Genomic DNA, 288358 nt, shown 5'->3' on the forward strand with positions numbered 1-288358 from the left:
TAAATTTAAAAAAAACTGTCTACAATATTATATTTATGCTAACTATCCTTAAAGTATTCAACCTATATATGAATAATAAGGTTTTTTATTGAAATTTTCACAGACTTTTGAGGAATACTTTGCATCCTAGCCTTTTACCTTACTATTTTATAAACTATAATTTTTAAATGAAAAATGTTTTAATGAAAACTTTAATTTTGCTGCAAACCTAAAACTGCTTTAAAAATATCTATTTTTAAAAATATTTATTTATTTTTACATCTTTATTGGAGTATAATTGCTTTACAATGGTGTGTTAGTTTCTGCTTTATAACAAAGTGAATCAGTTATACATATACATATGTTCCCATATCTCCTCCCTCTTGCGTCTCCCTTCCTCCCACCCTCCCTGTCCCACGCATCCAGGTGGTCACAAAGCACCTAGCTGATCTCCCTGTGCTATGCGGCTGCTTCCCACTAGCTATCTACCTTACGTTTGGTAGTGTATATATGTCCATGCCACTCTCTCACTTTGTCACAGCTTACTCTTCCCCCTCCCCATATCCTCAAGTCCATTCTCTAGTAGGTCTGTGTCTTTATTCCCGTCTTACCCCTAGGTTCTTCATGACATTTTTTTTTTCTTAGATTCCATATATATGTGTTAGCAAACGGTATTTGTCTTTCTCTTTCTGACTTACTTCACTCTGTTTGACAGACTCTAGGTCAATCCACCTCACTACAAATAACTCAATTTCATTTCTTTTTATGGCTGAGTAATAATCCATTGTATATATGTGCCACATCGTCTTTATCCATTCATCTGTTGATGGACACTTAGGTTGTTTCCATCTCCTGGCTATTGTAAATAGAGCTGCAATGAACGTTTTGGTACATGACTCTTTTTGAATTATGGTTTTCTCAGGGTATATGCCCAGTAGTGGGATTGCTGGGTCATATGGTAGTTCTATTTGTAGTTTTTTAAGGAACCTCCATACTGTTCTCCATAATGGCTGTACCAATTCACATTCCCATCAGCAATGAAGAGGGTTCCCTTTTCTCCACAGCCTCTCCAGCATTTCTTGTTTCTAGATTTTTTGTTGATGGCCGTTCTGACCGGTGTTAAAAAATACTTTAAAAAGTGTCTTTGATAAATATAGAAAATGTTTCTAAATATGAATTGGATTTTACTGATAATTCATTTTGTCATTGCATGCTAATTGTTACATCAGTGCCACCTTTTATGTTATGATGCATGTATACCATTTCCACATGTAATATTCTTTTGTAGTATAATAACATACAAAATTAAAAGTTTTTACACTTACAGCAAGGTGAGTGATCAAGGTGGATCTTTACCTAACACAAATATTACTTGGACACAATAAACACTGAAATGATAGATTCTATATGAATTTTGATATTTTTCTATTACAAGAGAAATACTTTATTGGAGTTTTTAACTGCCAGATCATAAGCAGGTGTCAGAGTGGCCACGTAGAATAATGTAAAGAACTAGGTAAAATAAAAGATTTCTGCTCCCAGTACTTAGTGGTTGTGAGTTAGCAGGACTGGGGTTGAGATAGGAGATAGGCCCTAGGCTGAGCTGCTGTAACTGGTTTCTCCAGGCTGAGCAGCTGCAGCTGGTCTCCTGCTGATGTTCCAGATGGGATACCAGGAGGAGCACTGGGCCCTGACTGGGTGCATTCTTGTGAATTTCCTGGCCTGACACATGCTCAGAGAAGGCCCTTAGTCTAGGGGAAGGACAAAAGGAGGGGGAAGACGCCAGCTGGAATCCATCCTGGCTGATGCGTGCTCACACCAGGACCAAATGTGGAGATGATTGGCCAGAGACACCCCAGAAAACTGCCCCTATGTAAGCAATGTAAGCCACCCCTACTGGGTGCAACTCACTGTGAGGTCACCTGTGTGCTCTTTGACACGTATTTTGTTTTTTCCACACGTCCTTTGCTTCTAATAAGCGCTTTTATCTTTTTCACAATTTTGGTCTCTTTGCTGAATTGTTTCTTCCAAGAAGACAAGAACTGAGGTCCTTCTTCCATCTTTGCACTGCCAAAATCAGTGTGAGTAGTAAGAATCCCTATTTTAATAACTCTTCAGAGTTTTTAAACTCTTCAGATGTTGTTAATAAATTACCTCTGTCTACTTTCTACTCTGTATTTGTAAGGAATGCTTTAAATTAGGTAGGTTCCCAAAGGTATTTGTGATATAGTACCTACCTTGGAGGGAAACCAAAACAAAGTAAACTGTACTTTTTGCAATTGAAAATAGAGAGAACTTGTTCTTTTTTCTTTTTTATAAAAGATCAAACTTTCCTACATTTATTTGCTAGAAATCAGCTTCCTGGAAAGGTCTCTTAACTGCTTCTGAGAGTTTCACAGGTTTTGCTGATCATGTGCTAATGAACAGGTCTCTTTGGGTGTTCTCTTCAGGCTTTCCTTTTCTGTCTTACCCTGTCACAGCCACTACTGCTTCAGTGTCAGTGACTGACATTGAACTCTTACATTGGCTCTCCTATGGACTCTGGCTTTATTGGTTTTATCTTAGTGCTTGTTATTCACACGCTCTCTAGAAGGCCTCACACTGCTGTCCCAGACTCTTACTTCCCCAGAGCCTCACTACTTCCATGTTGATGGTGCTGCCTCTTCTTCATCACCACAAATCAGTGGAAGCTTGGAGCAATTGCCTGCTCCTTGCATCTCTTCAGATGGTCAGGAGCAGAAATTCTACCCTCTTGAGAATTGTTCCAGGTCTCTACCTGTCTGAGAGATCCTTCCAAAGCCTACGTAGGGCATAAACTCTTCCTGGGAACATTAGCTTTGGGGATATCCATTCCTTTAGACAAAACCCCACTAATTTGACCCTGTATACTTTGTCCCAAGTCTGAGTCAATCGATTGTGACTGTGGACACCTTGTTATTCAGTAATCCAGTAATAACGGGAAAAACACACTAAACAATGTAATATTATTTTAGTGGAAATGGCTTTCATACATTAAAGTTAATAAAAGACTTTCAAAGAGCTATTTCAGATTTAATGTAGAGTAATATATTTCAGATTTAATATGTAGTGTGTATTAATGTAATGAATGTATATTGAGAACCAGAAAGAAATTATTAAAATGTGGGAATGAATGAATTAGCTGAGGAACTCACTGTCCTTATGGTGATGCTATGGTAAACAATAAAGTCCCTCTTAAAAATAAAATGAGAAGACGATGAAGGCTGGTTTGTGATTTTAAGCATATGGATTTCAGAAGACAAGCAAGACTGTCTAAAATGCTTCATTTTATATATATATGTTTATATACATATATAAATATATATATGTTTACATATATATATATATTTTTAATTTTATATATATATTTTTTTTTTCCTGAAATCCGATTTCAGAAAATATACTGGGAAGATGATAGTATAAATATGGAGTCAAGTTTTATTGTGTGAAGAACTGGAAAGAAAATCATAGGCAGTTATTATTTAAGTAGAATTAAAACAAATCCAAAATCCTTCTACAAGACTAGAAATAACTCTTTAAAATGCTACTCTTATTTTTATGTTAGTAAGTTAGCCCCCAATTTACTATCTACTTTAGTATTTTAATGATACTTTAATGGTGCAATAACTGTTCTCCTTAATCATTTAAAACACAGTTGAGCAATTATTTAATTGACTTCATATTTGTAAACTTATTTTTTAAAAGATAATAGCAAATTACAGAACGTTTAAAGAACTCACAACAATATGCCTCAAGAAAGTTAAAAACATGGTGTCTTGGAAGGAAAAATGCAAAGAGAAAAAATCTTGATGCTTTTATCTTATTTCAAATATACATACTGCAGAGTTCATAAAGATTATTTTGATAATGGGTTTAGATTACTTTTTTGCCTCCAGGCATTTTCAGTTGTTAATCTACTTCCCTCCAATAGTACTACATTGAAAAATGTTTTATTTTTAAAGAAGATTTGAAAGTGTTGACTGAAAATATTACCTGCTTGAGCAGAATGTATAAAAGTAAAACAATACCACTTTGATTGTAAAAGAATAATAAGACAATTGAGTATGTTCTTTTTCCCACATCAAACATCAAAACTATCAAAGACAAAATATTACTTATTCAAATAAGGAGTTATTTGACAAACCTTATTTAAAAGGTATTTTTGATGATGTTTATTTCTTTTAGCTATTTTTATATGCTTGAACAAATGTATGCTCGTGGAGCTTAATGTTACAAATTTACTTCTGTAAGAAAAAGACTTTTTGAAAGGGAGTAATTATCAGAAACATGGGCTTTGGGTTAGAACTGAGATCTAATTTTGTCACACCACTCACTAGCTTGAGTCTCAGGATAACTTGTATAACCTCTCCAAGGCTTATTATCCTTAAATGACACAGTGTTGTAAGCACTGCATTGGGTAATGTATTAAAGCACTTAACACAGTATTTTACAAATAGCAAGCATTAGATTAGTCAGCTATTAGAATAGTTCATTTTAGCTATCTTCATTAGACAATTATGTTCTTCATGACAAGAAAATTATCTTTCTGGACAAAAAAAAAGACTTTGATGAGCAGAAAAGCCACTTGAAATAGTGCTCTAAAACCTTCCCTCAAAAGAGCTGGGGTCATATGGAAAGTGAAGGTGTAAAATCTGGGGAGGTGGGAGCAGCCTTGGTGCAGACCTTCCCTCTTTCTCCACCTGCCCCACTCAGCCCACCTTCTTTCCTCGTGCCATATCTTCTCAAATCAGTACATCAAGAGCAGAAATATGGACGTTTGAACAGTCCCTGGTGTATTTTTATTTATTTATTTTGCGGTACATGGGCCTCTCACTGTTGTGGCCTCTCCCGCTGCGGAGCACAGGCTCCGGCCGCGCAGGCCCAGCGGCCATGGCTCACGGGCCCAGCCGCTCTGCGGCACGTGGGATCTTCCTGGACCGGGGCACGAACCCACGTCCCCTGGATCGGCAGGCGGACTCTCAACCACTGCGCCACCAGGGAAGCCCTAGAAGAAGTATTTGAATTTATCTTTACAAGTGGGCAGAAGTGGTCACGTCCATGTTAAGTTGACAAGTTTAAAAATACACCAGGGGGCTATGTGCTGCAGAGCGGCTGGGCCCGTGGGCCGTGGCCGCTGGGCCTGCACGTCCGGAGCCTATGCTCCGCAGCGGGAGGGGCCGCAGTGGTGGGAGGCCCGCGTGCCACAAAAAAAAACTTGTCCTAAGTCAGTAGCTGTTGAGTTAGCTTATTTTCCAAAGGTTATGGGAGATATTTCATTTTAAGAACTTCATAAAGGAAAGTGAATAAGGAAATATTCATATTTTCATCATGCATATTAATAACCTTCTCTTTACTAAAGATACTTGAGACAGTTAAGTATTCATGGGTCTGATATATATTTTGGCCCCTAGGAATTTATTTCATTTGTTCTCTGGCATTTTTCACCCAAGATTCAATGTTTTTGACTACCGAGGTTTAAAGCATTTGAATAATAATTTAAATTAAATTTATTTCCAGTGTTAACTATTGCCATCATGCATTTTATTGCACTTGCAAACATATTTTCTATTATTCTAAGTATATATAATGGTCTTGTCTGTAATCTCTTCCTACCTTGGTTGTATGGCCCATGATGCAAGAAGCCTGCTTCAGTAGGTGAGTGATTCTTCTACTTCAGAAACTTATTTTCACACAGAGACAGACTTGGTGCCATTTTAGTTAATGAATGAATTTATTCAACCATCAGCATTTCAGTAATGGATTTTGCAGAGCATCATATGCCTGTCTGAAATTTTCTTTGTCAGATACATAATTTTACCTCAAAAGTCTGTATAGTTACATGTTAGGTGCCTAATTTCTTCATACACAACAGAATTAGATGATTTACTTAACCTCTCTAAATTTCAGATTTTCTACTTGTAATAAAGAACAAATTTTGTCTATCATGTAGGGGTTTTTACAAGGATTCAATGAGATAATGCATAGCATTTATAGCTCTTTATGTAACACTTGACATATAGCAAACTCAGTAATTACGTTTAATTAATTACCATTATCTTAGGGTTAAGCACCCATATCTGGGTGGCACTGAAACTTACATGTTCAAATAGGCTAAATCTTTAGGATCCTTATCTGTCAGTTCCAACATTTGGATCATTCTGGAGTCTAATTCTGTTGACCACTTTTTCCTCGAATGTGAGTCCAATTTTCCTGTTTCTTTTCATGTCTGGCAATTTTTTATTGTACACTGGACATTGTAGAGTCCATTGTAGGGAGTCTGGGTTATTCTGTACTTAGTATTGAATTATACCTGGCAGATAGTTAATTTATTGATAGATCATTTTGTTCTTGCTGGCTCAGTTTTTTTCTTTGTTAAGGTAGGTCTGTTTTGGGTTTGAATTTGTTTTTTTAATATTATTTATTATTTTTTTATTGGAGTATAATTGCTTTACAGAAAATTATAGACCAATATCACTGATGAACGTAGATGCAAAAATCTCAACAAAATACTAGGAAACAGAATCCAACAACACATTAAAAGGATCATACCCCATGATCAAGTGGGATTTATCCCAGGAATGCAAGGATTCTTCAATATACACAAATCAATCAATGTGATAAACCATATTAATAAATTGAAGAATAAAAACCATATGATCATCTCAATAGATGCAGAAAAAGCTTTTGACAAAATTCAACACCCATTTATTATAAAAAACTCTCCAGAAAATGGGCATAGAGGGAACCTATCTCAACATAATAAAGGCCATATAGTACAAACCCACAGCAAACATCATTTGGTGAAAAACTGAATTTGTTCTTAGAGTACATCCCTCACCATAGAGCATGATACTTACTCTTAAGGCTTGGCCTTTCTGAGGTCTCAGCTGAATTCTCAGTGAGGTCTCTCAGCTCTGGCTGGGCTGGAAATCCAGTTGTCTCTCAGCAGTGAATTCTAGTATTAGCTCTCAGTCCAGTAATAGAAGACCTCTCAGCCCACTGAAGGCTGGCCCTGGGCATGTGCAAATCAGTCCTAGCCAAGAGCTCATTGTTAATGCTCATTCAGAAAATGCTCACACCCTCCCACCCCCAAATGAGAAGCTTCCAGTTCTCAGTTACACAAATTGCAGTTACTTAATTAGCTTAGAACTCTAATCTCTACCTCCTCAGATCAGTGAGAACCACTGCTTCACTTGGGCATCTACTAACTGCTCTCTAGAAAGAAGTGCTATTAGGAAGAAACTGGAATGACCTTGGGTGATCATGAAGCTCATCTTTTATACTGTCTTTTTTTCAAAAATCACAGTCATGCCCTGCTTGCTTTTTCATATGAAAAGAGTTGACTCATATTTTTTTCCAGCTTTATAGTTCTTTTAGAGGCAGAGAAGATGCAGTGCCAATTATTTAGTCATGGTTAGAAGCAGCAATTACATCTATGCATAGCTTTAAATAAATCATACTATTGAAACTGACATTATGGCTTGTTTGAAAATTTATTCCATTTACAAATATTAATTGGCTCTCAAAATGTCATAGAACAACTTGTTAAAGCCTCGGTAACCATTTAAGATCTTGCTCTTTTTTCTAACTTTCTAGTGAGGTATATTTCAGAGTTAGAGAGATTATAAAATTTATCATTCAATCTAGGACTCTTTTGAATGTGAAAAAGTGAAGTATTAAAATTTGTATCAGAGTTACCTAGGGCAAACCTTATGGTCACATCAGTTAGCATCCAAAGTTTTAATATAAACTTCATACTATATACTTGAATCTAAGTATTTCTCCAGTACCAGGTATGTTTATCCCAGAGTTTATAGAAATTCTACCAGGAATATAAAGATTTATACCACCAAAACTAAACTCTTCATTTACCTCACTCCTACCCCCTACTGGAATAAACTGTGTTTTCTCTTGTTATTTCCTATTTCAGTGAATGATCTCACTATTCATCCATCCATCAAAATAAACTTTTCTAGAAATAATATGACATTATTTATTCCCTTATTCTCATACCTCCACTTGGTATTCATGTTCTGTTAATTCTACATTCTTAAAGATTTGAACTTTCTCTTCCCAAAGATCCTGTTATAGTCCTTAAACAAAGTCTATCTGGACTACTGATGTGGTCTCTTAATTGATACCTCAGTGTCCAGCTTGTAATCTTTTTGTTTCTTTTTTTGTTTTCTTAGAGGAGTCTTTCTCAGACATTAGTTCTTTGCTGGCATCTCTTTAATGGCTTGGAATTATCTACTAAAGAATATACACATTTCTGGCTTCACAAACATGATTCTACTTGACTTTGCTGTCTTCTTTAATCTTCAATTTCTCCCTGTGACCCCTTGAATCCAACATATCAGCTATAATAAAACCTACTTCTTTATCGCTTGCTACTATTTTATGGACTGTATTATCCTCACCCGTCAGGTACCCTTCTACAGTCTTGTATTTGTACATCTAGTTCAAATAATATCTTCCCTGTGAAGCTTTTTCTGACTCATTCTAATGCAGTTACCTCCCAAAGTGTATTGATAGTACTCCTTCCCTTTACAAAACTCCACACCATGCAAACTTCTATCATATTACCTACATACGATTATAATGTTTTTTTTTCTCTTACTAACCTATAAGACCTGTAAGGATAGGTTCTGTCTGGCTCTCATATTTGTAATACCAAAAATTATCAATTTTATCTAGCATATACTGACTTTAACATATTTGTTGAATGATTTCACATGTACGTTTAAAATGCAGAGTAGGCTTCTGGATTTATTTCAAATACGCAGTTGAGATTTTGGGGGTTTACATTTATAATTTAGTAGGTCTAAGACTATATATTTCAGGTTATTAGTGGAACCAGCCATCATTCTGGGAAATCATTTATTTGTTCATCAAATATTTATTAAGCAGTTACTGTTTTATTTTGCAAGCACCACACTGTGTTTGGGGAATTTAAATTAAAAATTATGTAGTCTTCACTCTTAAGAAGTATCTAATATTAGAGACAAGTAACTTAATAATTCTATTTTACTTAATGCCATATGTGATAGAGTGAAGCATAGGGGGTTACATGTGTGAGTGGAAAATCCAAATCAAACTGGGCTGAATCCTGAATTGAATTTTGAAAGAGTCAGATGAACATAGTAAAAAAAAAAATATCTTATGAATGTGTATGGAAGAAAATATAGTCTATACCTACTAAGGCAAGTATACCTATGTACCTATATATGTATGAAGTGAAAGCAAATGGCAGTTTCATATTACAACATTTTTAGCACATATCATTTGATGAGAGTCAGTAGAGTCCCACGTAACCCAATGAAATGTAAAGTAGCATCAACTTAAAAATTACTGCCTATTTTGCTTTTAGGACAATTAGCCAGAAGTAAATCACTTTTCAGTATAATTGATTCTTCTCAGAATTCATTAGTATTTGCAGGGAGAAGAAACAGTAAACGTAGTACATGGAAGCTAAATATGCCTGCCACATAAAACAAAAACAAGAGCAAAAAAACCTCCACACATACCAAAGTATTATCTTTAGGTTTTCCCTAAACAGAAAATGGCAGGAGAATCAAGAAGTTCTCTCTGCCTTTACTGGGCATTATCCCTGCCACATGTTGAGAGTAATCAGAGCTACTTGGAGGTAAAATAGGGTTTTATGTCTGGGAAAGGATGCTTCTTATAAAAATTGGTTTAAAATCTAGACTGTATAGTATTCAACAAATTGTAGAACTGGATGAGACCTTATCAATCATTTAACGTAGCGTTTCTCAGTCATGCCTAATCATATATATTACCTGCGTCACTGATTAAAATTATGGCTACGCGGCATCTCCTCTGGAATTTAAGTTGTCATATTTGGGACGGTGCCCAGAACTTTGTGTTTTAGAACAACCTGGGTCAGTGTTTCCTAAATTTCTATGGTGCTAAAATCATTTGGGATTCTCATTAACCATACAAATTTCCAAGAGCCTGAAACTCATAACATCAGAACCTCTAGGGGAGCAGGCTGTGAAGCTGCATGTTTAACAAGATTCCTAGGTTTTTATTATCAGAGAAGTTTGGGAAACATTAATATATTTAATTGGTTTATTTTATAATCTGAACAAATTGAGACGGTTAGGGTAACACTATGAAGGAGTGGGAAAGAATCAGCGTTTTGTTTTATTAAGGGAGATATTTTGATTCTTATTATTTTTTTAAGATTAAGAAAATCAGGCTTAAGAGAGTTAACCAGCTTGCTAGAATAATGAAAACTAGAAAATAATGGAGTGAGAATTTGCACCCAGCCGGCCTGGTTTTGTGTTACTTATTCTTTCATAATATATCATCCTATGATGGACTTAAAAGGCATATGTTCAAAATTTTTGTTACTAATAATGTAGTACTGAATTATAATCATTTTGATACCCACAATGAAACAAAGACATAGGTCTTGAGTGGGAGAAAAAGCAGGTAAAATCAGAGCTAGCAGACTGGAAATTGTGTATAAAATACTATTTGAATGTGTGAGGAGTAAGGCGTGTATTCTCTTATGTTTCTACTTCTTTCCATAAGGAAAAGGAAACTTCTTCCTCTGTACCATTCTCCATTCCATGCTTACTAGTTCCTTTTCTAGATAAGAGATGTGACGCCGGTATGATTGGTCAAAGTTTGAGACATTTTATGAGCCACTTTTCACAACTGAATTGTATTTCTGCAAGGAAAGGAACCACAAATGTGGGATATCTGTTCCAGCATGCTTGTCCTCCTGCTGATCGGTCAGGTAAATGGGATATTCTGCCCCTGAGACTCAGACTTTTTAGTCTACATGAAAGGAGTTAGATGACTGTCTTGGTTTGGTCAGGCTGCTGTAACAGAAATACCACAGAATGGGTAGCTTAAACAATACACATTTATTTCTCACAGTTCTGGAGGCTGGGAAGTCCAAGATCAAGGCGTTGGCAGGTTAGTTGTCTCCTGAGGACGAGCTTGTTTTCTTGCTGTGTCCTTATATTGGCAGAAGGGGTCAGAGAGCTCTCTGGGGTCTCTTTTATAAGGGCATTGATCTCCTTTATAAGGGCATTGATCCCATTCATGAGGGCTTCGCTTCATGACCCAATCACCTGCCAAAGGCCTGATCACACTGAGATGTTAGGACTTCAACATAAAAATGTTTGATACAAACATCCAATCCACAACAATGACTCTGTAACCACTGGCATTTATGCCAGCACTACTCAATTGGGTTATATATATATGATATAGCTTTATCTGTACACCCCCATGTGGTATGCAAATAATATAATTTTCTGAGTGCATTATAGGAGAAAATTTGTATTTGAAAATATCCAGTGATAGAAAAGTTATTGCTTCATGGAACTGTAATTTGTTTTTCAGAGAGCTTAGGCTGTTGAAAAAGTCTTTCTTTATAATATACTGAAATCTGTCTTGGCTTCCAACTTGAGCACTAGTTTTATTTTCTAGAATGTCTGTCAAATTACAGTTCTTAGCTATTAAAGTGAACATTATTAAACACATGTCATGTGTCAACATTATGCTAAAAATATAAATGCTCATATATCACTTAATCTTTGTAACATCTTTCAGTGCATGATTTATTATTACATTTTTTCAGACAAATATGCACTAAGAAATAAAGAAACTTTCTCATTGCTGTATAGCTATTTAAGTGACAGATTTAGTTCTGAAACCCATGCTGGTCTAAAGTAAAGTGTGTCCACCAAAATGGCTGTTTCATGTGGTTAAATTTATTTTTACATAGACTTTTTTTATTAGGCTTAAAAAAATGCTTCATTAGAAACTAAAGATATACATTTCAAAGTGTTAAAGATTCTGACTTGGCTATCAAAGCTATATGGTGAATATACACACACAAACACACATAAATATACATTATGTAAATACTATATACACAGACATATAGATACTATATACATAGTATAGCGTACGGTATAATATATGGTATCTATATTATATATGTAGTGTAGCGTATAGGATATACTATATACTATATATAGTATAATATGTGGTTTCTATATAGTGTATATTTATTTATATACACACACAATTACATATATGCTGTCTACTATACTATATGTACTATTACATTATACTACATATATATTGCACATACGAATATACTATATAGATACTGTTTTATACACACACACACAATGAAAATGGGAAAAAGTAGCATTGTTAATTATGACTTTGCAAAATATATATATATATTTGGCCAAATATATAATTTCTACTGGATATCCAGGAAGTAGATATCTTCATCACTGCTTTATTCTTTTCTAAAAAAGATATATGGGGCTTCCCTGGTGGCGCAGTGGTTGACAGTCTGCCTACCGATGCAGGGAACACGGGTTCGTGCCCCGGTCCAGGAAGATCCTACATGCCATGGAGCGGCTGGGCCTGTGAGCCATGGCCACTGAGCCTGCGCGTCCAGAGCCTGTGCTCCACAACGGGAGAGGCCGCCGCAGTGAGAGGCCCGCGTATGGCAAAAAATATATATATATATATGGTAATTTTTCTGAATAAGAGAGTACTCATTATATATTCTTACTTGACTTAGTAATAGACGCTTCTATTTCTTCCTCATCTCTTCCATCAAGTACATTACATAAATGGAATTATATAGTATTTGTCTTTTTGTGGCTAGAATATTTCACTTAGAATAATGTCCTCAAGACTCATCCATGTTGTAGTGTATGTCAGAATCTTCTTCCTTTTTAAGACTGAAAAATATTCTCTTGTATGTATATACCACATTTTGCTTATCCATCCATACATCAACAGACACTTGGGTTGCTTTGTGAATACATTTTAGCTTTTGTGAATAATGCTGTGATAAGCATGGGGATACAAATTCCTCTTCAAGACCCTGCTTTCAATTTTGGGGGGTATATACCCATAAGTGGAATTGCTGGATCATATGGAAATTGTATTTTTAATATTTTTAGAAACTGCCATGCTGTTTTCCACAGTCTCTATACCATTTTACATTACCACTACCAATGACAAAGTTCCAGTTTCTCTTTATCTTCAATAATACTTGCTATTTCCTGTTTTGATTTGTTTCACAGTAGCCACCCTAATAGGTATGAAGTGGTATCTCATTGTAGTTGTGATGTGCATTTTTCTAATTAGTCATACTGAGCACCTTTTCATGTACTTATTGGCCATTTGTACATCTTCTTTGGAGAAATATCTATTCAAGTCCATTGCTCATTTATTAATTGGATTGTTTATTAATTGGTGTTGAATTTTAGGAGTTCTCTGTATATGCTGGTTATTAATACCTTTTCAGATATATGATTTGCAAATATTTTCTCCTATTCTGTGGGATGCATTTTCATTGTTGAAAGTAGAAAAATTTACTTTTCATGTAAAAAATTTTTTAATTTTCATGAATTCTGATTTGTCTATTTTTTGTCTTCTGTTGCTTGTGCTTTTGGTGTTGTATTCAAAATATCATTGCTATATCCAATGTTGTGAAGCTCTTTTGCTGTTTTCTTTCAAGAGTTTTATACCTTAGGTCTTACATTTAGTTCCTTGAATCATTTTGAGTTAATTTTTGTATGTGATGTTAGGTAAGGATCCAGCTTCATTCCTTTGTATGTTGATATCCAGTTTTCCAGCACCATTTGTTGATAAGGCTGTCCTTTCCCCGTTGAATGATCTTGAAACCCTTGTTGAAAATAATTTGACCATATATGCAAGGGTTAATTTCTGGGTTCTCTATTTTATTCCATTGGTCTATATGTCTGTTCTTGTCCCAGGAACACACTGTTTTGATTACTGAAGCTTTATAGTAAGTTTTGAAATCAGTAAGTGTGAGTCCTCCAGCTTTATTCTTCTTTATGAATTTTAGATGGGTTTTTCTATTTCTGCAAAAAAATGTCTTTGGGATTTTCATAGGGATTGTGTTTAAACTATAGAAAGATTTGGGTAGTCTTATAAGATTTCCAGTCCATGTACATGGAATATATTTCCATTTATTTATGTCTCCTTTAATTTCTTTCAGCAGTGTTTTATAGTTTTCTTTCACTTTCTTAAGTTAATTACTAAGTATTTTATTCATTTTAATGCTATTATAAATGAAATTGTTTTCTTAATTTCCTTTTTGGATTATTCATTGTTAGTTGTATGAGCATACAATTATTTTTTGTCTTTTGGCTTTGTATGGTGCTACTTTGCTGAATTTCATTTATTAGTTCTAACAATTATTTTTGTGTGTGTGGAATCTTTGGTTTTATACATGTGAAAGCATATCTTCTGTGAACAGAGATAATTTCACTTCTTTCTTTCCAACTTGGATGACTTTTGTTTCTTTTTCTTGCCTAATTGCTTTGGTTAAAACTTCTAGTACTATGTTAAATAAAAGTGGCAAAAGCAGGTATGCATGCCTTTTTCTCAATCTTAGAGAAAAAGTGTTCTGTCTTGCAGCATTGAGTATGATGCTTGCTGTGCATTTTTCATATATGGCTTTTGTTATGTTGAGGTGGTTCCTTCTATGCCTCCTTTGTTGAGTGTTTTATCATGAAAAGATATAAAATTTTGTCAAATGCTTTTTCTGCATCAATTGAGATGATTGTGTGTGTGGTTCTTTTTCTTCATTCTGTTAATGTGGTGTATTACATTCATTGATTTTTGTATACTGAACCATACTTGCATTCCTGTAATAAAACCCACTTGATCATGGTGTATAATTATTTTAATATACTGCTGAATTTGGCTTGTTATTATATGATTAAGGATTTTTGCATCATTGTTCATGGGACTATTGCTCTGTAGTTTAATTTCTTTCTTTCTTTTTTTCTATAGTGTCTTTATCTTTGATATCAGGATAATACTGGTCTCAAAAAATGAGTTAGGAAGTACTCTCTCCTCTTCAATTTTGGAAAAGTTTGAGAAGTATATATGTTCATTAAATGTTTGGTAGTATTCATCAGTGAAACCATCATGTCTAGGGCTTTTCTTTGTAGAGAGATTTTTTGATCACTGATTCAATATTTTTCTAGTTGTAGATATATTCAGATTTCTACTCAGATCTATCCAGATCTATTTCTGTTTCTTCATGATTTAGTCTTGGTAGTTTTTGTGCCTCTTAGGTTATCAAATTTGTTGCATGCAGTTGTTCATAGTACTCTCTTATAATCCTTTTTATTTCTGTAGAATTGGTAATCATGTACCCAATCACTTTCATTTCTGATTTTGGTAATTTGAATCATCTTTCTTTTTTTCTGAGTCCATTCAGGTAAATGTTTCTTAATTTTGTTGATCTTTTTAAAAAACTAACTTTTGGTTTCAATTATTTTCTCTATTGTTTTACTATTCTCTATTTTATTTACTCTAATCTTTACTATTTATTTCTTTCTGTAGCTTTGGGTTTAACGTTTTCTTTTTCTGTAAGTTATAAAGCTATGTTGTTGAGTTGATATATTTCTCATTTTTTAATGTAAATGTGTACAGCTATAAATTTTACCCCTTAGCACTGCTTTTGCTGCATCTCTTATTTTGGTATGTTGTGGGATTTTTTTCATTTTCATTCATTTCTAAGTATTTTCTAATTTTCCTTGTGAGTTTTTCTTTGATCCACTGGTTGTTTAAGAGCTTATCCTTAAATTTCCAAAAATTTGTGAATTTTCCAGCTTTCCTTCTGTTACTGATTTCTAATGAAGACAATACACGTATGATGTTTATCTTTTCAAATCTATAGACACTTAATTTGTGCCCTAACATACAGTCTATCCTAGAAAATGTCCCACATGCACGCAAGAAGAATGTGTATTCTGTTTTTGTTGGGTAGAGTGTTCTATGTACGTCTCTTAGATTTAGTTGATTTACTGTGTTGTTGAAGTCCTCTACTTCCTTACTTGTCTTCTGTGTAGTTATTTTACCCAGTATTGAGTGTGGGGTATTGAAGTCTCTAACTATTTTTAGATAACTGTCGATGTCTCTTTTCAATTCTGTTCATTTTTGCTTCATGTATTCTGATGGTCTGTTTTTAGGTCTGTAATATTTATACTGGTTATATCTTCTTGCCATTTTGAATCTTTTATTAATATATAATCTTTTATAAACTTTTTTGATATAAAGTCTATTTTTTCTGCTCTCTTCTGGTTATTTGTATGGAATGTGTTTTCACATCTTTTCGCTTTTAACCTATTTGTGTCTTTGGGTCTAAAGTGCTCTGATAGAGGGCATATTGTCAAATCATGTTTTCTTTTTATCCATCCTACCAATATTTGTCTTTTGATTGGAGAGTTTAATTGATTTACCTTTAAAGTAATCACTGATAAGGAAAAACTTAATTCTGTTATTTTGCTGGATGTTTTCCATATATCTTATAGGTTTTGTGTCCCTCATTTCCTGCATTACTATTTTCATTTGTGTTTAGTTGATTATAAAAAATATTTAAATTTATTCATTTTGTTTTGTCTATATTCTATAAATATTTACTTTTGTGGTACATGGGGATTACATTTAACATCCTAAAGTTATAACACTCTCATGGAATTGATACCAAATTAATTTTAAGAGTACACAAAATACTCTGCTGTTTTACAGCTTCAACCCCATCTTTGTTCAGTGTTGATATCACACAATTACAGCTTTATATATTCTATGCCCTAAAACATAAATTAATTATCTTAAATGCATTAGTCTCTTAAATTATGTAGAAACAAAATGTAGTGTTACAAACTAATGTTAAAATAATCTTGGCTTTCAGACTAATTTTTTTTACTGTGTTAGTCTCTTAAATCATACACAAAATGAAAGGTGGAGTTACATTCCATTGTCATGATAATACTAGCTTTCATAATTGCCCATATATTTAACTTCACAGAGATCTTTATTTCTTTATATAGCTTCAAATTACTGTCTAGAATTTTAACCTGAAGGACTCCCTTTAGCATTTCTTGCAAGGCAGGTCTAATGGTAACAAAGTCCCTCAACATCTGTTTATCTTGGAATGTCTTAATTTCACCCTCACTTTCAAAGGAGAGTTTTTCTGGATATGGAATTTTTGTTTGCTAGTTTTTTTGTTCTTCCTTTTAGTATTGTGAATATATTGGCCCACTGCTCTATGGCCTCCAAAGTTTCTGATAGAAAATCTACTGATAATGTTATTGAGGATCACTTATAAGTGTTATGTCATTTCTCTCTTGTTGCTTTCAAGATTTTCTCATTGTCTTTTGAAAGTCTGATTTTAACATACCTTGGTGTAAGTCTCTTTGAGTTCATCTTACTTGGAGTTTGTTGAACTTCTTGAATGTTTATATTCATGCCTTTCATAAAATTTGGGAAATTTTTAGCTATTATTTCTTTAATTATTCTCGGTGTTCCTGTCTCTGTCTCTCCTCTTTCTGGGAATCCTACAATATGTATATTAGTCTAGTTGATGATGTCCCACACGTCCCTTAAGCTCTGCTCACATTTCATCAATCTTTTTTCTTTCTGTTCCTCAGACTTGATAATTTCTATTGTTTTATCTTTGAGTTCACTGATTCTTTCATATGCCTGCTTTAAATCTTAAATCCTCTAGTGAATTTTTTAATTTCAGTTATTGTACTTTTCAGCCTCAGAATTTCTTTTTGGTTTCCTTTTAGGTTTTTTATCTCTTTGTTAATATTTTCAAATATTATTTTCTTGACTTTCTGCATACCTTTCTTTGGTTCTTTGATATCTTTATTATATCTGTTTTGAAGTCTTTGTCTAGTAGATTGCCATCAGGTTTTTTCTAGGGATGATTTCTGCTGATCTTTTTCCTTTGAATAAGCTGTACTTTCCTGTTTCTTTGTATGCTTCATAACTTTTTGTTGAAACTTGATATTTGCACCTAATAGTGTGGTAACTCTGGAAATCTGATTCTCCCCTGTCACCAGGATTTTCTGTTATTGTTGTTTCTAATTGTTGTAGGCTATCTCTGTACCAAGTATCAGCCTAAGGAGTAAATTTCTCAGGCCTTTTCTGAGCCTGAACCTTTTCCTGGGCATAGAGAATGGCTTTCTAATGTCCTTCATAAATGTGGTTGCTTTTCAATGCCATAGTCTTTAATGTCTTCAAAAAGGAGAAAAAAGATAAAAATAAAGGGGGGGAAATGGGCACCAGCCCTTTAAAACTCCTGGAATTCGCTTCAACCAAAGTGGAGTGGCTCTCCACTCCACTTGATGTGGGGAGGCACAACCATAATGACTGCCCACCTCTTTTTCTGCACTTCTAAGATCAGAAGCAGAAATCATTGATTACAACACATCTTTTTATTTTCATCTTTTGTTTCTTTTCCCATTTAGTTTACTAGAGAATATTAAGTAGAGTTCCCTATGCTATACAGTAGGTCCTTATTGGTTATCTATTTTAAATATAGTACTGTGTATATGTCAATCCCAAACTCCCTATTTATCCGCCCCCATGCCCCCCCCCGCCCCACACCAACTTTCCCCTTTGGTAACCGTAAGTTTGTTTTTGAAGTCTGTAAGTCTGTTTCTGTTTGGTAAATAAGTTCATTTGTATAATTTTCTTTAGATTCCACATAAAAGCCATAACATATGATATTTGTCTGACTTACTTCACTTAGTATGATAATCTCCAGGTCCATCCACATTGCTGCAAATGGTAGTATTTCATTCCTTTTTATGGCTGAGTAATATTCCATTGTATATGTACCACATCTTCTTTATCCATTCATCTATTGATGGACATTTAGGTTACTTCCATGTCTTAGCTGTTGTAAACATTGCTGCAATGAACATTGGGGTGCATGTATCCCTTTGAACCATGGTTTTCTCTGGATATATTCCCAGGAGTGGGATTGCTGGATCATATGGTAGCTCTATTTTTAGTTTTTTTTAAGGAACCTCCATACTGTTCTCCATAGTGGTTGTACCAATTTAGATTCCCACCAACAGTGTAGGGGGGTTCCCTTTTATCCACAGCTTCTCCAGCATTTATTGTTTGTAGACATTTTGGTGATGGTCATTCTGACTGGTATAAGATGATACCTCATTGTAGTTTTGCTGTTCATTTCTCTAATAATTAGCAATGTTGAGCATCTTTTCATGTGCCTCTTGGCCATCTGTATGTCTTCTTTGGAGAAATGTCTATTTAGGTCTTCTGCCCATATTTTGATTGGCTTGTTTGTTTTTTGGATATTGAGCTGCATGAGCGGTTTGTAAATTTTGGAGATTAATCCCTTGTCAGTTGCATCATTTGCAAATATTTTCTCCCATTCTGTGGGATGGAAACCATAAACAAAAAGAAACAACACGGGTCTTTGATATTTGGAGCTCAGGATCCTTTTTGCCCACCTTGGCTGATACAAGCTGCATGCAAGCTGCTCCTAGAATGTGTGTATTGCCTCCTGGCATTGGCCTGGGGATGGAGGATGGGTAGATGCTACTATGCTAACAGCTGAAATTGACTAAAATTAATTTCAATTTACCATTGGGTGTCCCCCTGGAAGGTACAAGCCTTCAGTAGATTCCTGAATTACAAAATAGTTACATCAAAGAGATTTTGTCACTGCGATTGTTGTCTAGGTGTGAAAAAAAAGATTCCTAGTGCTTCCTATTCTACCTTCTTCACAGAATCCTCTCTATCTTACTGCTTTTTAAAGTAAGAGGTTTATGTACAATATATTATACTTGTAATTGTAAGGTACCACTGAAATAATGAGTAAATCTGTGTTTAGTCTCTTTGTTTTCCTTTTTAAAAAGCATTTCTGTCTGATGATCTCTTTGAATTATCCCAAATTCACAGTGATTGAAGTATGCTGTAATGTCTGAAATAATTACAGAACACACAACAAACAGTTAAATTGATGTAATGTGGATATCTGTAATGTGGGTTGTCTTTCATATTACCAAGTTTTGTATCTTCTCTAATCTTGGGTATGGTAATTTTCTCTCAAGCAATAAAAACATCTTATTGTGGATATTTAGAATCAGCCCAAAAGAATTGATAGGTTCTAATATTCATTTCAGGAAATGTTTCCCAATAATAAAATACTATTATTATGAAGTGAATTTTTAAAAACCCCAAAAAACATTGTTACTCCTTCTGTTTAATCACTACTATTGAGAAAATCAATACTAACTTACAATTTTCTAACATAGTCAAGACTGAGTTTTCTGGTGATTAAATGTAGAGACATTTCTTACCTAGACTCACAAATAGAAAGAAATGCCAGTGGAAGAAATTTATAGCAGAAAAAAATTGGAATATCTAATATAATAGATATGAGCATATGGTACATGTGATCACATGTACATACAATCTACTACTGGATGTTAGTATAAGTGTCTTCTGTTTCGTTGTGGTGTTTTGGTATGTTATTTTAATTTTTTTTTGTTTTTAGGAATCCTTTCAAAATTATTTTGTTGTGTCTACTGCTGCTACAAAATTGTGTGCTTGTGTGTGTTGGCCGCTATTATTAATTAAGGACTATTCAAGCATTTATTAAACAATAAGGAAATGATGTTTTGATATAGCAAAAGGTATTAAAAATATTTTTCTTTTTCATATTCTTTGCCAATTAGACAAGTTTGTGTAGGGTTTAATCTCACAATTTTTCTATTTTCTAGGAAAAGTGCAATACAGTTTTATATATTGGGCATGGGTAAGAGAGATAAATTTATGAGACTTAGGTTGGGGCTTATATAAGCTCATGGAATTTTAGAACTAAGAGATGTCAAATTCAATCCCTTTATTTTAAAGAGAAAAAATTCTGAGGCTTAGAGAGCTGAAGAGAATTGTTCTCTTATATTCAAGGTTAGGCAGTTATTAAGGCTTAAGCTGGATCTCAGAGAAAGATAGGATTTAATAACATTGGATAAGAAAAGAATATTTCAGAGACATGGAAGCCTGTGAAAAAAGGATAATAAGTATGATGTTTTTACTGGTGCCAATAGGGATAACTATAGGTAAAGGTTATAGGCAGGAAGACACTTTGAATATAAGCCTGAGAATTTATATAATTACAGAACACACAACAAACAGTTAAATTGATATAATGTGGATAACTATCATTTGGTTTTCCTTTCCTCCTGAGATCTAGATAAAATTGCCTTCAAATACTCTCCCACTTCTTTATTGCCATGGGAAGCCCAGAGTCCACAGCAAGATTTCTGCACATACCTTGAAGGCTGAATTTCATATTATTCTCCTCGACTCTGTACTCTGGATTCCCTTTGAATTAGTTTGGGTTGTGGGTTGTCTTGCCATACATATCTCTGTGTATTTTTGTTTCCTCAGTTTCCACAAACCTACCTGCACGTTGGGAGCTTCAATTCTCTGCACCCCAAGTCTCTTCCAAAGGAATCTATTGGGTCATTTTTCACTGTTTCTTTAAGGACAAATATTTTCCCGTGTACATCAATTTAGATAGTATTTTATTATTCATTCAAAAGGGATCAGGTACTCTACATAGTTCTGCATCTTGCAATTTTCCTTTAATACCATACAGTGAAGTATTTTGTTATCAGTACACACCAAGCCATTTAATCTGAAAATATTTTGCATGTTACTCTATCTTCTGTATATAGCTCAGTTTATTTACTGGAATTATATTACTGGGCAAGAGCTTTCCTGTGTGCTTATACATATGAATCCAAGTATACTTTGTATTTTTTTCTAAGTAAGTTTTTATAATTGTATCTTTAAGGTGAATTCTTGGTGGTGTGGTGCTTGTTCAAAGACATTCTTATTTTTATGACAATGAATTGTCAATAAGTTTTTAAAATTTGCACTAATTCTTGACTCCACTAAATGTATATGAGTGCAAGCTTACACTTCAGTGATAGAAATGAGTATCATTTCATCGCTCAGGTGGAAATAATATTCAATTTTTTGACCATTTGTATTTCTTTTTCTATACAGTATCCCTTGTTCTATCCTTTTCCTGTTTCATAATTTGGTTATACTTTTCTGATTCATTGTATGAGTCTTTTGAAATTAGGGATGTAATCCTATTTCTGCCATATCTTTTAAAAATATTTTTCCTAGTCTAGCTCTTATATTTAGATCTTTGATCCATTTTGAGTTAATTTTTGTGTATGGTGTGATCCTTATTTATTTTTAAATGCTGACTTCTCATCAGCTGACAGTTATAATGTGCATTTTCCTACTCATTTTCTGCTATATTGAATTATTCTTGCATTTCTGTGATTTATGTTTTATAAATTTTATTGATTACATATTGTGATATTTATGTATTTAAGACACTGATGTTTTGATTAAATCCTTTATTACGATAAAGTGAACCTTTTTGTGCCTTTTAACATTTTACACAAATTAAAGTTTGGTGTTAATACCATAACTCTGTCTGAAATCTGTTTGTATTTGTCTGGCAAGTCTCCTTTCAGTATTTTCTTGTTTGTTTTTTCTCAGTCACTTACCTTATACATATCTCTTTTAGCAAATAAATTCCTTTTTTTTCCTTTCTTTTTATTTTTGTGATTATCTGTGCCTCTCTTTCTTTGAGAATATTTGATAAGTGTTTATTGTTGCAGCAGTAAATCAAGGGTCTCCAGAGAAACGGAATCCATAGGAGATATAAAAATATATAGATATTGCATATATAGATACCACATATATGGAGATATAGGAATTCACTCAAGTGATTATGGACACCAAGTCCCACAATTTGCTTTCCACAAGGTGGAGAAAGCTTGTAATTCAGTCAGAGTCTGAAGGCCTGAGTACTAGGGGAACAAATATGTAATTCCCAGTCTAAATCCAAAGTCCCGTGAACCAGTAGTGCTAATATTAGAGGGCAGGAGAAGATGGATGTCTCAGTTCAAGCAAAGAGCAAATCTGCCTCTTCTCTGCCTTTTGTTCTATTCAGGCCCTCAGTGAATTGGATGATGCCCATCTGAATTGGTGAAGGCAGTTTACTCAGTCTACTGATCCAAATGCTAATTTCTTCTGGAAACATTCTCACAGACATACCCAGAAATAATGTTTTACCAACTCTCTTAGCATTTCTTAGCCCAATCAAGTTGACACATAAAATTAACCAACACATTGGGTGCTAATTCTGTCACCATGTACTTTATCATTTTAAAATTTACTTTTTTTCTTTGTTTTTTCACTCCGATTATGACTTTGATTCCTTGATTTATTTATGTTATTTACCTTCTGGTAATATGAATTTGGCTATTTTAATTATTTTAATTGCTATCTTTTTAACTTTATAAAAACTAACTTTATGTTTTACTTAACCCAGTTGATGAGCATCTTTAATGCTTATCTATTTGCAACTTTGAAAAATAGAAAAGTTAAAACGCTAATATTTCCTATTATCTCCATTACTTCCTCAACCTTCTATTTTTGTTGGTTATTTTCTTCCTTATTAAAAGTTAGCTGGTTATTATAATTATGACATTAAATCATATACTTAAATCTTTTTTTTTTTTTTGGTTTATCCACCCTAATCATCCTTATCTCTTGTAAGTGTTGGTTTCCCACCCAGTATCCATTCTACTGTCTCCATTTCCTCCCTCCCTCTGCCTTCCTAACAGATCTGTTTTGTACAAATGTTTACCTTGCCCCACGTAGCAATGTGGCACAGGGGATGCTGTGTCTGCACTCACGTATTGAACCTTCTTAGTCTATATATGGCAATCATCAAATGCCTTTCCTTTTGATGGCAATAATTAGCATAACATAAGCACGTGAGTTATGTCACCCCAATTTCATTGAAAGAAAGAAAGAATACTTCATGGTTGTAGGAAAGCTTTGCTCTGACTCTATACTGTCAATGTGAGGGGGAAAAGGGGAGGGTACATAACTTGGATTGCTCCTAGAAAGCTGCTTACAGTGAAAAGAAGTAGACTTAGAATTAAGCCAAAGCTGAAGATTGTGAAACAGAGAGACAAAAAGATTCTGGGTCTTTGATGACATTATTGAGGTGCTGATTGTACCATGTTTGGAGGATTCACTAACTCTGGAATTCTAGGCATGTGAGGCAGTTAATATCCTCATTATTTGAATGAATTTTTATGAGGCTTTGTGAAAGTCAATATGAGCGTAATGAAATAAAATTATATTTATTCACATTCTTCTTCACCTTTACCTCTCAATTTAATTACATTTTAATTCTTACATTATTAAGATTTTAAACTTCAAATCTATCATTATGCTTCTTACTTCTCATAGATTTTGTTGGTTTTTTTTTTTACATCTTTATTGGAGTATAATTGCTTTACAATGGTGTGTTAGTTTCTGCTTTATAACAAAGTGAATCAGTTATACATATACATATATCCCCATATCTCTTCCCTCTTGTGTCTCCCTCCCTCCCACCCTCCCTATCCCACCCCTCTAGGTGGTCACAAAGCACCGAGCTGATCTGCCTGTGCTACGTGGCTGCTTCCCACTAGCTATCTATTTTACGTTTAGCCATAGATTTTCTTCCACATAAATTTGATGCTTACTCCCTGCTGACATTTTCCTTTTCATTTGACTGATGGAATTTCTTCCTTGAGTAGTGTTTTCAGCTTTGTTCTGTTTTTGTTTGTTTGTTTTTTAAATGAAGAAATGCTCATAGTTGCTGTAATGCTAAGAGCTTATGCCACTTTTATATTTGAATAAAATATTTATTGGAGAATTTGTCTTTTCCTTAGCACTATATAGTCATTGCTTCATCGTCATCTGGAATACGCTTGGGCTTCAAATTGTTCCTCAAATATAGAGATGCCCCTTAAGAAGATTCCACTTACTTGGGATTTTCATCCTCTTTCCTCTTTTCCAGGGGAAGCTTCTACTTTCTTAAAGAATGAGGAAATGTGCATGAAAGGTCATTTTGGTGCGTGTGTTAAAAGCTAACAGTTAGGGCAGGGATGCCCGTCGGGAATTCAGTATGTCTTGTGGCCTCCTGCCCACCTCAGTTATTGTTTCATCTGTTTCCTGTGCGGTTATATTTCTGTTTAACGTTGGAGATAATGAGACAATGTTCTTACTGTTTTTCATCCCTTACTTTCCTCTAAGCAGGGAATTCCCAGTGTGTCTAATAAATACTAGCGCTTGATTTGTTTTGTTTTTTAAAGTGGGGCTTCTTCTTCTATTGAAATTTCAGTGTGTTCTCCTCCTGCTGTTCTTTGTATAATTCTTTGAGAAAGAAATTACTGGTCAATTATTCAGGATTGTTTATTCTAACTTTTTAGCGTTCTTGTGAAGAATGTATATAGTACTATGTGGAGCTATGTCAAGTTGAACCTTGTCAAGCCACACAAAATCTCCAAGAACTATCTTATTCATTTACTTATTGACCAATTCCCTTTTCTCATGATTTTTGGTGTTTAATTCTTTATCATGTCAGCTGTTAGGCTTAGAAGAGTGGTGTTGGGACCTGGCTCTACTCTGTTGTCTCAAATGACAACATTAGGATTTTATATGGAGACCAAATGTTTTGTTGAAATAACTATTCTAGCTCTGTGGAAAGAGCAAGGTATGCATCATATATGCATTTGTGCTAAAGGGTATGCAGTGGATTCTAATAAAAATGTTTTGTTCATTTTCTCTAAAAAATTTGTGAGAATACTCAGCTGAAATGCCTGAGGAAATAGTAATTATTTTCAGCTTCTCTGGATTTTATTTCTTTTTTTATGTTCTAGAAAAGGAGAGATCTTAAATACATCATGTTTTCCTTTTTCCATGCTGGCCTTTTAGGATTATCTTCTTCCTTCTTTTTATTTTTTATCACTACTGTAATGGCAAAATTGAAATAGAAGCAAAATAAGCAAGCACAATGTGTAATGTATCTAGATTGTTTAGATAATCATAGTGATAATACATTTTGAGTGCTTAATATTTAACAGATACTATGTTCAGTGATGGGTCTATTTTACATTCTTTAGTCGTCACAAAAGCTCTGTAATATACAGTTATTTGTGTTTCTCTTCCTACCACACAGACTGTGGATTAGCAGTTTGGAACCTTGTCTGAGATAAGCAACAATAGTTAATAGGAGAGTTATGATTTGACTTTAAGGCCACATGATTGACCCCAAACAAACAAAAGCCAAAAGAGCTGGGAAGTACTCTGGGGTAAAACATGAAAAAATAACGATTGTCTAAGAATTAAAATCCTTTTTCCCACTAGCATTTCATAGGTCTGAATAATGTGCTTGATTTAGCTAGAGAGTGGGTCATGAAATCCAAAAAAGTCCATCTGGGAAGCTTGGGATGGCCCATGGGGCTTAGGAAGAAGGATTGCATTTAACTGAGTGAGGCTGAGGGGATTTTTCTCCCTGTCACCCAAGACAAAGTGCGAATTTTTCTTGGGACGAGCCTAGGGAAAGGAACAAGCTATGACACTAATGAAATTTCATGTGGTGTAGGAGCAGATGGCAATCAGCTTGTGCTGTAGAGTTCTGAGAAAGCTTGGAGAGTGAGTGGGAAAATGAGTGCAGCCAGAACATTGATAAGCACACTCCCAAAGGAATGAAGCGTGTGTGTCTGGGTGATGCTAACGGGTTATGTAGCTCAGCTTCTGCCTCACTATGCATTCTATACCCACAAAATTTATGTTAATAATTATTTTAGCTTCACTAAAATTTCTAAATATGATTTTATAATTTTTTTCTGTAAATCAGATATTTAAAAGAATACTCATTTGTAAGTGACGTGGTGGAAATGTACCACGTATAATTAATGCACAAAACCAATTATCTGGCCAAATTCATGTCAGTAAATGCATTCAGCCAAGTGTTATGTAACTCTTAGTAAAAATTACTTAATTTTCCCCTCTGCAAATGCCCTAAATCCCCACTTGAAATACAGATATAACCAATTCATTTTAAAGGAAGCTGTTTTCCTCTAATGTGTTTGGCACTTGCTGGCTGCCTGCATTACATATGCTTCTGGGAAAGTTTATGCCTCTCTCCTTAGACCTACGTTAACCGTGTTTCAAACGTTTGTTAATTTGATGTTTTAACATCTGCCCTACATGCATATGATGGACACTCCTTGTTCCGGCCAAACCAGTCATATAACTGAATCACTTTGCTTTGTCCTCTTGCATTCCTTGTTGCCCCTCTGCACCCCCCGGCCCCCGGCTCCCTTAGGTGTGCTTTTCTAATACAAACCAATCAATCCAGAGCCCACACACCAAGCACTTCCTTTATTGGGCTCTCACGGGACCACAATCCAGCCATCCTACTAATTACCCCAGGGCCTGTATCAGACAATCAGAGACAGTGCTGTGTCCCAGAGCCCACAGTAAAAGTTCTCGCCCAAGTTTCCTCTTGATGGACCTCAGTGCTTCCTGGTCTCCCCTCCCCACCCGCCGCCCACCCTGGTACAGGATGCTCCCTCTTCTTGGGTACTGTGAGTAACAAACTATGTTTACAGTGGAAGTGTTTCCGGATCTGCTGTCCTTACTATGCCTTAAATTTTCTATTAATATGCTATATTTTAAAACAGCCATGCAGTAGCTTTTTCCTCTAGACTCTCAGACATTTTTTGACTTATCTCTGTACTTTCTGCCTTGTTGGCATTTGTCTAACACATTGTAGTGAAAAGTAGAGTATGTGAACTCCATTTTGGGGGAAAACTCACACTTTTTTTTTTTTTTTTGCGGTACGCGGGCCTCTCACTGTCGTGGCCTCTCCCGTTGCGGAGCACAGGCTCCGGACGCGCAGGCTCAGCGGCCATGGCTCACGGGCCCAGCCGCTCCGCGGCATGTGGGATCTTCCCGGACCGGGGCATGAACCCATGTCCTCTGCATCGGCAGGCGGACTCTCAACGACTGCACCGCCAGGGAAGCCCAAACTCACACTTTTAATTGAAATTGTTATTAGTTGTAGGTTTACACAAAGTTGTGAAGAATGATACAGTGAGATCCCAGAAATCGTAATCCAGTTTTCTCTAGTGGTACCATTGTGCAAAAATGTAATACAGTAGCACAAACAGTATTGACATTGATGCAACACTCTGATATTATTTTCATTTTGTAAACACATACTTTTTGATCATTGTCCTACATAAAAGCAGATATCTCAATATGGGTAACATGACACTTCCTGTGAAAACAGCCACTCCCTTCACAAATACACTTACCAACATTTTTGCAGAAGATGAGAAATATTTGTGTTTAGCATTTGTATGTTTAATGTCTTGGCCAAAATGCATTCTGTAATTATGGCTGAATCACAGATGTTATTATAATATCATTGACTATTAGGATTAAATGGTCAATATGTGAATTGAACTACAATATAGAGGGGCTTAAATTTTCAAAACTGAATTCAGACATGGTTTAAATTTGTAAATTGACATTGGGGACCAATTCCAATTTTAGATATTTGTTCCCACCATCTCAATTCATTAATTTTCAGTGAGTGTTTTGAGATCTTAATTGAATGTCTGATTGAATCTAAACTTACTGCTGCCATAGAATTACTATTCCATGTTGCCTGTAATTCCAGAAGGAAAAGACTGATACTTAGTGAAAACATAGAAGAAAACTCCATTTAGTGCTTTTACCCAAACTATACTCAGACTTCAGTGCTAAAAGTAAATTCCTCCTTCCTTAGAGACTTTGGGTTTGCAGTATTGTACCCTAAAACTTTGCTGCTTCTTTTCCTTTTGGGTGACTCACTCACAGTATAGTTGGCATATCTGGTCTCTCAGATTTAGGAAAATGGAAATTATCCCCATTTTAAATTATTCTCCTTTTGGCTTAATGTAAGGTATAACAATGTAAATAAAAAATGTAAATCTACAAGCTGAAATTTCCTCATGATAGCAATTTTTAAAGATTATTTGTTGAAATGAGTTTTTCTTTGGTTTATATGAAACTAGCACAGGACCATCAACACTAGCAGTACTTTCCTTCCAAAAACTGTGATAATTGCCTTTTTTTCTACACTGAATGACAAATGAAAATCTATATATATTTTTTCCGTATGGCTTTCTGAGCATCTGCTTTCAAATGTACTGAAGATATAAATTGAATATATGTAATTTTGGTGAGCCGTATGCATTTTGGTAGTCTGATGTACTTATCGTTCGACTCAAAAGCTAGATCAAGGTTTTCTTTTTTTTTAGTGCTACCTTTGAACAGAATTGGTTATTAGCATTGTTTGATGTAAAGAAAGCAGTCTCTTTGGGAAAAACAAGACAAGTAGCTAACATTATTTATCCTTCAAAGTAAATAAATACCTTGGGAAATATTCTCTTTCTGGAAAGTTTTAAAATCAGAAAGTGCCATGTTTTACAGAGTGAAGTAAGTCAGAAAGAGAAACAAATACTGTGTGTGCTAACACGTATATATGGAATCTAAAAAAAAAGGTCATGAAGAACCTAGGGGCAGGACAGGAATAAAGACACAGACGTAGAGAATGAACTTGAGGACACGGGGAGGGGGAAGGGTAAGCTGGGACGAAGTGAGAGAGTGGCGTGGACATATATACACCACCAAATGTAAAATAGATAGCTAGTGGGAAGCAGCCGCATAGCACAGGGAGAACAGCTCGCTGCTTTGTGACCACCTAGAGGGGTGGGATAGGGAGGGTGGGAGGGAGGGAGATGCAAGAGGGACGAGATATTGGGATATATGTATAGGTATAGCTGACTCACTTTGTTATACAGCAGAAACTAACACACCATTGTAAAGCAATTATACTCCAATAAAGATGTTAAAAAATAAATAAAATAAATTTAAAAAATGCTAATCACAAAATAGTCAATACTCAAAGAAAAATGTAAAAATGCAGAGAAATAGGAAAAAGGAAAAGCACTTCTTAGTTGCATCATCCAAATATAACTGTTTTCAAAAGAGTTAAAAAAAAAAAAACAAGAAAGTGCCATGTGTTAGGTGGTTACTTCCTCTGAATCCAACCTACTATACTATTTCAGGCCCCTAGTTTTGTTTTGTGTTTTAGCCTCTGTGGGGAGTTGATAGAAACAACATCTGTAGAAGCTACACATCCAAAGCCACACCTTGTAACATGCCTCACGGAAATTACCCTTGACCCGACAACACCGTGGTACAAATCTGACTAGTGTATGTTTAATTTAGTGCCTCCTGTCAATTCAAGTGAAATGTTTTCTTAGACACATTAAGTTTGTGCAGAGGTTTTATATTACATCCATGTTGCAACTCTTCACAGTTTAGATCTTACTTATACACTATCTTTATGCTGATAAAATTATTTTTCTATTAGGTGCTTAGAGTACTAAATATGTTCATTCATTTTCATTTAAATTAAAAAGAAATATATATTATATATATTACAATATATAAATCTACTACCTACTCAGAAATTTCCTAGCTGCTACACTAGATTTCTGTGTGCTGAGCATATCTTTTTTTTTGCGGTACGCGGGCCTCTCAATGTTGTGGCCTCTCCCGCTGCGGAGCACAGGCTCTGGACACGCAGGCTCCAGACGCGCAGACTCAGCGGCCATGGCTCACGGGCCCAGGCGCTCCACGGCATGTGGGATCTTCCCGGACAAGGGCACGAACCTGTGTCTCCTACATCGGCAGGTGGACTCTCAACCGCTGCGCCACCAGGGAAGCCCGTGCTGAGCATATCTTTTGAAGTTAGTGAGCTCCTCCGTATTAGTAGTTAGCTGAATTTTTTTCATGGTTAGAATATTTTGTGTTGCGCAGAAAATGCCATTAAGCCACTTAGTGTTTTAAATGGAGTCATCTTAATGGATGCCTCTCAGAATATTAAAATAATTTCCCTGTTTTTGTAAAATCTTGGGTTGGGGGAGCACAAATGAATTGAGTTGTTCAAGTCATTTGAAAAGTCATTGAATGTGGATCATTTTGGCAGACAGGACAGCTTGAAATTGAACTGAAAATAAATCCCTGTTACTTGAAAACAAGATGTTTGGTAAGTATGAGAGAACTCCTTTGTCCTAGATAAAAAGAAAGCTATATCCACCATTGAAAGTATGCTCTTCATTTAGTTCCTTTCCAAAAGGGCTAAATGGATTTAAATAGCCCAAAGTATTGCATACTTTTGGAGAAGACTGCAGAGATCATGCTGATCTAATTAGCAAAATTGCATGCTTTTTATATGACATTTTCCTTTTTATTAGCCAATTGGAAGTAATATATTATCAAAGGAAAACTCACTTTTCTTTTTTATGTAGTACTCTTCTCTATGTTCACTAGCTCCGCTGCCACAGTTCTATAATAAGCTTTTTTAATAAGGACGCTCTGGTTCACTTTCCTGGATAGAGGAGATAGCACCCCACCCTACTATTTAGTAAATTACTCCTCTAAGAAACTGAATGCCACCCTAGAGCATTAAACCTGAAAGACTTAATGCACTTTCAAAGAACTAACAAAGAGTTATCTGCACACTGGAACCTTCAGGCAAGCTGAGAAAAAGATAACTAATGAAAATGTTCATAAAACACTTACATTGTAAAGTATTAGGATACTTTTATGCAGCGTTAAGTGGTAACACACTCAGAGTGTTTTGGGTAATTTTACTTAAACATAAAACTTTGAAACAGTTATCTAAGACTGTTTCATTTTGACCCCTTGTTTTGGAGCACTGCTTAGCACTATTGGTGAACCATCTATGTAATGACCACTCTAGATCAACTGTGAGTCACGCCGATCAGATTCAACTGCCCCCTGGCACCTTTGCTTTTTTTTTTTTTTTTTTGTCTCTAAATAAGTCCATTTCAAAATTTTCATATAGACTGTGCTAAAACTCCTTTTACTGTTTTCCCAAATCACACTTAACAGAAAATGAGCTCACTACCTGCACTACTGAGCTTAGAGGCATCTTTCAAGTATCACACATTCTTTCTTACTTTCTTCATCTCTTTAAAAAACGGTGTCCTGCCTTCTTCTGAAGAATAATTTGTTTTCCTCTTGGCAGTGTCCCCTCTGGTCTTTACTGGATCCTCGCTGTATCCAATATCCACTTAAAACAATTTTGACATTCGTTGCAATACCTCTCTTATGGATTTTTATCTTCCATGTAAAATATTCTCACCAAACTATTACTGAAAAACACTTCTTCATTCTAACTGTCCTCCTCACTGCACTGTCAGAGTTACTGCCTTCATTATGTCTCCAGTAAACAGACAAATAACCATAATTAACATGGAAGTTTCAGGTTATGGCGCACATGTGCAATCTTAATAGTGACTTAGCCTAATCCATAAATGTCATTCTTCTCATTTAGATGACATAAAGCTAGGGTAATTTCCCACTGCTGAATCTTATTAGCCAGGTGTTGTTGAATAGATAAACGAGTGAATAAAAAATAAACAGGTCGTGGTTTCATGAGATTTGGTCTTGTGTCATGACCACACCAAGGGAGAAAGTTTTAGCAGGTATTCCAAACCAGAGGAAGCTAGATGCAGGGAGTTATTTCTGTTTATTACATTTTGGTAAGTAACTTGTTCATAAACAGCAGAAAAATTGGGTGGATTTATTCTCATTGCAAAAATTTCCAGGTGCCACTATAGAGGTCCCCTAAGAGAGCTTACCTTGTTATAGGGTGCCACTCACAGAAGTGTATATATACTTGGGATACTATATCTAGGAGGCTATATTTCAAGTCAGCTTCAACTTAAATATTATTTTTAGATCAACTTTGCCTCACATGCAAAGTCAGCCTCTGAAATTCTGTCCTTTACTTCTGCTTAGTTTGGACTTGTAGAGCTATAAGGGCAGGAAGGGGAACATTAAGACTCACTCATTTCGGTAGGTTGATTGCAAAAATGTCCCCAACTCTTCCTCTAACTAAACCATTTCCAGTGTGACTGCAGATTTTTCCATCAAGAGGTAGACTCTATCACTTCAACCGATGAATTGGGCTGATTTGTTGACTTCTTTGACCAATACAGTCTGGTAGAAGTGACGACGTGCTAGGTTTGGAATACGCTTAAGAGCCCTTGCAATTCTTTACTTGTTCTCTTAAAATCATGCCATTATCATGTGAAAATCCCAGGTGGCCAGGGCCATCCCAGAAAAACCTATAGGCTGTGGATTTGGTGGATGACTTCCCCTCAATGAATATTTCTAAAGCTTAATTTTATTATCTCTGAAATTGTTGTGAAAATAATATTAATGGACTTTGTGATCAAAAAATTTTAAAACATAAGCACTAGCCACCTAGTGGGCGTTCAACAATAATTTATGTTATGCGATGTTGCATTTTCCATTCCTCTCTGAACATGTCATGTTCCAGTCCATTATTCAGTTCTGCTAAACTCAGCCAAACACGTATTAAATGCCATTGGCTGCTTCTGGGCTGAGTTCTGAGATTCCAAATATAAATTATATACAAAGGGCTTCCCTGGTAGCACAGTGGTTGAGAGTCCGCCTGCCGATGCAGGGGACACGGGTTCGTGTCCCGGTCCGGGAAGATCCCACATGCCGCGGAGCGGCTGGGCCCGTGAGCCATGGCCACTGAGCCTGCGCGTCCGGAGCCTGTGCTCCGCAAGGGGAGAGGCCACAACAGTGAGAGGCCCGCGTACCACAAAAAAAAAAAAAAGAAAAAAATTATATACAAAGCTTGTGCTCAAGAATCTTACAAACTTTAACACAAACTATTAATTAGGTCACTGTACTGGCTATTTCACCAGGAGTATCTCGGTTTCCTTTTATTGACAACTGTCCACTCTCTTTTCCTGTATTGTCACAAAACTATATTATCAAAAGACGAAACTGACCCAATCAATCCTCTATTAATAACAATAAGATAACAAAGAAGACAATACTGATCTCTTGGACTTCCCTGGTGGCACAGTGGTTAAGAATCCACCTGCCAGTGCAGGGAACACTGGTTCAAGCCCTGGTCCGGGAGGATCCCACATGCCGCAGAGCAACTAAGCCCATGCACCACAACTACTGAGCCTGCGCTCTAGAGCCCGCGAGCCACAACTACTGAGCCTGAGTGCCACAATTACTGAAGCCCACGTGCCTAGAGCCCGTGCTCTGTAACAAGAGAAGCCACCATGATGAGAAGCCCGCTCACCGCAACTAGAGAAAGCCCGCGAGCAGCAACGAAGACCCAACGCAGCCAAAAATAAATAAATAAATTAGTTTTTAAAAAATACTGATCTCTTATTTGTTTCATGTTTCTAAAGATTAGTTTCCAAATTTCTCACAACAGACAAGGTCTTTCACAGTCTTTGAAACTATCCTCTATCTTCTCTAAATCTTGGTTCCTCATCAGTAAAAGACATAAAATCTTTATACATTTCATAATTAAATGTGATCAAGCTTTGAAATCTCTTAGAATGTCTTATATAAGTGTTCACTAAAATGTAGGTATTTTTATTTCTATTCTAATTCTATTTGTATTATTTATCTCACCACCACTGCTATTAGTACTACTTCAGCTCTCATTATTATTTGTTAATAAGGTCTTCTTTCTTCTGTAAAATTAAACTCGCCATAATCTTAACAAGTTATGCTCTTTAACTCTATCTTAAAATTTTCCACATCCTACGAAAATGCTTTCCAACCCTTTTTCCACCTTGTGCTTCCTATTTGTTCATCTTCAAAAATCAGTTCAAATATTACTTCCTTGGTAATGTTACTGCATTCCTTGAGTTAGAGTTAGATATTTTATCTTTTATGACCCCACGGCTGTTTCACTCTTATCTCTAAATATCATTTACCAGGCTGCACTGAAATTTGCTTATATTCATATATTTGTTTGTATATATTTTAAGGACATGTACTTTTTCTCAATAATTGTTTTTCACTCTGGTCTAGGACATAATATTTATTCAACAAATACTGTGATAATTAATATGCACATTTGAGGATTATTCTAAAAAAGCACCAGTGTTCTTCTATTAGTATTTTGATTAGGTTTTCTTTTCTTTTTTCCCCTAATTGTACATAGCAATTTCACATATATCTCATTCCTGCGTCTCCTCTATTTTAAGGAGGCACATACTCATAAAATAAATCCAAAATTATAAAATATCTCTGCTTTCTAATAGTTTAAACAAAGAACACATTCCATTAGAAATAATTCCTATTTATGTTTTAAGACTTTAAAGTGGCACATTCAACTTATTTCCTTAAAATATTTTTTGTGTGTTAATGGGCAAGTATTCATTTATTACTGTGACTTTAAAACTTCCAGATTTTTAATGTAAGGGATAAACAAATACAATTAATGTATGTGACACATTCTTTGGATATAAATATCTGGTTTAGTTTTTATTTTTTAATATTCATTTATTTTTGGCTGTGTTGGGTCTTAGTCGCAGTACGTGGGATCTTTTGCTGTGGCGCGTGGGCTTAGTTGCCCTGCAGCATGTGGGATCTTGGTTCCCCAACCAGGGATCAAACCTGCGTCCCCTGCATTGGAAGGATTCTTAACCACTGGACTGCCAGGGAAGTCCCTGGTTTGGTTTTTTAGTAGGCATAGACCAAGATGGCCTTAATGTTCCCCTCAGCTTGACTAAACTTTAGACTAGCTTCTTCTTGATCATAGGCCACTGACCTCCCTCTTCTGATAGCACTTACTTTTCAAAAAACTCTCAATTATAAATTCTTTCTTTGCCCCTTTGAGATTTAAATATTCCTCCAGCCTCTTGCCAGGATTATAACCCATGAATGAATGTCTCACGGATCTGGGGGCCATCTTTTTGAAATACAATCATCAAGAAAGATAGGGCTGCTATCTCCCACTATCTATGGGAGGATAGAAAATTAATTTCAATAAAAGCAAATTAACAAATACAGATGACCCAATCACATTGACCAACCTCCCCCAGTACTTTTCCACTAGCTCAGCCCAGTGGTTACAAACCTTCCCACCTTTTGTTTCAATGGAGTTGGCTTTTATCTCTCTCCCCTATCGTAATAGTTTTGACTACTATTGCAGTAGTCTTGAATCGTCATCCTTACCTGTTTAACTTGTCTGGTGCAATTTTACTTTGATAGCATTTCTCACGCTTTATAAAAAAGGAAATCTTAGACTTCTATTTCACAGTGGTGTTATACTAGTTTCCTATTGTTGCTGTAACAAATTGCCACAAACTTATTGGCTTTAAACAACACAAATGTATTCTCTTATAGTTCTGAAGGTCAGAAGTCTGAAATCAGTTTGAATGAACTAAAGTCAAGGTGTTGGCAGGGATGGTTCTTTCTAGAGGATCTGTGAAGAAAACCTTCTTCATTCCCTTTTCCAGCTTTTAGCACTGCTTTCCCTGCATTTCTTGGCTCTGACCCCTTCCATTTGTAAACACAGCAGCATACTATCTGCAGATCTCATTCAGCTTCCATCATTGCATTGCCTCTCCTCTCTGATCTCCTTGGATCCACCTGAAAAATCCAGCATAATCTCCCCATCTCAAGGTCATTAACTCAGTCACATCTGCAACACCTGTTTTCTGAGTATTTCTGGGAAAACTCATTATATAAGTAAGAGCCGGTAATATTACAAATTCAAACTTTGTGTATTGCTCGAACACTTGCACCTGTACCTAGAAGACAAATGCACAGGTGCACGTCTCTTTTGTGTTACCTAGGATTTTGTAATTTAGAAAATAAGCTTCTATGCTGTGTATCACCTGGGCTTGTGAGGGTTTTAGGATAAGATTACTTTCTTTTTACATGACATTGTTTGGAAATATCAATAAGAAGGGTGATGAAATTGCAGATTACAGTTATATTTTTAACTGTTCCATCTTAATATTTACTGAGTACGTGAATGCTATTGTAATGGAGGTTGGACTTGATAGAGCTCAGCATTTAAATTATAACCAATTTTACAACTTTTTGTTTAATTTTATACATGCCAAAGTAAAAGAAATTTTTCTAAATGAAAAGGGATTTTTGTTAAACAGTGCTTCATAATGTAAGTGCAGTAATGTGAGTCCTCTACTAAAACACTGCAGGGGCACCCCACGAAACTCAGAATAAAAAGCAAAGTTCTAAAAATACCCTACAAGGGACTTCCCTGGTGGTCCAGTGGTTAAGACTCTGAGCTTCCACTGCAGGGGTCGCAGGTTCGATCCCTGGTCGGGGAACTAAGATCCCACATGCCTCATGCTGTGGCCAAAAATAAATAATAAAATAAAAATACCCTACAAGGACCTGTGTGACCTGTGCACTAACGATTCCAAGCCCACATCGCTCTTGTTCTTCCCACATGCCAGACATGTTCCTGCCTTGGGATACTTGTTCTTGCTCTACCAGAAGACTTTCCCCAGATAGCCTCATGGCTCACTGATTCTCCCCTATTAAGTCCTTGCCAAAAATCACTTTCTTAATGAAGTCTTTCCTGATTGGACTGCATTATTTAACATTCCACCTCACTCCCATGTTATTTACTTATTAATGTATTTACATATTTACTTACATCTTTATTTGTTGACTTAAATGAAGTAAACTGTTCACAGTTCATCTTGTGAAACACACAAATATTAAATATTTCCCAGTGAAGATACAGAATAGTTCCATCACCTGGAAATATCCTTGTTCCTCCTACCAATCAGTTACACCTCCTTCCTGCCACTGTTCTCATTTCAACCGCCATAAATTAATTTTCCCTTTTCTTGAGCTTCATGAAATAGGACCTACAGAACGTACTCTTCTGTGTACGTTTTTTGTTGTTGTTGTTGTTATTGTTCAATATAATATTTTTGAAATATTCACCCACGTAGTCTCATATATCTGTAGTTAGTTCCTATTTATTGCTGAGAAGTATTGCATTGCATAATACTTCTACACAGTTTATCTGTTCTTATTGTTGATTGGGTTATGGGTTATCTCCAGTTTGAGGAAGTTATACATTGTTTCCAGTTTGGGACTATTTTTAATAAAGCTGTGAAAAACACTTTTGTGTAGTCTTTTTGTAGAAATTGTTTTTGTTTCTCTTGTATAAATACCTGTAGTAGTCACAATTCTCCAGAGAAACAAAACCAACAAGATGTGTATTTATAGAGAGAGAGGTTTGTTTTAAGGAATTGGCTCACATGATTACGGAGGCTTGGCCCACTCAAAGTCTGATGCTGTAGGCCAGGAGGCCAGAGACTCAGGGAGGAGTTGCAGTTCAAATTCAAAATCAGTTTCCTGGTAGAATTCCTTCCTGCTCAGGAGAGGTCAGTCTTCGTTCTTTTAAGGCCTTCAACTGATTGAATGAGGCCCACTCACATCATAAAGGATAATATGCTTTATCAAAGTCCTCCACTTTAAATGTTATTCTCATCCCAAAACAAAACAAAAACAAACAAACACCTTCACAGAAATATCCCGAATAATATTTGACTAAATATCTGGGCACCATGGCCCAGCCAAATTGATATATAAAGTTATCCATCACAAGTAGTTTTCTTTCTTTCTTTCCAATCTGTATACTTTTCATTTTATTTTTTGTTACCTAGTTGCATAGTTGGGCCATCAACCTAATATTGAATGAAAGAAGTGAGATCAGATATCCATGCTCCATTCTCTATTATAGAAGGAAAATAATCAATATTTTTCCATTACATATTAGCAATATGCTTTTCACAGATACCCTTTATTATATTGCAGATGTAATCCTAATTTGCGGAACCTTTTTATTAAATAATCAGTGGATATTGAATTTTGCCAAATGCTTTTTTTCCCACTGAGATGATTATATTTTTCTTTATTCTGTCAATGTAGTGAATTGCACTGACGGATTCCAAATGTTAAAACAACTTTGCATTCCTGCACTAGACCCCAGTTGGACACCATGTATTATTTTCTTTTATACATTACTGAATTTAATTTGTCGATGTTTTGTTTTGGCATTTATGTTGATTAACGACATTGCTCTGCAATTTTGTTTTCGTTTTTTTGTAATAATTTTGAGTTAGATAATGTTCCCCCTTCTGTATTTTTTCAGGAATGAGCCCTTTGTGATCCGATGTACCCCTCAGAATCCTCCTTTCTTTGTTAAGGAACTGAGCCAATGTAAGAAAATTGAATCTTCTCCCTAAGAATATGAAATTGGGCCTCAGAGAATAAAGAATATCGTCAAGCTCCTCAATAAGTGCTGGGAACATAAAGCATCTATATTTGTACCACTGGGGAACCCACCAATCAGAAATGCAGATAGAATTAGAAACAAATGACTCTGAAAAGGAGAGAGAGAGGGAGATGGAGAAATTGGATACTTTCTAGTTTCAAGGATAGGTTCCTCCTGAAGAACTATACTTTTTCTCCTTGGATTTCATAAAATTCCCCTAAAGCTTATCATAAACTTTCTTTTTAGGAGCGGGAGAACACTACCCAAATGACCTTTGTTTGCCATTTATTTCTTTCTTTTCATGTCTTTTTAAAAATTGGGTTTGAATTTGGAAAATATAATTTGAAGAGTTTGAAGAAAATCCGAGGGAAGAGGAGAGGCTGGAACTAGAAATAGACTGACAAGCATTCTGGCTGCTTACAGTAATTTATTAATATTCCATTTTTTTAATCAGATAGCTCACTGATATTATTAGGAAAGCATGGTGAAATTTTATTCACAACACTATTATGTGCAGAGTATGCTTTTTTATATGATACATATAAATTCAATATGTAACCTTTGTGTTTCATAAGTATATTTTTGTCCCTAATGGAATCTTATAACAAAATTCTTTAAGGAGCTCTGAGACTTCTGGGTACTCAAACAGCTTAGGTTTAAATTAACTTAGGAATTGATTTCCACTTCAAGCAGTGTTTTACTAAATGCAAAAGTATAGATTGGACCACTTCTTCAAGAAAGAATCTTCAAATTAATAGGTCTAAATTTTACCCTTGAACACTGTTTCAGCTTACACTGTTTATACATGAAAAGCTCTGCGACACCTAATTCAGTGGCAAATGCAATTACATAGAAATTCTAAGGGAATTTCTTCACCAGCTAACAGGCAAATAATGAAAACAGCCTCTTACTCTGGTGGCTGCTTACCACCCTCATCATCTGGAATGGGTGAGGATTTGGTAAAAGAAGAAAGATTTTCTTTTTTGTATCCCAGGAGAGAACCCTGAGAAAAGAATTTGAAAAAAACTGATTTGGAGGTATATATATGTTTGAATCATGGTGAGTCTGTTCACTGTTCACTTTGATTTCATGAATAAATGACATCTCAGCTTAGCATTGTTTCAGCAGAAAACTTATTCTAAGTCAACTTCCTTTATATTTCTGTACACTCTTTGTACACAATTTTATATTCTTCCATGGCATTAATAGCCTCTGTCATCATAAGGACTATTGGACTGTTTAGTTTTGGATAAAAAATATATATATGTATACATACATAAAGAGAGAGAGAGAGAAAGAGATTTTCTTTTGAACTTTCTTTGGAAACTAGTACTTTTTATATAATATTTTCAAAAATTCCACATATTGGTATAAAAATACATAGGATATAATTTTCAGTCTTCTTTCTAGAATTTACTTTTTAGAAAAAATGAATGGGTAAAATGCTTGCCAGTGGATGTTCCCTAAGGGAATAATTATTTAATCCATTTTCACTGTTGAATTTAGATGTATACTGAATATTATTTTGAAAAATATTTTGGCTTTTCCTTAAAATTCTTTCTACTCCATATTTGAGCCCTTTTCTTGGAAGAGGGGCTGGTTACTGGGAGTTTGGATTGAAGGGCAATGGGACTTGGGGATTCTAATTCCTCTTCTCATCAAGTACAAGCAAAACATCCACTCTCTTATTTTCTTTTTTTCAGAATGAAAATGGGAGATAAGGGGTTGCATGTACTTTTTATTGGAGTGTCAAACACCACACCTACTAGAGAAAAGGCTCCATCCTCCTGCCAATTTATCACAATGCCAGCTAGGCTGAGATTGGGAATGTTTCTGTCTATGGTGTCTCTGGGAAGCCTAGACACAGATGAGACACAGCTTATGCAGGGACCTTTGGTAATAAGGAAGCACAGCAGAACATTCCCAGAGGGTTGAAATTGCAGGAAGACATATGACTGGTCCCTATTTGAACTCTGGTCCATTTCCCACCAAGAAGGAATTAAGACTCTGCCTAGGTTTCTATTTCGTCCTCCACCATGAGATGAAAAATGTGAGCGCTCTAAGAAGTCAGAAAACAAAGATATCATATATTGAAAATTTTAATTCTTTCATCAGATAATTGTATCCTTAACGCAAGTCCCAGGGAAATTTAACATTTAAAAAATATAGATTTCAGTTCTTCACAGACCACACAAATCTTCCATACGAGTTTGTTCTTTTGGTGTGTGCGGGGGTAACTTTTATTTTTAACTAATTTTAAGCTTACAGAAAAGCTGCAAACATTGCACAGAAAATTTTCATTTACTGAGCATTCAGCATCCACTAATGTTAACATCTTACATAACATAATATTGTCAAACTTGGAAATTAACATTCTTTATTCAAATTTTACCAGCTTTTCCACTACTGTCTTTTTTCTGTTCCAGGAGCCTAAGATATTATGTTACATTTAGGGTTTTTTTTGGTAATTATTAATAAAGTTTAGTTTTTACAGCAGTTGTAGGTTCACAGCAAAATTGTGTTGAGAGTACAGAGTTCCCATATATTCCATCCCCACACATGCACAACCTCCCCCATTATCAACATCCCACATCAGAGTGTACATTTGTTACAACCGATGCACCTACATTGACATATCATTATCACCCAAAGTCCATAGTTTACATTAGGTCTCACTCTTGGTGTTCTACATTCTATGAATTTGGACAAATGTATAGTGACATGTATTGTGTAGCATAGTTTCATTGCCCTAAAAACTCTATGCTCTGCATATTCATCCCTCTTTCCCCCTTAACTGCTGGCAACCACTAATCTTTTTGCTATCTTCATAGCTTTGCCTTTTCCATATCATATTCTTGGAATCATAAATTCTGTAACATTTTCAGATTGGCTTCTTTCACTCAATAATATGCATTTATGGGGCTTCCCTGGTAGCGCAGTGGTTGAGAGCCTGCCTCCCGATGCAGGGGACACGGGTTTGTGCCCCGGTCCGGGAAGATCCCACATACCGCGGAGCGGCTGGGCCCGTGAGCCATGGCCGCTGAGCCTGCGCGTCCGGAGCCTGTGCTCCGCAGCGGGAGAGGCCACAACAGTGAGAGGCCCGCATACCGCAATAAATAAATAAATAAATAAATAAATAAATAAATAAATATGCATTTATGTTTCTTCCATGTCTTTTCATAGTTTGATAGCTCATCTCTTTTTAGTGATGAACAACATTTCATTGTCTGGATATACCACAGTTGATTAATCCATTCACCTACTGTAGGATATCTTGGGTACGTTCATGTTTTGGCAATTATCAATACAGTGGCTATGAACATTCACAGCAGGTTTTTGTGTGGACACGAGTTTTCAGTTCATTTACATAAATACCAAGGTGTGTGACGGCTGGATTATATGACACAAGTGTGTTCAGTTTTGTAAGAACTTGCCACACTGTCTTCCAACGTGTCTGTACTATTTTGCATTCCCTCCATCAATGAATGAGCGTTCCTGTTGCTCCACATCTTTACCAGCATTTGGTGGTGTAGGTGTTACAGATTTTGGCTGTTCTAACAGGTGTGTAGTATTGCATTTAGTTTTTATTTCTCCTTAGTGTCCTCCAATTTTTAATAGTTGCTCAATCTTTCATTTTTTTAATGATCTTAATACCTTTGGAGAATTATTTTGTAGAATGTCCCTCAATTTGAATTTGTCTGATATTTTCTCATGATTGGAATGAGATGAATTTATGCTGTTTTGACCAGAAGATCACAGAAAACCATTTGCATCCTTTTCAGTGCATTTATCAAAGAGTACGTGAGGTCAATATGATGGTCTTATTATTTGGGATATTAAACTTGATCAGTTGGTTATGTTGGCTTCTGCTGAGTTTCTCAACTATAAATTACTAAATTAATCCTCATAGTAAAGAAATATATTTTAGGAGAAATACTTTGAGGCAATTCAAGCCATGTTTCTCTTCAAACTCCTACCTAGATTTAGCATATCTACGTAGAAGTATGAGTTAAACCCCAATATTATCAGTATTTATTTTGTTGATCAAATTGTTCAAGCTTTGGCCCATTATGAACTTCTTCAGGTTGACTCCTATGTTCTTTAAATAAACCCCTATCATTTTCTTTTAACCACACAATTATTTTTTGGCAGAATGACTTGTGCTTGCTCTTCTTATTTCAGTCTTTCACATTTCCTTATTGGTAATAGTGTGGAAGACAGATTGTCTGAGGAATGACAAGTATGTTTTTGTCCTGAGCAATTGTATGAATCTGAGGGGGCTTTTATTTTTACCTTACTCCTTTCATTTTTTTCCTGGGGGAGGTGTGAGTGTAGAAAAGATTGAGAATTAGGAATTCATTTGTGGACATTGGGAATCCTTAATTATAACTGACTGTTGAACAGTCAAAGTTGTTAAGCAGGAAGTACATTATTAATCAAATTCTCAGGAGATGTTAGGGCTGTAGATAAACCTTAGAATTATAAGCATATAAATGGTTCTAATTGTAGGACCAGATGACATCACTTAGGGAGAGAGTATTGATAGAAGAAAAGCATTGCGGATTAGGCACAAGGCAATCCAATGTTTAAGAACTAGGGAGAGTAAGAGAAGGAGACAGCAAAGGTTGCTGAGAAGGAGTTACACATGAAATGGGATTTAAATGAAGGATGCTTGGTGTACCAGAGGCAAAGGGAGAAAGGATCTCAACAGAGAATGATTATTTTATTTTGTCATATGCAGTTGAAATGCCCAGTAAAATGAAGATCAAGAAGCGAGTACTGGATTTAGCAAGATGGTGTTCATATAACCAGGATAATATACTGCAGAGCTGATTTCAACTTATTTTTCCCTCTTTATGCTGTCATCCTGATGGCCTGCTTCTTGAAAAGATATATGTTTACTTTTAGCCCATTTTCTAGTGGGCTCAGGGATGTGCTGATAAGAAAACCACACCCTTACCTCCTGGGTCTACTTTTGACAAATGTGTTTCCTGAAACCTTGCAAAGTGTTAAGTCTGCTCTTGAACATCTCCATAAACCAGATCCAATTTTCCTGCCCTGGATAGCCTTTTTTCACAGATTTTGCTTTATGCTTGTTCCAATTTCCTAGTTTCATCGAAGATTTCCCTTCCTTTTTTTTTCTCTATTTTTTTTTTAAAGTAGGTTTCAAAGAAAAGACAGTGGCAGAGACAGCTTTTGTTTTGTTTATTGTGTCTCCACCCATATGTTAGACAAGTTACATTAAAACAAAGTTCTGTATTGTTTGTTTTGTTCCTGATTATAATGCATTCCCTGACGTAGGACCTGAAACTTAGAAGGCCAATAAATATTTTTTTAATGAATTAAAGAATACTTTACTGAAAGTTCAGTTAATTTTAAACCGTTTAAAAATTCCATTATCTCTAGTTACTTTTAAAAGAAAAATAATAAGCTGATGTTCTTTCAAATATATGGAGTTAATTTTATTGTTTTAATTTTTAAATTCTGTTTGCTCTATAAAATATTTTTCTCAGTGTTTGTTTCTGTTTTGATTTGGTACATTTCTTTCAAGGAATTTTTTTCCTAGATGTTTGGTGATTCAAGGCTATCTGCGAATCCGTACATTTAAGTTGCAATCATCCATCTACCTTTTGTTTTTGTATTCTACTGGGGATTATGGGATAGATGAAGATATGCTATTTGTTTGGATTTTCTGGTTGCTTTCCTCCTAGAATGTGTGTGGCCTTCTGTAACTCTTCCTTATCTCTTCAGCTACAGAGCCAGTATTCGATTATTTAACCTAAAGGCAAATACCTCTGCTTCCAGTTACTCAGCCTAAATGAGGAATGTGGTGGTAGTCAACACTCTTCATTGCTCTGATTTGTTGATGAATTAATTAGCTTAATGAACACTCTTAGGCCTTTTAATCTGAGCTTGGAGTTTCACTGAACTCCTCTTGATTTTTTGTTCCATTCAAGTAGAATTTCTATGCTCATTGTGTTTTATCTGTCTTCCAGAGTGTTAAGATGCATTTTCTCGTAGGTGCTAATAACAAGTAGAAATAACGTTTCACACCTAGTGACAGATATTAGAAACAACAGTGGTCGAAACAAGGCAGAAGTTGGAAATCTCTCACAAAGTTCAGTGTCTAGGAGTCCAGAATACATGTGGGACTTTCACAGTGTTATCAGTCTCAGGCTCCTCCTATCTTTCTGGTCCACTCTGCTTCACTGCCCTTCTCAAGGTCCAGTGGTACAATGGAACTCCAACCATCATGCCTAGATTGCAGGCGGGAAATGGGGAGGGCAGGAAGAGCACTTGCAAATTGTCTCTTCCTCTCTTAAGTCTCACCTTATAACTTCCCTTATGATTCATTGACTACAATTAGCTGTAAGAGGTTATAACCTACTCTTAAAAATTCAATAAACTATGGGCATTTTTTCTATTCTATTGTGACATCTCGACTATGCATTTCAATTTAGTCATCACCTGTAATTCATTGTAAAGCATTCCCTATTCTGAAACATACCCCTGCCCTGAGTAAGCGTGCTTGGACCTTATCAATTACGTAGGCTTGTGCTCGTATTCTATTTCTTGAAGTGTATTTCAGGACTCAAAGAGCAATTAAACATATAACTTTTAAAGATAAGAAACCTGTAAACATAGTCCACCCCATTCTATGTGACATGAAATTAGTCCCTAATGTATTGGGGCCTAATTAATGATATGTACAGCATGAAAGGAAAGTAAAATTCAAATATTCAGGTCCTAGCAATGTGGACCTGATATCACAACAGGTAAAATGGTAATTTTATGATAGTAAAATTGGAGAATATAGTGGGCAAATAAAGAGGATAATATCTGACAACATGAAGCACAGTCTTTTGATATCCCAAATTTACTTAGTGACAAACATGGAATTCAAAATGGATATTTTTATAATGTAGCCTAGGGAATGATAAAAGAAACAAAAGAAAATTGCACATAGGGCCGTATCATGTTCATCCTCCACCTGATATTTTTTAATATACCACATGATGTGACAGGTCAGATGATTTGTTAGTAACATGTGTTATTTCTAAGAGCTTTATAATATATTTTATTATTTTTTAATTTATTTTTTTATATTAGAGTATAGTTGATTTACAATGTTGCGTTAGTTTCAGGTGTATAGCAAAGTGATTTAGTTATATATATATACCTATATCCATCCTTTTTCAGATTCTTTTCCCATATAGGTTATTACAGAATATTGAGTTCCCTGTTCTATACAGTAGGTCCTTGTTGATTACCTATGTTATATATAGTAATGTGTATATGTTAATCCCAAACTTCTAATTTATCCCTCTCCACACCTTTCCCCTTTGGAAACCATAAGTTTGTTTTCAAAGTCTGTGAGTCTGTTTCCATTTTGTAAATAAGTTCATTTGTGTCATTTTTTTAGATTCCACATATAAGTGATATCATATGATATTTGTCTTTCTCTGATTTACTTCACTTAGTATGATAATCTCTAGGTCCATCCATGTTGCTGCAAATGGCATTATTACATTCTTTTTTATGGCTGAGTAATATTCTATTGTATATATGTACCACACCTTCTTTATCCATTCCTCTCTCAATGGAAATTTAGGTTGCTTCCATGTCCTGGCTATTGTAAATAGTGCTGCAGTGAACACTGGGGTGCATGTATCTTTTTGAATTATGGTTTTCTCCAGATATGCCCAGGAGTGGGATTGGTGGATCATATGGTGGCTCTTTTTTTAGTTTTTTAAGGATACAGTCACTGTTCTCCATAGTGACTGTATCAATTTACATTCCCCCCAACAGTGCAAGAGGGTTCCCTTTTCTCCCCACCCTCTCCAGCATTTATTGTTTGTAGATTTTTTGATGATGGATATTCTGACCAGTGTGAGGTGATAACATTGTAGTTTTGATTTGCATTTCTCTAATAATTAATGATGTTGTGCATCTTTTCATGTGCCTCTCGGCCATCTGTATGTCTTCTATGGAGAAATGTCTATTTAGTTCTTCTGCCCATTTTTTGATTGGGTTGTTTGGGTTTTTTTTGACACTGCGCTGCATGAGCTGTTTGTATATTTTGTAGATTAATCGCTTGTCAGTTGCTTCATCTGCAAATATTTTCTCCCATCCTGAGGGTTGTCTTTCTGTCTTGTTTATGGTTTCCTTTGCTGTGCAAAAGCTTTTAAGTTTAATTAGGTCCCATTTGTTTATTTTTGTTTTTATTTTCATTACTCTAGGAGGTGGGTCCAAAAAGATCTTCCTGTGATTTATGTCAGAGAGTGTTATGTCTATGTTTTCTTCCTAGAGTTTTATAGTATCTGGTTTTACATTTAGGTCTTTAATCCATTTTGGGTTTGTTTTTGTATAATATATTTTAATATTTTATAGGGAAAGGCGCCCATATTCTCCTTTCTATTTTATTTTCCACAAATTTAGTTGATATTTAGTTGATATATTTATTCTTCCAATAAAATGTTAAACTTTTCAGCTTCAAAGTAAAAGATATAAGGAAATGTTGGGTTTTGATGAAGCTCCATAAATATCATTGCTAATGGGGAAAACACATGAAGCAGATAAAGTTAAAAATATCATCTTTATTACACGTAAAGCCTAAATGGAAAGACATGCCTCGATGTTATAAAATAATGGGTTTCCTAAATCTAGGTCCCAGATTTAGACTTACCTAGGCAGTCATTGATGGTGCTAGAATACTACAAGTGCCCCAAGGCACAGCAAATATGCTGTTTTGCTTATTGCAGATAACACACCAGACAGGATACTCTTTAGGCAAACAGATTCCAAAGAAAGAGAAGGGGAATCTGTGGAGGCTATTTTTCCCCATTTTTTAGCCTAAATACACTCAAAAGAAAATGTACTCCTCCTACCATGGATAAGTGAGGTGGTGAATGGATAGCAAGCATGTTAAACTAATGAATATTCCTTCCACATTGAAGGACAGAAACTATGATTTCTCTTCTAACAGCTGGAATAAAAAATAGATGTATGCTGTATTTATATGTTAATTTGAGATGACTTTATTTCTGTCCTGTTTTTCTGTCAAATGAAATTATATCTCTTAATTTAGTTAAGTTCAGTGACCTTAAAAATGAGCTAGAACATGTTGGGCCTGCCATCTATTTTGAGTTTCACTTTTTGAGAAATTTTGATTCTTTTGTGATTAATAATGGTTTAGATTTTTTTATTCCTCTTGAATTATTTATAAGTAATGTTTTCCTAAACACTTCCATTCCATCCTGATAGTAAAATCTATTGGTATACAGTTGTACATAACATTTTCCATAATTCCTTTATTCTCTTCCACATCTAGATGCTATAGACTTTATTCCATTTTGAATTCCCAATGTTTAGACCCTGGCACATGGTAGGAACTTAATAAATATGTATTGATTATATTTGCTTTCAGAACTGTATTCCAGCATCAGTTACAGGGAATGACACAAATTTGATCTATATGTTTTGGCACTGGCAGAGTTCGCATAAAGGAAACATAAGATTTCACAGGGATTATTTATCCTAAATTGTATAACTGCCAAGTACTATTGTTAAAGGCAAAAATAATTTTAGGAACAGGGATATTAGATAAGAAAGTGGAATTTAATAATAAAATATTTATGAAACCAATGCAATTGTGACAATACAAATAATTTATTTTGCTGTCTACTTCATATATTGGGGACAAGTATTGAAGATAGACATTCATTGCATTTAGAACTTTTTCTCTCTATCTTCCATTAAGAATATTAACGTAAAAGTCACCTAATATGTTATCTCAAATACACAAATTGTTTTGTGAAATTGTAAACTATTTACTAGGTAGGAGAGTATTTTTTCATTTTTTCCCTCCCCCTTTTTTCTTTTTGAATCTTTATTTTACTATCCACTCCTTCTTATAAACTATAATTTGGTATTCCAGGTGGTAGAAGATCAGGTTGGGAAGTGATGTAGTTAAGGTATTAGAGTGATAAAAAGTAGAGGTAGAGAAAGAAAGTGAAAAAGCTAAATTTAGTCTTAAAAAAAAAATCCCAAGTCTTCCCTTGTGGCGCAGTGGTTGAGAGTCCGCCTGCCGCTGCGGGGAACACGGGTTAGTGCCCCGGTCTGGGAGGATCCCACATGCTGCGGAGCGGCTGAGCCCGTGAGCCATGGCCGCTGAGGCTGCGCGTCCGGAGCCTGTGCTCCGCAACGGAAGAGGCCACAACAGTGAGAGGCCTGCGTACCGCTAAAAAAAAAAAAAAAAAATCCCAGATAATTCAAATTTAAGCACAAAGTTTCTCCCATAAACAGATCAGTATGAAGGGCTGATCCTAAAGTCAACAGACCTGGGAGTATAGATGATATCCATAATTAACTTTAACATAGTGCCAGTTATTAAGTTATTGTATCAGTATTTCAGCTCCAAACTCACCTTCTACTCTCTGCTTTCTGAGATTGGAGCTGGGGCTCTTCAGTCCACATTTCGACATGATTTGTTGGCTCTAGGTAAAACTCTACTCGTAGGATAGTGGGGTGACTGCAAGGCTCAAGAAGGAGATGGGACTTGCTTCTTCCTGTCTGTTTCCTGTGGATTACTGTTTGCCTGTGATTCCTGTGAATGTCACACATCAGCAGTGCTTCTTTAGTGCAACAACAGGGATCCTCCCCTCGGCCGTAGCTGAATTCAGGTTGCCGGTTTTCCAACAACCTCAAAGCCAGCCTCATTGTTCCCCACTCCAAGAAACCTGAACCAGTCACGAAATACTTTCCTTTCAGAGTTCTGAGTTTCAGTTGTATAGGGCCCCCTCTCCACATTCTAATAATTCCAGTCTTTTCTGTTTGTTCTCTTGACTGTAGGAGTGGTTGCTGCTTCCTGCAGTGGCTACCTCCATGACACCTTGCATTCCTTTTTCCCTTTCACAAAGCCACAACTTTATATGCAGTTAATAATATTTATCTTAAGTTCTCCCTGTTTATGTGGTTGGTATGATTTCTATCCTCTTAATGGACCCTGACTGATAGAAACACTGATCCAGCTGTCAAGAGAATTTATCTATTTGTTTTTATCATATAATGAGCTACCCTGTTCTGAAGAGTATGTGATTTCAAAGTCAGGTTAAGCAGAGCTCTAACTAGGCTCCACCACCTCCTTGTAACTGATTGGGGATTTGTGACTTATGAGATTTGGGGAGAGTTATTTTAATCTTTCTAAACTTCAGTCTCCTCAACTGAAAATAACACCTACTCACAGGTTTGTAAGGATTAAAAGATAATGTTTGCAAATCATGTAGGATGTGCTCGACAAATGATGCAGATGATGATTATGATAAAAGTGGTAATAAAGGCACCGTGATAAGTTTCAGTTATTCAGCAGTGAAAGTTTTATACTTAGTTTACCTGCCTTATTTTAAGGCCTAAAATTCTGAAATCTAGACATATCAAGTGATACATCAAAGTTACAAAATTAGTGACAAATATTAAACTACTGATTATAGCTAAGGACTTTGAACATGCTCACCTACTAGAATCTCCAGAATAACATGTCATTTCATTTAAGTTTATCATTCCATAGTGGACTCCTAACAGATAACACTGTTAAGTTAAACACCAACTGACTTAATATCAAGCATTGTGAAATTATATAGGAGAGTAACAGTCAGTGATGAAATTTATATATTAAAAAATAGTTTGCATTAAGAAAAAGAAAAATTAGCCAAGAGGAAGCTTACATTCATATATAGTATGCAGATAATTCCTTCTTCAGAGAAACAGTAGGGTATGTTGTTTAGGTCATGGACTTGGCATCAGTCGGCCTGGGCTCAGATCTAGACAATACCTTTGACAGACAACACCTATCAATCTAGACAATATCAATGTGCACTTGGACAATTTACTTGACTTCACTGTGTCTCAGTTCCCTCGTTTATAAAATAAGGGTAATAATTCCTAACTCGTAGGTTTAAATGGACTATTACAAATAAAGCACTTAGAACATTGTTTTTCATGTTCGAAAACAGCTTGCATTTTATGAAATTTAACATTCACATAGGAATATGTCACCAGAAAGATTTCAAGTTCTTACCCTTTTTTTTGTGCTATAAAGAAGTGTAGCTTTAGTTTACAGGAACTTCAAGTAGTTACTTTGACTACATGTAATTTATAAAACACAAGGCTACTACCTAAAAAGCCATTGCCACTTTCCTACTATCTCCTAGCCTTACACTGTAATAACTCTGAATTATATGGGATTGTAATTATAGGTGATGTTTTCATCAATAAATAAATTTTGTGGTGTAATTAAAACACATAGGCTGAATTAAGGTATGAGGAATTGGCTGGTCCATTAACTTGGCCTGGTGCAAACTATTCCTTATCCTTTTTCCTTGCGATTTTTTTGTGTAATGCCCTTTGGCTAAGAAGTAATCATCTCTCATAAAGAGGATTTGATCACAAATACGCTTCTACTGTGAAGAAAATACAAATGAAAACTTAGTGAATGGTGAGCTACATCATGGGGAGAATGCAACCAATTGCTTTGGCCACCAAAAATGAATTTGAACTAAATACTGACTTCTCTTTGGGAAGGTAGTTGATCTTAGCTTCATCACAAAAAGGAAGACAGTGATAAAAGAGGGGGAAAAAAAAGAGCTGAGATGAGTTTTTCCAAAGCACAGAAGTAGGTAAAATTGATTGATAGCTAATGCTACTGTCAGTGTAAGTCTCCATCAGTATAATTAAATTAAAATAAAGAGTTGCTTTGGAATTTTCTCATCACTCCTGGAAACCACAAGGGAGTCTGTCAACAAAGCTGCTTTCTTATACACCAGAAAGTTCAAGCGAATTGAAACAAATAATGTCAGAATCATAAGAGCCAGACTATCTGACCTTTTTGTCTTCATTATATTTCATCAAGTCTCTGATACAAAGCATGTGAGTAACAAAAGAAAGGCCACATTTCATATGAGTAAGAACTCTCAGGGGTTTTATTTGAGTTTGCATTTAACTAAAGAAATTTACATGTCAGTTCGAAATTAAACGCCCTATATTCATTCAAAAAACACTGATTGAACACCTACTATGTTCTAGGCTAGGTACTATGGGTAGAGAATAAGACAAGAACTTTAGAATATTTGTATATTTTTAAATGAGGCCAGATAAATTTCTTAGAAATATATGAATCTTTGCCCTTGGATATAATAAAACTATCTGTAGAAGAATAGAACCTGGAAACAAAGCAAAATGACAATATATGAGAAAAATTTATGGGTATTCAATGACTATCACTAATGTTAGCCAATAGTGGGGTGAAAGCTTCAGAAAAGTAATGTGATTTTAGAATGAGTTAAAATATCTAGAGCATATGGATAATAGTCATCTCACTGTACACTATGGGCTGAGAACACGTCCATGTTATCCATTCAATTCTATGCTTCATACTTTAAGAAGAATCATGTCAGTATATAATGTATATAATTACAACCATCATAACTGAGAAAAACTTAAGAGATTTGTGAGTGGTAAAGATGTGCGTCCTAATATTCTTGGCCTGTATGGAAGAGGTGTGGCGCTTTATTGGCTCATGAGGGCAGATAAGGAACAATGGGGGGAATGTTATAGATAGTAATGAATGTCAACCTTTGGTATCATTTTCAGGATTGAGGCAACACTTCAGCTGCTGGGAGTGATGGTGGCTCCTAGGTAGTTGTCCTCAGCTAAAGAGATTCTTCTTGTCCAAGGACATGTACCCTCCCTGGGGAGGGCTCAAATCTAATGGCTGGTTGATGTGGGAAAGAAGAATTCTACCATCTTCCTCTGGTCAAGGCAGGGCCATGTAAAAGTGCCAGGTGCAGGCCTCCACTAGGGATCAACTCTTGCAACCACGATTAAACTACCCCCACTTACTTCACTTCCCCAGAAGCATTGATTTGGCATCTTGCCATAAATCTGTACACAGATCTTTATTTTGGAGTCTATTTCTGGGAATCCATCTTAAGACATAGATTTGGGTTCAACATTAGGGAGACATTTGCCACAGAATTGCCTAAAATGCAGTGTTCTCTTGGTATTCGAGGGGGATTTGTTCCAGGACCCACCCCCCCACCCATGCATCCTCAAGGATACCAAAATCCATGGATGCTAAGGTCCCTTTTATAAAATGGTGAAGTATTTGCATATAATTTTTGCATATAACCTGAGTACATCTTCCCATACACTGCATTATCTTTAGATTGCTTATAATACCTAATACAATATAAATGCTATGTAAATAGCTGCTGGCTCATGGCAAATCCAGGTTTTGCTTTTTGAAACTTTCTTTGCTTTTCCTGAATATTTTAGATCCACTGTTTTGACTTAGAGTGTGTGCAACCTGTGGATGGGGAGGGCTGATAGTAATAAGGACTACCTCTGGAAGTTGTAAGTTCTCCATTTTTGGAGACAGTCAAGCAGAGGCAAGGTGACCATGAGCTGGACTTGGTGAAGAGGAAATACTTGTTTCATGAGGAGTCTGAGTAAACAGTTTTAAAAGCTGCCTTTAACTCTGTGTAATATGGTTCTAAAATAACAGAGCCATTCTCTTTATACAATCTATGTCTAGGGTGCTTTCTTCACTTAGGCCCAGGATACCTGTTAGAGAAGATAATTCTTTACATATCTCAGTTTCCACTTGACTTCTAGAAAAACATATAATTTATAGGTTGGCTCGGTGTTCCCTAAATTCACAGCACAATGCTACAGAAAGAAAATCAATTTAAAACATATAAGGGAAAAACTCAACAGTAAGGAAACAACCTGATTAAAAAATGGGCCAAAGACCTTAATTGACACCTCACCGAAGATATACAGATGAAAATTAACCATATTGAAAAGATGCTTCACATCAAATGTCATCACAGAAATACAAATTAAAATAAGAACGAAATACCACTACACACCTATTAGAATGGCCAAAATTCAGAACACTGACAACACCGAACACCGACTAGGATGCACAACGATGGGAACTCTCATTTACTGCTGGGGAAATGCAAAATGGTACAGCCACCTTGGAAGATAGTCTGGCAGTTTCTTATGAAGCTAAATATACCCCTACCATATGATCCAGCAATTGTGTTCCTTGATATTTACCCAAAGAAGTTGAAAACTTATGTCTACATAAACACTGCAGCTTTATTCATAACTGCCAAAACTTGGAAGCAACCAAGATGTCCTTGAGTAGGTGAATGAATAAATAAACTATGGCACAACCAGACAATGGAATATTATTCCGTGCTAAAACAGAAAGGAGTGAGAAACCCATGAAAAGACAAGGAGGAAACTTAAGTGCATATTGCTAAGTGAAAGAAGCCAATTTTAAAAAGCTATATACTGTATGATTCGAATTGTATAACATTCTGGAAAAGGCGAAATTATGGAGAGAGTAAAAAGATCAGTGATGGTTAAGGGCTGTTGATCATGGAGGAGGCTATTTATGTGTAGGGGCAGCAGGTATATGGGAAATCTCTCATTCTTCTCAATAATGCTGTGGATCTAAAACTGCTCTAAAAAATAAAGTCTATTAAGAACCAAAAAATACATCAGGGACAAATATTTGGTTATCCTAATCTTTCGAATTATATCCCAAGTTGTAAATCATCAACAACATTAGGAGACCCATAAGACTTCTTGTGTTGAGTTTACTGCTTCAACCTCACCTTTAATAGGAAATTCTCTAGTGAGAATCTTACTTTCCTTTTGCTGCCCAGAATTTGAACCCCTTCTCATGTATAGTAATTTCAATTTATGAAGCAGAGCTTGATTCCTACTTTTGAAGATATTTTAAAATGACCGATACTTGCTTTCTCAACCTCCTTTGAAGTAAGAACGTGATCATTTGGCCCTGCACCACAAATCGGATTCATCAACCCCAGACTTTGATCTAGAGCACCAGGAAGAGCCAGGCAACATGCCTATGGAAAACAGCCCCGTGGGAAAACTAATTGTTCCTAGTTCTATCCAAACCCCTCTTGCTGTCTCCTGACCTATAACGAGAAACAAATCCACGGTCCAGGTATATCTCAAGAAGCAAACCTAGAAAGAACAGACCTCCCAGATCTTCCCCATTCCCAGTTGCAAGATTTTACTAATTTAAAATGTGGAAAAACTTGGAGAATACTTGTATTCATGAATTTTGATGTGTTAGACCAAGGAAGTAGCAAAGTTGAAAAGAAAGTGCATTTTGCAGAAATTCTGGTTTCAATGTGCTAGTTCAGATATCTTCAAGTGGTTCTCATTATTTTCAGTTGTTTTTTTCAAAACATGGACACAAAGGTGCCCATGAAAAATAAATTTGAAATTTAAAAAAATCCTAATATGCTGTCAAAGGCCCAGTCTTAATTGATCGTACTAATTATATTAATTAGCTGGTGTTTCCAGTTGAAACTTCTCATCAAGGTGGGGATTTAGGTACTTGTTAATATACATGCATTCCATGAAATCAGAATTAAATTTTCAGCGATTCTGAAAACAGTTGCCTTAGTGAGGATTCTAGAGTTTATAGGAAAGCTAATAATGTCTCATCCGAAGCAAAGCTTAGGCTGTACTATGTTGTATCTGCTAATCATATCGAGTCATCTTCCTTAGTGTATTCGTTGGATTTTCAGAGGCACCACATATCACCTTGGTAGCTTTGGTTCATCATCAATTGACCTGAATGCCTGAGTGGGGTCTAGCAAAAGAAGGCTCTACAGGTCATCTAGTCCACGGGACAAGCTTCTCCGCTGTGTGTCTTTCAGAATACAACTGATTCAATGGTAGTCACAGTATTCGTGGTAGATCTGGTTGTTCCATAGTGTCTTCTTGCAATATAACAGCAGTGGCCTCTAGAAATGTGGAATAATGGCATAGTCATACTCTTTGTGCTCAACTGTGAGGTGTTTTTTGTTTGTTTTATTTAATTTTATCTTTCTATTATTGTTGCTATTGCCCCTGTTAGAGACTGAAAACTTGATTATGGGACACAGTTCAACAGGCAACATGGACAAATTCTATTAGCCCCTCTAATCCCTAAAGTTGAGCATTACCAGACAGCTCCATTATCGGGCACAGTGATTTTTAGGAGACAAAGCCCCTCTATGTCCTGAAGGGACGAGCAAGTTGCAAGAACAGGTGGCTCATACTCCTAACATTTATATCTGACCCACATTTGAAGACTTGGGAGTTCCCTCTGAATGTTTGTCTGAGGAAGAGTGTTAAAACCTCCTTTACACATAGCTCTACACAGCATTTTGGCACCAGCCCTGGAAGAGAGGAGAGAGACATCCAAGCCCCACACAGTGGTGGCCCTGAAGAATGGTGGGAAAGGGAAATCTTTCTTGGGATCTGACCTTGAAATGGTGCTTTTTTTTTTTTTTTTTTTAAAGAGAGAGTTGGTCCAAATTATGGATCTACAATATTTTGTGACCAGTTATGGAAATGAAGAATGAAACACTTGTTTTTACCTTTCTTCTGCTTCAAATTATACACATGTATTTAACTAATTTCCTCTCATTCTTTATCTTTCACGTGAGTTGTCAGTTATAAAACTTAAATTTTACCTCACATATCACAGCCTATTTTTGAGAGATTATTACATTCTTGGGTGAATTCATGGTATTACCGAGAGTTCCTGAATGTGGAGCTAGAGGCAATCACAAACTGGATGTTGAATTGATCCTTTGGGGAAGGGGTAAGAGCACTTTTTTTTTTTTTTTTTTTTGCATTATGTGAGATAGTTGAATCATGCTAGATGGAATTTTTAAGTCCCAAGGTAGAAAGGATAGAGTACTGGGGAGTCAAAAGAGTATACTCTAGTGAGAATTCATTATTCTTTCTGGCTGTTTAGCTCTAATCTCATTATTTGGGGGTGTTCTCACCTTTTAACACATAGTCTGCTTTCCATCATGTCAGGCTGAGATGCCTGACATCTACTTTCCCAGCCTAGCTTGCAGTTAAGACACAGGCAGTTAATCAAGTTTCTGACAGTCGGATCCACTCTCCCAATTCTATTTTGAGAGGTAGTGAGGGGATAAAATAAGTTCCTTGTAGAACTCATTTTGGTCAGAAGGTGATGGCAGAGGTTGCAGCTACATCCAATTCGCTGGATCTTTAGTAATGTTGTAGACGGTCACTGGGTCCTGTGTCCATGTGGCAGATTGGGAGGTGCAGCGTGAAGTTTCTGATCACCAGTGATGGTGTCAATCATGTCTTCACTGGACTAGTTCTGCAGTGAGGGTTGAGGCAGTGTTTTTGCCCATGCAGACTCCAAGCCTGTTTATCTGTCCTTCCTAATAAATTTACTTTACATATATACAGCTTAAATTTCCCAGAGTATGTTTCAATTGTTTTCCATTTAGATCTCTGATTAGTATTCCACCAAATATTTGGGACAAACCTATAGGCATAATCTGAGGGTCATTGGTTAGCCTATGTTACAATAAGTAAAGCAGCCTACAGTATAATGATATGAAAATTCTAGCCCAACAATTCTTCGGTGAATCCAGGAATATACACTAAGGGATGTTCTCTCCTATTCTTGTCTGGTTTCTCTCGGAAACTAGTAATTCTATGAGAAGACATGGGTCTTTCATACAAATAAGTTCCTTTGTGTGCGCCCGTGAAGGAGACCAGTACTGCTATCACCTTCTTAGCGAAGAATCTCTTGATTCCTTTGTCTCTGACTAGGTGAGGTCCTTTTGTCACATGCTTCCTTGGAACTACATTTCTCTTTCCCTGATTGTGATCATATTTGTAGCTTATTTTTAAAATTTTCTGTTTTCATCCACCAGAATGCACAATACATGAGGGCAGGAATCTTATCTGTGGTATCTTCAGTGTCTAAAGCAAGGTCTTGCACAGAGTAGGTATGAAATAAATAGCTGCTGAGTAAATGAATCTATATTTGAATTAATGTATCTCTGTTAAAGGAAAATAAAAATATTAAGAAAAAAAAAGATGAGGATGGAACTAATGATGAAATGAGTTCAAAAACAAAATGACGAGAAAAATATACTAGGAAAAAATATACTAGGGCATAAAAAAACACTCTTGAAAGTACCAGATGTTATGGGGGCTGATGCTACGGACCCTATATTCTCTATTTCAGCATCTGTCTGCTTTTAAAACTAGTCTAGCACTGAGTAGATAGAAAAGTAGTTGCACTGGTTGCTGCAAGAAATGAATTATTTTCATATCTAACTCCTATAATGGAAAAAAGATATAATGGATTTATGCAGAAATAGATATAGTTGGTTATGAAATGACATGTTATCTTGTAATTACTCCATCCTGTGGATGGACTGAATATAAGAAATGTAATTGCAATAAGATACAGAGAGTGATATTACTTCTTTCTTGTTCAGCATTGCCTTTGAAGATATGTATGTGTTGCTAACAAATGACTGACTCTGGACCTGAACAATGAAAGCCACAGAATGAACGACATACCTGAGCAAGTCTCACTATCAGGTACATTTATTCCATTTTCTTTTGATCACTCTGCTGTGTAATTAATGGATAAAGCTCTTAAAGCATGGGGCATAGAAATGGAAAATATTTTATGTGTATCCTAGCTTTACATGATCTCTCCCTTTTCAGAAAAATCAAGATAAAATAAAACACCCCATGTAGATTTCTTAATTTATTTAAAGGAATAGAATTGATGTTTTTCAGGAAAATCACATTTTATTTCATAATAGACTGTGATTTGGCAAATGGCTAAATCCTTCACATTTCTCAGGTAATCATTAAAAATAGGGCTGTGGCTGCCCATAATTACTGTTATGATAGAAGAGACAAACTCAAGAATGGTGATGGAAACAACAATATCCAAGAATTTTCTTCCCCCTCTTCATCCAAGGCAGGTACTTACAGAATACTTCCTATGCATATTTAGCTGTATGTGATATTTTAAAGCTCTGAAAATTTTATCTGCTACCCTGCACACTCAGTGACCCTAATATTGTTGATAAGTGCACAAGGCTGACCTTGCATGAGACTTTTCCAGTTGGGAGAAGTTTTTGTCATGTTTCTACATTCAGTGCCATATTTGAAATACAAAACTTCCAAATAATTACAGAGACAACTGGAGAAAAATTCACTAATATTTAAGATCATCACTAGACAGATGTATTTTAAAAATTTACAATTTAGAGAAAATAACATTTGTTTTTCTCAGAACAAAGTCTTTAAATTACTTTGACAGTTGTTTCTAGTTCTTAGATAAGCAAAAGACCCTGTGCTTTTCACTTGAATAGGCCAAGTCTACAATGAAGACTTGACGGTACCCTTTCTTTTCTTAGAGGCAGTGTTTGCAGTACTATTTCTGGGTATGAAATCATACGTGTTAACTTCTATTTGAAGATATGCTTGAATTGAAAGTACAGAGAAGTAGAAGCTTCGTTTTCTGTTTCTCAAGGATAGGATGTATCAGTTTTCTTATTTAATTTCTGAAATTGAGATACATTTTTCAATCAGTATGTACATTTCATGTGGCAGAAGTTGTTTCTTTCTAAGACTATTACTAGATCAATAGCATATTTTATAATTGAAGGTGTTTTAAAATCAAGGAAATGTGGTATATAGATAGCAGCCAAAGATGTACCTCATAGGGCTTCCCTGGTGGCGCAGTGGTTGGGAGTCTGCCTGCCGGTGCAGGGGACGCGGGTTCGGGCCCTGGTCCGGGGGGATCCCGCGTGCCGTGGAGCGGCTGGGCCCATGCGCCACGGCTGCTGAGCCTGCGTGTGCTCTGGACCCCGCGGGACGCAACGGTTGGGCCCGCGCGTCCGGAGCCCGTGCTCCGCGGCGGGAGAGGCCACCGCGGTGAGGGGCCCGAGCACCGCGGCAAGGAGTGGACCCCGCTTGCCGCGACTGGAGAGGGCCCACACGCAGCGGCGAGGACCCAACACAGTAAAAGGTAAAATAAATAAATTTATTTTTTAAAAATGTACCTCATATAATTGGATGATTAACCTGAAATGTTCTTTCACTCATATAATCACTTTTACTTCTGGGTTAAAGATCGATACTTAATGTGGAAGGCTTATAGGGGAGTCTGAAAATCTCTGAGAATTTCACTTTCTATTCTGCTTGTGGTTGAACCTGATGGGGGTCAGGCTAGCGCACTAATGTTTCCACCATTTGTCTAAAACCAGACCCCCCCTTCCCCACTCCATCTGCATTAAATCCTGGCTTTATTCTTGATCTTCTTATGAACTGGTTCTTTTTCATGTTGTCTAAACTAATGACTTTGGAATATTAATCTTGAACTAATACCGCTGATTTCAGAATTACTGATATATGTGTTCTCCCTAGTATATAGACATCAGCTTTTCAAAGCACTATCATTAGCATATCTGTAAACTTTTAAAATCTGCAATTGTGCTGGGTAGGAATGACTCCTGTCCAGCTTCAGTTCCTTACAATGCACTCTTCATCTTGCTCTCTTAAGGCAAGTCCCAGGCCTTCTTGGGCTTACTGTGTTGTAAGCATATGTTTAAATTAGAGTTTAATAATAAATATTGAAAACTCACTATTTTATTCCCCTACTAGGATCCCAAAGGCTGGCAGCCAAATATATACCTCCCTTCACTTTCCCCTCAAGTAGAAAGTTGGAGAAATGTCCCTTTGGAAACATTACCAATCCTCTAAAAAAGACTTAATGAGAGTAATATTGGGGGTTTCTTAGTGAGGTGGACCAGTCTGGTCCTGTTAGAGTGAAGATCATAGGTATGAAAGGAGCCTATTCAAACTTAAATATGAACGAATACCCAATGATTGCTGAATTGAGGAAAGCATTTATAATAAAAATCAGAGACATAAGCAGACAAAGAAAAAGATCAACTAAAATAAAAGAGACTATACCATCAGTAATATAATCAAAAAGATAAAGGATGATATTGGCTGCATGACATTATAACAAGATGGTAGCGAGAAAAGGCCCATCCTACAGATAAAAAAAAGAAGTTCTTCGAAATTAAATACATGAGAGCAGAAAATAAAACCTCAATATAGTGTTTAAAGAGAAAAGTAGAGATATATCTTAAGATCAAAATATAATTAGCAATAGAAAACAGAAAAGATAAGAAAATTAGAGGACCTATAGCATGGACCCAACTTCCAAATAAGAATTCCAGGAAGAGTGGCGTAATACAAATATTATCCAATTATTAATTGAAATAAATTTCTGAAGGAAGAATAATTTCCAAATTGATAGGGCCCATTTCAATGTCTTGTAAAAATAATTAACATATACCTACAAGTAGGTATATGTTAATTATTGCATGCATTTATTCATGAAATTTTAAAACACTGAAGAGTTGCCTAAATTTCTGAAAAGGGAAAATGAAAAGATCAAGAAAAAGCAAAGCATCAGATTTCTCAACAGCAGAACTGGAAGCCAGAAGTCAATAAAAATGTTTTCAAATTTTTAAGAGCATCTCTACTTTTTTAGTTCCACAGTCTCTGAGTACCTTTCTTTTTTTTTTTTTCTTAAAGAGAATCTCATTTCTAATTAAAATGCTTTGCCCAGTCACTTTTCAAAAAGTCAAACATGAGATAGAATGAGATTGTTTTCAGACATGCAAGATCTCAACAAATTTTATAATTTAATCTCAACTTCTAATACACCTTTCACAGGAAGCAAATGAGAAACATTCCACATCAAAAGCTGGAATAATCCAGAGAGAGAGAGAGACTCAAGCAACTAAGGAACTAGAATGCAATACTAGAAAGAGGTGAGGCGACATTTACATAGCCCACGGTGAAATGTGATCAGCCTGCCCCAGAGAAACCTATTCAGACTGGAGTAAGTCAGAAAGCTCCACTGGAGACTTCATTAAAAAATAGAGTTGACTAAAGAGAATGAGTCAGGTGATATTAAGAGGAGTTTTATAACACTGAGGGGACGTAGTTCAGAATTGTTACTAAGTACATGGAGAACAAAATAAATGCATAAAACAAAAGTATTATCTCTAGAAAAAACAACATGTGGAGGAAAAGAAAGCAATCATAATATAGTGCATTACTACATGGTTTGGATGTGAGTAGCACTCATCACCATATTACTATAACTATTATGACAGATTTGGGTACTGAGTACTTGGAGCTCTATCAATGCTACTCAAACGTGATAAAACGACTAATGCTCACCTGTGAGTTGGTTGTCATAAATTTGTAATAAGAAAAAAAATTGAAGAGTAAGCACTGAAAAACTATCAAGTTGACATTTCTGTGAGATCATATTTGTGATCAGTGGATTTGTCTCACTGAATGGGGTATAGACTAGTCCAAGTGTGGTTAACTTGCCTGATGAGTTACTTGTGATGTGTGCTGCATTTTAGTCATGCACAATAGGACCAGGAGACAAAATGTGATACTTTAAGGTAGTTTTTCAAGAACAATTCAGTAAAAGTAAGAGGAAAATGTGTGGCTATTTATTTTAAAGGTGACTTAAATTGTTATCAAACATATTTTTTTGAAGCATGTAATGTTTTTTTTAGATTGTTTTTGATGTGGACCATTTTTTAAAGTCTTTACTGAATTGGTTACAGTATTGCTTCTGTTTTATATTTTGGCATTTTGGCTGCGAGGCATGTGGGATCTTAGCTCCCTGACCAGGGATTGAACCTGCACCCCCTGCATTGGAAGGCAAAGTCTTAACCACTGGATCACCAGGGAAGTCCCATATCAAACATATTTTAAAATTTGTAGTTTACCATTATTGGATAAATTAAGAAATCAAATTCTAACCCTAATTTGCAGATGGTAAATTTACAAGAATTTTTTTTTGGTCAGGAAATGATACATCTTTTATTTCAGTAATAATATATCAAATGGTAATGATAGAAGTTATCTCAAGGAATGAAGAAGAAATATTAACCCTAATTCACACATGGTAAAAGAAGAGTCACTGGACTTTTTCTGCCAAGAAATGACAACCCTTTTCTTTCAACAGTATATTAAACAATGATAATGAAATTTTCTTCAAAGAAATGAAGACCAAAAGAGGTCAAACTAGTTTACTCAGAACTATTATCCCTCATACATTAAATTTATTTTGTAGCTATAATTGGTGATGAAGTGATTAAAAGAAAAAAAAAGTGTGTTATTTGCCCAGATGAATTAGCTACTGAAGCAATTAAACCATCAAAACTTAAGTGTTTACATACACAGCATAAAGAAATACATCCAAGCCCACAAGAATTCTTTGAAAGAAAGAGTATGAAATAAAAAGCTGACAGTAGCAGATGTTCAATATTTCACATATAAACATTACTGCTTTGCAGGAATTGTATAATATAGCACTTCAGTTTCCTAAGAATAAAAACACCATATCCAGTTACTGAGAAGTTAATGAACAATGGTATCAAAGCGTTTATCCGGAAATGTTTCTATGGCAAAGCAGGTGACTCGAGTACCACTTTACAATAAAACTATAACTTGACATATTCAAAAATTGGCTGATGATATAGAATATCAACGTATAGGAAAGAAAAGCTAGCAAAGTATTTTTACTTTGTTTAGAATTTATGCAGTTTAAACATTACAGTGATTTAATTGAAGAACCTTTTTCAGATTGATTGCTGACAAACATAATGAGCCCTGAATTGTGTAAAACTATGACATACAACATTGTGGACAAATGTAGTTAGGAATTTGAGTTGTGCGTAGGAGTATGTTCTGTGGGGTAGTCATCAGAATAAGAAGCCTGTGCCAGAATATAAATGGATGCACTACTTCTTCACGGAGAAAAGTACTGCAGAAAAAAAAAAGTCATCTGTCAACTATACTGTTGGCTTAGATGTGAATTATGTAAAACCTATGTGTTATATTTTAAAATATTCTTTTAATTATATGTAGTATGTTAGGTGATCATAAACAACTGGTATTACATGTAGAAATATGCTGGTTAATTGAGAAATATGTTATATTGAGAATGTTTAAAATTTGGAACAAACTCTAAATGATTCTTCAAGACAAACTAGTTTTTATCACAACTTTATAATGAAGTAAATTAGACAGCCAGACTTGCTTATCAGCCTGATATACCTGATATTTTAAGTTATTCCTTCCTTTCATGAAATGGAGAAAACATATTTTCAATAACAGAAAAATCAAGAGCACATACAAAAGTTAACATAGATTAGTATCTATAGATTGTTATAACACGTTTCATAATTTAACAACAATTATAAATTAAGTGACTGAACGCTGCAAACAGGTTGTCAATGAATATTTTAACCATTTGATATATTGTTTTGACTTTATTTTCCATCAAAAGGGAATCCATACATAGGAAATTCATGGATCCAGATTTCATTTCTTACACTGAAAGATTATTTTTTATTTTGTTTTTTTAAATTGAAGTAAAATTGACTTACAATGAGTTTCAGATGTACAACATAGCGATTCAATATTTTTATATATCACAAAGTGATCACCATGACAAGTCTAGTTACCAACAGTCAACATACAAACTTACTACAATATTATTGACTGTATTCCTTATGCTGTGCATGGAATACCATGACTTATTTATTTTATATCTTGAAGTTTGTACCTCTTAAGCCCCTTCACTTATTTCATCCATACCCCTACTTCCATTGGCCACCACCAGTTGTTATGTCTCCCAGAGGTAAGCCCTGGGGTTCAAAGCCAGATCTAAAGGGGGCTTATCTTCCGAGTGCTGGTGCCCAGGGCTGGGGTCCCCACTGTGGGACTTAAAATCCTCACTTTTTAGGTAGGACCTCTGCATTTATGATGTACTGTCTGGTTTATAGGTTCCTGTGCCAAGGGCATGTATCCTAATTAGATCTTGTCTGTGCCCCTCCTACCCATCTTGATGTGTTTTTCTCTTCATATCCCTAGTTGTAGAAGACCCGTTTTGATAGTCTTCAGGTTGTTGTCAGAGAGAGTTGTTCTATATGTAGTTGTAGTTCTGATGTGTCTGTGGGAGAAGGTAAGCTCAGGATCTTCCTACTCTGCCCTCTTGATCCCTCCCTTCCACTGAAAGATAATTTAAATTGAACTATGCGATAAACTTTATAAGATAAATTAGTGAAACTGTCTACTATGAGAACTGAAGATAAATGTTTAAAATATCACCTGAATCATTTTGGATGAAAGTTAAAGATGAATATACTGAGCTTGCTGAAACTTTTTTAAAATGTTTTCTTCCACTTCTATTAACCTACTTCTGTGAGACTGGTCACGAAAGCATCACTAAAACTAAACATAGGTCTATTTAACTATATTAGCCTATACAAATAATGTTGTCATCAATCCAGCCTAATTAAATTAACATGTAGAAATCCAGATCCACTGTCACATCAAAAACTTAAAATATTGATATACACATTCTTAACTCAAGATGTGTATAGATATTTAATATGAGGAATTACTTTTAGTTCAAAATTTTTATGTACTTACAATAGAGGAATAATAAAAATTATAAATGTAATAGTGACTATATTAATCACCTATACATACACTTTTATTTTTAGATACATACACTTTTTATAAACAATATATACAGTGTTTATAATTATTTTTGTTTTCCCTGTGTTTTGCCTATCCTGGCTACATTTTTAAACTGTAATTTTACTACTGAATCTGATAAAACAGAACATATATTATGTATGTTTTTGTTTCACTTTTATGGTAATTTTTATTAAATTTTTACAAAATTATTGGCACCTGATGAACTGGAAGTAAAAATAACTGGCCCTTCACCACCAATAGTTTGAGAAGCACTGGGCTTCATTAATCAACCTTTCTGAGCTTCCATTTACACATTTATATAGTGAACATAACAACGCCTGTTTTTCAAGATGTAATTATGACCAGGAGGGAGACATAGAGTAAACTAAAGAAATTTTAGGCTGTTTTTTTTTTTTTTTTTCTTTACACAGTCCAGTTCCTCTAATGCAGACACTATTTTCCATAACCAATCTTTGTAGCTGGTCAAATAGATTCTACTACCAATGGCTTTTCCTTGATCGTCCTCCCATATAACACTCAAAACAAGTGAATCACTTCTTTATCGATATTCTGTATGTATTTTTTTCATATTAATTGAAAGTAATAGTTGCTGTTTTGACCATTTTCTAAATGCAAAATACTATAATAAATTTTGGGCACATAATTTCATTTAATTCTTAAATTACTCCAATGAAATGCACATATTATAACACCATTTTTTAGACAAAAATCCCTGAGAATCAGAGTGATTAAGCAATTTGCCCGAAGTTGCACAGCCAGAGGAAAAAAAAATTTTTTGAATGCACATTGGTCTGACTCTAAAATTGTAATATTGTTTCATATAGTCTTCAACTTATTATCTTTAACATGTGATATAGTGGTCAGTATTGTTAAAGAGATATCTATTAAATACATGAATCATTCAATGAATGCAAGAGTGAATACATATGATTTGAAGTAGTAGGAATTTTAGCTTTGTTTATGTATAAATATTTAAATCAAAACTGATTTTTCAATCTTCTCAAAATTAGTTTTGTTTTCATTAGGTTTCATGAACACAGAAAATTATTAACTCAAAATAAATACATATAAAGCCACAGTTAATTGAGTAATCCTGTTTTTAAAGTTCATTACTTCATGATAACATGTATGGATAAAGAAAAAATGAGAGTTTTGTAATTTGGTGGGGATGAAAATAAAAGTTATTGCAATATTCATTTAGGAGACTTTGATCTTATAAACTGGAGATACTGAACCTGATGACTCTGGTCCCAATTCAGATACTTTTTCTATAAATGTGAGGGCATACACTTTATCTTGTTCATTATTGTATCCTGTACTGTGTCTAGTGTAAGGACAATTGCAAATTAAAAATAGCTTAATTCTTCCTGTTGAAAATAAGAAAAGAGACTGCTCCTCTCTCCGTTTTCTTAAAGCATTTCTTAAAGCACACTAGTTCTGTGCTGCTAAGTCAAAGGAACTGATCTAGAACCACACAATCAAAACAAATACAGATCAAATGCAAACAAAATAGTCATTTTTCTTCTCACAACCTATTTCTGAAAATATTTGTTCTAATGCTGTTTTGTCATTTAACTTTTCTAACCATTCCTGATTCTCTACGCTTCTGATGCTTTACCTTATTTCTAGTACATGACCTTGATCTGACACCTGATTCTGCTCCTATAGTGTTGGCTTTTGTTTCTCTCATTGAATAGCAGTCACGCTTGCTATTTGGATTATATCTGTTTTCTACTGTCAGACCACCTACCCACTGGAGTAAAGATCTGTTTTGAGCTCTAGAATGTGAGTACTCTTGCAAAATTTCCAAACAAGAATCAGAAGAGCATTTTCAATAATAATTACTTATTAAGAAATAAGGAAATTTAGACTTAAATGTAAAGTCTCCCAGTTCTTGAGCAGCAAAATGATAGCTAGAAAGCAGGCTTTTCACAAGTAAAATCAATTCTTTAATTTATTTGCTTTTCAGTTTTAACCGGAAGGCATAATGTGGTTTGCAGAAGCAGACAAATATTTAGATTAAATATATATACCTTTCTAAATAGAACTTGGGCCAACTATCCCCTAAAGAGTAGGCTTGCTTATTTTCATTTTAAAAAACTTGAGTTCCTTAATAACAAAACTGAAGAAAATGAAACAAAATCACCTCTAGATACAAGTAGAAAATCAAAACAACAAAATAAGTATTAATAGAAAATATCTTTTGTGGGCTTCTTCCCTCCCTCACAAGATTTGTTGTTAGTTTTGAAATATTTTGTTGCTACTATTTGTAGAAAGAGGCAGCCCTTGGCTTATGAAATAGACTTTAACTACTATTATCACAGTTTTTTTAGATTTCCTGGAAGAGCTAACTTTTTGAAAGAGGTAATTGACATAGGATTCTTATTAATTAATTTTTGCTAAGTGAAGGTGCTAAAAATATATGTTTAAAAAATCTGTCTTCTGTCATAATTTTTTAAAGCAAGGACATCTGTACCACACAAACAAAAAACATAGTCTCAGTATGTAGCAGATACGTCTAATTTGGTTTAATTTAACTGTATAAAGATTTAACTATATTGTCCTTGTTTTTCAGATTAAAAAAAAAAAATTAGGTCAATGAAAACTTCATCATGGGCTCTGTATAGCCCGAACAAGTAACCATCACTTCTTTCGTAAACTACTCCAGTTCCTTTTCACTGATTTCCTTAGATCCCTGTTCCAAGTTATCCATTGAGACACAGCTTTAGAAAACAAACAATAAACTGGATTATCTATTTTCAATCCATAATATTAAGAAAAAAGACACTAACATAATGTTTTAGGAATATGTTAGGGAAAAGGTAAATCATTCCATTTCAGCAGACTATCTGGGCATAAAAGGTGTAGTGAGAAATAAAGCTAACAGACAAGAGCCAGGATAAGAATTTGTTCAGAGTCAATAGGAAATCTCACAAGTTTGGGGACAAAACGTGCAGAGAACTGGAACAATAGCCAAGGAACACAACGAGATTTAGGAAGGTTGTGCTAAACATCTGTTATTTCTGACTGTCCAAAATCTGAACTCCTTCTGCTCTATTTTGGGGAATATCCCTCCTTCCACTGTGACGTTGAAGAGGCTAGGTTCTCTTTGGTCTGACTGCTCTAACAGCTATTTCTTGGCCACACGACGTAACTTTGGCATATCCCAGCCAGAACTTTCACTCCTGAACAAGCACTGAAAGACAAAAGGACTGTTACTATTCATTGTAGAATAACTTTACAAGTTGTAACCACAAAATCAAATGGATTTATGCAAAATTCTGTCAATGTACAACTTCCTTAGAGCTAGGAAGAGTCAAATACATACAGACACAACTGGAGTAGTGAGGAATATTAGGGCTAATTTTACTATAGTTGGATGATTTATGTGTCTTGAACCCAAGGATATATATTCAAAGCTTACCCCCTTTGAAGAGATGGGATTTCTTGTTTATGATGTTTATAATAGGACTTGGTGTGTTCCTCCTTTGTTAAGGGCAATATCTAGACCACTGACCTAGCTGGGGGTCTTTCTGTCTGTTAGGAAACCAATGCAGTGGATGGGAACATCAGCTTGTTTAACATAGAAGACAAAGTTTTATTTTCCCCTAGTTGGTAAAGATATGTTAAGTATGAGGAATATAAAATCATTGTTAGAATGATAAATCCAAATTATAGCATGATTTATTGTGTTAAGGAATACTCCATATATTTGATACTTTAAATATTTTCATGATTAAGAAAATGTGTCATACCAAAGTGTCTAGAAAAATGTATTTCTGATTTTAACTTAATATCAATAACTGAGTGATTTAGACTTGTTTTATATTTAAATTGTTCTAAATTTATAAACAGCATTGAAACATTTAAGAAAACCTAATCAGCTTATTTATAATTCAGTGTAAATGATTTATAAGATGTACTTTAGTGCTTGGAAAGATTTAGTTTGGTAGTCAAACAATTTAAATAATTAAAAAGAAATCAGATATATTAAATTTATGAATCATTTTATAATGTTAATTGGTTTTAGTTAAGTTTCACAATGAGACCAAACATTAATCAAAGTCTCCTTAAAATTGGGTATTAAAATTCCCTTGATTTATAAGTAAAGTAATTCAATGTTTAAGTCAAAATTTAGTTTTACCAAAAAAAACTAGATTAAAATTTTAACTTAAAATTTGAATAGTATTTTAGGGCTTCCCTGGTGGCGCAGTGGTTGGGAGTCCGCCTGCCGATGCAGGGGACGCGGGTTCGTGCCCTGGTCCGGGAGGATCCCACATGCCGCGGAGCGACTGGGCCCGTGGGCCATGGCCGCTGGGCCTGCACGTCCGGAGCCTGTGCTCCACGGCGGGAGAGGCCACAGCGGCGAGAGGCCCGCGTACCGCAAAAGGAAAAAAAAAAATTGAATGGTATTTTAAAATATGTGTCTAACTACTGTTTTCAGTGCACAAAACCCAACTTCAAGTACATCAGGCAGCACACACTGAACTCATTCACAGCAGCTGTGGTACCAGTGTCCTTTTACCACCGCATCTGGAACCAAGACACATCAATTTGCCTATTCAGTATTTTCCATAGGAAATTCAGTCAAATTTAACAATCAGTGATTTTTTAAAGCAGAAATGGAGAGGTCATATTATCTACTGTGCCATCTTCTATCTTCTTAAGTCTCCTCGCTTTGGTTTTTATGGTCTTTATTTTACACTCTGGTCTTTTCTATAGCCCACTTGTTAGTAATTTGATGATTCAGAATATTTCATTTTATTTTGGGAGCACAGGGGCAGACATTTGAGTTAATTGTACTTTTTACTTCAAGGCAAATTATCATCACTGCCCCATGCATGGTCCTTTTCGGTTTCATTTGTTAGTCAGAAATAGAAATTGAAAATGGTAGAGTCATATGCCATCTTTGAAAATTATGAGTGCATTTTAAAGTGGAGATTGAAATTAACAAATATAAAACCTCTTCTAATTTGGCTTTTGGACCTCCTGATGTCACCTCCCTAGAATGCTATCAGTAAGTTACTTGACTTAGCACACAACTGACCCTGGTCAAAATGAGGAAGCAGCACATTGAAAGAGTTTCTATTATTATTTTATCAGAACATGCACAGATAAGGAAACTGATAAAGGTTAGTTTGAAATTCTCTTTGCTGTCACTAATGTGTTGAGCATTGATTAGTTGTGTGTACTGTAAATGTATTATTGTGCATGAAATTAATTGAGGGGTATTTTGAGGGGCATTTATTACTCTTTATTTTCATCATTTGTTAGTGAAGTACAGTTAATTTACAATGTTTCAGGTGTACAGCAAAGTGATTCAGTTTTAAATAAATATGTGTATATATATATATTCTTTTTCAGATTCTTTTACATTATAGGTTATTACAGATATTGAATAAAGTTCCCTGTGCTGTAGACCAAGTCCTTGTTGTTTATTTTATATATAGTAGTGTGTATATGTTAATCCCAAACTCCTAATTTATCCCCCCTTCCCCCTTTGGTAACCATAAGTTTGTTTTCTATGTCTGTTGGTCTATTTCTGTTTTGTATATAATTTCATGTGTATCCTTTTTTTTTAGATTGCACATATAAGTGGCATCATATGATATTTGTCCTTCTGTAGCTGACTTACTTCACTTAGTATGATAATCTCTAGGTCCATCCATGTTGCCGCAAATGGCATTATTTCATTCTTTTTTTATGACTAATATTCCATTGTATATATATATATAGCATATTTTCTTTATCCATTCCTCTGTCCATGTAAATTTAGGTTGCTTCCATGTCTTGACTATTATAAATAGTGCTGCTATGAACATTGGGGTGCAGAAATTTAGAGTTTTATCCTAATATATGCCCTGGAGTGGGATTGCAGTATCATAAGGTAACTGTTTTTAGTGTTTTAAGGAGGCTCCACGCTGTTCTCTATAGTGGCTGCATCAACTTACATTCCCACCAACAGTGTAGGAGGGTTCACTTTTCTCCACACCCTCTCCAGCAATTATTATTTGTGGACTTGTTAATGATGGCCATTCTGACCAGTATGAGGTGATACCTCATTGTACTTTCAATTTGCATTTCTCTAATACTTAGGGATATTGAGCATCTTTTCATGTGCCTGTTGGCCATCTGTATGTCTTCTTTGGACAAAAGTCTTTTAGGTCTTCTGCCCATTTTTTTGATTGGGTTGTTTGTTTTTTTGACATAGAGCTGCATGGGCTGTTTGTATATTTTGCAGATTAATCCCCTGTCAGTAGCATCATTTGCAAATATTTTCTCCCAGTCTGTAGGCTGTCTTTTCATTTTGTTTATGGTTTCCATTGCTGCACAAAATCTTTTAAGTTTTTTTAGGTCCCATTTGTTTATTTTTGTTTTTATTTCCATTACTCTAGGAAATGGAGCCAAAAAGATATTGCTGCAATTTATGTCATAGAGTGTTTTGCCTATGTTTTTCTCTAGGAGTTCTATAGTATCTGGTCTTACATTCAGCTCTTTATTCCATTTTCAGTTTATTTTTCATATATGGCATTAGAGAATGTTCTAATTTCATTAGTTTGCATGTGGCTATCCAGTTTTCCCAGCACCACTTATTGACGAGACTGTCTTATCTGCATTGTATATTCTTGCCTCCTTTGTCATAGATTAATTGACCATAAGTGCATGGGTTTATTTCTGCGCTTTCTATCTAGTTCTATTGATCTATATGTCTGTTTTTGTTCCAGTACCATACTGTTTTGATTACTGTAGCTTCGTAATATAGTTTGAAGCCAGGAAGCCTGATTCCTACAGCTCTGTTCTTCTTGCTCAAGATTGCTTTGGCTATTCAGGATCTTTTATATTTTCATACAAATTTAAAAAATTTTTTGTTCTAGTTCGGTGAAAAATGCTATTGGTAATTTGATAGGGATTGCACTGAATCTGCAGATTGCCTTGGGTAGTATGATCATTTTAACAATATTGATTCTTCCAATCCAAGAACATGGTATATCTTTCCATCTGTTTATGTCATCTTCAGTTTCCTTCATCAGTGTCTTAAAATTTTTGGAGTACAGGTCTTTTGCCTCCTTAGGTAGATTTATTCCTAGGTATTTTATTCTTTTTGATGCAATGGTAGATGGGATTGTTTTCTTAATTTCTCTTTCTGATATTTCATTTTTAGTGTACAGAAATGCAACAAATTTCTGTATATTAATTTTGTATCCCGCAACTTGACCAAATTCATTGATGAGGTCTATGATTTTCTATGTATAGCATCATGTCATCTACAAAGAGTGACAGTTTTACTTCTTCTTTTCCAATTTGAATTCCTTTTATTTCTTTTCTCTTGTCTGATTGCTTTGTCTAGGACTTCCAAAACTATATTGAATGAAGTGGCAAGAGTGGGCATCCTTGTCTTGTTCCTGATCTTAGAAGAAATGTTTTCAGCTTTTCACCGTTGAGTATGATGTTAGCTGTGGGTTTGTGATATATGGCCTTCCTTATGGTAAAGTATGTTCGCTCTTTGCCCACCACTTTCTGAAGAGTTTTTATCATAAACAGATGCTGAATTTTGTCAAAAGCTTTTTCTGCATCTATTGAGATGATCATATGGTTTTCTTCAATTTGTTAATGTGGTGTATCACATTGATTGATTTGTGTATATTGAAGAATCCTTGCATCCCTGGGATGAATCTCACTTGATCATGGTGTATGTTCCTTTTCATGTATTGTTGGAGTCAGTTTGCTGGTATTTTGTTGAGGATTTTTGCATGTATGTTCATCAGTGATATTGGCCTGTAATTTTCTTTTCTGTGATATCTTTGTCTGGGTAATGGCCTAATAGAATGAGTTTGGAAGCGTTCCTTCATCTGCAATTTTGGGGAATAGTTTTTTTGAAGGATAGTTTTTAACTCTCCTCTAAATGTTTGATAGAATTCACCTCTGAAGCCACCAAATCCTGGATTTTGTTTGTTGGGAGTTTTAAAATTATTAATTCAATTTCAGTACTGGTAATTGGTCTGTTCCTATTTTCTATACCTTTCTGGGTCAGTCGTGAGAAATTGTACCTTGCTAAGAATTTGTCCATTTCTTTTATTGGCATATATTTGTTAATAGTAGTCTGTTATGATCCTTTGTATTTCTGTGGAGTCAGTTGCAGCTTCTTTTTCATTTCTGATTTTACTGATTCAGGCCCTCTCCCTTTTTTTCTTGATGAGTCTGGCTAAAGCTTTATCAATTTTGTTTATCTTTTCAAAGAACTAGCTTTTAGTTTCATTGATCTTTTCTATTGTTTTTTTCATCTCTATTTCATTTATTTCTGCTCTGACCTTTATGATTTCTTTCCTTCTACTAACTTTGGGTTTTGTTTTTCTTCTTTCTCTAGTTGCTTTAGGCATAAGGTTAGGTTTTTTATTTGAGGTTTTTCTTGTTTCCTGCGGTAAGCTTGTATCACTATAAACTTCCCTCTTAGAACTGCTTTTGCTGTGTCCCATAGGTTTTGGATCATCATGTTTTCATTGTCATTTGTCCCTAGGTATTTTTTGATTTCCTCTTTATTCAGTGATCCATTAGTTGTTTAGTAGCATACTGTTTAGCCTCCATGTGTTTGTGTTTTTGCTTTTTTTTTACTTTTGGTGTCTGCCCCTGGTGAGTGACACTGGTCTAGAGACTTGTGCAGGCTTCCTGGCAGGAGGGGCCATTGCCTGTCCACTTGTGGGTGGAGGTGGGTCTTGGCCCTCTAGTGGGCAGGGCCATGTTTAGGGGCATGTCTAGAGGTGACTGTGGCTCAGAAACTCTTTAGGCAGCCTGTCTGCTGATGGGTGAGGCTGTGTCCCCACCCACTTTGTTGTTTGGCCTGAGGTGTCCACCAGCACAGGAGTCTGAAGGCTGTTCAGTGGGGCCAGGTCTTGGACCAAGATTTCAGCCTCCAGGAGAGACCATGAAGATGAATGCTCCCTAGTATGTCTGCTACCAGTGTTCATGTCCCCAGGGTGAACCACAGCTGCCCACATCTTCCCCCCCACCAGGAGACCCTCCAAGACCAGCAGGTAGGTCTGGCCCAGGATCCTATGAAATTACTGCTTTTGCCCTTGGTCCTGGGGAGCATGAGATTTTGCATGCACCCTTTAAGAGTGAAGTCTCTATCTCCCCCAATCCTGTGGCACTCCCTGCTGGCCTTCCAAGCCAAATGCTTTGGGGGCTCCTCTTCCTGGTGCCAGACCCCCGGGCGGGGCCTGATGTGAGGCTCAGAAGCCTCATTCCTTTATATCTTTAGCTGTAGAAGATATTTTCTGGTAGTTTCCAGTGTTTTTTTTTTTTGGCTGAGTTGGGTCTTTGTTGCTGCACGCAGGTTTTCTCTAGTTGCAGTGAGCGGGTGCTACTCATCGTTGCAGTATGCGGGCTTCTCATTGCAGTGGCTTCTCTTGTTGCAGAGCATGGGCTCTAGGCACACGGGCTTCAGCTGTTGTGGCATGTGGGCTCAGTAGTTGTGGATCATGGGCTCTAGAGTGCAGGCTCAGTAGTTGTGGCACATGGGATTAGTTGCTCTGCAGCATGTGGGATCTTCCTGGACCAGGGATCAAACCTGGTCCCCCTTGTCCCCAGGGATCAAACCTGGTCCCCCCCATCTTCTGCATTGGCAGGCAGATTCTTAACCACTGTGCCACCAGGGAAGTCCCTCCAGTCTTTTTTATCAATGTTTTTTCTGTAGTTATTTGTGATTTGGGTGTGCTCATGAGAGGAGGTGAGCTTAGGGTCCTTCTACTTTGCCATCTTGCACTCTCTGTTACTCTTCTTCTTTACTAAATTGATGGCTTAATACAGTAAGCCCCCATATACAAATGAGTTCCATTCCAAGAGCACATTTGTAAGTCCAATTTGTTCATAAGTCCAACAAATTTAGCCTAGGTACCCAACTAACACAATTGGCTATATAGTACTGTACTGTACTAGGTTTATAATACTTTGCACACAAAGGATACATAAAAAGTAAACAAATACAAAAGATAAAGAAAACATTTTTAATCTTACAGTACTGAACCTTGAAAAGTAAAGTAGTACAGTACAACAGCTGGCATACAGAGGCTGGCACTGAGTGAACAGGTGAGAAGAGTTACTGACTGGAAGAGGGAGAGGAGGTGGGAGATGGTAGAGCTGAAGGATTATCAGCAGTAGGAGACAGAGGGCAAGCTGAAATCTCATTCACGCCTGACATTGATGGAAATGCACGTTCGCATATTTGAAAGTTTGCATCTTAAAAGTTCATATGTAGGGGACTTACTGTAGTAGATAATTTGCATCTAGATTATTTGATAGGTTTTAGCTTACTATTTCTCACAAATTTTATAATTCTCAGTAGTAATACCTAGCTCTTACTATGTCATTGAAAGTTCTCTCTTCATTTCCATTCTACAAATGAATGCTTAATTAGAAAGTTTTAGAAAGCTGTACTTAATGTGAATAAATAGTCCTCTATATGTTATCTCCTAAAATGCATAGGTCCAATCCCAAGTTATTTATATCTGTGTCAATCCTTGATGATTATAGTGTCTCCATTGAGGTGTGTCCATATTATCCCATTATTCTCTGTTTTTCTACTCTTCTGTATAAAAATGGGACACATTTATTATCTTTCACTATTAGGTTTTCTAGAGAAACATTTATAATAATTTGTGATTTTTAAAAATTAAGCTATAGAATACACAGTATTGGTATCATTAGCTTTTGAAATATTAATAAAGGTAATTAAGATGAAATATGAGTAGCTTTTGTAAATTACTTTATAGTTTTCAAAACCTGTACATATATTAATAAATAAGCAACTATATATATTACAAATGTGAAATAAAATAATTTCAAATGCAAGTAACAAAATCCCAGCTCACAGGAGCATAAATAAGAAAGGGCAATTATTGGAAAGATACTGACTTAGCTTCCAGAAATGAAAAAAAGCCTCAGAAACTAAGGTTTTCCTGGGGAATCACAGGACCCAAAACCAGACACTTAATGACTTTTAGAACTGTCTCTCTATAAAGCCCTGTCTGCAGTTAATGTATATGTTCCTATGGTTGTTGTTGCTCAGATTTCTTTATTTGCAACATCTTCCTTCTCTGCTGATTGGTTTACGGTGGCTCTCTGATCACAGAAGGAAAACTCAATGATTTGAATCTATAGTTGATCAACTAGTCTAGAACTTACCTTGTATAACCTTTAGTTTTGATTTTCCTATTATAAATTTATTATTATGCTAGGCTCAATAATAGCACAAAAGCCTCAAAATGTAGCTTAAGAATTGAATAATCTTAGTTTTAGTTACTCTAAACCTGTGAACTGATTAATTGGTTGCCAGACCAAAATAAAGAATTGATCAATCTGTAATAATTTGAAAGTCATTTTTATATATATCTGTAACTATGTACAGAATTAGGATATGAAGTCAAGCATTTCTCTCCCTGAAGTCATCATACCACCCCTTGTATTGATACAATCTCAGACCCTCTCTCTTTGTTGCCTCAATACCTGTTATTAAACATTAACATGAAAGAATATATATTAATAAAACTACTTGGTTCATGATTATGTTCATTCAGTTCTACTGAATATTACATATTCACTATTACATTTGCTAAATTAAAACATTTTTTCACTTCATATTCAATTTATCACATTTTCTTTTCACAAATCAATTCTAAGCTTGTTATTGTAATAAATATGAGTACTGGTGATACAGGGGATGGTGTGTTTTGTTTACACTAAGGAAGTTTCCAGAAGGTGAGGAGATATCGTAAGTTGAATTTTTATAAACTAGATAACATTTATTTCCTATTTCTTTGCCCTTTGGTCTTCCTTCATTTGGGAAAAACTTCTGAAATCTCATCCTATATCACCGTACTAACAGGATAAAAAAATAATTTTAAGAAATCATCTTTAGCTTAAAAGGAAAAAAGGGGGATGCAAGTCTGGGGAGGGGTTATACGGAGTGTGGTGGTGACCATGGAAATCAATGTAAGAAGATCCAAGGGTAAGAGAGCGACTACAGGGATGTGAAACCATATGTAAAGCAACTTCTCTCTCTCCAATCTTTTTGACGAATGCTCTTGTTTGGTCTAGATTCTTTATCATTTTTTATCTTTCCTAGCTGATTGATGCAGCTACATAGATAGGTATTCGTGATTTTTAAATATTCCATAACACTAATTTATTATATTGACTTATGATCATTTGCTGTCTTTCTCCACCGTATTCAACTTTGGTTCACCATAGGTCCTTCAGATCTCATAATTGGGCAGTCCTTTGACTTTTGAAGGCTTCTAATCCTCTATAAACTTTCGGTGGGCTATTGTGTTGTTTATCTGGGAAGTGAAGATCCAGGAGTTGGCTTGGTTAGCAGATATTTGGCCCTGTCCAAAATGTCCATAAGACATTTGGTCCACACCAAAATGTTCTTGAAATTTGGTTCTGTCCAAAACGTACATAAGACATTTAGTCCATGCCCAGTGGTTTCCGAAAGGACCAAATATCAAGGACCTTTTGTCATGGACCAAAATCCCCAAAAGAATGGCTTTTACTATCATAAACCTATTACTCTGCAATGGCTCAGTCTACTTCATCATTTATTACTAAACCTTCTTTGATGTAAAGAAGAGATTGGGCTTTTGAATTGAATATATATATATACACACATGTAATATTTGAGGGGAATTTTAGAGATCCACTAAACTTTACAGATCAGCTAAATAGATCCCTATTTTAGGGGTGTACATGTAGCCTGCATGTACAACCTATATACAGACTATGTAACAGTAGTTTGAGGCTCAGAGAGGCTCAATGTGTTTGTCAAAGATGATATAGTTAAGTAGAAAGAAAGCCAGGATTAACTTTCAGAACTCCCAGGTCCCAATCCAGGACTCTTTTCACTTCTCTCTCTCTCTCTTTCTCTTTCTCTCTCTTTCTCCCCTTCCCCGACTTGAGGGATGGGAATTTGGTGCCTAGAGGCAGCAAGAAAATTGTGCACAGGTGTGTCGAACAGGAAAGAAATTTTGAGAGAGGTTTTCTTTTCTGAAATTACCCACAAATTCTATTAAGTAAATTCTCAGTAGGATTCCTCCCTAAGACACACTACTAAAAGAAGAAGGAGCAGTGCTGTTCAAAAAACCTTTGCTCATTGCATGGTGAGTCAGTGATTTATCCCAAAGTTAATTTTTACATTCTTGTCAGGTATTTAGAAATGAGAAGAGACATCTGAAGATTATTGGAATAAACTGAATAGGGATTATTATATTTTTTCTGCTAATTGTCAAGCACAGTCTACTGTTGGCTATCCTAGGAGCCTTATTTTGAGAATAGGCTACGTCATTTTGAGTGTACTGGGAGAAAAAAGTAAGCAAAAGATCATGCAAAAATCAATAGTTCCTTTTTTGTGTCATCTTATTTATGAGCAAGATACACATTAGAGGTCAACCAAAGCAGAAATAAGATCAGCAGGTTTGCAAATTTTAATTGGGCCTTCTTTGGCTACTGCCAAAGAATACTGGTGTCCAGTCTTTTTGAAGTCAAATGAACAAACTGCACATTTTTAGGAGGGTAGTAACTTGTCTTCCTCAGGATTGATTTTCCCCAAGCATTTTTTTTTTAACCTGTTGAGTTTAACAGTGTGATTTATAACTGGGGTAACTTTTTGTGCATTGGGTTGGTCCTCATTTCTCTTTAGAACTGGAAAAGGAAATGAGCAGATTCCTTTGTTAAGAATGGTTAATTCAATCTCACCAATATTTTCTTTTCTTTCTATATTTCATGCTATTCTGAATCAGTACTACTCTGTGCCTATAAATAGATTTATTTTATTTATTGAGACCCTGCCCTTTTGATCTTTAGCCAAGTCCAAAATACTGACTTAGGAACAGTTTCAGAGGCTTTGGTTGGGAAATTCTGATAATAAGTAAGAAACTAGCATTTTTAAAAAGCAACTCTACTCACCAGGATTTCCCTAGATTCTTTATATACATTATTTCAATTGATTGGGCGGGGGTGGGGGGATACCTCCCTGGGAGGTAGCTATCTTCATTTGCAGGTTTTTTACAAATGATGGGTCACTGGTAGTAAGAGGCTATGCTGGCATTTGAATACACGTGTGTGTGATAACAAGGCCTATATAACCTTTCCATTTTAGTAAAATTATCTAAAGTGTTACCTAATATATTAATAAGTTTAACATGAAAAATGGGTTTCTATATTCCAGTAAGGCTGGGCTGGAATAATCAGTTATAACAGTCTTTTTACTACTGGCCTCCTCAAAGCATTTATTTACTTATAGTCAAAGCAAGTGTATTGTCAGGGTCTAGGTGTGCACTATTTCACAAATTTACTTGACCCCCCCAGAACTCTAGCAGGGACTTTTTTAGAAGTTGTCCTCCCTACTATACTTTGGAAAATACATTAGGGAAACTACCCAAGGGAGCCTCTTGGCCCCATGATTATCTCCCCCAGGCATGACAGATGTTCTCAATAGACACTGAAGCAAAGCAAGTTTTTTTTGTTTGTTTTTGTTTTTTAATTTTTTTAAAAGTTCAAATCATTGTCTTTACCATGTGCTGATCCATGACAATAACGTTTCTTTTTTTTTTAACTTTTTATTTTATATTGGACTATAGTTGATTAACAATGCTGTGCTAGCCTCAGGTGTTGAGCAAAGTGATTCAGGCACATACACACATGCATCCATTCTTTCTCAAACTCTCCTCCCATTAAGGTGCAATGCAAGTTTTTTGAATGGTTCCTTAATACCAACCTACAAATCTCATGTACTGTGCATACAGGAATAGAATCTTTGTCATGGAACTCTCCTCGTAAAAGGTTTGTTCACAAGCTATGAGGAAAAGTTGTACTAAACCTACTTGTTTGCTTCTTAGATATTATGAGCTATATTTGATAAATTGTACAAAGAAGGAAGTAATAGTCCTGAAATTATTGACCTGGGTCTTGATATTATAGACTAGGGTAATAAAGCCTAACCGAATGTCATTGAACTTAACTAATATGTTGCTAAAAAATAAATCTATAATTTTTAACATCCACATTTTAATGGTGCCAACCACAACAAGAAATAATCATTAGAAAAAGATCTCCATTCAATGTGCTCCATGGTGTTGCCTCATACATACTCAGAAATGTGCCCTTCATGTTCTTCCACTAAAGTTGGCTTATCCTGTAATAACACTACTGCCTCTGCTGCTAATCTCTGATAATGCTGTTTCTCTGCTGGGCACAGGTGTTCTCCTCTGGCAACCACTGATGCTCCCCACTTCCTCAGATTCCTTTACTGGCCACCTCTCTGGGTAACTCTCAGATTAATACTACTGTACAAGACAGCTGAATTCTAACCAACAGGTTATTTGAATCACTTCCACATTTAAAAATCAGGACAAATTAAGCCCCAGAAAGGAATATATCCCCTTTTTGCTAGATTAATGTTGCCCCCAGTCCTCATTTTCTACCTTTATTATCTTCTTCCCAGAATGATGGATTGTGAAAAACTCTGCACTTAAGATGTGCGATGTGGTTTGACTCTATGAACCTGCCAAGACAATAGGAGTAGACTAGCTTCTGGACTAATCCAACATTCAGGTTAGTCTTACCATCATGTGTAGGACATTAACAGTGTGGTTCAAACAAGAAAACACTAACACCACTACAAGACAGTTTTGCTTTTTAATGGTTTCTCTTCCACTATGAACAGAAATTATCAGTTTTACGTTACTTTTCCTGCAGTTTTAAGGGTGTCTGTTCTTAAACTCCTGTGTGTAAAAGCTTTTAAAAACTGCTTAAATAATAGCACACACATATGGAAACAAGTTTCCTACAACTCAAGAAGAAGCCATAACATAGCACAGGGATATCTTAAACTACATAGAAAGAGAAAAAAGAAAAAAAAAAAAAAAAAAAAACTTCCCCAAGGCTGAGTTTGAATACACAATATTGTCTTTAAGAACTACCTATCCTTCTTATTAAACAAAAGTAAATTCTTAGGTTCCACTGACAGGGATTCTGATTTAGGAAGCATGAAGTGCTCTTTGGGGATCTGCATTTTCATGTATCACCAAGTACTTTGAAACTGGAGATCATGAAATCAAAGTTTAGAAAATGTGGTCTTAAAGTCAATTTCTGGAGTCCTGGATATGTTCTTAAGTAAAAGTAACAGTATTAAGGAGAACATGTAACTTTTTAATCTGAGGCACTGCTATTCAGATGACTTCACTACATTTAGACAGGCACTCTCCACAAACAATGGATTGGTACTTGTTTCATTCACATAAGCATCTGAAGTGCCTATTCTGCTGTTTCTACAATTTTTCCATTTTCAAAAGTTAACTAATGAGAAAAAGACTCTTCTCAAATAAACAACAAAAAAGCATTTTTTAGAAAAACAATGCTGTAATTAGAGCACTTCTATGGTATCTTAGTTGCTATGCCAACCTCACTTCTCTGTCATCCAGTCCATACTAAATGCATTGGTGCCAGTTTCCCACTTCAGCCTCTTTGTTGGCATCCTCCATCTCAAACGTTCTTAGTGAAACAGTGACCCAACACTAAAAACAGTCTTCATTATAGCTTCTACTGATGTATCCAACAATGTTTGTCACTTTTCTCTTATATGAAAAACTCACTTTAACCAAACTGTTCTACTAATTTTCCCTTTAACATTTCATACACATTTCTAACTGTGTCTTTTCCTTTGCCATTTTCTGCCTGAAATACACTCCTTTTATTATTATGAAGTTCAACTCTTCATTCAAAAGTCATTGAAAGTCTCAATATTTCTGTCTAAATATCTTTCACTGTTGATTTTCTTATGAATTCTTAGTTGAATTGTTTGTGTCAGCCACTCAGCATGTAGCTGATGTCATTTTATGCTGCCATTTATCATATATAAACATAAGTATATCTTATGCATTCTAAATATATGTATTATTTTCTTATCCATATTCAGTCTGTTTATTTGAGGGTAAAGTCATGCCAAACCCTTTATTTCCTTTCCTTATTCATTTTTGTATGCCAAGTACCTTTGCATAGAGTAGAAAAACGCTGTGCATTGGAAAAAAAAATGAATACGTTAATGTATGATTATAATGATTATAGAAAGGAATATGTTTTCTCTTAAATTTAATACTTAGATAATATAATTCTCTTTATGGAAAAACAACATATTTTTACTTGGATGAAGAATGATGATCGTTCCTAAAATCAACATAATCGTCAGTGTCTTCACAGCCCAGTTGGAGATTTATAAAGGAGCTATTTGTTTCAACAGCAAATGTTTTCCATTTGAGAAGTGTTAGCAGATCCTGAGGCATAAACATACACATTGGAAGCATGAAAGTTTTGTCTGCAGTTTGTGTGTTACAATTGAGGGAGTTGTTATGGCAGATGACACTTTGGCTTAACAAAAGCTGTTAAATTTGCTTGGACCCACTGCAAAATTTGGCTATGTACACAATTCATTTTTATTCATATGGGACTATTTGGTACATTTTGAGACAGACCTTTTCTATATGAACCACTGTAATCCACACTGAGCCAGATACGTGAACTTTTAACATTCCTTGGAATATACCTGAACTGATTTCAAAATAGATCTGATTGACTTTCACTAAGCTATAGCCAACCAAAGGATTCTCTAGACTGGAGTTCTGTTAGGAAGAGTACCAACAAGGTTATTCAGAGAGCAGTTACAGTGTGGTCAGATGAGCACTGATGGTAAAATACAAAGTTTGCTTTCAGTGGAACAAAGTAGCCTACAAATAGATCTATCACATGCAAGAATTTGTTATACGCTACAGGAGGCAACAAAGAACAGAAGAATTATTCTTTAAATGGCCTTGGGACAGTCTGTTAGCAGTGTTGAGAAAAAATACGTTGTATAGTACAAGATACATTTTACATGGATGGTGGATGTGTGTATGGAACTACTAAAAATTATCTTCTGAAAATTTGAAAAGAGAACATCTTTCTAAATTCTGAAGAAATAAGAGACCAAAATGTAAGAGATTTGACTAAGTTAAAATAATTTTTGAAGGTCAAAAGGTAATAAATGCAAGTAACAAATATGTGCAGTAATATTTACACTTGTTATATAAGAGCTTTACTCAATTTAAGTCCTTAAGACCTCTATATTTAAATTAATATAAAAACTACAATATAGCTTCTCTTTAAGAAAAAGTCAAAAAATCACACATTTGATTCTTTCCTTAGATAAAGGAATTACATTAGACTAAAGGAAGAGTGTAAAGCAAATCTCTTGGACCTGAAAATACTAGGTCAAGGTTTGTTCCTATATGATGTTGTAAAGTATTTACTTTTGCTCCTAAGGAATGCCAGGAGATGCAGAGTCCAGGACATTGTAGGGGAAGAAAATATGCCACTCTAAAATGTGTCTCTTTGCCATTGGATTATATTGAGCTGAAAACAATCTAGGCCCCAAAGACTCAGGAAGAATCTTTGACCTTCCTGTTAACTGCCAAAAAAACAATTAGATTAGAGTGCCTGTTCCCGGAATAGATCTATTACCAGAGACCTGTGAAAAGGACACGGGCCAGATTGGGGGCAGGGGGCGGGGGTGGGGGGTGTTGGTGGAAACTCAGCAGGGCCTGGAGATCAGAGCGCACTCTGTTCCATTGTCTCTGTGTGACCCAACAAACATACCAAACATTTGCTTTTCCATGTCTAGATGAATTGCCTTCCTCCCTTTGAAGTTCCAAACCACTACCCTAACATCCTCTTCTGTTTTTAGCTGAAAATGGTATGTAAGGTGAGGGCTTTGGCCATTTTGGCTAGTTACTCAGTTTTCCTGGGTGTCTCCCTTTTATATAGATGTTATTAAACTTTTGTTTAATTTTCTTCTGTTAATCTGTGTCATGTCAACTTAATTCTTAGGCAAGAGAGAAGAACCTAGAAGGGTAGAAGGAAAATTTCTTTATCCCTGACATTTGGTATAGTCGGCAGGATTCAACCTTACCATCTGAACACCTACCTATCCCAAGAATGCTGCAGTTAAGAGATCCTGGGAAACTGACAAAAGCTGGCAGAAAGGCAAGGTTCTTACCACCTCAATCTGTCTCCCATATATTTGCCTGCAGGATCAGTTTGAAATAAGAATGGTAAGAGTCCCTTTCTCTATTTTCCAAAATTAGATTAGAAGGAGAAAATATTTGTGGAGCTAGTTCATTGGACTCAGCGATTCTTGGGAAATTTGGTAGAGTACTCTTAGTTTGTTGATTCTTTTCCTCCCAGAGATGCTTACTCTTTTTGTCTGTGTTCTTTATGTCATGTGTCATAAGGAGGAAAGCCACTGGTCTAATTAGGTTTTCCTTTCATTGTGTTCTATGTCTTGAGAATTTGGCTTGTTGACCAGTAAGAAAACTGTCTGTGGTCTCAGCCATCGGGAAGGTGGACGTAACGGTGTGCTTTTGGCAGCCCTTTGAATAGACTGGGATTATAAGCAGCTGTATCCAGTTGGTCAGAAGCACAAGTAACAACCTAGGCTTGTGACTGTCATCTCTTTGTCAGACTGGGCCAGCTCTCAGGGAAGATTGTCATAAGGAGTCTCAGTCCTTAGGGGCCTTTGTCATTTCAACCTTTGCTGCTTTGCTAGTCCCCTTTTGCAAGGGAGGCCTTTACATCTTAGACTATTTTGGGGTGTGAACTTTCTGGATCTTGTGAGGGCTGCATCCTTTTAACACTCATGGGATGCCACTTTCATCCATGTTTAAGCCATAAAAAGGTTTATTGGTTTAGTCACTGTTATGATCCTACTAATTTTTTTTAACATCTTTATTGGAGTATAATTGCTTTATAATGGTGTGTTAGTTTCTGCTTTACAACAAAGTGAATCAGCTATACGTATATATATATATCCCCATATCTCCTCCCTCTTGCATCTCCCTCCCACCCACCCTATCCCACCTCTCTAGGTGGTCACAAAGCACCGAGCTGATCTCCCTGTGCTATGCGGCTGCTTCCCACGAGCTACCTATTTTACGTTTGGTAGTGTATATATGTCTATGCCACTCTCTCACTTTGTCACAGCTTACCCTTCCCCCTCCACATGTCCTCACGTCCATTCTTTAGTAGGTCTGTGTTTTTCTCCCCATCTTGCCCCTAGGTTCTTCCTGACCTTTTTTTTTTTCTTAGATTCTATATATATATGTGTTAGCACACGGTATTTGTTTTTCTCTTTCTGACTTACTTCACTGTGTATGACAGACTCTAGGTCCATCCACCTCACTACAAATAACTCAATTTCGTTTCTTTTTATGGCTGAGTAATATTCCATTGTATATATGTGCCACATCTTCTTTATCCATTCATGTGTTGATGGACACTTAGGTTGCTTCCATGTCCTGGCTATTGTAAATAGAGCTGCAATGAACATTTTGGTACATGACTCTTTTTGAATTATGGTTTTCTCAGTAGTGGGATTGCTGGGTTGTATGGTAATTCTATTTGTAGTTTTATAAGAAACCTCCATACTGTTCTCCATAGTGGCTGTATCCATTTACATTCCCACCAACAATGCAAGAGGCTTCCCTTTTCTCCACACCCTCTCCAGCATTTATTGTTTGTAGATTTTTTTGATGATGGCCATTCTGACCGGTGTGAGATGATATCTCATTGTACTTTTGATTTGCATTTCTCTAATGATTAGTGATGTTGAGCTTCTTTCATGTGTTTTGTCCCAATCTGTATATCTTCTTTGGAGAATTGTCTATTTAGGTCTTCTCCCCAATTTTGGATTGGGTTGTTTGTTTTTTTGATATTGAGCTGCATGAGCTGCTTGTAAATTTTGCAGATTAATTCTTACCAGTTGCTTCATTTGCAAATATTTTCTCCCATTCTGAGTGTTGTATTTTCATCTTGTTTATGGTTTCCTTTGCTGTGCAAAAGCTTTTAAGTTTCATTAGGTCACATTTGTTTATTTTTGTTTTTATTTCCATTTCTTTAGGAGGTGGGTCAAAAAGGATCTTGCTGTGATTTATGTCATAGAGTGTTCTGCCTATTTTTCCTCTAAGAGTTTGATAGTGTCTGGCCTTACATTTAGGTCTTTAATCCATTTTGAGTTTATTTTTGTGTATGGTGTTAGGGAGTGTTCTAATTTCATACTTTTACATGTACCTGCCCAGTTTTCCCAGCACCACTTATTGAAGAGGCTGTCTTTTCTCCATTGTATATTCTTGCCTCCTTTATCAAAAATAAGGTGACCATATGTGCATGGGTTTGTCTCTGGGCTTTCTATCCTGTTCCATTGATCTATATTTCTGTTTTTGTGCCAGTACCATATCGTCTTGATTACTGTAGCTTTGTAGTATAGTCTGAAGTCAGGGAGCCTGATTCTTCCAGCTCTGTTTTTCTTTCTCAAGATTGCTTTGGTTATTTGGGGTCTTTTCTGTTTCCATACAAATTGTGAGTTTTTTTGTTCTAGTTCTGTGAAAAATGCCAGTGTTAGTTTGATAGGGATTGCATTGAATCTGTAGATTGCTTTGGGTAGTAGAGTCATTTTCACAATGTTGTTCTTCCAATCCAAGAACCCGGTATATCTCTCCATCTATTTGTATCATCTTTAATTTCTTTCATCAGTGTCTTATAATTTTCTGCATACAGGTCTTTTGTCTCTTTAGGTAGGTTTGTTCCTAGATATTTTATTCTTTTTGTTGCAGTAGTAAATGAGAGTGTTTTCTTACTTTCACTTTCAGATTTTTCATCATTAGTGTATAGGAATGGCAGAGATTTCTGTGCATTAATTTTGTATCCTGCTACTTTACCAAATTCATTGATTAGCGCTAGTAGTTTTCTGTAGCATCTTTAGGATTCTCTATGTATAGTATCGAGTCATCTGCAAACAGTGACAGCTTTACTTTTTCTTTTCCGATTTGGATTCCTTTTATTTCTTTTTCTTCTCTGATTGCCATGGTAAAACTTCCAAAACTATGTTGAATAATAGTGGTGAGAGTGGGCAACCTTGTCATGTTCCCGATCTTAGTGGAAATGGTTTCAGTTTTTCACCATTGAGGAGGATGTTGGCTGTGAGTTTGTCATATATGGCCTTTATTATGTTGAGGAAGGTTCCCTCTATGCCTACTTTCTGTAGGGTTTTTCTCATAAATGGGTGTAGGGTTTTTCTCATAAATGGGTGTTGAATTTTGTTGAAAGCTTTCTCTGCATCGATTGATATGATCAATTGTTTTTTATTTGAGATGTTTCTTGTTTCTTAAGGTAGGACTGAATTGCTATAAACTTCCCTTTTAGAAGTGCTTTCGCTGCATCCCATAGGTTTCAGGTCATCGTGTTTTCTTTGTGATTTGTTTCTAGGTATTTTTTGATTTCCTCTTTGATTTCTTCACTGAGCTCTTGGTTATTAAGTAATGTATTGTTTAGCCTCCATGTGTTTGTATTTTCTACAGATTTTTTCCTGTAACTGTTATCTAGTCTCATAGCATTGTGGTCGGAAAGGATACTTGATGTGATTTCAATTTTCTTAAATTTACCAAGGCTTGATTTGTGACCCAAAATGTGATCTATCCTGGAGAATTTTCCATGAGCACTTTAGAAGAATGTATATTCTGTTGTTTTTGGATGGAATGTCCTATAAATATCAATTAAGTCCATCTTGTTTAATGTATCATTTAAAGCTTGTGTTTCCTTATGTATTTTCATTTTGCATGATCTGTCCATTGGTGAAAGTGGTGTGTTAAAGTCCCCTACTATGATTGTGTTACTGTCGATTTCCCCTTTTATGGCTGTTAGCATTTGCCTTATGTATTGAGGTGCTCCTATGTTGGGTGCATAAATATTTACAATTGTTATATCTTTTTCTTGGATCGATCCCTTGATCATTATGTAGTGTCCTTCTTTGTCTCTTGTAATAGTCTTTATTTTAAAGTCTATTTTGTCTGATATGAGAATTGCTACTCCAGCTTTCTTTTGATTTCCATTTGCATGGAATATCTTTTTCCCCTCACTTTCAGTTTGTATATGTCCCTAGGTCTGAAGTGGCTCTCTTGTAGACAGCATATATATGGGTCTTGTTTTTGTATCCATTCAGCCAGTCTGTGTCTTTTGGAGAATTTAATCCGTTTACGTTTAAGGTAATTATCAATATGTATGTTCCTATTACCATTTTCTTAATTGTTTTGGGTTTGTTTTATAGGTCTTTTCCTTCTCTTGTGTTTCCTGCCTAGAGAAGTTCCTTTAACATTTGTTGTAATGCTGGTTTGGTGGTGCTAACTTTTCTAAGCTTTTGCTTGTCTGTAAAGGTTTTAATTTCTCTGTCAAATCTGAATGAGATCCTTGGTTGTAGGTTTTTCTCCTTCATCACTTTAAATATGTCCTGCAACTCCCTTCTGGCTTGCAGAGTTTCTGCTGAAAGATCAGCTGTTAACCTGATGGGGATTCCCTTTTGTGTTATTTGTTGTTTTTCCCTTGCTGCTTTTAATATGTTTTCTTTGTATTTAATTTTTGATAGTTTGATTAATATGTGTCTTGGTGTGTTTCTCCTTGGATTTATCCTGTATGGGACTCTCTGTGCTTCCTGGACTTCATTAACTATCTCCTTTCCCATATTAGGGAAGTTTTTCAACTGTAATCTCTTCAAATATTTTCTCAGTCCCTTTCTTTTTCTCTTCTTCTTCTGGGACCCCTATAATTCGAATGTTGGTGCATTTAATGTTGTCCCAGAGGTCTCTCAGACTGTCCTCAGTTCTTTTCATTCTTTTTTCTTTATTCTTCTCTGCAGTAGTTATTTCCACTATTTTATCTTCCAGGTCACTTATCCGTTCTTCTGCCTCAGTTATTCTGCCATTGACCCCTTATAGAGAATTTTTAATTTCATTTACTGTGTTGTTCATCATTGTTTGTTTGCTCTTTAGTTCTTCTAGGTCCTTCTTAAACGTTTCTTGTATTTTCTCTATTCTATTTCCAAGATTTTGGATCATCTTTACTATCATTATTCTGAATTCTTTTCCAGGTAGACTGCCTATTTCCTCTTCATTTGTTAGCTCTGGTGGGATTTTACCTTGCTACATCTGCTTTTTTTTTTCCTGTCTTGTCATTTTGCTTAACTTACTGTGTTTGGGGTCTCCTTTTGGCAGGCTGCAAGTTCGTAGTTCCCGTTGTTTTTGGTGTCTGTCCCCAGTGGCTAAGGTTGATTCAGTGGGTTGTGTAGCCTTCCTGGTGGAGGGGACTAGTGCCTTTGTTCTACTGGATGAGGCCAGATCTTGTCTTTCTGGTGGGCAGGTCCACGTCTGGTGATGTGTTCTGGGGTGTCTGTGGTCTTATTATGATTTTAGGCAGCCTTTCTGCTAATGGATGGGGCTGTTTTCCTGTCTTGATAGTTGTTTGGCATAGGGTGTCCAGCACTGTGGCTTGCTGGTCGTTGAGTGAAGCTGGGTCTTATCGTTGAGATGGAGATCTCTGGGAGATTTTCGCCGTTTGATATTACACGGAGCTGGGAGGTCTCTTGTGCACCAGTGTCCTGAAGTTGGCTCTCCCACCTCAGAGGCACGGCACAGACTCCTGGCTGGAGCACCAAAAGCCTTTCATCCCCGCGGCTCAGAATAAAAGGGAGAAAAAAATACAAAGAAAGAAAGAGGATAAAATAAAATAAAGTTATTAAAATAAAAAATAATTATTATGAAAAAAATTTTTAAAAAGTGAAAAAAAAATTAAAAATGGACAGACAGAACCCTAGGACAAATGGTAAAAGCAAAGGTATACAGACAAAATCACACACAGAAGCATACACATACACACTCACAGAAAGAGAAAAAGGGGAAAAAAAATATCTTTGCTCCCAAAGTCCACCTCCTCAATTTGGGATGATTCGTTGTCTATTCAGGTATTCCACAGATGCAGGGTACATCAAGTTCTTTGTGGAGCTTTAATCCGCTGCTTCTGAGGCTTTTGGGAGAAATTTCCCTTACTCTTCTTTGTTTGCACAGCTCCCAGGGTTCAGCTTTGGATTTGGCCCAGCCTCTGTGTGTCGGTCGCTGGAGGGCGTCTGTTCTTCGCTCAGGATGGGGTTAAAGGAGAAGCTGATTCGGGGGCTCTGGCTCACTCAGGCTGGGGGGAGGGAGGGGCACGAGTGCAGGGCGAGCCTGTGGTGGCAGAGGCTGGCGTGACACACCAGCCTGAGGTGCACCGTGCGTTCTCCCGGGGAAGTTGTCCCTGTATCGCTGGACCCTGGCAGTGGCGGGCTGCACAGGCTCCCCACGAGGCGGGTGTGGACAGTGACCTGTGCTTGCACACAGGCTTCTTGGTGGCAGCAGCAGCAGCCTTAGCATCTCATGCCCGTCTCTGTGGTCCGCGCTTTCAGCCGCAGCTCGCGCCTGTCTCTGGAGCTCCTTAAAGCAGCGCTCTTAATCCCCTCTCCTTGTGTACCAGGAAACAAAGAGGCAAGAAAAAGTCTCTTGCCTCTTCGGCACCTCCAGACTTCTCCCTGGACTCCCGGCTAGCCGTGGCGCACTAGCTCGCTTCAGGCTGTGTTCACCCCACCAACTGCAGTCCTCTCCCTGTGCTCTGACCGAAGCTGGAGCCTCAGCTCCCAGCCCCGCCCGTCCTGGTGGATGAGCAGAGAAGCCTCTCGGGCTGGTGAGTGCCAGTCAGCCCTGATCCTCTGTGCGGGAATCTTTTCGCTTTGCCCTCCGCACCCCTGTTGCTGTGCTCTCCTCCGTGGCTCCGAAGGTTCCCCCCTCCGCCGCCCACAGTCTCCGCCCACGAAGGGGCTTCCTAGTGTGTGGAAACCTTTCCTCCTCCACAGCTCCCTCTCACTGGTGCAGGTCCCGTCCCTATCCTTTTGTCTCTGTTTTTTATTTTTACTTTTGCCCTAGCCAGGTACGTGGGGAGTTTCTTGCCTTTTGGGAGGTCTGAGGTCTTCTGCCAGCGTTCAGTAGGTGTTCTATAGGAGCAGTTTCACGTGTAGATGTATTTCCGATGTATCTGTGGGGAGGAAGGTGATCTCCGCGTCGTACTCTTCCGCCATCTTGAAGCTCTGATCCTACTAATTAATGGCCAGACGATGGAACCTTTGAATTGGAAACAGTTCTAAACTGGTAAATTTTTAAAGAGCTGTCATCATAAACAACTGATTTATTGGTACCTATTGAGAAACCAGACTAAAAGGTGGATACAAAGAAATATAAATGCTAACCTTAAAAATTCCTTCAATAAGGAAAAGAAAATAATGGTTTGGGAAGCCTTACCATATAGTGGCTTCAGGTTCCCTTCATGGGTCTTACAGATGCTAATAAAAACATTACATTAACTAACAAGACAATGGGAAGAAGGTGGAGGGAAAATCAGGCAACTCTTCCCAACAAGGTGAAAATTTTTAAAGGATTATCAAGAAATAAGTTAAATAAAGCAAATATTGAAGGAGACAGAACAAAGAGGAATCATAAAGGGAAGTCATGGGACTCATCCCCAGCAGGGTAGAAATTTTTGGATGGTTAGTAAGAAATGAGATGAATAAAATGGACATTCATAGAGTTAAAGCAAAGGTTTTGGTACAGCACTACCTATGTTTGGCTGGGTCAAAGTTACTCCCTATTGGTCCCCCAACATTAGAGGGTCCCAAATAACTCTGCTCTATTTACCCCAGTTTGGAGAAATTTTAAAAGCTGGAAGGCAAAAATTACTGTGAGAAATCTGACCAGCAGTTGTTTATGGCAACTGTTAGGCTGATTAATCAAGTTAAAGATTGACAAAAGGGCCTGCATCCCTCGGTTTAATCCCTCCCTCACTGGGGATCCAAGGCCTTTTACATAGTAGTGGATAAAATGGCCAGGGGTTGGAGAGGAGTTTCTGGGACTCCTTGATGTGGGAACTCCATGAGCTGAGGTACCAAAACACATTGGAGGAAACGTGACATGGGCTACAATTAAATTGAGAAAACATAAAAGTGCAAGGGTTGATAGGATTATAAAGGTTGGAATGCTATGTGAAGAGGTTTATATCAACAGTTGCCTGAGGGTTCATGGGAATGGATGTTATGTCTGTCTGGGAACACTTACCCTACCCAGTACTGTAAGACAGAGACTTGTTGGTGTGGTCCTAGTGGAAGGTCTTCCTTCTAATTGATGGAATTGAGGTAAAAGTTTATAAGAAAATTGGTATATTTGAATGGGTTTTATGTAGGTGGTTGCATCTCTTTTTGCCTGATTATATTGTGGGGATGGACTTTGTGTCTCACTGGGGAATGTTTCCCCTGCCTGGTATTATAAGACAGGACACACATATCCACCCTTCAGACAGTGTTCACTGAACATGCAAAAGGGAGCCAATAGGATTGCCTGAGCCCACTCAGTGTGAGGTGGAATCTGGGGTGTGATATTGGGGCAATAGTGGAGGTGTTTTGCCCCTCAGGGGAATTGGTCTGCGGTTAAACTGTGCATTCACAACAACTTGTGCAGACTTTTTGAAGGTGTGATGCATTGAAACCTGAAGTTCTAGAACACAGAAATCTTTTGATTCCCATTTTAGTTGGAAATCTTCTCCCTGATATAAAGAATCAAAATAACGAAAATGTAGTTGGATGGGTAGATCAGCCTTTTGATATCATTTAGTCAGCAGCCCAGTTCTTTCCCAAATTGAAAACAACTGTCTTTGTCTCACAAATCTCTACAAAATCAGAAATGTAAAACACAGTGCACAGTCTCCTGGGGGCAGAGTTTGGCTAACTCAGTCAGTAGAACCTAAAAATCAAAGAAAAAAAGAAGGAAGAAGGCTTTTTCCAAAATCTAACTCGTAGCCTCAAGATTATTTCGCAAGGGCAAATACAAATCTCTAAAGTCTTTTCCACAAACAGTAAAATTCCTTAGCCATCTGAGCAGATAATCTTAACTTATTCTGACTGTTCTTTATAAACTAGTGAGTTTTATATTTTTATACCTGATTCATGACTACAGTTTTAAAGTGAAAGCTAGGGGATCTCTGGTTTTGTGTGTTTGTATGTCCATGTGTGTATGTTATAGATAGGGTATTTTCTACTTTTGGAAGCTATTGTAAAATTAATTTGTAAAGGAGCTCTATTTAATTGGCTAAAACAAACAAGCACTTATATAAAAATTCTCAAAAGTATAATAGAAACTAGCCCTAATGTTTTTCAATTTCATATGATCTAGGATTAATCTTTAGTAAATAAAAGTAAATTTAATGTTATTGGTTTAATTAAGATAGGCATGTCTTTAGAATTATCAGCATTAAATATAAAACATGTATCCTACCTAGATTTACCAAAAGTCAAAAAAGTTTGTGTTATCTCTGTTACAAAATTTGTCAGCAAGAAAAATAGCTTGGGATGATGGCTGACTTTGCTTAATATTTCATGAAGTTTTCATGGTATTCTAAACATAGTTTTTGGGAACAAGTGACTTATTTTTATTTATTTTTTAAAAATTTTATTGGCATATAGTTGAGTTACAATGTTGTGCTAGTTTCAGGTGTACAACAAAGTGATTCCACTATACATATATTCATTCTTTTTCAGATTTTTTACCCATATATGTTATTACAGAATATTGAGTAGAGTTTCCTGTGCTATACAGTGCGTCCTTGTTGATTATCTATTTTATATATAGTAGTGTGTATATGTTAATCTCAAACTCCTAATTTATCCCTCCACCCCATGTTTCCTTTTGGTAATCATAAGTTTGTTTTCAAATTCTGTGAGTCTGTTCCTTTTTATAAATAAGTTCATTGGTATCTTGTTTTTAGAGTCCACATATAAGTGATTATATATGATAGTTGTCTTTGTCTGTCTGACTTCACTGAATGTGATAATATCTAGGTCTACCCATGTTGCTGCAAATGGCATTATTTCATTCTTTTTTATGGCTAATAGTCCATTGTATATATGTACCACATCTTCTTTATCCATTCCTCTGTTGATGGACATTTAGGTTGGTTCCATGTCCTGGCTATTGTAAATAGTGCTGCAATGAACATTGGGGTGCATGTATCTTTTCAAATTATGGTTTTCTCCAGATATATGCCCAGGAGTGGGATTGCTGGATCATATGGTAGCTCTATTTTTAGTGTTAAAGAATCTCCATACTGTTTTCCATAGTGGCTGTACCAATTTACATTCCAACCAACAGTGTAGGAGGGTTCCCTTTTCTCCACACCCTCTCCAGCATTTATTGGTGATGGCCATTTTGACTGGTGTGAAGTGATATCTCATTGTAGTTTTGATGTGCATTTCTCTGATAATTAGCTTTGATTTGCATTTCTCTGATAATTAGCAATGTTGAGCATCTTTTCATGTGCCTGTTGGCCATCTGTATGTCTTCTTTGGAGAAATGTTTGTTTAGATCTTCTGCCCACTTTTTGATTGATTTGGGTTGTTTGGGGGTTTTTTTGACATAGAGCTATGTGAGCTGTTTGTAGATTTTTGTAGATTACTCCCTTGTGGTTGCTTCGTTTGCAAATATTTTCTCCCATTCTGAGGGTTGTCTTTTCATTTTGTTTATGATTTCCTTTGCTGTGCAAAAGCTCTTAAGTTTAATTAGGTCCCACTTGTTTATTTTTGGTTTTATTTTCATTACTCTAGGAGGTGGATAGAAAAAGATCTTGCTGCGATTTATGCCAAAAGTGTTCTGCCTATGTTTTCCTTTAAGAGTTTTATAGTGTCTGGCCTTACTTTTAGGTCTGTTGATCCATTTTGAGTCTATTTTTGTGTATAGTGTTAGAGAACATTCTAATTTCATTCTTTTACTTGTAGCTGTCTAGTTTTCCCAGCACCACTTACTGAAGAGACTGTCTTTTCTCCATTGTATATTCTTGCCTCCTTTGGCTGGAATCTGCTAAAAAATGGAAGAAAACACTAGGCAGGGCTGGATATAAGCTGGAGATTTTAGGAGCATGGATTTTAAAACATGAAGAAACAGAAGTAGTATTAGGACATCTTCACTGGAAAATCCACAAAGACAACTGAATAATTCATGAAGAGAGACTAGAGAGAAAATCTGGCTACATGCATTAAATAATCTCAATGCCACATAAAAGGTATCCCACAAACTAAAATTTTGAGAGCTCTCTCTGAGCACAAATTAAGGGGTGGGGGTAATGGCGGAAGAAACATAAAACCAAGGTGAAGAGAAGACAACTGTATGAATCTGTACTAACAGTGCCATAGTGTCCAGAAGATTCACTAAAACCAGTCATTCATTTATTATACATTTTAAGGTGACAAGCATTGTGCTGGGCACTGGAAACACAATGTTTGACACAGCTGACGACCCCTGCTCTCAGAGAGCTTATAGCCTCCTGAGACTGACCAATATAAATATGATTATATGTTTATGTGTAGGCCTAAATTGTGATAAATACTGTGAAGAAAAAAACACAGGAAGCCTAGCACAAGGAGGCCATGACCTAGAATGGGGCCTCAGGGGAGAATTTTCCTGAGGCAGAGTTAACATGTGGTGTGTACGTGTCTGTGTGTGTGTATATAGAAAGGATCCCCTAGACTGAGAGCAACATATGAAAATGTTCTGAAATGGAAAAGTCTACAGCCCATTCAAGAAACAGCAGTGCCAGCTGAAGCAGGAAGATGGCAGGCCAAGTAGGAGCATGTCATGTGATGGATTTGGGTCTTTCTCTACTGAGGTGATTTAAGCAGGAAAGTCACATGACCAGATCTGCATTTTTAAAACTCACACAGGCTACGATATGGAGAACATAGAAGAAACAAGGCAGAGGAAAGACAATCAGTTGTAACCACGACAGTGCACTGTCATTGGAGCAGAAGGGAGAGACTGAGAGCCATTTAAGGAACAAAACCACCATATCTTAGTGGTTTAGTGAGGGATTTGATGAAGGCGGTGAGGGCAAGGTTGGTCAGTGATGCTATCTGAACCAACTTATATCTTTTCCTTTTGAGGGGGAGAGTGCATAGGGGATTCTTAACGAGTTTTAAGTCTCTCTTATTCTATAACAGTCCCCCTTCCTTTTCTCTGCCATTTATGTGTTAGTAAAGCTGGGTCTTTTGGCCTGTAGAGTATCAAGTACCTCATATTCGCATTTGATTGATTACTTCCTTGTACTATTGGTTACCTTTTTCCTATAGCCACTAGGTTTCCTGTAAAATGATATACAGTAAGTCCCCTACATATGAACCTTCAAGTTGTGAACTTTCAAAGATGTGAACGTGCATTCGTTCACATGTCTAATGCATGTGTCTGGCATACACTGTCACGTGCGTGCATCCTCTACAAGTGGTTGTACTTTTTTGTGTACTTTACCATACAGTATCTTTATTTCAAGCCCAGGATGTCCGGAAGCAAGCGTAAAACGGCAGTGATGTAGCTGGCACTACTGTACTTTTCAAGGTTCTGTACTGTAAGATTAAAAATGTTTTCTTTATCTTTTGTGTTTGTTTTTTATGTATTATCCTTTGTGTGAAAAGTATTATAAACCTAGTACAGTATAGTACTATATAGCCGATTGTGTTAGTTGGGTACCTAGGCTAACTTTGTTGGACTTACGAACAAATTGGACTTGCAAATGTGCTCACAGAACTCGTTTGTATGTACGGGACTTACTGTAGCTTTGAAGGCTCCATTGATTCTGGTTCAAGTTATTTTTTCCTTTTGACTAGACTACTTCATGGGTTGCACTGGACACTTACTATTACATCACATCCTGATACAACAACGTACCAGTCAGAGCACCTTTAGTGATGCTGGGATTGGGAGTGTAAGTGGGGTCAGCTTGACCCTCCCATTATGAAGTTCCTCTTTCACCTTTTTAATGGTTCTAGCATCCATTGATGGTGGTCACCTCAATCTCCCCAAAACTGACTTAGATAAAAGAGAATAAAGAGATTCTCTTTTATCTAAGCACAGAGATTTTAGCAAAACATGAGTTGGACTCCATCACCCAAGCTTTTCTAATTCTCCTCCAGCTGTTTTGGGTACATCTTCTCAGTGGCTGCTTTAATGCTTCTGACTCAAAATGTATATATAAAAGTCCTATCTTCCGTCCCTTTTCTTTTCTCTCTGGTAAATTGTATCCACTCCTTGCAAGCTTCTATCTGTGCAAAAATCTCATACAATCAGAACTGTAGCCTCCATCTGAGTGGCAATGTTCAGTTGCCAACTGGTCCCTTGCTTTGCCATAAATCACACTTGTCACCTTAATTTCCAAACCACCTTCAGACCCCTCTCTTTCGGCCAAGGATATCATGATTCTCTCAATCACCATGGACTCCTCCTCCCCGCCCCACCCACTGTCTACATCAGTAAGTTCACGACTCTGTGCAATCTCCCTCCAACATATCATTCTCATTTTTCTCTTTCCAAATTGCTGCCACCCCTCTAGCACAGTTCATTATCTCTTGCCTAAACTATTGCAAATAGCTTTTCAGTGGCTCTACCAGCTTCAAGGCTCTGCCATGTGCAGTCCACCCTGAAAGCGGGGCTGGAAAATGCTCCTGCAAAAACATATGGAGTCATTTCATTCCCCTGCTCAAACAGCTTCACTTGCTGCCCACTAGCTACCCAAAGAAATACAAGCTGTTCACGCCACATTCACTCTGTCTCATCTGCCTCTCCAGACATTGTTCCACCTGTGTGTTACCCAGGCCTGCACCCCCGGAAAGCTGGACCCTGAGCCTCCTCCCAGGAGTCATGCCTAGAGTCAGTCCTTCCTTCCTGATGCCCAAACCATCCTTGATTACCAGCAACCTACTCATTTTTTTCCTCCTCACTAAGTGACATATATATTTTTATTGCCAGTTATTTGAATCACAAAGGTGTTATATTATTTTTGTAACAAGTTCCCCTTCCCTTCTCTACTTCTACCACCCTATGGGAATAACATTGTGTTTTCTTCCATAATTGTTCTTTAACCTACATAAAAATAGACGTACCTTGTTTTTTCTTGCCACCTGCCTGCTTGAGTTGGGACGTCAGTCTCCTCCTGCATTTGGACTGGGCTTTACACCATCAATTATACTGGTTCTCAGGCCTTTGGACAGGGACTGGAATTATACCACTGGCTTTCCTGGGTCTCCAGTTTGCAGATGGCAGATGATGTGATTCTTAGTTTCCTTAATCACTCATTTTTTTCTGGGCACGTAAAGCATTTTTCAATATGAGGAATATATAGTCACGGTTCTAAAGATGGAGAGGAAGAAATATATAAACTTAGCCAATCTGAACAGAAAGCATTTGCTTACATGTAAACTTGATGGTTCCCATCTTACCCAATTTTAATTATTTTGAGATTGTCTGAATCTATAGAACCTAAACATGATCATAGCTTTTTATTCTGATTTCCATTGGTGAAACATATTTCAGGGACAAATTCTATTTCCATCCCTTTTAATTATTAACATTTTTATAGATTTCCTCAGCCAGATTATTTCTTTCTTTATTTTAAGTTGAAAGTCAAAGTTTCTGTTGTTTTCCTTAGACAATTAATGCATTTTTCAACAGCTAAAACTGAAAATACAAATGTGTGAAAATAAAAAGCTAACGCTCTCCTTTTTCTAAGTCCATCCTTAAGTAAACCAGTGTTACTGACTTGGCAAATAGTTATTTGCATTTTCCTTAAATTTATAAAAACATGCAACAATATACAGGGCCCTACAGTTTTATTCTTCTATGCAGTTTTTGGACAAACTGGAGCTTTAATCACTTAAAATACCTTTTTAGTTCAGTAGATAGACGGCATTATTTTTTTATACTGAGCTATAATTGACATGTAACATTATATTAGTTTCTAGTGTACAACATAATGACTCATCACTTGATCATTTGTATAGACTGCAGAACAATCACCGTAATAAGCCTAGTCAACCTCTGTCATCACACGCAACTACAGGATTGTTTCTTCTTCTGATGAGAACTTCAAGATTTACCCTCTTAGCGACTTTCACATCTGCGAGAGCATCATTAACTATAGTTGCAATGCTGTACGTTACTTCCCCATGACATTTCATGAGAAGACATTATTTTAAATTATAGCACAATATCTCACCATAATATTCCATATTTCTATAATATACTCAGGCATTATTAATAAATACTGGCTGTTTAGATGAATTTTATAATTATTTTCATGATTAAATAAACATTCTTTTATATGTAAAAAATATATGCACAAAGATATAATGATGAATAATTTGGTTTATAAAGGTATATTATATATACATAAAATATACATTATTCTGCAACTAGCTTTTCTCATACAATTCACATAGACTCCTTTTACCTCAGTATATAGAGATTTGCTTCCTTCATATCAATAACAGCCTCAGATTCGACATTATAAGTAGTCCTTATTCTGTCATTCCCGTAGATGACCGTTCAGTTTGATCCCTTTTTAACTATTACACACAAGGCTGAAATAAATATCATTGTATGTAAACCTTTATAACTTGTTACTTTTTTTTTAAAATCCATTCTCAGAAATGGATTCCTGGGTTGAAAGGCACTCACAATTTAAATTCTAATAGGAGACAGCTAGATTACTTTCCAAAAGTAATAATGTACTCTTATGTCAACAGTATATGAAGGGAAGTATTTATTTCTCCACAGCTTTTCTAATTACAAAGTGTTGATTTTTTCATTTCTGTCAAATTATTACTTGAAAATTGATATCTCTGAAGTTTAGCATCCCATGCCCGTTCTCTAAGACCCCATCTAAAATACCACATCCTTTATGAATCCTTTCTTCTTTCATCCTAGATATCCTCCCTTTCCTATGAAACCTTTGTAGCACATGTTTTGTCCTTCTGTGGAACTTTTCATGTCACACTTCATGCTGAATTGAGTCTTCTCGTTTTACATGTCTACCACACTGTAGCTCAAAAAGGAGAGGTCACGTATTTTACCTATTCTTGTAACTTCCTTAATATTAGCACAGAAGCAGTGCACAGAAGATGCTCCACTTTCTGCCTCACAGGATCCAGCTGATCAGTCAAGGGAAATGGGAGCTCAAGGCTAGGAAATAGAAGTGTATGACTCCATGTCCTCGGAGGAAACTGCAAGCAGATTGCTGCCAAAATTCTATCACTGACAAAACAGTTGAACAAAACAGATATACCATGTTTACTTATCAAATCTACTGCTTGAACATCCAGGGTAGGTGAAGCCAACTGACAAGAGTATGACAGCATCACGAGGTTTATAAGCCAGAACTGTGGGCAGAAGCAAATCCAAAAGGAAGCACAACATGTAAGAAAAGCACTTTAAAAAAAAATTTGTAGGTACCTTATTTTAAAGTGAATTCAGATAGAAGGCTTGCCAGTGGGTAAAAGATAAAAAAGAAAGATTATAGCTCAGCATACAAATGAACAGCTAAAAGACAGCAGAGCTAACATGAATTGACTAAGGCTATGGACCCATTGCCTTGCATACATTATCCCATTGCACACACACACGCCCCTGTGCAGTAGATATTATTATTATCATCCACATGTCATATATGGGATTTAACTTTCCTGAGGTCATAGATGGTACATATAAGGGAACTGACCCAGATCTGTTTGAGTGTAGGCTGTAATAATATCCCACCCATAGAGGTACTAACACAGAGACCAGATGATTCTTTGTCAGCAGTGCCATAGAAACCATATTTTTATTAAGGGCAAAGAATGGAAGGATGGGGCTTCCTTGATGGCACAGTGGTTAAGAATCCGCCTGCCAATGCAGGGGACACATGTTCGAGCCCTGGTCCGGGAAGATCCCACATGCCACAGAGCAACTAAACCCGTGCACCACAATTACTGAGCCTGCGCTTTAGAGCCTGAGAGCCACAACTACTGAGCCCATGCACCTAGAGCCCATGCTCTGCAACAAGAAAAGCCACTGCAATGAGAAGCCTGCTCATCGCAACTACAGAAAGCCCACGTGCAGCAACAAAGACCCAATGCAGCCAAAAAGAATGACATCTAAACCTGTTCATAGAACTTATTATGCTATCAGAGAAGTAAGAATCTCCTCAGAGTCAAAAACCCACAAGAAAAAACAAAACAAACAAGCAGTGTTCTACTTACTGTTACTTCATAGGGACAAAGAAGGGCCCAAAGATAACGTAAGTTCATTTTTAAAATACATAAACCATACAAATATAAAGGAATGAGTAACAGAGTATACCTACCAAGTGCAAACAGCACAGTCACTTAAAACGGCGATAAAGTTCAATTTCTAAATATTTTCTTGGCTGACTGCACCCAGTCTTCTGAACCGGGACCACCTATCATGCAGTACAAGTGTTAAATGCCACGTTAGCACTTCTTACTCAGAGCCTCAACAACTTCCTTTAAGTTCATCCAGCCTAATTCTCGTTTTCCAAAGTTACCAATGTCTGCACTTCTCTTAAATACCGGCCTCTTAGTTTTCTCTCACTTCCTTCTTGAGACAACAAGACACTGATAAAGACATCTGAATTCAATCTTTTAACTGGATTGAATCAGTGAAGGCCCTTCTCTGGGCAGATAGCACCCATGAACTCTGCAGCCCAATCATGATAGAGATTGAAATTTGTGAGATAAGGAGCTATGATTCACAAAGATTCAAATTCAAACTCTCAAGCTTACTACTGTAGAACCCTGAGTAACATATTTAACCTACTTGATCCTCACTTTTGACAGGACCAGAATGATATTGTTGGTTTCATTTGTTGTAACTCATTTCAAATAGACTTTATACTACTGAATGGCTGGATCACAATGCATCAGAAGAAGTTAAATCTTTCTTTGTCTGGTCTGTCATTGCAATACCATATAATCTTTTTCTCTATTTTAATTATACTCCAGTTTCTTGTAGTCTGATTTCTTCTGAGCGTTAGCCTCTGATCCAGGCTAACCCACTAAGTCATTGCAAGGCAATAATTTTAGAAGAGTCTTCAGGTAAACGATAGGCAGCAGTCATCTGGTATTTATACTTATGAAATCATGTTGTTGGTATATTAATCTCTCTGATTTTCCTTAAAGTGGTTAAATTAGACCACTTCCTTTATGCCACATGTGTAGGAACATTTTTGCTCTCTCTAGTCTAATAAAGTTTGACTCCATCATCAAATGGAAAGCATAAGTCAATGATCAGAAGCAAGCGTGTTATATTTTAGTTCAATTAGTGAATCTTACAGAGTAGAAGGGAGGGATGGAGGAGAGAAGGAACACCATAGTAAGCACTATGTCATCATGTAGATCCTCACAGGGATTCTCAGAGGTCATTATTATAAGAAAATGTCAATTCAGAGAGGTTAATTATTCAGTCAAGATCTATTGTTCTAGATCTTGAATTAATGTATAAATCAGGAAAAGGCACTAAGGAGCTGTCTACTCAAGAAATACACATATCAGTGGAGGTCCCTTAGCTTTGCCTTTAGCTTAGAAAATATTCAATGCAGGGAAAAACTAAGCAAGTCCGAGCTATGGAGAAAGCAAAAATATCTGAAAACCACAAGGGGGAGATCTCAAGTGAGTAGAAGAGAACAAACAGGTACAGAGAGAGAGAAAGAGAGGAGAGAGTATGCATGTAAACTGGAAGCGGAAATCCAAGGGCCAAAAATGAAAGAGCCACAGACAAGGTAGGTTCATATCTTACAAGTGGGAGAAGACGCTCAGAACTCTAAAAGTCAAAGTCTAAAAGTATGACAGCCAAGAGGAATCTAAGGAGAATGACTACTAGATGTAATGTGGTTAGGATCTAGAACAGAAAAAAGACATTAGGAAGAAACTAAGGAATTCTGAATAATGTATGGACTTAAGTTAATGATAATAGATCGATATTGTTCATCAGTTGTGACAAAGGTACCATATTAATGCAAGATGTTAATATTAGGGGAAATTGGATGCAGGGTATATGGGAACTCTCTGTACTACCCTCACAATTTTTCTTTAAACCCAAAAGTATTCTAAAATAAATGTTTATTTTTTTTTTTAAAGTCAAGAGTTTAGAAACAGATTTTTTTTTAACGGTAATCTTGTCCCAAGGAAAATCCTAGAAGCATACACCCAAGCTCCCAACTCTACCCTCAGGAGGAATAAGGACCCTTAGGGACAACATATTGGTACAAGTCTTGACCCATTGAGGTATGTTTTTATTCCACATGTAAATATAATCTACCAATTAAGATATTAAAAAAACCTGTGCCTTTAAAAAATACACATTTTCTTAAAGGTAGCAAAAATTTTAAACTTAGCCTTGTTTAATGTTACGAAGGCAAGAAATCAAACAACCTTCTGTTTATTTAAACAAATTGCCTGGAAAATGCAGTCTTAATCAGGTAATACCAATTAAGTGTCTCCTTAAGCATACTAAAATTCTGTAGCTAGAGAAAGCCAAGAACATCAGACCAAAAGTAATTAGGATTTTACTCTGTAGATGGATGACATTGCCTCCAAAGGAAAAGAAAAATAAAAGGAGCTCAGTGCCACTATTATTAATTTTATTTTAAAAAAAAACTGTAATACCACAAAGCAGAAAAGGGTCCAGTGGTAACAGAGTGACTGTGCGCATAGTTCACTAACCAGTTACTAAATAATACCCAAGCTACTTAACAAAGGTCCCTAAAATACAAGTATAAGGAGAGAATATCCCCACATTCCATTTGGAATATCAACTTTAGCCTGTTCTTTCCACACCTGGAAATGTATTTCTGTCTTTCTGTAACAATCTTGCATCTCCCATCAGGCAGCTGAGCCTGAAATATTTGAAAGGGACCCAAGGCCTACTGTGGCCATTTGAGTTCACGTAAAATCAGGACACTTTCAAAGGGATTCTACTGAGTGTCAGGTTTGAGTCAAGGTTTTAATTTCACAGTAGATTTAACTGAAGAGATGTAATTTTACCAAATTAAAAATGCATGCCTGACAACAGCCCCCAAGCCCTCCAGGAGTGAAGTCAGAGAAAGTTTGATCCGAGCCTCAACGAGAAAGAAAGAGGCAGTGATGCCAGATGCCCTAGTTTCAAACCTCTGAGGCTCAGAATGGAGGAAAATGGGAGAATTAACACTCTGTGAAAAGGATGCCATCCTTGCTGACTGGAGTCAATTTTTTTTCAATCGAAGGGCATCCATCTGCCCTCAGCTCATTCCTCCACAGTCCACTTTTATATATGAGTAACACAAATTGTGTCCAACCAACTCCCAGCGATGGAGAGGAAGAGACTGGTGGCTAATACTAGTCACCAATAATATGCTAGTGTCTTCCATGACTGTGAGCATGGGTGAAATAGTAAAGGAATGCAAACCACCTGCAAAAACATAATCACGTAAAGGAAAGGAGAAGGGGGAGGAAGCAAGGGAACAGGTATCAGCTGGTGAGAAACGCCGGGTAGAGAACAGAGTTGTGACTACTATTAATACATCACTACCGTGTAGCAGACGCTGTGATAGATTGTTATATATATTAGCTCATCCTCACAATGATCCTACAGTGTAGATACCATTTAAATTGTAAAATGGAAAAACTGAGGGTCACTGGGGTTTAAGTAGCTTACCCTAGAAACATTCTGAATTTCTAGGCATAAGACAAAATTCAAGGTTCTTTTAACTCTCTGGGCCTTTGTTTTTTCCACTTTATTATCCTGACTGTCCAAGGGAGACAGTTAATTAGTACCTGGGTAATGTAATTCATAAAATAGAGTTTCCAAAATTTCACATTTGTGCATAAACATCCATCTTAATTATCCATCTAGGTTGTTAACTCCTTAAGGACCAACAAGTTCATGTGCTTTTAAGGAAAATAATATTTTACACTTACATAGAACTCGATGTAATATTTTACACTTACATAAACTCGATGAATCAAAAAATATACTTCCATAAAAATTTGAGTTTGAAGTTGCTGAAGTAAGGCATTCCACCAAATAAAGCCAAATAATGGTGATCTGTTACACAGTAAAAAGTTGATCAGTCTGCAAATCTGTACACTTATGATAGTACATTTTATTGCATGTAAATTATAAATCAACTAAAATAATAAATAAACAGTAAAGAAAAAATGGGCAGTGATTTCCACTTCTGATTATGCTGGATGTGGCAGACCTACGCTCTTCTTAAGAACAACTAAAAATTCAGCTAATACTTGAAAATTCTTTAAAGAAATTGGATTGCTACTGAGAAGATGAAACTTCAGAGGTCAAAATCCAGGAGAGAATAAACTCAATGAGATGAATCAAATATTTTGTGTCCAGCCTCTCTCCTCATGGCATATATATTTTCTTGGTTATGGGGAGAGGCTGAGAAACCAAGAAGACGGTGGCTGCTATGAAATCATCAGAGAATTCAGAAGCTTTCAGAGCTGAGGAGATAAAAACTACAGATTGGGCTGCTGATCGAGGCAGGACTGGAGGGACCAAGTTTTCCTAAAGAAGGAAGATGCAAAGAAATAAGACCAACAAACAGTGTATTTTCCCTCACTATATTTGCAAAATACTTAAGCTACCACAGGGCAAGCGGCTGGAAAGCCAATAAGAAGTAGCTGAAAAACAAGGAGAGCTCAAGGTGGTGGAGAAAGAGAACATTGGGCTCACCTCCCCTCATGAACACACCGAAACTGCAACCACATATAGACAGAGCAACTCCTGCTGAAATCAAACAGCTGGGAACTAGAACAGCTTTTCTACAACCAAGGCTAAAAAGATCCACACAGAGTCTGGTAAAAAGGGAGGAGAAGCAATCTGGTGGAGACCCATATCCCTAGCAGGGGATACAGAAGAGCAGGGGGTTATCACAGGCTCGGGGAACCTCCCTGGGGAATGAGGGGTTCAAGCCATACGTTAGGCACACAGCACCGGGGTCTGACGCCAGGAAGTTTAGACCCCTGAGCTGGTTTGAATACCCGTGCAGCTTACCGGAGGGCTGTAAGAAACTGAGACTCTGCTTTTCAAGATGAGAGCACAGCGTGGAGGCAGGGGACTGAAAATTGCCTGGGGCTCTGGCTGGCTTGCCAGGACCCTCCTAGCGCAACCCCAGCCCTCACCAGGCTCCTGCTGCAGAGCCTCTTGCTTGGCAGTGCTCCCCACTAAGATGGAGCCTGCCCTGGCCAATAACAGAGTGCGTGGACCCCAGCGCTGCCTCTGCCCAGGGCCAAGGCAGCCATTGCCAGCACACACTGTGGTGCACACGCTTGAAAGGGAGCAAGGCAAGCTCCAGGTTGGAGACCCCCAGTCCCTGGGCACACTCAGAAGGGAGCAAAGCTAGACACGGTAGAGACTTCTATCAGCCCGAGTGTGGGTCCCTGTGTGCACTTGGGAGGGAGTGGGGCCAACCCGATCGTGTGGCACCACCCCTTAAACCCTAACCCACCCTCTGACCAAGGCGTATGTGCCCCAGAAGAAAAAGTGAAACCAGCACAGAAATGCAGCCCAAAGTCCTCAGGCCCCAGGCACATCCCAAACCAATGTGGAGACTGCCATCACCCTCTGGAGAAACCCGACTACCTCAGGGCTCCGGCTTCAGGCCCTCAGGCCCCAACCTCACCCCTGATAGGTCAGTAACGGTCACTGAGCATAGGAGCAGCCCTGGCTCACATCTGGCTCTGGCTCTAGTCCCTCCAACTTCAGCCCTACCTGCCACAAAGGCAGTGGCTGCCAGCAAACCCCAGAAGATGCAGCCCATGCTCACTTCAGATCAGCTCTCCCACCAAAGTCACTGGCAGACTGCATAGGGACACTCCCACAAAAACACACCCTTTCAAGACCAGGATCAATAACTATTCCATGTAATTTCATTGAGACATAGGAAGTTAAACAAAAACATAAGAGAGAGGACTATGTTTCAAACAAACAAACAAAAAAAAAACGGGAAAAAACCCTGAGAAAAGCCCTAATGAAACAGAGATAAATAATTTACCTGACAGGAAGTTCAAAGCAATAGTAATAAGAATGCTAACTGATCTACGGAAAAGAATACAGGAACACAGTGAGAATTTTAACAAAGAACTAGAAAATCAAAACCACAATGAGATATCACCTCACACCTGTCTGAATGGCTATCATCAAAAAGACAACACATAATAAATGTTGGTGAGGCTGTGGAAAAAAGGTGACCCTGGTTCACTGTTGGTAGGAATGGAATTTGGTGTGCCACCATTGAAAACAGTATAGCGCTCCCTTTAAAAATAAATCCAGCAATTCCACTCCTGGGTATATATCCAAGTAAAACAAAAACACTAATTTGAAAACATAAACGCACCTCAATGTTCACAGCATTAGCTACAATAGCCAAGATATGTAAACAATTTAAGTGCCACGGACAAATGACTGCACAAAGAAGATATGTTAGTCAGCCACAAAAAAGAATGAAATTTCACCATTTGCCACAACACAGATGGACCTGGAGGGTATTATACTAAGTGAAGTAAGTCAGATAGAGAAAGACAGATACTGTTATGTTTTAACTTATATGTGGAATCTAAAAACAAAACAAAGGAATGAATATAACAAAACAGAAACAGACTCATAGATACAGAGGGAGAGGGGTGGTAGGGAGGGACAAGATAGGGGAAGGGGATCAAAAAGTATAAACTACTAGATATAAAATAAATAAGGTACTAGGATGTAATGTACCACACAGGGAATATTACCAACACTGTATAATAACTTTAAATGGAGTATAACCTATAAAAATATCTAATTACTCCACTGTATGCCTGAAACTAATATTACGTTGTAAATCAACTATAAGTCAATCAATAATTTAAAATATAGATAGAAATAGCTGAAAAACAGAATAGAGTCTTTGCAGTCTTATGGTGCATAAAACTAGAAATTGGACTCTAATACCCACCAGTAAATATGGTTTCATAAAGTAATACTATATAGCAATGAGAAGAGACAGAGAAGGTAGTTACAAAAAAAGTACATACAATATATTTCCATTTATATAAACTTCAAGAATAGGCAGATTTTGGTCACCTAATCTATGAAAAGGGAGGGAAGAATATACAATGGAGAAAAGACAGTCTCTTCAATAAGTGGTGCTGGGAAAACTGCAGAGCTACATGTAAAAGAATGAAATTAGAACACTCCCTAACACCATACACAAAAATAAACTCAAAATGGATTAGAGACCTAAATGTAAGACCGGACACTATAAAACTCTTAGAGGAAAACACAGGCAGAACACTCTCTGACATAAATCGCAGCAAGATCTTTTTTGACCCACCTGCTAGAGTAATGAAAATAAAAACAAAAATAAACAAATGGGACCTAATGAAACTTAAAAGCTTTTGCACAGCAAAGGAAACCATAAACAAGACAAAGAGACAACCCTCAGAATGGGAGAAAACATTTGCAAATGAAGCGACCAACAAATTATTAATCTCCAAAATATACAAACAGCTCATGCAGCTCAATATCAAAAAACAACCCAATCAAAAAGTGGGCAGAAGACCTAAATAGACATTTCTCCAAAGAAGATATACAGATTGCCAACAAACACATGAAAGGATACTCAACATCACTAAGTATTAGAGGAATGCAAATCAATGCATTACAATGAGGTGTCACCTCACACCAGTCAAAAAATCTACAAACGATAAATGCTGGAGAGGGTGTGGAGAAAAGGGAACCCTCATACACTTTTGGTTTGAATGTAAATTGATACAACCACTATGGAGAACAGTATGTAGGTTCCTTAAAAAACTAAAAATAAAACTACCATATGATCCACCAACCCCACTCCTGGGCATATATCTGGAGAAAACCATAATTCGAAAAGATACATACACCCTAATGTCCACTGTAGCACTGTTTACAATAGCCAGGACATGGAAGCAACCTAAATGTCCATTGACGGATGAATGGATAAAGAAGATGTGGTACATATATACAATGGAAATTACTCAGCCATAAAAAGAGTAAAATAATGCCATCTGCAGCAACATGGATGGACCTAGAGATTGTCATACTGAGTACATCAAAGACAAATATCATACGATATCACTTATATGTGGAATCTTAAAAAATGGTACAAATGAACATATTTACAAAACAGAAACAGAGTCACAGCTGTAGAAAACCACTTATGATTACCAGGTGGGGAAGATGAATTGGGAGACTGGGATTGACATATACACACTACTATATATAAGAAAGATAACTAATAAGGACCTACTGTATAGCACAGGCAACACTAATCAATACGCTGTAATGGCCTATATGGGAAAAGAATCGAAAAAAGAGTAGATATATGTATATCTATAACTGATTCACTTTGCTGTACAGCAGAAACTAACACAACATTGGAAATCAACTATACTCCAATGAAGATTTAAAAAGCAAATAAATAAAAAGAATAGACAAATTTTATTGTGATAGAAATCAAGACTTTTTATCTTTGGTAAAGTAGTGACTAAGAGGGTAAAGAGAGGCAACTTTCTAGGTGCTAGTAAATTTTAGTTTTCAATATGGGTATGTTCATTTGAGAAAATTCAATGAAGTGTATACCTATGATTTATGTACTTCTTTCTATTAATTTTTAAAGAAATAAAATTTACTTTCACACAAGAAATCTTATATATCTACTACCTTTTCCTTTACCTGTTAACAGAAACTAAAAGATGACAAAATGAATGTACATGTAATATATACATTTTTAAACTTAGAAATACAATGTTTTTAAAATACGTTAGGCACTTACAAGTGCAGAGATCTGAATACACATAGTATAGTCATATTTTGAGCCAGATAATGAAGTACTGGTGAGAATGCTAGATTTCATTAATAAACATTTTATAATGTCCTGCACAGAATACCATGAAATTAAAATATTCCTATATCTGAACTCTGTACAATTTTCAATGTGCTTTCACATTTAGATATCATTTAAAGTTATCTCATTTAATGAGATAACTCAAAGATATTTCATTAATATCTCCATGAAAAAGGCAGAACAGAATTTTTTTCTCCATTTGACAAATGAAAAAAATAAATAATCTGGCCTCAGAGAAGTTCATCTGTTCCTGTTTACATGTCTATTACATGGCTGAAGTGAATATCTATTGTTTTGGCCTGCTTGGGATCTTTCCCCTGTGTTTTAGTATCAGTACCCCCTTTCTCTTTGTCATTTTGGTACTGTAAAACAGGGTATCTCACCACCACCCCTTGCCGTGTTAGGTAGTATGATACCACGTGAAGTCAATGATATTCTATCTCCTAGGAATCAGAATCTTGACTTGAGTAATATATGATTGAAAGTAGTTGGGTCTGAGAATACACTGGCAGTACCCTAAAAAGATGGTCAATTCGTTTCTACTATCCAGATTCCTGAAGCTCTCCAGCATCTAAACTAATTTCCCATGACCTAATTGTTCAACTTTTAATTTGATTCTGTAGATTACTCAGTATTCTTATAGATTAATTAGCCAGAGTGGGTTTCTGTTGCTTACAACCAAGAATGCTAATGAGTTCTGTGGTCTACCAATAAATTATAAGGCCAGGTCTATCCCATCCCTTCACTGGTCAGCCCCTTCTCCAGCTCACCAAGGAACATTCCATGTGTGCCACAATGAAATACTACTGCCATTCAATTACCAAAAGTTTAGTATGAGTGCAACTGTAGAAGGGGACTAATAAAGTTGAATAGAGAAATGATAATCTTGAAGGAACTTCAAAAAAATCTAATTGAGATTTTCATTCAATAATATCAGAGTTTATGTAAAACCGATAGCTAGTGGGAAGCAGCCGCATAGCACAGGGAGATCAGCTCAGTGCATTGTGACCACCTAGAGGGGTGGGATAGGGAAGGTGGGAGGGAGGGAGACGCAAGAGGGAAGAGATATGGGGACATATGTATATGTATAGCTCATTGACTTTGTTCTAGAGCAGAAACTAACACACCATTGTAAAGCAATTATACTCCAATAAAGATGTTAAAAAAAAATAATATCAGGGTTTTGTGATAACTCTACCGTAGAAGTCTTGGGTTTCCACAGATGATGATTTCATTATTAACTACTCTAAGATTTGCCAAAAATACAAGCAATGAAAATAACCTCCCCTCTAAAACCAAAAAATCCAATTAAAATTTTTTAAGTTTAGTCTTCCAAATTAGCTGATATTTTCCAAAAATAATGTTTTTTATTTGATTCAAAATGATGGCCTTACCTCACCTAAATCATTTTTCTCAAAACTGAGGGGAAATGCAAATTGTGGAGATAATGGAATTCAAGTATTCCGGATGCAGAAGGAAAGAGCAGAAACACAATTTTAAGCACAGGAGGTAACAAGGAGTGAGGAAGGGATGGGTATTTTTTTTAATAAGATAAAATTTGCTAGCAAAACTAGTTTATGTCAAAAAAAAAAGTCAAACATTTTTTAAAAAGAGGCAAGGTCTGAAAAAATAAAATCCTCGGTGGGAATTAGGAAAGCCGACAACATTGTCGATTGTGATTCATTTGAGAAGAAGCTCAAATAGGGAAAGGTGAATTTATTTTTTTTGCTAAGAAAAATATGATCAGTTACACAAAACATTCCAAGACACCAGCCTAAGAGACCAACAAACACTGAAGAAATCTTTTGTGGCCTTCTTTGAAGGCCACTAAGGTTCAAAACTCTAAGAGAAACGTACTGTTAGTCTGAAACTAGTTTTCTCCATAGCAATGACTCAACAATGAGGCATCTTTTCTTAAACTAATTGCTGGGTTAGCTCAAATCGTGAGCCAATAAAGCAAGCTGAAGGTGACTGAAATAATTCATCAAATAGCAGTCTTCATCTCTGCAACCCTTTGACAAGAGACTCTGCAACTGATAGGAGACCAATGCTAATTCACCCAATATATTGGTCAACTCCACATAAAAGGTTGATCAGCCTTAGCTTGAAACATAAAAACACCTCAGGGAAGATGCAAAGAGAACTCTGAAGCTTTCTTGGGTAGTCTGTCACTTGTTTATTCTTACCTGTTGAAATCCTCTAGCCTGCCCCACCATAATGATAGTTCAGCCTTTCAAAGCATGAGCATGATCGAGAAACTCACAAATTCCCACTCAGCCTCAACTACTTGTTTCTTTCCTCCTTATCTACACAGGACTATACTCAAGTTATCACCCCATACTTCCCTCCCATGTCAACCTATAACATTAGGTGTATCTAAAGGTCTCTATACAAATAAAATCATTACTTTGGGAAGGAGGCAGTCTGATATTCTCTCAAAGATCATGAAAAAAAAAAAAAAAGTATGTCTTATACTTGGATCACTCAGATTCTTGCCCAACAAATTTTGCTGAGCAGATTATCCTCACCCAACTCAATGATGGTTGAATAGGTCCAAATGGGGGAGATCCAAGTGGGAGGACTAAAAACTTGGAGGAGTTAGAAAGACCATATTTCACCACCCCAAAGGCAGGGTAGAAGGAGAGGGAGAGACAGGGAGAGGGAGAGAGGGAGAGGGAGAGGGAGAGAGGGAGAGAGGGAGGGAGGGAGGGAGAGAGAGAGAGAGAGAGAGAGAAGAGGAGAGGAGAGGAGAGAGAGAGAAACATCTTAAATTTTTGAGGCAGGACCACATATATCTGTGATGCCATGAAAGGGGAGTTCTCTCTACTCAGTCTCTGGGAAAATATATATTGTCCAAGTTCCTGGGGGAATAAGACTTCTGAGAGCACAGGACAAGATAAAGATTGTTCCTAATTCCAAGATACAAACAGCTCAACAGCAGTCATGTTAGAAGGAAGTTTATCTGATCTGGATATTAAAATAGCCACATCCTCTCTTTACATGCATAAAACCTTTAGAGGGAGATCAAAGCTTTTAACCTGGTCTATCCTCAAATGGACTTTTCAACCCTGACATCACATTCCCTCATATCCTTACTGAGTATCAATTCTCCTATAAGTCAATGTGCAAAATTACCTGTCTAAACAGACCATTTGCTTATGTCTGCTATATGGTGATATTAATTTTCACTCAGGTTCTGAGGTTACTGGCTTCCAAAGAGAGAATTACTATGAGTAAATTTGGGATGGAAATAGATCACAGAATTTAAACTCAGAAGTTAGAAACCCTATCTAGACTAGATCCAACAAGAGCCATGTAGGATGGCAGGCTCAGGAAAAAGGGATAGGCGTTTGTTATAGGCATATATATTCCATGTGAAGCAAGAAGGTCTATATATTTAAAAGGACAGAGAGCCTATGGGTGGGCAATGCCTCAGGATTTGGGGGAAGGAAAGGACTTTCTTCAAGAGTGAGTCCCTTTCTCTTTCCTCCCTGGAACCAGTGGAGGGTAGAAAGATACCTACTAACCCAAAACATTTTCTCTGCTGCATTCACCTAGTTGGTGTTAGGGTCATAAAAAACATGCCATGTGTCAGTGACCCTCTCCCCCCACTAGAAAACCCATTCCTGCCAAGCAAGAGCTCAGAGATTATTCATCTTTGTCATTTCTTCCAACCTCTCCCCAACCCTCTGATGGTCTGTGATGTCTCATTGTCCTTACACTTAGGGAGCACCCTGCCAGTGCCAGCTAAGAAGTCAGAATAAATAGACGTTGATTTTTACAAGCCCAGTGCTGTTCTCTCTGCATCTAACTCAACCGTTCTGTGTTTTCTGAGAACCTGCAAGCTGTTTAGCCCATTTCTAGGAATCTGAAAAGATTCAAGATTAGTATTATGCATCTGTCCCAAGCAAGACTCTGAGCAACTTGAAGAAAGGAGAAAGACCTACACACATATAAGAATGAATAGAAGACTTTATACAAACTCTTAGAGGTAAATATTAGTATAAGTTAGTTAGTTTAGGAGAAACATGTTAGTGAGGATTGCAGTTCTCAAGGAAGGATTTGTGGAGGAGGTATTTACAGTTTTTCAATTCTTTTTTGAACAAGCATTATTATCACAAATCACAAGCATTATTATTAATACATACACTTTAAAGAATTCAAACAATGTATAAATATAAGAAAAGATAAATTTCCTCCCCAAGATCACACTCCTCAAGAGATAATTACTGTTAGTGATATGGTTTATACTCTTATCTTTTCCTCTTATTATTATACATACGTACACATATCAGAATTTACTTTTACTATAATTCTTTTTTTTCATGGTATACCTTGATCATGTTCCCTCACCAGGACACACAGCTGTACCTCATTTTTACATTTTTGAACATGATATGTCATAGTATACATATAGGAGGAAAAATGTTCGGTTGAAATAGATGGGGAAAAGACATGATATTTCAAGTGGAAGAGACAGAAAGAACAGGACTGAGCATAGCATATTCCTGGGACAGCCAGAAAACGGTCTTCAGACTAGAGGAATAGTAGATGTGAAGATGAAGGTGTCAGCTTGTAAAGGGTATTGGGGACTTCCCTGGTGGGGCAGTGGTTAACAATCCTCCTGCCAATACAGGGGACATGGTTTCAAGCCCTGGTACAGGAAGATCCCACATGCCGCAGAGCAACTAAGCCCGTGTGCCACAACTACTGAGCCCCCATGCTGCGACTACTGAAGCCTGCGTGCCTAGAGCCCGTGCTCTGCAACAAGAGAAGCCACCGCAATAAGAAGCCCGTGCACCACAACGAAGAGTAGCCCCTGCTCACCACAGCTAGAGAAAAGCCCACGCACAGGAACGAAGACCCAATGCAGCCAAAAGAAAAACTAAAAAGGAAAAGATTGTAAAGGGTACTGAAAATCAAGCAAAGAATTTTAGATTTGGCTGAAAATATGAGCCTTTTTAACTCTGGGGAAACTACCCTATTTTAATGCACCATGTTTCTGTGATAAAGTCAGAGGCTGAGCTGTTACCAGGGCTGGACAACTGGACTTTGCTCCATGTACCAAAATATAGGATATCTGTTTAAAGAGTAAACAGTTTTAAAACCTGCTGCATTTACATCACAGTAGTGCAATAAAAGCAGCTGAGCCTGGCGAGTATAATTGGTTAAAACCCACAGCTAGGCACTGGATAATATGTTCTTCCATGGACTTAAGAGGAAAGTTTATTTAAAGTGTGACACTAGGGACTTCCCTGGTGGTCCAGCGGTAGAGAATCTGCCTTACAATGCAGGTTCAATCCCTGGTTGGGGAACTAAGATCCACATGCTAGGGGGCAACTAAGTCTGCGTGCCACAACTACTGAGCTCCCGTGCCTCAACTAGAGAGCCCGCGTGCCACAAACTACAGAGCCCACGTGTTCTGGAACCCACGCACCACAACTAGAGAGAGAAAACCCGTGTGCCAGAACTAGAGAGAAGCCCACACACCACAACGAAAGATACTGCATGCCTCAAGGAAGATCCTGTGTGCTGCAACTAAGACCTGACACAGCCAAAAATAAATCAAATAAATAAATAAATAAATCTAAAAAGAAAAAACAGTGTGATGATAGCATTGGTTCTAAAATGGTGTCATAGCCTTATCTTGATCAAACCCCTTCCTTACAGCTCATCTTTTGTGTTTTTTCCTTCACTGGTGAACTGAGGTCATATCCTGGCATGTTTCATGTAAGATCAACTAACACTGGTTGGCTTGAGCTGGTAATTGTGCTCTGGAAGATAAGAAATGGAAGCAAAAAGTCTCCCAGTTCTTGCTGTGGCTCAGAACATACACTGAAAACAGACCCTCTTCAGCATCATGTTCAGCCCCCAGCAAAAAGAAAAGTGGCCTAGAAGTGTAAAAAACCTTTGCAATCTATTCTGTATGGGTCTGTATAATTTGAATTTTTAAAGAGTTAATTATTCTCATATGTGTAATATAAGGCATTTTCAATATTAAGAGATAAATTTTGAAAAGCAAAGTATTCATTCTCTTATTCCCTAGTAGACTTTTTCTCTGCTTGTTAGTCCTGTCCCTTTTTCCTCATCATTGCAATGTCTATTTTATGAACTCTACTTTAATGATTTGGACTGATTTTCCTGGGGAAAAATGATGAATAATTTTTTAAGTTCTCATAATAGGTGTCAAAGTCAGAGGCCATGTGTTCACTGAAATGAAGTTATTAATTTAACTAGATCAGAAAGTGAGAACAATAAAATTAATTTAATCCCTTTCCCTTCTATCGTCAGATCTTTTTTTAGGCCTCTTATACTTGTTTCTGACCCATTCTCCTGCCTGATTCTATTAAGAAGTCCTCTTTGGTGATATCTACTTAATGTCATTGTATATACATTAACAATGAACTATCTAAAAAATGAAGAAAACAATCTCATTTACACTGGCATAAAAATTAAAATACTTACAACTAGGGCTTCCCTGGTGGCGCAGTGGTTGAGAGTCTGCCTGTTGATGCAGGGGACATGGGTTTGTGCCCTGGTCCGGGAAGATCCCACATGCCGTGGAGCGGCTGGGCACGTGGGCCATGGCCGCTGAGCCTGTGCGTCTGGAGCCTGTGCTCCGCAATGGGAGAGGCCACAACAGTGAGAGGCCTGCATACCGCCAAAAAAAAATAAAAATAAAAAATAAAATAAAATACTTATAAATAAATTTAACCAAGGAGGTAAAATATCTATCTATACACTGAAAACTACAAGACACTGAAGAAAAAAATTGAGGAAGACACACACACATAAAAATGATATCTCATGTTCATGAGTTGGAAGACTTAATATTGTTTAAATGTTCATACTATCCAAAGTGATCTACAACTTCAATGCAATCCCTATCAAAATTCCAATTACATTTTTCACAGAAACAGAAAAAATAATCCTAAAATGTGTATGGAACCACAAAAGAGCCCAAATAGCCAAAGCAATGTGATAAAGAGCAAGGGCAACACACACTTCCTGACTATATTACAAAGCTATAATAATCAAAATATTATGGCACAAAAACAGAAACATAGATCAATGGAACAGAATAGAGAGCCCACAAATAAACCCAAACACATATGGTCAATAAATATTTGACAGGGGAGCCAAGAATATTCAATTGGGAAAGTATAGTTTCTTTAATAAATGCTTCTGGGAAAACTGGATATTAACAGGCAAAAGAATGACGTTGGACCCCTATTTACAACACTCACAAAAATTAATCCAAAATAAATTAAAAGCTTAAATATAAGACCCAAAACCATAAAACTCTTAGAAGAAAACATAGGGAAAACTTCCTTGGCATTGGTCTTAGCAATGATTTTTTGGATCTGACCCCTAAAGCACCAGAAACAAAAGCAAAAATCAAGTGGGACTACATCAAACTAAAAGGCTCTGCATTAACAGAAATTAAGCCCTAGAGATAAGCAAGACAGAAGGAATAACTGAATTTTAGGGGTCACACAGTTAATCCAGACTTTGTCTATATTTCCAGCCTTATAACCAGACACCTCCACACTTAGCATTCACTCAATTAACAAGTATTTCACTAACAACATATTTGGCATGTTTTTAAGGCCCTAAGTTCTGAGTGAGAGAACATTATAACAAACATACCATGCCGTTACTACATCTCTATCCTTTTGCACATATTGTTTTTTCTGCCTGAAATGCCCTTTCACCCTCTGGACTACCTGGTGAATACCTATTCATATATTAAGTTCCAGTTTAAATAGTCCCTTTTCTGGTAAGCCTTCTATAGATTCAGTGTAGAATTAATTTGCTCAAGTTTCCTTTGTACCTTGTGCATATGTCTACTATTATATTTAACCACTCTATTTCAGTCATTTACTTATTATAAGTTGCCTCCTTCTTGGACTGTGAGTTCCTTGAAGTCAGATACTGTGTTTTGTACATGATCAAGTGCCTCGTGATTGCAAAACCCTTAGCACAGAATTGATGCCTAACAAATGTATTAGGTGAAAGGATCTATCTGATTTCTAACCCACCCTTCCTTGATGGGCAGGGCCAAGTGTAATAAATGATGATGGTCACACAGGAACATGGAAAGGTTGCAAGTTGTGGGTTACTCATTACTGCAGTTACAGACCAAGGAAAGCACATGAAGATTCATATTGGAGGCAATGTTATGACCAAAGTCAGGAATAGGATCCCCATTAAGGTCCACAGTCAAATTGGCCCTGAGAATTGAGGGAACATGACAGAGCAATAAAGAGTATAATTCTGGAGAATTAACTCTGGCTGAGGCACTGGGTTAAACCTGCCTCTAACCCTTGCAGGCTGTGTAAGATTGGGCAAGTTTCTTAATCTCTCTATTCAGTTTCCTCATCTATAAAAGTGGGCATAATAATAAATAGTACTATGGTAGTTTTAAATAATATCTGCACATTATTTGACATTCCTCCCATGACAAATTAAATCTAATCCCTCTCACCTTGCTTCTATTGAGCAGAATGTGGCAGAAATGACCTTGAATGATTGTCAAGGCTAGGTTATAAACGATGATGCAGTGATACAACTTCTCCTTGGCTCTCTCCCTCTTGAGGTTTGTGCCTGTGAAGTCCTGAGCTGCCATGTAAAAAGTATATGAACACTGAATCTGCCATACTGAAGAAACCAGATAAAGAGACCACATGAGGATAGAGAGATATCTGAAGACTGTCTGGTTCTAGATATTTGAGTCCTCCCAACCCAGGTGCGTACATGTGAGTGAGCTTTCAGCTGACTCCAACCCCAGCTTTTGAGCTACCCAGTCTGACACTGAGTATAGGAAAAGTGTGGTACTCCACTAAGTTTTGCCCAAATTGCAAATTTGTGGGCAAACATATTTTTTTAATTTTTATCTTAAGCCACTGTGTTTTGGTTTCAAAGATGGAGTCCTTCTATAATAAAATCTAAAATAAATGGCTTTGGAACTAGATAGAGGAAGAAGCTGGAATAACTTAGACTGTTAGCCAAAGCTTGGTGAACCAAGAGGCTGTTTATGAGGGTTTAAAAAAGTTTTAAAAAATGTTATTGAAAGTTGGAGGAAAATGTGCAGTTGTTTTATAGTGACAGGAAATTTAGCAGCATTGTTGCCTACAGTAAGTTGGAAAATAGAAAATGTACCTAATGAGGTGGATGATCAGGTAAGGGGATTCCCAGGCAAAGTATTTGAAGGTGCTACCTGACTTTCTTTGTGTGCATGTGTGTGTGTGTGTGTGTATGTGTAGCCTATAGTAAAATGTGAGAGGATAGAGGTAAAGTAATGAAAAATAACTACTTTATATAATATGTGTGTGTGTGTGTGTGTGTGTGTGTGTATAAGGGAGCTAGGACTTTCTGAATTTGAAAATAAAGTTGGTTCTTAGTTTCCATCTCTCATATGGCAAACGATGCTAAAATTAAGAAATGGGTTTCTAGGGACTTCTGTCATGGTGCAGTGGTTAAGAATCCGCCTGCTAATGCAGGGGACACAGGTTTGAGGATCACACATGCCACAGAGCAACTGGGCCCTGCGCCACAACTGCTGGTCCTGCGCTCTGGAGCCCACGGGCCACAACTGCTGAGCCCTAGTGCTGCAACTACTGAAGCCCACACGCCTAGACCCCATGCTCCGCAACTAAGACAAGCCACTGCCATGAGAAGCCTGCACACCGCAAAGAAGAGTAGTCCCCACTCACCACAACTAGAGAAAGCCTGTGCACAGCAAAGAAGATGCAACACAGCCAAAAATAAATAAATAAATTTATAAAAATAAGAAATGGATTTCTAGAAACGATCAATTCTAGATGTCATAGGAAAAGTGATCAAAAGATGCAGCCAAATGTGACTTTAGAACCTCAGGAAATTTAAGATGGGTGCCTCAAACAGAGAAATATAAAGCCCCTCCAATTATCTTAAGAACATGCTTTGTAGATCCTCTTCATAAACTAATAGGGTTTCTAATAATCTTAGGCATATTTTCCAATAGCTGCCTTACAGGAAGGCCAAGGTGGATAAGGCTGATGCCAGTGAGATTTGTGGGTGTGACCTTTGTCCAATGGAGTGACCCCAACAAGATTCATAGCAGGCCCATAAAGTTCTTAAAAGAATGGCATGAACAGGCTGAGTAAACAATTCAGCTGCAAACACCAGCCATTTCCTATGGAGAAGGAAAAATGTGTCCCAGCGTGCAGAACCAAAAGTTGTGGAGAATCATTCCCAGGTACTAGGACTGAGTTCTGATCAAGGAAATGACAACATGAGATGACAGGATTTTAGACCAGGAATTCCTGTGTGCTTCCCATTCTCCTCTTTTTCAACAGGAGGGTCTATAGCAGTTCAACTGTGCCTGCTCCACCAATATACGTTGAGGGTGTGGACGAAAGACAGCTTATCTCCTGAGGTCTCAGGGTTTCACATGGAGAGGAACTCTATCCAGAGAACTGTATTCGAGGATGTACAGACTATAAGTCTCATCTGTACCTGGATCTGATTTTGATGACCTCAGTGTTAAGCCTGAAGCCACAATAGATGAGACTTCTGGGGGGTTTTGAGTGGGGGTGAGTATATTTTGATGTGGGACAAATACAAATAATTTGAGGACAAAGGGCAAGACGGTGGTGGTTTTAAGAGCTATCTGTAAATTCTTTGACATTCCTTTTATAAAATGGTGGAATCTAATCTCCTTTCTTTTGAATATAGCTGGTCTCAGTGACTTGCTTCAGAAAAATATTGAATGAAGCTAAAGTGACATTTCGTGACTTCCAAGACTAAGTTAGAAGAGTTAAAATAGCTTTCATCTGGCTTGCTGTCTCTCTCTCGAGACATGCACCTTGAAGTTTAGCCATCCTAAAGCCACCAGGTTGGAGAGACCTTGTGACGAGATCATGTAAAGATAGAGAGATATGCCTGAGAAGCCTCAGCTGATCAGTCCAGGCACCAGACATGTGAATGTGAAGAAGTTTTCAAGATGACCCCAGCCTCAGGCACGGACTGACCTCAACTTCATAGGAGAACCTAAACCAGAATTCTTAGCTAAGAAACTTTTAAATTCCTGAACCACAGAAACCATGAGAGAGAATAAATGATTTTTGTCGTTTGAAGCCATTAAGTCTTACACGTATTTGTCATGCAGCAATAGATAATTAATTCAAAATTAGCTCGCTGGGTTGTTGTGAGGATTAAATTAGATTATGCAAGTAAAGGGCTTAGTATAATGCCTGAACCATAGTAAGCACTAAATAAATACTAAATAAAACCAGATGCTAATACTGGATGAGGTTCTAAGCAAAAGTAAGAAGGAAAGAGAGCTGAGGATCCAGTAAATCTGAAGGCAAGAAAGAGTATATAAATTGGTAGAGGTATGGCTGAATTCCAATAATGTCCTGTCACTAGTTGTGGTGTAGTGCAGGTGAGTGAGTGGGAGAGTCAGGTTCATTTAAAGGAGCTCCAATAGATATTTTAGGATTCCCCTAGGTCAGTTATTTCAGAGAATCAGTCCTGAATCAGTTCAGAGAATAGCAAATGAAACTGATTTTGAAGGAAGAAAATTCTTGTCATTTTCACTTTTTTTGCACTTCCTCCCAGTGGTAGACATGATTCATAGCTGATTCAAAAGATGTAGGTGTGTGTGGAGCAGCAGGTTAGGTTCTGAATAAGCCACGTGCTTAGGGAAGTATCCCTCTTACTTCTGGCTCTGATATTGTCCATTGAACACATTTTATAAAGTACTGGGGAGCTGATAAGTCTCATGAAAACTGATGGAGTCAGAAGAAAAACACTGTATTGATTTTAAAAAGAGAGTAAAATAAAAGACTCAAATCTTAATAAAGTCAATAGATGAATACTATTTTCATTTCAGATTCATCTAGTTAGAAAGAAAGTGAGAAAGGGGAAAAAATCTATTACCAATATAGGAAGTCAAAATAGAGCAAAATCGCATTCACACAAAAAGCTCAAAGGAGACAACTAAACTTTGTTCTAAATAAAACATGGGGTCCTCAGAGGCAGGCACATTAGAAAAGACCACTGATCAATTAACTAGGACCAAACACCAGAGCAAGTATGTGAGTTCCCTGGGTATATCTGAATTTCAAAAATAAAAAGATGTTCTCAAGTTGAACTTAATTCAAAGTTATTTTTGAAGTTTTCATACTTTAGATAATAGCCCACTATGATTGATAAGATGAAACAATGCTTTGAAACACACAGTCTTCTCTTCTTTGAAACATACTTTGATAGCACATTGCTGGAAAAGATGCAATTGAAAATCATGGAAATGGTGAAAAGATGACTCACCATTTGATGTCATTTTGTTAGCCTGTGAGGCAGGTCACGTTAAGCTCTATAAGGGTCAACTTTTTTTCTCCCGTATCTGCCTTGCCTTTGAGCCTAATCTTCTAAGTGCGCTAGGTAGTGCATTTCATTTTTATTTGCATCATTCATAGTAATAATTACATTCTACCTTGGGACTCAGAATGTACAAACATTCACATGTACATATAACTGAAACTAAAGTTTTATGCTAGCTATGACTCAGTAAATGGATTGTGTAACCTACTAGTGGATAGCTGACCAACACTTTAGATACCACTGTGCTAGGATATTGCCTAGTCCTTTTGAAGTTAAATTTGTTGATTCCCCTATGAATTGCTCAAATTTTCAGTCAATAAATCCATCTGATTTGAGGTGTTATCTGTCTGGAGATTTATTTGGATTTCTATTCAAACAATCTTTACTGTGTCAAATATGACTTTCATATATGACATATTCCAGGCATATAGGAATGAAGGATATAATGGAAAATAAACACAGTGCTACTTTCAAGGAGTTTAAGGTTAAAAAAATAGGTATTTAAAAAATAGCGTCATGAATATAAAATCAAAAAAATATAATTGCTATAAAGAAAGCCTACAAGATTCAGTGATAAAGAAAACAAAATAACATAAGAGACTTAATTACTTAGATAGAGTGATCAAAGAAGGATTTTTCTGTAAAGATGATATCTCTCCCAGATCCTATCTAGACTATTAGGTGCTCCTCAATAATTGGCCTCCTTCTTTTCCATTTTAATGTGGTCTTAATTAGGATGATGGTTCCCCAGCTAAATATTCTATTTCTCGGCTTCCTTGGCAGCTAAGTATAACCAAGTGACTAAATTCTAGTCACTGGGATGTGAGCAGAAGCAATTTGTGCCATTTCTGGGTGGTGTTCTATTATTATTATTGTTGTTATTATTACTGTTACTGTAAGAACTCAACATGAGATCTACCTTCTTAACAAAATTTTAAGTGCACAATACAGTGCAACTGAACATGCACTTCATCTTTTTCCCCTTCCAACTAGCTGGAAGATGGCACACTCTGGGACTTAGACTCAGAAATGTAAGTCATGTGTGAAAATTGCTGAGTTGCCTATCAAACCTGGATCACCAATCTTTGGGCTCCCACATGAAAAATAAATATACTTCCATATTATTAAGCCACAGTATTACAGACCCACTTTGTTCTGTCCCCAAAATAAAATAGTGCAAGGACTTAAAGATGACAGGAACTAGCCATTTGAAGAATGGGGTTTATAGGTAGTGGTTGAGGGGGCAAGGGTGTGCAAGGCAGAGGGAACAGTATATACAAAACCCCCAAGGAAGGGAAGAGTTTTCTAGTGTTCCAGAGAAGAGAGAAGGATGACATGCCTGGAGTATAACAGATGAACGAAGGGTGGAATGATATTGAGTGAGATGGATGAAAGCAAAGCTGACCACAATGGTGTTTTGAATAGGTATGATAACAGTTATCAAGGTATGTCAAGGTGATTGAGAGAACTCCATGATAACAAGTATTAAGCATCTTGAAATGTGCCTGGTATATATTAGGTGCTTGATTCTTATTCTTCCTCTTCCCTTTCTTTGGTTCACTCTGAATCTCCAATCTGCTGCTTCCTCCCTGTTTAACGACCTAGCAGGGAATTTCTACAGCAGTTCAAACTTTGTCTAAGGACCAGTTTATCTCTGGAATTGATCAAATGACTGACTACCAAAACCACATGGCACAGATACATGTCTTTGTCCCAGATGAAGGTTAGTATTTTGCCTGATTCTACATAAAGGGCAGACCCATAGAGATGCTGTAACTTTTATTTGCACTAATTTTCATAAGACGTCACATCATTGCTTCATTGACGATTCGGGATAATTAAGGTCAATGTTCATTTTTGTCTTATTGTTATGAAGTAAAATTAGTTCAACCCCAGTCAGCTCAAACCACAAACAATATAATCCAATTTCCTTTCACTCTCATAACTTATTTTAGCTGTCTTTTATGCTAAACTTGTTAGTAAATCAACTTTAATACTTTAATATCTGCACACAAAATGTTCTGCTTTTATTTTAATGTCACTATGTCCAGCTTGAATAGGTCTTTAAAATGATTTGCAGCACATCCTACTGACATGCAGAGATTTAAAAAACTTAATAATAATAAAAGAAAATCTGTTTTCATTGATAGAAATTTCCAGCTGTTTTCTCAAAAACTATCAAATGTAATGAAAGAGGTATGAAGGATTTAAACATAAAGATTGCCTAATTGGCTGGAAATATTTGAAATTATACCACTAGGTTTATAGACATGAGGCAAAACAGACTGCTATTTTCAACTAGGATGAAATTCTAGGAGCACTGTAATTTACCTTCTATTATTTTAGCCGGAGTCGTATGAGAACTAACTTCAGGGATCTAATTTATCAGCACTGTAGAAAGATATTTTCACATTTTCTTTTAGTATACTAATGAAAATATACAGCAAACCCATTTAGATGCACTAATAAATTCTTTGCGTGGGGGGATGACAAAATAAAAATTATTTAGGCAATTTGGGTGGAACTTGATCCTTAAGTTTAAATAATGAACATTATTCCACTAACCTTAAAGAAAAAACAACACAACTCCCACTTCTCTCTGACAAATCGCTCAACTGAGCCACCCACTCTAAAGGTCTAACACAGCTCATAAACTCTGTGAATAGGTACAGCAGGAAAAAGCAAAGATGTAGCATTTTGGATGACTGGACCATTGATTAAACCTCAAATTTAACCTTGTTACCTGAAAAAAAAAAATACAGTCCACAATATTCCTCTCTAAAATAACAGCAAAGATATTTTTATGGAAATAACTTCCAGTAGTAGTATTCTGCCACCTGGAACCTTCCGAAATGAATCATCCTAAATAATTGTGCTTTCCTAATAAGCTTATATCTAACACATTTGATTTTGAATTTTATGATCTCTCTTAAATAGAACGTGTAGACCAGAATTTACTCTTCACTGATGATTCAAGGCCATCATTTTGAAAAACGATCATCTTGCCCTGTTATGATACAGAGATATTCTCAACGGCTATTCGGCTTGACCCCACTCTAAATAGCATTGGATGACCCTGAGTTTTTTATTTTTGAATCATTGTGATTGTCACTGTGATTTCTTTGAGTCTCTTTACTTGCCACCTGGTCCTGCTTTGTTTCTCTCAAAAAGAAAGCTTCATGTGGTTTTGAAGTCCTAAAAAACACATTTTGAATACTTGCTCTGTGCCTTAGTGGCAAGAGGACTTCAAACAACATCCTTACTTTTCTGGGCTGAAGTTTTCTCATATGCAAAATAGCATATTATACTCTTAATATGATTTCTCTATAACTCACTTTCACATTTTTATATATAGCTTCCATGGAGAACCTTTCAGTAACATGAGGTAACCAATGCTATGTCCCTGAATATTGTTATAATTGCAGCCAAAGTCAAAGAAATGTGTTTTAATTGGTCAAAGTAGTGTAACAGCATATAAAATTTAATTTTAATTTAATCTCTGAAATACAAGAATGTGAGGGCCAGAGAAATTAAAAAGCTTTCTTAAAAGTTATACTGCTAATGGCAGAATCTACAGGTACCATGTCCTTCCAACTGAGGCAGATTCTTTAAAACTGACTCCATAGATCTGAGTTCTAGTCCTGGTTCTGCTGTTAACTCTCTGAGTGATCTAGGGCTGAGTGATGAATTTCTCTAGACTTCAATTTACTCATCAGTCATAAATGACAGCTAAATTAGATTAAAGGGCTCTTTTCATATTATTAATAAAAAGGAATGAAGTACTGACATATGTGACATTATGTGAAAACATTATGTGAAATGAAAGAGGTCAGTCACACAAAAGGTGGCATATTGTATGATTCCATTTATATTGAAATGTCTAGAAAAGGCAAATCTATAGAGACATAAAGTAAGTCAGTGTTGGGCAGGGGCTGCAGGGAGGGTAGCAATGGGGAGTGACTGCTAATAAGCATGGGATTTCTTCTGGGGAGGACAAAATATTCTAAAATTAGATTGTGGTAATGCTTGTAGACTCTCTCTGTGAACATACTAAATACTGCTGAATTGTACACTTAAATGAGTGAATTGTATGGTATGTAAAATTTGTATCAATAAAGTTGTTATTTAAAAAAAGAAAAAAGGGCCATTTCCAGATCTGGCATCCTTTAATTTTACTGTAAGGATCCACATGCTACAGTTCCTAATTTCCATACCAATTTTCTTAATGCCTAGCTTAAGTGTCACCTGGTGAATTTTAACAATTAAATGAATGTCACATGCAACACTTCTTTGTTTATTGTCTTCAGATGACATTTGGAAAGAGAATATAGAGGATAGCATCATATTATTTGTCTAGTTATTTATGCTAAGAAAGTTGTGGGTAGGATCATGTGTTACAAAGTGTCTACGTTTGGACCTGCTAAGAAGCATAATATCTAAAACAATCAAAATCTAGTACAATTCCATTTGTAAAGAAATAATGAAATTCTAATTAGGCACTTGATGTAACTCTGGAATATTCACATACTATGATTAATGAGAGAAGTGATTGGTATGTTTTGTTTGATGATTACCAAGTATGTTTGCCAGAATCTATGTTTATGCATTTCATTTTTTAAAATAGAAGTATTTGAGCAGAAGTATTTATTATGTATTTGAAAATGAAGACACACACATATAGCTATAATTTGTTGGGTTTGTGTCTATCAGGGACATGATCAACAACTATTTTATACAGGTTCTCCTCAAAAGAAATGTAAGTCACAAAATAAATGGCAATATATTTAATATTTAGCTTTACTCAACTAGGAAAGTAACAAAGACTACCTAGAAACAATCGATATGTTTAAAAAAAGAAGAAATTCTGTTAGGGGATATGGCCAAGATGGCAGAGTAGGAAGATCATGAGCTCACCTCCTCCCATGGGCACACCAAAATTACAGCTATTTACAAAGCAACTATCTGTGAGAGTGACCTGAGAACTAGCAGAAAAGATGTTCTACAACTAAAGATATAAAGAAGGAACTACAATGAGACGAGTATGAAGGGTGGAGATGTGGTATAGTCAAGACCCACACCCCCAGGTAGGTGACCCACAAACGGAGGGTAATCACAACTGCAGAGGTTCTCCTCAAAAAGCAAGGGATCCAAGCCCCACATCAAGCTCCCTAGGCCGTGGGTCCTGCACTGGGAAGATGAGCCCTCCAGAATACCTGGTTTTGAAGGTCAGCAGGGCTTGTGTACAAGAGAGCTCTTAAAGGTCACTCACAAAATCTCACTTGCTTGGAGTTCAAGACAGACACAGTAATTTTAAAGGCACCTGGGTCAGATCCACTTGCTCATCTTGGACAGCCTCACAGACAGTCAGGAGGCAACTGGAACTCCACCTGGGCATATAGATGCTGGCAAAAAATATTCTGGAGTCCTCCCTCTAGTGCAGTAGTGCAAGGGGCTTACCTATCCACCAGAGGGCTGGCACCAGATCCAGGAACTCCACCCTAGAAGAAGCCAGGCAGGGACACAGTCCCCCACAGCAGGCTGGCACCAGCCCCAACCCCTGCAGGCCCCACAACCAGCCATGCCAGAATCCAACCCTGCCCACCAACAGGCTGGAGCCATGGCACAGAGCAGGACCTGGAAGCCAACCAAGCCATGGGCTAGCTTGCCTAGCACTGTCACCACGGTGGTCTACCCACTGCAACAGAAGGGCCCTCACAGCCTACATAGAGGGCAGCCCTAGAGAATACAGTGCTGATGACCAGAGGGGGCTATGCTACTGGGCCCCATAGGATGTCTCCAAAATGAGGCCGCTTCTCCAAGATCAGGAAACATAACAAACTTACCTAAAACACAGAGAATTAGGCAAAATGAAGAGACAGGAATATGTTCCAAATGAGGGAACAAGACAAAACCCCAAAGAAGAACTAAGTGAAGTGGAGACAAACAATCTACCAGATAAAGAGTTCAAGGTAATGATTATAAAGATGTTCAACAAACTTGAGAAAAGAATGGATGAACACAGGGAGAATTTAACAAAGAGTTCGAAAATATAAAAAAGAACCAAACAGAGCTGAAAAATACCATAACTGAAATAAAAAAATATATGGAATCAACATTAGATTAGATGATACAGAGGAATAAATCAGTGAACTGAAAGACAGAGTAGTGGAAATCACCCAAGCTAAACAGAAAAAGGCACTTTAAAAAATGATAGCAGCGTAAGAGACCTCTGGGACAACATCAAGCATACTAACATTCACATTATAGAGGTCCCAGAAGGAGAAGGGAGAGAGAGAAAGGCAAAGAACTTATTTGAAAAAAATAATAGCTGAAAAATTCCCTAACCTGGGAAAGGAAGCAGACATCCAGATCCAGGAAGCACAGAGAATCCCAAACAAGATGAACTCCAACAGGTCCACACCAAGACACATTGTAATTAAATGGCAAAAATTAAAGATAAGGAAAAAATCTTAAAACCAGCAAGGGAAAAGCAACTAGTTATGTACAAGGGAACTCCCATAAGCCTATCAGCTGACTTTTCAGCAGAAACTTTGCAGGCCAGAAGGGAGTGGCATAATATATTCAGAGTGATAATAGGAAAAAACCTACAGCCAAGAATACTCTACACAAAAAGGCTATCATTCAGATTTGAAGGAGAGATGAAGAGTTTTACAGAGTAGTAAAAACTAAGAGTTCAACACCACTAAAGCAACTTTACAAGAAATGTTAAAAGCACTTCTCTAAGTGGAAAAGAAGACCACAACTAGAAATGTGAAACTTATGAAAGGAAAAATCACACTGGTAAAGGCAAACATACAGTAAAGGTAATAGCTCAACCACTTATAAAGCTAGTAGGAAGATTAAAAGACAAAAGTAGTAAAATCATCTATATTCATAATAAGTAATTAAGGAATACACACAATAAAAAGATGTAAAACATGATGTCAAAAACATTCAACATGTGGGGGAGTAAAAATGCAGAATTGTTAGAATGCATTCAAACTTAAGAGGTCATCAACCTAAAAATAATCATATATATACTGCTATATATAAACTTCATGGTAACCACAACCAAAAATCAATAATAAATAGACAAAAAAGAGAATGGAATCCAAATATAACACTAAAGAAAGTCATCAAATCACAAGGGAAGAGAGTAAAAGAAGAAGAAAGGAACAAAAAGAATTATAAAAACAACCAAAAAAGAATTAAGAAAATGGCAGTAAGTGCATACCTGCCAATAATTACTTTAAATGTAAATAGATTCATGCTCCAATCAAAAGACACATAGTGGCTGAATGGATTAAAAAACAAGACCCATATATATGCTACCTACAAGAGACTCACATCAGATCTAAAGACACACACAGACTCATATTGAGAGGATGGAAAAAGTTACTCCAAGTGAATGGAAACAAAAAGAAAGCTGAGGTAGCAACAGTTATGTCAGACAAATAGACTTTAAAACAAAGACTGGAGTCAGAAACAAAGGACATTCATAATGATTAAGGGATCAATCCATCAAGAAGATATAACAATTGTAAATATATATGCACCCAGCATAGGACCACCTCAATACATAAAGCAAATAATAACAGACATAAAGGAAGAAATTGATAGTAACACAATAATAGTGGGGGACTTTAACACCCCACTTACATCAATGGACAGATCATCTAGACAGAAAATCAATAGGGAAACACTAGCCTTAAATGACACATTAGATCAAATAAACTTAATAGCTATATATAGAATATTCCATCCAAAAACAGCAGAATACACATTCTTTTCAAGTGCATGTGAAACATTCTCCAGGATAGATCACATGCTAGGCCACAAAACAAGTCAATCATTTAAGAAGACTGAAATCATATCAAGGATCTTTTCTGACAACAATGGTATGAGACTAGAAAGCAACTATAAGAAAAAAACTGCAAAAAACACAAGGAGGCTAAACAACATGCTACTAAACAACCAATGGGTCACTGAAGAAATCAAAGAGGAAATTAAAAAATACCTAGGGACAAATGAAAATGGAAACACAATGATACGAAATCTAGGGGATGCAGACAAAGCAGTTCCAAGAGGGAAGTTTATAGTGATACAAACTTATCTCAGGGAATGAGAAAAATCTCAAGCAACAATCTAACCTCACACCAAAAGTAACTAGAAAAAAAAGAACAAACAAAACTCAAAGTTAGTACAAGGAAAGAAATCATAAAGATCAGAGCAGAAATAAATGAAATAGAGACTGAAAAAAACAATAGAAAAGATCAATGAAACTAAGAGCTGGTTCTTTGAAAAGATAAACAAAATTGATAAACCCTTAGCCAGACTCAACAAGGAAAAAAGAGAGGATGCTCAAGTAAATAAATTCATAAATGAAAGACAAGTTACAACTGACACCACAGAAATGCAAATTATCATAAGAAGTTACAATGAACAATGATAAAACAATAAGATGGACAATCTAGAAGAAATGGATAAATTCCTAGAAACACACAATCTCCCAAGACTGAATCAGGAAGAAATAGAAAATATAAATAAACTGATTACCAGTCATGAAGTTGAATCAGTAATTAAAAAAAAAAACTCTCAACAAATAGAAGTCCAAGACCAGATGGCTTAACAGTTGAGTTTTACCAAACACTTAAAGAATTTATCCCTGGGATGCAAGGATGGCTCAACATATGCAAATCAATAAATGTTATACACCATGTTAATATTGATACAATGAAAGATAAAAATCATATGATCAAAACTCCTAGAAGAAAACATAGGCAGTATGTTCTTTGGTATCAGTCTTAGCAATAATTTTTTTGATACGTCCCCTCAGGCAAGGGAAACAAAAGCAAAAACAAACAAATGGACTATGTCAAACTAAAAAACTTTGCACAGCAAAAGAAACTATGAACAAATGAAAAGGCCACCTACTGAATAGGAGAAAACAGTTGCAAATGATATATCCAATAAGGAGTTAATATCTAAAATATACAAAGAATTCATACAACTCAACATCAAAAATAAACTTTACTAAAAAATGGGCAGAGGCCCTGAATAGACATTTTTCCAAAGAAGACATACAGATGGCCAACAGACACATGAAAAGATGCTCATCATCACTAATCATCAGGGAAATGCAAATCAAAACCACAATTAGACATCACTTCACAACCGTCAGAATGGCTATCATAATATAGTCAACAAATAATAAGTGTCGGTGAGGATGTGGAGAAAAGGGAACCCTAGTATACTGTTGGTGGGAATGTACATTGGTACAGCCACTATGGAATAGTAGCAATGTTCCTCAAAAAATTAAAAAAGAGAATTACCATATGATCCAGCAATTCCACTTCTGCATATATTGTTATATCCAAAGAAGTAAAAACACTAATTCAAAAAGATATATGGATCCCAATGTTCATAGCATCATTATTTATTATAGCCAAGATATGGAAACAACCTAGGTGTCCATCAACAGATGAATGGATAAAGGAAGTGTGGTATATATACAATAGAATATTGATCACCCATAAAAAAAAGAGTAAAATTTGTCATTTGCAACAACATGGATGTACCTTGAGGATATTCTGCTTAGTGAAACAAGTCAGACAGAGAAAGATAAATACTGTATTTTTCGCTTATATATGCAATCTAAAAAATAAAACAAACAAACAAACAAGCATAACAAAAGAGAAATGGACTCACAGATACAGAAAACAAATGGGAAGTGGGTGGTTGCCAGAAGGGAGGAGAGTGGGAGGATGAGTGAAATAGTTTAGGGAGATTAAGAGATAAAACTTCTATCTATAAAATAAATAAGTCATGGGGATGTAATGTATAGCATAGAGAATATGGTCAATAATACTGTAATAATTTTTTATGGTAACTAGAATTATCATGATGATCATTTTGCAATATATAAAAATGTCAAGTTGCTATGTCATACACCTGAAACTACTATAATGTAAGTCAATAAAAAATTAAAAAATAAGAAATTCTATTAAGCATGAAGTTGCAAGTTTATCTACATTGTCACCTGTTTGAAAACATTCCCATGGGTAGAACAGCAGTCGCTATATTTCTTCCCTCTTTTTGAAGTTATGCTTTTATAACTTTACTAGAGAGAGACAAGAAAGACAGTGGTCCACTTGTCTTTCTTGGACAATTAATTTGATTCTATTTATGTAGTTTTGTGTTTAGCCATTTTAATTGATGTTAGAGGATAATTTATAGAAGAAAGTTTTTGGAGTTGTTTTGAATTATAAATGACCAATGTAAAGAAAATTCTTTTTTTATTGGATTTAAGAATCTAATAATTGGGATCCATTTTTCAAAATATTACTTCAACATCAACAAACATAAATTAAGAGACATGGGTCAGAATGGCTTTACCTGGGTTTGAATCCCAGTTATACCACTTATGTACCGACTGACACAAGTAAAGTTACTCATATTTCATGTGCCTCTGTTTTTCCATCTATAAAAAGGATAATAATAATACCTACCTATAGAATTGTTGAGGGGATTAAATACAAAAATGTGCATAGCAAGATTTTAAAAGTACCTTGCATATTATAGTAGTAAATAAATGTAAATTGTAGTTGTTGTTACTGAGGTCTTTTGTTTGCATTATCTTGTTCTCTAGTTAAAACAAGCAATACAGCATAATGGTTAAGAGTATATTCCCTCCATCTAAATTTCTTAGGTTGAAATCTTAACTTGGCCACTTACTTTATGTAAAGTTGGTGAAATTCTTACCTAGTCTCTATTTCAATTTCCCCATCATCCAAATGTGAATAGTAATAATAGCATTTAGTGTCTAGTGCTATTGTAAGGATCACATAGGTTTGTATTTCATATACAGTAAACTTTCAGTAGGATTAGCTAGTATAATAAATATTATTCTTTGTGATTGCATAAGCAAAGTACATAGATATTTGTTTATGAAATTTGTGGATTTTGCTAGAGTTTTGATATAAAAAATTATGTCCTGTTACCCTCTTAAATGCCATGCCAGCTGTCACGATTTCCTGCTTGAAAAATATGGGCACTGCATTTCTAATTATTATCTACTGGAAAATAGAGTTTATCTTACAGTCACAATGTAATTGCCCAGGCAGCAATGCTCACACTACAACTCTCTAAGAAAAAACCCATTGACAAGTCTGCTGGACCTCCCTTGCCTGAGGAAAAGCAAGTTTGTCACTGAAATGCCAAAAGGATGTCATTCTTTTCACTGTAAGTTTGTAATGTCCCCAACTTCACTTCTCAGGGCTACTAACACCAACTTTTTAAAATCCCCTTGTAACAGAAAATTTACCAAAGCTCTGGTGAAAAAAATGACTGAAAGGTTAACTCTGTATCTCTAAGAGGAGGCTGGCTTTTCATTAGGCTGATGAGAAACTGTAGCTCAAGTGCAGTGCTTAGCTAATCATCTGACATAGGGCACATCTGACCGATAACAGGCCACAGGGTAACATGCCCCCAGATCCAGAAAGAGAGATTAATGGACAGAATTTGAGGCTCTTATTTCTTGACAAACATGAGAGCTACTGATGAATCTCAAGGTCTCATGTAGGTTTCGGGAGTGAGTTTGTTGTGAAGATAAAAATGTTATTTGCTGCCTCTGGAGAAGATAGCAATAAATTAACTAATTAACCTTCTTTTACCTCTAATTCTGACTGAAGGCAAATTTAACGAGCACAATTAGATTTGGGGGATTCCAGGAATTTTCTCAGAGGATTGTTTGAGATTTCTTCCAGCTAAGAACAATGTTCACTGTGTCTTCCTGACCTCACCTGCTGCTGTGGAGGGTTAGTTGTAACTGAAGGCATTTGACCTTTCTCTTGACCATATAGAGCTCCTAACCTGCTCTGCTGATCCACATTTAGAGAGCATTGCCTGATCTGAGCATTTTCTGAGACTAGCACTTGGCATCAGGTTTCCTACACCATCATCCCAGGGTCCAGAGCAAAAGCAGTGGGCCTGACTTTATCTAATCCATGCACACCCTTTGCATCTGTCTGCATCTTTCTGAGCACACAATTGGAATGTAAAGTCTTAAAACAAGATTAAAAAATTAAATTCATTCTACTAATGTTTATTGAGCTCCTTTTGTGTGCAAAGCACTTTATACAATAGAAACCAAAATATAGTGCTTGCTATAGAGTAAATCAGGAGTAAGACGAAAATCTTTCAGGGAGAAGTTATAATTATTTGCAGTCCTCACACTGGTTGTTAAGAAATGGCTGCCTAAGGACCAGAGAGGCTCAGAGAACGTGTGCAAGCTGCTTCAACATCAAATCCTGGTTCCACCACTTATGACACATCATGTGACCATGAAGAAGCTATTTAACCTTTCTGATCCCCAGCTTCATTGCCTTAAGTCTGGGGAAAACATTATATTCTAACTCACAGGGTAACTATGAGAATTGATTGCAATAATTAATGAAAAGCACTTAGCACACATTATTATTATTGTCAGTGTTACTGTTACCTGACCAAAAGTAAGGCATATCTGATTGTTCTCAGTACTCAGCATGGATCAACCACATAATCAAAGTGTGTTTTATGTTTCTCATCAGTCTGATGGGCTAAGGGCATTCACCAACTCCTTACCTCTCAATTTCTGTTTCTCACCATTGTAATAACATTGGGGTTTTGAAAAACCTGACCAGTATTTAAAATGAAAAGTGCTGTTTGCATAGTTTCCTTAGGATGGAAACCAAGCAAATTAACTAAATTCATATCACTGAGTACCCTAAGACACCTGCTTGTCAAACCATCCCTGATGACTTGAGGGATAGAAGTAAGATCATTACTTAGAGGAACTTGGAATGTGTTTTTCATTAACCTGCTCATTACATTTAATTAGCAAATAGGCACTGCGTTTCCCCATTATTAATGATTGGCTGAGGACATGTGGCACCTCTGAAAGCTGCCTTTTACTATATACTGTTAACATTGCTCAGAGGGTGATGAGAAGGAAAGCAAGCAGTAACATGCAGTTAACAGTCTACCCAGGCTATGAACCTAAACATACACAAAGAGCCATTTAGCTTTCATCAAATTTGAATGAAGTCAAGTCCCTTGTATGTACAGAAACCACACATCCCAGGTTGATAACATTCTTGATTTCAACTATTCTGTCCCATTGTTCCCATGAGGTCATTCATATTTGTCAGACAACAGAATTGACTTTCAGTTCAGAAAATATGGGAACTCTATTTCTATACAACCTAATACACACAGAGCAACAGTCTGTCCTGTTTCATCTGCAGCCCTGAACACCAGTAATGTTCATTCACTGCTGTACAGCTGATGTCAAAAAGAAATATCCACAAAGATTGAACTTTTAAGGCCTGGCCAAGCATGGATATAGCAATGGAGCAGAAACCTTTGTTGCTGTGACCTTTGGAATATGTTAAATGCATTTTCCAAAAGCTTTCTAAAGTATCTAGTGAGAGAGAAAATCAAAAAATGCAAGCACTATGCAAGGGCTTCTGTAAAGTGGTCGTCTGGGGTTCTTGTGAACTGACTGGAGGGGAGAAGGTGACCCTTTGATTTCCTGTCAGTAGCCAGGGTTTCAAGCCTGTGTCTTCTCATGGACAGTGATGACACAAAAACCTGTTCAGATGTAGCACTGTGAGTTGTTAACCTCCGGATGATTCATCAGAGAACTTTCTTTAAGCTACCTAAAGGGACAGCTAGTCATTTTCTGAGGCAGTGGGGAATCTTGCCAAAACCTCAGCCATGACCGCATTCTGTGCACACTGACTCCAAAGACCTTGGTTCATCAAACATCAAATCAATGACAGCCATTGCTCAGAGCTGAGGAAATATATTTGCTCTTAAAGACAGAAAGCTGCCTGTCATTTGAACAGATGTTGTATGCCAAGTTATAAACTATTTGGATATGGAAGAAATGTCATCATATCCTAAAGTAAGTGATTTTTGCAACTGTGATTAGGCTTCCCTGACCCCACCAGTCCTTGACTTCAGATGATCACTAATGCTCATGGCTGTTCCAGACAGCGCTACTCATTCACAGAAAAATGAAGCTGTACAATTTCATCAACTCTTTTTCTCCATTTTTGGGAGACAGTAGGAAAAAAGGACCCAATTTAGAATGACAAGACATATGTTTCTGAGTGTGTTAGAGCATATTTTAATATCTTTAAAAGTGGGACATCATTGCTTAAGGAATCTCCTAAAAATGGAATAAAAAGTTTGGTGTTCAGGAGACTTCTGTCTGCTGAGAAAATGAGGAATTGGTGGTATTTGTGATAGAAATTTTTAAAAATTGTGTACTAAGAAGTTTGATTTTTTTAAGTGATTCAAATGCTAAGGAAGCTTAAAAGAAAATCTGTGAAGAGTTTTAAAGTTTAATCAAGCTATTTCTAGCTTTGTTTTACATAATCCCCAATGGGACTAATTGAAGAGCTATATATCCATTTTCCTATTTTGGGGATTGGAGCAAAGGGGAAAGTCAGAATTTGTGTTAACTTGGTGGAAATTATTTGTGGAATACACAAAGGAAGAACGTCAAAGAGCCGGTTAGAATTTCTGGGCAGACTACTAGCTAAACCATAAGCAAGTTGTTAAATCCTTTAAAAAATGTGTCTGCTTTCTTTTACTCAATCTATAGCTCTCAGATCATTCCATTTAGGGATTAATAATGTGGCTCACCTGCTGCAGCTGGTGGATTTTTTTTTTTTTTTTTCCCGTGTCCCAGGCTATTTGACGAAGTCTGTTTCTAATCTGTTAGAATGTGCAAAGAGTCTTCCTAGACCAGTAACTAGGCTTCCATTCCATTTACTACTGGTCCTATTTTGACCCTGAAGTTGAGTTCCCACAATCAGACTCCTGTTTCCTTTTTTCTGTGCCTAAGTTATGACTTGGTTCCTGATCTGGACCCTTGTTTTTCTAAGTTAGGATTCAGTCCTGCTTTTAAAAATATAGTGGCTTCACTTATGGACCAAAAAAGGTATGCCTAAGTCCTAACCACTTCCATACCTATGAATGTGAATTCATTTGGGATTAGTGTCTTTGTAGATGTATAATTAAGGATCTCAAGATGAGACAATTCTGGATTTAGGGTGGGCCCTAAATCCAATGACTGGTGTCCTTGTTATAGAAAGGGGCAGAAGATTTGAGAGACACAGGAGAAACACAGCAAGAAAAACAATGTGAAGATAGAGGCAGAGACTGGAATGATGTACCTACAAGCCAAGGAATGTCAAGGACTTCCAGTGCCACCAGAAGCTAGGAGAGAGTCATGGAGCAGGTTTTTCCCCAGAGCCTCCAAAAGCAACCAATCCTACTGACACCTTCATTTCAGACTTCTGGCCTCCAGAACCCTGAACAATTAAATTTCTATTGTTGTAAGCCACGGTGTTTGTAGTAATCTGTTGTGGCAGCCCTAGAAAGTTAATATAACCAATCACAAGGTAGACAAGTTTTCCCATGAACTCTTCACTTTGTAATTGGGACATGGTACCTTACGCCAAGAGCTGCCTAATAATAACCACAGTGTACATGTGTCTCTTCATATTTTCTGCTCATACACTTGGCCTGCTTACCTCCACTACACCTAACTGCTAGCCCATTCTGGGCCTCATTGACATCAATATACCCTCTGGGCATCATGTTCTGACAGACAGCCAAGATTCCTACTGGGCCTATTGCCCAGTGGCTCAGTCCCACTGCGGGGATAGTTTGGCCTCAAGGAAGAAAAACAACCTAATTGTTATATCTGAAATAAAGAATATGGTTGGCTTACTTTATGACACTTTTCCATCCCCAGTCCGGCCAGTCATGACCAGGAGGATGAAATCAAATGTATGACTGCTCATTCAGCAGGATCCGTGGGAGCAAAACTTTCAGAAGGAAGTGCGGGGAAAGAAAAGAAATTATTAACAGAGGAAGTAATTGGCATCTCTACTACCTTCTCCCTGGTAAGTGTGTTGGTGCCTGACAGACTCATCTTTTCACTGATCAAATTCTCATTAGGAAAATAACCTCTAAATTAGTCCTGAAATATGTCATTTGTTTGATGGGAAAAGATGACTTCCCTTTGCTAATTTCCCCTGTGTCACGGAGTTTACAATCTAGAGGAAATTACATTCATTATATATGTAATCACAGGTTTAATTTCAAAATGGAAAGTTCAGAGTCTGATGGAGGCAAATACAGGACAAAGCTAACTTAGATCAGAACGTGCCAAACCCAGAGGAAAGAAAGAGTATAACATACTTGAAGAAGAGAAAGAAGACCAATATTTCTGGTCTACCTTAGTAATGGGGCTAAATAATCCCTAGAGTAAAGATTATACTAGATCTGTCCTTATGCAACTCAAAATAGCCTGGAAAGGATCAAACTGGACCACAAGTAACCTAACCACCTAACAGAACAAAACAGAATCTAGACACTCAACAACATAAAATTCACAATGTATAGCACCCAATCAAAAAATGCAAAGATGTTGGAAAATATGACACATAAACCAGGAGAAAAATTAGTAGAAACAGACTCAAAAATAATAAAGATAATGGAATTGGCAGACAAGAATGTGAAACAGCTATTAGAAAAATGTTCAAGTATTTAAGGAAAAAATGTGAACACAGTGAGGAAGAAATGGAAGATATTTCTAGAACCAAATGGAATATCTAGAGAAATGAAAACCCTGGTGGATGAAAGGAGACTAGTATGGCAGGACCACTGAGCACCTGGGGAAGAGTTGTGCTGCCTTTGGCTAGAGAGTTATACAGGTAACTTCTGGAAGAACTTGAAAGCCATGGTATGGTTTGGAACTTAGCTCTAAAGTTTTGGGGAAGCCATGAATATTAAGAAAAATAAGGGGTCATGGTGGGGGACTGCTATTGTGGTGAGTTGAAAATGCAGTTCTTTTTAAATTAGCTTTTCACCAGCCCTAGATAGAAAAGAAAATGGAGCTCTTTCTGCTTCATATTTTTTTTAAAAAAACTTTTTTTTAATGTGGACCATTTTTTAAAGTCTTTATTTGTTACAATATTGCTTCTGTTTTATGTTTTGGTTTTTTGACCCCGGGGCATGTGGGATCTTAGCTACTCGACCAGGGATCAAACCCGCACCCACTGCATTGGAAGGCAAAGTCTTAACCACCGGACCTCCAGGGAAGTCCCTGCTTCATTTTTTTTTTTTTTTGCGGTATGTGGGCCTCTCACCGTTGTGGCCTCTCCCATTGCGGAGCACAGGCTCTGGATGCGCAGGCTCAGCGGCCATGGCTCATGGGCCCAGCCGCTCCGCAGCATGTGGGATCTTCCCGGACCGGGGCACGAACCCGTGTCCCCTGCATCGGCAGGCGGACTCTCGACCACTGCACCACCAGGGAAGCCCACTGCTTCATATTTTTAAATCAATAAACTGGTTCCATGTAGGAGTCTGAACTCTGAAAGAGTTAATTGACAACTGGCACTTCCACAGTACCCTGGAGTGGGAGCTAGGAGGCACTCTCATAGTTGACATTCATTCAACATTTATTCAGTGTCTGATATGAGCCATGCATTGTTCTGTGACAAAAATGTCTAAGGACTCTGTCCTCATGGGGGTTATACTCATAACAGAAAAGAGGATCTTCACAGCTATTTTCTTAGTAAGAATTGGCTCAATAGAAGCTAACATTTCTAGCCCAGGGTACAACAGCTTGTAGAGCCTAGGAAGTGATGGAGCATCATTTACTTTCTTAAATATTTAGAAAACTGTTTGGTTGCATGTCAATGGGATTTTAAAGCTTTGAAATTAGTGTTACCACCTGAACTTGATAAACCATAAGGCCATGTCAGAGTCACAGTTTGAGTGGTTCAGTTTTTTAAATGAACAAAAAGATCAGATGCATTTCAGTTTTATTCAAGCCAATTAAATTTCATCACCCCCAAATGAAGTATCATTTTCAGTGGGTCTTTGCTTTGCTTAGGCTTTTAACTAACAGACAGTCCCTTTTGTTTGAAGGTATTGATTTTGATAATATTAAGTGACTGCAAGTATATTGTCAATAGCTTATGGTGAGAGAGGGGAATAGAAGTTTAAAATCTGTATATTTCATTTGTAGATTTCTTGAATAAGACAAATCAAGATTAGATACAAGTTTAATTATAAGATTTTTCTAAAAGAAACTATTTTGAAAACTTGCTTGCCTGTGAATCTTTTGTTTTAAAAGCATCTTTGTTTAAAGTCTAATCTGATCAATCTCAATAAAGACTTTGCAAGGTATCCAAATTACTTACATTCTTTCCAAACCCTTCAAATTTGTGACAGCATCTTGGAAGGGGAAGACTTATCCAACTCTTAATTATTCAGGCTAATGGTGACCTGCAGTGTTCAAAATGTGATGAGGCACTCAGGCTGAGGTCAATGTCAGGCTGGTGTCAAATGCCAGATGTTGTGACTAAGAATATCTCTGGGATAAAGACAGGAGCTGAGGCACCACTGGCCATCATGAGTGAGCCACTTTCTTATTCCCTAGGCAGTCACTGATTGTTCTTTGTTGGTTAAAAAAAAGAATGATCTTTGAAATAAAAGCTTCTGTTTTATTTTAAGCCCCTTTTCTTAGAAAACTCCAAAGCTCTTATGATATTTTTGCTCTAGACTTCATCTACCAGGGAGCCTCAAAATATCTGAGAATTTAAATTAAAAAAGGGTGTTTGAGTTGATGACCTGTGAGCCATCAAGGGATAAACTAATATAATAATTGGAATAGACCCATTGTATTGCTCTATTTTTTTTTTTTTTTTTTTTTGCGGTGTGCGGGCTTCTCACTGTCGTGGCCTCTCCCGTTGTGGAGCACAGGCTCTGGACACGCAGGCTCAGCGGCCATGGCTCACGGGCCCAGCCGCTCCACGGCATGTGGGATCTTCCCGGACTGGGGCACGAACCCGTGTCCCCTGCATTGGCAGGCGGACTCTCAACCACTGCGCCACCAGGGAAGCCCTGTTCTATTCATTTTTAATCCTAATTTACTCTAATGTTGCTGCTTAATCTAACCAATTCATCGTGGGAAAAATATCCAGAGATGCATGAAGCTTCAGAGCTTGATAAATAAATTGAGGCACAAAAGGTGCACTGCTGGAAACATGGGTAAAAGAACCCACATTTTATCTTTGGAATGCTCCACATATTCCACCAAAGAAACCCTAAGAGAGGGCAGGTAGACTCGTGGTATTATCACATAATCAGCTACAGTCTTAATATTCAACGTTTGCCCACAAACAGCATCTGTCATTGCCTGGGAGCTTATTAGAAATGCATAACCTCAGGCCACAGTCCAGATCTACTCAATCAGAATCTGCAGTTTAACAAGATCCCTAGGTGATTCTTTGCACACTACAATTGGTGAAGCACTGATCTACTGCATATCTCTCAACCCTGGATGCTCTCAACCTGAGGAGAGTTAAAAAAAAATACAAAGGCAAGGTTCCTACTCTAGAGATTCCGCTTAATGGATCAAATACATCACTAGGATTTTTAACTTCTATAAATGGGTAGATGACATTTCCAGTCACCACGTAGAAAATAAAGGAGAAAAAAATGCTATGTGAAGAGTTTGGTTTTTACATGTTAGTTTATGATGCTTATGGAACATATACAAAAAGCTATGGAACATGAATAAATGGATAGACATATAGATGAATGAATGGAATATTGATATGAAAATTTTCAGTAATGAACTATACAGTTTCAGTAAATAGCTATAGAGGTCTGTAATGTAAGAGAGAGGTCTAGAATATAGACATACATATATGTAGAAGTTTTGGAATCATTGAACGTAGAGGTGATAATGAATGCATGGGAATAGATAAGAATGTGACTAGAATGAGAAAAGTAAAGATCAAGAATAGAATCTCTTGCATCATCAACTTTTAAAAAGTAGGTAGGCCAAGTAAATGGAGCTCACTAATGAGATTAAATTAGCACATCTAGAAAGAAGAGAAATCAAGAGAAAAGGGAAACACATATACCAAGGTAAGAGTTTCAAAAGAACAGATAGTGTCAAATACTGCAGGACATCAGAAACACAGGAATTCAACAGAGTCCATTGGCTTTACCATCTAAGAATTAATGTATAAACTTTGCAAGACAGTGAATGGGTTGAAAACCAGATTGTAATTCACTGAGGAATGAATGGAATATGAGGGAGTGGAAATACATAGTTTCTATTTCTCTTTTAAAAAGGTAGCAGTAAAGGGGAAATGTTAAATATGGTGGTAGCTAGAAGAAAGTGTAGGATTTAAAACCCTAAGCTCCATTTAGGGACTCCACAAACTTTTCAGAGGCTTGAGAGTTGGATCCACTAATTGCACTGTTTCTAGAGTAAACACACGTCCCTCATAAGCATATGTATTTTTCATTATACATGTTTATGTTTCTAGTATATTGTTGGGGAACAAAATTGCCTATTTAAACATGTTAGATGTTGCTTTTATGTAGACACAGCTATCATGATGTTCCACACCAGAGATTAGTGCCATACTATGGTCCCACATTTTTCAGTTCCTCTTAAATTAGGTTGGCCAATTAAATATTTAGATGAAAAGAAACATGATACTCAGATACCTCTATATAAACACTGTGGTTTGGTCATAACTTTTTACTACTTACATCTGTGGGACTTGGAAAACTACTATTTTGGTTACAGCCTTCTCTATTGTAGGAGAAAAAATAGAAAATGAAAGGCAATAGGATATTGCTTTAAAATCAATAATTTAAAATAGTTATGTCTAATTAGTGAGCTGGATTTGTATATAAATTTTATTTTTATTAACTAGTTTTACAGCAGTCACCTGATTTTAAATGGTGCAAGAATCCAATAAGGTAGAAGAGGTATTATCACCAAATTTTATGAGTTTGGAAACTGAAGAGAAGAATGACAAGGCCTAGAACACAGGTAACAACTTTAATACTAAAAAGTCACTCCTTCCTTACTTTTAAAATAGGATCAAACATACATGCCCTTTTAAACTCTCAGAATTGGTACACTGTTCAATAAAATAATGTATATTAATGCACTATAAACTCTAAAATATTATATTAATTTAAGCCCAAGCATTATGAGTCATATTTTCAGCACCTAAGTCAGTACCTGACAAGCACCTAAAAAAATTCTCGGGAATTAAATAGAAAATACATAGCTCTGAAGAAAGTGCCCTGTAATAGTTTGTAATGGTGCCATTACAAAGGATAAGAAATATGTCCTAATCATTCCCTAGATTTCCCTCAACAGTCTATTATCCCTTCTTTTTTATTTTCAATATGAATAACAGAGTTAGGGTAACTCAGTTCTCAGTTGCCTAGGCAAAGCCTTTTCCTAGATTAGGTTGGTTGGGACAACCTTGCCTGGAAAAGGCCTTTCAATTTCTGAAAGGAAAACACCCTCACCTGTGTACAGGATTAGGACAATTTTCTGGATAGTTGTTTTGGGGTCAAGGAGTTGAATTGTGTTCAGATCCAAGTTTAGGTCTTACTCTCCAATATTACACCAGATTTTCTTCCAATGAAGTAGAAACTATCCATTGGAAAAAACATATTGAGATGCTACTATGTTACCCCTTTTTTCTGAGAGCCAGGAGACTGAGACCACTTATCCTCCATCAGCCTCCTGAGTCCCAAACCACTGAAATGGGTCTAGAAGATTTGGCTCCATGGGCAGAAGACCTATGAGCCACCACCGAAGGTTATTATCCCAGAGTCCACCTTCTCATTGACTACTCTTAAAATGATACCTGATTTTCATTTAAAATCTTAAAATGAAGTAATTCTACTAGGTCTCACCTGTCATCAAAAATTACTACCATCTATATTTGCTTCCTTTTCTATTCTGCTAATCCACTTCTTCCCAAACTTATCAAAATGCATCAGATGGAGCTCCATACCAAGTAAATCCAAGTGTGTGTGTGTCTGTGTGTGTGTGTGTGTGTGTGTGTGTGTGTGTGAGACAGTGTCTAAGAGCTTTAACTTTAAAGTCAGATATAACTGGATTTGAATCCAGCCTCTATTGCTAACTGTGACCTTGGGAAGGTTATTTAACCTCTCTGAGTCTCAGTTTCCCCATCTGAAAAACAAAAGTAATGACATTGACTTCTTGATATTTTGGTGATGATTAAATGACACGGTGCATATAGATCACATAGCACTATTCCCAAAATACACAGCCTCAGAGTCCTTTTATACATGCCGTGTGGGTATGTATCAACCTCCCCACAAACCCTCCTTATACCACAGTTTTTGCTATTTTGGAGGCTATCAATTTTTTTTTAATTTTTTTTTTATACAGCAGGTTCTTACTAGTTATCCATTTTATACATATTAGTGTATATATGTCAATCCCAATCTCCCAGTTCATCACACCACCACCCCCACTGCCACTTTCCCCCCTTGGTGTCCATACATTTTCTCTGTACATCTATGTCTCAATTTCTGCCCTGCAAACTGGTTCATCTGTACCATTTTTCTAGGTTCCACATATATGCGTTAATATACGATATTTGTTTTTCTCTTTCTGACTTACGTCACTCTGTATGACAGTCTCTAGATCCATCCACGTCTCTACAAATGACCCAGTTTCGTTCCATTTTATGGCTGAGTAATATTCCATTGTATATATGTACCACAACTTCTTTATCCATTCGTGTCGATGGGCATTTTGGTTGCTTCCATGACCTGGCTATTGTAAATAGTGCTGCAATGAACACTGGGGTGCCTGTGTCTTTTTGAATTATGGTTTTCTCTGTGTATATGCCCAGTAGTGGGATTGCTGGGTCATATGGTAATTCTATTTTTAGTTTTTTAAGGAACCTCCATACTGTTCTCCATAGTGGCTGTATCAATTTACATTCCCACCAACAGTGCAAGAGGGTTCCCTTTTCTCCACACCCTCTCCAGCATGTTTGTAGATTTTCTGATAATGCCCATTCTAACTGGTATGAGGTGATACCTCATTGTAGTTTTGATTTGCATTTCTCTAATAATTAGTGATGTTGAGCAGCTTTTCATGTGCTTCTTGGCCATCTGTAAGTCTTCTTTGGAGAAATATCTACTTAGGTCTTCTGCCCATTTTTGGATTGGGTTGTTTGTTTTTTTAAAACTGAGCTACATGAGCTATTTATACATTTTGGAGATTAATCCTTTGTCCATTGATATGTTTACAAATATTTTCTCTCATTCTGAGGCTTGTCTTTTTGTCTTGTTTGCAGTTTCCTTTGCTTTACAAAAGCTTTTAAGTTTCATTACATCTCATTTGTTTATTTTTGTTTTTATTTCCATTACTCTAGGAGGTGGATCAAAGAAGATCTTGCTGTGATTTATGCCAAAGAGTGCTCTTCCTATGTTTTCCTCTAAGAGTTTTATAGTGTCCAGTCTTACATTTAGGTCTCTAATCCATTTTGAGTTTATTTTTGTGGATGGTGTTAGGAAGTGTTCTAATTTCATTCTTTTACATGTAGCTGTCCAGTTTTCCCAGCACCACTTATTGAAGAGACTGTCTTTTCTCCATTGTATATCCTTGCCTCCTTTGTCATAGGTTAGTTGACCATAGGTGCATGGGTTTATCTCTGGGCTTTCTATCCTGTTCCATTGATCTATATTTCTGTTTTTATGCCAGTACCATACTGTCTTGATTACTGTAGCTTTGTAGTATAGTCTGAAGTTAGGGAGTTGGATTCCTCCAGCTCCACTGTTTTCCCTCAAGACTGCTTTGGCTATTCGGGGTCTTTTGTGTCTCCATACAAATTTTAAGATTTTTTGTTCTAGTTCTGTGAAAAATGTGACTGGTAGTTTGATATGGATTGCATTGAATCTGTAGATTACATTGGGTAGGAGAGTCATTTTCACAATGTTGATTCTTCCAATCCAAGAACATGGTATATCTCTCCATCTGTTGGTATCATCTTTAATTTCTTTTGTGTCTTACAGTTCTCTGCATTCAGGTCTTTTGTCTCCCTAGGTAAGTTTATTCCTAGGTATTTTATTCTTTTTGTTGCAATGTTAAATGGGAGTGTTTTCTTGATTTCACTTTCAGATTTTTCATCATTAGTGTATAGGAATGCAAGAGATTTCTGTGCATTAATTTTGTATCCTGCAACTTTACCAAATTCATTGATTAGCTCTAGTAATTTTCTGGTGGCATCTTTAGGATTCTGTATGTATAGTATCATGTCATCTGCAAACAGTGACAGTTTTACTTCTTCTTTTCCAATCTGTATTTCTTTTTCTTCTCTGATTGCCGTGGCTAGGACTTTCAAAATTATGTTGAATAACAGTGGTGAGAGTGGACAGCCTTGTCTTGTTCCTGATCTTAGAGGAAATGCTTTCAGTTTTTCACCATTGAGAATGATGTTTGCTGTGGGTTTGTGATAAATGGGCTTTATATGTTGAGGTACGTTCCCTATATGCCCACTTTCTGGAGAGTTTTTATCACAAACAGTGTTGAATTTTGTAAAAAGCTTTTCCTACGTTTATTGAGATGATCATATAGTTTTTCTTCTTCAGTTTGTTAATATGGAGTATCACATTGATTGATTTGTGTATATTTAAGAATCCTTGCATGCCTGGGATAAATCCCACTTGATCATGGTGTGTGATCCTTTTAATGTGTTGTTGGATTCTGTTTGCTAGTATTTTTTGAGGATTTTTGCACCTATATTCATTAGTGATACTGGTCTGTAATTTTCTTTTTTTGTAGTATCTTTGTCCGGTTTTGGTATCAGGGTGGTGGTGGCCTCATAGAATGAGTTTGGGAGTGTTCCTTCCTCTGGAAATTTTTGGAAGAGTTTGAGAAGGATGGGTATTAGCTCTTCTCTAAATGTTTGATAGAATTCACCTGTGAAGCCATCTGGTCCTGGACTTTTGTTTGTTGGAAGATTTTTCATCACAGTTTCAATTTCATTCCTTGTGATTGGTCTGTTCATATTTTCTATTTCTTCCTGGTTCACTCTTGAAGGTTATACCTTTCTAAGAATTTGTCCATTTCTTCCAGGTTGTCCATTTTATTGGCATAGAGTTGCTTGTAGTAGTATCTTAGGATGCTCTGTATTTCTGCGGTGTCTGTTGTAACTTCTTTTTCATTTCAAATTTTATTGATTTGAGTCCTCTCCCTCTTTTTCTTGATGAGTCTGGCTAATGGTTTATCAATTTTGTTTATCTTCTCAAAGAACCAGCTTTTAGTTTTATTGATCTTTGCTATTGTTTTCTTTGTTTCTATTTCATTTATTTCAGCTCTGATCATTATGATTTCTTTTCTTCTGCTAACTTTTGGTTTTGTTTGTTCTTCTTTCTCTAGTTCCTTAGGTATAAGGTTAGATAGTTTGAGATTTTTCTTGTTTCTTAAGTAGGCTGGTATTGCTATAAATTCCCCTCTTAGAACTGCTGTTGCTGCATCCCACAGGTGTTGGATCATTGTGTTTTCGTTGTCATTTGTCTCTAGGTATTTTTTGATCTCCTCTTTGATTTCTTCCATGATCTCTTGGTTATTTAGTAACATATTGTTTAGCCCCATGTATTTGTTTTTTACATTTCTTTCCCTGTAACTGATTTCTAATCTCATAGCGTTGTGGTCAGAAAAGATGCTTGATATGATTTCAGTTTTCTTAAATTTACTGAGGCTTGATTTGTGACCCAAGATGTGATCTATCCTAGAGAATGTTCCATGCGCACTTGAGAAGAAAGTGTAATCTGCTGTTTTTGAATGTAATGTACTATAAATATCAATTAAAGCTATCTAGTCTATTGTGTCATTTAAAGCTAGTGTTTCCTTATTGATTTTCATTTTGGATGATCTGTCCATTGGTGTAAGTGAGGTATTAAAGTCCCCCACTATTACTGTGTTACTGTCGATTTCCTCTTTTACAGCTGTTAGCAGTTGCCTTATGTATTGTGGTGCTCCTATGTTGGTTCATATATATTTATAATTGTTATATCTTCTTTTTGGATTGATCCCTTGATCATTATGTAGTGTCCTTCCTTGTCTCTTGTAACATTCTTTATTTTAAAGTCTATTTTATCTGATATGAGTATTGCTACTCCAGCTTTCTTTTGATTTCCATTTGCATGGAATATCTTTTTCCATCTCCTCACTTTCAGTCTATATGTGTCCCTAGGTCTGAAGTGGGTCTCTTGTAGACAGCATATATATGGGTCTTGTTTTTGTATCCATTCAGCAAGCCTGTGTCTTTTGGTGGGAGCATTTAATCCATTCACGTTTAAGGTAATTATCGATATGTATGTTCCTATTACCATTTTCTTAATTGTTTTGGGTTTGTTTTTGTAGGTCCTTTTCTTCTCTTATGTTTCCCACTTAGAGAAGTTCCTTTAGCATTTGTTGTAGAGCTGGTTTGGTGGTGCTGAATTCTCTTAGCTTTTGCTTGTCTGTAAAGTTTTTGATTTCTCCATCGAATGTGAATGAGATCCTTGCCTGGTAGAGTAATCTTGGTTGTAGGTTCTTCCTTTTCATCACTTTAAATATGTCATGGCACTCCCTTCTGACTTGTAGAGTTTCTGCTGAGAAATCAGCTCTTAACCTTATGGGAGTTACCTTGTATGTTATTTGTCTTTTTTCCCTTGTTGCTTTCAATAATTTTTCTTTGTCTTTAATTTTTGTCAATTTGATTACTATGTGTGTTGGTGTGTTTCTCCTTGGGTTTATCCTGCCTGGGACTCTCTGTGCTTCCTGGACTTCGGTGGCTATTTCCGTTCCCATATTAGGGAAGTTTTCAACTATAATCTCTTCACATATTTTCTCGGGTCCTTTCTCTATCTCTTCTCCTTCTGGAACCCCTATAATGCGAATGTTGTTGCGTTTAATGTTGTCCCAGAGCTCTCTTAGGCTGTCTTCATTTCTTTTCATTCTTTTTTCTTTATTCTGTTCTGCAGCAGTGAATTCCACCATTGTGTCCTGCAGGTCACTTCTCTGTTCTTCTGCTTCAGTTATTCTGTTATTGATTCCTTCTAGTGTATTCTTCATTTCAGTTATTGTATTGTTCACCTCTGTTTGTTCTTTAATTCTTCTAGGTGTTTGTTCTTTAATTCTTCTAGGTCTTTGTTAAACATTTCTTTCATCTTCTCTTCTCGATCTTTGCCTCCATTCTTTTTCCAAGGTCCTGGGTCATCTTCACTATCATTATTCTGAATTCTTTTTCTGGAAGGTTGCCTATCTCCACTTTATTTAGTTGTTTTTCTGGGGTTTTATCTTGTTCCTTCATCTGGTACCTAGCCCTCTGCCTTTTTATCTTTTCTATCTTTCTGTGAATGTGGTTTTTGTTCCACAGGCTGCAGGATTGTAGTTCTTCTTGCTTCTGCTGTCTGGCCTTGACTATCAATTTTTGAAGTGCCACCCAGGACTCCTAAATGAATTTTGTGTCTAACCTATAGGTTGTATTTTAAATTGGACCATACTTAGCATCTATGTGTTTTCACAAGAGGAAGTAATAGACAGCCAGAAACTTATTTTTATTCATTTGGTTTCTCATAAACTATCTTTGGCTACTGCAGGGGTTCCCTACAGACCAATTCAGCATCACTGTAGCATTAAATTCTTTATCCCTACATCATGGCAAAACTGTTAGAAGCACAAACACTCTACATCATCCAAAACTGTTAGAAGCACAAACACTAAAGCCAGACTGCCTGGGCTGAAATACCATTTCTGCCTTTAACTGTCTGTGCAAATTTGAGCAAGTTACTTGACCTCTCTGTGCTTCAATTTCTTCAGTTGTTATATGGGATGATAGTAACAGTGCCTACTTTGCAGCATTTTTTTGTGAGTCTAAAACAGGTTAATATATGTAAAGTACTTAGAATAGTATCTGGCACACAGTTAACATTTTATGGCTGAGAGTTCACTTTTACTAACTACTGCTAAAGCAGGATGAAATTAATTAATTCTACAAACATTTGCTAATTGGTTATGTGCCAACACTATACTCAAAGCTAAAAGATGATTCAGGTCCTGATCACAAGGTGCTTGCAATAAAAAAGGATATTATATATACATATATGTATAACACATACGTATATACAACATATAATCTGGTATACATACATACACACATATCACATATTTTAGGCTATAACAATATCTGACATTTTATAATCTGAGATTACCAATCTGTTCCCTTTGGCTTCTACCTTTTTTTGCCCTTAATCAATGATAAATGTGGATTTATATCTGGACTAACCACTTCGACCAGCCTTCTATATGATGGATGCCAAAAAGCGTATTGACTATAAGCACCTCCAATTACTTGTTACCAAGGTCCCTGTATCAAATCACATTTTTACTAATCAAATCACTGTATGAAAGCCAATGGTTATGGAAGCTTAAAAACTTAAATCAATTCCTAAATCTGTAAATGAAGACATGGAGAAGTATCCTCCATTTGAGTAAACAAAGAACAAAACTATGGCTGATTGGACCTGAATTGTTCAAACTATTTCTAGTTTATAGAACACAATGGAAACAATATTTTAACCTGGATATACATCCTGAGAACTGGATAACAAGTTTATGGACAAAGTTGGTGTCCATCTGTCAGATGGGAGAAAATTCTCTTTACAAGGCACCTGCCTTCCCGCTTAGCAGGTGGCTAAATCCCCACTCCTCATAGGCAGCAGTGCCTTCCACTTTCTCTCCATAATAAATCCTGACCTCACGTAGTTGGCCTTGAGGTTTAAGTTGTTCTTCTGCACTGCAAGGGTGAGGTCTTTTAAAGACCAAGAGCAACAGCTGCCTCATAAGGCATTGCCTATGAAGTAGCTGGTACCCACTGACAGTGGTTGGTCCCTGTTCCTTAGCGGCAGCCCTGCTGCTTCCAGAATCAAAGGAAGCCTCTGTCGGTCCTTTAGCCTGTCTCTCTATCTTTCCCATGGTTTTCTATTCTTTCTTGTCAGCAAGTGTTATCACAGTGATTAAACACTGAATTCTCCCCGAAGCCACTAACTTCATCCTTGGATTCTCCTCTCTGCAGCTGAGTTGAAGGGATCACGTAAGTAAATGACACATAGAAGTAAATGACTGCTCAGACAGACTTAATGTGAAATACCTTCCAGAGGCATTTCAATCAGAGGTAGTCCTTTCAAGGACTGGCCATAGGTTAGTGAGATGATAATTATTTGGATATAATTATTAGTCTTTACTGAGCACCTACTATATGTCAAGCAGTTGTATTATTTATTATATTTTATCCATAAATAACCCTAAAATTAGGGATCTTCACCCCTATTTTAAAGGTGAGGAAACTGAGATTCAGAGACTCTTTTTAACTGCTAATTATCACACAAAAACTGTGTTCTTTCCTCCTCCCTGGATGATGGAGCTTTCTTTTTGCTCCTCAATCATACCAGTATCAGCAGCTTCCAACTTACCCATTAGCTAAGCCTGACCCCATAGTCAAGTATAATGAGCTAAGCAAAAATATTTTCACTCCTAAGTGGGAATTTCTGATCTCTAAAACCAGCATGCAAAGGAGTTAGCAGCCTGAGTCGTCCCAAATTTCATACCATTTATAAAGGGAAAGAAGAAAAGCCAATTACAGTACTAAATATAAAATGACCCACAGAACTGCGCCATTGAAGTTGCTCTTGCTCTGCTGTCTATGGCGACCTTTAAATCGGCAAACAGGTCATTCCTTGACCATGGAATCTTTTCAAATTAATTGATTTGACAAAATAACAACAAATTAACCACTCAGTTCTGTTGCTTTTTTAAAAAAAATTCTGACAAATGACCAAAGATATGTGCACTTTTGCCATCCTAGTTTAACTGATTAAGCAGACAGCAGGAATCCTAATCAGTTAAGACAATGCATAATACAAGTGGCATCAAATTTACACAACTAATTTGAGTACTAATGGAGTCTGTTTTCCTTTACTTGCCTGCATTGTGTCATGATATATTCTCGCAAATAGTGTCTCTTTTTGTTTTGGAATCATTCATATAGAGTTCCTTGCTAAGAAAGGATTTTCCATTTTTGTGGACACATTCCAGGTAGCTTCTCTGAAAAAAGTCATTCCCAAATAACTGTTTAAGGTGAATACTGATAGTAAACTTCAACATGGTGTTAACTTCAACATAACAAGAGGTGGTTTCAGAAATACAATTGAAAAACCATTTAATTCTAGAAATGAGTTAATATTTTTAGTTTTCTCTCAGAACAGGTTTTAGTAACATGTGCTTTTTATGCATGATCAGAGGATAGTAACAAACGTACATCTGTAAAATACTAATCCAGAAATTGTCCTTTAGTTTGGTACCAGTCCTATGCGGGTCCACATTTGAAAATTCAAGGAAGAGTAGAATTTCTGGACATTTGATTTCCATTTAGTCATTCAGCATGCAATATCACATTTTAAATATAATACTACATATATGGACTTACATTCTTCAGGATGCCTTCTCAGCTTAATTCTTTCCAGCTCTGATAACAGCAGGATTCATTTATTCTCAGATATTCTTTATCTTTTTATTAAATATATTGTCCCTCTTTTGTCTCACCTATGTAGATAGTACTTAGCAGTGGGCATCTCTGCTAGGAGTTACTGCTGGGTTCTGTGGGCTATATGGAGTTATATTTTTGTCTGTTACAAGGTGGGGTATTATGTTAGGGTTTTCCAGAGAACAGAACCAATAGGATTTATTTTACAAATGAATATACTTTTATATTTATATATTTATAGGTAAACATAAATGCGACTTGTTGTAAGGGATTGGCTTGTGTGAACATGGGGGCTGAGAAGTCCCACCGTCTACTGTCTGAAAGCTGTAGACCCAGGAAAGCTGGTGGTGTAAATTCTAATCCAAATGTGAAGGTCTTAGAACCGGGAGCACTTATGGTATCTCAGTCCAAGAGCAGGAGAAGACCGATATCCCAGCTCAAACAGTCAGGTGGAGAGAGTGAATTCAACCTTCCTCTACTTTTTTGTCCTATTCAGGCCCTCAATGGATTGGATACTGCCTATCCACACTGGGGAGGGCAAGCTACTTTACTCAGTCCACCAATTCAAATGCTATTCCATTCTGGATGTCTTCCAGAAACATCCTCACAGACACTTCCAGAAATAATATTTAACCAGATATTTGGGCATCCCATGGCCCAGTCAAGTTGACACATGAAATTAACCATCAGAGATGTTAGTTATACATGCCATAAAATCTTTAGTAAAAAATACCAGTGGACATGTTCTATTCAGTAACATTTGAGGGTCTAGAGATCCATACGTCTGTGCTACAGAGTAAGTTCAGAGTGTCTGAAGAGAATATTGGTCATTCCTGAGACTGTCCTCTGGTTTCCTTGGTGCAGAGGTTGGGCATGACTGGGTCAGAGGCCTTCTTTTCACCTGTTCTGTCCCAAGCTCTGAAGTCTTTTAAGGAATATAGGTCTGATGACAGCTACCCTCCTGGTTCTTGGCAGGAAGTGTGATCTCAAGCCCATGGCCACTTAGTATTTGTTAAGACTTTATCAAGAGAAAAAACATTCAGCACAATTGCTTGGAGAACAAGTATTTTACGTTTCTCTAGATAGTCTAAAATATGCTCCTGAATCAGGGCCAGGTTAATACTTTAAAGACCATAAGAATTGAGAAGATTATGGTGCCTCCTCCTGCCATATGCAATTTGAAATATATCATTTTCAAAATTATATAAAACATGAATGAACACTAAAAATAACCTTTTTTCTTGATATTCTGATTAAATAATTTCTTCAGAAATTGCCTTTTCTAATATACATACAATTTGTTGGTGCCTTAAACACTAGCTTAGTCTGCCCCATGGGATAACCTAGCACTCTTTAGGATTTAAGCCAAATTAGCAGAGGGAAAGGTACCTAGACTGAATTACATTGGCCTCCACCATCTACCACTACCAGTGGTAGAACTGATTCTCATGAATTAATTCTTGTTAAGAGAACACTGATGTCTATCAAGGGATCATTTTAAAGAAAATCTTATCCTCACATATATCATAATAATGTCCAGAACACGTTCATGGAGGTTATATATACTTTATGTATTTTGTATATAATGGATTTTGTGAATCATGCAATCACCCAAGTTTCTCTTTTCAACTCACTGGCTAGAACTCTGATATCCAAATATGTGTTTATCCATGGCGAGCACAGAGGTCATGATGGCAGATGTCCTCTTCCTCCTCCACTTGATGATCGCACCCTTATTCTTCTATAACCACTCATTCCACTTGCTATCTTACCTTTTTATGTAATCTTCTAACATCCTAAATCCTCTATGAGACAATAGGACTTATATATAAATAGGTTTACTTCTAGTAGTTTCTTAACATAGTGTATTTGTAGTTCATATACATGGTTTCCTCTCCTATACACCTATACAAGCAGGGATCTTATGATAGTAACTTAAGTAAAATGTGCTGAATTAATTTTTAACTATATTTTATAACTGATTTACTATAAGTGGTGATATTATGGGTAATTTTTTATTATTTCTTTATATGTTTCTGAATTTTCAAAATTTCTCTAGTATGTTTCAACTTTAAAATTTAAAAAAAAATCAGAAAAATCATTCACAATAGGTCTATACCATATAATTATACAATAAAAACATAAAAATCCTCAATTCAGATTTGGGGAGATTAAAATAAATCAAGTGTCAATAAAATGGACAACCTGGAAGAAATGGACAAATTCTTAGAAATGCACAACCTGCCAAGACTGGATCAGGAAGAAATAGAAAATATGAACAGACCAATCACAAGCACTGAAATTGAAACTGTGATTAAAAATCTTCCAACAAACAAAAGCCCAGGACCAGATGGCTTCACAGGCAAATTCTCTCAAACATTTAGAGAAGAGCTAACACCTGTCCTTCTCAAACTCTTCCAAAATATAGCAGAGGGAGGAACACTCCCAAATTCATTCTACAAAGCCACCATCACCTTGATATCAAAACCAGACAAGGATGTCACAAAGAAAGAAAACTACAGGCCAATATCACTGATGAACATAGACGCAAAAATCCTCAACAAAATACTAGCAAACAGAATCCAACAGCACATTAAAAGGATCATACACCATGATGAAGTGGGGTTTATCCCAGAAATGCAAGGATTCTTCAATATACGCAAATCAATCAATGGGATAAACCATATTAACATATTGAAGGAGAAAAACCATATGATCATCTCAATAGATGCAGAGAAAGCTTTTGACAAAATTCAACACCGATTTATGATAAAAAGCCTGCAGGAAGTAGGCATAGAGGGAACTTTCTTCAAAATAATAAAGGCCATATATGACAAACCCACAGCCAACATCATCCTCAATGGTGAAAAACTGAAAGCATTTCCACTAAGATCAGGAATAAGACAAGGTTGCCCACTCTCACCACTCTTATTCAACATAGTTTTGGAAGTTTTAGCCACAGCAATCAGAGAAGAAAAGGAAATAAAAGGAATCCAAATCGGAAAAGAAGAAGTAAAGCTGTCACTGTTTGCAGATGACATGATAGAGAATCCTAAAGATGCTACCAGAAAACTACTAGAGCTAATCAATGAATTTGGTAAAGTTGCAGGATACAAAATTAATGCACAGAAATCTCTTGCATTCCTATACACTAATGATGAAAAATCTGAAAGTGAAATCAAGAAAACACTCCCATTTAACATTGCAACAAAAAAAATAAAATATCTAAGGATAAACCTACCTAAGGAGACAAAAGACCTGTATGCAGAAAATTATAAGACACTGATGAAAGAAATTAAAGATGATACAAATAGATGGAGAGATATACCATGTTCTTGGATTGGAAGAATCAACATTGTGAAAATGACTCTACTACCCAAAGCAATCTACAGATTCAATGCAATCCCTATCACACTACTACTGGCATTTTTCAGAGAACTAGAACAAAAAATTTCACAATTTGTATGGAAACACAAAAGACCCCGAATAGCCAAAGCAATCTTGAGAACAAAAAACAGAGCTGAAGGAATCAGGCTCCCTGACTTCAGACAATACTACAAAGCTACAGTAATCAAGACAGTATGGTACTGGCACAAAAACAGAAAGATAGATCAATGAAACAGGATAGAAAGCCCAGAGATAAACCCACGCACCTATGGTCCCCTTATTTTTGATAAAGGAGGCAGGAATGTACAGTGGAGAAAAGACAGCCTCTTCAATAAGTGATGCTGGGAAAACTGGACAGGTACATGTAAAGTATGAGATTAGATCACTCCCTAACACCATACACAAAAATAAGCTCAAAATGGATTAAAGACCTAAATGTAAGGCCAGAAACTATCAAACTCTTAGAGGAAAACATAGGCAGAACACTCTATGACATAAATCACAGCAAGATCCTTTTTGACCCACCTCCTAGAGAAATGGAAATAAAACCAAAAATAAACAAATGGGACCTAATGAAACTTCAAAGCTTTTGCACAGCAAAGGAAACCATTAACAAGACCAAAAGACAACGCTCAGAATGGGAGAAAATATTTGCAAATGAAGCAACTGACAAAGGATTACTTTCCAAAATTTACAAGCAACTCATGCAGCTCAATAACAAAAGAACAAAAAACCCAATCCAAAAATGGGCAGAAGACCTAAATAGACATTTCTCCAAAGAAGATACACAGATTGCCAACAAACACATGAAAGAATGCTCAACATCATTACTCATTAGAGAAATGCAAATCAAAACTACAATGAGATATCATCTCACACCAGTCAGAATGGCCATCATCAAAATATCTAGAAACAATAAATGCTGGAGAGGGTGTGGAGAGAAGGGAATACTCCTGCACTGCTGGTGGGAATGTGAATTGGTACAGCCACTATGGAGAACGGTATGGAGGTTCCTTAAAAAACTACAAATAGAACTACCATATGACCCAGCAATCCCACTACTGGGCATACACCCTGAGAAAACTATAATTCAAAAAGAGTCATGTACCAAAATGTTCATTGCAGCTCTATTTATAATAGCCCGGAGATGGAAACAACCTAAGTGCCCATCATTGGATGAATGGATAAAGAAGATGTGGCACATATATACCACGGAATATTACTCAGCCATAAAAAGAAATGAAATTGAGCTATTTGTAATGAGGTGGTTAGACCTGTCATACAGAGTGAAGTAAGTCAGAAAGAGAAAGACAAATACCATATGCTTACACATATATATGGAATTTAAGGAAAAAAATGTCATGAAGAACTTAGGGGTAAGACAGGAATAAAGACACAGACCTACTGGAGAACGGACTTAAGGATATGGGGAGGGGGAAGGGTGAGCTGTGACAAAGCGAGAGAGAGGCATGAACATATATACACTACCAAACGTAAGGTAGATAGCTAGTGGGAAGCAGCCGCATAGCACAGGGATATCAGCTTGGTGCTTTGTGACTGCCTGGAGGGGTGGGAGGGAGGGAGACGCAAGAGGGAAGAGATATGGGAACATATGTATATGTATAACTGATTCACTTTGTTATAAAGCAGAAACTAACACACTAATTATAGAAACTAACTGAATCACTTTGTTATAAAGCAGAAATTAACACACCAAGTAAAGCAATTATACTCCAATAAAGATGTTAAAAAATAAATAAAATAAAAAAATAAATCAAGTGTGACATTTAAATTTCAATATATATTTATCCAGTGTGTTCAACATATCATACTTTCCAGTGATTCAATATAAATAACCAAACAATCTAAAAATTTTTCCTGAGATTGTACGTTTTTGATTTTAATAGACTAAAATCAAAAATGTATCATTTTTGCAATCATTTTGTACAACCATTGTCTTGCAAACTTCCGTTTGCAAGCATGTTTTAAGCATGCTTAAGCATGTTTTTAAGCATGTTTTAAGTCCTAGATATTATTTTATGAATACTATTGATAAACTTTACTATGAAAAAAAAATCCAGTAGTCTAAGTGGGCTGTGATGCTTTGAGTACTAACCAGGGGAGCACCTTTGATTCTTAGAGATTAGATGGAAAAAGTAAATGTTATCAGCCCCTGCTGAATTCCATAATCAGTCTAGAAGATGTCAAGGCACTCAGTAAATACAAAAATGTAAAATAAATATCTTCAGAAGTTCCAAAGGCTATGATCTAAATGTTCTGAGACAGTAAAATCACACTTAAATAAACTTCAGGTTTCTGTCTGCTACAGTAAATTTTAAAATCCAGTCCACCCAATGAATGTGTCAGTTGTGGTGCAGCCACATGAATTAGCAGTCAGATAACTGACCTAGAAGGGATTCAGGCTGAATGTCAGTCTTAGCATTATGAATACCAGATTAATGTCAGTAACCAATTAGGTTCTGAATTCCAACTGTGAATCTGTCCTAAGAGGCAACTGACCATCTTGAGAAGCAACCTGAAGAAGAAAGAACACTGGGAGAGATATGCTTTCTGCCTTGTCCAAGTGTTTTTACCACTAGGAGCCTTGGTTTCCTTTTCTGTACGAAGAAGCGTTTGGATTATATGATCTCTAAGGATCCTTCCGAAGCTGCAGTTCAATGAATTTCTGAACTGCAGCAGTGTTCTCCCTCTCCCAGGCTTTATCCAGTAGCCATCAAACGGTCATTAACTCTGGTTACCAGTCATTGTGCTTGTACATGGAAAACTGACCTCATTGGTGTCCCCTTGGATTTAAAATTGCTGGTGATAAACTCTCCAGAAATAATTATTCCTGCTACCCTGGTGTGTAGTTCCAATTTATGGCAATTACGTACAATTAGTCATAGCTTCCTTATCCTTTTACTCTCTAGATCTTAGCATTCAGAAAGGGCTGTCGTTTCAGAAAGTCAGTGTGCATCAGAATAAATATATCTGGGCTTTCAATAGAAAATATCTCTCAGTTTTCCCTTATAATAGTGGAACAAGGATGGGCCCTTGTTTTCTACATCACTTATAAAATTGCCCACTACAGGCTTCCCTGGTGGCACAGTGGTTGAGAGTCCGCCTGCTGATGCAGGGGACACGGGGTCATGCCCTGGTCCAGGAAGATCCCACATGCCACGGAGCGGCTGGGCCCGTGAGCCGTGGCCACTGAGCCTGCGCGTCTGGAGCCTGTGCTCCGCAACGGCAGAGGACACAATAGTGAGAGGCCCGTGTACTGCAAAAATAATAATTAAAAAAAAAATTAAAAAGAATAAAATTGCCCACTACTCAGGCTGGCAGAACTTTTGCCAAAAAGAGAAATAAATTGAAAGAAAATTCTAGGGGACCTTGAGATTAATTTTATGTATTTTATTTTTAAATTACCACTGATAAATAGTTCTGGGTTTTGTGGTTTCAGCTGTTATCCTAGGCTTGTCTTTCTGTTTTCATTTCAGTAGATAATTGCCTGCCTCAGGATATTGTTCTTTTTATAGAGAGAAATTTCTCGTATCCGATTTTAAGTGTTTTTTTTTTTTTTTTTTTTTTTTTTGGCAGTACGCGGGCCTCTCACTGTTGTGGCCTCTCCCGTTGCAGAGCCGGATGCGCAGGCCCAGCGGCCATGGTTCACGGGCCCAGCCGCTCTGAGGCATGTGGGATCTTCCCGGACCGGGACACGAACCCGTGTCCCCTGCATCGGCAGGCGGACTCTCAACCACTGCGCCACCAGGGAAGCCCTTAAGTGCTTTCTTAAATTAACTCTTGGTTCCCACTTTGGCACAGACAGAAATCATTCTCTAGTGAAGGCCTGTGTGGGGAATGCTACAGATCCCTCCTCTTTTGCCCTTTCACCAAATATGAAGATTCATACTTGGTCCTTAATGATACTGCAGAGTTTACTAGAAAAATAAAACTGCATGCACAAAATTGAAACAAGCCATTTAGCTGTACATTCTGCTTATCTTTTTCCTTCCACGTGTACTACCAAATCACACACAGTTAAAGTAGCAAAGAATGGGTGCTACATAAAAATCTATTGACGGGATAAATGAATGAATAAATACAGGAGAGTATTTTCATTGACATATTTTAAGTGATGGTACAAAACACTCACCACACAGGCGGCTACAACAAGAGCTATTTGGTGGGTCAATAAAATTAACACATTTAGCTTTAACTTTGAATATCCTTGCTTGGATTGTTAGAGTGTTGAATTATAAATAAATATGTAAGCTATCTGCACCTTTTCAGATTAGATATCTAAAACTAGAAGGTCTTGATAGGGGAAAGTACTGAAGAATATTTCAACTAGCAGAAATAAAAGGTGATTCTACACCTGAAAGAGACTGTAGAGATAATTTTAGTCCAGGAGTCCCTAACCCACTGTTCACAAGCCAAATGTGGTCCACATATACCTGTGTGTTTTAAAAATGTGACGTGAAAGCCTCTAGTCAGGGTCTGTACTTTTGATTCTCCATGGGCCTCAGAACTTCCTGTCTTACACAAGCTGATTCCATGTTCCACACTGCTGCCTTGCCCATCGACATTTGCATGTGTGACTTCTAATGTAGGACAGCGTCCTTAAGGCTGTGACAACTGAGGCCTGAAGGGCACCAAGGCAGAGAGTGAGGATTAGAGCAGAGCCTAGGGGTTGGACTCTAGTCTAAATATTGCTTATTTCAAATACACAATAATAGTTTGCTTTTCAAATAGCTAGAGAAGAAGAGCTAAAAACTTCTGAATTGTCCTCTGACTTTGTCCACATGAGGTATGTACATGAGAGTCAGAAAATAGAGTTTATTCAACTGCAAAGGAAATTAGGCCCAAGGTGGCTGTGACTTGCTTAGGATCACACAGCCACCAAGGGCAGAGCCGCTGAATTGTCATCAGCACTGGGCGACCCAAGAAGCATAACCAGCAATGCCCTAGGGCTGTGGTTCTCATCTGGGGATGATTTTCCCCTCCCAGGGGACATTTTACAATTTCTGGAAACATCTGTGGTCATCACAACCGCAGGGTGTTACTAGCATCTAGTGGGTAACGGCCAGGGGTGCTGCTGACCATCCAATCATGCACAAGACAGAACCCCACAACAAGGAATTATAGGCTCAGAAAGCCAACAGTGCAAGGCTGAAAGACCCCATTCTAGAAAACCAGGCAAGAAGGAACATCAAAAATTACTTTCTGGAGGGGTGGAAAGGGCTGCAGGATGTGATAAATGAGCCTATAAAAGTCTTAATCTGTCCCAATCGCTTGATCTTTACACATGACTTTCTATTATTCTACACTTAGCAAGTGTGTAAAGTAAAATTAATGGAAGAGAATACATATTGGGGGGACAGTCAGGCAAGAGCATAGTAGAAAGGACTCTGCAGTCAGATTCCACAGGTTTAAATTCTGGCTCTACCATGTGCTAACTTGAGCAAATTACTTTCCCTTACTCATCTCAGAGCTTTCCCTCACTTTTTTCATCTGTAAAATAAGGGTAATAATAGTGCCTTCCTCATAGGAGGATTAAATGACCTACCCCATTCCAAATGCCTGGCACATACGTAGCATTTAGCTACGATGACTGTCCAACTTCATCTCCCCATCTTCCTAGGAGAGAAGAGCTAGTATCCTAGTTTTATAGATGAGCTGAATGAAGCTCAGAGAATGTCTTACAGCACTGGCAGCAGCAACAACTTCAGAGTAGAATGGGAATGCTGTAGGGAGTTGGCATTCCTCAACCCCCGCTCCCCAGCACACCACAGTGCGGTCTCTCTCACTTTCTTCTCGTCTCTTCTCTTTCATATACCTACACACCTCACAGGTAGAAGCCTCTGATTACAACATGAAAACTCTCTCCAGGACATGCTGCTCACAATGGGTATTTTAATTTTTTGTTTCTGTTTTAATAACAACAAAAACCTGTAATATTTCCACTGTTTCAGAAAAAATAAAACTTATCTTTCATAATTTACGTTACTTATGTCATGCACTTTAATGTTTCACGTCCTATCAAATTTTAGATGATAATACTTCCCCACAAGTAAGTGATTAATTACAAATGGAAACATATTCAACTTTACTGTGAAGAAACCTGGTGTACATTCCCTTAACCAAGTGATCCAAGTTAACATACCAATATTGGGACAAACACCATTTGCCTCCTGATAGCATGCACTGAGGACACACTGTCCCTTAAATTATATTCCTGCCAAACAAAGCATAAAGTATCAGGAAAACTAAAACTGGCCTGTGCTCTTCAAAAATACCAAAGTCATAAAGACAAAGAATGGAAGAGGAATTATTCCAATTTTTTTTAAAAACTAAAGAGGCATGGCAACTAAATATAATGTGTAAGCCTGGATTGGATCCTGGATCGGGATGGGCAATAGCTATGAAGGACTTTATTGGAGCCACTGATGAAATTTAATATAGACTTGGATTACGTAATGGCATTATATCAGTGTTAAATTTTCTCATGTTGGTCTTTTCACCATAGTTGGGTAAGAGAATGTCATTCTTAGAGGCATGAAATATTTAGTCGTAATGCAGGTAAATGAGATTTCTGGAGAAAAAAAATCAAAACACTGGTTTGTAGTGTTTGCTTATTTTTGTGGTATAAATGTTCTCACCATGGCCAATTTCAGGCTGCCAATGGGAATTCACTGAACGCAGAATTGGGAAGATATATATATCATACATCTGAATATACATGTAATCTATACATGTATTAAATGACAGAGATAAAGCAAATATGGAAAAATACTGGTAGGGAATCTAGATAAAGGGATAAGTGAAAAATCTTTGCATTAAATTGAAATTTTTCTGTAAATTTAAAATTGCACCAAAATATTAAAGTTTAAAACCATTTAGATGGTTACAAAAAAAAAAAAAAGCTTCTCCATCTAGGTCAATGGAATGTTTTTGCAGCGCTTAATGGAGGATTAAAACCTGCAGGAAGAGCATTTTCATGCTAAACTTCAGAGACATTGAGTAAATTACTTAAGATCGCTGACATTTCATCTTATCCAGGGGGTTAAATGTTAAAGTAAAGGGATATCTTAGAGAGTCAAAAACCGTCTTGGTGGGGGGTGGCTTAACACATCCATTAAGACAGTATAGTACTGGCCCTTAGTGAGTCCAACCCAACCGGTTTTTCCTCCAGCCCTGGAGCTGTTTGCTGTTCCTTTAATAGAGCTTCAGATGGAGAAGGATAGGGACTACATTTTAATTAAAAGAAAAAAGAAATTCTTCCTGACCATTTAAACACTGAGGCCACAAAACACTGAGCGATGGATGCTCACAGTGTGAGAGATGCCTGGGCACACATTCAACTAAAGGGACAACAGATTTATTGCTTCCACAGTCATGGACATATACTGCGGGGAGAAATGGTGAATGGAAGAGGGACATTATTTAAATCCCTCTCTCTGTCTCTCGCCCTCCCCGCTCTCCCTCTCTTACTCTCCCCTTCTCTGCAATTGTAAGTTTCAGAGTCAGAATTCGTTGAACTCCTCTAACTCGAGGCTTATTCTCTTCTACTACCTCACATCTGTCTCTAGTAGATCCAGAGTTGAGGGCCACCTTAGGGAGACTCTACATTTGAACCCTGGAGAAGGAGAGAGAATAATGATGGGAAAAGACAGTAGGAGACTGAGATTTGTCCAATTTGTGGGAGTTAGGAGAGCAGAAAATTTGAGAAAGTGGTAATGAAGAGTACCAAATGGCATTATAAAAGACAGGAAAATGAAGACTGGAAAAAAACATAGGATTGAGCAACTAGGCAATCATTTGGTGTATGAAGAAAGACATTTAATTAAAGCAATAGGAACAAAGGCCAGATTTAAGTGATGAGGAGATGATGACAAAAAAGATACAGTAAGTATCAACTATTATTTAAAGACAGCAGAGTGTAAAAACTAGAAAATGCCTAAAGACTAAAGGAATAGCAGAGTCTTTTCCAGTTTCCCCCCGCCCCCTTTGGTTCTCTAAGTTCACCATTCACATCACCAAAAAACTTAGTAGTTGTGTATTTATATTCACCTGGTATTAATGCTGCTAAAACATTCTTTAAGTTATTTGGGTTCATTTGTGGTATGAAGCTGTGCTCATGTGACTCGTGACTTTAGGGAGGAATATGATTTGGAAGAAATCCAGTAGTGTGTGCAAATGATTGTATATTTACAAAATTAAAGACCACAATGTATTCCTTGTGGGTGGCCTATTTTAGTCTCTAATTGGATAAGGACAGAGCCCTCAGGACCAAGTTGGCCCATCAGATAATATCAAAGTAGCACATTTCCCCTCCACTCAATAAAATTTACTCTCATTGCCATATGGCACTTCTGCTTATGTTCATGGGACTGGCTTTTCTACGTTCATCAGTGAGAGTTGTTCATAAAGTACAAGGTTATTGTCGACACATGGTGGACAGCCTTCAACCTTCTGTAAGCACTTCAACAAATAACCTGATTAACAGTTTGATAAAAACCACCCCTACCCTCAACCCCATATTTATATAATCACGATCATTTCATTACTAAATTACTTGTTAGTACACTTAAGATTCAGAAGTACTGTCAACAGAAGGCATTTATTGCTCTGGCTTTAAAGCATTTGAACAAGCAAACAAAAAAATAGCAATAACTTTATCAGGTGAAGATTACAATAATATTACAGAATATATACATTTCCACTTTGGTAACTAAAACACAAAGCTAATGTTTTTAAGAAGTGGTCACTTTTAGGAATATCCTATATCCCTCTAAAACTGCCTCTAAAACTACACTGATGGCCCATATACCACCCACTTGACAATCACCATGCCCATGATTTTTCTTCTCCACTCTGTGTCTCACCACTTTGTTGCCTCCTTAAATAGAAAACTTCCTTCCCATTGTGGAAAGTGTGACCAGATTTTTGGTTCAGAAAAATAACATAAAAATATTTGGATGCAAGCAAGCTGGCTATCAAACATCAGAACATTGTCAACTGTCAATCAATTTGGTTCTTGCTGAAGTTTTTTGCAAACCTACATCTTATTCAAGTTTTCAATATTCTTCTTAAAACATTATCCAGTATGATAATTAAATGTTAAGGCCATTTTTCGAAAGTAGCTTTCTCTTTCTCTCTCTCCTAAGCATTATGTTATTAAGTATAATATTTGAAAAACTGGTCATGTAGTTTTGGCAATACATGGGTTCCTGGTAGTCATGCTAATTTTTCTTCCCCTTTTCTTTCTAGCAATGTATTTGGATTTTGTTTTAGTTTCCTAAGACTGCCATTAACAAACTACCACCAACTGGGTGGTTTTAAACAACAGAATTTTACTTTCTCACAGTTCTGAAGGCCAGAAGTCTAAAATCAAGGTGTACGCTGGGCCATTCTCTCACACAGGCTCTAGTGGGGAATCTATTCCATGCCTTTCTCGGTTTCTGTTGTCACCTATAATCTTTGGTGTTCCTTGGCTTATGGCTACAGAGCTCCAATCTCTGCCTTCATCATCATGTAGAATTCTCCCTCTGTGTCTTTCTCTGTGTCCAAATTTCCCTCTTCTTATAAGGACACCAGTCACATCACTCTAATGACCTCATTTTAACTTGACTACATCCACAAAGACCCTATTTCCAAATAAGGTAACATTCACAGGTACTGCAATACCTTTTTTTGGAGGAGACACAATTCATTCTATAACAGATTTGTTCATCACAGTACAGTTAATTATCCTCACTAGCAGGGTCACATAATATTGCCCAGTTGAAAGTTCAAACTACTAGAGAGGTCAGGTTTCTCTTTTTACACTACATGATGTCTCAGGTTGGTGGACACCATGTTGCATTCAGCCAGTATGTGACTATCTCAGCTATATGGACATCGGCATCCAGACATCTGGAAATACCTAGAGCCATATGCATTAATTCCATTTTTGGTCACTGTGTAGACCTAACCTGTTATACTCTGTAATACTTATAAGAATTCAAAGTCACATGAGTTCATAGAAGACTAATGTATGTATAAAACAAAGTTATGCCTGGGACCTTTTATGAAGCTTCTGCTGCTCACCTGTTTATTTGTTTTCACTTTTTACTTCAAAAGTAATACATATTCATTGCAATAAGTCAAACAATATAGAAGTGTAAAAAAAGTTATTACTAATCTCATTCTCCCATCTTCAATCCAATGCCCTGAGGTAAGCAACATAATCCTTCCACATCTTTGCAATGCTCATAAATAAACACAGACAAGCATATACAGTTATACAGGATTTTTTTCAATAAAAAGATTGTACTATACATATTAATTTACAGCTTGCTTTTTTGCTTAATATATCATAATTTTCTTTCAAGAGCAATATGTATATATTCACTGCATTCTTTTTAATATCAAGATAGTAGTTCCTAGTATTGCTAACCTATAATTTATTCAGCCATTCTTCTTAAGCTGGATATTCTTCTCAGATATATCCTATAGCAAACATTCCCATCCTTACCTACTATTACAGTTGTAAAATAATTTTTAAAAGTTGGATTCCTGGGTCAAAGGATACATGCATTTTAAATTCTTTAAAAGATTAGGAAGTACCACTTGACAACCTGCCTGGGCTCCTAGAAGTTTCAGCTAACACCTACTGACTCCTACCCTTTACCAAGCACCTTCCTAGGAACTGTGAAAAAGAGGATGCTCTCACAATGTAACAAACAAGAAGTCAACGATTACAACACAGTGCAATTAGGCATTATGATAGAAAAATGCGCTAGTAATGACAGGTGGGAGACCTTCAAGATGGCGGAGGAGTAAGATGTGGAGATCACCTTCCTGCCCACAAATACTTCAGAAATACATCTACATGTGGAACAACTCTTTCAGAACACCTACTGAATGCTGGCGGAAGACCTCAGACTTCCCAAAAGATATATATTTTTCCTTCTTCTCTTTTCGTGAGTGTGTATGTGTATGCTTCTTTGTGCAATTCTATCTGTATAGCTTTCCTTTTACCATTTGTCCTAGGGCTCTGTCTGTCCGTTTTTTTAATTTTTAAAAATTTTTCAGTATAGTTTTAACACTTGTTATCATTAGGGGATTTGTTTTTTAGTTTGGTTGCTCTCTTCTTTCTTTTTTTTTATTACTTTTTAAGTTTTTTTTTTATTTTTAATAATTTTTCTAGTTTTCATTTTAATAACTTTATTTCCTTCCTTCCTTCCTTCCTTTCTTTCTTCCTTTCCTTTCTTTCTTTCTTTTTTTTGTCTTGCTTCCTCCCTCCATCCCTCCCTCCCTCCCTCCCTCCTTCCTTCCGTCCTTCCTTTCTTTCTTTCTTTCTCCCTTTTATTCTGAGCCATGTGGCTGACAGGGTCTTGTTGCTCTGGCTGGGTATCAGGCCTGTGCCTCTGAAGTGGGAGAGCCGAGTTCAGGACACTGCTCCACCAGAGACCTCCCAGCACCACATAATATCAAACAACGAAAGCTCTCACAGAGATCTCCATCTCAACCCTAAGACCCAGCACTACTCAACAAGCAGCAAGCTACAGTGCTGGACACCCTATGCCAAACAACTACCAAGACAGGAACACAAACCCACCCATTAAAAGAGAGGCTGCCTAAAATCATAATAAGGTCACAGACACCCCAAAACACACCACTGGATGTGGTGCTGCCCACCAGAAAGACAATATCCAGCCTCGTCCACCAGAACACAGGCACCAGTCCCCTCCACCAGGAAGCCTAACCAGCAACTGAACCAATCTCAGCCACCAAAAACAATGAGAACTACGAACCTGCAGCCTGCAAAAAGGAGACCCCAAACACAATAATTTAAGCAAAATGAGAAGACACAGAAACACACAGCAGATGAAGGAGCAATGTAAAAACCCACCAGATCAAACAAATGAAAAGGAAATAGGCAGTCTACCTGGAAAAGAATTCAGAGTGATGATAGTAAAGGTGATTGAAAATCTTGAAAATAGAATGGCGAAAACAGAAGAAACGTTTAACAAGGACCTAGAAGAACTAAAGAGCAAACAAACAATGATGAACAACACAAAATGAAATTAAAAATTCTCTAGAAGGAATCAATAGCAGAATAACTGAGGCAGAAGAACGGATAAGTGACCTGGAAGATAAAACAGTGGATATAACTACTGCAGAGCAGAATAAAGAAGAAAAATGAAAAGAATTGAGGACAGTCTTACAGACCACTAGGACAACCTTAAACGTACCAACATTCAAATTATAGGGGTCCCAGAAGAGGAAGAGAAAAAGAAAGGGACTGAGAAGATATTTGAAGAGTTATAGTTGAAAACTTCCTACTATGGGAAAGGAAATAGTTAATCAAGTCCAGGAAGAACAGAGAGTCCCATACAGGATAAATCCAAGGAGAAACACACCCAAGACACATATTAATCAAACTATCAAAAATTAAATACAAAGAAAAAATATTAAAAGCAGCACGGGAAAAACAACAAATAACATAAAAAGGAATCCCCATAAGGTTAACAGCTGACCTTTCAGCAGAAACTCTACAAGCCACAAGGGAGTGGCAGGACATATTTAAAGTGATGAAAGGGAAAAACCTACAACCAAGATTACTCTACCCAGCAAGGATCTCATTCAGATTCTCTGGAGAAATTAAAACCTTTACAAATAAGCAAAAGCTAAGAGAATTCAGCACCACCAAACCAGGTTTACAACAAATGCTAAAGGAACTTCTCTAGGCAGGAAACACAAGAGAAGGAAAAGACCTACAATAACAAACCCAAAATGATTAAGAAAATGGGAATAGGAACATACATATCGATAACTACCTTAAATGTAAATGGATTAAATGCTCCAACAAAAAGATATAGACTGGCTGAAAGGATACAAAAACAAGACCTGTATATATGCTGTCTACAAGAGACCCACTTCAGGCCTAGGGACACATACAGACTGAAAGTGAGGGGATGGAAAAAGATATTCCATGCAAATGGAAATCAAAAGAAAGCTGGAGTAGCAATACTCTGTTCAGACAAAATAGACTTTAAAATAAAGACTATTACAAGAGACAAAGAAGCACACTACATAATGATCAAGGGATCAATCTAAGAAGGAGATATAACAATTGTAAATATTTATGCACCCAACATATAGGAGCAACTCAATAATACATAATGCAAATGCTGAGAGACATAAAAGGAGAAATCAATAGTAACACAGTCATAGTAGGGCACTTTAACCCCCACTGTCACCAAAGGACAGATCATCCATGATGAAAATAAATAAGGAAACACAAGCTTTAAATGATACATTTAACAAGATGGACTTAATTGATATTTATAGGACATTCCATCCAAAAATGACAGAACACACTTTCTTCTCAAGTGCCCAGGGAACATTCTCCAAGATAGATCATATATTGGGTCACAAATCCAGCCTTGGTAAATTTAAGAAAATTGAAATCATATCAAGTATCTTTTCTGACCACAACGCTATGAGACTAAATATCAATTACAGGAAAATATCTGTAAAATGCACAAACACAAGGAGGCTAAACAATACGCTATTAAATAACCAAGAGATCACTGAAGAAATCAAAGAGGAAATCAAGAAACACCTAGAAACAAATGACAATGAAAACACAACCACCCAAAACCTATGAGATGCAGCAAAAGAAGTTCTAAGAGGGAAGTTTATAGCAATACAAGCCTACCTCAAGAAACATCTCAAATAAACAACCTAACCTTACACCTAAAGCAATTAGAGAAAGAAGAACAAAGAACCCCAAACGTAGCAGAAGGAAAGAAATCATAAAGATCAGATCAGAAATAAATGAAAAAAGTGAAGGAAACAATCACAAAGTTCAATAAAACTAAAAGCTGTTTCTTTGAGAAGATAAACAAAATTGATAAACCTTTAGCCAGACTCATCAAAAATAAAGGCAGAAGACTTAATTCAATAGAAATAGAAATGAAAAAGGAGAAGTAACAACTGACACTGCAGAAATACAAAGGATCATGAGAGATTACTGCGAGAAACTATATGCCACTAAAATGGACAACCTGGAAGAAATGGACACATTCTTAAAAAAGCACAACCTTCCAAGACTTAACCAGGAAGAAACAGAAAATATAAACAGAGCAATCACAAGTAACGAAATTGAGACTGTGATTAAAAATCTTCCAACAAACAAAAGCCCAGGACCAGATGGCTTCACAGGCGAATTCTCTCAAACATTTAGAGAAGAGCTAACACCTATCCTTCTCAAACTCTTCCAAAATACAGCAGAGGGAAAAACACTCCCAAACTCATTCTATGAGGCCACCATCACCCTGACACCAAAACCAGACAAAGATCTCACAAAGAAAGAAAACTACAGGCCAATATCACTGAAGAACATACATGCAAAAATCTTCAACAAAATACTAGCAAACAGAATCCAAACAACACATTAAAAGGATCATACACCATGATCAAGTGGGGTTTATCCCAGGAATGCAAGGATTCTTCAATATACACAAAGCAATCAATGTGATACACCATATTAAGAAATTGAAGGAGGAAAACCATATCATCTCAATAGATGCAAAAAAAGCTTTCAACAACATTCAACACACATTTATGAAAAAAACCCTCCAGAAAGTAGGCATAGAGTGAACTTACCTCAACATGATAAAGGCCATATATGACAACCCAACCCACAGGCAATGTCATTCTCAATGGTGAAAAACTGAAACCATTTCCTCTAAGATCAGGAACAAGACAAGGATGTCCACTCTCACCACTGTTATTCAACATTCTTTTAGAAGTTTTAGCCACTGCAATCAGAGAAGAAAAAGAAATAAAAGGAATCCAAATTGGAAAAGAAGTAAAGCTGTCACTGCAGATGACATGATACTATACATACAGAATCCTAAAGATGCTAACCAGAAAACTACTAGAGGTATTCAATGAATTTGATAAAGTAGCAGGATACAATATTAATGCACAGAAATCTCTTGCATTCCTATACACTAATGATGAAAAATCTGAAAGAGAAATTAAGTAAACACTCCCATTTACCATTGCAAGAAAAAGAATAAAATACCTAGGAATAAACCTACCTAAGGAGACAAAAGACCTGTATGCGGAAAACTATCAGACACTGATCAAAGAAATTAAAGGTGATACAAACAGATGGAGAGATATACCATGTTCTTGGATTGGAAGAATTGACATTGTGAAAATGACTATACTCCCCAAAGCAATCTACAGATTCAATGCAATCCCTATCAAACTACCACTGGCATTTTTCACAGAACTAGAACAAAAAATTTCACAATTTGTATGGAGATACAAAATAGCCAAAGCTAAAAAGACACAAAATAGCCGAATAGCCAAAGCAGTCTTGCGGGAAAAAAACGGAGCTGGAGGAATCAGGCTCCCTGACTTCAGACTATACTACAAAGCTGCAGTAATCAAGACAGTATGGTACTGGCACAAAAACAGAAATATAGATCAATGGAACAGGATAGAAAGCCCAGTGGTAAACCCACGCACCTATGGTCCCCTTATTTTTGATAAAGGAGGCAAGAATGTACAATGGAGAAAAGACAGCCTCTTCAATAAGTGATGCTGGGAAAACTGCACAGCTACATGTAAAATAATGAAATTAGAACACTCCCTAACACTATACACAAAAATAAACTCAAAATGGATTAAGGATCAAAATGTAAGGCCAGACACCATCAAAGTCTTAGATGAAAACAGGCAGAACACTCGGTGACATCAATCACAGCAAGATCCTTTTGACCCACCTCCTTGAGAAACGGAAATAAAACCAAAAATAAACAAATGGCTAATGAAACTATTGAAACTTAAAAGCCTTTTCACAGCAAAGGAAAACATAAACAAGATGATAAGACAACCCTCAGAATGGGAGAAAATATTTGCAAAGGAAGCAACTGACAAAAGATTAATCTCCAAAATTTTCAAGCAGCTCATGCAGCTCAATATCAAAAAAACAAACAGACCAATCCAAACATGGGCAGAAGACCTAAATAGACAATTCTCCAAAGAAGATATACAGGGCTTCCCTGGTGGTGCTGTGGTTGAGAATCTGCCTGCCAATGCAGGGGACACGGGTTCGAGCCCTGGTCTGGGACGATCTCACATGCCACGGAACAACTGGGCCCGTGAGCCACAATTACTGTGCCTGCACGTCTGGAGCCCGTGCCCCGCAACAAGAGAGGCCACGATAGTGAGAGGCCCACCCACCACAATGAAGAGTGGCCACCGCTTGCCACAACTAGAGAAAGCCCTCGCACAGAAACGAAGACGCAACACAACCATAAATAAATCAATAAATAAATTTAAAAAGAAGATATACGAATTGTCAACAAACATATGAAAGGATGCTCAACATCACTAATCATTAGAGAAATGCAAATCAAAACTACAATGAGATATCATCTCACACCAATCAGAATGGGCATCATCAAAAAATCTACAAACAATAAATGCTGCAGAGGTGTGGAGAAAAGGGAACCCTCTTGCACTGTTGGTGGGAATGTAAACTGATACAGCCACTATGGAGAATAGTATGGAGGTTCCTTAAAAAACTAAAAATAGAACTACCATACCATGCAGCATTCCCACTACTGGGCATATACCCTGAGAGAACCATAATTCAAAGAGAGTCAAATACCACAATGTTCATTGCAGCCCTATTTACAATAGCCAGGACATCCAATAGATGGACACATAAGTGTCCATCGACAGTGAATGGATAAAGAAGATGTGGCACATATATACAATGGAATATTACTCAGCCATAAAAAGAAACAAAATTGAGTTATTTGTAGTGAGGTGGATGGACTGAGAGTCTGTCATACAGAGTGAAGTAAGTCAGAAAGAGAAAAACAAATAGCGTATGCTAACACATATCTATGGAATCTAAAAACGAAAAAAAGGTTCTGAAGAACCTAGGGGCAGGAAAGGAATAAAGACACAGACACAGGGAATGGACTTGAGGACACGGGGAGGGGGAAGGGTAAGCTGGGACAAAGTGAGAGAGTGGCATGGACATATATACACTACCCAATGTAAAATCGATAGCTAGTGGGAAGCAGCTGCATGGCACAGGGAGATCAGCTTTGTGCTTTGTGACCACCTAGAGGAGTAGGATAGGGAGGGTGGGAGGGAGACGCAAGAGAGAGGGGATATGGGGATATATGTATACATATAGCTGATTCACTTTGTTATACAGCAGAAACTAAGACAACATTGTAAAGCAATTATACTCCAATAAAGATGTTAAAGAAAAAAAAAAGATTATAGCAATTCTCATTCCTACCAATAACAAGGCTTCTCCTCACATCCTCACCAGCACTGGAGTTACCAATATCCTTTTCTGAGTAAATGTTCTTGTATTTTATTTTTTCATTAGAGCGTTTGATGTTCCATTACAGAAGTCACATTGTATGTCACACAGTGAAAACACAAACTTTCCCCATCAGCGTTCTCTATAGAGAGAGACAAATGTTCTCTCTTATCTTTCCCCTACACATCTTCTAAACACAGGGCCTCTATTGCCCCAACCAGTCAACTCTGGCTCCAAGCTAATTTTGCTCAGTTGGCTAAAGAAATCCTCAGTTCAAATAACCACCTATTAGAAGGTAGTCCCAGGAAATGACCCTTTAGAGGTTTCATGCCTTTTGGAGGTCTCACTCCACACCCTTAGTAATTGCTCAAAATACTTAACCCCATAACCAAAACAATTATTTTTTCTCCATTTTATTACACATATACTAATTAATACCCTGCCTTGATTCAAAAGGTTTAATAGAACTTTTTAAAACACTGTCGATATTGATATGAATCCTGATAAAATGTTTAGAAATATTTCTTGTTGGTCTTCATAAAAAATAAAATTATCCTTAAAAATTGAAACTCCTTTTATGGCTTTGTACTTGTCATACTCAGCAACATAAATATGCTCTGGTATATTTCCTGAAAGTGATCTTAAACTAGAGTTTAAAATTTTTAACTAAGATTTCCAAATTTCTTAAATGATTCTAATCTGAAAACGGTTAATTAAACATTTGCTTTTGGTGTTTCAATCAAATATAAAATAGATGTGTAAGTAGATATATTTGATGTAAATAATGTCAACTGAAATTTCTTTTAATTTTAGGGAAGTAGCATACTAAAGAGTGTGGATTTATGAGATGCCTTGAAATTAAATGAGATATTTAAAAATATAAGTGAGAGGGCTTCCCTGGTGGCGCAGTGGTTGAGAGTCCGCTTGCCGATGCAGGGGACACGGGTTCGTGCCCCGGTCCGGGAAGATCCCACATGCCGCGGAGCGGCTGGGCCCGTGAGCCATGGCCGCTGAGCCTGTGCGTCTGGAGCTTGTGCTCCGCAACAGGAGAGGCCACAACAGTGAGAGGACCGCGTACCGCAAAAGAAAAAAGAAAGAAAGAAAAATATAAGTGAGCTTATTAGGGTTTTTTATGTATATGACTACAATTTCAAAGTAATTTTGCAAAGTAACAAAGAAATCTATAATTATTTTCCAAATAAGTTCTAGAAAATCTAATGAAAACATAATTGAAATGTAAAATTTGCATATAAATTTGGACTTTATATTTCAAAGCTTACAAACATGTTGTAGAAAAGAAAAGTGCTGTTCATTTCAACTTATAACTGCCTACAAGGGCATAAAATCTATGAAAGAACTGAAAACAGATGTTTCAACATCGGACTAATTGTTAGCAAGCTAGTAATTTACAGAGTATCCTCTGGTCATTTCATCAGTAATAGGATATACTAGAATTATTAAAGGAACTAGACTTTATAAAGGTATAAGGTGGAATCAGACAGGAACAAAGGATTTCATATTTAGTTTTTCTATAAGAATGTAGAGCCCAAGAATAGTAAATAACCAAAGACACCATTCCCTTTATTGTGAAGTCCATATAATGATGATCTTTCCAAATAGTTTGATTTATCATGAAATATATAGATACAATACTTAAGACGAAATCTGTTTTCTCCTCTCAGCCACTGATTTCCCCTGTGTTTTAAGGCAAAGACTTGAGTATCCAGTTTCCTCATATGTCATACGAAAAGGGTAAATTTGATGCTTTAATGAATAACTTGTGAGGATTAATTAGAAAATACAGCGATGCTTTATAGAAGCAAGTGGTACATAACATAGAGCAGAATTTATTAAGCTTTTAAAGCTGCACTGCTTCCTTAAAAATGAATAATGATTTTATTCATAACCTAGATAGGGAAGAAGACAATAATAGCACCCAAAATAACAATGAGCAAGCTTAGTTCCATTGCAGACCACATTACCAAGGTATGCGGTTAAGCTTAAAAAAAGAAAAAAAAAAAGTTTATGACCTGCTCTCAGCTCTCAGTCCCTCTGTGAATCAACTTTATCCTCATGGTTGGCTCCCATCCAGGGAGCAGTTTGAAGCCTGACATGATCAGACCACAGCCTACACAGAAAGAGCAAGCATCTCTCATAGAGATGGATGAGGAAAGGAAGCTCCTTTCCCAGAATTCCCAGTAAATATTTTCTTGCAACTGTCTGACCTGAATTGGGTCTCTTCACCTGTCACTGCGGCTAGGAAATGGGACTCACCCAATGGCTTACGCTGGCCAGCCCTCACCCCTGGAATTGGCTGTATAGGCAATTCTATCCAAACTGAAAGGCTAAGACTGGGGTAGCACTGATCAGTTTGTGACAAGCATATGATTTCTGAGCTCAATACGGAATTAAATAAATATTGTCTATAGCCACTTAAAAAACATATGTATATTTACTTCTATTCTTCACTCTGTCCTTTGAATGTCTTTTTTCTCTAAAATTAACACCCTATTTGGTTAATTCTCATCTTTCCTATTTGTGAACTTTATTTTACTTTGGATGAGCTTTCATGACAGGCAGAACTCTCTCTCAGAGGAAAATATGGTGCTCCCCTCAAATTCATATGTTGGTTTTAAAGTGATTTTATTAAGAGGTGAGACCTATGGGAGGTGATTAGGTCATGAGGGTGAAGCCCACTTGAATGGCATTAGTGCTCCTATTAAAGAGATATCCAGAGAGATCTCTAGCCCCATTTACCATTGAGGACACAGGGTGAAGGCATGGGCTATGAACCAGGAAGAAGTTCATGACCAGAAAATGATCATGCTGGTACCTTGATACTGAACTTCCCAGCCTCCAGAACTGTGAGAAATAAATCGTTGTTGTTCGTAAGCCACCCGGACTGTGGTATTTTGTCATAGCAGCCCCAAAGGGCTAAGATAGATGGTATTAATAAACTTTCCAAATCAAGAAATTCACCAAGGATCCTCAGTTACACTTTGGGCACACACAAAAAAACTGTCTTGTTGAAAACAAAAATTATTTAAATTTTTGTTTTGTAAGATATAACATCATATGACTGATTATATGCCTGCGTGCCCACCTAAAGACACAAATTAGGCCCCTGTCGTTGAAAAGAAATGCCCTAACCTTGTTTTTCTAGTTTCTTTTAACTTTGTTTCTGTGAGAGTTTGTGTTTGGAGGAGTAGTAAATTTAAAGCATCTCAACAGTTGTTGAAACCTCTTTTTTGATTTTTCCAAACTTGGTACTGCTTCCCGAACTTTTGACCGCCATCTGCCACCAGGGACCCAACAGCTGCATCTTGCATTGTTACACAGCAGTAAAGACAAAGGCTTATGCAGCACACAATTGGCTACCATAGTGAATGCATGCGGCCCAGTTACACAGTCCATTAAAAAACTCACAGATTTACACCCATACAAGACAATGTCTATCATGTTCATGCCGCCTCTTCCCAAGCAAAGCCCTGCTGTGATTCACTGCCCCCGCCCCCAGGAAGCCTGGCCTTTATTTACTGCTTCACACATGCAGCTTCCTTCCTCCAGCAGCCTTCCGCATCAGGATGTCATTGTTGTGCTGGAGGAGTGTGCTGGAATGGAGACACTTCATGATCTTTCACTTGCTTAGGGCCAGTTGGGGAAGCTTGGGGTAGGAGCTGCTCCCAAGTCCCCAAGACTCTTCCACAAGGATCGTAAATTCCACTCTTATTCCTCAGCTGTTTGTTCATATCAACAACAATAACAAAAATGCTGGTCATAAATAGCACTGAACAAGCAGCAATGCAAGACCCAGGGTGGAACCATCTAGTAACGTATTCGTTCTCATTTAATCATCTACCCACTTAACATATGCAGGAAAATTTAATCATTTCCAGCCTGCGGCTGCTAGACAGCAGCAACGCAGACAGCGGGAGAGTCTTGAAAGCTGTGAAGCCAGTATAAATTTAACAGGTCAAAACAAATATCTTAGCACCTGTTGATCTTTAAAGGCTCTTAGCAAGCCATCCGTTTTCTTCCCAAGGGACTTGAAGACAGCCGTTCCTGGATTATTTGGATTTTTCATGGTCTTTTAGCCACTATTCAACAAGTATAATAAAACACCACATCCATTTATTCTAACAGGAATAAAAATCACGGATCAGTGCCTTGTGAGACTAGAATTCCAAACAGAAATATTTTGTATAAATTCAATACTCATAAAGCTGATTTCTACATATTGATTTTATATGTACTTCAAAGGGCATAAAAAATTACAAAGTAGAATTTTAAGGAAGATACCTACAAGGTGGTATGAACCAATTCCAAAAGATTTCAAAGAAGCTTGCTGTTTTTGTTTTGCTTTGTTTTGTTTTCCCACGTTCTGGGAAAACAAAGCAGGAACCATTTTTACCCCATTCCAGGACCTCCCATGTGATATTTGAGTGGAACTGGACTTAAAGGACCAGGGAAAGGAAGAGTGTCTTACTAATCACAGTAATAGGTTTGTTTCCTTTTGGGCCAGGTTTTTTCTTATCCTAATAACAGCAGCAGCACTAATGACATCAACAATAGCTAAGGCATATTGGGCACTGAGGTTCATGCTGGGCATCCTGCCAGCATATAGATCACCTTTATGGATACCTTCTGTATTAAATCTCATCACAACCTTGTGATGCATTTATTTCCATTATCCTCATTTTATAGAGGAGGTAATTTAGGCAAAGATAGGTTAAATAACTTCCTCAAGTTCACAGGGCTGGTAAATGGCAGGGCTGGGATTTGGATCCAAGTCCCTCCCGCCAGCCCCACTCCTGGGTCCAGAGTGCATTTTCCTCCACTGGCAATATCCACCGTATACTAATATTTTGGTGTCTTTCCCTGATGATGAAATTAGCATCAGGGTTATCTCCTGATATGGAAAGACTTTCTTTGGGAAGTAACAGTTTTTACTGGCAGATCTCATTATTTTCAGCTTTCCCAATGTGTCTTGTTAAAACACTCTCCAGAATATCAGAAAAAAAGCCTATATTTAAGGACTTTCTGTCCGATTAGGTATATTAAAAGTAAATTGGCAAGAGTGTTTGAAAACATTCCTTTGGCATTCTTCTTGTTTTCATCTTAGGACCACGTAAAATCATTTCTAAATAAGAATAAATAAATGAGGAAATAATTGATACTGAGCTTGTCTTTCTCCTCATAATTAGACAACAGGTTTAGTTGCTTAATACTGTGCCTGGTTCCTGATGGTAAGATGTTGTTCTCCTAGAGGAATTAAGAAGGGACACTGCTCATTTAAAGCTTCCAGTACCTTTTCCTGTTCCTGGAGATGGATTCAGAATCTTTCTTTCAACATGGCAGAGAGAGTATAGTGGTCAAAGGCAGTGCCTGCTTAAAAATAAGCTATAATATGTTCTTAGGTTAAGTCCTTTCCTTTACTTTGGAACAGACAACTTTGAATGAGGCATTTTAGGCATGTAGACATGTATTTTGCCCAGAGACAGAAAGTACGGGTATCCTTGGTAGAATTGGAATTTTATGAGCCTTTTTTTTCCAACATAAATTTAGACTAATGTCCCAAACATTGCAGTCTTTAAGACTGAATGATTCAGGTTGTGGAGATTGCACTGCAAAACACAGGACACCTTACTCTACAGATGGAGTTGAGTATGTTTCCGGATGATATGCAAGTATGTGTTCTAATGCATTCCAGGAAAACAGGAGCCCAAACCCCAAGACACAGTGTGGGACATGATCAAAGGGTCTCCTATAGGAGAAAGAGAAGTCAGACCTTTCTCCTAATACAGTGTTTAGGAGAAAGATGGCTAATAGACGACTCTTGTGAAGGTCATGGCAAATAGACCTTCGGAGGAAGTGAATTTCATGTTTTCTCGTTGCAATTGCCTTATGTTATCCTCAAGTCTTGTAATTAAGAAATGTTAATTTTGTTTCAGATTAATTTTTTTGAAAACCTGTTTCCAAGCTTAGGTAAAGTAGAATCCCAGAAAAGTTACAAGTCAGAACTGCCTAGGGCAGTTTTCTGGGACCAGAGATGGCAAGCAACAACAAGTTGAAAGGGAACAGATCATTCCTGGGAATTGTCCAAATACACTTTTCCTGTATGTTACAGGGATATTATCTTCTAAGTGACATATTTCAGATGATTCAGGGAGAAAACTGGGCAGAGCTTGAAGCTGTGCTTTCCAAATGAGTTGCCGATTCTGTAAAGGAAATCTATTGTCATCTGCTCTAGATTATCTTGCTGTGACAACAAAGCCTAAAGCTGGCTGGAGAAGAGGCCGTGAAAGGGGAAGTGAGAGTATGGTGTCCTCTTTTCCAGATCTGGGAGGCTCTCCTTCTACTGGTCTTAAAGGGAATTCATCAATGAGTATTAATAACACCTTGTATTTTTGTAAATTATTAAACTATAAATTAAAAAAAGAAACTAGCATTTGCTTTTGGACTTACTATGTATAGCTACTGTACTAAGTGCTTTACACAAATTATTTAAACTCCAGAGCAACCTCATGAGGTAGACATCATCATTTTCCCCATTTTACAGATGGGGAAACTGAGGCTCAGAGATGTTAACTAATGTGCCCAAGGTCACACAGCCAAGAAGTAATGGAGTCAGTTTGACTCCAGAGTGTGATCTCATTCTCACTATATACTACACTACCTCTTGCTTCACAAAGCATTTCCCAACCTAGAAAATGTGTTTGATCAGCCTGTAAGGTAAATAAGAAATATGTGGTCATTCTCCATTTTTCATAAAAGGACACTGATGTTCAGAAAAATTATATTACTTATCCTGACTTGCTTATTGAATTGTTGGCAGAGGAGGGACCAGAACCCTATTCTCTTGACTCCTGGTTCTGTGTTTTTGCCATTCCTTCACAACTAAAGGCAGCAACATTAATTAGGTACTTATGTAACTGTAATCATTCTGCTGGTTCATATAGAGGAGAATTAAAGAAAACATAGTCTTGACACACAAGAAACTTAAAATCTCACCACAGATACGAAATTATCTCTTTTTCCCACAAAATTTTTTTAACATCTTTATTGGAGTATAATTGCTTTACAATGTTGTATAACAAAATGAATCAGCCATTCATATACACATATCCCCATATCCCCTCCCTCTTGTGCCTCCCTATGAACAGTCTAATCATGCCAGACACTGTTCTAGGTGCTGGGAATAATTGATGATAAGATGCAGCTGCTTCCCTTTCAGAACTCATAGGGCAGGGAAGGAGGTGAGCATAAGAATAATTTCAATACCATGCAATAGAGACTGTAGAGAGACAGAAGTTCTTTACTCTCCCTCGCTAGTGTAGGGTATCTGGGAAATCTTCACAGGAGAGGTAATACAAGAAGCACATTTAGATTGATAACTAGGAATTTTCCAGTTGAGAAAAGTGGGGAGTACATCCTATGATGGGAATTGCATCTGCAAAGGCCCAGAGGAAGACAAGAACCAGCACAGCCTATTTGGAGAGTGAATCAATACTAGTGAAATATGACCTGCTTAGGACCAAATGGAAAGAGCGGGGGCTGGGAAAGGTGGACATAGGCCAGGCTGTGAAGAGTCTTCATTAACCTGTTACAAATGTCAATGAAGAATAGCTGGTTGTCAAGAGAAAACGATGCAAATTCAAGAAAGGATGAGGGGTTTCCCTGGTGGTGCAGTGGTTGAGAGTCCGCCTGCCGAGGCAGGGGACACAGGTTCATGCCCCAGTCTGGGAAGATCCCACATGCCGCGGAGCGGCTGGGCCCATGAGCCATGGCCACTGAGCCTGCGCGTCCGGAGCCTGTGCTCCGCAACAGGAGAGGCCACAACAGTGAGAGGCCCGCGTACCGCAAAAAAGAAAAGAAAAGAAAAGAAAAGAAAGGATGAGGTGTGTTGTGTGGGGTTTGTAGGAAAGACTCCTTTCTAATATCCACAGTATATTCCCAAAATACAAAGTTGCTGATTTTTAAAAATTGTCACCCGGCAAATCATTGCACTCTGACCAGAAACAACTGGCCAATGGGTCTGAGTCATCAGGATTGTCATAATCCACATCTGTGAATGTTTTCCAGCATTATATTCTGATGTCTACATTTGAACTAATTTGCTACTTTACCATCTGTTTAAAAATGATCCTCACAGTCAGATGCCACACATTTGGTCATGCACAATGCAAGTTGTTTTGTTTTTTTTTAAAAAAAGCTCTTAAGAGTGTGTATGTCTGTGTGTTTGTATAAGGAAGTGAAAATAATTATTCAAAACAAACAAGGTGGATTACTTTTATTAATATGTGTGGAATGATATGGCAGTGCAGTGGTGGTAGGGGCGTAAGCAGGAGAAGGAGGTATGCAAGAATGTTTGCAATTGAGAAAGGACAGGTAATTTAGCATTCTCTATTCTGATTGCTACAAATGCCTTAACTACCCTCATTTTCTACCTCAGAAAAGCAATTAGAAGCCTGGATATTAGTAGGCATTGTATTTTGTATGATGTGAAGAAATCAAGAGGTTTGTGTATGTGCATGTATATGCAAACATGCATGCAAGCATATTTATGTGTGTGTGTGTGTGTGTGTGTGTGTGTGCACTTAAAGGTGCTGGCCTGACATGAAAAGATGCTCAAAATTGCTAATTATTAGAGAAATGCAAATCAAAGCTACAATGAGGTACCACCTCACACCAGTCAGAATGGCCATCATTAAAAAGTCTACAAACATTGTAAATCAACTATAGCTCAATAAATTTTTTTTAAAGTCTATGAATAACAAATGCTGGAGAGGATGTGCAGAAAAGGGAACCCTCCTACACTGCTGGTGAGAATGTAAGTTGGTGCAGCCACTATGGAAAAGAGTATGGAGGTTCCTCAGAAAACTAAAAATAGAATTACTGTACGATCCAGCAATCCCACTCCTGGGCATATATCTGGACAAAACTATAATTCAAAAAGATATATGCACCCCTATGTTCATAGCAGCACAATAGCCAAGACATAGTAAAAACCTTAATGTCTATTGACTGAAGAATAGATAAAGAAGATGTAGTATATGTATACAAAGGAATACCACTCAGCCATAAAAAAGAACAAAATAATGCCATTTGCAGCAACACTGATGCAACTAGAGATTATCATACTAAGTGAAGTAAATCAGACAAAGACAAATATCATATGATATCACTTATATGTGGAATCTTAAAAAAATGGTACAAATGAACCTATTTACAAAACAGAAATTGAGTCACAGATATAGAAAATAAACTTATGGTTACCAAGCGAAAAGGTGGGGAGGGATAAATAGGGAAAATGGGATTGACATAATACACACTACTACATATAAAATAGGTAACTAATAAGAACTTACTGTATAGCACAGGGAACTCTATTCAACACTATTCTGTAATGACCTATATGGGAACAGAACCTAAAAAAGAGTGGATATATGTATATGTGTAACTGACTCACTTTGCTGTACAGCAGAAACTAACAAAACATTGTAAATCAACTATACTCCAATTTAAAAATTAATTCAAAATATGTGGAATCTAAAATATGACACAAACGAACCTATCTATGGAACAGAAGCAGACTCATGGACATAGAGAACAGAGTGGTGGTCACCAAGGGGGAGGGGGTTGGGGGAGGGATGGAGTGGGAGGTTGGGGTGAGCAGATATAAGCTTTTTTATAGAGAATGGATAAACAACAAAGTCCTACTGTCTAGCACAGGGAACTATATTCAATGTCCTGGGATAAGTCATAATGGAAAAGAATATTTTAAAAAGAATGCGTGTGTGTGTGTGTGTATATATATATATATATATATATATATATATAAACTGAATCACTTTGCTGTACAGAAGTAATTACCATAACATTGTAAACCAACTACACTTCAATTAAATAAATAAATAAATCCTCATTACAATTAAAATGAAAAAAGAAAAAGCATTAGCCTGAAAATTCCACTGGTCAACAGATTTTTGTAGAATTTTTCTGCCCACCACACCAGCTAAAGACTAATTAGAATGTTGAATATAACAAAATACTCCACTTTCACAGAAAAGGAAAGCGTATAGCAACCTAACACTTATTACAGTAGTTCTCCCTTATCTGAGGTTTTGACTTCCATGGTTTCAGTTACTTGAGGTCAACAGTGGCCTGAAAATATTACATGGAAAATTCCAGAAATAAACAATTCCTGAGAGGAGTCTTGGGGGCCATTTTGTGAAAAGGTGAAGACTGAGCAGTTGTGGCCACGTTGCCGACCTCGAGCAGCAGTTGGCTTCTCCACGTAGAACCTGGGAGTAGGAGATTCAGAACCGAATCTCTTCTCCCTCCTGCTCCTGTGAGATTTCTTTGATCTTCAGGTACATTTTTCAGCTTTGTGAGGCACGTTACCATCAAAGACAATGGCCAGCAATGTTACCAACAAGATAGGTCCTCACTCCATGAACTCTCGTGTATTCATGGGGAATCTCAATACTCCTGTGGTCAAGAAATCTGATGTGGAGGCAATCTTCTCGAAATATGGCAAAATTGTGGGTTGCTCTGTTCATAAAGGCTTTGCCTTCATTCAATATCTTAATGAGAGAAATGCCTGGGCTGCTGTGGCAGGAGAGGATGGCAGAATGATTGCTGCCAGGTTTTAGATATTAATCTGGCTGCAGAGCCAAAAGTGAACCAAGAAAAAGCAGGTATGAAATGATCTGCAGTGGAGATGTATGGGTCAGTACCAGAACACCCTTCTCCATCCCCTCTACTCAGCTCCCCTTTTGACTTGGACTATGACTTTCAACGGGATTATTATGACAGGATGTACAGTTACCCAGCACGTGTTCCTCCTCCTACTACTGCTCAGGCTGTAGTGCTCTCAAAATGCCAGCGTGTATCAAGAAACACCTCACAAAGGGGCAAAAGTGGCTTCAATTCTAAGAGTGGACAGCGGGGATCTTCTTCTAAGTCTGGAAAGTTGAAAGGAGATGACCTTCAGACCATTAAGAAGGAGTTGACCCAGATAAAACAAAAAGTGGATTCTCTACTGGAAAGCCTGGAAAAAACTGAAAAGGAACAGAGCAAACAAGGAGTAGAGATGAAGAATGATAAGTCAGTAGAGGAGGAGAGCAGCAGCTCCCTGAAGAAAGATGAGACTAAGGTGAAGATGGAGTCTGAGGAGATGCAGATGACTCTGCTGAGGAGGGGACCTACTGGATGATGATGATAATGAAGATCGGGGGGATGACCAGCTGAAGTTGACCAAGGATGATGAAAAACAGGCTGAGGAAGAAGAGGATGACAGAGACAGCGCCAATGTCGAGGATGACTCTTAAGCACATAGTGGGGTTTAGAAGTTTTTTCCCATTATTTCTTTACCTAGGCACTTTTCTAAGATCAAAATTTTCAGCAGATCCCTCCTCTAGTATCTTCAGCACATGCTCACTGTTCTCCCCATCCTTGTCCTTCCCATGTTCATTAATTCACATTGCCCTGTGCCTAGTCCCGTTTTCACTTCCTTTGATGCTCCTAGTAGTTATGTTGAGCCTTACCCTGTAATTTTTGCTTTTAATTTTCATACCTCTTTATGACTTAACAATAAAAAGGATGTATGGTTTTTATCATCTATCTCCAAAATAATCTCTTGTTATGCAGGGAGTACAGTTCTTTCCATTCATACATGAGTTCAGTAGTTGCTTCCCTAACTATAAAGGCAATCTCATTAGTTGAGTAGCACCTGAGAGCAGCTTTGAATTAGAGGTATGCATGTTATACCCCACATAAGAGTGCTGTGTGTGGCTGTTCAACACAAATGTAACAATGTATTTTTGTGAATGAGAGTTGGCATGTCAGATGCATCCTCTAGAAAAATAATTAGTGTAACAGTCTTAAGATTTGTTTTCTAAAGTTGATATGGTGGGTTTTTTTGTGAACAGCCTGATGTTTGGGACCTTTTTTTCCTCAAAATAAACAAGCTCTTATTAAACCAGGAATTTGGAGGAAAAATAGACACCCTGTTTTTTTTATTTTTGTATTTTGTAATTGTTTACTTCAAATTCTTTGTTTCACAGTGGCCTCCACAAAACACCTAGAATATACTATAGTTTTCTTTGAATCATAATTATTATGCATACCAACATACACTACTCAAATTATGTTTCATTGGCGTGGGTTTTGAATGAAGGAGACAAGTAACTTTGATGTGAAGTGGAGATTCTTTTGCAAAAATGGCGTGGGTTTTGAATTAAGGAGACTAGCAACTTTGATATGAAATGGAGATTCTTTTGCAAAAATGGCTCTTAGATCCTAATGAAAAAGTTTGGGAACTGCATTAAGCCTTTTCTTCAATGCTTTGTGGTCCAACTGACACCGTTCTTGAGATTTTTTTTGCTGTGTGCTGAACTGTTTCATCCTTAAATAGAAAGAGGCTCAAACATGTCAAGATTTTAGGAAAAGTGAAACAACTGGAGAATAAAACCTGTATTTTCTTCCCCCCCCAAAAAGCAATTCCTAAGTTTAAGATGTTTTGCCATTCTGAATAGCATAATGAAAGCTCATGCCCTCCTACTCCATCCCACCCTGGATATGAATCATCCCTTTGTCCGCTGGATCCCTCCCTTTCGTTACTTAGTAGCCATCTAGGTTATCAGATCAACTGTCATGGCATCGCAGTGCTTGTGTTCAGGTTACATTTATTTTACCTAATAATGGCTCCAAAGTGCAAGAATAGTGATTCTGGCAATCTGGATATGCCAAAGAGAAGCGGTAAAATGCTTCCTTTAAGTAAAAGGGTAAAAGCTCCCTACTCTATGGGAAAGAAAAAGAAAATCATATGCTGAGGTTGCTAAGATCTAAGGTAATTGTGAAGAAGGAAAAAGAAAGGCATGCTAGTTTTGCTGTCCTACCTCAAACTGCAAAAGTTATAGTCACAATGCATGATAAGTGTTTAATTAAGATGGAAAAGATATTTTGAGAGAGAGAAACCACATTCATACAACTTTTATTACAGTATATTATCATAATTCTATTTTATTATTGTTGTTAATCTTTCACTATGCCTAAGTTATAAATTAAGTTTTATCATAAGTAGAGAAAAATGTATTATAGATAGGGTCAGTACTAGCCACAGTTTGAGGCATCCACCGGGGAAATGTACCCCCCACAGATAAGGGGGACTACTGTATATGCAATGATTGGTAAGGGGAAAAAATGTCAGTGAAGAAATCTTATTTGGTAGAGTGAAGTACAGGAATTAGACTTGATTATTTCTGGAATGTGAACTAACCTGGTAAAGGAGACCCTATTTCCTGATTTAGGGTTTTCCGTGCTCAGTCGCTCACTGTGACCTCATGGACAATAAATGATTTTTGTTTTCTTCAGAAAAGAACAAGTAGATGGTTGATTTAGAGGCTGTTGGACTGGTTCAATTTTCAAAACAAGTGATTTATTGTGGATCTTTCAGAATTGCTCTTTTAATAAGTTGTATTTTGTTTTTAAGGAAAAGCAATGATAACTGGGATTTGTGGTCCTCTGGCCAAGTGGAGGAAAGTTATCAAAGGACAAGCAACACCACCTTTCTTTATCCCATTTTTGCCTAGAAGAAGAAACATGTTTCAAATCCTGCTGAAATCTAACAAGGACACAGAGCTACATTGTTATTTGTTCCCAGTTGAAGGTCAGTCTGCAACAAGCTTGTGGCACCCAGGAAGCAATGCAACTCTGTTTAGGGATTGTGTCTGGTAATAACACTATCCTTAAATCTATGCCTGAGTTGTAAATCGAGAAGAAAACCTTCCAGCAGCCACCCCATGTTCCTTTTTAAAAAGGCAATTTCAAAAAGTTCAAGAACCTTCAAGGTGCAGGCAATTCTTTGATATTTACAATGATTGTGATTAAAAGTCATTAGATTTAATTATGTGGAAATAAAGATTCTTCCTTTGAAAAAAATGCAACTAAGTAAAAATCATTCATCGTGTGTACTTTGTCATGAATGTATTTGTGAATATGTATAAAACAGGGTGGCTGTACCAAATGCTTTTCCCCTATAGGCTGCTTTTCACTATTTCTTTTTTCTTTTTTCTTTCTTTCTTTTTTTCTTTCTTTTCTTTCTTTCCTTCCTTCCTTTTCTTTCTTTCTTTCTTTCCTTCCTTCCTTTTCTTTCTTTCTTTCTTTCTTTCCTTCCTTCCTTTTCTTTCTCTTTCTTTCTTTCTTTCTTTCCTTCCTTCCTTCCTTCTTTCTTTCTTTCCTTCCTTCCTACCTTCCTTCCTTTCTTTCCTTTTTCATCTTTGGCTGCATTGGGTCTTGGTTGCTGCGCGCGAGCTTTCTCTAGTTGCAGCGAGTGGGGGCTACTCTTCCTTGCGGTGCACGGGCTTCTCATTGCAGTAGCTTCTCTTGTTGCAGAGCACAGGCTCTAGGTGCATGGGCTCAGTAGTTGTGGCTTGTGGGCTCTACAGTGCAGGCTCAGTAGTTGTGGCACATGGGCTTAGTTGCTCCGCGGCCTGTGGGATCTTCCTGGACCAGGGCTCGAATCCATACTCCCTGCCTTGGCAGGCAGATTCTTAATCACTGCGCCACCAGGGAAGCCCTGCTTTTTACTATCTTTATGAAAGAAAATGAAACCAAGTGATTTTTAGGGATAAGTAAATGCATTTAAAAATTTTTTACCTCAGGGTTTGGAAATTAAATAAGTAAATTTTATTTCAACCTCCTTAAATTCTTAGCAAGTGTTGAAACATACTAAAGGGAGCTATATTTAAATACTACAGGAAATAACAAAATCAAGTGTGTCTTCTCAATGGACTTTGCTCATTGAGTGTTTTCTCCCAGGTACTAAAACTGCTAACATGGTACAGTGTACCAAGGATAATAAATACCTTCACGCATAACACCTCTACCCATTTCCTCACTCATGCAAATATTGTTAATCAGTCACAGTACTCATTTATGGTAAGTCTGGACATTACTTCGACACTCTTCTCAACAAAATATGTCAGACTGTCACTACCAAGTCACTGAAGCTAGAACTTGTGATAAAATAAATTTGCCCTTCTGTACCAGACCTTGCATGAACTTGAGTCATTTCCTCTACTGCAAGTGAATGTATATACCATAAGTTGTAGAGACTAAAGGAAGAACTGAGAGTATTCATTCTGATGGTAAAATAGACCTTCAGATTGAGCAGCAGAATGGCTATTTTTCTGTAGGTGGTGAGCCTGTCTCTGTTCTTCGATTCCATTCCTTCCAGTACAAGCCCCTTATTTCACTAGTCACTTCTGTATTCTTCCTCTGGCCTCTCTTTACTCCACATTATTTCCCCTTGTTTACAGAAGGACTGGAATCCCAAGTTCTGCCATTCCTTAGAAATATGAGTGGCCCCAGAACAAAACTGAGCAAATTAGAAAAGTCATAAAAATTCTACAATTCTGTGGTCCATATTTTGTAATAATTTACTGGATGAAATTTAAAATGAAAAGTATATCACATTTACTTAGCATTAAAGCTTAGCGAGAGCCATTTTGTGTACTTGTTGAAGTTGATAATATTGTAATATGATTTAGGGACTCATACTTGTGTACAAAGGCAGGGGCAAGTTCCTATAACATTGTTTTCAACATATTTTCCAATACATATTTTATTCAACACTTTGAAGATGGAAAAACCTCTTCTAGTCAAACAGCAGGTATCTGAAAAATCGAGTTTCATACATAGGGCATCTCTAGGCTATGGAAAGGAAAGTAGCACTTCACTGGTGCCATTTATGTATTATATTGATTATCTGGTAAATTCGACAAAATGCCTTCATCTTGAAAATCTTAAGAAGTTTTGCTTCTTCAAGTCTGTATAAGAAGGGAGTCTCTCCACAAGAGGTTCAGAAATCCTGTGTGTGCTGCCCTGACTACATTGCATGATGCAACAAGAAGAGAGAAATAGAATTGTGGCCAAAAAAATTTAGTCTCTAAAGAATTTCTAGGATATAACTGATATGGGAGAAGTTGAGTTTGTTTCATTGTTTTTCCCATTATTAATTTATGTTGAAGTACAAGACTTTTTGTTAGAGAGCTTCATTTTTCTTCATCTCAAACCTCCTGTTTCCCTGGTCTTTTAATGTACTGTTATGATTTGTATACATAATAACTCAAAAGAGTTTATGCATCTCCATAGATATATTACATAAAAAATTCTTTAAGCCATTTTCTTTCAATTGTGCTTAAATTATTTAAAAGTAAACCAACTATTTTGGCACTTAAAAACAAAAACAAAACTCCTTCAAGGGCAAAGGGCAACACGCAGCAATTATTCTTGAGTAGAGATGAGAAAAAAACACTATTGATGCAAATACTACTTTGCCTTCAGACTGTAGGCCAGGAATGGTGAATGATAATAAGCTGTTAGTGCTCCCCAAAATATGAAGAAATGCTGGAGTGGTCACTTAAAATTCCCTGAAACAGAAGCTGAGACAAGGTTAAGTCCTTCTGTTCTAACTACATGTAGACTTGAAAGATCCAGTAAGATAATAATGTTTGGCAATAGGTAAATTGCTGATATGATTAGGTAGTTGGCACTTAATTTCATTTGTCCCCTTGGTTCCAGTAACCAAGAAATATTTAGTGAGTTAGGGGAAAAGTGCTAAGATGAAAGGGATATTTTTCTTTTTCTCAAAGAGTTTGCAGACTTCTAGTGAACACCATTTATAACTGTATCCAGGTAAGTCTCAGAATGTTCATTTACAGAGAGTTGTGGAATCATGGAAAGTGACAAAGAAACAGATAACATTTATTTGCCAGGAGTAGATGTTTATGCATTTCAGAAACTATTCTATAATGGGAAATATATTTTAAATAAATTTAGTATGCAATGTTTTTGTTTTAACCATTGAATAAAGTTAAGAGACATATAATTTTACTGCTACAAATATTGCTTTTCATTAAGGCAGAAAAATCAAAACCACTGAATTTCTTCCCTATATATGGTAGCCCCAATTATTTTTGCTTGTTTGTTTATAGTTTCTGTTAAGAATTTGGCACAAATAAATGGAAAGACATCATGTGTTCATGGACTGGAAGACTTAACATATTTATGATGTTAATAATACCCAAAGCAATCTACAGATTTAATGCAATCCCTATCAAAATACCAACAATGGTTCTGGCAGAAATAGAAAACTTTATCCTAAAATTCAAATGGAATCTCAAGGTTATCCCAGATAACCAAAAGAATTTTTAAAAAGAGGAAAAAAATTAGAGACATCACACTTTCTGATTCCAAAACTTATTTTAAAACTACAATAATTAAAACAGTGTGATATCATCTCAAAGACAGATATAGAAACCAATGGAATAGAATAGAGGTCCCCAAACTAAACCCTATCATATATGGTCAAGTGATCTTCAACAAGGGTGACAAGACCATTCAGTGCAAGAAAGAACAGTCTCTTCAACAAATAGTGCTGGTAAAATTAAATATACACATGAAAAGAATAAAGTTTAACTCTTACCTTATACCATATACGATAATTAACTGTAAATGGAACAAAGACCTAGAGGTAAGAGCTACAACTATAAAACACTTAGAAGAAAACATAGGGGAAAAGCTTTATGACATTGGATTTGGCAATGATATCTTGGATATGACACCAAAAGTCCTGGCAACAAAAATAAAAATAGATAAATTATATCAAAATTTAAAACTTCTGTCCATCAAAGGAAAGAAGCAACAGAGTGAAAAAAAAAAAGAATGAGAGAAAAATATCTGTGAATCATATACCTGCTAAGGGGTTAATATCCAGAATATATAAAGAATCCCTACAACTCAACAACAACAACCCAATTAAAAAACAGACAAAGAGCTTGAATAGATATTTCTCCAAAGAAGATACACAAATGGCTAACAAAACAAACATAAAGATGCTTAACATCACTATTAGGGAAACGCCGATCAAAACCACAATGTGATACCACCTCACACCCACCAGGGTGGCTACTATGAAGGGATGAGGGAAGGAAAAAGAGAGAGACAGAGAGAGGAAGAAGGAGGGAGGGAGGGAGGGAGGAAGGAAGGAAGGAAGACAGATGGTGACGATGTGGAAAAATTGAAACCCTTGTTGGAAGTGTCAAATGGTGCAGCTTCTATGAAAAACAGTACGGCAATTCTTCAAAAAGTTAAACATACACCTACCATAAAATCCAACAATCCTACTTCTGGGCATATATCCGAAAGAACTGAAAGCAGGATATCAAAGAGATATTTATACATCCATCGACAGTAGCCAAAAGGTGAAAGCAACCTATGTATCCATTGACAGATGAATAGATAAACAAAATGTGGTATATACAATAGAATATTATTCAGTCTTAAAAAGGAAAGCAATTCTGACACATGCTACAACACGGATAAACCTTGAAGACATTATACTAAGTAAAATAAGCCAGTCATAAGGCAAATACTGTAAGATTCCACTTATCTAAGCTATCTAGTCAAATTCATAGAGACAGAAAGTAGAAGGCATTGGGGGGAGTGGAGAATGGGGAATTGTTGTTTAATGAGTATAGAGTTTCAGTTTTGCAAGATGAAAAGAGTTCTGGAAATTGACTGCCCAACAATGTAGATGTCTAAATGTACACTTAAAAATGATTTAAAAAAATAGTAAATTTTATTTAGGTGTATTTTACCACAACTTTAAAACAATAATTTGAGAATCCCTTTCATAGTTAAGAATTGGATTGGGGGTTTATAGGCCAAGGATTCTTTTTCCTATCTCTTAATTTGTATTCCATCTAAGACTATGGTTCCTAAAGCAACCTGCAAAATGCAGGGTACTCACCCTGTTTCCTAGCCTCTGTTAGAGCCAAGAATGTATTCCACAAAATACACCAAAATTAATTCCTCTTTTTTTTTTGTGCGGTACATGGGCCTCTCACTGTTGTGGCCTCTCCCATTGCGAAGCACAGGCTCCGGACGCGCAGGCTCAGTGACCATGGCTCACGGGCCCAGCCGCTCCGCGGCATGTGGGATTTTCCCGAACTGGGGCACGAACCCGTGTCCCCTGCATGAGCAGGTGGACTCTCAACCACTGCGCCACCAGGGAAGCCCTAATTCCTCTTTTAATTGACAATTTAGGCTGTGAACCTTTCTCCATCCTTCCTATAGAGGTGATTGGAATGAGATAATGAGGGAGCAAACAGAAATATAATTGATGTCAAAATGAAAATAAAATTAGAAAAGTGAAGAACTCACTTCAGCACAAAATTATGTACTTACATTACAGAAGTGATGATCACATGAAGAAGGGCCAGATAATAAGCACTGATTGTACACAATAATTTATTTCATACAGGGAGGAAAAAATAAATCAGCAAGGACATGGGAACATCTTTGCCATTGCTAGCTTTTTCTTGTAATTGCATATTTCACTCTGTGCTGATATTTTATGTGTAATACCTGAAACTGTCAAACATACCTCAGCCACTTGCCCACCGTTCACTGAATCTACTCGTGAAGCTGAACTAAGAAATGGTAGGTGCACTGTTGGTAGGAATGTAAATTGGTATAGCCGCTATGGAAAATAGTACAGAGGTTCCTTAAAAAATTAAAAATAGAGCTACCATACGATCCAGTAATCCCACTCCTAGGTATAAACCCAGAAAAGATGAAAACTCTAATTCAAAAAGATACATGCATGCCAATTGTTCATAGCAGCACTGTTTACAATAGCCAAGACACAAAAACAACTCAAGTGCCCATCAACAGACAACTGGCTTAAGAAGATGTGGTATATACACAAAATGGAATATTATTACTCAGCCATAAAAAAGAATGAAATATTGCAGCAACATAAATGGACCTTGAGAATATTATAGTTAGTAAAGTATTCATAAGTCAGACAGAGAAACACAAATATTATATGATATCACTTACATGTGAAATCTAAAAAATAATACAAGTTAATCTACAGATAAAACAGAAACAGACTCATAGACATAGAAAACAAACTTATGGTTACCAAAAGGGAAAGGGAAGGGGGAGATAAATTAGGAGTATGGGATTAACAGATATAAATTACTATACATAAAACAGATAAGCAATAAGCAACAAGGATTTACTGCATAGCATACGGAACTATATTCAATATCTTATAATAACCTAAAATGGACAATAATCTGAAAAAAATATATTTATATTTGAATCACTTTGCTGTACACCTGAAATTAACACAATATTGTAAATCAACTATACTTCGATTTAAAAAAATAAAAGAAATGGTAGATAGATGTTTGAATGGAGCAGAGAAGAGGAGGATGGTATATTAGAGCTCAGTGAAGCAGAAATGGGAGATACTGCTCTCTGCTCAGACAGATAATAAAATCTCACAGACACTGGACATTAGCAGATAGCTATGTTTCATCCTGCTGCCCAATGAGTTGCTCCTCATGTAGCTCATGCAGGTGATTGAAAAGTAGCCAATTTCTAACACTAGGCTGAGAAATAGAAAACAAAGTCAAAAAGGAAAATGTACTTGACTCTAATCTTCTTTCAGAGTTTGGCAAACAGAAGAAAATGTTCTACACAAATCAAAGACCACCTCTCACCTCATATATTACCTTGGAGGGTTGCATATCATTTACCTCTAACCATGTCTTAGAGTAATTTGTTTGGCGTATTTTCAGAGGTCAGGTCCTGACAGACCTATTACACAACAAGCAATTTCATTCAGCTTGGAAATTGTACTTTGTAATTACACTATCCTTCAATAGTCACCCTGACTATAATGTAAATAATCCAGGGAATTATATGGCTTAACATACTTATACATTTAAAATAAAGTTGGCTGAGAGATTTAAAGCAAGGGATATAGGCTGATTCCCATGCCCCTCTTCTCAATAATTCTCAAAGCCCATATCCAGGTGTATCAATTACTTTCGTATATATAATCTTTTAAACTCACAGTGTTGACCAGGATTTTGGCTTCAGGACGACTCAGGGCTGCATCCATTCGGACAGGAGCTGAGTTTCCTGATGACCCAGGTGATGCTGAGAGGAAAAGGAGGTGGATCAAAAAAGATCTTGCTCCCACCAGGGCAACAGCCAGCGCTACCCACCACCAGTCCCTTCCATCAGGAAACTTGCACAAGCCTCATAGATAGCCTCATCCACCAGAGGGCAGACAGCAGAAGCAAGAACTACAATCCTGCAGCCTGTGGAACAAAAACCACATTCACAGAAAGATAGACAAGATGAAAAGGCAGAGGGCTATGTACCAGATGAAGGAACAAGATAAAACCCCAGAAAACAACTAAATGAAGTGGAGATAGGCAACCTTCCAGAAAAAGAATTCAGAATAATGATAGTGAAGATGATCCAGGAACTCAGAAAAAGAATGGAAGCAAAGATCGTGAAGATGCAAGAAATGTTTTAAAAAGACCTAGAAGGATGAAAGAACAAACAAACAGAAATGAACAATAAAAAAACTGAAATGAAAAATACACTAGAAGGAATCAGTAACAGAATAACTGAGGCAGAAGAACAGATAAGCGACCTGGAAGACAGAATGGTGGAATTCACTGCTGCAGAACAGAATAAAGAAAAAAGAATGAAAAGAAATGAGGACAGCCTAAGAGACCTCTGGGACAACATTAATCGCAACAACATTTGCGCTATTGGGGTCCCAGAAGGAGAAGAGAGAGAGAAAGGACCCGAGAAAATATGTGAAGAGATTATAGTTGAAAACTTCCTTAACATGGGAAAGGAAAAAGCCACCCAACTCCAGGAAGCACAGAGAGTCCCATACAGGATAAACCCAAGGAGAAACACGCCAAGACCCATAGTAATCAAATTGGCAAAAATTAAAGACAAAGAAAAATTATTGAAAGCAGCAAGGCAAAAACAACAAATAACGTACAAGGGAACTCCCATAAGGTTAACAGCTGATTTCTCAGCAGAAACTCTACAAGCCAGAATGGAGTGGCATGACATATTTAAAGTGATGAAAGGGAATAACCTACAACCAAGATTACTCTACTTGGCAAGGATTTCATTCAGATTCAATGGAGAAATCAAAAGCTTTACAGACAATGAAAAGCTAAGAGAATTCAGTGCCAACAAACCAGCTCTACAACAAATGCTAAAGGAACTTCTCTAAGTGGGAAACACAAGAGAAGAAAAGGAGCTACAAAAACAAACCCAAAACAATTAAGAATATGGTAATAGGAACATACATATCGATAATTACCTTAAACGTGAATGGATTAAATGCTCCAACCAAAAGACACAGGCTTGCTGAATGGATACAAAAACAAGACCTATATATATGCTGTCTAAAAGAGACCCACTTCAGACCTAAGGACACATACAGACTAAAAGTGAGGAGATGGAAAAAGATATTCAATGCAAATGGAAATCAAAAGAAAGCAGGAGTAGCAATACTCATATCAGATAAAATAGACTTTAAAATGAAGAATGTTACAAGAGACAAGGAAGGACACTACATAATGATCAAGGGATCAATCCAAGAAGAAGATATAGCAATTATAAATATATATGCGTCCAATGTAGGAGCACCTCAATACATAAGGCAACTGTGAACAGCTATAAAAGAGGAAATCTACAGTAACACAATAACAGTGCAGGTCTTTAACACCTCACTTACACCAATGGACAGATCATCTGAACAGAAAATTAGTAAGGAAATACAAGCTTTAAATGACACAATAGACCAGATAGCTTTAATTGATATTTATAGGACATTCCATCTAAAAACAGCAGATTACACTTTCTTCTCAAGTGCGTCTGGAACATTCTCCAGGATAGATCACATCTTGGGTCACAAATCAAGCCTCAGTAAATTTGAGAAAATTGAACTCATATCAAGCATCTTTTCTGACCATAACGCTATGAGATTAGAAATGAATTACAGGGGAAAAAAATGTAAAAAACAGAAACACATGGAGGCTAAACAATACATTACTAAATAACCAAGAGATCACTGAAGAAATCAAAGAGGAAATCAAAAAATACCTAGAGACAAATGACAATGAAAACACGATGGTCCAAAACCTATGGGATAGAGCAAAAACAGTTCTAAGAGGGAAGTTTATAGCTATACAAGCCTACCTCAAGAAACAAAAAAAATCTCAAATAAACAATCTAACTTTACACCTAAAGGAACTAGAGAAAGAAGAACAAACAAAACCAAAAGTTAGCAGAAGAAAAGAAATCATGAAGATCAAAGCAGAAATAAATAAAATAGGAACAAAGAAAACAATAGCAAAGATCACAAAACTAAAAGCTGGTTCTTTGAGAAAATAAACAAAATTGATTAACCTTTAGCCAGACTCATCAAGAAAAAGAGGGAGGGGACTCAAATCAATAAAATTAGAAATGAAAAAGAAGAAGTTATAACAGACACTGCAGAAATACAAAGCATCCTAAGAGACTACTACAAGCAACACTATGCCAATAAAATGGACAACCTGGAAGAAATGGACAAATTCTTAGAAAGGGATAACCTTCCAAGACTGAACCAGGAAGAAACAGAAAATATGAACAGACCAATTACAAGTAATGAAATTGAAACTGTGATTAAAAATCTTCCAACAAACACAAGTCCAGGACCAGATGGCTTCACAGGTGAATTCTATCAAACATTTAGAGAAGAGCTAACACCTATTCTTCTCAAACTCTTCCAAAAAACTGTAGAGGAAGGAACACTCCCAAACTCATTCTATGAGGCTACCATAACCCTGACATCAATACCAGACAAAGATATTACAAAAAAAGAAAATTACAGACTAATATCACTGATGAATAAAGACGCAAATATCCTCATCAAAATACTAGCAAACAGAATCCAACAACACCTTAAAAAGATCTTACACCATGATCAAGTGGGATTTATCCCAGGGATGCAAGGATTCTTCAATATACACAAAGCAATCAATGTGATACACCATATTAAAAAATTGAAGAAGAAAAACCATATGATCATCTCAATAGATGCAGAAAAAGCTTTTGACAAATTTTGACACCCATTTATGATAAAAAATCTCCAGAAAGTGGGCATAGAAGGAACCTACTTCAACATAAAAAAGGCCATATACGACAAACCCACAGGAAACATCATTCTCAATGGTGAAAAACTGAAAGAATTTCCTCTAAGATCAGGAACAAGACAAGGATGTCCACTCTCACCACTATTATTCAACATAGTTTTGGAAGTCCTAGCCACGGCAATCAGAGAAGAAAAAGAAATAAAAGGAATACAAATTGGAAAAAAAGAAGTAAAGCTGTCACTGTTTGCAGATGACATGATACTATACATAGAGAATCATAAAGATGCCACCAGAAAATACTAGAGCTAATCAATGAATTTGCTAAAGTTGCAGGACACAAAATTAATGCACAGAAATCTCTTGCATTCCTATATACTAATGATGAAAAATTTGAAAGAGAAATTAAAGAAACACTCCCATTTACCATTGCAACAAAAAGAATAAAATATGTAGGAATAAACCTACTTAGGGAGACAAAAGACCTGTATGCAGAAAACTGTAAGACACTGATGAAAGAAATTAAAGATGATAGCAACAGATGGAGAGATATACCATGTTCTTGGATTGGAAGAATCAATATTGTGAAAATGACTATACTACCCAAAGCAATCTAAAGATTCAATGCAATCCCTATCAAATTACCAATGGCATTTTTTACAGAACTAGAACAAAAAATTTAAAAATTTGTTTGGAGACACAAAAGACCCTGAATAGCCAAAGCAGTCTTGAGGGAAAGAAGTGGAGCTGGAGGAATCAGACTCCCTGACTTCAGACTATATTACAAAGCTACAGTAATCAAGATGGTACTGGCACAAAAACAGAAATATAGATCAATGGAACAAGATAGAAAGCCCACCGATAAACCCACACACCTATGGTCAACTAATCTATGACAAAGGAGGCAAGGGTATACCATGGAGAAAAGACAGTCTCTTCAATAAGTGGTGCTGGGAAACTGGACAGCTACATGTAAAAGAATGAAATTAGACCACTCCCTAACACCATCCACAAAAATAAACTCAAAATGGATTAGAGACCTAAATGTAAGGCCAGACACTATAAAGCTCTTAGAGTAAAACATAGGAAGAGCACTCTTTGACATAAATCACAGCAAGATCTTTTCTGATCCACCTCCTAGAGTAATGGAAATAAAAAAAATAATAATTGGGACCTAATGAAACTTCAAAGCTTTTGCAAAGCAAAGGAAACCATAAACAAGACGAAAAGACAACCCTCAGAATGGAAGAACATATTTGCAAATGAATCAATGGACAAAGGATTAATCTCCAAAATATAAACCAGCTCATGCAGCTCAATATTAAAAAAACAAACAACCCAGTCCAAAAATGGGCAGAAGACCTAAATAGACATTTCTCCATAGAAAACATACAGATGGCCAAGAAGCACATGAAAAGCTGCTCAACATCATTAATTATTAGAGAAATGCAAATCAAAACTACAATGAGGCATCACCTCATACCAGTTAGAATGGGTATCATCAGAAAATCTACAAACAACAAATGCTGGAGAGGGTGTGGAGAAAAGGAAACCCTCTTGCACTGTTGGTGGGAATGTAAATTGGTACAGCCACTATGGAGAACAGTATGGAGGTTCCTTAAAAAACTAAAAATAGAGCTACCATATGACCCAGCAATCCCACTCCTGGGCATATACACAGGGAAAACCATAATTCAAAAAGACACATGCACCTCAATGTTCATTGGAGCACTATTTACAATATCCAGGTTAATGGAGGCAACCTAAATTCCCATAGACAGATGAATGGATAAAGAAGTTGTGGTACATACATACAATGGAATATTACTCAGCCATAAAAAGGAACGAAATTGGGTCATTTGTAGAGACATGGATGGATCTAGAGACTGTCATACAGAGTGAAGTAAGTCAGAAAGAGAAAAATAAATATCGTATATTAACGCATATATGTGGAACCTAGAAAAATGGTACAGATGAACCAGTCTGCAGGGCAGAAATTGAGACACAGATGTAGAGAACAAATGTATGGACACCAATGGGGAAAGTGGCGGCGGGGTGGGGGGAGGTGATGAATTGGGAGATTGGGATTGACATGTATACACTGATGTGTATAAAATGTATAACTAATAAGAACCTGCTGTATAAAAAAATAAATAAAATTAAATTAAAGAAAAACAAACACAGTGTTTACTAGCTTTTTCTTTTCAAACATTGATTTGGGGAGAATTCTATTTCGGTGCAGCTTTTCAGGCCCTCACAGGATAAAGAAAAAATAAAAGATACTCTTTTTTACACAATAAATAAATATTACTTGGGCTTGATTTTAGGTTCTTTCCAGCATCTGATATTGGTTACTTAACTACTTAAAGCCTTAGATATTTATATTCATTTGTAAAATGAGGGTACATGTTCAACACCTATCTGTAAGGTTGTTGTAAAAGTTAGAGATGATGTATAAAGATATGGAGCCAGAATTCTACACTTATTACCTGGGTAGCCTTGCATGAGAAGCCTAGATGCTGCTATAACTTAGTCTTCTCATCTGTATAAAAGGATATTATATGCTTACAGCACAGAGTTTCGTGAGAACTAGAAGAAATTTATATATGAACATCTTAGCAAGTGCTTAGTAAATGTTAGCATTGATGATGATGCGGTGATGTTGATGATGAAAAGGAAAATGATGATGCCTACACATAGTAGTTGCTCAATAAAGTACAGCTATTGTTTTTAATGTTATTGAATTTAAAGAAGATTGCATAAGTTCTATGCCATGCGTATTCAGAACAGGAAAACGGGACCATGTGGTGTTATCATTGTCCATTCTGACTTAGAATGTAGCAACAAGAAAATAATCCAGGTTTATAATTTGATGAGCACCTGAATTCATTTACAAAAATGACCAGAATAAAAGGACCAATTTTCAATGGCTTGATGCAGCAATTCTCAGTCCTTGTTGTGCATTAGAATTAACTCTAAATTTTTCTAAAATGACAGCCAAAACCCTTCCCCCCTCAATAAGTGTTGGCTGTAGCAGCTCTGCAGGTGACCATGACGTGCAGATCTTAAAAGCCACGTAGTTAGTCATTTGACATGTTTCTAGATTGTGGGCCACAGCTAGAGATCTAGTCTGAATAGAGGAAGATCTAGTCTTCAGCAAGGAAGAACAAATAGCAAATTCAAAATTCATATATCTTTCTATGCTTCACTTGTAAAATTTCTATTAACTCAAGACCCTATAACCTGATTTTAGGAAGTGGAATTGGCTGAATCTGGGTTTCTGAATAAAATGCTAACTAAGGAAATTCAAATAGAGAAATATTAAAACACTGTTGTTAATTGTTCACGGATACTAATATTTTTCAAAAGTCATGTATTTTACTTAAAATAAATAAAGAATTAGCCTTGAGATAAAACTGTATGTCATGCTCTGGCCTAAGACAGTTGTAATTATTCAGAGCTGTAAGAATGTTTTAGGAGTTAGGACTTGAACCTTGGCCTATCTAACTTGACAGTCCATGTTTTTTTTCCATGTACCATACTTCAATGGACCCTTCTGTCTTAGGAGAATATGTCCAGAATAAAAGGGATGAGAAGATGAGCCTCCAAAGTTTCTACCCCATATTTAACCCAACTAGCCCTAATCTTGTTGATTTTATATTTTGGCTTGCCTTTAAAGAAAAGTTGCATAGTGAAAAAGAGTTTCAAAAGTCCTAGATAGGGGCTTCCCTGGTGGCGCAGTGGTTGAGGGTCCGCCTGCCGATGCAGAGGACGCGGGTTCATGCCCCGGTCCGGGAGGATCCCACATGCCGCGGAGAGACTGGGCCCGTGGACCATGGCCGCTGGGCCTGCGCGTCCGGAGCCTGTTCTCCGCAGCGGGAGAGGCCACGGCAGTGAGAGGCTCGCGTGCCGCAAAAAAAAAAAAAAAAGTCCTAGATAACTAATTCATCCATTCTTCTCCTTATTATAGACTGCCAGAATTCTTACCAGTTTGTGTCACAAGGCAAAATGGTGATTCTGCAATTATCCAATTAATTTGAATCATGCTAAAACAATGTTTCCGGGTAAAGAGAGCCAAACAAAAATATTAATTCAGTAAAATGTGCTGAAATAATCTGGTTTCACCTGCATAGATCAAGTGAACTAGGTAACTGCCAAAACCTCACTTAGTTTGAAAGTGTGTAAACACAGCCAGAGCATGAAGTTTGCTATATTTGATTTCGCCTTCACTATAGAAAACCAAATCCTACACTAAGACTTCCAATAGAACAGTAATGAGAATGGGGAATTGAAGGTTTCAACCTCTCCTTTTGGGGAGAGGGAGAGGGCCTGGGTAGGACTGCATGCCAAACATTTACTAGCTTTGAAAAAAGGGCTGATAGGAAATTGCTCCTGAGAGAAGACCAAAGGTTGGGGCTTTGTGGAGAAAGGAACGGGATGGTTTTTAAATCAGTTTTTAAATCATAATGCTTTGTCAGTCAGCTTAGCACAAAGCATCAAGGCCTCTGCAGGGTAGAGAAAAATTCTGACATACTGAATGAAACAGGAAAACAAGATGTGAGAGGGAAGTTTAATGAACAATTTTGTGTCGATTTTTAAAAATTGGATTAGGTTCTCTTTTTTAAAGAAAACTTTAAAAGTAAAGGATAGCCAGTGATGTCAAAAGAAAAAGCAGTAGCAGTAAGGCCATCCAGATATGACTGGCACATGGTACACTGGAAAAAACTGGGCTGTCAAGTCAGATAGACAGAGGTCTATCTGACTCCACCACTTACTAGCCTTGCCAAGTTATTTTCGCTAACTTTGCTTCCTCATCTGTAAAGGTAGTAATGAAGAGTACCTCCGATGACCAGTAGATATCGATTTCCTTACTGGAAATATAGAAGCTCGGGTCTCACCTCAAACCTACCGAATCAGTGTTTGCATTCTGAAAACATCCGTAGGTGGTCTATGTGGACACTAAAGTTTGAGAAGAACAGGTCTGACTCTATACCACCCAACAAATTGCTATGCTCTCCATTTCAACTGGTGAACAAAATGTTTAAGATTCAAATTTCTTCTGAAAAAACAGGCTTAATTCTACTTTTTTTCCCCTCATACTTAATATTTTAATCAAAAACATGAAAAATTTCAATGCCAGTATATACAGAGTGTCACATTTTCTTTTTTTTCTAATTTGCAGTGAAGACCAGTTAATTCCTACTTTTAATGTTGTTCAGATATACTTAGCCCTTAGATGTTTTTGTCCACAAATGAAAGGCTTGCATGTGATTTTTATCCTTATCTTTCTATGATGGATATTATGAAGTGTTCAACCTACCAAACATTTAAAACTGTTTTTATGGGCTTCCCTGGTGGCACGGTGGTTGAGAGTCCGCCTGCCGATGCAGGGGACACGGGTTCGTGCCCCGGTCCGGGAAGATCCCACATGCCGCGGAGCGGATGGGCCCGTGGGCCATGGCCGCTGAGCCTGCACGTCCGGAGCCTGTGCTCCACAACGGGAGAGGCCACAACAGTGAGAGGCCCGCATACCAAAGAAAAAAACAAAACAAAACTGTTTTTATGTAATATTCAAAACTTAACAATTTCTCTTCTATATATGGAATAATACTTTCCATGGCACCCTAAACTTATTCAAGAAGTTTTACATAGATTAGTTTATAAGAAAGAATTTTTTTAATTTTTTGAATTGTTCAAATTGTATGAAAGGAGACTTTTTAAAATTCTATTTTCTTTCTTTTCTACATCCATGAGTTGACTCAAAAAACTCAAAATTTCATTAACAAATTTTTAAGAAGAAAGCTGAAGCAGAGCTACCACTAAAAAAAGCCTCATGTCTAATAAAAAGGACAAAGATCTTCCTTGCAGGGGTTTAGCATCCTGAATCTGATGTTTAGGGGAGACCTTGGGATTCTCGTTTTCCAGACCAGTGAAGCTGATGTAACACTCGAAGAATTGAAGCCAGGGAAGGAGATGACCCCTCTGTCAGGACTAAGTAGAGGCAGCACAGAGGAGTAGTTAAGAGAGCAGGATTTTAGAATAAGAAAATCCTGAGTTCTTATGCAGGCCCTCCAATGGACTAGTTGTGTGATTCTGGGTATGACACATATTTTTCCGAATCTCAGTATGCTCTCTATAAAATGAGGAATCACAAACCTCACTGGATTATTGTGTGAATCAATTATATGAGTAAATATATGTAAAGTATCCAGTAGAGTACCTGGCAGGTAGCAAGGGCTCAATAAATCACAGCTATTAGTATCATTATTTGAGTGTGCAAACTAAAGGCCTTTGGTTATGGATGCAAATCACACCTCCCTCCATCAGATTCAGGTGTTTCATTCTCAAGTACTCTGCACTGTGGGAAGCTGGGTATATAAGTTGCAACAAATATTCCATTGCAGTGTTTAGATAAAAAGTTACAGCACAATACTTTTTGAGCACTAATTTTGTTCCAAGAAGTTCTCTACGGGATTTACATATATTTTATGTTTTACTGTTCACAACAATATGTGTAATATTATTATGTGTTATTATCCTCATTTTATAGAACTGGAGTCTGAAGCACAAAGAAGAGCCTTGCCCAAGATCACACAGCAGAGTGGATATGGTAGGCAGATGTCACTTTTTCTGTCATGTCCCTGCCCAGCATCTTAAACTTAGGAAATGTTTGAAGAGGGATCTTGTTATGGACATTGAATGGTGTGATGATTAAATTTATATGTCAACTTGGCTAGGCTATGGTGCCCAGTTGTTTAGTCAAACACTTGTCTAGATGTCACTGTGAAGGTATTTTTCGGATGTAATTGACATTTAATCACTAGACTTTGAGTAAAGCAGATTACTCTCCACATTGTAAATGAACTTCATCAATCAGTTGGAGGCCTTAAGAGCAAAGACAAATTTCCCAGAGAAGGATTTCAGCTTCACTACTGCGACATACAAACACTGCCTGAGTTTCCAGGCTACCTGGCCTGCCCTGGGGAATTCAGATTCAAGATTGCCACATCAACTCTTACCTGAATTTCCAGGCTGCCAGCCTGCCCTACAAATTTCAGACTTTCCAGCTCCTACAATCACTTGAGCCAATTCTAAATAAAATAAAATAAGAGTATCATATTGGTTCTGTTTCTCTGCAGAGCCCTAATACAAATAGGGACATAAATTTCCTCTCCCATCCCTTGAGACTTAAAGGCACCAATCACAAAGATGGACCAAGAATTGAGAAGTTACTCTCAGTAGCAGTGACATCAAGAATGTGCTGGTGGCAAATATCCAGTGGCAGTGGTATCAGTGGCAGCTTCCTCATCAGGTTGTTCCTGGCCTCCCTGGCTTCTGCCCATTCTCTGAGACTGGCTTTCCAGCTTTAACATAGATTCTGTTATTCACTTTCCTTCATGCAATTTCCTTTTATGCTTAAGGAAGCCTAGTTGGTCTCTATTGCTTACAACGAGAGAATTCTGACTGTCCAGTAGTAAAGCAGTGATATGAATCCGGGTGTCTAACTCCACTGCCTGCCCTTTCAACCTACTTCCTACTACATCAGAATTTTTGATTTGGAAAGGACCTTAGCAATCAAGTCCAGTTTTATAGATAGGAAACTAAGACACTAACAATTGATTAAAAACAAGGATTCTAAAATTCAAGGGGAATAATGACTGAAAAATGATGCCAGGTTACAAAGGATTATATACAGGAAAAGAAAAAAAAAAGATTATACAAAGATATATACATATGTGTCCCACAAATCCCAGTATATCTAAACTAGGAATTGAAGCTGCAAAGAGACAAACTAAGAATGAATTAAAGGTCCAAAAGAGAAATTGCTTCCTTACTTTTCAGGAATAGGAGCATTTTATACGCTCTAGCAGAAGACAGAAGATTTTGTTTGAGGATAAGTTGAATCGGAGAAGCTCTGTAGCTGTAAACTAAGGGACACTGGCCACAAAGAAAGATGGGAGTTAAGAGCTGCACTGGAAATAAAGGGGATTACCTGAGCATCTATAAACCAAAAACTGAGCCTACCATCCCCAACCACAGCTACTTTCTCCCAGCTTAGGTCCTTGAAAACCCTGGCAGCCAAATGTATAATCTTCATGCAAGAAATTGGAGAATTCTTCTCCACGGATGCCTATGATCCAAGAGAAAGAATTATAGATGAGGCATCTGGGAGTACTCTGATAAAACAATAAAGCTCCTACCTAATCCTGATTGTACTATCAGGTCCATCAGCTGACCAGCCACCCTTATGTGCACAGCACTCCCAACCAGTTTCTCAATGCCTGGCTCTTAAATATGAACAGGAAACCAAGTACCTCCAGATATTTAAGAAAAGTCTTTACCATTGAAGCTTTAAACCTCAATAATCCAAAAGGGAACGCCCTCATGAAATTTATATAGCATTTTAACCCCAGTAACTTCTGATGAAGACACCCAGGAAATCTTGAAATAAGTTGTATCACCAACATGATGATGCCAATTGACAGACTTGAGGAAGATAATTTCATAAGAATGATTTTACTTACTTGGAGGTAATTAACCCAAAGATGGCCATTTAGTAATATAACCTGAATGAATTTGTGCCCGTTTCCCTTGAAAGAGCAAAGGAAGGCCACTTCAGAAAACTGAATGCTTGCCCAGGGATTGTCATTCATATGAGCAGGCTTTGGAAATGGAATTTATTTCTGAGGCCCAACAGTCTAGTCCAAAAATTAAACAGGCATCCTACTCAAAAAATAAATAAATGAATAAATAAATCTGGAAACGGAAGCTTGAAGGACACATTCAAAAAACAGTAATACAGGACATCCTGACAAAAGGGTGGCCTGCAAGTTAATTCCTGGAAGTTTAGCCCCTTTCACGTTTTGGGATATGAATCCCTCAAACTGATAATAACACACATCAGAAAAGCACTTTTAGAGTAGACCTATCAATCCAGGCAATTTAGGCTGATGAAATTGTTTCTGACTTGGAATGGGAGTGGGGAGGGAGGAAAGGAAAAATATCTGTTCAATCCCCCTGGGATTAGGCCTACTGATACAATTTTGAGAGAATGGTCATAGACTATGTGTTACAAAGTGCATTGTAATAACCCCTCTAATGAAATATTTTAATAATTCTTTTTATTTGACCCACTGCTAACTAAACAGAAAAATCTAAAATGTCTCTCTTACCTTACTTTTTTTTAAGGTATGATAATGGTATTATAGTTATGTTATTTTAGAAGACTATTTTTTTGAGCAGTTTAGGTTTACAATAAAATTTAGAGGAAGATGCAGAAATGTCCCATATAGTCCTTATTCCCACACATGCATAACCTCCTCCATTATCAACATGTACCAGAATGGTACATTATTTTACCAAGGATGAACCTATCGTAATCCCCCAAAACCCTTAATTTACCTTAGGGTTCACTCTTGCTGTTGTACATTCTATGGGTTTGGATGAATGTATAATGACATGTATCAATCATTATAATGGATGGATTATTTTCACTGCCCACAAAATCCTCTGTGATCTGACTATTCAACCCCCACTCCACCCCACTCTCACCCCTGGAGACCACGGACCTTTTTACTGTCTCTGTAATTTTGCTTTATCCACAATGTCATATGGTTGAAATCATACAATATGTACTTTTCCCATATTGGCTTCTTTCACTTAGTAACATGCATTTACGTTTCCACCATGTTTTTTATGGCTTGATAGCTCATTTCTTTTTAGTACTGTATAATATTGCATTGTATGGATGTACCACAGTTTATTTATCCATTCACCTACTAAAGAACATCTTGGTTGTTTCCAAGTTCTTGACAATTATAAATAAAGCTGCTATAAGCATCCATGTGCAGATTTTCATGTGGACATAAGTTTTCAACTCCTTTGGGTAAATACTAAAGAGTATGCTTGCTGGATCATACGGTAAGAGTAAGTTCAGCTTTGTCTTCTTTAGATTCTCCAATTTTTTTATTGTCAGGGAGGCATGATATCTTTGATGATGACTTTAGATAGCTCTATAGAACAAATCTATTACATTAGTAAAGTTCTGAGAAAAGTAAATTTAATTTTCCCTAGTACTTACTTTTCAGTTTTAAGGGCAGCAATAAATATCAGCAATTAAAATATATAATAAGCATTGATTTAGATTAGAAAATAACAAAGAATGCACCAGTATTCCCACTTTTCTCTATATCATCTCTTTCTACTCATCCCACTGCTCAACCCTGGCCAAAAGCCCTAACCTTTTCCAAGGACCCAGTGTGTTTACTGTAACCAGTGTTACCAAGGAAATGGAAAAGGGGAGAAGATGGCTGTTTACATCTTCTTGAAGCTGTTTAACTGGGAGGATCCAAAGTTCTGTTTCCCTACTTTAAAAAACAAGGAATGGATTGCCCATTGCTACTAACTTGAAACATGGCAAGTAAGGTATAGTGAAGACATTTTATCTTTGGATTTAAGTCACCCCCCCCTCCACTTTCTAAATTGGGAGACGTTAAATTGAAGGTCCTTTTCTTCTGTTGCTCATTGGATTGAGTTTAGGTGCAACTGCCGAGGAGCAGAGGTCAGGAATGGGAGTAGAAGGGAACTGAAAAGACCTTGGAGTTCCTCGGAGTGATCCATGAATGGGAGCTCATAGGGCTGAGGCAGATGAGAAGAATGTGGACAACAAGACCTCAACTAAGCGAGTGAGAAACCAGGTCGGGGATAATCAAAAGCATTTTAAACTCTGAGTGCCTAAGGTTTCCTTTAAAGTTACTCTTTTCTGCCTCACCAACACCACCTTCATGAGCACCACCACAGTTCTGCTAAAGCATGCTGTCTCCGTGAGTGGGAGGAGTGTATGTGTGCATGCACGTCCGTGTGATGAAGAAGGGGCTAAGTTTAACGTCTGGGAATGCACAAGGCACACAGATGCAGACAGTGGAGAAGTAAAAGCCTGGAAGTAGAGGAGACATGGGGATATAAGGAGCTAGACAGTTCACAAAATCTTGGAGAGTACTTTGAACTTTGAAAAAAGGATCAGAGAGTTGCTTAGACTGCTCTGACAAAAAAAGAAAAAGAAAAAAAAAAGTCATTTAATGAAACAGATTAAATGCAATTTCTAGTTTGACATACTGAGCTTTCATCATCCCAAAGCCCCAGACTCCTTTTTGTTTTGGGAGGAAATTGGATGGAGAAGGGAACTGTTATAGAACTAGGTGGCTTTTATTGTTCTCCTTTTGGACCACCTGAAGCAAAATTACTTCCTTCCCTTAAAAACTTGGCATCTTGGGCTTCCCTGGTGGCACAGTGGTTGAGAGTCCGCCTGCCGATGCAGGAGACACGGGTTCATGCCCCGGTCCGGGAAGATCCCACGTGCCGCGGAGCAGCTGGGCCTGTGAGCCATGGCCGCTGGGCCTGCGCGTCCGGAGCCTGTGCTCCGCAACGGGAGAGGCCACAACAGTGAGAGGCCCGCGTACCACAAAAAAAAAAAAAAAAAACTGCGCATCTTTAAGAAACTTATTTTTGTTGCAGCTGGGTATTTTGGAGGAGGTATTTAATATAACTTAAGAAAAATGTAGTTAAATCTGTCGTATACATTTTTGGTTTTGCATTTGCTCATCCCCTCCTGTATTTGAAAAAAATTAAACAATTTTAGTATTTATTGCTGTTTTGTTACATTCATGCAGATAATTCTTTTTCTTTGGAAATGCTTTACTTATTTCCTCTATCTCAATGGAGTTGCAGTTCCATTTTACTTCCCTTTTGATTTTTGTCTTTAAAAAATAAATTACTGTATCCCCTGAACTGAAGGAAAAAAAATATTTTCATAAGGTCATTATTCACTCTTTGTGTTTGCCTTTTCTTCTCTCCTGTCAGTACATTCCATTAAAAAAAATCTCGTTCAATAACTAGCTGGCTGAGTTCATTTCCACATAAATTTATTCATATCACAGCAGCTACCTGGCAAAGAATTCTACAAAATTCACTGACCTTAAAAACCACATAGGTGTGAGGGATGCTCTAACTCTACATACCAAATAGAGGAATATTCACAGCATGACGGTTTTTAGATATTGGAGGTTTCGGTCTGCAAAACAGTACCATAACTGTTTATAAGGAGCCCCAACTTTATTTCCTTTGGACCATAGGCTTATTATTTTGATGACAACCTGCCAGTACTCATTTGCTGCAAAACTGGTGTGTGTTGCCCAGTAATATGGGCAGAGGTTCCTAAAAAGATTGCTTCAGTCATTATGATCCATATGGCCAAGCACAAGTGAATGGTTAAGGAGGGAGGGGATCTTACTCTACGTCACAGAGTCACTCAGCCTGTCCAAATGAAAGAGACAGGAGAGAGCCTAATCATGTGACTTTTTAAGAGCCGTCCCATTTTTACCATCTGAGGATTCACTGAATATCACCTCTTCAAATCTCTTCTAAGTACTTAACCTGTGCATCACACTTCTAATCTACAAGATGATTTTAAAGAAAAAGAAACATATACTTTACAGGAAGAAAGTGAAGGAGATTCAGAAACCTTGTGGTCAAGACAATTTATGAATCCAATACAAAAGAAACAATCCTATCTTTATCACTTCTGTGCTTTTCATGGGAGACACCATTACGATGACAAAAACTATAACTACGCTTTATCCCACAGAAATGTAGAAGGAAAAAACTCACCTGACATTCTATGACCTGCAATAATCACTATTAACGTTTTAGTGACTATCTTTATATATATCTCCATGGGTACACACCCATAATTTTAAATAAACATGCTGATAGCCCCACAAAGTGTCCATATCATGAATAGCTAGCTTTTCTTGTCTCTCTCACACACATCTCTCACCCAACAGCTTGATGTGTGTTTTTATCCATGTCAAAAGGATGTGAAAAGCTCTAAGAAGGGAAAGGTCCATAACTAGAGGAGAGACAAGAGGCAATTTAGTAAAATGGGTAAAAGCATAGATACTAGAGTCAGAGTGCCTGGGTTTGAATCATTTACCAGCTGGTAAATCGCTTAATTCCTCTGAGCCTCACTTTTTTCATCTGCAAAATGATAACAGTTAGTAGTATTTCCCTCATAGAGTGTATTAATTTCTTAGGACTGCCATAACAAAGTACCAAAAACTGGATGGCTTAAACAATAGAAATGTATTGTCTCACAACTCTGGAGGCTAGAAGTCCAAAATCAAGGTGTTGGCAGTGTTGGTTCCTTCTGGGAGCTATGAGGGAAAATAGGTTCTATGCCTCTCTCTTAGCTGCTGGTGGGTTGCAGGCCATCTTTGGCTGGTAGAGGTGTCACTCCAATCTCTGCCTTTGTCTTTACACCATGTTCTCCCTGTGTGTCTTCACATCATCTTCCCTCTGCGTATGTCTGTCCCTGTGGCCACATTTCCCCTTTTTTATAAGGATGCCAGTCATAATGGATTAGAGGCCATGCTAATAACCTCATTTTAACTTGTTTACATTTGTAAAAACCCTACTTCCAAATGAGGTCACATTCTGAGGTACTAGGGTTAGGACACCAGCATACTTTTTTTGTGAGGACACAATTCAATCCACAGTATAGTGTTTTTGTAAGAAGTGAACAAGTTGATGTGCATATGTGAATAACATATTGCCTGGGGAGGAGCTTCAAGATGGCGGAAGAGTAACACGTGGAGATCACCTTCCTCCCCACAAATACATCAGAAATACATCCACGTGTGGAACAACTCCTACAGAACACCTACTGAACACTGGCAGAAGACCTCAGACCTCCCAAAAGGCAAGAAACTCCCCACGTACCTGGGTATGGCAAAAGAAAAAAGAAAAAACAGAGACAAAAGAATAGGGACGGGACCTGCACGAGTGGGAGGGAGCGGTGAGGGAGGAAAGGTTTCCACACACTAGGAAGCCCCTTCGCGGGGGGAGACTGCGGGTGGCGGAGGGGGAAGCTTCGGAGCCAAGGAGGAGAGCGCAGCAACAGGGGTGCGGAACGCAAAGCGGGGAGATTCCCGCACAGAGGATCGGAGCCGACTGGCACTCACCAGCCCGAGAGGCTTGTCTGCTCACCCGCCGGGGCGGGCAGGGCTGGGAGCTGAGGCTCGGGCTTCGGTCGGAGCGCAGGGAGAGGACTGGGGTTGGCGGCGTGAACACAGCCTGCAGGGGGTTAGTGCACCACGACTACCCGGGAGGGAGTCCGGGAAAAGGTCTGGAGCTGCCGAAGAGGCAAGAGACTTTTTCCTTCCTCTTTGTTTCCTGGTGCGCGAGGAGAGGGGATTAACAGCGCTGCTTAAAGGAGCTCCAGAGATGGGTGCGAGCCGCGGCTGAAAGCGCGGATCCCAGAGACGGGCAGGAGACGCTAAGGCTGCCGCTGCAGCCACCAAGAAGGTTGTGTGCGAGCACAGGTCACTATCAACACCTCTCCCCACCCCCGGGAGCCTGTGCAGCCCGCCACTGCCAGGGTCCCGTGATCCAGGGACAGCTTCCCCGGGAGAACGCACGGCGCGCCTTAGGCTGGTGCAACGTCACGATGGCCTCTGCCGTCACAGGCTCGACCCGCACTCCATACCCCTCCCTCCCCCCAGCCTGAGTGAGCCAGAGCCACCAAATCAGCTGCTCCTTTAACCCCGTCCTGTCTGAGCGGGTACAGACACCCTCAGGGGACCTACACACAAAGGTGGGGCCAAACCCAAAGCTGAACCCCAGGAGCTGTGCGAACAAAGAAGAGAAAGGGGAATTTCTCCCAGCAGCCTCAGGAGCAGCGGATTAAATCTCCACAATCAACTTGAACCCTGCATCTGTGGAATACCTGAATAGACAACGAATCGTCCCAAATTGGGGAGGTGGACTTTGGGAACAACAATATATATATATTTTTTTTTTCCCTTTTTCTCTTTTTGTGAGTGTGTATGTGTATGCTTCTGTGTGTGATTTTGTCTGTATAGCTTTGCTTTGCCATTTGTCCTGGGTTCTGTCTGTCCGTTTTTGTTTTTGTTTTTAGTATAGTTTTTAGCACTTGTTATCACTGGTGGATTTGTTTTTTGGTTTGGTTACTCTTCTTTCTTTCTTTTTTTTTCTTATTACTTAAAAAAATTCCTTATAACTATTTTTTATATTAATAACTTTATTTTATTTTTTCCCCTTCCTTCCTTCCTTCCTTCCTTCCTTCCTTCCTTTCTTATTTTATCTCCCTTTTATTCTGAGCTGTGTGGAGGACAGGCTCTTGGTGCTCCAGCCAGGCATCAGGGCTGTGCCTCTGAGGTGGGAGAGCCACGTTCAGGACACTAGCCCACAAGGGACCTCCCAGCTCCATGTAATATCAAACAGCGAAAATCTTCCAGCGATCTCCATCTCAATGCCAAAACCCAGCTCCACTCAACAACCAGCAAGCTCCAATGCTGGACACCCTAGGACAAACAACTAGCAAGACAGGAACGCAACCCCATCCATTAGCAGAGAGGCTACCTAAAATCATAATAAGGCCACAGACACCCCAAAACACACCAGCAAATATGGTGCTGCCCACCAGAAAGACAAGATCCAGCCTCATCCACCAGAACACAGGCACTAGTCCCTGCCACGAGGAAGCCTACACAACACACTGAACCAACCTTAGCAACTGGGGACAGACACCAAAAACAAGAGGAACTACGAAGCTGCAGCCTGAGAAAAGGAGACCCTAAACGCAGTAAGTTAAGCAAAATGAGAAAACAGAGAAACTCACAGCCGATGAAACAGCAAGGCAAAAACCCATCAGACCTAACAAATGAAGAGGAAATAGGCAGTCTACCTGAAAAATAATTCAGAATAATGATAGTAAAGATGATCCAAAATCTTGGAAATAGAATGGAGAAAATACAAGAAACGTTTAACAAGGACCTAGAAGAACTAAAGAGCAAACAAACAGTGATGAACAACCCAATAAATGAAATTAAAAATTCTCTACAACGGATCAATAGCAGAATAACTGAGGCAGAAGAACGGATAAGTGACCTGGAAGATAAAATAGTGGAAATAACTACTGCAGAGAAGAATAAAGAAAAATGAATGAAAAGAATGGAGGACAGTCTCAGAGACCTCTGGGACAACATTTAACGCACAAATATTTGAATTATAGGGGTCCCAGAAGAAGAAGAGAAAAAGAGAAAAAGAAAGGGACTGAGAAAATATTTGAAGAGATTATACTTGAAAACTTCCCTGATATGGGAAAGGAAATAGTCAATCAAGTCCAGGAAGCACAGAGAGTCCCATACAGGATAAATCCAAGGAGAAACACACCAAGACACATATTAATCAAACTATCAAAAATTAAATGCAAAGAAAAAATATTAAAAGCAGCAAGGGAAAAACAACAAATAACACAAAAGGGAATCCCCATAAGGTTAACAGCTGATCTTTCAGCAGAAACTCAGAAGGGAGTGGCAGGACATATTTAAAGTGATGAAGGATAAAAACCTACAACCAAGATTACTCGACCCAGCAAGGATCTCATTCAGATTTGACGGAGAAATTAAAACCTTTACAGACAAGCAAAGCTAAGAGAATTCAGCACCACCAAACCGGCTTTACAACAAATATTAAAGGAACTTCTCTAGGCAGAAAACACAAGAGAAGGAAAAGACCTACAAAACAAACCCCAAACAATTAAGAAAATGGGAATAGGAACATACATATCGATAATTACCTTAAATGTAAATGGATTAAATGCTACCACCAAAAGACATAGACTGCCTGGATGGATACAGAAACAAGACCTGTATATATGCTATCTACAAGAGACCCACTTCAGACCTAGGGACACATACAGACTAAAAGTGAGGGGATGGAAAAAGATATTCCATGCAAATGGAAATCAAAAGAAAGCTGGAGTAGCAATTCTCATATCCGACAACATAGACTTTAAAATAAAGAGTATAACAAGAGACAAAGAAGGACACTACATAATGATCAAGGGATCGATCCAAAAGAAGATATAACAATTGTAAATATTTATGCACCCAACATAGGAGCACCTCAATACATAAGGCAAATACTAACAGCCATAAAAGGGCAAATCGACAGTAACACAATCATAGTAGGTAGTAGGGGAATTTAAAACCCTACTTGCACCAATGGAGAGATCATCCAAAATGAAAATAAGTAATGAAACACAAGCTTTAAATGATACATTAAACAAGATGGACTTAATTGATATTTATAGGACATTCCATCAAAAAACAACAGAATACACATTCTTCTCAAGTGCTCATGGAACATTCTCCAGGATAGATCACATCTTGGGTCACAAATCCAGCCTTGGTAAATTTAAGAAAATTGAAATCGTACCAAGTATCTTTTCCAACCACAACGCTATGAGACTAGATATCAATTACAGGAAAAAAAAATCTGTAAAAAATACAAACACATGGAGGGTAAACAATACACTACTTAATAACCAAGAGATCACTGAAGAAATCAAAGAGGAAATCAAAAACTACCTAGAAATGAATGACAATGAAAACACGATGACCCAAAATCTATGGGATGCAACAAAAGCAGTTCTAAGAGGGAAGTTTATAGCAATACAATCCTACCTTAAGAAACAAGAAACATCTCAAATAAACAACCTAACCTTACACCTAAAGCAATTAGAGAAAGAAGAACAAAAAACCCCAAAATTAGCAGAAGGAAAGAAATCATAAAAATCAGATCAGAAAGAAAAGAAAAAGAAATGAAGGAAATGATAGCAAAGATAAATAAAACTAAAAGTTGGTTCTTTGAAAAGGTAAAATTGACAAACCATTAGCCAGACTCATCAAGAAATAAAGGGAGAAAAATCAAATCAATAGAATTAGAAATGAAAAAGGAGAAGTAACAACTGACACTGCAGAAATACAAAGGATCATGAGAGATTACCACAAGCAATTATATGCCAATAAAATGGACACAAAGAAAGAATACTACAGGCCAATATCACTGATGAACATAGATGCAAAAATCCTCAACACAATACTAGCAAACAGAATCCAACAGCACATTAAAAGGATCATACACCATGATGAAGTGGGGTTTATCCCAGGAATGCAAGGATTCTTCAATATACGCAAATAAATCAATGTGATACACCATATTAACAAATTGAAGGAGAAAAACCACATGATTATCTCAATAGGTTCAAAGAAAGCTTTTCACAAAATTCAACACCCATTTATGATAAAAACCCTGCAGAAAGTAGGCACAGAGGGAAATTTCCTCAACATAATGAAGACCATATATAACAAACCCGCAGCCAACATCATCCTCAATGGTGAAAAAGTGAAACCATTTCCACTAAGATCAGGAACAAAACAGGGTTGCCCACTCTCACCACTATTATTCAACATAGTTTTGGAAGTTTTAGCAACAGCCATCAGAGAAGAAAAAGAAATAAAATGAATCCAAATCAGAAAAGAAGAAGTAAAGCTGTCACTGTTTGCAGATGACATGATACTATACATAGAGAATCCTAAAGATGCTACCAGAAAACTACTAGCGCTAATCAATGCATTTGGTAAAGTAGCAGGATACAAAATTAATGCACAGAAATCTCTTGCATTCCTATACACTAATGATGAAAAATCTGAAAGTGAAATTAAGAAAACACTCCCATTTACCACTGCAACAAAAAGAATAAAATATCTAGGAATAAACCTACCTAAGGAGACAAAGACCTGTATGCAGAAAACTATAAGACACTGATGAAAGATATTAAAGATGATACAAACAGATGGAGAGATATACCCTGTTCTTGGATTGGAAGAATCAACATTGTGAAAAGGACTATACTACCCAAAGCAATCTACTGATTGAATGCAATCCCTATCAAACTACCAATGGCATTTTTCACAGAACTAGAACAAAAAAGTTTCACAATTTGTATGGAAACACAGAAGACCCCGAATAGCCAAAGCAATCTTGAGAAAGAAAAATGGAGCTGGAGGAATCAGGCTCCCTGACTTCAGGCTATACTACAAAGTTATAGTAATCAAGACAGTATGGTACTAGCACAAAAAGAGAAATATAGATCAATGGAACAGGATAGAAAGCCCAGAGATAAACCCACACACATATGGTCACCTTATCTTTGGTAAAGGAGGCAAGAATATACAATGGAGAAAAGACAGCCTCCTCAATAAGTGGTGCTGGGAAAACTGGACAGCTACATGTAAAAGAATGAAATTAGAACACTCCCTAACACCATACACAAAAAGAAACTCAAAATGGATTAAAGACCTAAATGTAAGGTCAGGTACTATAAAACTCTTAGAGGAAAACATAGGCAGAACACTCTATGACATAAACCACAGCAAGATCCTTTTTGACCCACCTCCTAGAGAAATGAAAATAAAAACAAAAATAAGCAAATGGGACCTAATGAAACCTAAATGCTTTTGTGCAGCAAAGGAAACCATAAACAAGACAAAAAGCCAACCCTCAGAATGGCAGAAAATATTTGCAAATGAAGCAACTGATAAAGGATTAATCTCCAAAATTTACAAGCAGCACATGCAGCTCAATATCAAAAAAACAAAAAACCCAATCCAAAAATGGACAGAAGACCTAAATAGACATTTCTCCAAAGAAGATATACAGATTGCCAACAAACACATGAAAGAATACTCAACATCATTAATTATTAGAGAAATGCAAATCAAAACTACAATGAGATATCATCTCACACCAGTCAGAATGGCCATCCTCAAAATACCTAGAAACAATAAATGCTGGAGAGGGTGTGGAGAGAAGGGAACACTACTGCACTGCTGGTGGGAATGTGAATTGGTACAGCCACTATGGAGAACGGTATGGAGGTTCCTTAAAAAACTACGAATAGAACTACCATATGACCCAGCAATCTCACTACTGGGCATATACACTGAGAAAACCATAATTCAAAAAGAGTCACGTACCAAAATGTTCATTGCAGCTCTATTTACAATAGCCCGGAGATGGAAACCTAAGTGCCCATCATTGGATGAAGGGATAAAGAAGATGTGGCACATATATACAATGGAATATTACTCAGCCATAAAAAAGAAACGAAATTGAGCTATTTGTAATGAGGTGTATAGACCTAGAGTCTGTCATACAGAGTGAAGTAAGTCAGAAAGAGAAAGACAAATACCTTATGCTAACACATATATATGGAATTTAAGGGAAAAAAATGTCATGAAGAACCTAGGGGTAAGACAGGAATAAAGACACAGACCTACTGGACAACGGACTTGAGGATATGGGGAGGGGGAAGGGTGAGCTGTGACAAAGCGAGAGAGAGGCATGAACATATATACACTACCAAACGTAAGGTAGATAGCTAGTGGGAAGCAGCCGCATAGCACAGGGATATCAGCTCGGTGCTTTGTGACCGCCTGGAGGGGTGGGATAGGGAGGGTGGGAGGGAGGGAGACGCAAGAGGGAGGAGATATGGGAACATATGTATATGTATAACTGATTCACTTTGTTATAAAGCAGAAACACACACACTAATTATAGAAACTAACTGAATCACTTTGTTATAAAGCAGAAATTAACACACCAAGTAAAGCAATTATACTCCAATAAAGATGTTAAAAAAACATATTGCCTGGTATATAATTATTACTTCATAACTGGTAGCTAGCATTAATAATAGTAGTTGTCTTTTATATAAATTAAGGGTCACTATATTTACTGAATGTACCTGGCAGGAGAAGCAGCTTGTTAAATGCCATGTTGTAACTGGATGATTTATAAATTCACTGGAGATAGCTAGAAATTTCCTGAAGCCTTGGAAAAAAGTGAGTGAGCAAGAGGGAACAAAAGTCAGTGGAGGTTGGTCTCAGAAGATTCAGTAACACACACACAAAATACAGACTGTTTAAGAATCCTTGAACTGACCTTTACTTGCCCAAGAAATCGATTCAGTAACAACTCTAGTGTTTCCTCCAGCGGGTGCTCCATAAGAATCCAGGTAGAGGCTCCTGGCTTTCTCCCAAATCACATCTCACCCCAGAAGGTCAAGGACTGGCAGGAAATCAAGACTGTGAAATCAGGAATGTACAGGGAGCTTGTAATATATATAAAGTAGAAAGCCAATGTATTCATTTTAAATTAGGATCCTGTGTGTCGGTAAGGCAAATATTTACAGAGTTCTGATGAGCTCACTGTGTCCCTGAAAGCAAGGCATGTGGGAAGTGAAGTTGTCTGGAGTTTTCACTGGCACTTATAATGGTAAGAGCAGAGTAGGGAGAGTTAGTTCTGTGGTTTAAATGGTTAATAGCAGCAGGTTCAGAAAGAATGTTGCATCTGTCTCTATAATAAAGATATTACTGCTCAGGTACCAGGAGATGAGTCCCATGGGAGTCCTTCAGATCTCACTCTCCTATGTGGTCCCTCCTCAGCCAACTCAGACGTCTCCTTGCCATTTGCACACCACCCTCCTACCAACTCACTGACATTCTTTACGCGAATGGCAAGATAATATTTTGAAATGTTAGTATGTGAATTTTCCCCCAACATTCTCTGTTATCCCTTAAACCTTTCCCCATTTGGGAACTTAGGTATTCTGTACTCATTGCCTCTGGGGATGGGATGACAGAGCAGAAGGCCAAAGAAAAGGCGTTTTCTTGGTTTCTGAGTTTCAATAGTTTAGGCTCTGTAGAGAGAAGGAAGAATCCTGCCAAGACAATAGACTGGGAAGAATATGATGCTGTAAGAGCAGGACTTCCTGTCCTAGACACTAGATAAGCTGCCTGATCTGGGGTAAAAGAGGAGCCATGGCATTAATCCACAAGATATTAGATGCTGGTCTTTCCCCAAACAAATGTGCCGGGGTCCTGTCCCTGTCTCCCTGACTAAAGAAAAGGACGTAGAAACCTGAACAAATTGAAGTTAAATTTCTACCATTTGGGAGAAATGGGAGCTCAAATCAGAAGGCAAATAGACTTACAGGAAAACAATGCCTTGTATTAGTTGCAAACATGAGTTTATAAAGAGTTCCTCATTACACATTAATACTGCCAATCAAAAATAATCTAGTGTCCCTCATCCAGAAGCCACTGTGTCTCTGGAACGGAACTGTCTCTCTCCGTTCTGATCCATTAGTTTTCATTTGCAGCTGAAAGCTCAGACAACAAATTTATTTCCCCTATTTTCTTTTTTTTCCCTTAATTTCCAATTGACCACAATATGTTGCCTATGTCATAATCTAATAAATACCAGTTTACCTATTGGGACAACTAAACAGAATAGTTGAAGTTGGAACAATGTCAGATAATGTATTATTTTTCATATTCCATATAAATATAAAACATGATAGAACAACTATTACTTGAATGTACACATTTTTAAGTTCAGAAATTCAATCATGGCATTTTGTATATCAATTCACAAACATATATCTGTAGACATCTATACAACTTTTGTTTGTGATTCTAAATTGACAACCAAAATATTGAATTCCCAGAAGTTTTACATTTAGATATTTCTAATTTGGCTTCACGTAGGCATTCCATTCCAGAAAAAAAACAGACTCCTATGCAAAGCATTCACTGGCAGAATGCTCTCAAAATGTAAGGAGAATATTTAACATTTATATTCAGCCTCAGTATTGAAATTTTAATCATTTGGTTTAAGCACAAGGGTCACTTATTTTTTAATAGGTCTCCCCCTCTTGAAATTTTTAAATGGTTCACTCAGTCATCCTCAGTAACCTGAAAATAATTGAGAGAGTAATGCAGATAACTTCCCAGCTGCTACCACCTACCCTCAACCACACATACACACACACACACAAACACACACACACACACACACGCGAGCACGTGCACACACCAATTAAGTACGCACAGCACAGGAATAAGTCAAGGCTGAAAGGTTAAGAAACGCACTATTGATCAAAAGTCAGAATTTTTTAGCTGAGAAGAGATTTTCAGAATGTGACAGAAGACTCTAAAAATAGGAAATGTATTTCACAAGCTAAGCTGTAGCATAGGCCCCCATTACATAGAGTTCTCAGAGTACACTCTTAAAGTTAACCAAAAAGTTTCAACTGCCACCCAAGAAGTAAGAACTTAGGCCTCATGGCTGAGCAGTGGGATCCAATGATTTGATATCATGGCAAAACTTCTGCTGGTATACACAGTTCATTTTCCTTTAAGTATTTTGGAAAAGACTACAATACTACCTTCCCTATTGCCTCAACATGTGATATGTATTTCTTTAAAAAGAGAAGATGGAGGCCTGGACTTAAAGATACAGGAGTGTTTGTTGTTTAAGGACAAATCCCTGCTGAGTTCAAAGAGAAGCTGAGACCAAAAAAACAAAACAAAACAAAACAAAAAACAGGAGGGGGTCACAAAAGCGGAGGGAAAATAAAATCTTTCTATTCTTTGTAATGCATTATTCTCTATCAAGGCAGATATAGATATTTTTTTCCTCTAAAAATCAGATTTTTCTTTACTTTGGCAGGAGATAGAATTGGTTCATGAAGACTTTGTGCTGTAAAACTTTGCCTGGAGCTGAGTGTCTGTAGTACAGAAGGGTCATGACAAATCTAGATACAAAGAGAATAAAAAAAGAAAAAGAAGAAACCATGTGTTCAGTACTGATGATGTAACAAAAATGTTTTCCCATTTGAATGGGGTCTCAGTTAAATGGTTGAAACCTAAAACTAGCACATCCCTTACAAACTAGAGGTCTTGGAGAATTTTGATAAATATACAGGCACCCTGCATCTAAACAATATATTCGTTCTGTAGAACACACTAGTAAATATTTTATCCTTCAGTCCAGCTGCTCTGACAGGGTTCTCCAAATGCATCTTAAAAAATATCGACAGTTTTAACTATCTAGTGCTCCCTTGTATTGATTTAGGGTAACTAAAATGGTCTCTAAATCAAGATTAAGAAGTGATGACCTATGTTTAAAAGAGAGTTTCCAAAAAGAAGAAAAATCTTAGTCTTTATTTTTGTAAGATTGAAATAATAACAGCTCACATTTCAATCATCATCTCATTTGCTCCTCAGGCTGAGCCTGTAAGATAAAGAGAATAGATTTGTTTTTTTGGCTGCCCCATGCAGCATGCAGGATCTTAGTTCCCCAACCAGGGATCGAACCCATGCCCCCTGCAGTAGAAGCACAGAGTCTTAACCACTGGACCTCCAGGAAAGCCCCAGGAAAATAGATATTTGCAGCAGAAAAGAACCCTGAGCTATTAACCTAGGACTGATTCCCCACAAGGACCTCACTCTCATCGTTACTTTATATAGAACCAGATAACTCTTTTCTTTTTTTTTTTTTTTGATGTGGACCATTTTTAAAGTCTTTATTGAATTTGTTACAATATTGCTTCTGTTCTATATTTCAGTTTTTTGGCCACAAGGCATGTGAGAATCTTAGCTTCCCAACCAGGGATCGAACCCACACCCCCTGCATTGGAAGGTGAAGTCTTAACCACTGGACCGCCAGAGAAGTCCCAGAACCAGATAACTCTTTTCATGTATTAAAGATATAAGGGTCACTTGAGATTCTAAACAGACAAAGTTTTTGACTTACAAGAAGTTGGGCTCTTTAGCTTCAATAGGCAAAGCCTGGCATACATTATGAGACATCAAATAAATGTAAATTAAAATCACTATGAGATACGACTACCTAACCCACACAATACCTAAAATTTAAAAGACTGCCAACATCAAAAGTTGAAGAAGATGTAGAGCAACTGGGTATAAAATTGTACAACAACCATGGAAAAAGTTCTAGAAGTTTCTTATAAAACCAAATTAAACTTGCCCATCAATTTCCCTCTTGGGTATTTACCCAAGAAAACAAGAACACATGTTCACAAAAAGACCTGTACAAAAATGTTCATATCAATTATACTCATAATAACCAAAATGTGAAAACAGCCTAGGTGTCCACTTACTGAAGAATGGACAAATAAATGTGGTATATTCATGTAATGGAATACTACTAAGCAGTAAAAAAATAACACACTACTGACAGATGCAAGAACACGATGAACTCAAAAACATTATGCTGAGAAAAGGAAGTCTTACACAAAGGAGTACATAATACATAGTTCCATTTACGTAAAGTTCTGGAAGAGGCAAAAAGTCAGAACGACGGTTACCTGGGTGAGGAGGGAGGATTTACTAGGAAGGAATAGACGAAACTTCCTGGATTGATAGTTATATATCCCCTCTCTCCATTGGGGTTTGGATTGCACAAATTTAAGCAAATCTTGGAACTAATGAAAAAATAAACGTTTGTTCATTTCACTGTGTGTTAATTTTAACTCAAAAGATAAAAGAACCATCAACAAATATGAACTCTTATTGAAAATAAGCATGCTAAAGTATTAGGAAGGGAAATGTACATTTCAAATGTATAAAACGTTTAAAAATATGGACTGATGGATGAATGGATGGATGGATGGTGTATTGGTTTCTTATTGCTGCTGTTAAGAAATTTAGTGGTTTAAAACAACACAAATTTATTACCTTACTGGGGATCAGAAGTCTGAAATGAATTTCACTGGGGTAAAACCAAGGTGAAGGCAGGGCTGTGCTCCTTCTGGAGGCTCTGGGAGAGAATTCATTCTCTTGCCTTTTCCAGCTTCTAAATGCTGCCTGCATTCCTTGACTCACAGCCCCTTCACCTTCAAAGCCAGCAGCATAGCATCTTCAAATCTCTGACTCTGCTTTCACTGTCACATAATCTCCCCATCTCAAGTTCCTTAACAAAATCACATCTGTAAAGTCTCTTTTTCTCTGTGAGGTAACATATTCACAGGTTTCAGGGACTAGACCATGACATCTTTAAGCAGACCAGTATTTTGCCCACCACAGAGAGATAGAGAAAAGGATAGATATTTGACAAAGCAAGTAGAGTAAAATGTCAATTATAGAATCTGAGTGGTAAGGACATGAGTGTTCAGTGTGAAATCCTTTTCATTATTTTTTGCTTGTTAGAAATTCCCCATAATAAAATATCGGAGGAAAAAGCCAAAGCTTAAATTTTAACCATGAACAGTAGCTTGGCAAAACCTTTCTGTGTCCACAGAAGGTGCCAAGAGAGTGAATGGATCCAAAGGGACCTCATGGTCAAGATGAGAAGGAAGTAGGCACAGATGCCAGCATGGACTAAGAATCAGAGTGGAAGCAGACCAAGGCCATGGAAATCTGACTGACAGTTGTCTGGATGCCGGCAACCAAGGACACACAGGATGAGCTACCACCTCACCAAAGCCAGCAGCTAGGCTCTTCCGTACTCTTCATCGTGCCTAAGTGCACATAAGCACACCTACCCCACCACCAATTCTGGGAAGAGGAGGAGGAGACCTAAAACCCTAAATTCATCATCTACAAGCGTACAATGACAGACACAATACCAAAGAACTCAAGTGGCAGCATTAAATTCTCTCAACCAAGTGGTGTTGGACCTTGAAATGGCCAGTAATTTTTTAATAGAAAAATAAAATGATAGTCTATGCATACTTGAATCTATGGTCTATAAAATTCCTATCTGGAACATTCATACCCATTATATAGAGGAAGAAACTGAGGCCCAGAGAAGCAAACTTTCTTCTTTTTAAGTTCAGGGTCCTTCTCACTAGAAAGGAGTGAAGAAAACTGGTGAAAAAGGAGCAAAAGAGAGATTGAGAATAAAGAGAGAGTTTTTAACAACAAAGCAGAATAAACCAACCTGGTCTGCTTAAGAAAAAAAGTACTCTGGGAAATTTTCCAATTTATTTTTTTCAATGTAAGATTTTGTGTTTCTTCTGAATATTCAAAAACTATGGCTACCCTAAATTCTTCTAAACTGCCATTAAAAGGAAATTGCCTGAAATAAAACATGACTGCCTTGTATTAACAGTGGCCCAAGAGCCTTTCAAATAATTTCTATACCTTTCCTGAACAAGAAAAAATGATACACAGTCAGGGATGATATTCAAAATATGTAACATTCACTATGGCAGGAGAATGCACCAATCAAAACAGACACAACTGTGAACTATCCACATAACTATACAAGTGCAAACCAGACAAATATCAGTCCTATAACCAGATTATTTCATCCTCCACCCTTAGGAGCCAGGTACATAAACTGATTCTTACTTAATCAGTAAGAAAACATTCAAAACAACAAGGTAGTATCATGAAATAATTAGATATTAATCATAATACTTAAACCATTTAATCTAATCTTCCATTTAAACACTCTCCTAAACTAATCTTAAGACAATGTCCATAGTTGGAAAGGAAATTTTTTGGTAAACTATACGTTGGTATAAAATACCCTTGTTTTAATGCTGTACTGTACTTACCCAGGAGTTCAATAAATAAGTGTTCAATAAATACTGTTGAATGAATTAAAAAAAAAAAAAGAATGAACCAAAATACAAATTTGTTTTTACTGCCTCAAATGAATTCATTTAATTCACTAAATACATTCACCTTGAGAAAAACTTTTCATGGCAGCAAGGTTGCATCTTTCATACAGGTCCAAATGTGAGGTAGACAGGAAACATAGTTTTTCCTAGAATGGCATAAGCTTAAAATGTAGGAGGATTAAGTTCATTCATGCAGAGAAAGTTGATTAGCCTTCTGAGATAGCTGAAAATCTCTCCAGCACGAAAAAAGAAAACTTAAAAAAATAAAAATAAGAAGTTACCATACTGGAATATTTTCTGAAATGGAATGGTTAGAAGATAATCACAGGTTTGCAGCCTGGGAAAAAGAACAGCTATGCCATTACTTACAAAGCTAAGTAGGATTTTGATGCTTCTGTGTTTAGTGCTTAACAAAACACAACAGCAGCCAAACATATTAATCTACTTCATTAGGTATTAAGTTAATGAAGTTATAAAATCAAATGACCTTTGTTACCACAATGTCAAGGTTCTGGTACAGTAGGATAGTAAATACCCAGGGGTATCTTAGGTTTCAAAATAAAAGCCTACTCATCTATTATCATCCTCTAAACTCCTCTGCTTATGTTTTGACAAGAGTAAAAAAAGCAAGAGTCAAATAAAACCTATGGTCCTGTATTACTTCTCCACAAGTTTAATACAGTACTCCCCTCCCAGTATGGGACAGGATTTGTACCAATAGAATACAATGAAAACTTTTCATTCATATTTTTTAAGGTGCAGAAGAATCAGGTTATGATACAAAAGAAGAATCCAGTTCATATCTTGCACACTCAGAAATTTGCAAGTATTTTGAAGAGTTTAACACTTAGGTGAAAATTACCCTGATTGATATGAGGCGGGAGTTGGGGGGGCGGCGGAGTTTTAGTTGTTTGGGGATTTTTGTTTTCGTTTCCTTCCCGTTATTTTCAAATTTTATACATAAGACATACACACATATTTCAAGATTCAATCAATACCTTGCCATTTCCTACCTAAGTTTCCTTTGGCTTTCAATATGTCAGGTTTTAGCTGCTACTCAGCCTTTGGCTCTTTCTGGTAAACACGTCTCAGGAGAACTTATCCAGCCCATGAAGAGCAAGATATAAAACTGGGATCCAAGCAAAGTTCCAGTGTCACCAGGAATTTTGTCCAGAGCATTCCAGACACATTTTCACACTCTAGCCAGAAGTGGGAACAAAAAAACAAGTAATCTATCCAAGTAAACTATCCCAAAACAAGTAAACTACAGGAAAGGAAGCTCCCCCTAGCCAACAGATACTTGAATCATTTGTATTTATGGTGTAATTTTTAAACTGTGTGTCCCAAGACATTAGGGATTCCGTGGAGCCCTTTAGGAGTCACTGCAAGAACAGAAAGGTAAGAGGAGTGTGTAAGTGGGGCTACTGGACCTTCAATCCCACTCCAGCCAGAGCATACTTCACTGAAACAAAGGGGGCTACATTAAAAAAAAAAAAAAAAAAAAAAAGGAAGTGGCACTGGGAGTTAAATAAGTTTGAAAACCACAGTGTCAGAATAAGGAGATAAAGAAAAAAAATAGGAATCTTGATTAAACAGAGTGAAGACTTTCTTAGGTAGTTAGACCAAATAAGAAAGAATTCAGAATGCCCTTCTCTGACATAATAGGATATATATTAGGTCTCTGCCCCTGGTTCCTACCACAGAGCCCCTAGATAACTTGAAAGTTCATGGGAGATAGGAGCATCTTTTATTCTAATAAGAAGACTCTTGGCGGGCTCCTGGCTGGCCACCAGAAAAACTAAGCCATGATGAGAAGCTTGGAACTTACAGCCCCACCCAATCCCATCCTCCAGGGAAGGGAGACCGGCTGGAGATTCAGTTAATAATCAATCCTGCCTCCATGAGGAAACTCCATGAAAAACTCTAAACTATGGGGTTCAGAGAGCTTCCAGGTTGGTGAACATATGCACATGCTGGGAGGGTGGTGCATTCCAACTACACAGGAACAGAAGCTCCTGGGCTCAGGACCATTGTGGACTCAGCCTATGTACCCCTTCATCTGGCTGTTCCTCTGTATCCTTTGTCATATCCATTATAATAAACTGGTAAACGTAAGTGTTTCCCTGAGTTCTGTGAGCCATTACAGCAAATTACTGAACCTGAGGAGGGAGTTGTAGAAACCCCCAAGTTGTAGCCACATCAGACAAAAGTGTAGGTAACCTGGGGACCTACTACTTGTGGCTGGTGTCTGTAGTGGGGGGCAGTCTTCTACTACTGAGCCCTTAACCTATGGGTTCTGACACAAACTCCAGGTTGGTAGTGTCAGAGCTGAATTAAATTGTTGGACACCCAGTTGGTGTCTGCAGAAACCTGGAAATTTCCTTGGCGTGGAAAACCCACACATTTGGTGTCATAAGTATTGCAAGTAAAGGAACAATTCTCCTTTATTTGCTCTGATAACGTTAATATTTTCAGATGGTTGAGGCACTGCCTGGCTTTAAATAGGTCTTACATCTTAAGATCTCTTACAAGACATGACATTGACTGGGACTCCTTTATATGCTGTTTTCCAAGTAATACTTTTATTCTGAGAGTACAGAATTTGGGCTCTGGCTCTTTTTTTTTTTTTCCTGAACTAATATCAGATTCTCTCCACCCCCTGGTGAAACAGACACTACAATTGATTCAGTTGGGTGCCACGGTTTCTCTTCAAGAAAGCCCATTATGTGGTGATCAACTGGCCAAGTCAATTCATGAAACGTTATGTAGAAGAGGCAAGTCATATATTATTGACCCATTTTCTTACTGAGAAAATAGAGGGAGTCTCAACAGTGGCTTTTTAAAGTTTGTCTCACTCACCTCACAGTTTCAGTTTTCAACTGAAGTTCTCTAGTTTATGCATTAGGCGAAGGTTCTAAAATTATTGCACTCAGCCTAACCAAAGGCATCTGAGCTTATATTTACTGTTGTAAATAGCAATTTAGCAGGGTGATGGTATTTGTTACACACAAGTAATCTGAATTCAGTCAATTTTCTTTGCAAAATCCAGATTACAGTCAGTATTAAATTCTCCACAAGAGATCAAACAAACAGAAGCAATATGTGCTATGAAATGAAAGAAACGCAAACAAGCTCAGAGGCAGTTTGGCTCCGCCAGGTGATGTTATTGAATCTGGCATTGTGAGAAAAGGGTTCAAAGAATACAGACATCCAAGACTATTGGATTTCAACAGAGTGAAGCTGGAAGGATTAAGAGATCTAGCCAACAAGAGACAGAGGGGCAGCCCACAATTATTCTCCCGCACAAGTCGTAAGTGCTATTCCCAGCACGCTGTAGAGGGCCCCCTGAGTAAAACTTCTTTGGATTGGAATTTCTCTAAAAGGAACATCAGTTTTTAGATGGATTCACCAAAGGGGGTGTTATTCAAAGACCTGGGCAGAATATTGTGCTAGCTAAAAAGAGAAATAAAGGCGGGGGAAGAGAGAGGGAGATGGAAGTGTTACAGTGAGAAAACAGGCAGGCAGAATACATTCTGGGAAGACAGATTACAGTCTGTATTCTGTATTCTAGGGCTGAATACATTATGGGAAGCCAGACAAGTTCTTACAGATTTACCAGGGAAATGGGGAAAACGAACACAGGATGCAGGAGTAGGAAGCCCAGTAAATGAGTAAGAAGGTGAGGAAAATATCCAAATGAATCATACACTAAAGCTGGTCTTCATTTCCCTGTGTTTTCTGTATTCTATTCCTAATGGCCTTCCCTTGGTTCCTGAATATGACACAGTTTCTCAGCGCATGGCTGAGCCTTTACTGTTTCCTCAGCCTACAGAATTCTCCCATTCCTACTTATGAGACCAGCGAATGTTATATTCTCATTCACTGGATTTTCGTTTAAATATCATTTCCTCCAGAAAACATTCTTTGATCCACAAGCCCACATTATCCAACAACACTTTCATTTTTTGATACACTTAACACACGTGTAATAATTATTCAATAGCTGAGTTTTCTGAGAGAAAATCTGTGAGCGTAAGGTCCATGTCTACTTTACTGACCACTCTGTCCTCAGTACCTAGAAGATGCCTGGGTGGTGTTTCATATTTTCTGGATGACTATACATGAGACTTCATTTGACAACTGTAGTGTATTCAGGTGTATGGTAGCTAGGCTCACAGCAATGCTGCGGTAGTCCTGTCTCTGCTATGCATTCCTTCACTCCCCACTTCACTCTTAACACCTGGTTTAATTAATTAATGGTCGAACCTTGGCAGTCACTGTAAGGTGGCTCACATATTACCTATTTCCAAACCTCTTTTCCTTTCCCTTGCTTTCTATATTAGTCAGCATAGTTAGGTTATGCTCCAATAACAAATAACTCCAAATTTCAGTGATTTAAATAAAAAAGCTTTATTTCCCACCTATGCACGTGTACTACACTGCCAAGCAACTGTGCAGGGCAGCTGTTCCCCACGCTAGGGCTCAGTGACGCAGGGATGCTTTGGTCTTGTGGCAGCCCCAGAGTAAGAAGCAATTCCATGCTGGCAGTGATGTGGGAGGGAGCATAGAGACTCACACGAGAGCCCTTGAGTGCTTTGGCCTGAAAATGACTCATGTTGTATATGCCATGTCGGGAAAAACTACCCGCAGGACCACACTTAACTTCACAGGGTAGGGAAGTGTTCCTGGAGGGAGAGGAGAACTGGGTAACAGCAGACATTGGTAACATCTACATCTTCTGCCCGAGAGGCTGGAAAGCTAAATACTCATTTCGCAGCCTCTCCTGCAGCTAAGTGCAACCATGTGACATGGAATAAATTTCTTTCTTGACACCTCACTTTCAAAAGTCCCTGGAGGACTCTAACCTGACTTGAATCAAGTACCCATGCCTGGACAAATTACTACAGTCCTTCAGTTGATCAGCTTGAGTCAGAGGCAACATCATTTCAGCTCCAAGAGGAAAACTATTATCAGCTCAAACAAATTTAGGAATGAATCATCAAAATGCTTTCCTTGACATCCTAGAGCTACTGTGTCAACTTTAGCAGTTGCCTATTAGCTGCAGTTCTTGTCAAGGGAGACAAATCAGCATCTAAATTCCTTTAAGCCTATTCTTCTGTATGGAAAGTTGAGACGGTTGGAGTCCAGGATTTACTGGCTAATATAGTACCAGTCTCACTGAGATAACCAGTCCCAAAGAAAGAAAAAAGCCCACAGAAAGAAGCAAAGACTAATGATGATGATGGAGAGAAAAAAGAGAGAAAGAGACCTGAGAGCTTTCAAGCTCAGGGTTCTAAATGATATTGTACAGCACACTATACCCTTCAAATCACATTCCTAGCCATCGTCTGATTTCAAACAATAATTTCAATGAAACAGGCAGGGCAGATATCATTAGTAGAGTATATGGACGCCTGGAAACATGAGGGCTAGTACCAGATTTGTCACCCATTAATTGTTCAGGCTGAAGCATGTCTGTAAAATAAGGAGTTTGAACTGGACTTGTATGGTGAATATGAATTCAACCTTTGACCTCAAGAACAACTTTCAAAGCCTAGCTCATCCATTCATAGGCTGTAAAACTTCTGGTAAATTTAATTAACTTGCCTAAGTTTCGATTGCCTCATCCAAAAAACTGGGATGAAAACATGTTTTGCACTTTGTTTAACAATTAAACAAAACAAAGATAAAGCATCTATTACAATGCTTGACCCACAGTAGATGCTCAATAAACGTTATTTCCCTGCCACTACATTTTTCTTCTCTCAAAGTTTCCTTTCAACCATGAAATTACATTCCCATTTTACAAATGATTTTATTGAGTCACCAATGGGTTAAGGACTGCTCAAATTAATCTAGCTAGCCAAGGTTTAAAATGGAACCCAGTTCTGAAATGGAATCAGAGTCTATGCTTCGAGACTAACAGTCTGGTGTTATTTCCAGAATGCCAAAATCCCCACAATCCCTTCAATTGCCATTGCCATAATCTCCCCATAGACATGGGATGTTTATAGTATCATATAATTTGAGGATTGAAAGAGATTTAACAGTAATTTACTTTAACTTCCAACTCAGAGCTGGAATTCCCTTTATAGCATCCCCAATCTGTGGCCAAGCTTCTGTTAGAACATTCCAACACATATGCCATTGATGATGAAAATGCAGTGGCTCTGGTGCCATGGTTTTAGAAGTCAGTCCTCTTTCGGTTGCTGGTATCAGAAATTTAACTCAAACTACCCACATGCCAAACAAACATATTTTCTCATCTACTAATTTCTGGATTTGGACTAGGCTTCAGGTATTTCTCAATCAAGGGGCTTGACTACTGCCATCAGGATCTGATCTGTTTCTTGTCCTATCTCTGAACAGTTACAATGTCACTGGGATGCAAACCTATGATTTGCCAAGCCCAAGACGCATATCCAATCCTGTTATCAGGGGTAGGCTCAGTGCTTCTAAACCCTAAGATCTGAGGGTGAGGGAGGGGCAGCTCCTCAGGAGAAATCAGGATAATATCACCAAGAAGAAGGAGAAATGGAAATTGAGCACGCAAAAACAACAAATTTCACCACAGTGCCATCTAATTCCATACCCTGAGCCAGAAAAGGGAGTTAAGGACACTTTTTTCTAAAACCTTAAAGGTTAAAATAAAGCCAACAGCCGAAACATGCCTTGCATTATACTGTATCTGTTAGGAATTCTTTTGACTGCAAGTATCAAGTAACCAAATACTGGCTTAATATAAGATTCATTTTTCTTACAGAGAAGGTAGGCAATTTTTGGCCTTGATTCAGAAGTTTAGCAGTGTCAGGTCTCTGGGTTGGTGACTCTCAGGTTCTCTTGGTATTTCCTGATGGCAGCAAGGGACTCTACGTCATACCAACTCTAAGTAACATATCCTTAAAGACAGGAAGCAGGAGCCAGTGTAGAGCAATTCATGTACTTCTTTCTGATCTAGAAGAGAACTCTCCTTCCCAGAAACCTTAAAAATAAAAAGAAATTTCTCTTTACCTCTCATTGTCCAGAACTGGGTCACGTGGCCATGTCCAGCAGCAGTAGATACTGACTTCTTCTTCTCTGGGCTCTAGAGTGGGAGGAAGACAACAAGAGGGGGTCATGGCTTTGAGTATCAACACTGTCTATCACAACTATGTTAGCAAATGTGTTTTTAATTCCTCTTCCTTCCACCCTAGCCAAGTAAGGCAACTTCACCTATTCTATCTGAAGAGAATATTTCTTGACCCCATTATCTCAGGATCTCCATAATATTCCAAAAGAGTAATTAGACCTTTTCAAAATAGCAACTGAATTATAAACTTTACAAAAAGAGAAATCAAAACTTATGTTTATATTCCACAGAAACTAGCAAAGTTCCTGGCAAATTGCAGGCAACAAATATTTTAAACGAAACCAAAATGTCCTGCTCAGAGATAGCCATTTGTCGTTAATAGTCAGTATTAATCACAGATCAAAATGTATCTATTTGCTCTGCTAGTACTTTCCCTTTTAGCAGTAGCTGGTGTTAGTTCACACACAGGGAAACATTTTACTGGGTTTTGGTATGTTGGTTTGCTTGTTGTTTCTCTGTTCATCAATAAAGTGGTCTTTCACCAAAACAAATTTCATTAGCCACATGCTCTACTCCAGTGGTTCCCAAACTTTCCATGGACACACTGTGTCAGAATCACCCAGGTAGCTTTTACATACAGATTCCAACTCACTAGCCTCAGAATCTCTGATGCCAGGGGTCCCAGGTGGGGCGTGGTAACGGCATTTTTAAGAAGCTTCTGACTGCAGCTAAATTTGCAACTACTGGACAAACCAACCAAACTAATCAGATCAAACAGACAAAAAGGATTTCTTTTCAGTCACACTTAGCAGCCTGGTAGGCATTCTGTTGTCAATTGTGTGATCAGCAACCCAGTGAAGACTTTAACTATTAAGAGTCCTCAAACAGTTGAAATTCATCTAAAAAGATAGGGAATGTCTTATTACCGGGGCCTTCTTGAGAACGTAATTTTAATGCCTTCCCTGTAGACATTAAAATTTGCCAAGTTCTGTGTCTTCCCAGAAACCAGTCCAAAGACGATTTACAAACCAAAGTCAGTTACTTCTGGCTCCCCAGCAGGAATCGCTCACTCCCACTCCCTATACACACATGATGCATATCAACAACGAGCACTAAAACATCACCTTGCCTCTATGCTCAGTCAGATACATGAAAATTCCTTTTTGGTCTTATCCACTTAGATTTAATGTTTTACGCAATTTTCCTAGTTCAATGGTCTGCAAAATCTTTGAGGTTATCCATCCCTCACAATGCTTTACCCCACCTTAAACTGGAGACCTAGTGACACAGGATGTCAAAGTGAGCTCAGGATCACAATTTCATTCATTTATCCAGCTAACAGAAAGAATGATCTGCCTCAGGTTGCATTATTTTTTCCACCTGCCCAATAAACACAACAATGTACAGCAAAAAAAAAAAAGCAAGTGTTTATTACAACATACCTCTAACCCCTTGAGCATTAAGACATAACATTTTTTGTTTTGTCCATTTGAATAAGGCTGTTTTAATCACAGCAGAATTGTCTGTATCTAACATCTATCTCACTGAAAAGTCAGTATGTGACTCTTTCTATGAAACACACGGGATCTACTAAGAGGAACATCACCCAAGCAAGACAGGCAAATTCCCAGGTTGTCAGGGCAATAGCGTTTTCAGCCTTTGTTTCTTCCTCTTGAACGGGGAACAAAAAGCAGATTGATTTCCCCATTGAACAAATGGTAGGCCTCCACCCAGGGACCCATAGTCCTGGGGAGAAAGCGATTATCGATAAGGAGGTAAATTTTGGCTCTAGAATGCTCTGTTCACTAGTTCTCCCCGCTCCCTCCCACTTTCAATAACTGGAACATCAAAAATAATAATAATTCAGCAACACAATATGGTTAGCAAAATCCAATGTAAATACTTATCTGTCTCAGAGCAAGAAAATAATCTCCCCTCAGTATTTAATATTCCTCACATCTTCCTGGATATTCCTTTGGGCTACTTGTTGAAAGAATAAAGAATCTAGAGGTAAGTGAATGTAACAATTAGGGATCAGGATATATTAAGGAAAATGGGCTCACAGTTCCATGGTTTGAAGAACCTGGGAAGTTGGGCAGACGGGGGAGGGTGACAAAATAACACTTTCTAAATATGCGAAAAGCTACCAAAGTGATATACGTGGAATTCTGAGCACAAGGAAATAAGCTGAGTTATAATAAGAGGTATGGAAATTATACATTAGGAAAAATATTACAATATTAATTCATGCTAGCACAGTTATAATTATCTGAGAAAACAGGCTCAGAGACTTGCCCGAGTTCTCACAGGCAGGTACGTGACAAACTCAGGATTTGAGCCCTGGTCTGGCAGACTCCAATATACAGATCCTGTACATAATTTCTCCTTAGAGGGCTGGGTTGGTTTGCAGAGAGACATGGAAAGAAAGAGTAAAAGATGACCTGAGCTCATTCTCTTTAGTGAAATTGACACTGTGACTTTATTTTAGTCCCCACCCTCCCCCATTCAGGATGGCCATGACTTTGCCACTATTTATAACAATTAGGCTGGAATATCTAGGCCTGCTATGGCCAGGCAAAGGGAAAGGGTGATAGATTGTATTATTGTGAATGTATTATTGTGAAAAAACATTTGCTTCTGCGACCCTGAGGTTGACCTCCTTGCAGGAAGACTATGCATCTTACTCCACTGACATTAGGTTTGGTCATGTGACTTGTGTTATCCCTTCTTGCAGGAGGTCTGTACATCCCCACGCTGTTGAACTCAGGAGTGTCAATGTGAATTTCTTTGGTCAGTGAAACGTGGGCAAAAATAATGCACATCAATTCCAAGTAAGAACTTTTAGAGCTAGCTCATGTTTACCATGTCTCATTTCTTTCTGCCACTGCCTGTCAATGACCCAAAGAGTAGCTGCTCTGTCAGCCTGAGTAGAGAAATGATGACATCAAGTGGAATCAGAGCCAACCCATGATGGACATTCAGTGCAAGCACAAAGTAAATCTTTGTTGCTATAACCACTAAGATTTCATGGTCACTTGTTGCTGTACCATAACTTCGTGTAACCTAATAAGAAAATATGGTCCCGATTTCTGCATTCCAAGGCTTCCTGAGGGACAGTCCCAAGACCTGAGTGTATGGAGTTAATACAGGATTGTTGGCTACTTCATCATGACTTCTTCACCCAAACCCCTTCTTCCCAGTCCCACAAAATGAGGTCAGGAATTAAAAACACAACTTTTTAATCCATATACAAATGTTTCCATAGGTTCTGTTAAAAAAAAAAAAAACTAATGCAAACACTGCCTAGAATTAGACATAGTCCTAAAAAGCAAGCCCTTTGTAATCAATCAGACATGAATTCTAATCTACTGGTTATCAGATTTGAGATTTGCGGCATAATATTTCCTGTCTCATATTATTTCCTGTCTCTTAAACCATAGTATGCTTATTGGTAAAACAAGGACAATAACAGTATTGTGAGGAGAGGCACTGTGACAACATCACTCAGAATTAGAGAAATGCAAATCCAAACAACAATGAGTTATCACTTCACACCTGCTAGGATGTCTATTACCAAAAAACAAGTGTTGGTGAGGCTGCAGAGAAAAGGGAACCCTTATACACTGTTGATGGGAATGTAAATTGGTACAGCCATTATGGAGAACAGTATGGAGGTTCCTCAGAAAATTAAAAAGAGAACTACCATATGATCCAGCAATTCTACTTCTGGGTAATTATGCAAGGAAAACTAATTCTAAGAGACATCTGCACCCCCATGTTCACTGCAGTGTTATGCACAACGGCCAAGACACGGAAACAACCAAAGTGTCCACTGATGGATGAATGGATAAAGACAATGTGATACACACACACACACACACACACACACACACACACACAACTGGATATTATTCAACCATAAAAAAGAAGGAAATCCTGCCATTTGCAACATGGATGGACCTTGAGGGCATTATGCTAAGTGAAATAAGTCAGAGAAGACAAATACTGTATGATCCCACTTACACATGGTATCTAAAAAAGACTGAACTCATAGAAACAGAACAGATTTGTGGTTGCCACTGACAGGCGGTGGGGAGTGGGGGAAGCGGGGGAAGAGGGTCAAAGACACAAACTCTGTTTCTAAGATAAAGAAATTCCGGTTTTCTTTTCTACAGAAAAGTAGGAGAGAAATCAAGAACTTACAGAAGACTGTGAGTAAGTGAAAACGCAAATGTTTTGCATTAACATATCCAGAACAAACACCAATTTCAGGATTCTTCTAAGGGGCATAATTAAATTGATTTTGCATCATCTAAGTAAAATAAGTAAGTCTGTAACATATAGATACTAAACCCCCATTAGCATTTTTGCCCGTTGATAGGAAAGCAATTCACATAAAAACATATTATCAGCAAAACAAGAACCCAACAAACTTATTTGTATGAATTGGCCATTTGAAGCTCTGAATTATTAATTTCATTGTAGTCACTGATGTAATGCCCTTTCATAAAACCTAAAGGAAATGTCTAAGAGGCTTTTTAAATCTAAAATGGCCAACCTGCTAATCATATCTATCAGTAATCGTTAACAGAGTGGCAAAATAATACATCCTTGTCAGAATTAAACTGTCATTCAAAATAAGAAATAAAGAATTGCAGGGAAAGCTTCCGGTTTATTAAAACACAGCATGTTTTCTGCATAACAAGAAATTGTTCTCTGGTAAAAACAGATTGGAAAACAGGTCACTGGTGACTTGTGGCTCAGTTTTTCAGAAATTTTTATGGAAAATAGCACATCTTTCTCACATAACTTGAGATTTGCAGTATTATAATGCCATGTCCATTTCATAATTCACCTTTGCTAATACTTGTTTATATAGACAAATAGAAAACAAAGGGGGAAATCATGAATATGCCTATCTCCCAAAGATAACTGCTGTTGACCTTTGGTTTATCATCCCTGGTTTATTATTATCATCATACTGTTTTATAAGCTATTTAAACTATATTCACTAAAAAGTATTTTATGAACGGTTTCTATATCAATACATCATCATTTTCCATTACTATATGGAAATCTATTATTTAAGTTTAACATAATATATTCAATAAATCTTTTAAAAATATATTTTGGCCACTTCACTGGTTGCTGTGACTATTGTAGTACAGTTATCTTTCCATATATAACTGCTTCCTTCTGATAATTTCCTCTAAGTGGAATTTTCTATGTCAAAGACAAAGCACATTTTTAAGGCTTTTGATACAATTTACCAATAGTCCTAAAAAGGCTATACCCATTTACACCCTACAAGCAATATAAGAAATTATTGACATTCTCTCGTGCTCTCCAGCACTGGATATTATCACTCCTTTTTAAATTTTGGTTCTTATAACACTTGGGTTTTAATTTCTGAGTAAGTATTTTTTACTTAAAGATTAGGGTGGATCCATACATAAGGTTCATCCCTAAATTCTCTCAGACTTAGTAGCTTATAGTGCAATCATAATTACACGTATTTTTCACAAGAGAGTGCAGTACCAGTCAATGCCCTTCATCATAAGCTTATCAACCTGACATTACTGCTAAGTTGCCTGACCCATTTCTGGGATATCTGACTACAAAGCATATCCCCTGCAGTTTGAATAGACTAGTAGCCAGATTTATGTTCTTCCAGGCCCCTAGGGTAAATTGCTGCTTCACAGAACTAAATGATACCCAGGTATCTATAATTTACTTAGCAGTACCCTGGTGTGTCAGAAGGGTTGAAGCACTCTCCAGCATAAAGTGCCGTAAAAGAAGAATCTCATTCACTCCTGAGATTTAGAAGAGAAGAACTTAACCTTTATGTTTAAGTACATCTGATGTATAAATTAAACGGAAACCGGTTGCAATTATAAATGAGCATTGTGAAATATAAATTGTGAATGTCAGGGCTGAATACCATTTAAATCAACTATGAATATTTCCCATACCTCTAAAGGTATTAACTAAACCCCTTCTTTTACCATGATTAGAGGTTATCAAGCAAAGTTATTACCTTGATTCTGTAATTCTGCAATATCAAAAAGCCCAACTAGGTTTTTGTGACAAAGAAAATAGGAAACGGGAAGCATGCCCTTTAAATACCAATTCCTAATTGCAAAGATGTGACTATGCAAATCTAATTACATACATTTAAAGATTAGGTATTAATTGAATCTGCCTTGATATAAATTACACAATCAATTGTTTTATTAGAAGTGATCATCACTTTCCATTTTGGCATTTAGTAATAACTGACAAAATATCACAGGTTCTCCCCTGCTCTGAGATTTGCCGAGACGACAATACAGCATGCAGAGAGTAAATATCTTTGTCCTGAACTCTAGAGCCATCAGAATACGTGCTAATCCTTTACTTGAAAGGAATGAAAAAGTGATCATATTAATATGACCTCTTAATCACTGGGCATTTAAATAGACTCAGAGCTACACATCCTAACTGGTTGACGAGCAGTAAGAAATGATCAGATGGCAGGAGAGGTTCTTTCATATACAACTTACAGAATGTTTTTTGGAGTCTTGTACATCTTTGCTTCTGCCTCATGGACAGCACACAAGCATTTGAGACTTCTTGGCATCCTTCTACATTCTCCTATACCTGTTCTTATAGTATATTTTTGACACCAACTGGGATGGTTAATTTTATGTGTCAACTTGACTGGGCTAAACGAAGCCCAGATAGCTGGGAAAACATTATTTCTGGGTAAGTGTAAAAGTGTTTCTAAAAGAGATAAGCATTTCAATGGTGAACTGAGGAAAGCAGATGGCCCTCCCAAATGTGGGTGGGCATCATCCAATCTATTGAGGGCCCAAAGAGAAAAAAACAGGAGGAGGAAGAACAAATTCACTTTCTCTCTGTTTGAACTAGAACATCCATTTTCTCTTGCCCTCGGACACTGGCAGTCCTGATTCTTGGTCCTTGGGACTTAGATTTAATTATACCAATAGCTTTCCTGTTTCTCCAGCTTGCAAATATCAGGCTATAGGACTTCTTGGCTTCCACAGTCACATGAGCCAATTCCTATAGTAATTATCTCTCTTAGATGGATAGATAGATAGAGACATCCTATTGAGATACTGATATATACATATATAGAGAGGATAGATATAGATACATAGTTATAGATATAGATCCTATTGGTTCTGTTTCTCTGGAATATCCTATCCTAATATACCAACTTACTCCCAGTTCAGCATAATATACTCTACCTTACAAGTAGAAAAGAGCACTCATTATACATACTCATTCTGTGGTGGAAGGTGCAGTGGAAGATACAAAAATGTACAGGCACGTCTGGAACTTGACAGATTTGAATTTTAATTCTGGCTCTGAAATATATTAGCTGTGTGAGACAGCTAAGTTACTTCACCTCTCTAGCTTCATGTTCTGGTCTGTGAAGTCATAAAGCAAACACCACACGATGGGGTGATCAAATAAGATATTTTATGTAAAATGTTTCAGGCACAAAAAAAGGTGTGCTAATGACACTTTCACATTTGTTATTCTCAAGGAGCTTTGATCTGGGGGAGGTTGGATGCTAGAGGGAAAAGCTGGGAAATAAGACATGTTCTTAAGTCGAATATGATTGTACTTTAACTCAAATTACACTCAGATGTGCAAAGAGAAAAGATTCTTTGTTTTCTCTAACTGATGATCAGGGTAACATGGAAAAAAAAAGGAAAATAAAAGCTAAACTGCCAGTGGTGTTCAGCCCTCTTTAAGGCATGTTGTATGTGGCCGATAGCAGGCTTCCCCTTGAATCTGGGAAGGAGTGCCAATAGCACATTCCCACTGATATGGTATTCATAAGGTTCTCAGGCATCTTCATAACCCCCTTTTGGACATTATTACCCTCCCCCCCAGTACCTCTTACCCTCCCAGGGTTCCAACCTGAGAAAGAGAAAACAAGGTGACCTAAGTTTGACCTCACTGCCCTACCTCTACTCTGTCTTTTCTCTTTCCAAAATCAGGAGACAGGAAACTAGCTTTTCTTGCATCATCCTGTCTAGTAGGATCTCTTTTACATCATGTTCTCCTTTTCCCCTTTCTTTAGGAACTTAATGGTGGATGGCGTAAAGAGAGAGAAGCTGATTTGCCAATAAGGGAATGTAAACAGAAGATATTTAGAAAAGATTTTGGTGCTGCATTAGTAATAATAATAAAAAGTAAAGTGTGATAAGTGCAGTATGCTAAACAGAAATCCAGAGTGCAGAAATCAGTGGTAATTATAGGCACATTGCAAACACTACAAATACAATATCACAGGTATCTAGAACATAGAGACCATCTCTGTCCAGCTTTGAAGATATGTCCTATTCAGAAAGTCCCAAGCTCTAGATACTCATTTCCTATGCCCCTAAGCCCAAACATGCCCTGGCCCACATCCACTTCTTCTGGTAGTGCAGTTTCATTGTGCTTCGATTTATTGTGCTTCCCAAATACTGGGTTTCTTACAGATTGAAAGTTTGTGGCAAACCTGCATTATTTTCCCAACAGCCTTATTTTTTAATTAAGATAGGTACCTTTTTCAGACATAATGCTACTACACATTGAACAGACTACAGTATAGTGTAGACATAACTTTCATATGCACTGGGAAACCAAAAATCTTTGTGTGACTCGCTCTATTGCGATATTCGCTTTATTGCAGTAGTCTGGAACCAAACCCGCAATATCTCTGAAGTATGACTGTCGTTATGAACAACCTTACTTTGTCCCAATCTGCTTCCACCTCTGGTCAGGGTCTCCATTCCCTAGAGTTGCCCTGCAATTCCAGTTCAGGAAAGAGTAGCTCTTGTCTGGAAACTCAGATCCTACAGTAGTTAACAACCAAGTAACTGACTACAGAGATCAACAGCTCTTTTTCTTTCTATAAGATCCTTGACTCTGTTCCCTTTTCTCTTTACCCAGCTATCTTCCATCTCCAACAGATGCCTGTGTTCCCCTACATGTCTGTTAAGCTTGAATTTGCAATCATTCTCTCTACAATTAGATAAAGGTAGATATTGTTGTGAAACGAGAAAGTCAACAACAGCTACAATATTTCACCATTCATTCGTTCATTCAACAAATAGTTATTAAGAGCCTACTCTATGCCAGGCACTGTTTTAGGCAGTTAACAATGTCCTAACCTTCCTGGAGCTTACTTTCTAGGGAAGGAAACAGACAATAAATAAGCAGATAAATGATTGATTTATTGACTGATTGATAGACGATTAAGCAGTGTTAAGTGCCATAATGAGAAATATAGGTTTAGGGGAAAGAGAATGCCAGGGTCAGGATGGAGGTGTTGTTTGGTTTTGGACAGAGTGGTCTTGGAAGACCTTTATGATAGGGGACATTGAGCAGAGGCCTGTAAAAGGTACGTAAACAAGTCATGTGGTTATCTTGGGGAACTAGATGCCAGGGAAGGAGGAGCAGTTGCCAAGAATCTCAGGAGGAACAAGTTTGGTATGTTCTAGAAAGAGAAGGGATATCAATACATCTAGAGCATGTGGAAGAAGCAGGAAAAGTGGAAGGAAATACAGTCAGAGAGATAACTAGGGGGAAACCAGGTAGGTTCTCATAGGCTATGGTAAGGATGTTATTCCAAGTTATATGTCCATTTGGAAAGTTTTGAGCAGATTTGACTTATATTTTTTTTAAATTACTCTAGTTTCCAAATTGAGAATAGAGAAGCAAGAGGCTAATAGTGTAAACAAAAGACAGTTAAGAGGCAGAGCTGGAACTGTTCAGGCAAGAGATGCTTGGGCAGAAGCAGAGCATAGAGGCAACAGTATTTGTTGATCCAGAATGCGAAGGAAAGAGAGAAGTCAAGGTGACTTCTAGGTTTTTGGTCTGAGCAACTAGAAGAGGGAGTTGTCATTTACCAAAAGGGAAGGCTGAGAGAGAAGCAGCTTGGGAAATTCATTTTTTTTAGACATCTTAGTTTAAGATAATCATTTAATACGAAATGGAGACGTTGATGGGCAGGTTGCTGATGTGCAAAGTTCAGAGGTAAAGTCAAGCCACGATATATCTATTTGGGTGTCACAGATGGTATTTCAAGCATAAAAGTACATGAGATCACTGAAAGACTCAGTTATATATACAGAAGTAGAGATCAGAATTTTACATCCAGGGGCATTACAATATTTAGAGATCTGAAAGATGAGGAGAAATTAGCAGAGGACAATGATAAATAGTATCCAGTGAGCTATAATAACAGAGTGTCTTAGTATAAATAAAGAAGGTAGTATTATACCAAACATTAGTCATGTTTTTTACTATGGGTAATTACTCTGTCTGGGCTCTGTGACAACATGTAAATGAATTAGACAATGTTACTGTTCTCCAAGGCATTGAATAGATATACTAGTAAGCCCTCTAAAATGGCTACCCATGAGTCTTTCTTTCTAATATTTACATCCTGTGTAATCTCCCTCTCCTTGAGTATGGACTGGACCTAGTGACTTGCTTCTAATGAGTAAAATATGACAAAAGTAAATCTGAGATTAAGTTATAAAAGACAGAGACTTTTATCTTGCTAACCTTCTTTTTCTAGCACTCCTTACAGGCTTCTCCTAATGAAGAGGGCCACTTGGCAAAGAACTGAAGGTGACCTCCAGCCAACCAGCCAGTGAGGAACTAAGACCCTCAGTCCAACAGCCTCTGAGTAAACTGAATTCTTTCAGCAACTATGTGAGTGAACTTGAAAACGGATCCTTCCCTAGACGAATTTTCAGGTAAGACCATAAATTCGAGGTCAATACTTTGATTGCAGTCTGAGAGACTATGAAGCAGAGGACCCAGTTAAGCCATGACTAGGTTCCTGATCCCCAGAAACTATGAAATAATGTGTTGTTTTAAGCCACTAAATTCTGGGTAATTTGTTACTCAGCAATAGGTGACAAACACATTAAGGAAAATAAGATAGTACCAATCACTACAGTACAAAGCAACAATTATTGTCTCCCTTCCTCCATCCCTATTTCAGGCATCTGTGGTAAATAGTCATAGTAATCTTAGTTTGAATTATATTGTCATTGAGTCAACTTTTCTCTGGTATAGCTGCAGTCTGAGTCCTATCTAAAATGGAAGTATGAAAACAATCAGTGAACAAGTCAGAAAAAAATTTTTTTTGGACAAAAAGACTTTCTGGCACCTCTGAATTAACACTGCAGACAATAGCCAAAGACTCTGGCTCTGGTTTAAACACTTTAAATCGTCTCATTTGTTTTGAAACTCCTCTTTCTCTCCTGCTGACTTTTCAGCTATCCCATCCCCACCTTGGTGACATAACTCTAATTTAAGCTTCTTTCAAAACCCATTATGATTTCCACTTCACTGCCCTTGAATGCTGTTGAACTAAGATACTAGCATAATTAATGGACCACCTTGCTAACACTATTTCTTCTTCACATCACAGAGGAAATGTCCAGTCACATTTCCTTTGGAAATCAAGACTACTAACAGAATTCACTGTCAATTATAAATTAGTTAAGAAATAACAAATAGGCAGACATACAGAAACAGTTAAAAATATTTGTTCACATAATAGGTTTCTAAACAGTTTCGTTTAAAAAAATATTTAAAGGGACAGTGAGGGTTAATTTTATGTGTCAACTTGACTGGGCTAAGGGGTACCCAGATAGCTGATATTCCTGGGTGTGTCTGGGAGTGTACTTCCAGAAGAGATTAGCATTCTCATCTGTTGATGGGGCATCATCCAATCCATTGAGGATGTGAATAGAACAAAAAGGCAGAGGAAGGGTGAATTTGGTTTTTTGCTTGAGCGGGGACATTCACATTCTCCTGCCCTTGGACACTGGCACTCCAGATTCTCAGGCCTTCAGACTCAGACTAAGACTTAAGCCACTGACTCCCCTGGCTCTCAAACTTCAGACTTGAGCTGAATTACACCACTGGCTTTCCTGGTTCTCCAGTTTGCAGATGGTAGATCATGGGACCTCTAGGCAGATCGTGATTATGTTTCTCTGCGGAAACCTGGCTAATATTTCTTGTTTTTCCAAAACAGTAGACTGATTTAATGCAACTCAATTACTCACTGGAAATAACCACAGAAATTCTGCGTAAAATATAACCAAAAATTATCTTAAGCACACAGCTGAACGAATGACAAACTCCCTCCCCCACACCCTTGGTTAAAACAAGAAGGAACATAAATCCAGCCTGGAAGGGCAGCAGGTTGCTCAATTCCAGGGAGATTTTATTCTAGGTAAGTGGTACTTCTGGAATCAAACTGAGAGATAAGGGCAGAAGGGATACTGTGCCCGAAAATAGGCCCTAGAGACTGAGGGGCTGAGGTTTTAAAGCTCTAGAGAGAGCAAAAGCCATATATACTAGTTTCCTGTGGCTGCTATAACCACAAACTTGGTAGCTTAAAACAACAGAACTTTGTCCTCTCACAATTCTGAAGGCCAGAAGTCTGAAATCAAGGTGTCAGCAGGGCCACACTGCACTCCCTCAGGAAGCTTTACGGGAGAATCTGTTCCTTGTTTCTTCCAGCGTCTGGTGACTGCAAACTTTCCTTAGCTTATAGACACGTCATTCCAGTCTCTGCTTCCATCTTCACATTTCCTTCTCCTCTGTGTGCCTAAGTCTACTTTTCTGTGTTTCAAATCTCCCTCTGCTTCTCTCATAAGGATACTAGTCAATCAATTTAGAGCCTACCCAGTAATCCAAGACGATCACCTCAAGATCCTAAATTTAACCACATCTGCAAAGACATTTTTCCAAAATGAGGTAATATTTACAGGTTCCAGGGATTAGGATATATACATATCTCTAGGGCCATCATTCAGCCCATTATACTATGGTCTTAACCTACTTGAGACAGGATCTGGAAAGACAACTCTGCTTAAAGTAAGGACCCTCAAAGCATGACCCAATCTTCAAAAAAGAAAAGAGGGATTAGAAAAATTCCCTCCAATAGGCCAAAAACTGACAAGAAAGTTTACTGTATTACTCCAGGCTCTGGATGGGGAAGAAATAAAAGCTTTCTAAGAGAAATATGAAAAATAGAAATGCCAAAGGTACACCACATGTGGGTGAGATATCCAAATGTATGCTAAGCAGATGGCATGAATTTCAAGCTTAGAAGCTGACATAATTTTTCCAGAACCCATGAAAACCTTGGGTCAGTACAGAAGCAAGTGTAAAATCACTCTATAAGGGCGTATCCACAACTCAGGGAACACAGAAATTATGTTACTTCAAGGAAACTGGAAGACCTAGGTTCCAGTAGCAAAGGTATGCCTGATCTATGACATTTCTAAGCAATGTGGGCCCTAATTCCCTACTTTTATAACAGAGGCTCTACCATTCCCCCAGGAAAGGCATTCCAGGAACACCATGAGAAACTGGAAGGCTATGGGTAGAAAGATATCATTTACAGATATACAAACAAAAATACATAATACACATGATGAACAAATATCCCTGCACAGATTCCCTTTAGTCCAACATGTAAAATACAACTGTAAAAGTTGAAACATTCTTCTGAATAACTTAGCCGGTTTGGATACATTCAGACAAAAATGTTCTGTGCCAAAGGAAGCAAGGACAGCAATATAAATGTGAGCATTTGTCACCTTTAAACGTCAACTGAAAAGATTTTTAATATTTAGAAACTCACTGACATTACCCCTAGAAAGTCATCTCAAAGTACCCTTTAAAAAGTGAATGTGTAATGGAAATTTTCAGTTTCCTATTCACTGCTTCATGCCACCTTGTTTCCCTACTTTTGAAAAATCAATAGAGCCTATTAATCATTTCTTTCAATACCCAGGAGCTTCAGATGCTTTAAAGGTGAACTGCAAAAGTTCAGGAGGGGTATTCAAGGAAGAACGTGCTTGCCATTGTAAAAAACTACCCCATGGGTTACAGATAACCATAGGCATTGTTAGCTATTAAATGATTATGGCCGTGTTTCCTGCAGCTCCAGGTAGAGACCTCAGCCCTCAACGGTGTCACAATAAACCAAGATGACCCTCAAATAAGAGACAATGAAATAATTGCAAGCTGGATGCTTGAAATAAGAACCTTACTCTCTGAATCACAGTCCAGGGACAGGAATATTTTAGGGTTTATTGCTGCTACCTTTAATGTTGCTCTCCTTTTTGTTTTGTTCAAATATTTATAGGTAAGGTGGCACTGTCAGAGTCAGGAGGCAAGGAAAGCGCCACCAGCAGAAGAGTACTGAGTCATGAGAGGCACCCTGACTGGAATGACTTCTTTTCCCAGAGTGAGGGGCTCAGGAAGAACATCTAAGAAAATCTCTGCAGACAGTGCCCACTTTGAAAGGTCCCTGCCTTGCACATATTTATATTGCAATGTATTTAGAATCATTAAACACAGAAAGATCAACGGCAGCTGATGAATTTACAGTTTTAGACCAGTGACTCTCAAACTTTAGTGTGCATCAGAATCCTCTGGAGGACTTGATAAAACACAGATTGCCGGACCCACGCCTAAAGTTTCTTGTTCAGTCTGTCTGGAGCAGGGCTTGATTCAGTAGGTCTGGGGTGAGGTAACAATTTACATTTCTTTCCGTTTCCCAGGTGGCGCTCCTGAGCCGAGAGCCACTGGTTTAAAACAAGAAACTTATGACTAATTATAAATAATTCTTTAGAATATTTCATGTTTTTTCAATAAAACCACCATTTGAATAAAGACTTCAGTGGGGCTCAAGTACCAGGATACTGAAGAATAAATGTAGGCAAGGATTATAAAGACAGTAATAACTAACACTGTTCTTATGAACGATACATTTTCTCTAATCCTCACAGCAACACTTTGAAGTATATATTATTTATCCCATTTTTCAGCTAAAGAAACTGAAGCTCAGATCTTTCTGAGCACAAAACCCATATTTCTTCTACTCCACTTAACTAGTAAGAAATAGCAAGATTATGACCAGTGGCCCTAGCTAAACATTTTAAAAGTCAATTTCCTATTGACAAGGTACTGTTGGTTTCCCCAAGAATAGCACAGAAAGAAATACCAGTACTATATTATACTTAACACTGACTGTTGACAGGCTAAAACAAACAGTTTGCTACCCCTGTATAAAGTTACCCGCAATATGTTGTCTTTTTTTCCCTCTTCTAATCCTTTTAGTTTTTAAACTTCTAAAACTCCAAGCTTAAAGAAGTCTCCTGGATAATACTAAAGACCCAAACAATATCACAGGCTCAGTCCTGGGGCCCTGTGAAGGATTAGCCTTGTTGGGATAGACCCGATAATTAAGTCTTTATAAAATCTGTGTCCTGCGGTGCTTAGTTCTATCTGAGTCAGTTACAAAAACCTTGCTTGTCTCTATTGGAAGCAGCATCTGCAGGTTCAGGAAGTGAAGTGAAGTCAGCTATAACCAAAGCTTAAAGCTTTTGCTTTCTTCTCACTTATGCTCATGGGCAGGAGCAATCAGAATTACTGACCTCAAGCCAGATTATGGCTAACAACAGCTGTCTTTCTGCAGTGCTAATCAGCAGACATAGATGCACTGTCAGCTCAGGATCGGATGGGGCAGTTGGACACATTCTGAAGAAAATGCGATGGCACAAGTTACACACAGCACAGTGTGGAGAAGGTAGGAAGGACCACAAAGAAAGTGCAAAAGGCACATGTAATAGAACTCCTGTTGGGTTGGAAATTCTCTTATTAGCCTGGGCTTTTGGGGGTAACCCTTAAGAAGTGGCCAGCACTGTAACGAAGCACCATCTTTTAGTAGATGAAGGAAAACAACATGAGAGCAGAAACAGACTCTCCAGTGTGAATTAAGTTATTCAACTGAGAGGGAAATATCACCTCCAACGAGGGCAGCTTCAGGTTGTAATTAAGAGTAACTCTCCACGCTGTGGGCTGAGTGACATCTGGTGCCTGTCCTGGAATCCAAACAAGTCATCAGTAAGACACTTTAATTAGTGTACAAACTCCACACTCTGTGGTGGTACTGCCTGATACCCAGAATAGGGCAAGAGGCCAGATTTTGAAGTTTGCCCCTTTCTCAAACTTAAAGAGCATGCTACTCCTCCAAAAAAAAAAAAAAAAAAAAAGTTGTAATATTCCCTTTTCTCTTTGGGTAGCATGACAGATACAGGATTTCACGTTTCAAATAGTTGTTGATCCAATTGATTTCTGCATAAAAGGAGATAAAGGCAAATTATTAGATGGGTTTTCCTCCTGCTACTTATTTGATTTGAAAATGCTTTTGCATCTAATCCAAAACAGCTCAAGCCTGCCCTCTAGAGCCAGTCTCTTCCTCCATTAAAAAAACCCACCAGTTCCCTCTGAGCCCCTATCACCCTATGCCAGAAAATGGAGACTCCGCCCTATGTCATCCACAGGTGAACAAATTAAGGGCAAAATAATACTTCTTAAATGGAGCTGAGACCCATTTCTAGGGAAATTTTCAGACTGAAGACTGAAGAGATACCATTAACCTGTTGAGGAAAATTACACAGGCTAGGAGTCAAGGCACTTGGCTCCTAGGGGCAGCTCTGCCACTCACTATTTACTGTAAACTGATTTATACTAAACCTGCTTTGAAAAGGATTTGAGGCAGCAGCCAATAATTCACTAAATGTGTGTCTTGGACAATGCTTCTCAGCTCTCAGGCCTCAGGCTCCTTTATCATTCCATGTGACCGGCTGGAGCATGCTATAAGGCATTTCCAACATTAAATCTCTATGATCATCTATCAGCATCACCAATGGTGATTTGCATATGCTCAGCAATTTGGAATTTAACTTTCACACACATCATCTCTCTGATTTGACCCTTACAACTATCCTAGGTGGCAGCCAGGACAGGTGAGAAAAGAGATAATCAAAAAAGTCAATAACAAGTTATTATTATTTGTTCTGGACTAAAATATTTTAGTGTCTCTTCCAGGTTTACCACTGTACAAATCTATGAAACACAGAGCTAGTTATTCAGCATTAAATCAACCTCTGATATGGTCCTTGCCTTGGTAACTTGTCTAGTGCAAAACTCCCAGTTCCTACAGATGCAGGGACCACTCTTTGCTATCAGCAGAACAGCTGTTACATCTCTCAGGGATAGACCTTCCATTGAGTCTGTGACTTACTCCTGTCACTGCAATCTCCTGAAACCAATTTGTGCCTTTTAGGAAAGAATTCTTCCATTTATCTACCTCTCTCCATCCCCTCTCCAAGTGTCTGTGCTATACTTTCTAAGTAGCTGCCCCTCCCACCCTGACCTCCAGGCTACCGTTCAAAGCCAACTGTTTGTTCCTCTACTCCTCCGCCATCTAAGTATCATTTTACGCTTTAATAGCCTGTGAGCTTGGTAGAGGTAGCAAAGGCCGATTTTGCTATCACTATGGCAAATATGAAACCAGCAAATCCAGATGTGACCTGGCTGGTGGAACCACATAACAAATGATGGCGCTGACATTAAAGAATGCTTCTACTGGACTTCCCTGGTGGCACATTGGTTAAGAATCTGCCTGCCAATGCAGAGGACACGGGTTCGAGCCCTCGTCCGGGAAGATCCCACATGCTGTGGAGCAACTAAGCCCGAGCGCCAAAACTACTGAGCCTGCGCTCTAGAGCTCATGAGCCACAGCTACTGAGCCCACGTGCCACAACTGCTGAAGCCTGTGTGCCTAGAGCCTGTGCTCCGCAACAAAGAGAAGCCACCGCAATGAGAAACCCACACACCACAATGAAGAGTAGTCCCGGCTCGCCGCAACTAGAGAAAGCCCACGCGCAGCAACAAAGACCCAACACAGCCAAAAATTAATTAAAATAAATAAATAAATAAAAATTTTAAAATAGAAAAAGAATGCTTCTATCTAATGACTAAAACTTCAGAGACTTCAGTTGCTCCAGAGAGGTCCGAGGCCTCTTCTTCGCCAATTTCTCCGTATTTCCAACAAAAGAACTTAGATAAGGTATCTGGAGGCAAGTCAAATCATTCTGGGGTAAACAAAAGAGAAAAAAACAGGGTAACCAAGCCTTAAGCCCATCCCCTATCACAATGGTGTCCCAAATGCCTGGAGCTTTGGACTCAACTGACTCTCACCCCACGAGTTTTCTGATGTTGATAAAAACAAAGCAAATACTGGGACTCTGGATTACTAAAATACTCTTTGCCAGCATTTTAGTCCTCTGAGGAAGCCCCAAATTTACCAACAAACAGGCCTACTCTTGGATATTCACCATATAGCTACACACACACATATACAACACTGACAGTTTTTCATCAAGCCCGCAGTATAAGTCACCAGCATGTGCCTCGTGCACATGCAGCCACATCCAGCCACATCCTGCTAGAAACTTAGCAAGAAGCCTGGGAACTGCTAGGATGTCAGGGTCTAACTTGCTCTGGCCAGGAGCAGCCCCTTCTCACCACCGGCACCTCACGTGTTCTTTGAACATCTCCCAACGAGGGACTTAAACTAATACCAAGGTCTCAGGGTTCATTTACAACCTGATTATAAAACCTGTACTAACGTTTCCCTGGTCCAACGCTGCTTACTTTCTGAGTGGCCAGCCACATGACTACAACCACCCTTTTTTAGTCCTACCTCCATAGCAATTACCTCTTCTCAAGAAAACCTGGTCCAAGCTAAGTCACAATTTTCGTGGTCTATGGGAGCAGCTTGGAGCCACAACACCCACACATACGTTTAACATACTGCCGGCATGTTTCTAAAATTCAGTTCCAAGCTGCCACGTCCTGCCTCAAACACTGTCAGAATCCTGTAAAATACGCCCAACCACCTCAACCTGGTATCTAATTCTGTGATCTTCCGAAACCCATCTCATCTACCACTCAATGCCCTGCTGCTTCCCAAACTCTAAGCTTTGGTCATTACGGTTCTCCAGGCATAAGCCGCTCTTTCCTCGGCTCTACTTGTAAAAGCTTCCTATTGTGAAGTCTCAGCTCAAATGCCTTCTCCTCTAGGAAACCTTTCATAACTGTCATCTACCACTCTTAGTTTATACAGAATTAATACCTCCCTCTTCTGTCCACCCACACCATTTTATCTCTACCATTTCTAAATCTCTTATCACCTGCTGCCCACGCTATAATTATTTGAGAACCTGCCATGTCACCTCTCACTAGATTTGATGATGTAAGTGTTGATGTTCACATTTTCCATGGGGTCTAGGACCGTGCCTTACCTGTAGTCCACGTTAATAAACGTGTGCTGAGTTAGGCTATTCCTTCCTGGATATCCTGATTTCTACAAGTTGAGCCTTATTTTTTCTCATATTAATGATGAGTTCTTGAAGAAATGGGCAACATTTTTCAAAAATAGAGGGGAGTTTGGTGCTCTTTTCATTTTTCTAGGTCTTGCCAGGAAACCAGTTTTATGAATGGCTCTGAAGGAAGCACTGATGGAAATGCTTAGCACCCAAATATTATTATTAGTCTCCTAGTCCAAGCTCTAACATAGTAGAGAGGTTTCATTTCATCAGCCCTTGATATTGTCAATGATGGGACACACCACCTTATGCTGCGACTTTAGAAAGTGAAGCTGTAAGTGACCTGAACAATTTTCCTTCATTGCAAGCAAAGGGTAAAAGTGGCTCCTCTCTGAACAGTTAGCCTGAGAATAATTTATGGCAGTTAATTAAACCCAAGCTGATATTTTCTGTTTTTAAAGGGGCAACCAATTATTTACTCATTCATTTCTCTTGATGTGCTTAGGAGCAGTTTTAAGTACACCGTCAAATGTCAAGCAGAGGAGAGTGGCAGCCTGGAATTAAAGCAGCCACTCTGTGCCTTGGGCTCAGATTCTCTTGGTCTGAGGAACACGACGACTTAAAAATGAAACTGTTATGCTCTAATGCTCTACATTTTTTTCAGATTTCATTTTAATAACTTTATTGACATGTCAAGGTAGACAAAGTTGTCAAAGGTGGTATCAAATGTCCAAATAAATCAAAGCTTTATCAATCCTCATTTCCCATTACTTCACTGTCTATTTCTAACACAACCAGGGTGCGTTCACAAATCTGATGCTTTGCAAATGTCAGACAGACTTCCAGTTTCTCCTTGAAGACTCTGTCAAGTTATGGAACAGATACCTCTGTAATTTTATATCTGGGAGCCTGACTGGTCTTTAAACGCTAGCCTGTAATGAAATTCATTCAGTAGTTTGGCTTAGTTTCTCATGCAGTTGTGCATGGAAATTTTATAAAGTTTGGAAATGTGGATGGATGCTTTCCACTGCTACCATCATGGGACCCTGCTAATTAATCACAGCTCCTATATTAGTGTTCTCTAGAGAAACAGAACCCATAGGAGATATACATGTATAAAGAGATTTACTATAAGGAATTGGCTCACACAATTATGGAGGCAAAAAGTCCTAAGATCATAGGGTGAGACCCAGGGGAGCCAATGGTTTAGTCCCATTATGAGTCCAAAGGCCTGAGAATCAGGAGAGGTGATGGTGTAGCTCGAGTACTAATCTCCAGACCCAGGAAGAGCCAATGTTTTGTTCGAGTCCAAAACCAGGAAAAAGCTGATGTCCCAATTCAAAGGCAATCAGGCAGGAGGAATTCTCTCTTACTCAGGGGAGGGTCAGCTTTTTTTCTACTCAGGCCTTCAACTAATTGAATGTGGTCCACTCACATTAGGGAGGACAATCCACTTTACTCAGTCTGCCAGTTTAAATGTTAATCTCATCCAAAAACACCCTCACAGAAACACCTGGAATAATGCTTGCCCACATATCCAGACACCCCACTGCCCAGTCAAGCTGACATATAAAATTAACCATCACAGTCCGCTTTCCCAAAGAGCCCAGACAGGCTTCGGCATTCATCAGGACTGTGCCCCAGTCAGTCACTCCCCATCAACCAGAGTTGGAACAAGAGCTAAAGCCTATTTGCTACCTAAGAGTCTAGTAAAAAGTCATATTAGGTCACCGTAAAGAATCATAAGAGTGCTGGAGATGGCCAGATCTGTGGTTCATTAAGCTCAATATCCTACTATAGAGGCAACCGCCAAGGAAGGACTGAGGGAGGGATCCCTCTTTGACATCAACCTTAAAAGCTCTCTCCCCTTAGTATCTCTCATGGATCTGCAGGTCATTAAATTTACCCAAGGCCATTTTGAACTGTAGTTTTCAGATGAGCAATAACTAAGCCAGCAAAAGCCTTCAGGCATCTGAACGGGCAGGGCAGGCTCTTGGCAACTGACTGACAGATATTTCATTGAGATTTCTTAGCACTCTCAGTGGTACAAGTTTGAGGCGAATGATGCTTTCATTTTGTTTGCTTTGCATTTTTATTTACAAGGCCAGTCTCTCTGCATTCATAACTCCCCTTGCAGAGCCTGGACACACATATTTTTGTTCCTTCCTAGTTAACAAACAGGTATTGAGTACCTGCTAGGGGGTGACATACGTTATTTCATTTGTTACTCCCCTGTACACACCACACTCACACACGAAACACGTGAGGCTATCTCAGGATAGCCCCGTGACTCCCTGCCGCAGTTACTCTGGTCTTTAATCTTCACTAAATTGTCACTCCCCAGTGAGGACTTCTGAGTCACCATGTCTAAAAGTGCAAATCATCCCACCCATCGCTAATCATTTTTTTCCCTTTCCTGCTTTATTTTTCTCTTTAGCACCATCTAACGTGGTCTCTATTCTACTTATTTTTCTTATTTCTTGTCTTCATCCATCACTAGAATGTAAGGGGGTAGGGATTTTTATCTGTTTTGTTCATTGCTGTATTTCCAGCATCTAAAACAATGTCTAGCGCATAGTAGGCATTTAGCGTAATTGTGGAATAAATGAATGGATAACCACTCTGAGGTAGGTATCATTATTACCATTTTACAGAGAAAGGCAAGTGCAGAGAGATCAAGTAACTTGCTCAAGGTCATAAACACTTCCCCTCATAAATGAAATGACAGGAAAAAAGAGAAGAAAATTACCCTAAAAATACTTCTATTAATTTGGGAACCATTTCAGTTAGTGGACCACAGGTGCCTTGTACTTTTCTTGTATCTAACAAGCAGGTGGAATCTCTGTCCCTGTGCTTAGCATGTGCTCCTGGGTCTGTGTTAAATCTTTAGTGACTAGCAGTGCTATCTCTAATAGCGTGCCTTAACCAAAGGGCACCAGCAAACATATTCCAGGCATGTAAAATCATGTTCATTCCATTCAATTCCATAACAACGACTTGCATTTGTAAAGCTCTTAACTCTTTCTCATTGTGCTTTCATATAGATTTAATTTAACATCACTCTTGTGAAGTCGATTGGCCTGGTGGTATTATCTCCAAGAGAAAACAGAAAATCAAAGCAGCCATGGCTCAAGATGACACATCAAATGACAGACAGCACTGAAGGTGGAACTGGGCAAAGCATGGACTTGAATCAGACAGGCCTGGCATCAAACCCATACCTTGCCTTTTCTAGCTGTGTGACTGAGGGAGGTTAATTAACCTCTCTGAATCTCTATTTCTTTATCTACAAAATGGGGATCCTAACCCATCACAAGGGGGTGTGGGCAGTAAATGACCTGATGTATGTAATGCAGTGAGCCCAGTGACAGGGACATAAAAGGAATGTCTCAAATGTTAACCCTCATTCCTATCCCTGCCCTGATCCCCATTCTCCTCCTTGCCTCCTAGCCCAATGCTCTTCCAACCAGAACAATTATATAACTCTGGATGGAGATACATTTTTTATGGACTTAGTTTAAAGGCTGGTATACATTTCAGTAAATTTATTAGTAACTCAGAGAATTCAAGACCCATTAGGGTGTTTCACAGTCTACATGCCAGATGTACTTATAGGAGGCCAAAGCATGTGTGATTAGAGTCAGAAGCAGCTACTGACTTTCCCAAATAAAATCTAAGATACTGTGGTTTCACTGAAGGCCTCCTGTGAGAAGTATTTTTCACCATAAAAATGCAGTTCTTTAGTAGCAGGTTACAGTACACTTAATGTGCTCCAAAAGAACTGCATCGAACAGATTCATTTTGATATTAATTGTTTTCTCATCTTTTACTTACAGAGTTTATATGCACAGTATACCCCTCAATAAAACATGCTTAACAGAGATCTGGTACTACTGCACTGGTGACAATGTTTAGTTAAAAGCATGAAGTTTAGGGCTTCCCTGGTGGTGCAGTGGTTGAGAGTCCACTTACCGATGCGGGGGACACGGGTTCGTGCCCCGGTCCGGGAAGATCCCACATGCCGTGGAGCGGCTGGGCCCGTGAGCCATGGCCGCTGAGGCTGCATGTCCGGAGCCTGTGCTCCGCAATGTGAGGAGCCACAGCAGTGAGAGGCCCGCGTACTGCAAAAAAAAAAAAGAAAAACATGAAGTTTATTATAAGCACATAATATTATTGGGTGGTAAAAACTGAGGCCATTTCAAAAAGCTCAAAGACTCCCCTGACAGTTTCCGAACTCCGATTCCACTGCTGAATTCCAGGGCATGCCTTTTGTTATCACTATGCACACCACTAGCTACCCACAGTGTATACCTGACATCTACTGACACCTTCGAAAGGGGTTTTGCTATAGTTGGTAACCTTGTGGTCAACAGACAGAACTAAGCTAGTATTTTTACTGTTTCTGGGCACTTTAATGCATCACTCTTAATACAGCAGCATATATAACCCCAAAGGGAACAATTATATTAAGAAAGGAAACAGAAGCCATCAATTGCTTTACGGTTAAACCTTAACTTTTGCTTATGAACAGTGACAAGGCTAATCGAGCTTTGTGCTTGACATGACTTCAGGCTGGTTTGCCGAGCACAGCCAGGCTCAGAACACCCTCTCTGTCATTTCTGTGCTCCATCTCAGGTCCACACCCCACCCCATGTGCCTGACCACAACATTTCCTGCCATGACTTTCCCGTTGTTGAGCAGTTTGTTGAGCTTTAAGAACCCTCCTCTTCTCCTGGTCACCTTCCCCCAGGACCTGTCTCTGCTTATGAAAACTTACTCACCTACTTCTTCCCTGGGACTTATCTGGCTGGGGCTTTGAGTGTCTTCTTATTGCAATAACCCCTTTAATACAAGTTTTCCTTACTAATGTCCAGACTCCTTTTTTTTTTTTTCCCCACTTTGACAACAGTAGTACCTGACTAGTGTCTCCATTCCTGATTGAAAATCTCAGATTGACAGCTTCCTCAAATATGAGCACAGAAGTGAGCAGGAGACACTCACTGCTCTGGTGTTTGGGTTTACATCTTGCATTCGCCACCAGGCTCTAAGCTGCCCGAGCACAGAAGCCACACCTGACTTCCTTCATCATTTCACCTTAGCACCTAACACAATGCCAAGTACAGAGTAAATATTCAATTTGTGCTTGTCAAATGAATTAGCAAATTATTTTCAATCAATAATATTTATGTATTGTTTGTCATGTATCCGGCAATGTTCATTGTCCTTGAGATACATCATAAACCAAAGAAGCAAAAATGCCTGCCAGGGTAGAGCTCATACTATAACAAATATAATAACGAAAATCCTGTAGTATGGTAAACGATACATACTATGGGAGAGGAGAGAAAACAGAATGAGAAGGAACAGGAATTGGGGCATAGAGATGGAATGAGTTGCCACGTTAAACAGGGTAGCCTGGAGGGAAAAGTGACAATTAAACAAAGACTGGAAGGTGAAGCAGTTAGCTATCCAAAAATCTGGTGGAAAACTGCTCCAGAGAGGAGGAACTGCTGATACAAAGGTCCTAAGGCAAGAGTGTCCTTAATGTATTTGAAGAACAGGAAGGAGACTGGCTGGCACGGAGGAAGCAGAGTGGGTGAGAGAGCAGTAGGAGGTGAGACGTAACAAAAGGGTGGCACCCAGAAGGCCTCTGAGATCATTGTAAGATGACAGCTTTTACTCTGAATGATATAGGGAGCTAGTGTAGGTTTTGTGCAGACCAGTGACGTGATCTGACTTGCATTTTCAAAGGATCACCCTGGGGGCTATGTTGAGAATGAACTGGAGGTCAAAAAAAAAAAAAAGGAAGTAGCAGCAGGAAGACTGCTTCAGAGGCTCGCCCAAGCGAGATACGGTGTGGCTCTGGCCAAGGTGACAGCCGCAGAAGTGGAGAAATGTGGTTAGATTCTAGAAAGGGTCTGAAGACAGAAGTAGCATATTCTTAGATGCTCATACCCACATATTAATATGTATATTAACACTGATATTAATATTTATAGATTCATGCTTTTCTTTGTATTTCAACTCGAGAAGAGAAAGGGATAGCATTAATTGGAAATTGCCATAAAATCATGGCTATGCCGATGGGAATGTATTGAGCAGGTAAATATCATCTAAGATGCATGTCAGGGTGGGAGGAAAAGTTTTTACAAAGGTTGAGAACTTCACGACTGAACAATGCACTAAAGGCTCCAGGCATGTGGGCTGAGCTCAACTTCTGCTCTAGCAGCCCAGTTAGGTGAGTTCCCCTAGTTAATCTCCCCGTTTGGATAGGGGTCTCGGCAGTATCCACATTTTAACAAATCAGAGGCTTAACTCCTCCTCCTTTTCTCCTCCTCTCTTGGTAGCCTCCTCTTCCTTGGGGCCCCTCAATATGCTCTGAGCATTTATAATCCCTTATTTGGGATTCATGTGTTGACGTCATTTTCAGTGTTCTATATAAAGGGAGCTCCTCTTTGGAAAATCCAGCCATACATGTTTTAATTTAATAAATATCACAAGCAACTAGAAACACATTTGGGGTGGGGGAGTTCAATGAAATGGCCATGTGGAAGGGGAAAGTAGGAGGTTAGTACAGTAGGGAAAACGCCTTCTTTTTGATATCTCTTCAAAAGGTGCCTGCACCTGGGCTATTCTGTCTTAGGCTCTATTTTGATCCATGCTCAGACCTTTCTGGGCCGGGACAGATACTGGAGAACAGCCTCATGTTGTCTATTCATTCAGGGTCTCTTCTTTAAGAAATGAGCTAAAGACACAGACATAGAGAATGGACTTGAGGACACGGGGAGGGGGAAGGGTAAGCTGGGACAAAGTGAGAGAGTGGCAAGGACATATATACACCACCAAACGTAAAATAGATAGCTAGTGGGAAGCAGCCACATAGCACAGGGAGATCAGCTCGGTGCTTTGTGACCACCTAGAGGGGTGGGATAGGGAGGGTGGGAGGGAGATGCAAGAGGGAGGAGATATGGGGATATATATATATATATATATATATATATATATATATATATATATATATATATATATATATATACGTATAGCTGATTCACTTTGTTGTAAAGCAGAAACTAACACACCATTATAAAGCAATTATACTCCAATAAAGATGTTAAAAAAAAAAAAGAAAGAAAGAAAGAAATGAGCCAACAGAAGATCTCCAGTTCTGAGATTTATGTTGGTGGGAAATAGTAATGCATTTCAATGAGGAATGAAATATTCCAAAACATCACTTTTTTCATTACACTGAGGTACAAAGTTACTATATTTATTAGATCTTTTAAAAGTCATAAACCATTTAGAGCCATTATCTTACAGACAGATTTAGAAATGTCATACAAGGCTTTCACAGGTATAAATTAATACACAGTCCTCACTTCAAATGAAACTTTTAGGCTACCCAATGAGAACCAAAGTCATATTTTACCAGAATACTATATAGATTTCAAAGTTTCTTAGTTTTTGCTCACTAGAATTGCAATTTTTCACCTAGAATGAAGCATAATTCTTTGACAACAGAGGGGCAGCCAGCTTAGTCTCTCTCTATACTCTTTTATAATGTATGTATGTAGTATGGCCATTTGAAACAAAAGTAAAATTGTATAAATTATAACATTTATACAATTTTATGGTTTATAAAATATTTTCACTTGTATTGTTTCATGGAATCTTTGTGACAGCTCTATCATATAGGTATGATTACTCCCATTTTACAAGTTAAGAAACTGAGACTGAGAGAATCTGTGACTTGCTGAAGAGCACATAAGAGATAATAAGGCACTCCAGTAGAGCCAGGGTAGAACCCAGGTCTGTTGCATTCTAAACCAGTGTCATCAAGTTCTGTAAGGTGATTCAGGATTCAATACATTTATTTTTGTAATAAATATCTTGCAATACATCACGTAAAATACCTCAGCACACTTACCGTGGCTACACTTGGAGCTGAGAGCCTCTAAGAGAGGGAGAAGAGTATTTTCTACTTGTCTCTCCAGATTTACTCTCCACCCTTCTCCTCTCTGCTCTGCACTCTGGGACACTGAGCTGTGTAGACTGAATCATCAGCCTCCCTTGCCCTCTAGCTTTCCACTGGCTTTGGCCAGTGGGGAGCACAAGAAACCAGAGGGAGGAAAGAGGATGCGGCTGGGTTATCTGCTCCTTTAGCTCCTTCCCTGCAGAGATGCCAAAGATGGACTTTGTCCTTCAAATAGAGACTACAGCTCCTGTCAGGAAGCACTCACAGTCTCTATATACTGATAACCTCTTCAACTAATAACCTTTTCAAGGTTAGGGTAGGTAGAGTAGTGGCAGTTACCAGTCCCAGGGTTCTGCATTACCCCTAGTAGATTCTCTACATCCTGGCCCCATTTTCTAAATAATTCCTTTATTAAACTCTCCATAAATTATCCAATTTGAGTGTGCCATCTGTTGCCTGCTGGGACCCTAACTGACACAGGGGGCTTAGCGATTTTGCTATCATAAAAGGGATTAGTGGCTAAATTCCTCTGGAAAATAATTCCTAAGCAAATCCTCCATTAATGAGAAAATCAGGCTGGTGTTGATACAGAGGAAATGAAGACAAATGGAGCACAGTAATATGAGCTTCACAAATGTGGTGGATCCTGCCAGGGTCAGACTGATGGGGCATGGTATTCACCTATGAGATAACCAACTTTAAGAAGAGCAGAGTGACCTGTAAATCCATATCTGCCTCTCTGTCTGGCCTCACTCACATGCCCAGGACAACTGGTCAATGTCTCCCATGAGGAGAGGCAGAGAACCACATGGTAATAATATTTTTAGGAGTAATAATTACAGTAGCTCTCTCATGTACCTCATAACTAACATAATTTATAGATAGGGAATTTGAGGATCAGAGAGGTTGAGGAACTCAATCATAGTCACACAGCTAGTAAGTAGAAGAGCCAGGGTGTGAGCCTGCTATGAAGGTTATTAGATTGCTGACTGAGCCCGAGTGTACCGCAGAACTCTGGTTTCACAGCTTTGCTCCTGTTTAATGCTTGTTTCTAACACTGCTTCCCACTCTTGGTTGGGTTCTGGGCCCATATTCGCTACTTCCATTCCCCTTATCTCCCAATGTGGCTTCAATCCCTCTCCATTTCCATCATTAGGCCAATGATTAATCCATTAATCCACCATTTCCATCACTGGATACACTCCTCTCACTCTGCTCAGTTGTATTACAATGGCTCTGAAATACAGTACCTGCTTCCTATAGGTTTTGTTTTGGGTTTTGTTTTGTTTTGTTTTGTTTAAGTCTGCATTGTTGAAACTAAATCCCCAGGCTTGAATCATAGTCTTTGAAAATCCATTTTTTTTCCAGAAATTACCCAGGAAAGAATTATACCAAGTAGGAGTCATAGTTAACAAACAGCTTTTTTTTTTTAATTGGGGTATAGTTGCTTTACAATGTTGTGTTAGTTTCTGCTGTATAACAAAGTGAATCAGCTATATGTATATATATATCCCCTCCCTCTTGAACCTCCCTCCCACCCACCCCCATCCTACCCGTCTAGGTCACCACAGAGCACCGAGCAGAGCTCCCACAGCCCTTAATAGCAAAGGCCGAAGCCCTTAAAAAAGCCCAACTCAGTGGCCAGAATTTAGTTGAACTCCTTAAAAACCACCAGTCTTGAAAGTCATCTGCAATTGTTAAGTCCCAGAATTAACAGAGTCCTGAAGATTTAGGGAAGGGTTCATATAAAAAAACAAGGAAGTTCCATACTACTCAGCCATAAAAAAAGAATGAAATAATGCCACTTGCAGCGACATGGATGCAACTAAAGATTATCATACTAGGGGAAGTAAGTCAGAAAGAGAAAGACAAATACCTTATGATATCACTTATATGCGGAATCTAAAATATAGCACAAATGAACCTATCTATGAAACAGAAACAGACTCACAGACATAGAGAACAGACTTGTGGTTGCCAAGGGGGAGGGGGTTAGGAGATGTAAGCTTTTATATATAGAATGGATAAACAACAAGGTCCTACTATATAGCACATAGAACTATATTCAATATCCTATGGTAAACCATAATGGAAAAGAATATTTAAAAAAAGGATGCATGTGTGTACGTATGTGTGTGTGTGTGTGTGTGTGTGTGTGTGTATGTAACTGAATCACTTTGCTGTACAGCAGAAATTAACACAACATCATAAATCAACTATACTTCAAAAAAAAATTAAGGAAATTCCAAAACCATCTAAATCTAAATTATTACTTTTCTCACTAGCCTGCTCATCTCTGAAAAAGTACCATTGCTGTTTTCTTTTTTCTTTACTATTTATTTATTAATTTAATTGATTTATAGTTTACATGCAATAATATATACAATCTGAAGTGTACAGATCTGCAAATGACAGATCAACTTTTTATTATGTAACAGAGCACCATTATTTATTTCATTTTATTGGTGGAATACCTCAGTTCAGCTCCTGCAGATTCAATTTTTTATGGAAGCATATTTTTTGATTCATCAAGTTTATATAAGTATAAAATATTACTTTCCATAGAAACACACGAACTTGTTGGTTCTTTGTCTTAAGGAGTTTACAACCTAGATGGAAAATTAAGGTTTATACACAAACATGACGTTTTTGGAACTCATTTTTTCTTATGAATTACATTACCCAGGTATTAATTTTCTTCCTTGGACAAAGGATAATATGGTTGAAAAAACAAAGGCTCAGAGAGAGTTAAACAAACCTTGGATTTTGTCTTATGATTAGAATCTCAAAATGATTCTAGGGCAAGTTACTTAAACCCCAGTGGCCCTCTGTTTTTCCATTTTAATTTGAATGATATCTAGATTGTAGGATCATTGTGCAGATCACATAATGTATATAATGGTCTATCACAGTGTCCACCATATGTTAGTGATATATTAATATTAGTCAACACTCATTTTATTCTCTTCTCAGGATTTTTCCACCAACTGATATCTATTCCCTTGCTTTCTCCTCCTTCTTTATTTTTTTTTAATTTTTGTTTTATATTCATTTTTATACAACTTTCAAATAACCACTGAAACTTCCAAAACTGGCAAATAATTTTCTGATATTTGTCAAATATCCTTACTGGGACCTAGAATCACTAGGACTTAGAAATTTGTAAGTGAATAATAAATCCCAGGCTCTGGGATAAATCATTGCAAAAGACACTGTCTTTCTCTATCTGGCTTATTTTACTTAGCAAATGCCCTCAAGATCCAGAGAGTACAAATGTGGTAACCAGGGACTGAGGGGCCAGGGAAATGGGGAGATGTTGGTTAAAGGGTACAAACTTTCATCTACAAGATGAATAAGATCTAAGGCTCTAATGTATAAAATGGTGACTGTAGTTGATAACACTATATTGTATAGTTGAAATGTGCTAAGAAAGTAAAACTTACATGTTCTCACCAAAATAAAAGCATAAATATGTGAGGTGAGGGATGTGCTAATAAACTAGATAGGACGAATCCTTTCACAATTTATACATATATCAAATCATCACGATGTACACTTTAAATATCTTATAATTTCATTTGTTAATTATGCCTCAATAAAACTGAACAAAACAGACACTGTCTGCCTCAAAGACTGCACTCCTGCACTAGTTAGAGTGGGACATTAACCCAAAAAAGGGGGAAATAACTCTCAGGAGTTTCATACAAGAACTGTATTTTCTTATTTTGATGCTCATATAAACACACACACACAAATTTCCAGACTCCACTCCAGGCCCTTAATCAGAATCCTTCACAGGTTACTGTGATCCCAGTCCTCTAACAACAGAGACACGACCACCTAAAGACAAGGTGGCCATTCTCCCCAAAGATCTCCCATAATTCTTTTCACTGAGAGTTCTCATAGCCTTGCTTGGCAAATCAAGCCCTCGAAAGCAGACACAAAAACATTCCACCTTGCTCCATACACCAGGGGTCTGAAAGAGAAGGTATAGTCAAAAAGTCATTATTAACCGCAGCATCTTGCATCTATCTCTAGCTTTAACCTTTTCATGGATCTTTCATACCTGTTATCTCACCTGCGCCTCACAATAACCCTAGCTGCCTGGGAGACATTTACACTGGAGTTTTTTCTTTGGGGATTAGATGCTGAAGTCAGAGAAGAAGACAAAAGCCACCCATAGTCAAAATTACCCTGGAAGACACACTTGAAGAAGACACTTTGTTGAAGACCAGCATACCATCTTTCAATAAATGCGACACAGCATTATGCTGAGCGGGAATGTGAGTGGAAACAACCACACTGTATAATTCTCTCTCCCCCATCCTTCCTCCCTCTTTCTCTCTGTAAAGTTTTAATAAACATGTATGACAGGACTCCACTATGACTCCACTTTACATGTGAGGAAACAGAGGTTATTAATGCCAAGTACTTAGCAGCTGACCTCTTACCACCAGAGAAGAGGTGTGACCATTGGTTAACAGGACCACTCCTTTACCGATCTGGAAAGAGAGGACTTAGCATGGAAGAGCACGCCTATGTGCCAGACATGTCGACATGGATTCATATGTTATCTCCTGCTCATAGCAGCTATGTGAAAACAGTGTTATTACCACCATTTCAGAGAGGAGAGAAACGGGGGTATAGAAATATGAGTGGTAGAACCAGGAGTGGAGTCCATGTCTCCCTGAGCTCCTCTGCTACGGCTGTGAATTACTGAGCCAGGAGGACCTCTTAGAAACATACTACAGCATATCTAACACCCAGGCCACTGCCTGACAAGGGTGAGGATAGTTCTGGAACTGCCAATCGGCCAGCTGAGAAGAGTTCCACCACTATTCACTGACTAATAAAAGTCCCTCATGAAATTCTGGGAGATTCCCAGCCCAACACTAGCCATCCTCTCTATAGTTACCCCTACTGTTCAAGGAATATAAAAATCATGCTCCAGTCCTTCCACCTAAAAAAATGAAATGGTAAATGGCCTAACCATGTCCCTTACTTTGAGAAGCTTCCATAGACGTACTCACTGAAGTTCATAAACTCATAAGTAAACCATACAGTTTTGCTCAAAGTGTGGTGTCCGTACTATACAACTCATAAATGGCATTTTGACACAGTGCCAGCTTCCCAATGCTTCTCATTTTATTCTTGTGACAAAACTAAGCCATGCTCAGTCCCCTCTGATGTATTACCCCATGAATAAAAGATGTTCCCTGACACTAATTCACCCTGCTTCTCTGACTGTCCACCATGCCCTCTGCATTTGTCTGGAGAGTGGGTAAGTTTCAGAGAAGCTATGGGGCCCCAACCCCCGAACTCTCTACTGGTCACACTGTACAGGGGCACCTCACTAAGCAGCTGCGGTTGCGTGCTAATGCAGTATCCCAGGTTCCAGCTAATGGTTGTAGACTTTTTCTTTCTTTTTTCTTTTTGAGAGTTTGCCAGCAGGGAATTCTGGCTTGGCTCTCCCTCAAGTGCAAAGCACCAAAACACCATCGCTAAGAACATTTATGTTACTAAATAAAGACTACTCATGTGAGTGAGAGAAATCCATGATTCCTTTTAAGAAGGTGATTTCCCAAAGCTTGCTAATGAACCAATTAACGAAGGAAGGTTGTCACCAACTTGATTGCTCTGCTTCCTCTACCAAGGCTGAAAGTTCAAAAGAAGTAGTAGAAGGAGAACTGGACTGACAGGACAACCTGGATTTCTACTCAGAGCTCCCCCCTCAAGCTGTATATCTGGGCCAAGATGCTTCATCTCTCTGGTCCTCAGTTTCCCATTTCTAAAAACAGATGGAATAATTTTCAAGTAGTCACACAATTCTATGACTTATGCTCTCTCCTGGGCTTCATCTTTATGCCGTCCTTTATTCTTGTTAAGATGGTACTGGGGGTCAAATGATACTATATCAAAATACTCTTGGTTCGAGACATGTCATCTGTTCAACAACATATATTTCGAGTTGTTTAATTTCCACCTGCATTTAAATGCACCAAAAAGCCTTCCCATCACTACTGGGGCAAGATGTGGTCAGACTTTAGGTATTGACAGTTAGGGTCAGCAAGAGAATCGACTGGATGAGAAATACCTAAATACACAGAATTTTGCTAACCATCATAACTTATTCTATAACTGAAACATTGCTGTTTTTTTATTCACTGCACTGAAAAGAGTCTTGGGAATAGAGTAAGCAATCTGTGGCATCACTACATTGGGAGGATATCTGCCTTCAAAAGGTGACTCTCTATTCCCTCTCATGCATCTTCTTCATCTCATAATTCCTTCCTGTTTATTTCTCCCAATTTATAGCCAATTCACAAGAAAATTCACTGATAAGATATTTTTTTTCAAGATGGCAGAGTCCCCAAATCACATAAGCAAGACACAGAATGTGCTGACAAGGCAACTAGTCCCATGCTGAGCCAAGAATGTACACTCCATAAATACTGATTGGTTGACTGACTGACCTAGTGCTGGGGATCTGCCTTTCATTCCCTGTACCACTGTTCTGAGAAGCCATGCACTTGATGTTTCCCATTCAAATGGCCTGTGTCTCTATCCCCCCAGGCAGTAAAATCCAGGTGACATCATCTGCCTCTAACACGTTCCCCAGAATTTTGCAGGAACTGAAGGGCTCAGGTCTGTGAACTGTTCTGAGCGCTTCAGAAAAAGCCACACCACCCACAGAAGGCCATGTGATTGGGAAATGTTTACGCATGTGAGAGGGCAGCAGTTCCCAGGGACAACCTTAGGAAATTGGAGCGCCAAACATGCACATGAGCAAGAGTGCACCAGAGGAGGTTCATACATTATGGATTTCTGGCCAGTCATTAATAATATATTGTTCAAATTTTAAAATGCAATAACTACTAGGTGCTGTTAGTATTATGCACATAAATATTTTAGAAGCTCCATGTAAATATCCCATAGTTACTTCAGTTAATTGTGATCCAAAGAATATCTGTTGTCAAATCTACACTAAACCAGAGCAGGAGGTCTGGGGAAACATAGGGCTGAATGAACTGAAGAGTAATTACAAGCCATACTTGGAGTATCCCAGATCGATTGCACTATTCTAATCTAGCACTGATTTGAATGACTGCAGAAGACACTGGCTACATTTAAATATTTTCAAAAGGAAGGAGAGAGATTATAAAAAAAGGAGAGGGCTAAATATATCAATTTAGACTCTTTAGCTTGCTCTAAACTGCTAAAGCAAGTAGGTAAAAATGTACTGTAGACCTTTAAGGGGAAAGGCCAGCAATTCCCAGAAAGCAGCCATCCAGAGAGTGCCAGGTGCCACCTCCTCCATGGGTCACCAAGGAGAGGCATGGGATTGATAAATTCATCTCAGGCCTTGGTCTTCCCCTCAACTTCTTGCTCAGAAACTTAGTTGTTAGTGTTCCAGAGATGATCAGACTCAAAGTTACCAACTCAGGCTAACAAAGCTCCCAAGAAATTATTGAACACAACCAGAATGGCAATTTATAGTTTTACAATAAGAAATATACCTATCAAGCAGACTGAACATTTGTATTGGCCTAGCCAGTACATTCTACCCTTGTATGAAAAGTCAAAATAATAGAAAGTTGCTTGATGATCTAGAACAGGGGTTGGAGAACTCTTTCTGTAAAGGGCCAGAGAGTAAATATATTAGCCTCTATGGGCTGTGACAATCTGTGTCACAGTTACTTAACTAAAAGCCAGATTTGGCCTGCAGGCAGGAGTTGGCAGACTCTTATCTAAAATAAGGAAAGTTGGGGCTTCCCTGGTGGCGCAGTGGTTGAGAGTCCACCTGCCGATGCAGGGGACACGGGTTCGTGCCCCGGTCCGGGAAGATCCCACATGCCGCGGAGCGGCTGGGCGTGTGAGCCATGGCCGCTGAGTCTGTGCGTCCGGAGCCTGTGCTCCGCAATGGGACTGGCCACAACAGTGAGAGGCCCGCGTACCGCAAAAAATAAATAAATAAATAAATAAATTAAATTAAATAAGGAAAGTTGATGATATGATTTAATGTTAAAGAACAAAAGACTCAAATAGTTTTCTATAGGGATATTACTACTGTGTAGTCTCACTCTTGGAAAAATGTTCAGATAGGCCCTGAGATATTTCCCTGTTTTTCTCTTCTTGGAGATATACGTGGCTGGCAACTTCCTTTTGGAATGTTCTCTTCTTTCTTTAGCAACCTTAATATCACTTATGTTGAAATTAAATTAAATAACGAACATACATTTTTTAATCTTACAAACAAAATTTTAAAACAAAGCACAAAATAAGAAATAGCTGTGATTCTCTTTACAGTTGTGATGGTATGGTACCTGGAGCCCAGGTAAACCCACACACAGGAAAATACAAAAGGCCCAAAGAAATCTACAAACAGTAAGTGCTGGAGAGGGTGTGGAGAAAAGAGAACCCTCCTACAGTGCTGGTGGGAATATAAATTGGTATAGCCACTATGGAGAACAGTATGGAGGTTCCTTAAAAAACTAAAAATATAGCTACCATGTGATCCTGCAATCCCACTCCTGGGCATGTATCCAGAGAAAACCATAATTCAAAATGATACATGCACCCCAATGTTCATTGCAGCACTATTTACAATAGCCAGGACATGGAACCAACCTAAATGTCCATCAACAGAGGAATGGATGAAAGATGTGGTACATGTATACAATGGAATATTACTCAGCCATAAAAAAGAATGATAATGCCATTTGCAGCAACATGGATGGACCTAGAGATTGTCATATGGTTACCGGGGGTTAAGAAGGGGGAGGGATAAATTGGAAGATTGGGATTGACACATATACACTACTATATATAAAATAGATAACTAATAAGGACCTACTGTATAGCACAGGGAACTCTACTCAATACTCTATAATGACCTATATGGGAAAAGAATCTAAGAAAGATGGGATATATGTATATGTACAACTGATTCACTTTGCTGTACAGCACTAACACAACACTGTAAATCAACTATACTCCAATAAAAGAAAAATGAAAAAGAAAATATCAAAGGCCCCAGTTATAATCTAGGAGGCGTTCACCTCAGGCTGTACCCAGCTTTACTAGGGCTCAGACAACTCATTCCCTCTCGTTTTACTGTGGCCCAAGTGCCAGGGAAATTCCTCCACGGTTTTCCTTCCCCCATGTGTCAGCGCAGTCTTGTGGCTATGAAAAAGGAACTTGGTGAATGACAAGTTACAGCAGTCTTTTATTTTGGTTTGGTTTTGGTTGCAGAAATGGGGTCACTGCTCGATCAAGCTTGTCCAGACTTCCTGGGTTTCAGGTTCCCCAGCAGTTGTGGTCCCTGGCACTGTGCTGCCTCTTGGGTCTTTGGGTCTGCCACTGTGCTTTAACCCCTATTTCTCCAGCACTTCAGCATGTGTCATTGCTGAGGCACTCCATCTGCCCTCTATGCTCTCTCAGGGCTAAATGGAAGGAAGCTCTTCCTCTTTTGACATGACACCACTCTCAGTCTGGGAGTCTATAAATGGGCTATGGATGCCCTGACATTATATACCAGATTATGTTTATGTGGACGCATAAGTGCATTTTTTCTTTGGAAAAGGTAAACAGCTTTCCACAAATTCTCGAAGGGGTAAATGACCTCTGAAAACTTGAAATAACGACCACACTGTAATTGATTAAAGTGGAAATGAATCAAGTACAGATTTACTTGCACAAATTCAACTATATGCACTTAGCAGAGAGAGAGAGAAACCACAATTTAAATAATCCGGGTAATCCTCGGCCTTTGTACTCAGTGAGCATATACCCGAGGCGTGAGCCTGAGACGCCAACCTAAATCTGCAGTCCTCAATTGGGAATAAATGCTCAATGAAACCATAATATTTCTTCTAAGAACTACAAGAAGTGCATTAAAGAACATTATTCACATATTCTTTCCAAGACCATGATCATGACACTCCTGGAAAGAGGAAAATAATATACACTAGAAATATGAACTTGGCAATTCCATAGAAAACATCTATCATATCACTCCTGGCTGGAAAATACACAGGGTTTCTACTTTTTCTGGACTCAGGATTATTTTACAAACTACGACTAAAAAGTTGGAAGGGGGACAAGGAAGGATGGAAAGACAAGTAGCCTAAATTTGAATGTCAGCGCAAGCTCTCCATCTAGTTACCTCATACCCTTACAGAATCACCAACCCTGCCCTACATGGTGAAGCCTTTCACAGAACACAAGGCATCCACTCAGGCAAAACCTAAGCTCCAGCAGCCTAATCAAAAATAACACTTGACTCCTGGGGGACCAGCAATGCTTAGTCACCAGAGGGAATAACTACTCTGGAATTTCTCTTCCCAGAGTCATGTCAAGGTTTTTAGATAAAAATCACTTATACTGTGATAGTTTTAATTTAAAGTAGCCTAGAATCCAAACCCTTCCATTCTCAAAGCCAAATCTAAGTCTAGTCTCTTCCATGCAGCCTTTCCTGAACCTTCTAGTCTAGACTATTCTTTTTTTCTATTCTCTGAACTCCACCAACAGAGAAAATTGGAAGTGAACAGAAGTATTGTTCTCTGAAGAAATGTAAAATTAAATGGCACTAGCTTAGGATAAGCCAGTGGATTCCAAAGTCAAAGTGATGTACTCTAATATCAAATTTCTCTGTAATCTTCAAGCATCACCTCCCAACCTGGGAGGTAGAGAATTGAATGAAAAGTCAGTTGGTAAAGAAACAAACAGAGCCCCTGTCAGCTGGTCTGCTGATAATACACACTAATAATATTCCAGAGTAAAAAAGGCATGGACATAAATTTTTAATTTAAAAAAAAAAAAAAATATATATATATATATATATATATATGTAATCTAATGAATGCCTAAGAGTGAAAAGATAATGCATTTGGATGCAGAATAACAGGTGATAACTGACCAGGGGACATCTTGGTCCCCTAAAGGGTGAGGTGCAAACTCGGCAGGACCAGGCAAAGAGGAGGAGATGCTGAAAGGACCCAGGTCTATAGCATGAGGCAGTCCCAGCCACCCACGACAGTGATGGAAGACTCTGAGACAACTGATACAACAATGAGAGCCACTGCCAGGGCAGTGAGTGGACCTTACCAAGAGGACCTCAGCTGCAGAGGTGGAAGAAGTAGCAGCATGGCTAGGTTGAGAAGGGGCATGGACTTCGATGCCTTGGCTGCAGGGGGCAACATGAATGAGGCTATGAAGGAGAGAACTGAGTACTCTAGTCTCACCCGCACACATGGCCAACGGAGCTCCAGGCGGAGTCTCGTATCTCCGGAATCGAGAACAATGTCTGGTTCATAGTAAGTGCTTAATAAATATTTGAGAAAGGGGAAAAGGGAGGGAGACAGACAGGGAAGGAAAGAAGGAGTTTGGCTAGTGGGGCTCAAAATCAAAGAATTTGAGTGGTCATGATAGTTACCCATGAGCTCTTATTTGCCCTTCCCATGACTGCTTCAGACCAAAAAATGCCTATTATACTCCCATGGGATCATAGGACCAAAAGAATTACATCTAGAGAAATAAACAGCAAAATGATAAGTAAATACTGTCTTACTATGTGCAGTCATTAAAGACAGTTATCTATGTACAGTTCAACCTGATGTGGAAAATGTAGGCATAATGAATAGCAAGGAAACTGAACATCTTTGACTCAGCCCATGATGACTCACTTGATTTTTAGGAAAAATTTCTCTCCATTGAGGAGATAGTGTCAGCCTGTTTTGAAGTTCATAGATTAGGAAAGGAAGCAGGGAAGCAGGCATCAAATTATGTCACATGAGTCACCTAAGTTTTTTTTTTTTCAGTGTGAGGTTTACAAATGATAAAACTAATCCATAATGTTTACAAGGTAATACTATACAAAGTTCTATAAAGAGGTAACCATGTCCCCAGCACCTCCATCTAACTCTCACCACTTTTCCCAAAAAGCATAGTATTAATGCTGCTGCACACCTTTTCAGACCTTTATCTTCATTCATCTCAATGCATTCGAGTGTGTGTATGTACGTGTATGTATGTGTGTGTGTATCTATCTATCTATCTATCTGTTTGGATTTAGTCGTTTCCTTTTCCCTAAAGAGATTCATCCTCTTAATATACAATCTGTTTTTTTCAACAAACAGTAGATCATAAGCGACCTTACAGTTTAATTCTTTATCTTTCCTTCTAATTCTTTTATGTATCAATATAATCATAAGCGACCTTACGGTTTAATTCTTTATCTTTTCTTCTAATTCTTCTATGTATCAATATATGTATCAATCAACATACAGAGATACAATTTTACATTAATGGTAGTGGTATACAACATTTTCTCTCTTTTGTTCTTTTTATTCTTTTAACCCTTGCCTCTTCCTTCTTTCCTGTTCTCCCTCACCCCACCACCATTCATGAAGACATTCCCCACTCTCCCATGGCTCAAGGAGGAATACTTAGTGGGTGGAAAGTGGACTTTCATGTCCAGTTTGCCTCTTTCATGTCAATCCTGGAACTAGAGGCCAAGTTAAAAAGCCAACCTGTCCTTCTCAGACAGGGACAAAGTCACATGAGCTCTCTGATCCTGTGAGCTGTGAAGACTTTGGTCACTGCCTACATCAGGGGGACACACCTGTGCACAAAGTACTCAAGGGCTAGGTCAAGTTCAGTACACTAGTCTACCATTAGCTTTAGGACACACTTTGAAGTTCCAAAGGAAGCTGGAAGCCACCCTGTGCATATACAAGCTATAAGGCAACATCAAAAGAAAAGGGGTTCCATGGGAGGGGGTGGTCTCCAATAATAGAAAAGGTTATTTATTTTGTTTACTCATTCAAGCGGACATTGGTGCTGCTTTCAGTGTTGGGTGATCATGAATACAACTGCTGTGAACGTTCAACTATAGAGTTTTGTGTGGTTATGTGTATTTGGTTCTCTTGAATGAATACCTAAGAATGGGATTGTTGGGTCATATAGTTAGTATATGTTTTAACCATTTAAGAAACTGCCAATGTTTTCCCAACTGGATGTGCCATTTTGCATTCCTATCAGTAATGTACGAGCATTCCAGTTGTTCTGAATTCTTGTCAGCACTTGATGCTGTCAGTATTTTTTAAATTAATTGTAATAGTTCTGTAGTGGTATCCTATTGGGACTTTAATTTGCATCTCACTAAATACTTTGTACATTTAATCATGTGTTTACTTGCCATTAGGATATTTCTTTACTGAAATATATTCTATAGCTCTCAGTGTATAAGTCCTACAATTTTGATTAAATTTACTCTTAAGTATTTTATGTTCTTTGATGGTATTGTAAATGGAATTGTTCTCTTAATTTCATTTTCACATTGTTCATTGCTAGGGTATAGAAATACAATTGATTCTGTATGTTGAAAAAAAAAAAAGAAAAGGTTATTGGCCCCAAATCATGAACACCTGTTTAAAAGCCAACAGATCATTGAGGTTCCCAGACCACAGCCCGCTTTCACCACTTTTGGCCACAAAAATGAGATGAGAAATGATAAAGTAATGCCAATTGTAATTCAAAATGAAGATCCAATTTATTTATTACTTACTGCAATCATTCAATCATTTCCTTATCATTATATACCTCAAAAAGTCATTTGAATTTCACAGAAGGTATTTCCCAAGTCTCTGCTGCCACCCACAGTTTGAGGTGGAAACAGTGGGATAAAATCCTCAGCAGCGTGCATGAAAATTATGCTCTAAATTGAGCTCTATATGTATTGTCCTATATTTGCATAGTTTTTAATGTATTCATATTGATCCTTACATACACACATGCATACACACACAGCCATTTGGTAGGTGATGAATAAACAGGGTAACACTTGAATTCAATTAAACCCACTCCAGATTTGGCAGTTTTCCCATAGCAAGTAAATCAGTATTGTCAAAATTGGACTTGTTGTTTAATTAAGCCTGGGCATTAGTAGTCCCATAGCCTTCAGAGACATCTTTGTGTCTCAGTGACCCAGTTTGTATTGTCAGGGTAAAGAGACAGTACTAAAGAGGATGGAGATGTTGCAAATGAGACCCAATTACAAAGGCTTCTATCTAGAATGAAAATGTTGCAATATTCTTCTCATTGTGGATGAAGATTCTTTTCAGTTGAAGATCAGACTGAAATTGAACACTCCCAATAATTCATGAGGGGGATATCATTACCACCATTTCACAGGTAGGAAATAAAGTTACTAGAAATTAATTACTCACTTTTCTAAATGCTTCCCTCAACTAGCATCAACAAGTAATCATTCAGAGCTTTGTAACTGAGGTTTATTTTTTAAAAATAATAATGCCGGGGGCTTCCCTGGTGGCGCAGTGGTTGAGAGTCCGCCTGCTGATGCAGGGGACACGGGTTCGTGCCCTGGTCTGGGAAGATCCCACATGACGCGGAGCGGCTGGGCCCGTGAGCCATGGCCACTGAGCCTGCACGTACGGAGCTTGTGCTCCACAACGGGAGAGGCCACAACAGTGAGAGGCCCGCGTACGGAAATAATAATAATAATAATGCTGTACATTTTGTCAAATGATAATACCAAGGAAAGATTCCTCTTACAGAATGTATTTTTATATAGAATAACTTTTTTTGCAGGAATCTTCTTAACTCTAAGACCCTTAACTCTCTGATAGCAGGTTTCACGCAAACTAACTCATAGCAATTACTTAATGGTGAGTTCCAACTCAGTGACTGAGCAAGCTAAAGCCAACCACGTATCAGTGCACTTTTGCCACTCCCAAATCACTCCAGTGAAAGAAAGACTTGTGTACCCTGTACGTCCAGTTATCACTAGTTAGGAAAATAAACAGTGTCACCCTTATATCAATAGAAAGTATTCTGGGATCTCAGTCTCTAACTTAGCAGTAAGTCCAATTCTCCCCTGGGCCTTCCACCCCTGACAGGTTCAGGAATCCCTAGGGTTGTTTACTAATATTCTAGACCCAGGCCTGATTGTCCTTGCTACTTCCGGTGGAGCAGGAACTCACCAAGAGAAGACTCCACCACGCCCACGGCCGCTTGGGGTGCTGGTTGCTCCAGACACTGGCTCCCACCAGGCTGCCACTGCCACTTCCCTCCTTCAGTGCCTGCAGAAAGGGGCTGCTTCACAAGGCAAGTGGTTTTCTGCCAGTGACCACAGCTGTTGCCATCACTTTGGCCTCGGGGCAATTATGTTTCCTGCTTATTTCACCCCATGTATGGCACAGGTTCCTACCCACTAGCTACCAACGACACAAAGAGAAAAACACACACAGGGAGCGTTTTACAATCACCACGCAGGTGCAGACTCATCCTGGAATCCCTCACTACACTTTCCTAAAAGCAGCTCAATCACCAACCTCAGAAATGCTCTAGGAGAACGGTTTTCTCATCCCTGTCTAAAGCCCCAGTGTTAACCTCGCCTTGGGCTGCCTAATACTGAGGATTTCTATTTTAGGCCAACTCCTACCTCCACCAAGGGGTATGAGGAGAAAGACAATGACAATAAGATAACTATGAGACAATCACACAGTAGTCTGACATCAGTTCTTCCCCCAAAACTGATTTATCTGGTCTTAAATGGCATCCTATATGGGATATTTGCATCGCACACTGGGAGAGAATATACAAAACTCAGGCCAGGAATTTTTCATCCTGTCGTCATTAAGGTTTCAAAAAACTGTGGAGTCCAGACTGACCCAGGCCACCAGGTTACAGCATGTCCTTAGCAAGAGAAGTCACACAATGACAGGACAATACCATGAGAGGTTCAACACAGAGGCTCCAGAGCCAGTCCACCTAGGTCTAAATCCTGGCTCTGCCACCTTCCTAGCTCTGTAACTTTAGGCAAATCACTTAATCTCTTTGTGGCTTAGTTAACCCAGTTGCTGAATGGAGAAAATAATGCCTACCTCATAGGGTAATTCTGAAGATTGAAATCAATTAACATGCTTTTTTTAATAGCCATGCCCAACACATAGTAAGCAATCTCTAGATGTCAGTTATTACTATTGTTACCCAAAGGCAGTAAATTAAAAAATAATAAATACATTTTTAAAACCAGTTCTAAAACTAAGCATGGGAAATTCAGGAGGGGGAAAGTCCATAGTATGAAATTGGCTGAAATAATTTCCTGCCTTACAATAATGGAACCCTTTGTATTATCAAGGTTACAAGCAGGGCATGCTGAAGATAGTTCTGCGGGAAGCCAGTGCGTGCAGAAGTTGTGAAAATTGGCTCCAGCCCTGAGGAACTTAGCTTGCCGCATTCCAAGCACTGAGATTCATTGCTGTTTTTCTCCTTTAAGTTAAAATTTTAAATTGGACCATGTCATGTTAACCTAAATCAGAACCTCCACTTTAAAGTTCAGGATTCAATTAGCAGGGACAAGTAATTACTTTTACCTCACTGGCAGGCAATATATTTCAGAGAGAGGAAGTTCATACTTCACCTCTGGCAATGATTCTATGATCTGTTGCTGTGGACCTTGACCCCTACACGCCTGGCCAGATGGCCAGACTGAGCCTTGGCTAGACTCCAGCTGATGCCACCTAGATGACATCTCTTTGGGGAACAGAAACACAGATCTGTTGTCCTCAGCTCTGGGAAGATCCCCCTTTGGAATGCTGGCTAGCAAGATGTACAGAATGTCTTGCTAAGAACTTCTCCATGCAATCCTCAGTAATGATCACCCACTAAACGTTCACATCAATACCTCTGAAGGGGTGTATATGTGTGTGTGTGTATGCGTGTGTGTGTAGATGGTTGTGTTTGACAGCTGAGCCCTGGAGCTGTTGCAAGTGCATCAGACCTGGAGTTAGGGGTCCTGAGTGTGAGTCCTGACTCTGCCACTCGTAACAGTGGAACCTGGAGTTACTCACTTCATTTGTGTTAGCTTTGATGTCCCCAAAGTGTGTATGATGCTCCCTCCTGGATGTGTTCAGTGATTAAACGAGATCAGGTATATGAGAACACTTGGGAAAGTATAAAGCTTGCTATTATTCTATAGGGTCCATTCCAAACAAATATCTAAAAGAATAATTTTTTAGACTCTGCTTATTCCCCCAACACATACACTATATTTCAGGCTATCTGATAACAAGTAGTGCCTTTCATCCCCACATGCCCAAATCTAGCACAGTAATTGAGACATAATAAGAGCTTGATACAAGTTTGCAGAATGAATGAAAAGGCAAACAACTGATCAGAGACAAGTCCAGTCTAGTGGGGGATACAAGCAATTACTTGCCTGTACCAAGATCTTGATTTGGCATCAACCAATACCTCATGCTGAAAGCACAGATAGGATGTGTCTGAGTGGAGATTAAAGAAAAATGAAAAAGGAACCACAGAAATGCACAATATTGAGCAAACGGTTTAAATTTATATTTAAATCCCATTTTAATATAGCAGAGTACCTAAAGGCAGTGGGGACAATGAAAAAGAGAATGTCTTGTTTTTGTTTAATATCCATCTTAAGTATTTTAGGGACTCATTTGCCTCCCAACCCAAGGCCAACTCCATTAAAGGATAGAAACTGTGAGGCTAAGAGAGGTAAACTGCTTGTCTAATGTCACCCAACCAGATGTCTATCAGGCAGGTCTACCAGACATCAGGACTTTGGACTCTGTGCCAGTGCTCTGGGGCTAAGCGGTGCACCAGGGTGACCATGAAAGGACTCTCAGATTTAAGCTGGCACAAAGCAGCAGCTCTTCAGTCTGGCTTATCCCCAGCTCAGCCCAGTTGGAGACACTGATTCCTGTAGTCAGAGGACTCAAATGCCCTCAGTCTTAGGCTACTGAGAACAGAGCCTATAGTCATGGAGGGGCCCTAGTCCCACCAGCAGAGGCAGTATGGAATTCATCTACACTCCTAAGCCCAGATGACCTAAGAAATGTGGCAGCTGCATGGTCACGGAGCTGTATTCCTCCTTATGCCACCACTGACACTCACTGTCTTGGCTCCCAGAAACTTGGTCTTGACCAGCCCCATCTCCCCAACAGACTGGACCAGCTGTCCTCAGACTGCAAAGAGCACCAGAGATGTCATGGTCTTGCCAGCCCCCAAATCAGATCATAGGAGCCCAGCTCTGTCTTGGTATGTTACTGTGGGGGACTAGAATCAAGGTGCCTTGCTTCTTAATCGTGACTTTCCCACAATTCAGTGCAGGGGTTCCCAAGCATAGGTGCACATTGGAATCACCTGGAGAGTATTAAAAGCATCTGATATCAGGTTCCTACTCCCAAAGATTCTGATTTAATCTATCTAGGGTGCCGCCAAGGCATCAGAAGTTTCAGAATCTCCCTGAGCTATTCTAATGAGCATCCAAGGATGTAAATGACTGGCTTAGTGCCTAACAAAAGCACCTCTTAGCGCTTGTTTTAAATGTAGATTTCTCAGACCCCATATAATATGATTCTGAAAGCTTTGGCTGGGGCTTGGGAAAATACGTATTTTGAACAAACACAAGCTTTCTAATGCAGGCACCAGGTACATACAAACTACTCAAAGGCCCTATTACACCAAGGGGCAGAAACTGAATTATTTTTAATACCATCTTTATAGAGAATAGGAAAATCTAGGTCAGTCTATGAGCTGAAGAGTACTTAACTGCCTGCAGAAAATTTCATTTGTGAAAGGCCCCACAGACTCTTTACCTGCTTTCTAAATTAAATATTAAGTTACGTTTGTTTAAAAGCTAAATGTTTTGAGTAGCTATGACTACAGCAAGTCAGTACTTAAAACCTTTTTAACGCTCTTACCCAGCCTCGTGCCGAAATGTCCCATCTGGACCCCACTGCTTTCCGATTCCCAAGGAGGAGGGAGTCCCTCTGCAGCAGCATCATTCTCAGTTCACTCGGTGCACCTGCTGCAAAAAGCAGATAGGCCTCAGCTCCTCCTTCTGGAAGGCAGTGCTGTAGTTAAGGGGAAAATCTCAATTTCAAAGTAGCTGGGGGAAGAATCCTCTTGGTGCAGAATCTGTTCAAGAGAGATCTTCGAAAAGCTGCTGAATGTCCCCAGTTAACAAGGGGCATCATTTGGTGTAAAGCAATTGGTTAAATCTGTCTCTATGTTTCCCAGTAATATGATAAATGTAGGAGAAGCAAATTTGTCTTGGTACTCCACAATGTGATAAATGACAGGAAACATAATTGTGTAATGCCAATAGCACCAGAAAATTGCAAATCTCCAAATGAAATGTTCCTTTCAATCACATAATCAAGTGACTGACAGGGCATTTGAGATATTACCTAAATTATAGTTAATTTTCTGTAGCGGCTTTTCTGCACCTTGCTTTGCAGCACTGGTGAAAATGTAGGCAGAAATGGAAGTCATTAATTGCATAAAAAGGAGCCTCAATGGCCTGGTTTCTTTCCTTACGCTTCCCACAGCATTAATTCAGCATACTGCACACGTCTGCGGCCATGGATGCCGTGTGGCCCTCACCAGGCAGGTATTATTGGGGACTCCTGGTCACCATGGAGACCGAGGCGGAGTTTGGAATGCTTTTTACCCTGAAAGCGAATAAGAGACAGTGGCATAGCTAGAAATTCTGGGCTTCTGATCAAAACTGCCAGAAAAAGACTGCCATTCCTTATTAATTTTAAAGTACAAAGATCTTCTCCTGTGAGGTAGAGGAGCACTTGGGCTATACTTAAACCTGTGGGAAAAAATTATTATATTAGAAAATGCATCACAAAACCCCTTAATGCTTTGATCGAAGGAAGCAAAAATCTAACTTGAGTTGGCTGAGGCACAAAATGAGAGTTTATTATGAGGATACAAGAATGTTTAAGATCCCCTAAAGGCAAAGATGCAGCAGGGTCTCTGGAACTCAGACAGCAATAGTGCATCGTTTTTACTCACTGATTCTTCTTACACATCTGTTTCTTCCTTATTTCTTAGAAGACCAACATTTTCTGCTACTCATTTGTTAATGTGGCTGGGAGAAAACTGTTGCCCTTACATCTTGGGTTTCCAAATTACACTCTCAGACAATGGAGACTGACTCTTTCATGTCCTTCTTCAAATTCCCAGGGCAGGGATTCTGAATGGTCCAGCTTCGGTTAAGTGGTTACTGTAGATCCGGTTCCTTATTTTCAAGTAGGTGTTGGGTCACATTAATCAAACATGACAGCCAGAGGCCCATTCCTGAGGATGGGGAGTTGGGGCCAGCAGTCAAGGGGGGTCATTTTGAGCTGGGAAAATACCCTCATTAGGGGATTATTACACAATTATCATGTCATCTGAGCCTCACAACCACCTCTGAAAGCTCAGCTCTTATCATGCACGTGTGACAGATAAGGAAATTGAGGCTCAGAGAGGGCACACAGCTAGTAACTATTAAAGCCATAGCTTGAATCTAGGTCTCCTGCTTCCAAATGTTGTGTGAAAAGAAAATAAACAAAGCCAACATTCTCTCTTCCTCTGACTTTACAGTTTGTTTATTGTACTTTTCCTGTCCAGAGTATATCCAAATCCATTCCTTCAACCAATTCTTAATAAACACATGCTTTATGCAAGGCATTAAGGGGAACACAGGGCCTGTCTTCAAGATGTTTAGAATCTATCAGATAGGACATTTAGCGAATTCATCTAAGACCCTTAGGGCTGCCATATAACACAACTCTAGGGGCTGCCGTTCACATTTGAGTCTTGGGAATGGCACCTCCTAGAGTAGTAGTGCATGACTGCACCCTAACCCACCATTTTCCACAGCTAGACTCACTTGTTCCTTTCAAAACGCCCCTTAGTACTTGGTTAATTTCTACAGTTTAGAGTCTAACTGAAATAGAAATTGTAATTTTAGCATTTTCCAGAACCTGGGAGGTCTCTAACACTAAGAATCCCTGTGTCAGTCTGTTCAGGCTGCTATTAAAAAAAACCACAGAGTTGGTGGCTTATAAGCAATAGAAATGCATTCCTCACAGGTCTGGAGGCTGGAAGTCCAAGATCAAGTTGCCAGTATGATCACATTCTGGTAAAGGTCTCTCCCTGGTTCATAACCAGTGCCTTCTTGCTGTGTCTTCGCAAGGTAGAAGAGGCTAGGGATCTCTCTGGAGCCTCTTTTATAAGCCACTAATCCCATTCCACCTTCATGACCTAATCACCCCCCCCCCCGCCCAAGGCCCCGCCTCCTTATACCATCATCTTTGGGGATTAGGATTTCAACATATGAATTTGGGAGGGACACAGACATTCAGACCATAGCAATCCCTCACTGAAGTAGCTACATTTCTAAGGGAAAAAATAACCTGCAATAAAAGGGTGCAAGTCTCAGCTGTAATCTCTAGAATGAGTTCTGGGAAGCTCCAAATTCTGGGGGACATGTCCAGTCTTCCAGAAGTTTCCTGGACAGTAACTAGTCCTATGGGGAGGAAATCATTAGAGTTGACTGGGATAGCTAGCTAGAGTTGTGGAAACGATGAAAAATTAGAACTGTCAGAGGATTATTTGCAGATCTAGGAGCTAAAGGAACCAGATACAGAGCAAGACAAGGAGGTCATGAGAGCAATAAAAGGCAAGAATGCAGCAGCAGACCGCTCCATAGGGCAGACCTGGGCAGAGGGTAGGGCCTGCGCTGCAGGTCAAATGGGGAAAGAGGACAGAAGAAGAGACTCCACCTTTTACTCCTTCTCTCAGTGTCTCATGGTCTGACCACTGATGTTTCAGTCTAGCATAAAGCAGACGGATCCTTGTGTTAACATCGCTTTCTCCAATGCCTTTTTCTCATTTTCTTAATAATCACCGTATGAGTAAATTACCTTAGTAAAAACTGTCCCAAAAGAACCGCTTTTACACAAGAAGCTTTGTGGAGCATTTGTCCAAGTACATCCCCAACCATATGATTATCCAGACACTAATGAAATCTCACAAACATTTCCCAGGTTGCAAGGGATTAACTGGTCTTTTCTACTACATGTTGAAAATCAGACTACAATTTGCACCTGTTCCACATACAACCCATACTACCAAGACTGACACTGAGTATCAAGGCAAGGAAAGGTCTCCTTGAGATTACATTTGAACTTCATATCAAACTGCCTGCAGACGCTCAAGGAGGAACAGCCTTCCTCAAGCAGAGCACAACAGCAAACCTCTCATTTTATAGTTTTCCCGTGAAAAAGGAAAACTGAAGGCACTTAACTCAAGCCCCGAAGTGCACAGCTAAGGAACACCTGGCACCGTGAATAAATTGCAAAATGTGTCTGTTTTCCTAAAAGAAGAAAAATTTCATTAGATGGTGCACTTCCGAATGTACTGCTGGTAGCGACTGCCTTGCTTAAGACCAACAGTGCTCATTACCAGGCAGTCTGAGAGCCTAAGGGAAGAGACTGAATTGGGTTTTCAAACCATTGACAGTCTCTAGAAAGTCTGCAATGTTTGCTATTTTAAAATTAAGCATCTGGTTGAAAGATCTGTTATTTTATGATTTTTATAACAATTCAAAACTCATGTTTAAATTCATTCTCTCTCCATTAGAATTTCAAGTTAACTTTACTTTTGATCACAATAACTCCATAAGCCCTGGGCTCAGAAAGCAAAAGAAAAAAATTCCCCCTTAGAATATTCATGGGTCAGTTCAGCCCTTACTTTATAAAACTCCTCCTAGGAAGCAAAACAAACCAGTTATATGGTTTTCCTTTCTACAGTCTGTGGCAGTTGAGCATGACTGTGGGTTTACAGTGCCTCCAAAGATTAAAAACAATCCCACATAAAATGTTCAAATCAAAGTCACAAGCAACCTAATGAGCTGTGAATGTAAATGTCCATGCTTTACTAAGTGAGGTCCCATAAAAGAATTATGTGCCCTAAGTAATTACGTGCAGATGCCAGCTCTCAGAAGTTCGGTTTGGGATGTGTCTCAGCAATGGGGTGTATTATGTTTACCCCTTAATGTCAGATCCAATACTAAGAAGAGGCAACTATTTTATAGAGTAGATCACAAGCTGTTCAATGGGTGAAGCCCTTCATATCCCTGGTTCCCAACAGGGTCTTCACCACCCCATTCAGGACTCTTCCACAGAGAAAATAGTTCATCTGGGAATGCAAAGTTTAACCTCAGTGCACAGTTCCCACAGATTTGAACGGCATTGAAAACAGAGACCATCTACTGTTTCAGTATCACACAATGATGATGGGAAATAGTGTTCAAAACAGGAAAATTGTGACATCATCAGAGTCAGCAGCTCCAAACTTCACACTCAACCGCCAGTGATCCCCCATTGGAATCCCCTCTGCTCAACTGCCGATAGCCAGCCCTTTGCCCTCTTCAAGCAAGCAAGAATCTTCTGCCTATAAACTTCCGTGAAAACTCATTTTCCTTAGCGATGTCTCCTGGCACATCTATCTTTGTCAAATCTTTTAACTTTGATAAAATAAGTAATGTTTATCTCAATAAACATAATTTGCATCTCTTTGGCCAGTCTCAGGGAGACATTTGAGAGTAAAGGAGGGGCTTCTTGTTCCTTAGGTCAGTCTGCTCCTCAGCTTGGTCCTAAAGGTTGACAGGCCTTAGACCATTTAGGGACTGGGTGAGAAATTATGTTTGTGTGCCATTTTACAGGGGATTCCCCTACTCTTCCAAGCCTAATGAACTCCAACCTACAAGTACAGAAGACCTATTTCCTGGCTACTATGTCGATCAGACTTACCCAAGTATCACTGACTTTTTGTATGGTTCCTGCCAATGGACTTCCCAAACCCTGTCCATTAAGTCTAATTTCTCCCCACCAGTATCTTTACTCCAAGAATTTCGGACACTTGTTCATCAGAGCAATCACTGAGATATTCCTTTGGTACTGAATTCACATAATTTCTTCGTAGCAAGGATTTATATCTGTCCCGTGGATCATGCTGCTTTGGAAGCTTCAAGTGGTTACTTTAGTTGATACCTACACACACGCACGCACACGCGCGCGTGCGCGCGCGCGCGCGCACACACACACACACACACACACACACACACACACACACACACACACACACACACACACACACACACACACACACACACACACACACACACACACACACACACACCATGGCCAGAAGTTCTCAATTTCAGCCTCCCCGCACCAGAAGTGGGATTATAGTCACAGTGGGAAACTTCCATCATGCCCCACTGTTAGCTCATTTTTCTAAAGGGAACTAGGATGTTGCTATTCTTCCACCCCAGGAGAAGTGAAAAAGGTGTGGGCGATCATTCTAGCTACCTGAGTGGTAAATTAACCCTAGGGACTTTCAAAAATTGGTATTCAAATTCTTAAAACAGCCCTCTTTCTTTCAAAACTGTTTTGGTCACTGACATAGAGCTGACTTGTCCACTCAACAACCTTTAGTATCCCCTCCTTATGACATTCAAATAATGCCCAAATCCTTAAACTTGTAGCCAAGGTGCAATAAAATCTAACTCCTGTCTCATCTACCTCTTCAATATTCCCTTTTCATTTCTCACCCACATGAATCCATTGGTCCAATGACTGATCTATGTCCCACAGTGACATCTTTTCCGTCCCTTCATTAAACAAAAATTTATTCCTACTTTTGCTTACATTTGCCTTTCCATCAGAATGCCTTCCCCAAAGCATTCTACCTTCATTCAAAACACAGCCCTACTCTCACTTCCTTTCTGGAGCTTTCTTGAACATACCAACCCACAATGCTCATTCTACTAATTAAATCAGTGTGCAACGTAAAACTAAGAATTAGAAGACAGAAGGCCAAACTCAGCCACGTGCCAGCTATGTGAACCAGGGCAACTCACTTATCTTCTCTAAGCCTAAGTTCTCTTCATCTAAAATAAAGGGCTTAGAACTATCTCAAAGATCCATTCCAGTTGTAATCTCAATAAAATCTTTGAACCACATCAAAAACTTCTAGTTACCCATCCCTGAATAAACTGCCAGATTCTAGCAAACAATAACCCAGGACACCCAACATGCCCCATGAAATATTTGGGACATGCCTATAATAAAAGAATTATTTGTTGTTTATCTTGGTATCTTGTATTTTATCTGGCAATCCTATGCATAAGTCCATGTTCAATAATCACCAATTGGGACTTCCATGGTACTCCAGTGGTTAAGACTCCGTACTTCCAATGCAAGGGGCGTGGGTTCGAGCCCTGGTTGGGGAACTAAGATCCCACATGCTATGCGGCATGGTCGAAGAAAAAAAAATCAATAATTTAAGCTACCTGGAGGTAGGGGTTTGTTTTACCTATGCCCCAGAGTTTCCGACGGCGTGCCATATACGAGTCTGCTCACAAGTGCTTTGTGATAAATGAGCAGCAACTCCCTCAAACTAAAACTGACTCAGTGAGCGAAAGCTCATAAACATTAAGTGCTTTACCCTCTTCTCAATTAATTTTTTTTAAGAAGAGCCTAAACTAAGCTGTTCCTTTCCAACGGACGTAGCCCTACCTGCTGCTGCCTTTCCTTACACAGATGCCCTGTAAACAAGCTTGTAAAGAAGCTCCAAAACCCGTCCACATAAACCCCTTACTGCTTCCCTTTCCCTCCAGCCATATATACACTGAGAGCAAAAGCAGCTTCTTTACTACCTGCGCTCAGTGTGTTTATGAGACTCTGTATATCTGGCACCTGTAAAAGCCTCCCTGTCCCCACTCCCACACTCTTCTCTCCACTTAGTCAAACGCCATGTCCTATTTCTGCTTCCCATAAAAAGAAGCACATCTCTCCTTCTACATGGAAGGAAGAATAACACTGCTTTATTCTGTTGTGAGGGAGACCCTCTTATTTTTTAAAATTAAGTCTTGTAGGGTCCTTGTGAACATTAAATCAAAAGAGGACATCAGCAATATGTTGAGAAGGATGGCAGGTGCTGGGTGGCAAACAGAAGCTGGACCAGAAAGAACCCCACAGTAGGAGCTGGGAGGTGGGAGTTAGGCTTGGCTCTGCCACCGTGTCAGGACCTCAGTTTCCTCTTCTGAGAACAAGAAAGCCCAGCCTGATAACCTCTAAGTCCCCTTCAGCTTTAATGTTCTATGGCTTGAAGTAAGATGTACATGGATGCCGACTGAGGATTTAAACTCGGCTAGAGGAAATGAGATAAAGACACCATTTACAGCAAATTGCTCTGATACATAATGAATGCTGCTTCCTCTACAGTGTAACGGAAAAGTACTGCAGAGTCATCCAAATCATTTTACCTCGGCAACAGCCCTGCGTCAAGGAGCAGAGACTCTAATTGTATATTAATTTTTCTCTTGTTTTGATCCAAGGCTGAGGTGTGGCAATTTAAAAGACACAGACAGAAATAAGAGAAAGAGACTGAGGCAGAAAAGAGAGTAAACTCAGTTACTTGGTTGTAGCCTTGGCTGTTTCCCTTGAATTTTCCATTTCATGGTGTTAACTGGCTTCCTAGACAAGCCAACACCTAACACTTATTTCAACCTGCCCTGAACCCCAGTATGTAGCTGCCACAGGAAAGCAATCCCAGACCAAGAGGTGAATGTAGTTTGACAAGTGCCAATAGAAGAGTGCTCATCAGGATCCTCTCTAGCCATAGTAAGGAAAAGAATTTTTAAAAAATTAGATGGAGGACATTGCACTGAGTTCAAACAACAACAGCAAACCATCCATGTGCACATTTAAGGAGAGGACACGTGTAGTCAAAATAACTGGATAAATGATGAAAAATCCAACCTACTATCTAAATATCCAGTCTAAACTCAAATGTCTAGATATTTGGGGACATACAGATGTAGCACAAGTTTTTCCACTTTTCACTTGGGTGCTCTGGGAGAAACCACATTAATGGGACAGCACTTGGCAAATCTTACAGGTATTAGAGTTTTCAAATAAGCATTTTATGAAGTGAGAATCAATAGGTCTCACAGCTCTCCAGAGGAGCTGTATGTCATCATCAGCTAAATATCTATTGTTATTGTTTTCTCCACTGAGCATTTGGTAAAATACATTCAATTCTCTTGCAGTTATAATGCCATCATTGAATGGCAGACAGGGACCTCTGGGAGCTTACTATCCAACCCATTGCCCCCAGGCAAGTTCACACTTAAGCTATTTGCAAAAACAGTTATGTCAAATCCTAACCTAAAAGATCCCTCAGTAAAGAAACACAAATTCTCAGAAATATCCACATGAAAGTACGGTATGGACTCTAGGGTCATTTGCATGGATAAACTTCTTGGTGAAAAGTGCTCCATATATTCTGGAGTTCCTTTATGGCCAAGGACACCCTAGACTTGCATTTCCAAAAATGTGTTCCATGCATGTTAGTAGGTACCCAGCCCAAGAAGGTTTCTAAGGACAAATAGGTTTAGGAAACATTGGTTTAAGCAAAATCAAATACATTTCTTTTACTACTGGAACTTTTCAGAATCTTTAAAGGGTTGATGTTTCCCTTTTATCACCATAGATTCCCTTTTACTTGCCACACAATTGACAAACTGAAGTGGTTCTAGCCACTAGCCTCCACCACCATTAACACCACCACCACATTCCCCACCCTACCCAGATATCCTACTCAGATTTCAGATCTCACATCAAACACCTCTTCTTCAGGAAAGCCTTCCCTAACCCCTAGAGGAAGAGTTGACAAACTCCTTATAGCCCATGACCCAAATGCAGTCCACTGCCTGGTTTGTGTAGCCCACAAGCTAAGAATACTTTTTACATTTTTAAGTGGTTGAAAAGTATCAAGTGAAGAATAATATTTTGTGACATATAAAAATTACATGGGATTCAAATTTCAGTATCCCTAAAATTGTCCTGGGACACAGCCATGCTCATTTGTTTACATGCTGTCTGTGACGGCTTTCAACTGCAACAGCAGAATTTCCTAGCTGGATTAAAGACCATTTGGCCCACAGAACCGAAAAGATTTACTGTCTGCCTCCTTACAGAAAAAAAGGTGCCAACCCCTACCCTCGACTATATGCTCTCCTAGCACTTTTCATGTATGAAACTTATCTCATATGAAAATTTCACATATAATTGTCTGATCACTTTATTAATAGCTGTCTCCTCATTAAATGGTGAGCTCCACAAGAGGGGGGACCATGACTGTTTTTTTTCCACCCTTTTATCCACAGTGGTTAGCACAGAACCCAGCACATAGTAAATGTTAATTATGTGTTGATGAATGAATAAATAAATACATCCTAAAATTGATATTCCACAAAACACATCTTGGGAAACACTATTCTAAGTACATATCCTCCAGCTGGTAGGCAGAGTAAAGAGACACAGACTTTGCTTGCAGAATATTTCAACAAAATGATGTTACGGAAGGGGTCGAAATTAGCAAAACAAAGGCTTTTTTTTTTTTTTTTTTGGTCTTTGAGGCTGCTCCACCCTGAAGAATCTGAAGGAACTATATAGCAACACTCATTAGAGACCTGAATGAGTGGAGTCCTTCAGAATCAAGTGAAGAAACATACCCAGAATCTCAAGGGGGTTGGAAATATCCAGGAAAGAGCTCAGCCCCTCAGAGGCAGCTGAGGAATAGAAAGTATATGAGAATAGAAAGTATGTAAGAAGAGAAGACAAAGGAGAGATGAGTGAGATGAGACCCCCAGACACCCTTATGAGGTACAATCTATAAGGACTAAAAGGAAGTCAATGAGAAAAGGAGATGCGTTCCTCTGGACACCATAGGTATTTGTGATTGTCCAATAGTGAAACTGTTCTATGCGGCAGTGGTCTGCATTGCAGCCTGTCTAGACATAGCAGTCCTAACGGAAGAGCTATGTAATTTCCTTCACGTTCTAGAAGCTGCCCCCTGACTCCTTTCCTGTTTTGATCCAAATCACTGCTTTTCTCATCAGACACTAGTGATGAAGTTTAATGCATGGACTTAAGCATTACCAAGAGCTTAGAGACATGTGTCAGCAAGACGTTGTTTCCCTGAGTTTCAGACCAGCTGCATTCAATAGTTATCTGCTGGCCTGTCTCCCTGATTATAAATGAGAAGACAGGCCTTCC

At 37.9% G+C, this 288358-nt stretch overlaps 1 pseudogene; it reads left to right on the forward strand.

Moving 5' to 3' along the window:
• Nucleotides 1-184042: 184042 nt before the first annotated feature.
• Nucleotides 184043-185653, forward strand: LOC137208545 (heterogeneous nuclear ribonucleoprotein C-like; annotated as a pseudogene).
• The last annotated feature ends 102705 nt before the right edge of the window (nt 185654-288358 follow it).

The sequence above is a fragment of the Pseudorca crassidens genome, chromosome 16 (genome assembly GCF_039906515.1).
Source record: "Pseudorca crassidens isolate mPseCra1 chromosome 16, mPseCra1.hap1, whole genome shotgun sequence".
Lineage (NCBI taxonomy): Eukaryota > Metazoa > Chordata > Mammalia > Artiodactyla > Delphinidae > Pseudorca > Pseudorca crassidens.